Consider the following 287,259-nt stretch of genomic DNA (forward strand, 5'->3'; position numbering starts at 1 on the left):
CAATAGGCTGCAAAGACCTTTCATTCTTAAGGGTCGTCCAGAAATAAATAGGTAAATGAAAGCAGTCTCAGGCTCTAAACCCATCCTTTGCCACATTCCTGTACCCACACACTTCTGGCAGAGGATGTTTTCTCTGTGGCCAAGTGAAGCTACAATCCAAAAGTGTGATCTGGCCAGAGAGTATTGTATCCAAGGGAATACAGGATAAATCCAAACTTCCCTCACATTCAAGAGAGCAGGGGAACGAACCTTCTGATCTCCTTTGCACCCACTTCCATAAGCGAAAAAAACCCTCCAAATGACAGCATGAAAAATTTTTCACAGAGCCACAACAAAATAATATTTTTCCTGAAAAGGAACTGCATTTGTACTCAGTGTAGGAAGCAAGTGAAAAGCAGCTCTGGGCCATTTGTCTTCCCTTAGTGAAGTTAAACCTCAATGAGTTGTCATTATAAAAAATAAACTCACAGGAATGTGAAAATATAATGTTTATTAGAGGAAGACACCATGGTACATCAAGCTATAAAGAAATTCCCAACAGATGACGATTCTTTAAAAAATAAGAATAGAAACAAAACCTCCACACTAGCCAGACTTTACAAACCTTAATGTAAAACAAGTTTCTATACAAGACCAACCAGATGCAGGCAGTTGAGTAACCAGAAACACTTATGAACATAAGAGGGACTGAGTAGTTATCAAAACAACAGCTAAGTTAAACAGAAGAACAGCCTATAAAACAATTTATATTTATACATATATAAAAGGATAAAAACAATTCAAATTAAGTAACTTTAGTTTTTAAGTTATGTTATATACAATTTTTTTTATGTTGGGAGAAATAATGGCAAGTATTTAACAAAACAATTTTAAAAAGCCACAGTCCAGTTTGTAATTACTGTTTCCTAAATAATTTGGCAAGCATTAAATAATCAGGTATATCCTAGATAAAAAGTGCATCAGCATGGTTAACTTTCATCTATTTATTTATGAGAGTCAAGGCTCTGCATAATGGTTACAGCAAACAACCAGCAGAGCAGAGCTGCAACACTGAGATTCACAGAGCTGCCTGTAAGGATTTATTTATATAACGGGAGGTGAGGAGGAAAACACCCACAGTGGCAAAGAAGCCAGAATGCCAGTAAGCCCAGGGCTCCCAAGCTTTTTTATCAGGAAGTTTAACTTCACAAAACAGCCCCTATTACTTGCATGTTACTCAAACAAACCACTCTGGTGGAAGAAAACATGGTATTTTTGTTGGGTGCAATTAAGTTTACATAAAGCTGGTGATTTCATGCAAGTTTTCATGTACCACACTATTTCACAAGATCCCTCGGTGGAAGACAGATTTGTTCCCAATAAGATTATGAGGTACCATATTCAATAAGACAATAGGGTCACGTCTTGAACAACAAGGCCCAACTAGTTCCTGTATTCAACAGCTGTCAGCACCAGATACCCGTCACATGCAGAAAAGCCCTGCAAGAAGCGACACCCATGTGTGCACAGAGAAGTATTCTTCCTCATCCCCTAGCAGTTAGAGGCTGGTGTAAGCCCCAAAACATGAGATTACACTCAGATCCAATTCTTAGCCTGCATGTTTTTGAGCATTTGTAATAGTTTCCTGTATGCATCACAAACAGAATGAACTGTGTGGCTCTGATTTCTATTAGGAAGGACAATAATGCTGTTTACAACTAAAGTGATACAGTTGGGCCAGTACTTTTCTTGGCAGTGATGCACACTTAAATTTCAAGAGGCAAACTTATACATGCATCAGCTGAGTGAACATTACCTAACAGAGTCTTTCATTGATGGAGATATGACATGTGCATTCATCTCTTCTAAAGAAAACCTTCTGAAACAGAGCTCTTAAAACAACTGTAGCAGCAAACCAGTAGAATAAAAGGTGAACAGGCCTATGCAAACCTACTCAGAGATTTTCTGAAGGGATTTGTACACATCTGGAAAAAAAAAAAAGCAAAACAAGATAGACATTACTGTTCTTTTTGTGATAGGGTCTGCTAACACCCTCTGACTGAAGCTACTGCTGTAAACTTCACAAACTGCCCTCACACAGGTATTTGCAGGAGTATGCAGACCTAGCTTGGCTCCCATGAAGACTAAATCAGGAGGGCGACTGCACCCTGTGACTTACCTGTCCTATTCATCTCGGGTTCAGCTCAGCAGCAGAGCCCTGACAATACAGGCGTCAGCACAGTGAAAAAGTTCGCCAGCTGCCCAGTGGCTTTTCACAAAGCATTTAGCAGTTGTGTTTCCCAGGCAGAGCTGCCTCCGGCTCATGGCACGGGCACTACTTGGGCAGGCAGGCACAGCCAAGCCAGAATTGATTCTGCTGGCTAAGGGTCACAGATGTACTCAGAGAATGCACAAGTGCTCCCACCCTTCATGCAACGAACCTTTAGAGGTACCAGTTGCTCAAGCTTCTTTCCAAAAAGAGGAAAGAACTACTGAAGCTTGTAAATGCTTTAGTATTTACAGTGTCATTTTCAGGAACATCATAATTTCTGTTTCAAGGACTGTATAAAGTCACTTCTACTAATACATTTAAAATCAAATGAGAAATTTGCAGCTCACAACAAAGTTTGTCTTCTAAATACAGCAGCACTTCCCCTAAATATTTATACTGCTACTGGGGCATTCTATGGAAAGTTCTCTTTTAGTTTTTCTTTTTAACCAAGTAATTCAGAAATAAGAGGTAAATATTATAGTTTCTTTACATTAGATATTCTCAGATACATTTGATTTTGTTCCTGAAGTCCAGAAAAATTAATTAATTAAACTTAAAATGATCTGAAAAATTTTGGTCGTTGCTACAGAGGTGGCTGCAACTGTATCAGCCTTCACTCCCAGAACACTCTGCATTTTTACCATCATTCAGCATCATCCTGTAACTTACATAATACCATTAACACACTCATACGATTTTCTGGCTGGTATTGCAGTGGTCCTGCAATAGTCTCTCCAGAAGGGTAAAGACAAACTTCTGCTAGTTCAATTAGCAGGACTGTGTCAGGGTTTCTCACCCCACCCAGAGATACACTTTGCTTCACTTCCCATCTGCCCTGCTGCTCTGCTCATGAACAGGTGATTTGCTCTAACGTTCCACTGATGTGAACCACGCTGTCTGAGGGCAGGAGAGCCATGCTTGTTACTTAAGACAGACTGAGATGCCACACTAGCTTAGCTGTTTCAAGCAGCCTACACTGCTGAACAACAAATTTTCTGGCAGAATAATAATGTTGCTTTCAACTACTGCCACACACAAAGGAGTCAACCTCCACAGGAGAACACCGGGTAACAGATGGGGCCTCCCATTCTGTGCTTTCTGCCTTGTTCTGAACATGAAGTAAGGAGAATCTATGACCCATGTTCCTTTTTGAAAGATTAATAAAAGTGGACAGAGGGGCTCAGCCTTTTGCACTCTTCTGCATCTCTACTGACCCTGTATTTGCCAACACTAACATAAAACTACCGTATTATGGCAAAATAAAACAACACTCCAGACTTTCATCTGCAGCAGACAAGGCACTGCACTGTTTAATACTGAATCCAAGACAGTGAACTGATCAAGTTATAGTGTTTGTTTACAGAGACAATCCTACTCCTCTCTTCCTACTGTCCATAAATTCCAGTGGGAATGGTTCAGTTTTCTTCTGAATTGGATGATGCAGCTTGCTTCACACCAAGAACTCTAAGACCTAGGAGACAACAATAATCTGAAAGATTAACTGACTGAAAAAACACAAATTATTTAACAGTGGACCTCAAAAACATCCTGATTTGAAACAGGACTAAAATATTTTGATTTCTTGGTGTATTACATTACCAGGTGTTCACAGTGCTAGCATATATTCTAGCCAGGATTGCCCTGTAGCGCTGCTTGCTTACACAATACACATACTTGTGAGGAGTTAAAGCAACAAAGAAACAGAAGATTGTGAAGTCTAAACTCTGAATGTCTCCATTGCTCTTGGAGCAGAAGATTAGACCATTAGTTATGGTCACCTGAAACAGCAAATACATCTTCTGAAATGTATCAAGGCGGGAAAGAATAAAGGATCTCTCAATGTTTTACCAATTTATCAAGAATCACAGAGTGCTGTGTAGAAAGGTTTTGGCAAGATCTCTCCTTCCCCTTCCAAACTAACTAACTGACTGACAACCATGCTTCAATCCAAAAGGTCCACCGAACACACTGGACTCTGAAAAGCCACCACACTGAGACACAAAACAGCAGCAAGTCTAAATATTTCCTATACAACATTCCACTGAATCCGTTTGGGACAAACAGCTGACTTGTGAGTGTGTCTGAAATGTCACCCGGATATCTGAGGAGAGCGTGTATTATCCCAACTGGCTTTGTGTTTCCTGCACTAAGTTGGATGTGCAATGGCAGTGACAGTTGAACAAACACTGCCTAGGAAAGGCTGTATTGCCCTTCTAGTTTTACAGTCTACCACATGATCCTTCTCTGATCAATAAAAAGCATGTTTTGCAGTACAGCAAGCCATATTAGTCCACATACGAAATAATGCACTTTGTGGCATTGTACAGACTTTTAAAAGGCTCTATCTGCAACACGGAGCAGTTTCAGGGTTGACTATGTTTGTGAAAGCAAATAAAGTAGTAATAATAGTATTAAATATAAGTCATAGCACCTTTGGCATTTTTGTCCAAATAGACTTCAACATACGATGTAGGGACATAGCCCTCCTCATCTTCGTTCCTTCGGATTCGTGTCCACCCATCACCTTTGTCTTCTTCTATTACATAGAGCATTTCTCCTTCTGCTACAGAAATTGTTCCTTCATTCTGACCTGAAAGACACAGTAACATGGACTTTAGGCTGTCCTGCACAATGGGAACCACAGATGCAGCAGGGGGTGCTCAGGGCATGCTCGGGACATGTGCTGATGCAACCTTTGCTGCATCGCTAGCAGCAAGAACAAGAGCATTGGATTCTGGTGACAACAGTGTGTACCCAAAGAACCAGATGAATGTGATCCTGACATAAGCATTTTGGTTCTTTTTCTTCCAGAGTCCTACACAGTAAGAGACAAACCACTGTCTTAGCGCCTCTCTCTACAAAACAGAATCATACCAGAGCCTCATTTGCCCTTCCTTTGTCTATTTAAGCACCGCAGGGGTTAAATGAAGGTTTCCCACTTGTCCTGGGCATATGAACCAAACAAAACAGTAAGCAAAGTAAGAGTAAACTTGGAGGGCTACCTTCAAATGTATAGAGCGCTTTACATGTTCCTATGGTGGGTAGTGGTTCTTCATCATCAAATTCATCATCAAAATCTGTTGCAGGTACTTTCATCTCAGTCTCCTGACTTTGCTCTTCTGTGTAACTGCCATCCGGGCTGCTCAAGAGAGGAAAATACACAGCAACTATAGCGACCAATCTCAGGAGCAAAGATAAAAACTTAGTTATCAGACACCTAAGGCAAGGTGAGCAACCGTAGCTGGAGCAACTTAGAAATTCCAAAGCATGCTCAAGAACTGGCTGTTACACCAGCAGCTGTCACAAAGTTACGGGTGAGACAAGTAATTTTTCCCATCAAAAGCTGTAAAAAATACATCTCACTCACCTTCACAGCAGTGAGCGTAGGGGTTATTATGCATTTCATCACATTCAGAAAAGTAGCTCTTAAAGCTGGTATCTCGCATATGCCAAAATGAGCACGCAAAACGTTTCATGGAGTGCCTACATTTACTGTGGTTACAGAATAAGTTTCTGAATGCTGCAGAGCTACACTCTTCCCAATTAATAAGCTAAGGAAAGTGGGTCCGGTTATTAGTCTGAACAGAACAGCTCCGTACAGATACTGTACCTCTCCCGGTCCTGCGCACAGCTGTTTACTGCTGAAGTGTTCTGGGCTTCATAGAGTCCACTCTGCCGCCGGGCCTGTTCATTCCGCATGGGTAATCTGCCCTCAACCTCAGCCAGCCAGCCCTACAAGGGGAAATCAGTCTCATGCATCTCTCATGTTCCGACTTGCAAGGGGATATATGTTGCTTTTACTTTGCTGTGTCATGTTTGACATTCAGACGACAGAACCAAAACCAGTTTGTAAACATGTTTAAATTTTCCTGTGTGTTGCAGCTGTCAGTGGAACAGATTCTGTACTTTAAGTGTATATCAAATCTACCAGTCTGGGGGGTGGGGTGGGGTTATAAATCACACTTACTGAAAATTTGATTAATTTGATTCTTTGTAGACACTAGGTGCTGAAAACACCATGACCCAAGACAAGCTGTTGAGATGCTGCTGCTCTAGTCACAATCAATTAAAAAGATGTGTGGCAGCTTGTAATAAGTGTCAGTAACACCACAAACACAGCAATCTTGGTGGCTGCTGAATGCAAGCGTACTAAAGCTGGGGAGAATGAAAGAGCCCATGATTTGCAAACGGGTAAGAAAGGAATGGATAGTAAAGCTAACAACTGTAAGAAACACCAAAAATTAATGGGCTGTATCTATCTATGTGCATAGTGTAACTTACAGAGTGAAGTTTTTTCTCAGTCCTGTAATTTTTCTTATGCAAATATAATGACTTCATGTATTCCAAATACTCCTTATGCTCTTGAGATTGTGTATCTCTAAGAAGCTTCCTGTTAATAGCAGACTATTCCTTAGAAGATATTTTAACTGAAGGCTTCTGTCTTGCCTTTAGATACCTATAAATGATACTCTGAATTTATGTTCCTCTGATTTTCCAAAGACATCTGTAACACGATGCTTCAAATTATTTAATTAATTAAGCACCAGAACCCCTCTGGGCAGTCCAGAGAGCACTATTATTTCCTCTTATCTTCCCCTTAGCACGATTTGTTTTCTGTGACAAACTAAACCAGCAGGACTATTGGCTGACAGTCACAAGAGATGATGCATATTTACGTTACACAGATAGGCTTGAAGATCTCAATTAATCCAAGTGCTTAAGTAGTACTTACCTATACATAGTAAGAAAAATGCATCAATACATCTCGAAAAAGCAATGAAGAATCTGCTCAGAACTGAGCATATGTTGAGCTACTTTTTGCTGAAATGTCTCTTCCCATACCTCAAACTTCTGAGCTTCTAATCGTAACTTTTCAATGTTCTGTCCAAGTTCTGCTAGTCTGTGGTCCACACTCGCAGCATCTCCCATCTGTGGGTTCTTGATGTACACATCTTTCATTTTCGTTAAGGCATCTCTGAAAGACAGAAGAAAAATTAAAAATGTGTTAGTGCAGCTGGGGGCAAATGCCTTTCTCTAAATGAAGGCAAACGAAAGGATAATAAACTGCCTCTTCTTTACTCTGTGGTTCAAGCCTAACCTGTTACAAAGGTAACAGAACATACATCCAGGCAGGGGTTTTTGCCCTGTATAGAACCAGCCATTAAAAAGTAACAGTAAAATCACTCACCAGAAGAACACTTACACTGTCAGAGATGGTGAGTGATGCCTTTACCTACAATATGACATGACAGAGACATTGTACACAAACCAAATTCTCCAAGCTCCTAGATTAAAAGGAGGTCCTTACTCTGCAGGCAGCTGATGGTTCCACACGTGAGCGAGGCTGGCAGGAGGAGCCTCACCAGTGGATCACGAGGCTACACAGGACACACGCTATGTCAGTACAAGCACACAACACATTTAGACCAAATGACTCAAGCTTGAAGAATCTTAGCAGAAAAAAGACTAAATTCTTGGACAGTGGCCTTTTGCAAGGCAAAAGGAGGAATTTGGTATTGACTTTTAGCCTGACATGTTCTTTTATTTAGTACTAAAATATCTATTTGCTAACCTGGGGCAGAGGGAATAAAATAAATTAAAAAATCATCTCAAAACCATTGCAACAAATAACAGCTTCAACTTTCTAGATGAATATCATCCTAGTTTTTGGGGCACAGACAAACAATTGCATCATTATTATCCATCATGGGCTGAAATCCAGTTGAGAAACTGGGACAAAGAGCTGGACATGCATCTACTAATAATAAAACTGGAGTGCTAACCACAAATTCTCACCCTGCCTGTTGCAGTTTGTCTTTTGCAACCCAAACAATTTGTAAGAATTTACTGCACACTGCTTAAAATGAAGCTAAATCCAGATGGTTTGAGTTTGTCACAGTGCAGTGACAGATGGACCTCAGGCCACATAACACGACCCTGCATCCTACCAAGTTATACAGCATTTTTACTAGGCTTTCTGAGGGCTGTGTTTCGTATCAACCCAGATGCCAAAGGCCTATGGTTTCAGAGATGTGAATTTTAAGGCCTGCTATGATGAATGTGGTACCGTAAGGCCAAGATTAATGTATGTGCCTTCACAAGCTCCCTTAGGAAAGCCTGCGGCGCTCTCACTGACAGCAGTGTTGCTGCCTTTGACCTGAGGCAAGTTGAGGCTGAACTTACAGAAAAAAAGTTATCTGCATGATGATGAACATTTCAGAGCTTAGAGAAGGGTGGACTTAGGAGCTGGTCTCCTGTATTACTGGCAGAGCTATCCAGCTTTTCTCTAGCCAATAGCTGTGGGGAGGAAAGGTTAATTAATCCCATGACTCAAGTTAACACTCTCTGTATTTTAGAATTTCCCACCAAACTCTTGACAATTGCAATCCTGTGCCTGCCTTTGCTTTGTGTGTATAGAAAAAGGGGGGGAAAGTGTGGGTGGCAAGGAAGTGGGACTGTTCTGTGGTTGAAAGCCCTAAGGGACAATATTGCAAACATATGAGTCACGATTATTACTATTTTTTTAACTCTTACTTAACGCTGGTGCTAGTTCCTCAATCATACACTATCTTTATTTAAAATAACTTCATTCTGCTCTGATTTTATATCTGATTTTAATATTGGGTTACCTCAGAATCAACACAGAGCAGAAAGGAAAATGTGTACAGAGACAAATGTAAGTTACCACAGAGGAAAAAAACAAAGCAATGAGGAATCATGTAACCACATGCAGTTTTCCTTTTCTATTCATGATATAAAATATAAAGGACATTGGGTTAGCAGACAAAATAAACAGATTCTTCAAAGCAAGCTGGCAGAAAACATAGGCACATCTGTACAAATGCAAACCAGTATTTAGGGATAACTAGTACTCGAGAGGTTAAGTCTTGAAATCATTCAAGGAAGAAAAGTTCTGTCTCTTGCAAACATAACATGCTGAATCTTTAGTACAACTGCAGAACATGAACAAACACAAAGCAACAAATACAGGCTGCCAGAATCAATAAAAAGTGTGCAACTAAAATAGCCTTATTCTCAACCAGAATGATAAATGCAGCCTTGTAGAAAAAGCGTCCCTGCTTCCAGGAAATAAGCTACAGATCAGAGTCTTAAGATATAAACCATTCAATCAGCACGTTTGATGATGTTGTCGTGCTCATAATAGCCTCTCCTGTTGGACTCTATCCATGCCCATCACACAGTAATAGGTGCTCTGCTTAATGTTGAGAGGTCTGTGATTGTACCTTTGACTGAGGCTGTATTTACATTCCGTTCTTTCCTAAAAAACATCCTCAGGAACAGCTCACACCAAGAAACAAACTTAGCGTATCTAACAGTATCCTTTGTCTGGCTCACAATTAAAATGCTACTCTGCTGCGAAAGCCCAAGAAAGCAGTTCCAGAAAGAAGGAAAAACCGTCTTCAGTGCTACATTTGTATCATTCCCACCCTTATACCAGGATCGATCTTCTCACAATTCCAAAGGCAGGATATGCATTACACTGAGATGGGAGAATAGAATAAAGAGAAAGCCAGCTTTTGCCCCAGCTCTGACATACATCAGCCAAAATGAAATAACTGATCTCAGAATCTGAGCTGCATAGAGCCTTGACTCTCTCAGGTGGTTTTAGCCATTTGAAAACTCAGGTGGTTCTTTTCTTGGAACAGCACATTAAACAAACCTAGAACCTTATTCTAATTTACTCTTTCTTATATTCTAGTTGTTTCTTTTCTATATGAGACTACCTACTTCATTTTTCATTGGAGAGATTTCACATACCTTTGATCCATCTCCTTCTGAATGTCTTTGTTTAGTTCATCGACTTTTTGCTGAAGTTTCTTTCTTCTTTGCTCAGGTGGGAGATGGCTGAAGTCTTCTGGCCCTGCTCCCTGCACAGAGTGGAATGGAGGAGGGGAAATCAGGAAAAGTAAAAATAAAATCAGAGCCTGAAAGAATCCTTCAGGACTGCATTTTGAAAACAGCTCACAAAAATCTGTGCAAAATCACAATGGTCTGAAGCATTGTTATCATTCATACTGAGATTTACCACTCCCTGAATGGTTAGGAATCTGGACGGCTCAGAAATAATCCCAAGACCACATTCTGCTTCTATACCGCATGATCACCAACTAAAGAATTCCAGAATTCAACAGCAAAGCTGAGAAACTACATTTATCCACAGTTACCAGATTTTATTTAAAAGAGTTCCATTCTCATGGAAAGCTAATCTTTCCTGCCTTCCTCTACTCTGCTACAGACAACATCCCCATAAAAGCAGTTGCTAGCTTTTACTCCTGTATCACAGTTGCACTTCTCAAGTACACTACTAACTGCTGGCTTGCTCTGCACAGCCCGAGTGTTGGTCCAACACAGCTAAGGTATGTCAAGGCCCTCCTGAACACACCAAGCTAACAAAAGTAATTCCTCTGGGATTCCGCAATTTAAAAACATGCTGCTTACTTTCCAGGACCCACACTCCATGGAAAAGCCTCTTATTTTTTCCTCTCATTTGTACTGGCATTAAAAAAATCAGAAATTATATAAATCAATCTGAAATCATAACCAAAGAAAAAAACCTCTGAAGACCACAGTGGTTACCTTTGAAATTCTACTTGAAATTGATTCTGTTCAAAAGCCCCTTTTCTGCCATCAAACTGCTATGGCTCTTCTTGATTGCATCAATTTGATACAGAAGACAGATGACACATAAAATACAACCATACTATTTTCTTCAAAGTACCACCTATTTTTGTCTTGCAAGAAGGCAAGGATAGTTCAGGTGAGCTATACTGAACACACATCAATACGAATCAGTTGCACCATAAGGGAATGAGGTACTTGTACATAATCTTGAATTTGTACAGGTTTTTCTTGCTTTGATTTCAGCTCATTAAATGTCCCATTTCTAAGGGGGAATACTGGCCTATGGGAGAAAGAAGGGTAAAACCCATGAAGCTGAGAAACCAAATTCAATGGACCATCAGCTTATTGAATCTTGTGAGCAGAGCTATGACATTAATCTTAATCAAATGCCAAATCTCTCTCTCAGAGGAGTGTGATTTAGTGGACGCGCTGCCACAAAAGTTGCCCATTAGACCCTTTCAACTCTGCACTGAATGTGCTCCGAGATACTGTGGTCCTTCTGCCACTGCAGAACTAGCTGTTTAGAAAGAAAGTGTGTGGGTGTCAGAGGGATGGAGGACAACTACAGACAGATCATCTTCTCCTCTGGTCAAGAGATTTCAAAACGCCAGAACAGGTCTCATGAAATTGCTGCCATATCGATTTTCAGTAGAAGATGGCATATGTGTCTAGCTAAGCCTGGATCATTTGTGTAATAATACATTTAAAGCTCCTTTCATGAGACAACGAGAAAGCAAATTTAAGACAAATGAAAGAAACTACTAAGGAAGTTACACTGATTCTGAAACTTTAACCACATGAAGTCCAAGCAGTGCTTACATTAGTTGTGCATAGTACAGGAGAGATCTGTTTTAATTCATTATTTAATGATAACATTTCACTTGATAGTAACTCCCACATCACATTAAACACAAGAGGGATTGAATACATTTTACAGATAATCTATACACTAAAGCTGATATATCTTTTTAAGGCAAAACAGCTTGAAGTAGCTTTAAATAAACAAGCAGTTACAAGAAAGACTGTAACATTCTTCTCAACTCTAAGCAGAAGGACAGATATGCTTAAGAATACGCCCAGTTATACAGTAACGAAATGCAATAGATGTAGTCAAACAAAATTTGAAAAGCATCTGCTTTTTGATTCTTCAGCTTCATTCAAAAGCTCTAGGCTGGATTAAATTCAGTATCTTTGTTCACAATGCTTCAGACCAAAGCATTAGTGTTGCACAGAAATGCATGCCTGAGACTAGGAGGTGATCTCACTCAGGACTTTATTCCATGCTCAGTAATTTGCCATCATAACAGAAGCTACACAGTTCCTCCTCCAAAAGGAAGAGCCAAGGACCAATTTTTGCACATGCTGGGCACACTTCATGCTCTCAAGCAAAAGCACATCTGGCCTATCTCTCAAGTAGTGAACACTGCCTAAATTTTTAGAAATGCTTCAACAGTGAGGTGGGGGTGAAATCTGTGCTATTTTTGATGTACTATATGATAGGACCAGCAGAGCCAGTGCTCACTACATTTCCTTAATAAAGACATTGGGATTTAGGATGCAAATTGTCCTGAGATGAAGGACTGTGAAAAAAGAGGCAGTTATAACCAGTTGCTGTGCTGAAGCTACATATGGGGAGAGAACAAAGTTTAATCAGCCCCAGTTTTGCCTCCTGTCCGGCTAGGATGTGAGAGGAAGTTACAAACAAGCTGATTTCCTCTGCCTGGGGTACATATGGGCCTCAGCGCTCTCTGCACATCTTTACGATTTATGCAATTCTTGGGGAGAGGCCAGGTCAGCCATTTATTTCAGGAGGATTTATTCTTACATACAGAGGCTTAGCTCAGCTACACAACACACTACCATTGTGACCAGGAAAACAACAAACAGAAATCTCTGGTATAAATGTGCTGGAGTATCAGGACAGTGGCTCGGAACAAGGAACAAGGTTTGCAAGTAAGCCAGACACTTCCATCATTCCTCTGACCTACCACAGGTCTTCAGTGAGAAGTAATACTGCTAATGGAACCCAAGCAAGTCACTGTGTTGACAAGAGCAGCAGCAGGACCTGAAACCTCCAGAGCTACATGGTCTATGCACTTCCTACAAATAAGATGCTATGAACAAAACAGGTCCACAATGACACATCCAAGAACAGCACATGTAGGGGAAAGAGAGCATCTAAAGGCACTAAGCGGTGAAGAAGAAAATTTGCAAGCTAATGCAGTTAAGGCACTACTGCAGATCTTCTGAAGCACTCCAAAACTGCAATCAGTCACGTGCAGCTCTTGCATGCTTGCGTGAAGTGGGTCAGCAAACCAGTCACGTTCTCCTTGTGACTGGACTCTCAAAGGGCAAAGGAATTTAGACAAGCTGTCAGGAACCTATCAAGGTGTGGAGTATCTCAAGTAATACAGTACCTTGTGTATTACGCTCAGAACATAATTTGCTTTCTCAAATATGTTCACCCCTTCTCTTTCCAACTCAGTAAACATATCATCTTACCGTATTTCAAGAAACCTTCCCAGCTGCATCCAAGATAGAATTTAGGATTCATATATATATGTGTATCTTTTCATTTGTGAATTCAAGTCAGACTGAGTTAACCTTGTTGGTTATGGTTTACAGAATTTAATTAATACCATTATTAGTTATTCTTCAAGGACTACACAGGGCTATAAAATGTAGCTGGTAATTATGCAGATTTCCAGTAATATCTGGACACAGAAAGCAAATTTTGCAGCTCTGTTACACAAAAAAGGCAAACATTTCTCTCTGGAAAAAGTCCAGCAAGCACAGAGATTTTTTGTTGTTGTTGTTGTTGCTGTTTGAATGTTTTAATGTAGATTTACACAGTAGCAGAATTACTTGATACTGTTTTTCTACATTTTCATAGCCCTAGATTATAAAAGTGGAAACTAAACTATTTATTGGAGTTAATTTTTAGCATCTTATTAGAAAGACTGAATTCTGATCACCTCTATTAGACTCCAGACCTGTGTATTCAGAGTTATCTGATAAATTTCAAAAAAAGCAAACACAAAGAAGAAACAAATTTAACAGTTAATTTCAGCGTCATGTCATGTGTGGCACAGTGCACGTTAACACACACACAGAAAATTGTGATTAAAACACAGGACAGGCATGCTGTAAATGTGCTTACCAGCTTGAGAGAAAGCTTCATGGAAAAATTGGAGAGATACAGGGTGGGGGGAGAAAGAGAAAAAACAACAGTGCATCAGTAGAAGAGGAACGTTTTCAGACTGATGTTACAATAAAATGACACATAATCCCCTTGCTGTTGGAAGGCAAAATGGGTAACACTAACAGATCTGTGCAAAAGTTCACAAGGTGGGCCAGCGTTATAAGTCAGCTGCCGTTTCCTCACAGAAACAGAAATGGAGAAGCATCATATCTCTACACGTGTCCTTTACCACTGCAGGTGAACATCTTGCCTGGATTGCCTTATTTAGAGAAGCTACAACAACAGTTACTTTTCTCATTACAGTAATATCTCTGAAGAGGGAAAAAAATCAGGACTTGCAAACGTTGCAGGTCACTTCAGATCAAAAATGTGCTGAAATGCAGTCACAACCATCAGCAACTTTATGCAAGCGCTTAAGAGAAGGGGGGGTAACAGCTAGCCAAGACTCAGTGAAGAGGTAAAGTATGGCATTTAGCCTCCAGCAGCAAAAAGCACAATGGGATCTCCTGAAATTCCCTAGCTCTTGAGCCTACGTCCAAAGGACAACATCCTTGAAACGCAAAAAAACCTGTTGATTGCGTACAGTGCTGCCCAGTCACACATAGTCATTTCATGTTCTTGAACAATTCAAACCCAAATGCTCAGTCTCAGACATACTTTGGCTATACAGTCACAAAAGGTCAGGACCAAGAAGGAGGGAAACAAACAAACCAACCTATTCTCTTTACACCAGATTGATTCTATGACAGTGTGGTAAGACATTATCCAAGCTCTTTCTATGATATACATGATCTAATCCTTCAAAAGTTACCACATTTCCTTGTACAGAGCCAAAACATTATCTTTAGTTACTCTGGGAAAGTAAGGCTAAAAATCAGTGGTTTTTTTCAAGAGCCTACAGAGTAGCATGTAGCAGCAGATGCCTCTGCCCTGCATCGTTTGTACACACAGCTCTCAGCAGCGCTGGGGGGCCTCAGAAATTGTCAGGTGAACAAATGTGCCCAGCAGCTGACCACCAAAATTATCAAAGCCTCCTCCAGTGTTGCAAGACGTTACAACAGCTGCAATTCAGAAGGTTCTCCAAGAGACAGGGAGACTAACAGTGTTTTTCTCTTCTGTGTCAGGGAGCACAAGATAGCTGCTGGTCAAGACATAAAGCCAGAATTAAAGCGAGAATCAAAATTACACCCAACCTTCTCCTCCAGCAGTCTGCACTGTGCCTGTCCTACCAGCTCTTTGGGGACAGTTGTGAGATGCTCCAACTATGCAAGAAACTTCTAAGTGCATATGTACACATGCTCGGTATTAAAGCCAGTTGAAATGAACTTGGAAAACACCTCTCACTCCAGGCAATGGTCTGTACTGTCAGACTTCTGAACTTCTTTCCATTCCCAAGTTCTCTGCTGTTTTACTACCAACAGATCCTGGGTATGGTGCACTTAAACAGATACTCCATTTTTAGCAAAAACACAGTTCATTAGGATTGGATTTAAAATAAATAAAGGTGGCTCCACACCTATGATGTTTTTCACAGCACGATTTAAAGAAATACTCATTTTTCAAAAATAACGATTACCATTAGTTAACCAGAATTTGTACAGCAACACATGCCAACCATTTAAGGAAAATATATGGCTTTGAAATAAACAGTGAAATGCTTCATTCGAACTGATGCATTCAACGGCAATGCAACAGTTAAACTTCCTTCTGAAGTTTAGTCCATTAGGAAGTAAACACATGATAATAGTCACAGTGCAATGAAGAAATTCACTCTCTCAGCTATGAGGCCATTAAAAAAAAGGCAAACAAACCCAATCCATTTGAGAGAATAAACATACAGGAAGGAAAAAGAATGATCTAAAATGTGCTGCTGAGGAAATTCAGCACAGGCAGCTTTTGTTTGCATAATTGCTTTAGCACTCCTGTGAACTTTAGCATAGACATGACAAGCACAAACTGAGATCCTTGTACATATATACAGACAAGACTCATGGCGCAGAATAAATATTTACCTATGAAGCACTCTATAAAAGGCACAAATGTACGCTACATGCGCTAGTTGCTAAACACTACTTACTCTAAAGGAACTATACTACTGCAAAGAACCATCTGCATCAAGACTATTCTTTTACTGTAAATTCAGCAAATTTGAAAAGTATCATAGACACTGTATGCCGAATTCTTATGCTGTTAAGTATGACAAAACCAGAGAACTTATTAATAGCATTATCAAATAGTGCATCAGGGATTGTTATAATCAGTACAAATCACAAAGCAGATCATAGACTGGAAACAATGAAATGCTGAAATAAGTCATATTCAGTTTTCCATTTCTGCGATGTGTTGATAATTTTACATGGCAGCAATTCAGTTTCTATAAACAAATATAAGCAGACTGAAAATAAATCTGCACTAAACACTAAATAACTACTTTTGCCCATTCTGTTGGGTTTGCAAAGCTAGAAACGTGCTTATAGCACCTGCAAGAACAGGGACACTTTCCCCCCGAATGATGAAATAAGTTATATTTCTTCAAAACAAGCAAATCTGTTTCGAGCTGTAGACTTGTTTTAAGTAAGTCTAGCTTAGTCTTGCAGGGAAAAAATGAAGAGGCTAAGAGCCACAAGCTTCAATAACACATGAGAGAGCATGAAAGCCAGCAAGTCCATGTGTTATTGGACAGTCACCGACACTAACCTCACTTACAGAAGAGAGGGTTGAAATAAATCACTGGACTTCCATACAACCAGGAGGGTAATTTTACTTCTTAGTGGTCCTGTAACAATCTCCCCATACTCTGCTTTATCAAGGTATCAGATTTAGAGGTCATATATCTCGATTCCATGAACTATCATCATTACAGAGTGTTCAGGGAAGTTTCCAAAAGCTCTAGGGAGTGCTCCACAACCACAGCACAGAATGTGTCACTGCACTGCTGTAAATCATGATGCTCAGGACTGCATTCATAAAATAATTCAGAATAAATGCATGGAACCTGTTTGTAGTACTTACACTGAATTTCACAGGTCCAACTACCTTAATTGTGCCAATTTCAGCATTTCCAAGACAGAGACATATCTTTCCTGCACATAACAGTGAGCTGCAACTTGCATCCCACCAAATTTTCCTTTTATCTTTTACAAAGCACATTTCCACAGCACACACTAATGGCATTGTAAGTGGGGTTAGCGACTGTGCAGCAACGGTATGGGCTGATCACACCATACGTGGACTTACAACATATTCCCTAGCCTCAATGGCACACGTGGGTGTCCCTAAAGTCCTCTTCATGAGTTCTTTGTGAATATACAAAGACTGTGTCTGCTGGTGAGTCAGCAAGAGAAAACACACATCTGTTACACTGGAATGAGCATTGTACCTCTGTTTACTGCTTCTACAGCAAAAGACAGCTTGGCATTTAAATAGCCTTTAAGTGCAAAGTGGAAGCTCCCTAGAAACTGGGTGAATATTAAGTGCATTCCCACAAAAATCAGAAAATATCAGATTTTTAAATGGTAACTTAAACACACAAGGTCAAGAAACATCTCTCTCTGTACTAGAATAAACCAGTTTTAATGACCCCACCCGCCAAAAAAATCCTGGCCTTGGCACAAATATATACACTTGTGCTAGAAAAACAAGTATTCCCAGGGCAGGGAATAGAGCAGGTACAAGAAGGGGTGGCTTGCCGTTTCTGCATGCTGACAGAACAAAGCACTGACCACTCAGGCAGACCAACAGTTAAGTGTCAAAGAGAGAAGACTGCACAGTGTGTCACAGAGGCAAAATGGGAAGGTAAGGGAAAACATTAGCTGCTACAACAGAAATACAATTACATTTTAGTGAAGCCAACAACTTTCATTAAAAAGGAAACCACAAAAGCTCCTCCACAAGCCTTACGTTCGAACCATCTGGAGGCTGGAACTTGGATAACAACTGTAGTATCTCCGTCCCAGCTCCCAGACCCATCCTCTCTGCTTAATCACAACGCAGTCTCCAAAGTAAGAGAGAAGAGGAAAAACCCCACAGTGCAATGCAGAGTAATTCAAAGGTGTAAGTTCTACCCCTGGATTTTGTTAGTTCAGAAGTATTGCGCTTCAAATAAAGGTGCTGATGTTATTGCTGCTATAGCAATAAAATAAAAGAACATAAAATTAGTTATCTACTAGCAGCATACCAATTTTTCTTTGTCCTCAAAATGGAATTGGAAAAAGCAGAGCAAGCATAAATGAAATTATGACTTATGTAAGTGGTTCCTCAGTTTTTGTACTCTTGGCTTCAAATCAACTCTGTCTCCTTAGGGAAGCTGAAGTGTTATAATACTTTTATACTGCCTTTGTAAAGAGTTATTAGAAACAACACTAAAAAACTGGGGTTTTTTTGAAGAAAACCAACCAACCAAAAACAACTCCCCACAAAACTCCCCCCCCCCTTCTAGTTCTGATCCTTGATAAGTGCTGTAACACTTCTATGGTATTGTCTATAATGGACATTTCTGCTGTTGAGGTTTGAAGAAAGAAGCTTTGAGGAAAACACAAAACTATGATTAGAAAACCATAGACACCAGCAAGAATCGGTACCCAATTTTTATTATTTTTTTTGAACAGACAAGGATTTCATATTGGCAGCAACCACTGATACTGGTATTGGTGCCTCTATATTCAACTTGCATCTGTTGTAAGTTCTTCAGGCATCTGCTTCAAGATTCATTGCATTTTTGATTTGGAAGCAAAATTAAAACCAGACTGGGCACAGGACATATCATTACTAATTATATAATTCATTTCAACAGTCACCAGTGATTTTTTTTTACTTTAGTTTTGTAACTTTTCTTTTAAAATGCAACAGAAGATGCTAAGCAGAAATTTTATATAAGGAAATCATAAAACATACTGCCTCTCCAGACACGTTCTGCTCCCAAAGATTTCATGGAGGAATTGTATGGGAATCCATTCACTCATCATTTGTTTCAAGGATCAATTAAAATGTGCAGTTCTGCTGCTGGTATTTATCTTGTTAAGGTCTTGGTATCTACTGGACTTGTTCACATTGAGTTCCTTTTTCTTCACTTATTCCTTAGTAAGTGCAAAAAAGGAGTACGATCCAGTTTCCTCTGAAATAAACAAATTGTTACCCTGGCTTTGTAGGATTTAAGAGCTCAGTTTATCAACAAAGCCAGGAAGACCTCCTTGACAATTCAGTTGAATACTGTAAAATAATACTCAAAATGCCTTGTGGTCACCTTTACTGCAAGGTGTCTGGCTGGAGTAGAATTTTGCCTGTGAACAAAACCAGCAGTGCGGAGACAATACTCAGAGCAAATAAAATTACTCTGTGTCCAAAGCCAAGGACCCATTACATTGTGCTGTCCTGCTGGCTCCCTGCATGACCTTTCCAAAAGTTGCTTCACTAATGTACTTCTGTACAGATCAAATGTTCTTCTGTCAATGCAGTCTCCCTCTATATCCTCCTGATTTCTTTAGTGACATCACAATTTGGTATTTGTAACATTACCGCTCATGCTCCTGAGCAAAATTCAGATGCTTTTGGATTTGACAGGGTGGATGGAAAAGAAACGATAAAAGGAAATCTTATAGAACTTAATATGGTAAAAGCAGAATTAACAGTATTGTCTAGCTATACTGAATATAAAGGGGGCCATATCAACCACATCAGCTGAAACAAATCCCAACCATTCATTTTTCTTCTGATAAACGAACAGGACTTGGGGGTGGTTCTTGATTTTTTTTTTGCCTGGTTAGAATTCCTTTATTTCTGAAGGTCATATGGCATTTTCATGATCTTCTAGTCTGACCATTTGTATAACACAAATCACATTTCATAGGTCCTTGGTGAACTTGACAAGTTTCCAAATCAGACTGAGCAAGCTGCCTGAACTTTGCAGCCTCTCCTACTCCAGATCTGTAGATGAACCAAGTGGCCTGAATTTGCCCCTCTGGAAAAAAGAGACAATGATCTGAACACTGGCCTCCGACTCCACAGGTTGAATCGGGCAGGAAAAGTATTTACATACAAACATCCTAGTAGCTAACAAGGGAAGGAAACAAAATAGAAAGAGAACATAGTGAGAGGATTAAACAAAGATGTAGCAATAGCCTTTCCTTGCACATTTTCAATGAATGTGTCAGCCGAAATTAGAGGGATGCCACAGAAGACTACAGGAAACTGTTCTCATTATTTCACCTTTCACACAAACCACTTAAACCCAGTATGGTACCCAGAATTTGTAAGACTCACTTGGACTTCTCAGATAGTTAATAAATAAAACAATGGCCTTCCTTCAAGAAATATTAAAAGCAGTTAGTTATAATTGCTTATATGGCCAAATACTACGTAAGAATTTGTACATTTGAAATACAAACTTGTGAAGTGCCCATGGAACTACAAGCTAGTATTTTAAACCAAGTCAGAAATGTTCAGCACTATCTTCAACGATCTGTTCCATGAATGGCACTACTGAAGCACTAGATTGCAACACAAACTCCTACCTCCAGCAGTGCCTTACTCCCCAAAGTGTCTCAGCGCTACCCCAATATGAAGACAACTGCTGGATGCCTGCCTGCCATAGCAGGTGTTGCCAAGGCAGCCACTGCCTAGCACGTCCTCCAGGTCTGCTGCTGCAGAAGCAGAACTAAAAGACTGTCTTCCCCCATAAAAGCCACTGTGAAAAGATGCTCAGAGTCAAACTGCAACTGAGGGAAAGCACATTTAACAGAACCTGCCTTTGGACAACTTAGAAACTTCCCGCTTCCCCTGGGAAAAGCACCAAAATTGTGAGGGTTTTGTGTTCTGAATGTACCATTAAATGGCAATTCCCTAGCAAAGAACTGAAACCCACTCTATAAAACATAAAACATTTTTTTTTTAAACGTACTGTCTGTAACCACATGAGACAAAAATACTGTTTGCAACACAACACTGTTCTCAGTTCTTTGTAACTAACCACTGAAGTTCCACACTGAAATAATTCATACTTTTCTACAACTCTAGCCCTCAGTCCTAAATGTCAATGCAGTCCCCAGAGACAATTTGGGCTCTTTAAAGTAGTCACTTCCTTGCTATTGGTCTGCTCCAAAAAAATGTTTTAAAATACAGAACACTTGTGTCTCCTTCCTGTAATTTTTATAGGAAGAAATAATTCTAAGGACCTTACCTTAGGAGCCAAAGCCATGCTATGCCAGCTATTTTTCAGCACAACTCAGCCACGTGTAGCTTCTGGGAAGATAAAGTCTTCCTTTTCTTTGAAAACCAGAAAATTTTATCTCAGGGACCTGTCATTTTACTTACTGCATATGAAGTCCACCAATGAGAGTACTGAATTCAACACAAACACTTCAACATCAGTTTACCCATATAGCCACAGCTGGTGTCAGCAGCAGGAACAGAACAACTGACCTAGGAAAATTCAGGCCATGTTTCCTACTCTATCAGCAGTGAAGGACATGGGGACAATCAACTTCTAACAGCAGTGATGTGTCACAGAATGTTGATCCAGTTTGATCTCAACCCAGGTGAACCCCCAAGGGTCAGCCATGGAGGCTTTCAACTTCTTTGCACCGTACAATACATAAACTAGCACCTAACACACTGCTCTTCAGCTGCTGGCAGGGGAAAACCCAAACCCTAATCCCTCAGAACCTCTCATCTAGGTTGTGGAATTTGCATACTAGACTGATAAAGCCTTTGCACACAGAATATAATTTTAAACTGTGTGCATCAGAGCACTGGGAAGAGAAAGTATGTGCAGAAACCAACGAAGTCTGTGGACTTAGTGGGAAATGCCCAGAAAAAGAGATCCTGGCTTACAATTCTACATGCTAATGCATGTAGGGAAGGCTCTTTAGTAACCTCTCATTTAATATCTTTCCTCCATAGTTTGCAAGAATAGCAGCTATTACTGGCTATTACAAATAGTTTTTCAACTTGGTATTTTTGCAAAAATATTTCATTGACATATAGGGTGTCATGAGTAAAACCTGTGGAGAAAACCACTTAAAACAAATGAGAAAAAGTTAAAAGAGCATGGTAGGATTTTAATTTTTCTGTGGACACTTTAAAAGTTCTTTAACCCACATCATCTGTTCAAGGAGGCCCAAAGGCAGATGCAGTAAACTTGTTGGGAAGCAGGATTCTTAGACTGTCTATAGGAGTCAAATCAATCCTTCTTATCTTACTGAAACTTCATGCTACAGGATGCAATTAAGGTCCTGGAGAAGTGTCAGCCCCAAAGACTTAGAGCAAATTGTAATCAAGGTAGCTGCAGGGAACATTAAATTAAGGGCCCCCTCCAGTCTCCACCCACATGGCAGCCCTGGTTTAAAGCACACCTACCATTGAAACAACTTTGTTACCACCTAGAATCAAGTTAATCTTTCACATCTCACCTGTTTTCTTAAGACCCAGAGCTTAGCAAGAGCAAAGCAAGCTACCATTGCAGCACTTCAAGCACAACCTGAGGCCAAGCGTCTGGAACAGCAGCTGAACACAGAAGCATACTTGGCCATAAAATACAGGGAAGTCATCTTCCCACTACAACAGCAAGAGGTGTCAGATCATCTCAGGGCAATGCCTGAACTTGCACCCACTGAAATCAGATTTATTTTCTAGAATCCCTCCTAACTTACTCTCTTCCTCCTGACACAGACATCGAGCTGAATCCACCGTGCAGAGAGGAAAACTTCTCACATTAAGGTGACAACACATAGCATCAGGATCAGAGTAAACCTCTGAATGGTGCTCCTGCAAACCTGCTCTGCCACAGACATACAGAGGGCTACTAAATTAATTACTTTGACTTCTCTGTATTACTTAATTTCAGCCTTTCCTTCCATACTTTGGACAATCCCTCCTCCCCCACAATGGGTAACTTCCATCAGCAATTGTACCTTTTGTGGTTTCATTGTTGGGTTTTTGACTACAAATGGCTTTATAGGTTGGGATTCCTTGGATTTGTCTGCATGTTATGATAAAACACAATGGATTCATTCACAAAACAAAACAAGTTTTTACGTAACAGAACGTGCAATAAAAGCGCAAGAAAGAAAGAAAAGAGAAAGAAAGAGAGAGAGAGGTATCCAGAGGAGAACTTACCCCGCGCTTTAGGCTCCTGAAGCAGTGGATTTTGGGTTTGGAGGTCATGAACTCGTTGAAGCGATGGGAGAGGGGTTCCTTTTGCTGCTTGGGAGACTGGGGGCCGTTGGGAACAGCAGAGGGTGAGGCAGAGGCAGGGGGAGGAGGAGGGGGCTGATGAGGGGATGTTAAAAGGGACATAAGCTACGTATAAGAGATGGAGAAGTGACAGAATAAAAACCAAAATAAAAAGATAAAACACAAAACAAAAATAAGCATCAAAACCAATATTTGAAATCCAGAGGAAAAAAACCCAATTAAACAATTAAATATTAAAAGCTATGGTTCAAAAGAGGAGAGAAAGGGGTATTTAAGAGTTGTGTTAAATGAAGAGTGTAACAAATGGAAGTTTTAGTAAGTGAAGCAACAGAAGAGTAGCACAAAAGTATTTTGACAGGAAGCTCATGCAGACTCTTCCATGCAGTGCTATCCCCATAAATTGCCCTGTTCTGCCCTGTGGACAGCTCTGAATAATGCATATGGATACAGCTTTCAAATACCTGAATTTAAATGGATCAGATAAGGAAGGTACCTTAGTGCCCAGTAGCGTTTCTATTATCTGGAAAACAACAAACCACATTCCTTCCTGCTTTCAAATCACACCTTAGTAATGAGCATCACACTTTCACTTTTACAAATTATTCTATAAATTTGCTCAGGAATTAGTCCTGGGTTTTGTTTCTGGCTACACTGATGTAAGCACCAGAGAGCTGAGTTCTCTCTTATACTAGCACAACAGGATTGACCCATTTTGAACAGGTAGGTTTTTTGACACTAATTAGGAGAAGTGGCTTGGTAAGGGTCAGAGCAAGGGTGAGATCAAAACAACGAAGCTTCTCTGCGCTTCCATCAGTGTTAGCAAAAACCGATTCAGTCCAGTCACCCTGACACATTCTAGTAACCCCAGATAAATACTGCCATGCATTATGGTGTAAAATATGACAGTGAAATGAAAAAGGTTTAATGGATACATAAGTTAATATAGTCTTTTAAAAAGTCAACTGCTCAGTTAGTTATGCTCCGTTAGTTGTGCTTAAGAATGAACCACAGCAATTCCTTGTTGCCAGCCACCCGACTGCTGAACCCAGTGCACAGGCTGAAAAACTAATGCAAATGAAAAGCTATGGAGAGTTCTAGAAGAGTCAAAACAGTAATGCCACATTAAAGCTTCCCAGAAGTAACAATGTTAGTTCGCACACATGGCACTAAGTAAGTGGTATACAATTCCTTCTCTGAGTTAGGAGCAGAAATGGACCATGGCAGAGACGTGACAACTAAAGTTAAATTAATATAAAAACGGCAACATAATTAAAGAAATTATACAAGAAAAAAAATTAAAGATATAAAGAAACTTACGCAACCAAAGACTGCAACAAGACACCATATTAAGACATCTATTATTAACTTTCTAAATCTAGAATTATTTTTAAAGAATTGTAACTGCCAGGATTACTAGACAAGAAAGAAGTTATTGACTATGCACATACTAGCACCAAGCTCAAATTTGCAAGTCAGTACCTTATTTTTCTTGATGAATGGCCATAACTTGCCCTTGGATTTGCCACCAAATTTCAGCTCAGACTTCCCATCCCCTCTGGAGTTAGAAAGGCTGGATTCTGAGACAGTCCGCTTCATTGGCTGTGTGAAATCCTCAAAGTCGATATCTCCTGGAGGCTCAAATCCTGATTTAAAGGCTTCTATTACCAGCTGCGAATCCTGTGATGGGACAGATCCAGTAAAAAGTAAACACCTCAGGTGAGGGCTGCCATCAGGTTGGTGGCATAGAAAAACAGTACAAGGACAAGAAAGTTTGTGTGGGAATCAACTCTTATTTGTGACCACTCTTATTTCTGGGAACGAACAGCCTTCCAGACCTCAGGACCAATACAAGTCTTTCCACCTCCTGCTCCAAGATCAGAGCACTTTTCTTGGACCTATTTCTGCTACCATGATGTGCTTTAAGAAAAAAACTAACAAACCGACCCAAACACCTAGGCACAGCATCGTGTCCTACTAAAACAAAGCACTCTATTGTGTAAAGTTAAATACTACCAGATATTGAAGCCATAAATGCAGTTCAGAACACACCACACATAAGAAAAGTTTGCAACCTATGTCACTCAGAATGTATTACAACTGGGAGCATAAATGGCTACAATCCATTTCCTAATAATTTCTAAATAAACAATCAATCTATGGAAATAAAGCAGGTGAGCTTTAGTCTCAAACAGTCCATTATTCCTGTTACGAAACTCCAGTCCATTCTGCAAAGGTATCACTGAGTCCAGTCATTACTCAAAACACCAACAGACAAAAAGAAGAGGACTACGGCCTGTTTAGGAAAATACAAAATACGTAACTATCATTAAAGCATAGGTCATTGTAGTTAACTAAAGATGGTGCTTAGGAAGACTAAACTCAGGTGTCCTCACTCCAGTTTGCAACTGAGCTGTACCACCCCTGAATCTGACCACAGCCTAGCAATGTTTCACTTCTCTTTGTTTCATCTCCAACACAAAAAAAATGAAAATACTGATCTTTTAAATATCTTTTAAAGGCTCTTTCATGTCTATTGGTAAAAATGAGTAAGAGCTCATTATTTTTAACTTTACTGACTAGAAAAGCAATCACACTTCAGTAACTGAACGGATAACTTAAGTGACTCATAACGAAGATCTAAGGTATAGAATTGCTGGGCATGCAGCTATAAGCAAACAAGTAGAAAAATCCCAATACATACTCCTATATAGAGGAGCTCAAGTGATCATACTGCCACAAGCTGACAAGTTGGTGCTTGTGAACTCTGCTACAGTAAGTCGCAGAAGCTTATCTTACGAGCTTTACTTAACAACTGAGCAGTCCAAGGTCATGCAAGTAGCCCAACACCTTGGTGCAGGCAGTAGCTGGGAACTCCTCACACTGTCATTGAAGCCACATTCCCTTGTGGCACTACTAGGAGTGCTAGATGCAAATCAGCCACACACTGGCTGTATATTGCGTACAATGGTTTCGCTCTCTTCATCCCCCCTTTTTTTTTACAGAGGGAAAAGGAAAAATAAATAAAAGCAAGAACAATATGTAGCATTTTTCCTAGTCGGGTCTACAAACAATTAATTATACGTAAGCTCAAATTCATACCTCAGCTTGCCAATTACATTTAAATCTAATGAACTCAGAAAAAAATATTTTAATGCACTTTATCTACTTGACTTCTTGTGAAGAGAGCTTTTTATTTCATACTGTTCTGACGGTTTTCTTCTAAGATCATTAGAGAAACTGTGCCACAGCACACAAATATCTCATTAGCCTTCAAACTTGTTGCTTTGAAGGCATTTCAAAGATTCTGCTTCTGTCCATATGTAAAACACTATTCATGATAAATCTGTTGGGATATAAACATATCCAAAGGCCAGCCTCAACTGAGTAAACCAAAGATATAGGAAAAGCTTTGCAAAAGTCTTCAAGGGATTGCGAAGAAAGCTAGGATTCAGGATCCTCAACCTATCAGGGTGCACCGGGAAATTCCTACACAGCTTTTAGGGACGTAGACCAACATGTCCCATTATCTTGTCCTAGCTGACAATAAAACTTTCCGAGATGTAAATATTTTAAAATATTTTTAATAATAGTTACCAAAGATGAAGAGGGAAGAGAGCAGAGACTATAAACCAGGGGTCCTCAAACTACGGCCCGCGGGCAGGATACGGTCCCCCCAGGGTCCTCAATCTGGCCCCCGGTATTTACAGACACCCCCACTGGGCGCTGAGGGGGGGGGAAACCAAGCAGCCGCAGATGACTGCCTGCCACTGCATCCGCGCCGGCCCCCTGGTTAAAAAGTCTGAGGACCCCTGCTATAAACCATACACAAGATTATATTAAATACTCTATTAGTATTTTATCCTATGCATGGAGCTTTTCATTTTTTCCTCTTAATTTTAGTGTTCCTTCCATTTAGTCAAAACTCCTTCCACTACAACAGAGCTAAAAATAACTAGCATGCTCCATATATCACAGAGATAATGTCATAACAGGAACTCCGAAGTCCATAATAAATTAATTTTATCTGCTGCTACAGTCTTCTGAAGCAAGTTCTGTATAGGTTCACCTAGCAGTCACTACAGCTTACCCTTGCAACATAAGCTCTGTGTTGTCCCAGTTCTTAGAAAAAGGACATGAAAAATAAGCAAATTTATAATTGCACTAGAAACACAGGACTAACCAGTATTCCCAGTTGAATCCAGACAATTCCTATAGCTATTAGCAGGAATTGTATACACTTCAGTGAGGGCATAAAGCAATCTTATTCACACAGTTTCAAATGTAGTAACTAAACCTGAAAGACTGGCCATTTTGCAAGTGGGCCTGAGGCAGAACTTTGTAATATTTAAGCTGCACAGAATACAGGAAGTATCGTCTGTCCCATATGTCATTCTGGTTCTTAAGACTATCCAATGAAATAGGGGCCCTGGAAGAAAAGTGATCTTCCAGAATCCTGCTAACATCCACAGAGGGAAGGAACACAGAGCTGGCCACAGAAAGGAAGCCTGTTAGTACCCCAACACTTCCATAGTTTCAAAGTCTCTATAGAAAGACTCCTTTACTATTGTACTATACAATTCTGATGCAAGAAACCATAGAGGTTCAGAAACAATAGGAACCCCACCTTCATAGACCAATGTTCCTAACAAACCTACCCAAAGCTGAAAACTGATTATCAAAAAGCTCCAAGATACCTACCTGAAGTGCAAAGTTGTACTGCTTTTATTTTGTTTCTTCGTGTTAAACAGTAATGTCTTAGCATCAGCTAGCACTATTCTACTGACAGCAAAAGAAGCTGCAGAAATTGCAGGTTCTTACATCCTTTCAGCTAGAGTTGACACAGTTTGGTATACAAGGTAAATTACTAGAATTGGTGTTTTCCCTAACCACACCACCTACGTCACCCCACCTCCCCTCTGATCAATACTTCTGTATCAGTTGTAGTTGTTCCATTTAAAGCTCTGGTTTCTGAACTGAAGTTACTGTACAAAGAGCAGAGCTTTCACTTAACCCCTCCCCTTCTTCAGTAACTCTGTATGTGATAGCTGGGTAGAAAAAAGTGAAAATAAATCCAAAGGATACCAAGAACTAAATAAAAACTCCAAATGCCTTTTGTCAGTGTCACAGTGTCTGACCTTATACATTTCAACTTTGGTGACACTGTAGTTTTGTTTATGTTGACCAGATCCTGGAGATCTCCTCCCAGCTGGGAAACACATGCCTGTGTGGGCCTAGAGTTTCACACAAAGCTTTTCCTGCTCAGCAGGCTCTTGGTTTTGTTCACCATTGCACTAGTTATACTATCACCAGCTGTCCTTGCATTCAACTTCCCTGGAATCTTGACCTCATTTTCAAGGTCGACTACAACAAAGATCTAGTTGACATTCCTACTGAAAGTCTTTCAAACCTGAAAAACATTAGAAAAGGGAGACAACCTTCAATTTGAATCTTTCGAGAAAAAGGAGGCACTCTCCTGATGGTAGCCTAAGAGAGCTCAAACATACTACTTAGAACATTAAGGGCTGAGACAGAAAAGGTCTGCTGTAACACTCAGCATCAGTGGCAAAAGCAGGACATTTTCTGGAAATAGAGAAAATACAGCTTTTAAATTGCTAGTGTGTGTACCTATGGTCATCCTTACAAAGTGACAGGACCTGCATGGCAGGGTAGAACAAGCTTATCACTTTTATTAGACTCAAGAAAGTTAGAAACTACTGTTCCAGAGATGAAGAAAAAAAATCCTTGATGGTATTTCAGGAAAAAGAACTCTTTATGGACAAAACTTTTTTCCAGACAGAATATGCTAAATTCTTAGTAATTATTCAGATGTGACAAATCTGGTTAAATACATTGTTGTTAGCATGGTGTTTATAGGAGATCCCTCAGTTATAAAAGCTCAAAGCCACCATTTTCTAATGTCATACTGGTGCACGAGCCATTAATCCAGCCTGCCTGTGTGTGAGAGAAACTAACTTCAATATAAAATTCATGGTGATTCAAACACCTAACTTAAGTCTTGGGCGTGTTTTGCTAAGACCTCACTTGAAGCTTCAAGCATAGGCTTAGATATGAATCTCCCCAACACAATTTCACCACACAGCACCAAAAGCTGTACCTCAAGAAGGGTATGTTGTTCTAACATGGGAATCTGTGCCCCTGTTAAAGAAAATGTATTTTTAACTAAGAAATTTAATGTGCTGAAGCAGCTAAGTGGCAGAACCAGGCCTTGTCCCTAGCGTAGCCCTAATCCAAGGCTGGTTTAACACCCAGTCCAGTTAATTGGTGGCAGAACAGAGAAACAACAGATGATCAATTTGTGGACACAGGTGCTCTCAGAAACACAGGTGTTTTTAGAGAAATTGGTGTATGTGAATAGCAATTGCTTGTTCAAAGACTAAGTGTGCTTGAAGGAGCGTGTGAGTTAAAGCAGGCAGAAAGAAGATCATGATCCCAGGAGGAGCTTGGAACCGAGGCAGGGACTGGAACCAAATAGATGAATCACTTGGGACAATCAGGTGATGGATTTTCAGAACTGACAATACCAAAGGAAACTTTAAAAAACTTTAGACATTAACTAATGATTTGATAAGTGTATATAAGCTGTGCTGTATCCCTTGGTTCTCTGCCACTCGCTGGGGTGGTGGCCGAACTCTGAGTTGTGATTAAAGCAAACCTAGTGGTACCCACGTCTGTGTAAATTTTTCCTTTAACACCCTACTCTGCTTTCTCTCGCCCTGAAGGAGTAATCTTCAGATTCCTTGGTTTCTTATGCTTCTCTCTGTGAGAGCAATTGCTGAGCAGAAAGTAGTGGATTCATTTAAAAACTTTAGCCTCAGGCTTACACTGCCAATTAATGGCAGACTCTGGGCATTGAATAGCTCAGAAAATATTCCAATGAAAAAGTTGTATGGGAAATTCAAGCAGCCAGCAATACACACGCTGCTTGTATTTGAAGCACTAATGTGATCCATGAGAAGGGCTGAAAGAGCAAGCAGAGACTTCATTTACAAAGGAAGCAGATCATTCTGAAAACAAAATCGAACACACATTTGCCCTTGTGGTAACTGTACATCAGGAAGTTCAATCAAACCCTTTATCAGCCTTTTTATCAGGAAGGCATGTTTTTACTCCTACAACGATGTTCACAAATCAAGATTTGGAAGAGCTTATTTACAAATTGCTAGCAAACCTCAAATAGCAAAGAAAGATAGGAATTTTGCCATTTGCTTGCAATAATTTTTGTAGCAAACACTTTCAACACTTCCATTGTAGTTATTTTTATAAGAATGAAGACATTTCTTCAACATTCCGTTTTCTGACACTTAGACATAGAACTCCCATCTGAGTAAGAACTGGTGATTATTAGGTATCTGGAATTATGTCCACCATCTTCCTTATTCTATGCAGAAGCCTATTCTTCGATTACAGTATTTCAAAACAGTAATGATCCTAGTAAAAGGATAGAATATTTGAAAAAGAGACAGAGAGAAAGAAAAAGTAGAGACATTTCTGCATGTTAAGTAGATTTGGGAAATAATCTGAGCACATCCTGCCTCAGACAAAGTAGCTTGGGACAAGCAGCTATATTTTGGTTTAGTTCTATGACTATAAAGCTCTTGTGCTGCAGCCTGAACAGCCCAGGATTTAAGTTCTCCATATGTAAGTGATCAATACTAAAGATGACAATCAACAATCCAAACAATGCAACACTTACATTCTTGTGATCAATTGATTCCGCAGCTTTTGTTATTTCATCCAGACACTTTCCAATGATAGGGATCACTTGGCGGTCAACCTCTGCAAAAGTTTTCATGGATTCCCCTATCCTCACGATTCTTCTTTCCTCCATCTCTTGTATTTTCTAAAACATTACATTTCATTCAGCTCAAATATCAAGATTAACTTCAGTTTCAACCCATTTTTCTCCCCAGCACACATCAGCTTCTTTAAAATTTATGGTTTAAATATATTTTCAAGAACAAACTAGGGCAGCTGTTTTCATGAAAGCACTAAGGAATATTGCTCCCTCAAACATCCAAATACCATTCTACAAGTAATCTGTTACTACTACTGAGAATTTTTCAATTAACTTTTTATGTTAAAAATGCTGATTTGTCAAAACCTCAGCTTTAGACTTCTGTAAGGATGGCTCCTAAGGCTTTTAAAAAGAATTTCTACAATAGTAAATTCTTTCATTTTCTGCGCATGTTCTGAATGATTTTATTTGCATTCCACTTCATAATCCAGGCAAACAAAAATCTTGATGTCTCCCCCTTCTCCTTTTCCCTAGAAGGTAATTTTTGGTTTACAGGCAGTCCTATACATCATGTATTGTTCACACCAGGGCTTCTCAACATGTCCCCTGTTGCTCAATGGATTCAGCACCACCATCTCCAGCATCTATTCCATAAGCCTTTCATTAACAACAGAGGGAAACTTGATATGGCGTAACACTATTATGACAGATTATAACAGGATACAAAAGGACACGAACAGGAACAGCCTGTTTCACCTTAAACTGCAGGAATCTTATGGAATGTTGTCAACTTAACCCCCACTGCCTTGACTGATCCACAAGCAACATGAATTCTTTACAAAACATCTTACCTCAACATCTAAAAGCACTAGAGCTTACTGGTGCCCTGGTAGTGAAAAGGATACATCTGCAGTAATTTAAGCATGCTCACCTACAAACCAGAGTGCTTACCAGATCTAACATTAAATATAAGTATCAGTTATTTCTCATCAGATAAGCATGTGGCATTTTCTCCCTTAAAAAGGTTGTACCACTTCTGATGATTATGACCCATTACAATGGAACAGGCATTTGGAACTTCTGGTCTACTACATTAACAATCTCTCTTCGTTCAGTCAAGTGCAAACACAGATTTTCAGTCAGTATAAACCTGATGGCTTTTTTGTTCTTTCCCTTCAGTCTTTCTTTAGGCACCCCAAGACATAATCAGCAAACTTGCTTAATCTCTTTGACATCCACTACTGCGGAATTATTGGTGGTTTAAATTTAAACATCTGCGAAGTCCGATTTGAAGACAGGTTACAAAGGGCTATGAGGCTTTACAGATGTAATGATGCCCAGCTGACACCTGCCCCAACAATGCAAATAATGTTCTCATTCCCCAGCTGCATGGACACAAGAGTTTAACAGAGCAAGACTGTGAGGATTCCAAAGACTATTGTAATCTGTCATGACAATTTAATGTCACCTTCCTCATATATTATTGATCACTAGATATCTAGTCTAAGAGAAAGGAACAATTTATCCTGTCAAGCTCTTCATCTCTTCAGCTGGAAGATTCCATATAAAATTTGCTAACAGTGACAAAAATCACCAAAAAGTGAAAGACAAGGTCACAGAATTGAGGCAATGTGCAATATGCCCCTCTGTTCTTACCATAAGATGATGAGCTACTCTAGATCAGTGCTAGCAGCCCTTACCTGGAAGATGTTTGGTATGTGCGTGTAGTAATGATCATGCTGCTCACTGTTGAACTTCTGTAGAGTGGAAGAATATTCTGCTTTGCTGTCTTCTGCCATTTGATGTCGCAGCTGGGCTTGCTGTCTTGCCTAAATAAGTACCAAAAGAAATGTATTATTTATATCATCACATTAAATTGCATTGTGTTACTCCTCATTTTATTATCCTTACCAGTAGGCAGCACTGGAACATCAGCATATGGGCCTATGGACGGTTCAGCTTTTGGTTTACTCCCGTTTTGTGAAACATTTAATCTATGTCAAGCATAAGTCTGCAGTGTACACGCTGCGGCTCTTATTTTCTTGTGTTTCAACATGCTATCTCCATGAACTATTTTGCAATCCATGAACAACCTCTCTTTGTACTGCATGTAAAACACCAAAACAAGCTTGCCCCTCTACTAGCCCACTTAATAGGCATGTGCATTTTCTCATATGCTTGTGGACACTCTTCTTGCTCCACTGTATGCCCTGTTGGATGGCACCTACTATGCTCTAATGAACTACAGACCTGTCATCTAGCAGTACTTTTTGGGGAAAGGGAAGCGACAAAAAAAAACACCCAAATCAAACCACAAACCAAAAACAACTACAACCCCACAAAACCAACAAACCAACATGCTTTTGTCTCATTTCACAGGCCTTAGTCAACAAAATCATGACAAAACATCTCAACTCCTCCTCCCCCTGTGCTCTCTACCAAGTCCTTTATCTACACTTCCCTGAATAGTGCTGGCATGAAGTGCACAAGGAAAGGGGAGCCTAGGTAGCAGCTGAGACATGACTCCCTTCTTATTTTAACCCACACAGATGATTTGCTTTGCTACCCAGCATATCAGAGCAACGGGCAATTAACCTCACTTCTCTCCCTAGAACAATCTGTCCCTGAGTGACTCCTTTATATTTTCAGATTCCTCCCCTTACAATTCCTGAGGCCTTCTGTTATCTGTTTTGCTGCCCAGTATTACTCCCTTACTGCCTATCCCATCTATTTTAGTTGCCTTTTCCTTCCTTGCTGTTGGCCTTCATACAGCAACTCTTCCTCCTCTTCCCTTCCTACCCAGCTCCCTACACCCATGCACCTTCAACAAGTGGGCATAGGACAGGGAGCATTGCTCCCCTCTCATCTACTTCACATTTACCCAGCCAGAGCTCTGCTGCTCAAGTGCTTGCTCCAGTGAGAGCTATGCCATCGACTGGAGTGAGCTCAGGACTTGACTTTGTAAATTTAAACTATCCTAAGTCTGCACTCATTTTCCAGGCACTCACAGAGCTTCCTCACCCTGTGTTGCTGACCTAGCCTTGGACAGTCTTGTGAGTGTCCAGAAAGTGGTATGTTCCAGTCACCTCCTCAATTTCAGAATAACTCTTTTAAGAAAAGGGAGAGAAAGCCTGCTTTAAAAACTACTTAAAGCACTTTGAGGTGTTTCAGGGAAAGCACAACAAATAGTTTTAGCATATTTTAAGTGTGCTCCCATTAAAAACAGTTCAGAACAGGGTTATTCTTTGAACTGTTCCAAGAAGACAATAGTTTCCTGACAATAAATCCATGAAATACCCAATCATGGAACATTTTAGCAATCATAACTGGAAGGTAGAAAATTCTGCCAGGTTTCAAATCTCAGTTTTCAAAGAAATAGGCTTCCCTCCCATTTGTCCAGCTAGCAAATCTCACCTAATAATTTATTTCACCTCAATTCAGCTATTTCTTTTGCAAGCAGTCAGTTGTTGGTCCTTGATTCCCTTCACATTCTTTTGACAAAAATAATTCAAGCGCAATGAGTGAATATGGGGCACTGAGTGCAAACAGGAGGTGAAACAGTAGCATCAAATGGAAAAGACTGCAACTGTAACCAAATAAGTCCAATAAAAGACAGATTTTCAACTGTGCTTGTTCCCCTGATGTTTTAACTGTCCACTAAATCCTGTAAAGGATGCATATATAACTTCAGAGAATGTACCTGCTGCAATGAAATTCCAAGAAGCCATATCAATAATTTTCTGCCCAAGTGCTATCTAGCGTATTAAACTTTATCATCCACACATTTATATATAGCTACATTAAATAAGAGTGGAAAACAATATAGCCTTTACTACAAACACAAATTTACCAGAGAAACAAAGTCAGCCACGGAAAGGCAGACAGCTGTAAGAGTAACATTCGCCTGTCTCCCAACCCATTCCTCAAGTCCCAGCTGCTACAGATCAATATCCATTTGTGAGGCCCATTCTCTTCATCTACCTAAGATCAAACCATTGTTTCAGCTGACTTCTACAATAGCCCCAGTTCCACTCATACAGCTGTTTTTTTTTTTTTTTTTGGTTTTGTTTTAAATAGTGCAACTCAGGAATTTGTCCCTTGACTCTATTGTTGAAGCAGAAAAACAAGAAATCCATTATTACACATTTCCAGGCAGATCCAACAAACATTAAGCCATCAGAGTTCATTTTCATGAGCAAGCTCGTTGGCTGGATGTAAGCAAAGCAAATCTGAGCTAAACATATACAGGAGTAGACACTCGGTTTCCAAAATTATCTTAACTGGTCCCAAATAAGAGGAGGCAGCAGATGAGTAAGTAAAACGGGGTACATTCCAAACCCAAAAATTTTTGTACAAGAGCCCCAGTGATGTGTTGTTTCTCCTGGCCATTTAATGCATTTGGCAAGCTTCAAACAGTTTAGAAGTTTTTCCAATGAGGTTTTTGGACCTTAAAATAAAAACATTTTGAAGTCTAGAATTTTTTTATTACTTCATTTGAATATGTCACTTACTTATCACTTCTTGTATAAACTGGATTATATTTTATAGCTAAGTTCCTTAACTCTGATGAAGCACAGAATTATAAAAATTAGTTGATGGCACTAAGTTTCACATTCAGCGTAACGGATGCAGTGGCCTGGTGCTGCAGAGAATCACAGGAGCTACTTCAGGAGGAATTTATAGTTGAGCTTTACAGAAAATAAATTTTTGGCTCCTTTACTGCTCACTTGCGCATACAAACAGTTTCAGAGAAGATTTCTTTGGGCCTTATTAGAGTTAATATTAAAATATTTGCTCTAAACAGTATTTTCAGGTGGAAAGGCTTTGGAATAATCAGCCTCTGTAAAACCAGACCATGACTTCAGAGGCAAGGGGGTGATACCGTGATGCAGCTTTCAGTCAACGTACTCTTTTTGCTGGCCAGGGATGACTGAGCAAGAGCTCACATTTCCAGCACCACATTTAAAACCATGATCCAGATCTTCTACACATTACCAGTTTCTTCAGCTGTAAGAGATGTCAAGGCTAGGTACTCATAATGCAACATAAAACGTCCTCACCTCTTGAAAGGAAGAGAGAATGAGGTCACCTTTTAGCATCACGAAAAAACAAAAAAAGGTGTGTATATTTGAGGGATTCGGGTGGAAACGAAGAAAAGCAGTTTGCTTTCAAATCTGTTTTTCTACACGTTTGCAAATGATACACAGATTTCGCACGCTCCTCCCCCCCAACATACCTTTGTAACATCCTTTTGTCCCCAAATAAACATGCACAGCATATATACGTACTGCTTCCTCTCCAAAGACTGTTTTTTGTTAAGGCAGTTCCTCTCTGAACTCCTGTGGCAGCAACAGAACCCAAAGGTCACACACCAACGCACTTCTCATTAAGACAAGCACTGCCAAGGATGAAGGCCAGCCCACTATGCAGCACCATTAACCTTGCAATGCCGATATTGGTAACAGTCAGTTTCCACTGCCACGGCAACCTGATTTAAACACAGTCACACCAGCGGAGTGTCTTCCATAACTAACTCTGAAAGAAAACTCTAGGCAAAGGAAGTGTTGCTCTGATATACTGAACTAGTTAAAAGCACACTAGCAGCAGATAAGGCTGATTACATATGACCTCCTCTCTCACACAAACAATTCAGAATTGCCATTAAACGTAATTAAAACCATTTTTTTTTCCTTCCTTTATACAGCCTTGCTAGTTGATGGGGGAGGATGCAAGACAGTAGCTAACTGTAGGGCTACTATAAAGTAATAACTGTCAAAGTGTTGATATTTAAAATTGGTAGAACTGCAGCTGTCTTCAGAGCTTTAAAGAAAATAAATCAGGCCTCAACAGCACTCCCCTTATGTGAAAAACACCAATAATCTCAATAGCCAAATGAACTGGCAACATGCACTATGGCTTCTATCTCTTCTACAAGGCAGCAAACCCAAATGTCTCAATATTATTTTAACAACTTTTCCTGTGGATTTTCTACCTAACTGCAAAAACCGAACTTTCAACAGCATCAAGAGTTACTTCCAGGTGTTTCAATCCAGAGACGGCAGGTTTGAGCTAAGTGACAGATGCCAGGATGGGACATTGACGAGACAGTCTTTCATGACTGAGTACTTACAGAAGTATTTCTTTCCCCTTTAAAATAAGAAATTTGTTGACCCTGCCTGCAACCCTTTTAGTCTGAAGTAATCCATGTTAGGGCGATATATTTAGCCTGAACCTTCTCATCACCTGCTTGAAAAATCCTACAGTTCAGCAATATGATGCAACTGAAGTAACTACCGGCATATCAGGATAGACAAAAGAATTACAGACAACAAAAGTTCTTCATAATCCCTGCAAACATGCAGCACTAGTAAAGCTTTATCTGCTGATCTGAAATCAATCCTAATATTTTATGCCTTTGACCATCAGTCAGAAAAGGAAAATTGAACAAAGAAAGGGGATATACCTGCTTGCATATACCTTCTCTTCCCAAAATCCAGTTTGATATGAAAGGCAAGTGGTGATTAAGTGTAGGAGAAATCTTTTAAAAACAAGTACACTTTTCTGCCATGTCAGTCTCCAATACAGAAAAGAATGAAGGATATTTTGCTGAGAACAATTTTCTAAGACACATTCCAGAAACAGCAACAGGGTCAATAGACACACTGTCTTCTGGGTTTACACAGACAAAAAAGGCAGCTCCACAAGGCTGTTAGGGTGGGAGTGATACGAATAACTGAAAAGGGCAGAAAAAAGCTTTGGCTGCTATTCAGCTGATCCACACTAAGTAGAACAGTTCAACTTCTCAGCAGTCGCTCTTGTCCAGAATGGCAGAGTTTCTAGTCAAAATTTTGGTGTATTTTCATTCTTCCTTCTTTTCTCCCATTCCCATCCCCCCCCCTTTTTTTTTTTGTTAAACCCAGACAGCATGTGAGGTGCATCACTGCCAGGCCACTGCCTGCCAAAATTGATCCGTCTTTAGTAAATCCAAGATCAGACTAAAATGCAAACACCAAAAATCACCCCTGTTACCCCCCCCTGCAACTACCTGATTCCTTTAAAATAATGATAAAGGCAGACTCAGAAACACTTCACCAATTTCAGCAATGCTTTCAATTGCTTACAGATTTTTCAGCTGCAGGCTCCAGTCTCCCTCCAGACAACCTCACATAGCTGCCCTGCTATGAATGGGCACCATCATGAACAGTGGTGGGGTCCCCTCTTGAAAGCAGCGACACTGGCAGCAATGGCAGAATCATTAATAACAGTGGGAATTCTGCCAAGGACTCTGAAACAGGGCCAGGATTTCAGACTTTGATTTACATAGCCTTCACTATTTACTATTTTACAATAACCAGTTTGGTGCCTCTGAACTGGCAAGCAGAAAAACGCATTGAAGTTTGCTTTCCTGAAGGCAAGAAGATAGAGCAGGGGGGTGCAAAAAAACCCCCAACCAAAACAGACAGGAAAAAACCCAGAGAAATATCCTTACTTTTAAGGTGGGTTTTTTTGTTTGGTTGGTTTGTGGTTTTTTTTTTTTTTTGGCGGGGGGACATGCAGGCAGAATCTGAGAATCTGTGGATCCTTAAAATCCTTTGGCTGAATATAACATACAAACGAGGAAACCTCTGACAGAGGATGGAAAAATCTTCATCACCAGCTCTCAGGAATTGTTATCTAGTGCAGTTGCATTGCACATAATTTTGCCAGACTGCAGAAGTGTGCACTAACGAGAGATATACCAAAGCAATGAAACACCACTGAAGCTCTAACAAGAACAATTCACCAAATTAACAGAGCTGGGACAGTAACACAGTAAGCACACTGCACAAAGCCCTAGCACAGCTCTTTAATTGCTCTGGTCACATCCACACTATTGAAAAAGAAGTAGAAGTCATATTGCAACAAGGACTCATCTGACTGTATCAGTCCTATACTCATATGGTCCTGCAGCATGACTAAAGGCACTACTGCTTGCTGATTAATGAAGTTGGACAACTAGAGGTTACTTGAAATTTTACATAAGTGAACGAACCCGAAACTTCGGTTGCCTGGCCTTAGACTCAGTTCTGCCAGAGACTCCCTTGCACAAATCTGAGCGCTGCCAAGTGTATTGCTATTTCTTTTTTATCGTGTCCAATCAATCACCTCAATTTAGTCTGCAAAGCATTCAGAGCGGTCTGAACGCGATGTGTAAGAGAAGGGCCATTACAAACGAATTAAGAACAGCAGCATGCACCACCGTGACACGTGTCAGAGAAGCACCTCTCAGCACACCGCACCAAGGCCTCAGCAAAAGAACTGTGCCTTGAATCCCTGTCTGTCTCCAGGCTCTGCCATTCTCATGTCATGAATACTTAACATCCAAACTCTCTAGGAGACCAAACTACAAGTCCCTGCTAACATTCAATAACTTGCCACACTGCTCAGAGAAACGTAATTCCATGAGGATACCTACCAAAACTCTAGTTTATTACAAAAGAAGGTGCTCACAGTGGGTGGAAGGCTATGTGGACTTGAGGGAGGATGTAACAAGAAAAGATGTATTCGAAGCAGTGGCCAACAATGCTTAAATGATTTCTGGACATCTGTTTAGTTGTACTGCATAACCAGTTAAATTCTGTGGTGTATAAATGTAAATAATATACGTAATGGAAATTATTTCTTTAATATAAATAATGGAAATTATTTCAGGACTGTGTAATAGATTACTTAGTTCATACTTCGAATACTGGGCACAGTTCTATTCATCTCTCTTCAAGAAAGAATTTACAAACATAGTCAATGCAGAATGGATAGTCCATGCTGAAGAAAGTTACTGGTATGAACGTGTTAGACTTAAAGCCCAACTTTATGGGTACAATACACTCACTTAATGCAATAGCTTACCTGCGAGCTTCTGAGTCTGCTCAAAAGCAAAAGAAAAGCATACCAGAGATGGAAAAGCAGACGAATACTCATTGAGAACTACAAGGGTATTGCCAGGGCACACTGAGTTGCAGTTAGAAAAGCAAAAGCTCAGTTTGAATTGAAATTGTCCAGAGATGTCAAAAACTACAAGAAAAGGTTCTTCAGGTACACAAACAACAAACAGAAACAGAAGGAAAATACCATCCCACTGTTAAAACAGGGGAGGTGAATGAGCGGCCAACAATGTTGAAAAAGCAGAGGCTCTCAACCCTTTCTTCCCCTCTGTCTTTACCAGCGCTGTTGGGCCTTGGGAACAAAAATCCAGGTTGATGCAAACTCAGACCCACCATCAGTTAAGGAAGAGTTGTTATGTGAACAATTACAGGAGCTTGACCCCTACAAATTGATGGGCCCTGACAATATCCACCCGAGGGTGTTAAAGGAGCTGGCTGACATCGTTTTGAGGCCGCTTTCCATAATCTTTGGGAAGTCGTGGAGATCAGGGGACACCCCAGAAGACTAGAAGGAGGCTAATGCCACACCCATCTACAGGAAGAGCTTAAAGGAGGATCCAGGAAATTATAGGCCCACCAGTCTTACTTCAGTCCCTGGGGAAATTATGGAATTAATCCTCCTGGGAGCTATTGCAAGTCAAATGAAGTCTGTGACTGGGAAAAGCCAGCACAGATTCACAAAGGGAAAATTGTGCTTAACAAATCTGGATCACCTTCCACAACACAGTAATCTGCTCAGTTGATGTGGGGCGAGTGGTGGACATTGCCTACCTGGATTTCTCCAAGGCTTTCAATATGGTTTCCCACAGCCTCCTCCTAGAAAAACTGATGCATTATGGTGTAGACAAGTGGTCTGTGCAGTGGGTGAGGCATCGGCTGACAAGCTGCACCCAGAGAGTGGTAGTAGACAGCTTCTTTTCAAATTGGCAACCTGTCACAAGTGGGGTCCCCCAGGGATTGACACTGGGCTCAACACTGTTTAATTTTTCATAAGTGATCTGAATGATAGGATCAAGTGTACCCTTGATGAAGTTTGCCAATGATACCAAACTGAGCGGGGAAGTGGATACCTTGAAGGGAGAGCCACCTTTCAGGAAGAGCGGGATGGCTGGAAGAGTGGGAGAACAAGAACCTTAAGAAGTTCAACAAAGACAAATGTAAGGTCTTGCACCTGAGAAAACATAATCCAGGAGTGCAGCACAGGCTCGGATCTACTCACCTGGGGAGCAGCTCTGTGGAAAAGGACCTGGAAGTGCTGGTGGACAACAAGCTCAATATGGCTGAACAGTGTGCTGCTGCAGCAAGGAAAGCCAACAGAATGCTGTGTTGCATCAACAAGGGCATCACCAGCAGAGGTAAAGAATTCATTATCCCACTCCACTCAGTATTGCAGGTGTAGCCTGACAAGCGCTGCATTCAGTTTTGGTCCTTGCTATACAAAAAAAGATGTGAACAGGCTGGAGAGGGTCCAGAGAAGGGCCACAAAGACAATCAAAGGACTGAGAAACCTACCATATGAGGAAAGGCTGAGAGAACCAGGTTTGTTCAGCCTTGAGAAAAGAAGGCTTAGAGGAGGCGTTATCACCATGTTCCATGATTTAAAGGGTGGCTACAAGGAAGGTGGAGACTTCCTTTTTACGAAGAGTCACATGGTAATGGGTATAAGTTACTCCTGATTCCGATTGGATGCAGGAGGCCATTTTTTCACAACAAGAGCAATCAGCCATTTGCATAATCTCCCCAGGGGAGTGGTGAATTCCCCAACATTGGACACTTAAGATTCAGCTGGACAGGGTACTGGGCCATCTTGTCTCAATTGTACTTTTGCCAAGAAAGGTTGGACCAGATGGTATTTCAGGTCCCTTCCAACCTGGTATTCTATGATTAACCTAAACCGAACAACTTACAAACAAGAAGCTAAATTCTGAGGTCTCTGCTTTATTTTGCATTAGTTGTACAGGAGAAAAGATCTGTTCTAATATTTTGACAGAATAAGGATGACTATAAACAATCTTTCCAACTGCACAGCATAAGCCAATTGTTTTCCATTAGCTAAGAATGCTGGTTACATTACACTTCTGATTCAAAGTGCAGTTGATCCTTAATTCAGAAGTTGCTCTTAAGCCTCCCCTTCACAACCCCTTTCACTCCCTAACTTTTTTGCTCCTTTATCAATCTACCTCCCAATAAAGTTGTACTGTTACAAAACTCAAGTCAAATTGCTACGTAGAACATTAATGCAGAGGAGTACTGCTAAGAAGAAATGTAAGTTCAGATGGATTCCTTTATCTTACAACTAAAACTGACTGGTGCTTCTGTTCCTTGATCTCTTAACACCAAACACAGTGTATGCATGGGATACATATGGATATTTATGACGTTTTCCAGCCACTGCTGCTGCAGTCATTAACTCTTTACTGACTAGAAATCAAAACTCTTAAGTTAGTCATGATTTCAAAAGGGAAACAGCTGCTATATACAGTGTCACAGATGGCAGGTTGTAAACAAGGCTTATTCTTCCAGAAATGCAAATTACTGTGCTGAGGGACTCCCTGTGTTCACACACTACATCGTCCCATTAGGAAGGAAGCAGTTCAGAAAGAAGACTGGGGTCTGCATAACCCAGAGGAATGACATTAGTGTGAATCTAATGGCCTTAAATCACATTACAAAGAAAAGACTACATTTGAATTGATGGGAAATCTGACCCACCTCACAAGGTAAGACACAGGACTTAGCCAGTTCTATTTGTGGAGTAAAAGCAAAGCAGCTGCCTAACTGAAGTATGTAAAACTCACCACCACACAGAGAACATGGGAAAAGTCTTATGCAACATCTAACTCAAGTAAGAAATGCACAGGCCAGGCCCTCCTGCATTATGTTCAGGGCTGACCCTTATGCACATTGCCTGCATATTTCACTGAGACACTGCTGCTACACTTTTATAAATTCACAGCAGAGTACAGGAAAAGCAAAGCCTCTGGAATTATTCACTGCACTAAGTACCTGCCATATTAATGACACAAACACTGTAGAGCTTAGTCACCTTCTAACGTTACCTTTGCATGGCACTACATTTTCCAGTATGCTGAGGAATTCATTATGCCAGGAGGTGCCTCAAAGCAGGCAGGAGAGGGAGCAGATACAAGTCACACTGCCACAGGGCAGATGACTCAGCATCTCCTGAAAAATTAGGCCCATTAAGAAGTTATGGTCTGCAGAAGGCATGCACCCACAATCTCAGGTTATGCTGCAGGGTTCGCTGCTGACAGTCTTAATCAACTAAACCTCAGTGACGCACATTGCAACAACACAGCACTGAGCTGGAGATGTTCCTCTGTGGTTTGCCTGTGGGGTTTCAGTGGTGCACGCTGCACCCGGCTCCGCTGTGACTTGACTGCTGTTCCGACAAAGCATGCTGTAAACTGTGCATGCAGGATAGTGCTGAAACACAGCTCGCAGATTTCTCCAGTGCCCAGGTCTAGTGCACCCTTCATTGTAAGGATGTGTCAATTCTTAATGAAGAGATGTGTGTCCTGCAGAACAGCAGCCTACAGGCTGGAACAGCAGTTCACTTTACAGCATCACTGAGTTTGCACAGACAGGAGGATCAGCTTGTTCCAATTTCTAAGTAGCAGTATTTCGACATCTATGTTCACTAAGAATTTGCCAGTGATTCAGCTCATGACTACCCAAGGCAACATAAGTGGATGTGTCTTCTATGGGTAAGGAGGGTGACAGAGACTCTTTACATTGCATTGAAATTGATGGTGAGCACCCAGAAAACATGGTGTATGAAAAGAGAAGAGAAAATGAAACTTCAAGTGTGTAACATCACTCTTTCTCTGTAGTTATATTTACAGACTAGAAAATTAATGTCATGGTGATAATGTATGAGGTTTTATGCCTTTATGCAAATCTTCAGCTATAGGGGGACTCCAAAAATCTTGGATATGGCAGACATAACGTAAGAAAATAAAATCAGTAGGAAAACCCCACTGCCCCACAAAAGATATCTGAATGTCACTGGATACAAATAAAGTCTTAACACAAACTCATCCTTCTGGGTGTCAGCTGAAGACTTACTAAAGGAGAGTCAGTCAAAAACCCAAGGCAGGCAAAACAAAATACCCACCCCATGTTTTTCACAGTGTCAGAAGCTTCTTGACTTAAGAGACTTTAAGCCAAATTTGCACTTTATGTCTTTCTAAAGCTACTACGACTAAACTACTTTCTAAATCCAGAACACATTTACATTAATCTTATATCCACTCAAGGTGGAACCCTCCTAACATAACAGGCACAAAAATCAGAACAAGGTGATGAGCTTCAACTTCAGGACAGCAGTTCTGGGAACTGACGCACAGCTCATTTTTACTGCTCAAAGCTGAAGTGGTCATCTGGCAAAATTATTACCTAGGATGCCAACATACAACCGTGCTACTCTTGAGCAAAAGGACAGATCCTGCCTGACACCAAGTACTTCAAACCACTGTCCTTCCCCTCAGATGCTGTGCAAATCAAGAGGCAAAGCATTCACGCCTTCCCATGGCTGGCCTCAGCCACCTCCTCTTTAAAAACAAATTCTGAAAAGCCTACTTTGAAAACAGAGCTTTAGAAAATCCAGCTGATTTTTTTTTAATTGCAAGAAGCCTGCAAAGGCTCCACCGAGTACCACATTATCCCATAAGGATGTCAGCTTTTAAGTGACTGCAGCTCTAAGGAGAAGGAACAAACAATAGAGTGTTTCCTTATATGTACACTGGCTCTGTGCTGGTGACAGAGATTATTTCCCCAAATGGTCAAAAACTGAAGCAGCCCTGCTGTGGTTTTTGAAAGAGAACTGCTTTAAAGCACACATCCCACTGCGATCCAGATGAAGCTAAATCTTACAGTTATACATACAAGGCTTCCCGGTATTAGCATCAGCATGTTGCACCACTTACTTCGTTTGTAAGGATATTTTCACAGTACAGCTTCCCACCCTGACTTTGCCGAACTGAACTGACAAATCCTTTGTGCCAAACTGCATTTCGTATTAACGCTTAAACATCTCTTTGCAAACGCTGGCTGCTAGCAATTTAGAGACTCAGTGCAAACACAGGAAGGGAGCTCAGGGGCCCTAATCCACTCTCTTCTTTGAGTCCTGCATAAAGCCCATGACCATTGCAGAGACTGAACACAGTCTCTTTCTCCCTGTTCCTACTGCCAAAAAAGGAGACAGGAGGAAACAAAGCTAACCACCCTGCTCTCTAAGATCAACTACCAGACTGGCTGGCTGCAAAGACAATCAAACCCACAACAGACACAGAAGTGGCACAGATTATGTGCTCTCTGCATATCTAACCTGAGCAGGTCCTACAAAAGGAGTTTGAACCTAGGTAGAAGATATTCATATTGCACATCCGGCCTTGTCTCTGAGCATTCACCTGAGGCCCTTTGAAAACAGCCTTGGAAAATTAAGGAGGAAAGTAACTCTCACTTGCTTCTCTGACACTATTGCGATTACTTAATCCTAGCAAACTGTAATGCAAAGAGTTATCCCTTAGGCAAGGCCATGTTAAGTGCTGGTAGCTGGCAGCTGTGTCGCAGAATTTACTGCTGTAGTTCTCAAAGGCTACAACTGAAAGATTGAGAGACGCAAGCAATTCAGAGCCTCATACAGTAGCTTAGCATTAGGTGCATTAGGGAACTGCATTTATGTATTCTTTTCATTGCATGTGTCATTGTGATCACTGCAGAATTTTAATTCCATTACTCTCTAATGCATGATGCAAAAAATAGCTCGTGTCTGCTCACATTTGCAGGTACAAGCTAAAGTAGCCAAGGTGTCAAACCTAAACTGAAGAAATGAGGGCAACTGATCCCATTACTTGAAGAGCACCTTGTTCCGCCAGAGTGAATAGCACTGGCTCTGAATGCAGCCAAATTGTCTGCTTTCCTAGCCAGACTAATTTCTGAGAGTAGAAGTGCAACAGCCAAGCCATAATGGGCAAGAGAAATCAGAAGTGCTGCAATAGGAGGAGGAGGTAAAAGTCATCATATTGTTTCATTTGAAACTGAGCAGTTTCTGCACCTCCCTAGAGTCAGTTGGCGAGAGCCGCCCCAACAGCAGCCCTCTGTTAAACAATATCCTATTTTGCACTTGGGAGTTATGTAAGAGCAGTCCCAGTCACAGGGGCAGAGGAAGCAAAGAAAGGGCATTATTCACAGCCTGACATGGATGAACCCAGTTTAACACATGCACTTGGAAAACACTGTTCTCTCTGTTCAGTAATATTATTTCACATTCCACCCGTTTTGATAACCTTTTGCTTCTCCATCTACCCCACTGACTGACTGGAAAGTCGACTAATGGCTTCTCCTGAGATTACTCACCACACATAACCACAACAGATTTCTTTTTTTCTTTCAAGATATCACTAAGCTTCATTTTGCAATAAATAATTTAAAATATATATAATAAAAGGCTAGAGAAATTTAGAAGGGAAGTCCCTCTGCTTCACTTTACAGGGAAAGAGCACCAACGTAGGGATTGCTTCCTGGAATTTATCTAACACTGTCAGACTGATACACCGCCAACATGCAGCCTTTCACTCAGACCAGAAAAGGCCAGCCTTAGAAAGAGATGTAGAATTAAGGAGTTTCATTCCTCTATTTCAAATAGTAAGTAATGTCACTTTAACATGGCCTCAGCTTTGATAAAATATCTAGGGCAAGCCCTAATTTTACGTATGAAAAAAATGTATTTAAAATCACTTTATACAGATAAAGCAGAGATGATCCTCTTCTGTCAGAAAAACCCACACGTGATGTTACACCATTAACAATCCTGTACATGCATTCATCTGTAAAGTGTCCTGACAAAACCAGAAGGCAAAAAAGGACTAAATCTGCATGGTGAATTTACAACTAATAGCCAAGCAAATTGCAAGACCACAGAGATATTTTTTCCTTTGATATGCAATAGCACTTTGGGGAAATTTCCTGAGCTGCTTTTTCATTTACTGTCCTCATTTCTAATAACGTCTTTGATACCATCTGCTACACAACCTCCATGATGCTCAGCAGACCAGAAGTATCTTAAGACCCCACAGATGTAAAGAAAGTTTTGTATCTGATAGCTTCCTAAGATCACATTAACAGAGAACAGAATGAAAGAGACGTCTTGAGGAGCAAAAGCTACATTTTACAAAAGCTATCTTGGACTAGAAAAGATTCCTTACCTATAATTCAGTTTAGTATATTTTAAGCTTCTGCTTCCCCACTCTTGCCTTTTTTTTTTTTTTTTTTTTGTATTGCTCAAAAGGCAGGATGTTTAGTTCTACCCAGATCACAGAGCAACCAACAATGCACGGTAACTGCAAGCACCCCTCAGGGAGCCCTCACAAGCTTGGCTGTCACCGAATCTGGGTTGCCAGTTGTAACTGATTTTGCATAAGCTCATTTAGAGCCATGTCAGCTATGTTAAACTCAGATATCACCTCACTGAAGAAAACTGACTGTATCTGTTTAGATCTTTATGCAAATAAAGATATCTGCAGAAAGCTCCCTATTTTTAATTAGCCTATGGACTGACTTAAGTGAGGCATTAAGACTCACAGGATTTATCCTGCCAGCAGGATTGAAAAACTACATCTATCACATCCATGTTTATAAACAGTTTCTCCAGCATCTAGCTTACCTTTTCAACATCTGCTTTTGTAACATTGATGTCAGCATCCATTTTCTCAAAATACTGCTGTGCTCGATCAGCTTCTTTGCAATCACGTTCAAACCGCCTTTTACTCTGAAAAGGAAAAATAGAAGCCTTCACTATGGGAAAGAAACATGATACCAAAGTCTACCTAAAAATCAATACCTGCCCCTAAACTGATCTGCTGTAACAACTGTCAGATTTTAGGTCTCACTTGTTCACATTGGAATACATTTCCATAGTTAAGAACTTCAAACAGACAAAGTTACCAGAAACACATTTTGTTCCATTCTTCAGACTGCTTGATTCTACAACATCACTAGTATTTCAATATTTTTCCCTGTTAGCATCTTTTCTGCTCTTGTAGACCAAATCACTCCCAGCACTTAACTCCCTCATTTTTAGAATGCGCAACAAGTGAGTTACCAAGATTCACACACTTGCAAGCAGGACTTATGGTTACTGATGTCCCATTTCTTTATCCTCTCCTCTACTTACAGTCTCATTGTTCATTTATCACATGAGCAACAATTCCAATGTATTTACTTTCGGGAAACAGCACCTTACTCAAGAGATGGTCACATTCTATTTATTCATGCAGTATGAAGCTATTCAGTGTGCAGTGGAGTATCTGAATAGGACCCTTAGGGACTCTACATTTCCAACAATGCTTAGCACACTTTTCAAGTCATATCAAATGAAATATTTGATGATATGAGTATCATAATGAACTCATAATAATAATATAATAATGAACTCATGATAGCCACGGATCCCACAGAAAACCAATTGTACTATTAAAACAGACTTTTTCGTGTCTAACAGTGTATTTAAGACAGCAGAGTTTTGAATATCCCATTTCTACAGGTTTTACCCATACGTCCTTCTTTTTCCAAATACAATGTTTGGAAACATCTCTATGAAAACAGTATAAAAATGGCTTAAATGTCACAACTGAGGAGTTTCCACTTACTGCTTCGAGTTGTTTCCAGCAAGTTTCAATATGTTGTTGTGCCTTTCTGCCATCATGGAAGTGCTGTTCAGAAAAAGAAAAGAGGAAAAGAAAATTTTGAACCAACAAAAGAACAAATAGTCAATTATGCTTAAGGAGTTCCAGAAGGCAAGGGGGGGTGGGGGGTGGACAGAGAAAAAAACCCCCAGAAATTATTCTGACAGCTGTGTTCTGCAACACTGGTAAACTGAGTAGGTGTATGATGACTTGCTAATGTCTCAGCAGGCTGCAGATACATATTTGCATCAATTACAGTGGTTATTTAGACTAAGGCTAATTAATCCCTTTCACAGTTTTACCTTGTATTGTTCACTGTATCTCATAATTATTGGTTTCCCATAGCACAGAACCTGAAGAGTATTTCTTTGGTTACTGACCAAACACTAGCTCTAAATTAAAATTTATCTTTGTTTGGAATTTACCAAGATGCCCTTGATTGGCTCATTTTAACAACTGAAGTTTGTCCTGATTTTCACTCAGACTCAACATAAAACCCTATTCTTCCTAGTTACTGGCTGCATGTGCAAGGCCAGCTGTTCATGTCTCTTGAGAGGTATTCCATTCTTTGGGTCCCTCCAGAAATCCTCCTCTCCCATGCACAAGTGCAAACAGTAACGTGTTGCAAAAGTTTTAAATGTGGGATGTCCACTACATACTGAATTACAAGGAAATTCTCGTGACACGCCTTTTGGAGCAAGACTCTTAATTGCAGTTGGTTTAAATAACCTTTCTTGGCCCTTACAGAATGCTCTTTGTCAGAGAATAATACGCTTTAGATATTGCCCCCTATATTGCCTCACTTTTCCTCAGGATAAGCAATTCATTCAAGATCACTGCATAAGTCAATGACCCAGCTCTAAATAGAAAAGTTAATGCAGCCCGCAACTGACTACTAGAACCAGTGACTCCTTTTAAAAACCACCTTGTAAGAGAAAGAAATACAGCAAACTACAAACAGGAAGAGAAATGCCATTCTGCTATGTTATTTACTGGCAATTAGGATGTTTTACTTGAATACAGGTATGGTTTCACACAGTAAACTTGAAAAAATTAAGGTCTGATATTGCCAGATAATCCTACTGCAACTCACTAGAATGCATGCATTCTCAGTCCCACGCATTATCAGACATTAGATATATCTTAAGCAATATCAACAATTGTTAGGGTAGAAAAACTCCAACTTCAGAACAGTAGTGTGCCACTAAATGCCGAAGTTAGAAAAAGGTGCCTGCAAACTCTTTATAATTGGCAGCTACTTGGTTTCCTGCATCTTCCACTACAGCGACTGTTATCTTCCTCTGTCAGAGGCAGGTTTCTGGAGCAAACATGCTACTGACATTTCCTAGCTGCCTTTCTGGCTCCACCAGACATACCAGTAATAAGCCCCAAAACCGCAATTCTATGTCACGCCACATGCAATAGACTTTTATTGCCTTCAAAATCACGACAACTTTCAACTTGTCTGCAAGAACAGAACACCACAGTATCCCAAGTGCTCTGGATACTATTACCTGTAGTCCCAGACACTGACTGTTAAGGAGGGATGCTCACCTACAGTTGAACACAGGGGCACTCTAACTTTCTGAATAGTTATCATCTCTGCATAAAAATTCTCAAAGCAAGGAACAGAGGCACGTCAGTAATGCTTTTAATCCTGGGCACGTGCCATGCACAACTCTGGCTCTACTCCTGCCAACTGAGGAGGGAGTGGGGGCAGCAGCCGGGCCATGGAAGGGAGCACAGCTGACAAGCCTGGCACTGCTGCGGCTGGGGAAAGACACCTTTTGCCATGAGCTCTGATGGTACTTGTGCAGGTCAGAACCCTGCCTACTGTGCTAGGCTTCTCCAAAAACTCAGTCACCATATTATGACATTAAAAAAACCCAGACATAACTGTAAAACTGCTGAGTGGTGGGGAAAGGGTCCAAAGGCAATTTCTCTTCCTTCTGTAGATCCTCATTTCCTTTCAGCTCTGTCACAGACACCGTGTCTTCCCTGCCAGGAGCTCTGAAACACCCCTCATTTCAGGCTTGCTTTTGTAATTACAGTATAGGGAAACAGTCCCAAGGAGCAACAAAAATAGTCCCAAGGAACAATTTAACACTACATTTTTCAATATTTTACTAATGAGCAAGGAATCTGTGAAAGTCTTTTAACAGTGAAGCTAAGAGTAAAATTACTTGGCTGCCTTCATACTGCATTTCCTGCCTCCACCAGCCTCTGCTTGTGTGCTCCCTCTTCACTGGCTCCCACTTTGCTGAGTGTAGGAAATGACTTGATTTGGGAACAGCTGGCCTGCATGAAACCTCACACTGTCAATGACCCATAAACCTTAGGAAAACCAACATGCCAGGTTAATTCAACAGAACACAATTGTACATAGGGCTGAAGGATGAACTCAGAATCAAAAGCATAGTAGGTAACAGGGCCACTCTGAGATCATATTTTTAAACCACTTAAAAACTACATTATTGATTAATTACAATTTTGAACAAGCCATCCCTGTTATTTCTAAATTTGGTTTCTCTGTAAAATAAAGTCTACAAGATGCTGGGAGTACAAACCAGAGAAGCAGTAAGCCTGAGCCACATAGCTGCATCTTGTTCAGATTTTGCTACATTTTGCCTATTTTTTTCAAAAGCTAATTTACAGAAACAGAGCACGGAGATGTAAAATGGGCGTTATTGAGGATTATTAAACAGTGAAACAAAGGAACCAGTGTCAAGTGACAGTCTGGTAAATACAGGTATATCACATTGCAATGTTGCCTTTTTCAGTTCAACCATTTTCTAAATACATTTAAAGCCCCCAATTCTTGTGGTGTTATCACATATATATCCTTGTTATCAGAGATAAAGCTACACATGTTAACAGATTTGAGAGCTTTTCTGCTTTTGCAAATCTTTTGCCCTCAAAGGATGACTTTTGCCTTCCAAAAATGAATTTTTATATAAAGCAACTACGTGGGACCTTTCAACTACCTGTATTTCTTCACTGCCCTCATTTTATGGGTAAGAGAACTGAGACAGTATGGTTAAGTGATCTGCTTAAAGTCATACAGGAAGCCTCCAGTTTCCTCAAACTCTGTACTAGCTTCCACTTCCTTAAACTAATTTCCTTTAATTTATAGTCTTCTTAAACAGCAAATGTCTTTTAGCTCCCCCACCACCAAGATATAAATATAACCTTAAGATCAACTCTTCCTTCATAAGGTTTCAAGATACAACTTCTAATTTAAAGATTTTTTTTTTAATCAAATGAAATAATTGGTTCTTCTACACCTGATGATTCAGCAAATGGATACACGACAAATTATTTCGCAAATCATATGGAAAACTACCATCCTTAGTCACACACATTATAGCAGCATGTGGTGATTTTTAGAGTACTTGATACAATATACAATATTACTTGTCCCCCCTCAAATGCCTAAACTAATGCACACTAATCAGGCTTTCTATGTAAAAAACTCAAGATTACAAGCAAGATACTGAATTCATGACTTGCACTTCAAGTGTGCCAGTAAGACATCTGCAGTGGCAGCACTGGTTGTACACAAGCCATGATTTTCTCCAGACTTTTTCGCTATAGCCACAGCATTGGAAGCACACATTAAAAACGTGGCAAAGTGAAAGTTTTGGTTTTATTACTGTTCATTACTCGACCTCCCTGAATCACCTTTTAATTTATACCTTGGCACCTTAGGCTAGCCATTACCATACCAACTTCAAGACTTCCCTGAAAAATATCTTATCTAAGCATCAGACCTACTAAAGAGCTTGAAATATAGCAGCATTACCAAAACTCAAACCATACTGGCTACGTGACCACAACTGTATTTTTTCCTGTGTGTTAAAGCAAATGCAGTTACTATGTCATAGGGTGCTCTGATGAATCCATAATTGACCATGTCTCCATCCATTCTGTGCTCACAGGGTAAGACTCAATAATCTATATTTTAGGTGATCTCACAAGAGGTGTTAAGATTTAAGAGATTTTCAGCACAGTATTAAGTTGCTTATATGAAGACTGTGGATTAGATCAACTTTTTAAAAAGCTTTCAAGATATTCTACAAACTCCCAGCTCCATGAATACTCAGCTACAGTAAAGGAATAAGAGTTTTAGGAAGTGCAGGAAATCCACATAAAGACACACTGTACGCGTGAGTTTTTTCCTTTTAAAAACAAATCATCGCAACTGGTATGTTCTCCTCATTACCATGCTGACTGTGTTTTTAACAGCTGCAGAGAAATCGTGGCTGTCCCCTAATCAAAGACAAAACCCTCATTGACTTTTGTTAGGCTCAGTTTTCACCCATGTTGATCAAAACACTGGGAGCAGCGAGCAAGCTACTTACAGTACAGCACCTGTTACTGCCAACACTGTTACAGTAAGTAGCAGTGGGATATTTTTGCAAAACTTTCTTGGTATGCAGAGGGATTACACAGCCACAGAGCTCACAGAGCAAACAACAAAAGCTTGTTAGAAGATGGCTCTCATCTTTCTGGCATTTTCAGAGGAGCAGTAGAAAAGCAAGGTGTAGTTAAAAGCATCTTATGAAAGACTGGACAGTCCAGTAGTTTTTCTGAGGAATACCTAGGTAATTTTAAATGAAAGAATTGCCTGAAACATAGACAACCAGCATGACAACAGGTCTGCTTACGCTGTATCAAAAACTGACCATGCAAAGCATTTTAAGAAAGGCTGTAACAAGACACCCTTGTTTTTCTTAAGGAAGTAAACAGCAATTGATTACATGGTTAAATTTAAGATTTGCACATCTGTGGTGTCTTTATATTTGAAATAGTCAGAAAAATAATCTTAGTTAATTTAGATGTATAGCATATGGTTCGAAAGACAACATCCTATTCAACGTTTTTCAAAAAAAGATATATGACAAGGCTGCTTCATTCTCTTTTCTGTTTTCAAACTAGGTAAAACACTGAAGAGTGACAACTGACTTCTGCAACCAGCATTCTGTGCTCTTATTGACAGTCAATATAAGCACAGTCCTAACAATGTAGTACTTCCTCCTCCAATTCAAACTCTTATCTCCATTTTTGTACAACTGATTCCTAAAATGGCCAGTGATTAGAATCATAGGATCATTTAGGTTGGAAAAGACCTTTAAGATCATCAAGTCCAACCATTAACCCAGCACTGCCGAGTCCACCACTAAACCATATCCCTAAGCAACACATCTACATGTCTTTTAAGTACCTCCACCACTTCCCTGGGCAGTCTGTTGCAATGCTTGATAACCCTTTCGGCAAATAAATTTGTCCTAATATCCAATATAAACCTCCCCTGGTGCAATTTGAGGACATTTCCTCTTGTTCTATCACTTGATACTTGGAGGAAGAGACCAACATCCACCTTGCTAGAGAACATTTTTTTTTTCCACAACTTTCTCAGCTCAGTTTGCAAAAAGCTGTGTCAAGTGTTTTCCTTTTCATGGCTGCAAAGACAGGAAACAGTCTTCTCAAAAGAAATGTTTGTTTCCAAGAATAGCAACATGTTCTTGAGGTCTTACCACTCGCATTTGTAATAGGAGTTGCATAGGGTAGTCCTGTGAACATTGATGTGAAACACCTGATTATCCTCACACATACTCATCAGCTAGTTCTTAATATTGTGGCATAACCCTGTTCTCCTTTGCAACCTTCCATATGAATGTTATTCTTAACATGTGCCTATCAACTACATCAAACCTGAAACAGGTGATATGAATATCTGATCAAAGTTATGTTAATTTAACTTTGTCTCCTCTTGAAGCGGTGCGTTCCAAAGGAATTCCAGCTGCAGAATGCTCAGACCAAAGTTTCTTAGGGCTTCAAAGATCAGATTAGCTCAGCTGCACAAGACAACCAGAACTAGCTGCTTATATCTACTGGGAGATATGACAACAGAATCATGGTGATTAGTATAAACCTAAAAGTCACTGTGGCAGTAATATTTATGGTAACTTGCTGCTTCATGCTACATATGACAGATTAAGTCCTTATACTGGTAATCATAACTCAGAACTTCTTCTCAGGCACAGAGACAACCATGCATTGTGCTCCTCTCAGCAGAGCAGCACTACGCTCCTACAGCTTCGCTAAACAACCCCATGGCAGCAAAGCTACAGGGATCCTCAAAGGCATTCTGTGCCACAGGCCAACTCTTTGAGCAGTCCGGCTGAACCATCTGGCTTCACAGCAGCAGGCCAGAAGGCCTCAAATTCAGTGAGCACAAACACAGGTATGACAGGTTGTTTGGAGATCAGGTACCCCACTCTCACATTCATCCTTGGGGGCTAATCATATCCCTAAAAGCCCAGCTGTGCCAGAGTGCTCTGTGAGACCAAACCTATAGGCTTTTCAAAGGGACATCCAACATTACTACTGAAAACTAAGGTATGAATAAAAGATGTTTGTGCTTTTAAATCCTTCAATGAGAATAAAGGAGCACAATACTCTAGCTCCCACCTCTTCTATTTCGCAGTCTTGTCACAACGCTTCTCTTCCACTGATCCACAACCAAGAGATGTCATCTCAAAAGAAAGTCTCCTCCCTCCACAGAAGCGGTCTGTAGCAGTCCCATACAACTCTTGCAGTGATAAGAAAACTGGCAGATGTACAAGTTAATGCCTCAACAGGCAAAGAAATACTTATTTCTTTAAAGAGATGCAACCTTTTAGCTGTTTCCATACAGCCTTCATGTATACATATACCCACACATGAGCATCAAGGCCTGCATCAGACAGGTAAAATATTGAATGTTATCTAAAACACCAACTACACATGCCCACACACATCATGTACATTAGACCCTAGATAAACAGCATCTGCCCACAGTTAAGGTATGCTCTACTAGAATGGCTCTATTGTTGCTCATTTGTTTTAGGCCAGTCTCTGTGTCTATCTTGATAAAGCACAAAGGATAAAATACACTGTCCTGGTTTTGGCTGGGATAGAGTCATCATCTTAGTAGCTAGTACAGTGCGGTGTTTTGGTGATGTGAACAATGCTGGCAATGCACTGATGTTTCTAGTTGTTGCTAGGTAATGTTTATACAGTTTCTCAGGCCTTGCCAGTGAGAAGGCTGGAGGTGCACAAGGAATTCAGATGGGACACAGCCAGGGCAGCTGACTGAATTAGCCAAAGTGCCACTCCATACCATGGGACATCATGCTTGGTATATAAACGGGGGGGGGGGGGGGGGGGGGGGGGGGCACGGCGGGGGCATATGTGCGAATGTTGGCCAGGGCCTACGGATCATTGCTTGGGGACTGGCTGGGAATTGGTCAGCAGCTGGAAACAGTTGTACTGTGCATCACTTTTTCCTTTCTCCCTTTCCCTCTGAATTTTATTCTTTCCCCCCACCCTTTCATTATAACTGTTATTGTCATTGTTATTATTATTTCCCTTTTTTATTCAGTTTCAATTATTAATTGGTCTTATCTCAACCCTCAAAGTTTCACGTTCCTTTCTGATTCTTTTCCCCATCCCTCCAGGTGAGGAGGGAGTGAGTGAGCAGCTGCATAGTGCTTGGTTGCTGGCCGGGGTTAAACCTCAACCAGTCCTTTTTGGTGCCCAACATGGGGCACAAAGGGTTGAGATAACAGGTCTAATCAGACTGTGTTACAATAAAATTGTTGTTAGTGTTCATTGTATTGGATTAATACACATTAAACTATGACACACACACAGAGCTGATGCTCAGTCTCTCTGGCCCTTAGGTGGGCTGCAGTCATGCACCAAGCAGGAAATGGTACTCCTCTCTCTAACATGTTGTTGCTCTGCAGTGCAATATTCAGGCTAATTCACAGGAAAGGTAACTACATTTGCTTGTAACCGTATTTTGTTTCCCAATCAGAATCCTTAAATTGGCTTCTGTTTAACTACATTATTTGAACTATTACTTCATAGTTCAATGTACCCATTTCAAGACTGGGAAGAGCAGGATATTACATCCAGCGGTCTCAACTTCAATCCTGCTAAATCCAAAGTTCACATTAATAATAATTTCCCATCCATCTGAAAGGTATAGTTTTTCCACACAAAAATAATTTTAGAAGCTTCTGTAAATAAGCATTTGCTTTTTCCACCCCAGAACAGTTCTTCACAGCATGATTAGAGGATACATACAAATATTTAACAGTTTCATTAATGTGCCATAGTTCAAGGAAAACTAAGAAAAGCTCAGTAAGAATATAGAGAATTTATTATGATCTTTCATAAACAATTTTCTGCCTTCTTTGATTTCTTATAACTACTACTTCACACGCTATTGGCACAATTTAGCTTAAAATACAGCTGAAATATCTTGTAAGAAAGAGTGGATGAATACAGAGTTGGATCGTTGTGCAGTGTATGTTGTGCTCAAGAAAAAATCCCCCATAAATGCCCAGAGTTCTCCTTCTGCTCATAAATTGTTCCTGCAAAGCTTCTACCTGGCAACATAAGTATTTATTAATGTTCAATTTTTATACCCTTACACTTAGATTAAAATTGAATACTTTTAACTCCATTCATGGGGCAGTAAGCTAGGAGTGGGTTAGTCACAGAACAAGAGCTGGGGAAAAGCTAGTTTGGATCTCATCATTCTGAAGTTTGAAGTTCAGCAAGTCGCTTCCTTTCACTGTCTCTCTTTTCCTCTTCCTACTACCCATTTTGCCACTAGTTTGCCATTTCTGGAAGGCAACCATGTCTCATTGTTCCTCTGCCACACAAAGCACAGCTGTGCTCCAAAAATACGGAGACCTTGAGGCAAAAATGCAACATGGAAAAAAATCCATTGTGCACTTGACAGGGTCATGTTCTGCCATCCTATCTCAGACTTGCATGATGCATTATGCTGTGAAGAAATCCAGTTGAAAACCACAGGACTATTTGCAGAACAGAGTACTATTCAGAATGAATGAACATGGCAGAATTCCTCCAATTACTTACTTTTCATCAACACCTCAGAGTCTACAAAAAACAAGAAGTTCTCTGACATGTACACCACCCCCCCCCCCTTATGAATACACACAGGGAGGGCACATGATAAAGAACCAGGCCATTTTTGCCCTCATGGTACCCATAAAGATGCATTCATTCCCTGTTCTCCTTCTATCCCAACACAAAATGGAATGTATTGACATCAGGTAAATTCTCTCCCAACCATAGAATCCCAGTGCTGCACCAAAACTCTTGGCTTCTACTTTACTTTCATGCTTGATTGTATGGAGCCAGCCTACCCACAAGGGGAGATGGAGGCAGAGATGAAAGCAGCAGCAGTAGTAGTAAGAGGGATAGCTCATGACTCCCCAATACATTTTAGTAGAGCTGACATAAGCAACAGCTACACAGAGCAGCTGTTGCCAGAGGAGACCATGAGTCGGACCCAGTTTGTGACCACAGATCTAAATCAGAACTGTCCCAGGAATTAATTCTTGAATTTCTATCCAGACAGACTACAGTATTGAGAGTTTTCCTCAGCCACAGTTTAGAGAATACCTAAACCAAGCTATCCCCTGTGAAGCTTTAATTAAAAAATAAAGACATCTGCAATGCTTGGGCCACACTGGCTACATGTTTGCTCAGAAGTCCTCTTAGGTGTCACCAATAAAAGAGATGGTGACAAAGCAAAAAAACCCCAGTGTGTGTGTATATATATATATATTATTATTTTATTTTTTAAATAGACCAAAGCATGCTGAGTAACCTGGCAGGTGCAGCAATGTGAAGAAGCAGATTCCCCCACCTAAGCAATCAAAATGCTGGCAACCTTTCTCTCATACAAGAATAACTGGTCTGCTTAGGAGCTACTATCAAAAGCATCAACAGTTGCCACGGGTGGAAGTAGAACTCTTGAGTATGTTTCCAGCCTGGAAATGTATTACGTGTTAATGCACATCAAGTAAAATCCAAACAACCCTCTTGACATTACTGGAATCATCTCCTTTTCTTTTGTCACAGAGAAGCAAGATTAAGACCCAATTCTGTCATACTGCAGGGCCTCCAGCTCAACAGACGTGTGCATGTCATGACCCATGCACCTTCCACAGCTACCCCAAAGTAAGGTTTTGATGAAATTGAGGTGGCACAAAGAACATCTGCAGAAGCAAGTTCTTTCCCTAAAATCCTCTGAGAGACAATCCCCCACTGATGTGTGTGGCTTGGTGATGGTGGTCTTCAAACAGTGAAGGAGAATTCAGTCGCATGTATCTGGCCTCAATAACTGCAAAAAGAAGGTGCATGGGACATGACATGCACACACTGTAGAACTGAAATCTCAGCTTTGAAGCAGCTAGCAAGATCCTGGTTTAAAATGTAATTACTCACATTAGAGCACGGACACACCAAGATCAAGAGAATACAAGAAGTTGAAGTGAGGAACTATACTATGAAAGTTTCACTTCACTAGACAGCTGAGAAGAAGTGAAACAGCACGAGGAGTTCTTCCTCTCACATGCACACACACTGTGTGCGAAAAGCAGGCAGGGCATACTAACTTCAGTGACAGTGAGGGCAAAACAACTCATCTGGTACAGTGGTAACATCAATGAGGGTTATCCCATTGAAGAGGAATGCATAATATGACAAAGTTTAACATGACCTTTGTTGCTAGGATATTCAAGTTTCACAAAAAGAGTCTGTTTTTTCTTATCACTTTCTGACGATCAAAACCAGTCATGCAACAAAGCACATCATCTGTAAAAACATAGAGGTAGTGCAGAACTGTCCTAAGCTCCAAACCGGGCCCAAGGAAAGAGGAGATATCTGGCTTTTGAACAGCACTAAACCACTGAATTTGCAAATCATCCCACTTGTCCAATCTGAAGACTGTCCTGCCTTTTTCTGATTAGCTGCTTCTTCCTTTATTTTCACCATTAGCAACTTTCTCATATAGAAAAACATGACATAAGCAGCCATTGAGTACATCTTTCACAGTACTCAAACAAATCCAACATATATAAAAATGGCATGCCAAATGGATTTTATCCAGCATAAAAGCAATGTAAGGCTTTATATACTATCAGATTCTGTGCTGCTTACAGGCTACAGACTTGTACCTACCAAGGAAAAACAAAGAAGTGTTATTTATTATTGTGCAACCCCAATCATCTGCTGGTGTAATCCCACTTTAATCAACAGAGCTAAGTGAGCATGAAAACAGAGTAATGCAGGCATGCATCAGACCCCATGTGTTTAAAGATCATCACCCTCATCCTCCATGACAACTAAATGCAAAATTCCTGTTGCATATGAAAGGGGTTTCCTCTGGAAACAGAAGGTCTTTAGTCTTATATATTTGCTCGACCACTTTCTGCTGTACTTGAATTCATCTTTCACCCATTCATACTTACGACACTTCTTGTGTATATCATTACCATCTTCCAGGTAGGAAATTGCAACAAGAGCAAGGCTGCTTATTTACCTCAGTCATACTGAAATCATTGGGAATTCGTATGGGTTTACAGGTATTTGGACACTTGAATGACTTCATTCAAATTACACAAGACAAGAATGTGGGTCTCCCAATTCCTGTGTGTGGCTCTAGCCCCAGAAGCAACCATCTTTACTTATGGCTTAGAGCAACTTGGTGGACTTAGTAGTGTTGGGTTAATGATCAGACTCTACGATCTTAAGGGTCTTTTCCAACCTAAATGATTCCATGAACTTGTAGCACAGCAGATGATGACATATCAAGCAACAAGAATGAGAACTCCACCAGCAAAGTTTCTGGAAATACCAAGTCAAATCACAAAAGGTTTTGCAGAGCATCAGCCCTCTGCAGTATTTACACAACAGCTACCTTCTCCTCCTGCAGACCAGCATGACTGATGCATTAGTGTTTGATGGTATGGAGTAAGACAGGTGATGTATGAAAGATGCCTGGAGGCGGAAGCAGTGTTCTTTTCAACACCATTTGCTCAGAAATCAGAAATCTACAGGAATCAGACGATGATTTGTAATTCATATAGCTTATATTCATGTCAAGAACATAACACAACCATGACTGACAACTCTTCTGTTAAAGAATTATTAGCAACAGCAAGTAAATACACTGTCAGTTGGTTTTCTGCTGTTCCCATGATGTTATTACTCAACCAATATTAAATGAATTTTCCTGTCATTCACCTATTATTTGAGCTATATTTACCATAGAAGTCTACAAAAACAAAAACCTTATAGTTACTACTCACATTCTTTACAAGAAAGATAGCAAGTCCTCTCTCTTTTTGTGCCTAAAATGTCTAATAGACATTTCAATCACCTTATACGTCCATATAATTGAAAAATCAGGTAAATACATTAGAAGTAACAGAAAAATGTCACACTAGAATGCTTCCTTTTTTTTTTGCTTTGCTTAATGTACAGACTCCCTGCTGAATAGAAGGTCATAGAAGTGGCTGAGAAAACATTCTAATCACAGCTATATGTAAAATATCCTTTCATATCACTGCCAAAGTATGTTGGTGAAAGATTATACACCATTCTGCAAATTAAAGTTATGTCTATACGTTACCTTCCTCTGCTAACAGTCCTAGAACCCCAGACTTTCTGCTAACAGTCCTAGAACCCCAGACTTTCTGCTAACAGTCCTAGAACCCCAGACTTTGGAAAAGATGGTAATTTCGAGGACTCTGGTCCTGCACAGCGCTTTGACCCATGCTTATTTAGTGGGACTACCGATAAACAGATAAGTTTTGCTGGACTGAGCAAGAGTAGTTCTACAATTTCTGTAATGGATCAACAGTCCAGAAATGAAATCTAGTGAGTGCCTTCATACTACTTTGCCTTGTTGCACTTCTCTTAGTAATTTAATACCTGTGTTAACAGTATTTCTAACAATAACACTTCGAATGACTATTTTATGCCCACTTATCCCAGGGACAAAAGGGTTCAAGGCAAGGAAGAAAAATCACATATCAATTATATGCCTTTCAGAGCTAATGACATGCAAATTAATTAGCTTTGAACATTTACTGTAGCAGGCACAAGTTCCTAAACTGATAGCTGAAATACAGTAGTAAAAAAAGCTCCTAATTCCACCAGTCTTGAAGAATAACAGGTTGAAAAACTAGATTCCCCACTATCACAAAACAAGACAGACACCCTATTTCTCATAGACTCGTTTTTAAGAAAGTTCCGATGATGAGATCTGGCTGAGAAGCAGGAAAATACGAACCAAGATCCTAATAATTCTTTCAATCAGTCTGAGTAATACAGTTTTTCCTCTTTTTCAGGCTTTACACAGTGCTGCTGGAGTCTTCCCTAAACGAGCTTTTGGCTAACGGAACCTTAAGCACAGATGGGTCTCTGACCTTATTTAGCAGGGATTCTCCTGAAGGCATTGCTGTCTGTTTTTATAACATTTGATACAAATGGTTCAGTGACTTGGCCAGGGCACGTAACCCACTTTTTTTAATGCTTAGTTTTTTAGAAAAGCTCATGTAAAATCATGTAAAAAAAAAAACGTAAAATCAATTTTACTTAACATTGAACTCCCTACCACTAATTATGTCTTAAGTAGCAAATAATTGTGAATAATAAAAAATAATCAGTTACCGATTTCCTCTCTTGTTTCAGCTCCTGCACATAGCGTGTTAACTCTCCAGTGATAAGAGAGGTCATGTTCTCTGAAATGACCTCATGCTGTCCAGCATAGTCATTCATTTCATTTAGAGTTGCTAGGAAGGCTCTAGTTGATGTGTACCTGCAGAGGACAAAAACGCATTTTGCTTTTAGTCCCTTTCTTTTCAGAAAGACACACTGCAAAAGGGAGGTTGTATACTTCTTAAGCATTTCGTATTGCTACATGAGACTGAATATGGGATTAGCACAGATTCACTTGAAGGAATTTCTCAAAAGGAAGCCTATTCCACACACTTGACAGTTGTCTGATAAATTTGTCTCAATTTAGACAGTTTGACATTGGCTCTTAAAATAATCACAGTTTTAGAGTGCCAGGGTTTCTTTTATCAGCACAGCTCTGGAACTTTGCTATTCTAATTTCTATTCACCAAAACATTTCTGGTTATAGTCTTTTAAGTCATACAATTCAGTGCACAGAGTCATCAGTATACCCTACCTGGCAAAATCTTGTCTAAGCAACCAAATTTTTGGATAGCATAGTGCAGAAAAGAAAACTTTTTATACATTAAGTTTGATTTAAACCAGCTACTATAAAGTTTTCAAAGAGGTAGTGAGTTTACTAACCAAGTGTTCACTGTCAACCCATATGTTTAGCACCTTCCATGGCAAAGATTATTTTTCACATAAAATAATCTCCTATACAACAACCCTTGCATTATTAAAAGGAAGAAAAAACATCTGTGCACGCAATTTTAAACCAGCAGATTATGTTACTAGCCTGTTCAGCACAGCCAGCTGTGGTATTGAAATGCAGCTCTGTTGGTGCTGTGCTGGTCAGCTGGAAAACAGCAGCTTTGAAGCACTGCACTTGTACACACTCGAAAAACTATTAATATTAAATGGCAGCAGTCTGCACTGACAACATCACCTAAAGGTGAAAAAGCAAAGCAAAGGGGGAGAGATTTAGAGGAAATAGAGGTGAATGGTACATTACAAGTAAGAATGAAAAAGGCATCAGAGAAAAAACAGAAAAAAAACCACACTAAAAAGATTAAAAATAATAGTCCAGTACAAGCAGCCACATTCACAGTCAAGCTGTGGTGCCTTGAGACAAATCCCAGCTACAGAAGACAGGGGATCAAAGCCACAGAACTACAGGCTGACAATAAGCTTGAGAATAGATCATTTTTAGACAGGCTGTCTCACAGCAGCATCCAAGGCACCTAAAGGTCACACGTCTACAAACAATGTCTAGGGATTTGTCATGAGGAAGCTATATTGAGGTGAACACTATATTTAAAAGGGCAAAGGATACACAGGAACTTCTGTGTCATATCAACATGAATCATTCAACTCCAACATCCTTTTCTAGCAATAAAAGATGTGTCAAAAACCACTGTAGTACTCATTTATTGTGTAGCTACCCAAAGGCAGATTTATTCCTAATCCTGGGTACAGACTAAAACAGCTGATGTGCCTGTAACGTAAGCATCCTTGTGTAAATATCAGTATCTCAGAAAACAATGGCATAAATGATTCCCAAACTTCACTGAAAATAAATAAAAAAAAGGCTGTTATCTCTGTTAATACAAGCCACTAGACTAGCTGTATACAACAGCTTGAAGGTCTGACCCAAAAAATCTAAATTAATATAATCATACATTTGGACCAATATCTAAACTCATTTGCAATGTTTCAAATTTCAAGGTCAAGGATTTGAATCTGCTTCTGGGCTCTACAGAGGCAGGGCAACTTCCTGGAATACAAGGCTGCAGGGTCAGACTCTGCGATGGCTTTGTTCAAAGCCGATGCATTGCAAAACACCGACACTAAGAAACTCCAAAGTTAGGGTGCTCTAAGGAAAAACATTCTTGCTCTGGCTTATAGCCTGTCTGTTGTAAAGCTCCTCCTCCAAGAAGTTCTCTTTAAGGAACATCTTTAACCTCATCAAGGACAGGAATGTTCTTAATGACACACGGTCCATCATCACCTGTATCCATGTCCACAGCATCACCCAGGAAGAAGCTGTGCTTTGATGCTGCAGTCATTATCTACGAGCAATACATTAGTCCCTTGCCACCAGGGAGACACAGTCTGAACATGTGAATCAACAGCAGGCAGCTGAGGCCACACAACACCCTTCAACAGCAACAACTTGTACCTCAGTCCATCCCAGGATACTGGGAGTACAAACTCCATTCTTCACCTTACTCTTCAAGAAGAGCTGGTTTCTCTGTGGTGTTATAACATTATCCTTTTAGTAAGTTACTAATCTGTGCTGTCAGTCCATGTGAGTAATTTAATACTTACACAGACTGCTTAAATTTCATGCCAAAATTAACAACTGTTTCTGTTCCTGCTAAAAGCAGTTAAGAGTTTGGTCATTCACTTCAAAGAGACAGGATCATACATACAGTCTGGACTAAAGTTTTTATGGTACATGAAAAAAACCCAAAACAAAAACCTCCAAATCAGGTCATAACATATCAAGGGAACCGAGTAGTTACAGACCAAATCCAAACTTTGAAAATCCACTCCTTAGCATCTACTATGTAAGCCTGTTTCTACATCTATGATTTCTGTACTCTAAAATTTTTGGTTTACAAACCAAATTGTAGTTGGTAAGCCAAACTTTTTTCCTTCCTCAATCAATGCATGCTCACCCAGGAGTGGATCATGAACATACCTGTATTCTTCCTCCTCTTTGGAGTTCTTTTTCGGTTGGTATTTCTTTGAAAGATTCCTAAAATAAAAAACATATATATGTGTGATTAAATTTTAATCTTCCTTTAAGTTAATTGGATAATTTTTGCATGCACACACATTCTGTGGGGCTTCTTTTTATTTACAGTGATCAGACACCTTTTTAGAAGTATGGTTGGAATTAGGCTTTCATTGTGTTGTACTAGCACTCAACAAACGCGCCGTACAGTGCTTCAGTCTCTTTAACTGCAATAAAGTAGCAGATCCTGAACCCAAGAAGTTCCTAAGTTAAGGTCAAGTCAATACACCCAAGTTCTTGTTCTCCTTCACCTGATGGAAAAGAGAGACCCTTATTCAGTAAAAACACTGGGCCTTAGATACAGACAGGCTTTACAAACTCCAGCCAGCAGAAGGTGCTACCCCATATTCAAAGGTCAGCTAGCCCTTTAATATTTGATTTGCTGCAGCGACACTCATGGCCAGGCAGATTTGCCTGCCTTTAGCAGGCTGCTTCCAAGGAAAGAAAAGTCTTCATAAAGCTGTGGGAAGCTGCATGCGATGACAAAAGGGGAATCATTTTATGATTATCATCTGATGCTGGGAGAAACGTGAAATTTTATTAGCCCAATTAGCACAGATGATTGCATCTCTCATTACTCCACATCCAACTAATGATTCCATTTTAAAACATTGATAGTCTTCAAGTGATCAGATCTTGAATATGAAATCTGAACTGTTTGGACATTTGACAGTTATTATATAGCTTTCATTGTTTTGAAAGCATTGACTGCAAGCCCCTAGCCAGCAGCAAACCAGGGGTTTGATGAATGCGGGCTGTCCACCTGAGACTCAACACACCTTGCGGATACTTAGAAGTTCAGCACTACAATGCACATTGCACTGTACATAATACACCACCATGCATCCCTCAAACAATGCAAACCAGAGAGCCAACAAATCTTACTTAGCAATTTTAAGACCTTTTCAGCGCTGCAGTACTGGAATTTCCTCTACTTTAAACTCAACCATATTACTATAGGCCTTCTGACCAGCCTCTGTTATCCTACTGAGAAATGGAAGCTATTTGTTTTAGCTCTACGAGGTTGTTTCAGTGATTAAAAATAACATACAAGTGGTATTGATGGAATCATTGTCCAAAGGACTACCAAGTTTCATTGACCTATCTGTGCCAAACTCTTTGGAGACCTCTTAGAACGCATCCAGTCAAAAAGAAACTGCTTTTTCAGAGGTGTAACCCACTCCCTGCTGCATGCTGGGTTTACTGCTCACTGGGAGATAGCAGGGCCTCTTGACTCACATTTGTTATTCCTTCTGTTCTCCTTAAGGAATTAAGGAGCATCTGCCCAAACAGAGTAGTAGCCAGAAACCTTGCAGATTTGCACAAACATGTGTTTCTCAAAATGTAAGTATCTCTACTGGAAGGGATTCAAATGAGCATCTCCTTGCCAGTCTCAGCCTTCTCTGAAAAGAGCATGCTCTGAAACAATGAACTTCTCTCTACTTTCGCATTCAGCAGTTTCAACCAAAGAATACCAGCATGAGAAGAATTCTGCAAACTGTTCCGCATGATTACAGAAAGTCTTAGAGCACTCTTCATATGCCATAGGAATGCCTCCTCCACACACCTGCTTAAAGAGGAAAGGAAAAACTACAAGAAAACATACACAAAAGACTGCACTGAAAAGGCATTTTCACACACACTCAAAACACACATCTCCTTGCACTGTCAAGCTGCCCAGTTAGTTTGGACATACACAGCTGTCTTCTCGTGAATCTTTGAAGCTGTAGAAATGCTAAGAAGCTGGGGCCAGAAAAGCCCTGACAGCATGCTTTCACAGAAAAAGTATTCTGAAAGCACATAACAAGAATTAGCATCTGGGCTAAACACTGTATTATTGTATATGAACTTTATAAAACACATACAATATAGTGTCTATATATTTGAGCTCATAAGATTCCCTCCCCCCCCTTTAAAAAAAAACACCAAACCAAACACACCACCAAAAAACAAAAAAAAAAACCCAACAAAACAAAAAACAAAAATGTAGGGTTTTACCGAGGACACAAACGAAAAAACCAGAAGTGATACAGTATTGCTAAAGTTCAGCATTGCAATCATGCAGCGCCATGACCAGAACACCAGCACTTCCCAGGTTCAAGCTCACAAAGCAATGACACTTCCAGAGCTGACAGTGATTAAAGAGGAGCTAACACAGAAGAGCAAAGACTAGCAGTAAAACAGCAGTTCCAGGAAGATGCTGTGCTAGCCTGCACACCTCCCTCCAATTCAAGTTTCTCTTTGCCTTTCACTCTGCATCATTTTTTCTGCCCTTTCAGCTTGTTTCTCTGCTCCCTTATTTTCACTTCTTTGACATCTTGCTCTTTCACATTTATCATCCATTAGAGGTTGGTCTTCCTCAAGACTATCTACCCATCACCATATTAGGCAAGACTTTTGACACACTTCGTAATTCTCAGTGTGTACGCTTTAAGTAGAGTCTAGGGAAGGAGGACAACAAAACACTTCAGCATTCAGAGCATGTCAACATACAATGGAAGTTCAAAACAAACATGGTAACCAGTGAACACTCTTAGCATAGTTTCTGCATCCCTTCCTTCCCAGCCTAGTTTAATGACTCAACAATTATAACATAAACCAATCATGTAAAATCTGAACTGGACTCTCAAACCAGGACTGATTATAAAGGGTACAAGCAGGACTCTAACAGTGCAGGCACAACGTGTATGGTGTGGCACACTGTGGAGTTTCTTCCACTGGTATAAACAGGTAAGTTCGATGCATCCTGCAAGTATGTAGATTAACTTAAGACTTTTAAACCAAAATATTACAGAGATATCTGTAGAATTATAAAGAGGAAGGAAAGAAATGTTTCTAAATAGAAGCCAATTAAACTTCAACAGATGACCAGGCTGAGATGCAGATAGAGAGGAAGAACAGCTAGCTAGGGAGCCCAGAGACCAAGCAGAGAATATGTTTCACAAAAGAAAGTAAAATTCATTAACTTTACTTACACTATAAGTAAAACTTGAGTTAAATCCACAGGAGTATTTTGTGTTAACTTGTTCCTTTTTAATAGTAAATCTGCATGTTATGACATGCAACGATATTGTACAGCCCTTTTACACCAAATGGATGTGATAAAAGAGGTATGCACCAGGCTTGAGGAGACTTACTAAAAGCAGATGCACGATTTATTGTCTGGTTTTGATTTGTGGGTTGTGTGTTTTGTTGGTTGGTTTTTTTTTTATGTCCAACACTGTTTTATCTCAATATTTGACAAGTCTACATTTTTGTTTTTTTCTTTTATACCTCTAACTTCTTAAACGACCCCACACAGCACTGCATAAATTGACCAAGTTTGTTTTGGAAGCCTAGGACAGAATAAGAAATAAAATCTAGGAGTTCAGAGTTTCTAGATAGTCACAAGTAAAACTACGTCCCACTTTCCTTCAACACTTTGTTTGTGCGTTTATTTTCATAATTATGCTCTTCATATCTGAAAAGAAATTCAGCGAGTCTAGTGTGCTAATCTTCCTAAGATCAGCCTGCTCACACAGACACCCTGCTGGGGTTTCCCGGTCCAGTCATACCCTCTTTTTCCCCCATCTCATTTTGCCTCTCTAATACAATCTTTTCTCATCTTCATAGGATGTGAGCAATTTGTTACTGCAGAAGTCATTTTCCATTTCCTGCTTCTCTGTATCAGAAACCTTGGGGAATTCTTGTGGCATTCCCCTGAGAAAGCACATAACCATGAAGACAAGGGTTTTATCAACTACCAGCTCCTTGTAAATGACAGGTCATTGTGCATTGCAAATCCATTCTAACACAAGCATCAGAAATTCTGGGTGATTTTTTTTTTAAATAGACATTGTGCTTTAGCTATATACAGATCAACTAGAACCTCAGATCTCAATCTCTATAAATACTGAGAAGATGGAAAGAGTTCCAATATGTACTATTGTAATGCATACAAAAAAAGTGTGTATTTATTGGAGGGATTAGGAAGGATTACTCCTGCACTCCCCTCCCCACTTAGCTCCACCACCTCCCATTTATCACCCTGGACCCCCAATACTGGCTGCCAACAATACTGTACCACAACCTGTCTCAGCAGCAGCAGGACTGCCTGTGTGTTGTATTCCCTTCTATCCGGTTCACCTCATTTTTTTTCCACCCTAGTGGGAAAGCAGGGTAAGTGCTACTCATTGTGGGAGGGTTCTTAGTACCCCTCCGCCATTGACATTGGATCTGGTCTGGTTGACATTTCTGGGTCTGGTTCACATACACCTGGTCTCCAACTACAATCTGATGGTCAAACCAGACATGCAGAAAGTACCTAGCAGAAATTTCCAGTAATTTAGCTACTTTAGATAAACGCACTGGATCTCTGCTCTCTGTTCAGAAGACAGATTGCAAGAACAGTGGTAACAGTATAAAACTGTCAAAATTCAAATCTCAGGCTGCAACCTGGCTAACTACACAGGTGAATTTTCCTAGGCCTGAGACTGACTTTCTGACCTGCAGTTGCTACAACACATATTCAAAAAGAGCCTGTCTTATGAACAGAAACCCTAAACTTTGCCTTACAACTAATGATCGCTATTCTGCCTAATTCTTAAAACCCTGAAGAATTTTAAGCGCAGCAGTCCTAATTTCATGGAAAATACTGCAATGCTATCCTCAAAGCCTGAGCCATTAATCATGAGTAAGGCCTAGTATGCTACTCAGTCGCTTAACCTTTCTTTTTGCAAAGCATATGTTTTTTAGCAGAGATAATAAAACCGTATCTTAAATGAACTTCAGCTTTCCATTCTCTAAATTAAAGCTATTCTCTAAAAGTCATTATTATAAGCCAAACAAATTACCACCACTGAAACAGTAAACTTTCAGATTATTATAGGCTCTGAACAGATGCAACTCAAAGTCCAGAACTTTACATATCAACTTACCTAAGCTGCTTTGCATAGCTGAGTTCAATCTCAGTTCTTTCTTTTACAAACTTGATGAATTTTTCCAGAACATCAATACCCCATTGCGTATGTTTTTCTAAGTTGTCAAACTGGTCCTGCAATGAATCAAAATAATAGTTTAGTCTCATTGAACATAGAGATAACTAAAAATACTTTCCAAAGTGCATATACCATAAAGAGTTATTAATATTTTCCATAACCACAGTTAGTCATTTTTGTAGCAATACAGGTTTTTCATGTGCAGAAATTTGTCTTTTAGCATGAGACCAATTCAGTAACATTCTTCATTCCTCATTTCTGAATCAGTTCATTTCAGAAATCCTGGCAATTCTTCTGAATAAAATCTAATGTAAGACATACTTTGACAATGGGTAAGAAACAGGTACACTAGCCAGTATTTTATCTTACTCTGAAGAATTAACACAGGTTCCATTAATTTGGGGTCTACTCCTAATTAATAATTCCGATTTATTCTGAAACATATTGATTTAGACTCCAGCTTTGTCAGTGTCATGAACTTAAAATATCATTTAGAACAGCTAACAACTTTTCTACAGAATTACCTCCCCTATAAGCCTGTTTTGCTCTGAATCAGAAGACATGCTAACAAATGATGCAAAAAAAAAAAAAAAAAAAAATCACATCAGCTATGTTTACACTAAGTTTTCTTGTCTACCTCCATTTATATATAGATGCTACATTGTTCTTCAAACATTGTTGCCCTCAAAAACAGTCACACATGTTTTCAATAAAATCTTTTTCAATCAAGAACATTCCACAAGTCAGTATGGGCTTTGCAAATGCCAAAAGAAATTAAGCAACTCTAAATCCAAATCAATTATCCAAGCCAGCTTATTACTATCTGCAGATTTAACCTAAAATTACCTTATCTTTTAAATTTTTATTATTTCAACACCACTCAAATTCCATAATTGTCCATTCCACACAGCCTTTCAGAAGTTAATGTTTCTACAAGACTCAAAAAATAATTTTTAAATTGTTTCTGTAAGTTTTTACTGATACAGCGAATACTTATTCTGACAAAAACAAAGTATAAACATGGTCTTTAATATCAGCCTCACTTACTCTGTGTCAGGTTCCATTATGGTTTACATGGAAAATAGAAAATAAGTTTGTACATCTGCAGTACAAAAGTTAGATTTACAACATTTTCCAAAAAAATTGTACACAGCAATAGATTTAGGTCAAATGCTTAGCTGCCACAGTAAAAGCTTCTGACAGAAGAGATGCTTCTATCTGCCAAAGATTTGGTCTTGTGACTTTCAGTTTGTAAAGCAATCAAATGTTGTCAAAGCAATACAAGCCCACTTCCTTAGCTGCAGAGAGCAGCAGAATAGCAGAAAACTATCACAAAGCCTAGTTTATAAACGTGTTGCTTTTAAGCAAGCACCACTTTCTGCTTTCTTGTATATCTGGCTCTGACTGGTAAGTTAGATCAATATCAGGAAAGATTCGTTCTGCACTGAACAAAATAGTCATGCACACAGAAGCTGCTTCTTGCTAACAAAACTGCTTTTAACTGTATTTTGAAGGGGAGAAACAGAAACTGTGTTAGAGCAGGAAATCTGCTAAATCCTAGCAAGAAGGCAAGTTAAACCAGCAGGTAACAGGCGTGGAATAGGACATGCTGGATTTGTGTAGTTGCTTATTCACTCTGGTTCAGCATACGGTAGTATTTTAAACCAATTCAGCCAAACCAGACTAGGCTTCGATTTAAATTATGTCAGTTTTAGTCAATTAAAGAGGCACTGGAGGCAGAACAGCAAAAGGGCAATAGTATAAAGTTACAAAAATAGTAAAGAACTTTTCAGCCTTTTGCTCCAGAAACTAGGAAGTGGTTAAGGGCAACCGGGGTGGGGGGAAGGGAAGAAAAGAAAAAAAATGTTCAAACTACACAGAGTAAAAGCCTGACTTCTAGCAATATAAACCACCCTTAAACCAACATAACATCATTCACTCAAAGGGATGCATGTATTCTGCAGAAAGGAAAGATATGGACTAAGCCAGTACATATTTGCATATACAGAAATCCTTATTTCAGATAATTTCACAGCTGGGGACAATACAAAGACAACATGAGTAACATCACAGACCTCTCCTTGCCCCAGAGGGCTCTGAGCCGGAAGGAACATAGCGTGCTGTCTGGAGTACGATGCCAGCACAACAAGGCACCTTCTGCTCTGCTTCAAATACACAACCTCTACATCTCTCAGAACATGCTGTTGTCAAGACAGACAGTAGTGCAAACATGGCCTTTTTAAGGTATATGATAAAGAGGTCTTGTAACTATCCCACATCCTCCTCTTGCAGAATTTACATTTAACATAAACACATGCATATACAAATACCCCACAAGGCAGTCCATTACTTGGAAGTTTACACGTATTCACACACGCTCCCAACTTTGAGAAAGGAAATCTCATGGAGGGAAATCCACTCCCTAATCCCTGTAAGCAAATTAAACCACCTTTATCAGATATACCATACTAGTAGCAGGAAACTAACAGCATCCTACTGTAACCCCATCCAAAGAGGAAAGGTCATAGTTTCCCATAGAAAAGAACACCTTACAAGGAGACCCTGCCCTTCAAGATAGTTCAGACTACTGACTGCCCAGAAAGACAGAGCAAGTTCACCCTGGAAAGGGAGTTTCAGCAGTGACTTGTCCAAACCTCTTCCACCACCACCAGCAGCATCCTGACACAATTCTCAGAGCATCATTTAGATCAGAGTACAACTGAAAACCTGAAAATGGCTCCAGGCAGCTGCCTCAGTTTGGTCTGTTATCCCATAGATGGATCTGCTGGACTGCGTCAACAGCCTCACTATGTCAAGTCTGGCAAAAGAAAACTCCATGATGTGCAGTGTGCAAAGGCAAACACACCGCAGCACTGCTGTCAGACCACCTGCATGAAGATGCTAACTTCCTATTTATAACACTAGCAGAGACACTTCTGCACAAAGCTGTAACCAGAAGAACCTCAACCACATAAACTACAAGCACTGACCTCTGCTTCAAGAAGCAAGGCAAGGTGGAATTTAGCTTTCTGCAGACATTGCTAAAGAGAAGAGTTTCTGTCCTTTTCTGGGCATGGAACAGTTTTGGCCCAAGTGTCATTTCACTAAGCAGCCAACACCCCACAACAGTGTGTTACACTGGGGTCATATATTCCATTATTCATTCTCCTTCTTGTGCTCCTTAAGGATAGAAAAAAATGAAAAAGTCAGTAAAATCGGCAACACCATCCCTTGCTGAGCATGAGATTCCGAAAGAAAGGCAGTATACCCAGAGGAACCCAACACAAGTAGTCCTTGTTTCATGGATCTGCTCAGCAAGCTGAAGGTAGGCAAAGGCTGTGTTAAACCTAATGAATCATAGGGATGACAGAGTACATAGAATGCTTTGATCATAAAGCATAACCTTTAACTTATGGAATCCCAAAGTCTGAGGTTACATGCAATCAACACAAAACTAAAACTTCTAAAAAGGAGATTTTTGAGAGTAGTTAACAACAATATAATTGCTTCAAGCAATCAATATTGAAGATATATTTTTAGAAATTTATTTAGTATTTCCAAAGTACATTACAAAAAGGCATTATCACATTAAAAAAACCCTCAACTACTCTGTAGCAAATCTGTTCTAGTTTTAGTACCTTTAGCAATGAGATTTTCACTCTTCTCCATAACGGACTGCCCACCACAAAAGAATTCCCAGCAGCAGACTGCTAAAAGAGTTCTTCAGGAGATGCCCAGTAACCATGTTTCATTTCAGTTTTCACTGAACTCCAGAATCATTGCACAGCTTAACAAAAGCTCCTCATACTAATTAACCCCCCCAAAAAAGATCTCATGAAGGGGGCAGCATCATCAGTAAGTTAGCTAGTACTTTGGCTAACTGAAGCACTTGCAGCACCAGGCATAAGAAGCATCTCATACTCAAACACTAAAACTCAATGGGGATTTTAAAACAGAGATCAATAAACATATCCGTGTCCCGCTGAAGCCAGGAAGAAGTTTGTGGCGAGGGAAGCATCTACCTTACAAAAAGAAGCAAGGGTACAGCTTGTGAGGATTTCTGTCTCAGCTCTGAAGGAACTCTACAACCAGAACTGGTCTAATGAGAGCAGCACATGATTTCAGCACCAAGTGCATCATCCCAGCCAGTAATAGATACAAGTTTAGCAAGTAAAGTGTGCCACTACAGCTGTACAGATTCCATCATCAGCTGGAATATGGCTAAGGTACCTCCATGAGCTGCTGTTTCAGCTTTCAGTTTCAACATACATGCTCTGTTCATTCTTGCAGCCTCCTCACCTTCCCAGTTAGGGGCAACATTAAAAACCAGTAAGTGCCACAAAGCTTTAGCATTCTTCAAGAAAACAAGACAAGAAGCACAATGCAGCGTTCAGTGAGAATAGTCCATCAGACTACAGCAAGGGGGGGGGGGGGGGGGGGGGAAATAAAAGGTCACTTTGCACCTGTTTTCTCTGAAAAACACACACTAAACCATTGTCTAGAAGCATTCACTACTTTCCTCTGGCTCAGAGACTGGTTTACATCTAAGAATACTCGCGCAAAATACCACGCGGACTATGAGTCATGCGTGTTATCACAGCAGGCACCCACCACAGCCTTCACATCATTGTCTATGTCCTTTGGCCTTCCAACCTGCCAGAACCCATGCCCTCCCATTTTCAAGTCCCTATAATTATTGTGATATCAACAAAAGAACAGACTTTTAATTGACAATCAAGATGTGCATGTAATTAAACTACTCATACAGCTGTAACTTATTCCTCTTCATCAGATTCCACTGGTTTCCCAAAGACAGCAATATGTGCCAGCACAGATACTTCATGCCTTCCCCAAGTGATCGAAGAGTTTGAATATACAGCTGACCCAACAGAGCCTCTGCTGCAAGCTCCTTGAAACAAACAGCGCCTTCCCATTTGTTCAGAGCTTAACAACATTCCTGAGCATGCACACAAAAATGAAAGTTCAAAAGAGGGAAGAAGAACTTTAGTCATTAATTTGAACAGGAATTAGATGCCCAAGTACCCAGAATGCTTTGAAAATTTTGTCCTTAAGGCAAAGTTTGTTTCTAACTTAATTTCTGTTTCCAGTCATTCTCTCCCAGTATTTTTAACCGCTACCTAAATAACCTCACATTCATACGTTCTTTCTGAAACTCAGCTGCATGCTTCTTACGCTGACAATGCTTAAAATGGAAATAGTGCTGCCTATTTGCTTCTCCTCATTTTAACAGCTACTTTAGCTGTCAAATCCCCTCACTACTTAAATGTTCTCCTGAAGTTACATTCCCCAGCTATGCAAACTATTTTAGGAAGAAGAAAGTTAGCCATGAAAAAACCCCCAACAAACAAAAGAAAGAAAAGCTTACTTCCCCCATTTCTAATCCACTTAGCATGGAGTACAACCAATTATTGAGCAATAAAGTGTTATTCATGGGGTCTTTGAAGATTGGCTCAGTAAAATACTCCTTTCCCTTTCAAGAGTGCTTCCATCTATTGCAAAATAGTGCAATACAAGGCTCATTCAGATGGGACCTTAATTTGCAACCGAGGGGCTTCAGTATTAACATCTACTGAAATAAAGTGGATGTCTGCCTGCAGAGACTGAGACCATAACTCAAGAGAAGCAGGAGGACAACACTCTCAGGTTGCTGTACTACTTGCATCTGGTAACTGCTTTTCACAAACAGAAAGGCTGATAAAGTGGATGGAGTCCAACTCTACCATAGAGCTAGGCCAGAAGCCCTGGGATTTCTATTTGGTTTCAAGTGTGAACAAAACATTAGCTTCTGGGAGACTTTACCAATTAATTCTGCAATTTTAACAATCGTGTCAAACCTGCTCAGATTACACTTAGGTAGCAGCGTTCACTGTACCAGTAACCAGGCTGGACTGTCACGCTTTCTGCCATTTTCACAGGTAGTGGTGCAGAAGTGCGAAATTCAGAAGAACGCTAATAAAGACTAGTTGAAAATGCAGAAAAAGCCTTTATAATTATTTACATAACTCTAATCCAGCAATATTATAAAAGACCCATGATTTTTAAATGTTAAGAATATTTGAAGACTTTCTACTGCTTCATTCTCTAGGGAGTTTGATTCTACTTCCTCCCAAAATTATTTGTTTATCCACTGTTCTAAAAACCTCTGGTTCATACCTTCTCCTCCCACATTTGATTTTTTTCCTTTTAAATACTCTCACCCATTCCATAGGCAAAAAGGAATTAAAGTGAAGATCAAGAACACATAGTGTTTAAATTCTAAATTATTTTTTTTATTCCATGGTTTAACAACTTCAAATTATAAAAATAATTAACAAGATTATGAGACCTTCATAGGCATGGTTAAGTCCCATATAGCACTATAGTGCTAGCAGAATACAACAGAATTCAGATCACAGATCCTCAGAGACCTACAACTGAGCAAATGTTAACAGCCTTCAGGCAAATCAATAACGGAAGAAAATGCATAAAGTACAGACTACCACTGCAAGAGTCTTCCAGAAAACAGATGAGCCAAAAATACAAAAGCACTTGAACATCTGTTGACTCAGCCACTGCTGCTGAGAGACAACTTCCCACACAAAACTTGTCAGCTGTAGACAGCTACGGCCTCAGTTAGTGACAACTAAACAAACATCCATGCTTAAACATGTGAAGTATGTTAAGTATGAAATGGAGTACAGGACACTAACCTTTTGCTTCATACAGCACAGACAAGGAGGACTACATAGCACCATGGAAGACATACCGATGTGACGGAGACTGTCTCTTTTTGGTTCACATTCAAATGATGCTGTGGCTTTACTGGCTGTTTTATGTATCTACCTTGCCATTACCCCTGTATATCGGTTCTCATTAACAAAACTATTTATGATCACATGTATTTTTCCTACCCATCTCCTATTCATCCACATGCTTATTTTATCCTTTAAGTATTAAATAAATTGTTCCTGATCTTATAACTTAAACAGGCATATTTCCACTACAGCTGCATAATAAATACCCCAGAAAAAGATCCATCTTACTTTCCCACCTCCAATTTCTTTTCATCTCCATCCTTTAAACTCATCTTTCCATAAAGCCCAAAAAGTTTTTAACTATACTTTTCTCTCTTCTGATTCACCTCAGAACTTGGTCTAGTTAGGAGAAAAATACGAGAGAGAAAAAAAAAAAAAAAGATTCTTTGCTGCATCATTAAGCAACTGAATCATTTCCAACTTGGGGGGTAGGGAAATCCCAGAAATCAAGACTGGAAACGGCCTACATGTTATGTTGAAATATCTTTTATGTTGCTAGATAAACTCATCTCTAATTGTCCTACTTGCAACAATAAACTTTATGAACTAAGCAGTTTCTGATCTACATTTTAGCCTCTAAAGGCTTACTCTCATTAGCATTTTGCTGAAGCTGTAAAGCAAAATAAGTTTTAATATTTATGCCAATTTTAATATGGATTTAAAATAACACTGCCCCAGCATAATAGCAAGGCCCTTCACACAGCAAAGGGTAGCAACAGGGAGTAACCCTCTTAATTGCTCCAGAGACCAACCACACTCATCCCCACCCAGAAAGCCACCTTCCACAAATTCAGAAGTGACCCCTCCTGCTAATTAAGCAGAAGTGCTGTCTCACAGGTAGGTTTCAGCCATATTCTAACCCTACCTCGATGGAAACCTGACTGAAGTCAAACAAGCAGTTCTGAAAAAAGCCACCTGAGCATGCGGCGCAGAGGCCAGCACACGGAGAGCAAAATAAGTCTTAAAGCCACGCTGAGGCAAGGCCAGTCCTGAAGTACAACTAGATTGTCAGGATTTATGGGGAACAAATCAAATTGCAACATCTAACAAAAAGACCCACCTACAGTAAAGCTGCATAGGTATGTCCCCCACTAATGAAAGTGCCAGGCTTGTCATCATACCAGTGTAGCTTATGACCTCATTGTAGAGAAGATTGTGTGCAACACCAGACTCTAAAACACAGCAGTAGGTTACAGAGAGAATGACAAGGAACAGCAGTGCAAAGCCAGCTAGCAATCTCTGAAAGCGGGAAAGGGAGGGACAGCAATGCCCTCCACAGCAGCACACAGCATCGGATCGACAAGACTCTTCCGCCTGCTGGACAGGTCACCAGGAGCACAGCCCGAGCACTCGTGTTGGTGACTCACTTTAACACCTATTATGAAGTCTTGCAAAACCTAACACATGGTTCACAGAAGGATGCTTCCCTGGGAGCACTGCCAGTGTCATCAACTGCCAAGATACATACATACCCACACACCCCTAGTTCTCTCTGCTGACAGTTTAAACCATGAACTGAAACTACTCCTTCCTGCAGCAGCCAGGAGCCTGAGTCACTGCTACCACCCAGCCACGGGCATAGGAATGGTGGAGCTCCAGGAGGAGCAGGTGCTCCAGGGGCTGTTCTTACCACTACAGCCCAAACCATCCACCTGTGCCGTCCTGGTGTCAAATGAAGCCTTCTCCTCCCCCTTAGCCTGTTGTATCCTACAAAGGATGTGGTAAAGCAGAACTTGTGGTCCCTCTATAGCAACAGGGGAAGTAACAGTGCTAACACAGCAGCCAGGAAGGAAGGTGAGACAAAGGATGTGCCATTTGAGAGAGGATGCAGTTGCTGGTACCGCAGCAGCTTAAAATGATGCCACAAGAGGTAAGACAACGAGGAGGAGTGATTAATTCTGGGGAGTGGGAGGGCAGGAGGATGTGAACAGCTCCACTGGAACGGGGCAAAGCAATAGTTGATTCATAGAAACAGCAAGTGAATCAAAAGATACTGGATAGTTAGGGACAGGCAAAAGGCTAATGGGAAGCCTGGCTTTCTTGGAACAAGGGAGATTTTGATGTGAAATTACGGAGGTTACGTGCCCTGGATGGCACATGTGGAATAACGTAAAGAGCACTATATAGGCGCTGTTGCATTTTTATTCAAAAAAATATCTGAAAAGGCCATACAGGGTTGTCAATCAGTGGGAGAAGCTTCTAAGAAAGTTGTGTTACATCTCTTGAAAGACGAAATGAGCATGAAATTTTGACACCTAATGCACTTGAAAATTACTATGATAGTTTTCTTCAAATAAGGAAAAGGTAAGGATCAAAAAACATTGTCTGCAGTGTTCAAGGATACTTTGCATAGATGGCCATGCTGCAGTAGCAATTAATTTCCTTTAAATAAGTTTACACAATTCTGAAGTTTGAGGCACTGCATGACTTCGGCACAATGAGAAGCATCTGTCATAAGGAATCCATTCAAAAATGAACACTTCTTTTCAAGAATACAAGCCCACTTAAAAAATACATGCAAGAAACTCCAGAATGGGACACAGTTTTGTTTCAAAATACATTATAATAATGTGCAAATTACAACCCAGGACATGAGAAAGCTCTTAAAGAGCAAGACAGAAACAGAGAAACCTCAACTAATACCAGATGTAAGGTCAGAAATGCAAACTGTTTTTACTGAAGGACTGAGTGCATTTCAAGCTTTTTCTGTACACATTCAGTTATTTTAGACTGAAGACAGACATGCACATGCTGCTTCTCCTTTTGGTGATATTAGCATAATTCAACCAATGTAAGTGAACTTATTATTCCTACTAGGTATGGGGAGAAGCAGCATAATCTAGACTTTAAAAATCCAAATTCATTACCTAAGCAAAAGCTCGTGACTACTAAAATCTACTGGGGCCTGGAGCGATGAGGCATCTCCACCAACAGTGTTAACGATACCCACAAAACTCATTAAAAAAAAACCAAAGAAACAAAACAAAGCAATGCTAACCTCTTCCTTCTGCTCATCCTGAGGGAATAGGAATGGGACAAGGATTTTGTTTTTGCTGACAGTATCCTCAGCTTCAGATGGCAAGCTGCAATGGCCCACTGGGATTCACTGTCCCATGCATTATAATAAACAAGAGCTTTGAAAATTAGCAGAATCTGGTGTGTATCGCTCTGCTGCTGGAATGGAATAAATCATGAGCAGCAGCAGAGCTCCAAATCCAAGCTGCCTCCCTCAGGAGTCGCAGCATGGTAACAATGCTAAATATATGTTGTTGTTCCAATAAGGTTTTTCAGTTGACATTGTTGCAACTTTTCTCTGTTGCCCAGCACCATCCCACTTCCCTGATTTAATACATACTCATTCCTTTATTCTAAAATAATTTGAACAAATGCAATTTTAGAACTAACTCCCAGTAAATCTTCTGGTGCCTGGCTACATCTTTGGATTAGCTGTTGATTGATTTTAATCCTCTTTCCATTCTGCACAACTCTCCCTTAATAATAACAGCTGTTAAAACAAAGATCAACAAGATCTCTCGACCACGGTTCCCCCTTTGCGCAGCCGTGTACTAATTTTTAAAAGTTAACCATACAGCGTTCCTGCTCATTGCCTAGATAACTAGAACAGAAAAACAAAAAAGCCTGCTGATCCATTTAAAAGCACACATACACAACAGTTCTGCCCTCTTATCCAAAACCGTACTGAATGACAATAATACAATCTTATCCACAAGAACAATACTTTGAACTGTAGTCATATGTGGAAATGTATTTTGGGGAAACTAGCTTTTTGCCCAGCTTCGTTGTAAACCAATGCCATACTGGATTCATCATGTAGAATACCCAAGCTGTTCAATGCGTCCTCAAAGCACACTGTTTTGTCATCAACAACAAACTTTTCTACATATGATATGGCTGTAAGCATGCAGCTGCACTTCAGGAACTCCTGAATTTCAATCCCATTGTGCAAAGTTTTTTGGAGGAGTAATATTCATTTGGGTGAGGATTTTTTTGTTGTTGTTTGGATGGGGGGGATTTGAATATTTTTATATAACCACTTCAAATAACAAGAAAAACAGCAACGTTAAACTTTGCAAAAGAGTCTTTGATCTCCCTCTATCTAAACTCAGACCATACAGGCTACATCTAAAAAGAAAAAAAATGAAAATGCCTCACCAGGTATGCCTGGTATTCTCAGTAGCAAGACTTCTGATCTAATCTGCACTGCACAGATCACCTGTCAGGTGTAGAATTTAGCATGTGTGCAAATCACTTTTCTACACAGATGCTAATGAAAAGATTTGTTAAACAAAAGAGAACCACCTTTACTACTCTGACTCATTTTTGCCACCTCCTCCCCTGGATGCGAAGCACTCCAAATTGACTACTGAACTCTGTTGTAGGCATGGTATCCTTATGGGATGTTTATGCAGATGCTTGGAAAAGAAAAGTCACAGTAATTCTGCTTAGCTTGAGGCTGCCTCCTAGAATCATTGGAGCAATGGCAATACCTAGGGTTAAAAAATAAACCCCTCATAAGTGTGTCCAAAGTCCTTCCCTGAAGTTCAAATTAAAAGTCAAAATCCATAAAATGACTGATCCCTCCTCTCTCTTCCAAATTAAATGAAATTAACGGCTGAAAAAGGTTGAAGTACTCTTTTGCAGATGGGGTTCAAGAAGCATTTAATATCTTAAATGCCATGACATTACAAACACAGTCCTAGATTTTTTTCAATGGCCGCTTTATACTCGGGACCAAATAAGATTACTGCTATGACTTAAGTATTTCTATCTGCCACTGCATTCCATTTCAACCCAGAAGTTAGATGAGGTGCTTCCGCTCAATCCAAGAAATACTTAGGTTTCTGAAACAGGAGACTTCTCAGAAAGCTACATACCATTCAGGAAATCTAATGCAATAGATAGATCACCACCATTTCTCTGAGTACGTAGCATTTTAAAGTCTGCTAACCTAGGCGTAAATTCAACTTAAAATTTTAAGCAGAAAGTTGATCACTTCAAAATCTGTTAACAAACTGTTCAAAGCACATTTCATAACTCTATTATCCACTCATACACTCTACTCTGTGGAGTCAAGCAACACTGGCAAAAAAATAGATTAATTCTGGAACTAGGCTAGAAATAGAAAATAAGCAATGAGCGGAAGAAAAACTGAAGAGACTCTATTCCTTAAATAAATCTATCAGGGTTTGTCACACAAGTGGGTTTTGGTTTTTTTATTATAACAAGACCCAACTCTGCCTTCAGCTATGAAAATGGCAACTAAGACATTCAGCTAACACACTGTCAAATATTTTCCTACTACCTTTCTCATCTCACCTTTTCGGCTGATAACACACTTCAGAATAGAGACTAACCCCTGCTGCACTTGCACACACACCACAGGACTTCCTGGAGTTAGGCCATTTGTCTAGATTTTGATGACAACACTGTTTCAGACTGATCCCGCACCCATCAAATACTCAAACTTTAAGCTGAATCTTGCTGTGCCTCTTCTCTGCAAAAGATCACCTGTATGGCCACAGAATTAATCTACAATTAACAAACTAAAATATGGTCAAGCCAAAACTAATGCGGCAACTGTACCGATGACACGTCTTGCTAGGGATGAGAAATATCCACCTGTGCACCAAAGCATATATTGCTATCCATTTATATATTCTCTGATAAGTTTCTTTTCCTTTGGAGGGAGAGAGCATATACTCTTATTCTCACATGCTCAGTTCTATGAAGTTTATCCCCAGGTAACAACTCCCATTAATTTAAAATGAGTTCATGCTGTAATTAAAGTTTAAATCTGAGGAAAAGTAATCGCATTCCCCTTAACCAAACAATCACTGCATAAAGCCTCTCGAACTCCACTGGGTCTCCCCCCCCCTTCCAACAGAAGCCTCTCTCAGTTCACAGTAATAAGATTGCAGCACAAATAAATGAATGCATTAAAGTAGGTGGAATAAAGAAGGGGAAATATTGCGAAAAATGTTGACCCACCAAAAGCACACAAAGCATTTGTTCAGTAGTGACAATGAATAATTTAATTTGAGGCAAATTTCAAAAAACCCATCAATTAAATTATGTGCTAGAATACAAGAGAAAGTTCTCCCACACACATTTCAGGTTTGCAGAGTCAATAGAGCAGCACACACACAGCCAAGCACAATGCTCTGTAGATTGTGGTGGAGCCATCTGAGCTACTCAAGGATACTTGAAATTCTGTACAGGACATGAGACAATTATACAAGCATCTGAAGAAAAAGAGGTAAATTTAACTCTATCACACTAAACAATCATACAAGAAAGAACAGATCACACATTTTGTAAGTTTTTTAGATGGGAAGAAATCAGCGTTTCATACCCTGTGAACATGTCATTCATGAAATATTCAGAACTAGAGTTTTACAATCTAATAATCACCTCTACCATCCATTAATGTTAATTGCCCGACCATCTGATCAGAGACCATTTGAAATAAGCTGTAGCAGCAGCAAAGATCCTCCAGCTCTAACAGCAGCCCCCTTGTGCTAAGTGCTGCCTGTACACCTAAAATCTGAAATAAGGACCAGTTCACAGAAAAACTGGAGGGAAGCGAGGAACCACAGTACAGTCAGTGAGAAATTGGTTTGCTGACGGTCCCACAGAGATGCTGTAGTAAGGTCACACTGAGCCCCAGTGGACAAGGCTCAAGTTCAATGTGCTAGCCATACTGTGCTAACCAAGATAACATAAAACTACAGTTCTAGAAAGTAGGGCATCTACCGACTGTACAAACCTTCTAGCCTGGCTCCCTACAAAGCCTCTGGCCTCTCAAAGCAGAACAGTCAGAACATTTTACGGAAATAAATTAACAATTACACACTCTTTTGACCAATGTGACTTGGAAACCTAAGCATCAGGAATAAATAATGTTTCACACCACCCTGAGCAAGAAAAGCAACATCCTTTGATCCTTTAAGGACTGCTTCCCTCAGCAATATTCTGCCCATAAGCTGGACAGGCAAGTCTAGCTAGGCAAAAGGAGTAATTCAGTTTTCTGTGACAATAATCTCATGTCCTTAGGTTCCAAAAAAAATAAAAAATAAAAAAAAGTGAGTACTTTATAACTTGTGCTATGATGCTGCTACCGTAATATGATGATGGTACTGTAATATAGCTTTCAAGCCTTCACAACACTCAAATAAGCATGCACTTTTACAATTCTAATGGAAATTACCTCAGTAAACAGTCATCTTCTATTAATCTAATTTTTAGACACAGTCATGAAGCAAAGCACTACCCAATTTAAAACAGTTCTTATTGGAGCCAGGATTAAAAGCCACACGTATGTCACGCCAGCCTGACCACTTGCTTCTGTGCATTCCATTTTACAGTAGTACATATTTGCCTAAATCCTGTATCAGTGAAACACGGGACAGCACTAAATGTTTGGGATTGTTCTTAAATCCATTCCTAAACATGCAGCTTTATATTCAATTCCCAGTTCTGAACAGTGAATCTGTATCAGTTCGTAAACCTCAGATGGAAGTTCTGCTGCAGGAGGTAATAACATTATGCTAAATTTACTGCTCTAGGCAGTTCTCACTAGAAAATTTAGGTTCAATCTCTGAATAAAAACATCCCTTTTAAGACCTTAAACATAGACTTCTAAAGTTTGAAACTTCCTGTAGTCTTAAGAATCCATTCATAGCCCTGTTCTCCAAGAACTGTCAGACAGAATACTGGTTTTGGGGGAGGACTGTTTTGGTTTACTATACAAAGGTGGTAACAGAAAAATGTTTGTGTCTTACCAGTTCTACTCTGGCATTAAATACCAACTTATGAACTTAAGATGGAATAAATACACGTAAAAAAAAAAATCAGGTTGTCTGCATCCAGCCTTGTTAAAACCACATTATGTTATTTCACTTAACTAAAGGCAATGCTTTTTTTGACCATAAACCCTAGACTGTCCATTTAGATTAAATGCATATCAAAACATGCAATAAATGTATCCCCTGGCATCTATATAAAAGCACCAACAGGAGCCTCATGTAATAATGAGTAAATACAGTAAAAACTAGAGCACAATAAAACTCCAAGACAATATTACCGGGAAAAGATTTCTACTAACTTTTCTAAGCCCAGGATGCACATTTTTCAAATACAGATTTTTAAATTCTTTATAAAGCTGGTAAGGCTACAGCAAGCAGACAAGAATTTAAAATTCTCTTTTAAGGAGTTTAGAACCAACAAAGCTCCTGGTATTTTAGTGATATCGCAGGCTCTTCTAACACTACAGGCATTTAGAAGTGCTAGCGAATTAATATGCTGCACCAACTTATTTGCTGAACAATCTCATTCAGATCTTAAGCTGCTTGCCCTGTGTTCTGAATGTGTTAGCAGGCTGAAAAAAATCTGAGGTGCCAAAGATATTTTCTGAAAGGGTGCTACAGTTTTTCAAGCATAAAGCCGCTTGCTGTACTTCGGACTGATACTGGGACAGCAATAAAAAATATTCTGTCTTGAAGACAAATAAAACCAAGACCACCACACCACAAATTGTGACATTATTGAAGGGCCGACACAACCTACGGTTCAACATTATTAAAATCTTCGTAACGGAAGTAATGGAGAACTGCTGGTTGAAGTTTTGAGTTAGCATTATAGCACAGCAAGTTTTACAAGAATATTTCTTAATACCTTTACTAAGACTGTCATAGAAGAATGTGCTGTGCACAGAGCACATGTGGTAAAATTTTATGAGTAAAGCTACACAGATATGTGATCCTGATTTCCACTCTTCTCCCATTCCTGGAAGATCAAGTAGAAGGCTACCACAACAACAACAGGGAATGCTTGCATTATAATGTGCTGCTTGTGTTCTCTTATCACAGCAATAACCACCACGAAGTATCAAAAGATGATGGCAAGCACAGTGCTGCTCTTTTCTATCACTATTGACAGAGGAAATCTAACAAACATTTGCTTCATTTCCAGAAAATAATGGATTCTCCAACTCTACAGATCTATTTGGAATAAACAGTAGCTAAAAATTATATGCAAATCTGTTACAAATTCATTTCTCCATAAGACTGCCATTCAAAATAAAGAGCCGACAATATAGCAATTAACAATAAACATATATACATTTTACATATAAAAATACTGCAAACAGCTCAAAAGTAGACTGGCATCCCACAAGAGAGCCATGAATTCAGGTCAGTTTGTAGCTGTGCTGTTCAACAGCAGAACAGGGAAGAAAGTAATGTGCAGAAATAAGATGTCAGTCAGCTGGGCTCACTCCTTCCTGAAGCAAAAGAAATTACAGCCCACTTTCAGTGTAACTTCTGCACACTTGCTTCAACTGAAAGAGCCTGGGTGCTGAAAGGTGGACAACTGCTCACCCCATCTGGAAAACAAACTCTCCTGGTAACATCCAAATGTGCATTCATGGTGCCACAGCCTACAAAGAGATGAAGCAGTTTCCTACAACCCATTATTTTTGAGCAGGGCATCTTGCAATTACATCTTTAAGGAGCAAATAATTAACTCCTCAAATGAAAACACAGACATACACACATTTCATCCCCTCTTTATCAGGGATGTGTGAATATCACCCACACACATCTTCAAAAGCTTACACTAGCAGGGTTTTAAGCAGATTCCATTAAATATCGATGTTGTGTTTCATTTTTCACTTGACTATATATTTGAAGGGAATTAATTAGTAAATTGGAAAAGTAATTCTTTGAAATGTGGCTGTCATACAGAGTTTTTATAGCTTCCAGTGAACACTGCAATTCTAATACAGAGAATCCACTTTGGGTATCTATCCACATACTACATTGATTTTCAAAGTAAGAAGATACAGTAAAACAGATATCCCCTATTTGACTTTTTAGCTTTGTATCAGAGGACAGTAACTATTCAGTGGTTTAAAATTTCAAAACACAACTTTCATAACAAACACAGGTGCAAGAGGAATTATCAACTTTTTTCCCCAGTCAGGAAGAATCATAAAATGGAAGAGGTTTGAGACCTGTCTACAACTTCCACATCCTTGAGTGACATCATTCCAATCTTGCTTGTCTTTAATTCATATTACACAATTTGCCAAAGCAGGGCCCGACAATGCCTGTATTGCACAATGCCTACCTAGCACAAAGAGGATGGGATCTCCAGCAGCAAGCGCTATGTATGATGACAACCCCTAGGTTTGTAAAATAAATTAGAAACATTTTTAAAAGTGGGACTTTGGAACAGCACACTTTAAGCAGTGCACTTATTAAAACAGCAGATGTCTAAGTGCTACAAGGGCTGACATCTGTAAATTACACTGAGGCACTGCTCAAAAGTCTTGCTGGATGCACTTCTAATTCACTTATTACTGGAATGAGGTGGTACTAGAGGATTTACTTTCAAAGCTGAAGTTCTTATTTCTTGTGGAAGAGATTGTTTAACTTCAGATATTACAATTCATCAGAGCAAATGTAACATGGGAAAACTCCCCACCTCAAAATACTTTAAATCTTGCCATTTTATTAACTTACCAAGTCACTATCAGCTCTGGTGTCTTACACTCAGAGTAAGCTCTCTGCTGCTTCCATGACACTTGTATATTCAGTTTACCTATAAGACACCTTCATTCATTAAACATGACACTGCCTGACTTAACCTCTTGCAGACTTGAGTGCCATCAACTACACTTCTGTCGAATTTTTGGAAACATACATTGCAAATTCTAAAATACATGGTGATATGAGTTAATCTTACGAGTAATGCAATAGAGAGACAAAAAAACTAGTGTGAGAATAAATCATCTACTAATGGAAAGTAAGATGCATGGGGAGACAGCAGAAGATAATGGGATATTACTAAAACAACTTGTCCTGCTGCAGAACATCAGAAAAGAGAAAATTTACCAGAGCTCCAGACTGAAGTGTAAGGCACCTGCACATACTGGAGAAGAAATTTTTAGTTTGGATACTGGAGACAAATGCTTTAGAAAAACACGTGCCTGAAACGAGAAAAAAAGATTCTGAACATCACCCTGTCTTGCACAGACATTTATGCAGAGTAATGGATGTTCGGAGCTCAGAGTCAGCACTACTAAATTAAGCACAATGATCTAAAATTCTTATTATCCTAACAAACAAAAAAAAAGCTGAAGACCCATAATGCAGACAGACACAATGGATGCATAAACCAAAAATCCCAAGGCTTCAAGCTAGTCTGTACTAAAACAACTGAAATTACTCATAAGGGTAAGGACTGAAGAATAAAGTTCAGTTTTATAAAACGTGATTTAAACAAAATACGAGTAATTTCTACAATAACAGACACATTAATAAAGATAAATAGTCTAACCAACATTTTACACCTGTGCAAGTGCTTTGTGAGATGAAGCTTATAAGGGCTTCATATTAGAAGTGACGGTGGTGGCAGGGTAAAAATACATCTCATGAGTTCACCCTCTCTAAAATAAAAAGGCTGTAACTTAAGCAAAAGTAACGTTTCACTAGAGATAAGATCCCTGAGGTTACATAAACCTTTCATACTTTTGCTTTCTTGTCACTTATGATTCCTATTGTACTTTTCTGTCTAGGCTGAAGAAAGTCACATGGTTCACAAACTTTAAATCAAACTTTTTGAGACACCGATGTTAAGTTGACATATTGTCTCATTTATACAACAGTAATTAACATTTTGTCTTGTGTCAGGAGGATCAAAAAATACTCCTCAATATATTTTCTCTTCAACATGAATGCAAAATACAGAATAAATGTAACCTTCCAAATCCGGACTTAAATACCATTCTTAGGTAAACTGAAACATCTTAGAAAAGGAGAAAAAAAATATAAATCTTCAGAATGCCAATGCTCAAACTCTTACCCAGAGAGCAATTTCAAGAAATAAGATCAACTGTCATATCCAAAATGAACGAGTCACTAGTATCCAGTGAGATCATCACAAGCAATCCAGAGCAGTCACACAGATTAAACCACCCTGCAGGACTGCTAACAAATGGAAGACTAGATCTTCAGAAGCTTTGCAGGAGGAAGAGCCCACAGCTGAAGGGCAACTGATGCAGCAATCCCACACAACTGCTGGCACAACACAACCAAGGATCCCCAAAGCTTACAGTGGACCTAGAGACTCTCATCTCCATTTACAGCTGACCCTTCTGACAAAAGGTCTACCAGCCCCTTGGCAATCCCTATCAACTCCTGCCATTAAAAATAATGATGTACCAGCCTTCCTGCTCTTCCCCTTTCACTCTTCCTCATATCTATGGCTTTGCTTACTTCAGCTTTCATCCATTACATTGCTGGAGCTTCATCTGAGGGATTAAAGAACACTCAAATACAGAAGAAGCGCCTTTGTTTGGAGAAAAACAAACTGGAACCTCCTGTCCAACCTTTGATTTGGATGCATCTGAGCTATTGATCTTCATACAGCAACTGGAGCTCCTGGGTGCAGCTCCCTACACATCCCATGACTCCCCACCTATTTTCTAACACAGGAAGAGACCATTTGCTCAATAAGCAGTTGAATCATCGAAGAAATACAAAAGAAGATACCAAGAGGAATCTATTAGATGCTTTATCTGCCAAGCAGGGAAAGCAAGCCTGGCCTCTGAACCAGACTGATACAGAGGAAGGGGACAAAGGAAATCAGGTGCATGCTTACCTATGTACACAGAAGTTGAGGGAGAGAAAGGGAATTTCTCATGATTAGAGAACACTCCCTCCCACAGAAAGGGCAATGAGGTCAGTCAGCACTCTTCAACTACTAAAAAGACAGTACCTTCCACTTAAAATAGGCTTTGGAAGCTACCACTCGAAACTGCTGTTGCTCTCAGCCAAGAAAGGGGTCTACCCCACTTTAAGTACTCCTGTATACTGTAATGATCACTAAATGTATCCAACAAGGTTACTGACACATTGTAATTAATTCCCGCTTATGAGCACTGAATATAGACTGAAGTTTCAGTCATGGTGTTTCAATACTCATACAAGTTAATGAAAGGATTTCAGAAAAGCTGAATGCAACCATGACATGTCTATCCCCAAGAAATTAATGCACAATTGTAGACACTGTAAATGCACACAAGTCAACACAATCTTAAAATTTTGCAAAATTAATACAGAATACAATATACATAGGAACCCACATTTCATCAGTAGTGACTGTTGTTAAATAGATAAATTGTGTATTTCCTGGCTTTAAGATGCTTAATTCTACTAATTTAGTATTTGTGACCATATCTATTTTTGGAATGGCTATGGTGCACATACACAAAGGAGAGAAAACAAGTTATAAATGTAGTACCATGAACAGACCTATATAGTTCATGCTCTTTTTTTTTTTTCTTCTTTTCTTCCCTACAAGAATCTGAGCATTAAGCACTGCACCACACAAAGAAAACGTATTATATTCCCCTCTTTTTAAGGGTGATTTGTGCCTGTGGGTTTTTTCTTTTAGTTTTGGTTCATCTTCTGATTATATTCAAAAGTCTGCTTATCCAAGAAAGCCTCTTGAAGTGCATTAGGGCTTACACATCAGTCCCAGACTGTTTAATTTAGCCCTAATACCTTGAGGAAGCTTCAGGATGGATTGCTGCTATTCTGATTAAGGAATCAAACTCACCCCCTGCTGAGAAGGTTGAATAAATGCCTTGCCCCCAGAGGGAAATCAATATTGCTCCACTGACCAGCAACTTCCAAACACTGCATATGCTGATGTATCATGAATGAAGAAATCAAACCACTTGATTCTAATTATTTTTCAAAAAAAAGTTCTGAATTTCCACTATTTTGACAATTTTTTACTTGTTCAACTCTCCAAGTATGGATTCTAGCTTTCTACTACTGTCAGTATTCTAGATTTATTTTGTTCCCAGAGCTTAATCCACCAGTAAACCTCAAAAGATACCTATACCATTCCAACAACAGATTCAACATCAATACAAATGTCTATAATCATATACATTAAAAACATACATACCATATAAAAGAAAACATCAGAAGACCTTTGTGTGAATAGAGCACACTACTTTGTCGTGCTGTTCTTAACCATTGAGTACTTCAACTCAACTGCTAATAACAAAGCAAAATATTTATATTTGTATTGTTTAGCTCAGCAAAGGTTTTTGTTAGCTGAACAATTCAACATACTCCCACAACCATTAATGTTAGCACTACAATACACAAGCTTTCTGCTCAAGACGAAGTATTTTCAAAGAGCATCAACAACTATGCAGATTGAGTCTCCAAAGATGTCTAAATTAGGTGTGTGTGTTCCACAACAGCACATTTCTTGCAAAAATTGTCTTCTTCCAACAATGACAGCTTTCCTATTTCAAGATAGTTTCATGCCAATCAGTGAACCTCTGGAAAAGGAGCTTTCAACAATTTTATACATAATACAAGTATAATGACAACACAAGCAAGAATCAGAGCAAAAGCCACATGCAAAAATTAAAAAACCAGCCCATAATTATCCAGAAGGGGAGGTATGGAGGGGCTCACAGCTCATATTGTGCTTTATCAGTAATCGATGCATGTTTCCATCCTTCCAGGGTTGTTCCCTGGGCTACTTCACTGCATCTCAGAAGACTGCATCCAACCACATGGACCAGAGAAACATTATTTTGTCTTTAAATAGAGTTGGAACCTAGCTATCCCCTCCATTCCAAAAATAAGGCTGTAAATCCCCAGGGCACTGACTGAAATAGGAACAAGAGTCACACATATCATGTGATATGCATTCTCATCATCTAGATGATAGGCTGGTGCACTTACTCAGCTTGCAATTTTTGTTTTCAGGTTAAACATACAACAATAATCTTTAAGTGTTGAATACCTTTGACCACCATGGGTAAGGCTATCTGTCATTCAAGAGGATGGAGCCCTTCTGATCAGCTGATGAAAGTATCTTTGATCTAAGTAGCAAAGAAGGTACTAACCAATATAGACACTACTGAAATGTTTGCTTAAGTTGGTTTTTTTTTGCACAACAAAAACCAAAGTAAAGCTCTGCTACACAGTTTTTCAGCTTTTACATATTACATTATGAACATATGCCAAAAAGCACCCTCTGTGAAACACAGATGTTTCACAACTCCAAAGAGTTGTAAGGAAATAAATGCTCAATGAGCACATACAACGCCTTCCTCTCACCCTTTACTTTTAGGCTGTTCCAGTGACAACATATAAGCAAAAGTATCTCAGATTGTCATACTTGGGAGGCAGAATAGGTGAAAAAATATTTATTTAGTGCTCCATCACAGCTGGTTCCATCCACTGCCAGTTTTTCTTTTACTACAGCAAAACCTCAGTTACACATTCTTAATGAATGCCACTCCTGCAAGACCCACATTTAACAAATCAACAGCCCTCAAGAGGGCAAGAAATAGTTCCCTTCCCCATTTAACTTTTGTTTGAGAAAACACACTTCCATTCACTCACTGATGCATGCCAATCATTTTTTACCTTTCATAAATGCAAGATAAATGTGTTAAAAGCATTTACCTCTGTGTAAGAGAACACATAATGCAGAGTGAAAAATACTATCTAAATTCATTTTAAACTTATTTGCTAAAGAATTCCTTAAACCTTTCCGCACAGAATGAGTGGATGAAAAACAGCAGTGCACACACTTCTGGATAAAGCTTTCATTTAGGAATGTGGTCATATAATTCTTCCACAGTGAGTAAAGATGCAAAATGCAACCATAGAAGAAATCAATGTATATACATTCAAACTAGTTAGATCAACTCTATTTAAATATTACATGGAAAAAGCCACATACAAATAGCAAAGTCAACCATGAAAAGAGGAGTGCCAGGTCCTGTCACTACTTTTCTGTCCATGCTTCTTCCTTCCCCTTGTGCACCCACTACACTTTCTCCTGATCCCATCAAACTCTTGACTTGCCAGTCCTAATGCACTAATCCCACCACATGCCCTGCCTGACAGCAAATCACAATCCCATCGGTCCTACCCAGAGTCCAACCCTGCTCCGTCCACACACTCCATCCAATCTGTTTCCTTGTTACTGGTTGCTTGCTTTTTTTTATTTAAACTCCCTTTCTCCTCCTGAGCTCATTTCTTTTGTTTCCTTTGACTAGTTAGTCCCAGTTCTCATCCTCCTTGAGTTCACTAGCAGAACTGTCAATCTGAATTGTCTCTCCTTAAACAACCCCATTGCCATCATTCTTGGCACTCCAATCACAGAAAGAGTTCCTAGACAAGCAACTCCCAAGTTTCTGTACCTAGATCCTAGTACTGATCTCTACTACTTCTTCCCCACCACATTCGGTCTCTTGACTCAGGTAGTTTCCTCTCTGACCACAATATCCCTTCACTCATTCCTCACTCTTGGGTGAGTATAACACGAGAAGAACCAGTTTGCTACTATCAATGAAGCGTAAGTGGTCAGATGGACCTTTAGCATGACTTGGTGCAGCCATGATTTCCATACCTTCTCCCTCCCAGCTGTAAGTCCATCTTCTCCCAGCCCACTGACGCATGCTATTCTTCCTTAATACAGCTCAGACACTACTCATGCAGGACTATCTTCCATCTGGCTCCTTCCTCCACGCCACTGGGTGCCAATAAAGGAGCCCAAGAGCAGAAGAGGCCACCTAACTCCACCCTGGCCTTGAGCAGCTATGACAGGACCGGACTGAGGCATGTTCAGTTATTCTGTGGGTGACTGCATCACCTTGTCCCACAAAAACCTCTCCACGGCCAAAATGAACCCAGTACACAAACTTCTGAGAACTTCAGCACTAACATTTTCACCGAGTACTGACAAAGCGGTATTTTTCCAAAGACAAGTTTGCCTAATTTGGGCATATTTTCTCAAGAACAGCAGAAAGCATATTCAACAGCTATTTAAAAACCTTGCTCCAATGAAAGGGAGCACTACAACTTTCCAAAAGTGAAGGAACAGGCATCATCTTCAGTACATGCAAGACACTGACCCTGGTAACAACTGAATAATCCTGACTAATTTGAAATACAAAAAAAAATAAGAGGCAGGCACAGAAAAAAGAAAACTGCAACCTAAGCACACTAATGCAGAAAAAAAATTCAGCAGCAGAAAATAGATGACTTGAACAGAAAGCGTTAAATAACCTTCAAAATAAGAAGGGCTACCAGCTCAGTCTAGAATATAGGCTAATACAGAGAAAACTGTCCAAGGCACCCAATAAGCAATTTCTCAATGTTTATCAGACCTGAGCATCAGTATCTCCAGGAATCCAGTCAGGAAAAAGCAGCATTCACAGTAATACTCCTTTATCTGCATATTCACAGAATCTGTGCAGTGGAAGAAAATTTTTTGAAATATAAAACTAATAATTTGAAATTGTACCTGCTGTTCACAGAGGAGTAAGAGTACTATCAGCACTCGTGCTTGCCTCACTAGAAGGGTAGAATTTAAGGATTTGCTTTAAAAACATTTTAGGTACCAAGCAGAAGCAGTTGAAAAATACTGAACAAGACACAGCCAAGTAACACACATTTAACATAAAGACACCTATGTTATCTCAGTTACAACAAGAAGAGATAGTCCCTAATCCAGAGGAAGTGCCATAGTGGCTTATCTGGATGATTTGGTAGCTCATGGGGGACCATCCTTCTAAACCAGGCATTCATTCCTGAGAGAATCAGTTTCAAGTTTTATTGCTTTACTGGATTTCCGATGGCCTGGGGGATTGCTGTTGTTCTTTTGGCTGTTATTCTGATTAGGCTGACACTTCCCCAAATAAATGAAGGACAAGGTTGCAACAGAACTGCTTCTTTACATGCTTTACAACATGCCTGTCTGCTTTGGCAATCAGCAATGAACACTAGGCAATCAACATTTCATCCTTGCACTTTTAACTCTGCTGTTCTGTGCTTTAGGTAATCTAAAAACCCCATCTACAATTTTTACATTTTTTGGATGAAAAAGAAACATTTAGTAATGCCAACAAACCATTCTTAATAAACTGAACCAAAAGAAATCACTGACCAGATTGGTAAAGTTATCCAGACAACATGAAGGCGAATCAACCACGTAAAAATTCCAAAGGGACCCAAATCACCCCTACCACCCCTGCTTGAGAAAAAAAGACTAAACCCATCATACCCTGTACACACATACGTGCATACATACAACATATATACTACTTTTTCCCCATTTTGTATTTTACAGCCAAAGCCATTGATTAAAAAGGACAAAGATCACAATGTGCCAAGAGACAACAGCATTTTTCCTCTCAGCAATTTAAGCACCTTTTTTTTTTTTAAAAAAAAAGTGAAATAGAAAAGCAGAGTTTCTAGGGGTGGAAGGAGTAAGAGAAGTTTCATTTGAAAAGCACAAGATTATATTGAAGGAGGAAGTTACTTTAAAATATTTATGTGAACACTAAGGAAACTCAACAGAGCACTGCATTTTGAGGGCTGGTATAGATTCAATGTACAACCAACCTCAGAAGCATTGTTTTAAGCAGGATAAAAGTGAATTTCCAAAAATTCATTAGCAGGTTGCCTGTCTAGCAATCAACAAAGGCAATAAGTAAAGCATGTTATTAAGTTACTGTGCAGCAGTGGCTCCTACTCTTCATGTGGCCTACAGCTTTTGAAATTCTGCTTTAAAAGAATGTTTCACAACATGAGTAACACTAATGGGCTGCAATGAGTCCAGAAAAACATCATCTGATGTTTGACTGCCTTCCCATATGGTTCAAGAAAGGGGGGATCTGGAGCAGCCACAATACAAATGGGAAGAGTCTGTGACTGAAAAGAAAAAAAGTAGTATTCTGCAGTTCTTGATCCGTGCTGAAAGACAGTAAATCCCCCATTCATTAAATAATAGGTTGGAAATACAGTAATAGGTCAGTGACAATATTATAGAGAGACCCTTTCTTATAGCAAAGCAGAACTGTAAATGAAATTACTCAGACATTCATACATTAGAGACCCAGCAACTCCTTCAGGTACCAGGAGTCTCTACACTTCTAGTGCTGTGAGTACCAAGGGATTTACACAGGGACCTCACACACAAACCCATTCTCTACGAACCACCTCCCATGAGCAGCAGGGGAGCTCCCACACAATACATCTTAACATTTAAAAGTCAACGAATTTTAAACTAATGAAAAGGACTATGCTAGCACCAATTTAAAAATGCACATCCTTACAGGCTGCAGCAGCCTGAAATACCATCCTGTCGTGGGCAAATGCACAAAGGTGTGTACTGCAGAATTAAGATACTGTGTAATAATTCAAATATAAACAATTTCTCACTCACTATTCTACATATATAGGCTGACCACTTAGAACAGTGAGTGATCCACTGTGAAATAAGATACTAGCGTCAGACAATTTTGCTACCTCAAAACCGTCCAAATAACCATGCAGAATACCTAGCTAATGAAAAGTGTATTGTGCTTTGACAGGCCCATCTCCAGCACTCTGTATACAACTTTTACCAAGAGCCTTAGAATAACTAAGCCACAATTATAAATATGATGCACTTATTCCTGACATCTCAGCTTTTTTTTTTTTTTCCTTCTTCAATCTCTCACTGTATTTGCTTTTAGGGTGCTTTACTCTGGGAGTATATTTTTGTGGATGAAATTCCAGCCTCTATATATAAACGTATAGAGATGTTTTAACATGTTACTAAATAGAAACCAAGGTTCTACTAAATACAAAGAGAAAGGGCTCAGGGGTATATAGCTCTGCCTCTAGGAGCTGTCTGAATGAGTTGCGACAATTCACAGACAATTTACAATAAAACACACTTTTCAGAAGAGCATTTGCCATCACTACAGAAGATTTTCCAAGATACAAATAATTCATCCACTTACCTTCAAAGGTTAGGCCCATTACCTTACATAATGGAAACTCTCAACTCCTAATTAGAACTTAGCATGCAAGACTGAATATTTCTAATCTGTATCCTTGTCCCACCAGAAACCAGCTCCTTTTCCTTTCAGTTTTGGAGGGTTACAGTTAACACCCAACACCAAAGAACTGCGGGGTAGGGGGTTGGTAGGTGCGAGAATGGGATGGGTGGGATGACACACACAAATTTCTATTGTACGCAATCAACTATAGCAGTGCGTAAAATAAAACTGGATGTTGGCTTAAGAGAAGAATCAATACATCAAGCCTAGATCCAGCTCTGCAGATCCTCTTATAGGGAACAAGACTACAAGAACAGAGCCTTCATTTAAGGTCACATTTGACTGCTGTGCCCAGATAACACCACTGTGTAAAGCCAGCAAGGTCAAAATCACCTAGGTACTCCAGATGGTTTCCAAATATGAGTCACCACTATATGCATCACCCATACATTATAAACGCTATTGAAGAACAATACTGTACTCAAATTTGAGAAATGCAATATTACAGCTGTTTAAACAAAAATTCTGCAGATGAAAGACACAAGTACTGAAAAGTAATTATTTATCAATTACAGACAGCATGTGTGGCCTTCAAGTTCTCAAAGTTGCACTCATGTTTCATCATTTGACAATGAAGATGCATTAAGAGAACAGGTTCTACAAGAATCCTGTTTGTTTTAATACTGTGAATTAATAAATTACTATGACTGAAAATAATAATTTCCTAAACAATAAAGTTTAATGGTAATTCACACTCATAAGTGGAATTAACTTTATAAGGCAAAAATAACCATATCCACAAATTGTATTTTTTCATACTAAAGCACACTAGAATGCTCTACAAACAAAAGGCATGCTCCCTAAAGTATCAGTTATGAGAGGAATTGGCCAACAGAGCTCCTTGCATAAGGGCAGCAAATTAAGTCCTTTGCAAATACAGAATATTCACCTTCTCGCAAGTTGAAAGAGCAGTGAAAGCTGTTAGCAGACACCCAGCTTTTCACAAAAGCTAAAGAAAAATTAGGTTAAATCACCTTCCTCCCCAGTCTTTTTTTAAACTTTCCATTGAACGTGGAAAATAAACCCAGCAACAAATGCACAGCATCTGCACCTCGGAAACTTCCATAACAAAAAGATGAATCTTGCCACATTTAATCACTTTACCGCTTGCACTTGCCATGCTGTATGACACCATTCTGAAGAGTCCAGTGCTTCCTGGACCACTTAACCACAAATTATATGTAGCTTTCCCAAACTACATACTGTACCAAAACACATCCAAATTCATTCCCTTCACTGTAACAACCATGCAGCCACAGCCTTTTCCACTCAAAAGACAAGGACCAAAGTGCTGAGGTTAGTTTTAGTTCAGTTTACTATGTAATTCCTACCACTTGCTTTAAGAGCTCCATACCACACAAAAGGACACTGGTGGGAAGAGTAGCACACACTAGTATTTTACCACCTAAAGCACCCTTCAGCATAGCTACATGTGCCATGCTCTACATTCTTCCCCATTGCCGAAGAGAAGGGGGAAAGATATCCGAGTACACTTTTACAGCCTATTGTCCCCAAAGTGTAGTTAACTGAAGTTACAAGTTGGGTCTCTACACATAAGTAGTAAAGTACAATAATCTTTACTTACCGCTTACATTAGCTTAGTATTTAGAAAACATTGCCAATTTCATGACTCAGACATGAAGTAAGTATCCACCATATCCTCCTATCTGTTAGGCCTTAATGGCACTCTTGAGCTGGGGTGAAAAAAACAAAATGGTCAGTCCTATAACTGTACTTTGTCCTTCACATTCCGCTCCTTCCTCTGGGCTCCTGAATGTTTCGATTCTAACAGGCGGAAAGACTTCTGCAGGGGTTGGGTAGACTGACAAACTGCACAGAACAGCCACTGCTACCCTGTACAGCCTGCTTACACACAGGAAACTCAAGACTGTTACATGAGACCTTCAGATTTTGCCCTGTAACACTAGATTGCTCAGAGACCCCAGACGATCTCATTATCCCAAGCATTTAGCCTCAAACATGATATAAATACTGCATTAGCACCTCTAATAATTCTGCTGGTTATGGGTTGATTTACACTCACAGGGCTAATCTGAAGACAAAACCCAGATGTCTAGATTCAAGTGAAATATCAACAGGAACTCCGCAGTAGGACTTGCAAGCCAGAGGCACATAATACACTCACAGCACAAGGATAAAAGTCTGTCTTGGGAATAACTTACACATTGTCAAGGGGATTTTATTGCTTCTGAAGTATGAGGCTTTCTGCAACCAGCTCCCCGCCCGAACGAAAAGAAATTCTACATAAATCCATGCACATTAACATTCTACATGCTGTGAAAAGCAAGCTCGATTTTACTTCTCATTTGTTACATGTAAAGGGGTGAATCACGAACACACATCCAGTCTGGTAGATCAGCACATCAGAGGTACAGTGTCCAAGTCAAGCCTGATCACACAATGTTCATCTTTCTAGCAAATTTCAAATTTCTAAACTACAGTTGGAAACACTGGTTACTGCCTTACCTTTCAGTCCATCAAATTTGCATCAAAGCACATACCAGTCACATCGTAGAACTGGCATTTATTGCTTACAACACCTATTCCTAAACACCCATTCCCCAACTACTTAAAACAAACACTAAGCTCTAAGGTAAGTGGAAATTTAATTTCATTAAAAAAAAAAAAGCATGCCATGATCAACAAAAGGCAGTAGCATACATTAAATACAGGTTGGTTGTGTGGTTTCCTTTCCCAGTGAAAGGCAGAACATGGAAAAAACAGTGTATTGGCCTAAATACCCAGAGCACTGGAAACTGATGTGTTTTCAAAGCTCTACCCAATTTGAAATAAAGTAACTCTTACCGACTTTGTATTTAGAATAATTTAATCTGTTGGTCTAACCCTTTTCCTCAGTAACCTGCTACACTACTCAAAGTACTACAGTGCAGACATGAAAAATAATATTTTGCTGCAGCTGAAGACATTAATTTCACCAACAAAATTTTCAGGGGGAAAAACGTTACAAAAGCAGTTTGTAACTCTTACAGAAGACAGATATATGACTGCACACACATCTGCAAATATTGCATAAAACATAAGCAACAATTTATTACTACTCTGCTACCACTGTTCTTGTGCAGAAACATATCTCAGTATCGTTTACATACTTTTAAGAATGCAAAAATAACTAAGCTCATCTTGAAAATTTATTTTCCTGTGTCACAAAATCGTTGTACTGGCTCTTACTTTAATTCCACCCAAACTATCTCATCTCCCCCCAAAGCATCCAAGACACAGAAAAAGGAATCAACTGTAGATTTTCCCAGAAACATACCCATGCAGCAGAGCTGTTTATATATTAATGAATCAATACAGCATCACTACAATATTTCATCAGTATGTATCACCTTTCTTTCTCTGGAGCATGCAGACATACCACAATAACCTCTTTCAGTAGGCATTTGCTCCCTAATTCACTGTCTAGTTCTAACCAAATCTAGCTATATTGTGACTACAATGTCACAGTAAAACAGGATACTTAATTAACTGTCTGCCAGAACAGGCCAGCAGTGCATGCAGAAAAGACAGCAACTAACACACCTAAAATAACCATTTCTATACAGAGACAGTTTAAAAGCTTAGCTACGTTTACATCTTAGCTCACACTGGTTAGTAGCCACAAACAGATGAATACAGGAGCAGTGCTCTGCAGTCCAGACGACCCTCTGCCACTCATTCTTGACTTCTCCATTCAAAACACTGTTGCTGCTGTCCCTATCCGCGCCCCGAGCACAGATTTATCCAAAGCTTTTTAATGTCCCACCATTTAATTAACAACCGCTTGCAGTCTCCTGTCCACTATTACAAGCCTCAGTAACAGGTTTTGCTCCATGCTCCACCATCACACTGCCAAACATGGCTGCACCACGTCCTTTGTGACCGAACATGTATATCTCTCTTGCCTTTCCAGATTTCTTTTATCTGCCTACCCTTATTTTCTCAGATTAGCAAGGGACCGTTTCAAAACGCTGTTGCCCACTTTTCATCCCTTTAAACAGTTCGATGTTTTCTAGTAATGTTCCATTGTAAACCCAATGCATTTATACTTTCCAGGTTCACTCCAAAAACAGCCAAGGAGCTTCATACCTAAAAACCCTCCCCACCCTTAAGACATACTTATTTACGCACAACAGAAGACTCTTCTAATAAAAGTCTCCGTCCATCAAAACAAGCGTGGAGAGAAGCCCCTTAACCTCAACGAAAGGAAATTTTATCATCTGGCTTTTCTTCTCTGTAGCCCCCTTTCCTGAAATGGGAGCCCCTACACACAAACCCACCCCGGCACCTCTCCTCTCTCCAGCCTCTCGCAGAAGACACACACAAACCCAGCCCGCTCCTCGACCGAAAGCCTCCCTCCGCTCTACAGCAGCGGCCGCTGTTCGTGCTGTTACACGGATTTTTTTTTTTTTTTTCGGTTTCACTGAAGGAAAAAACCACAAGGGCCCACCCTGCGCGGGGCCTCCCCCGCGGGGTCTGCACGAAAGTTTCCGGAGCAGGGGGGACGCGGCGGGGAGAGCCGCCCCCGGGCCGAGCCGCCCGCCGCGCCGTGCCCCGCACGGCCAGCCCCAGCCCCCGCGCCGACCGTTAGGACACGGGGCGGGCGCGGCGCTCCGCGGTAACCGCCGCAACAGCGGCCCCACTCTTCCCCCCTCACCTCACCCACTCACCCACAGCTCCGTGCCCCAGCTCATGGCTCCGGCGCTGAGGGGCGGGAGAAGGGCGCTCGGCGGGTCTGTCTGCCCCCTGGCCGGGCTTCCTTCCCTTCGGTTCCCCACGCACGGCAGGCAGGGCCCCGGCGGGGTGAAGCGGACACGGAGAGGAGCGGGACGCGAACGGACACTGCTCACCACCGCTCCCGCCTCATCGCGCCGCAAAATGGCCCGAGGGGGGGGGCGGTTGACAGCTCCGGCGCACTGCGCAGGCGCGGCCCGCGGCACGGCAGCGCGCAGGCGCAGTCAGGCGGCGCGGCAGCGCCAGCGCCAGGCCGGGCTCAGCGGACGGACGGGCCGGCCCGCCGGGATCGCTGTCCGGCCCGGCCTCGCTTCACCTCGCCCTCGCCCCCAGCGACGTGGGGCTTTGCGGAAGCAATTCCCGTTTTGAACATTTGCGCGGGGGCAACCGCCCTAGAGAAGGAGGAAGCCTACGCCCTGAAAACTGCAAGGGCTCACTTCTTCAAACTCGGCTGCCCAAACACATCTATACGCCGCTACCACCCAAAAAAAACAACCCAAAAACACAGCTCCGGGAATACTAAGTCCACCACCTATCACCTCAACGAGCGAACAGAAAAATAACCAATTTATCTGCTTTTGCACAAACGCGGGTTATTGTAGCAGTTATGCAGGCCTTGCAGAAAATGGCCTATTTCCTTGCCAGGGCAGTAAGATTTATTTTGTGCGGGTCTTCCTCTGTAACAGCATTTATTTGAGCTATGTGGCTTAATCTGATTTTACGTACAGCCTGTTTTCTGGCTACAATAGATGTAAAAAGAGCTTTAGACTGATATATTTATTGCTGCACCTCTTCAAAAAAGATTTACTTGGGGGTGGGAGAAGTGCATTTATTCATCTGAGGAAAGATGTATCTGTTTATAGAGGGTCGGGACCCTTTTGATGCAAGACAAAAATTGACCAGCTGCTACAACAAATGTTACTTCCTTTAGATTAATGCACTTCTTTCACTGGTGCTTGGCTGTTACCCTACGTAAGAAAGGACAAGAAAAGAAGAACTTAGTAAGCAACTCCAACATTTAGAACAACAATGAAGGCAAGTGTTACGTTAATAACACAATTGCATTTATTTTTATCTTAGGTCAATTTATTCGAACATAAGCCTAGAACACCGTCCTCACACACCTGCCTTTGAAGAGAGACAGAGAACAGAACTTTTGTTGCTCATTAAAAGTTACTACTTTTAAGGACTGACTTCATAACAACCAAGAGACACATTGTTCAACTCATTTTACGGAGTACTTCTTCCTGCTACTGCCAACATATTTAAATACCTGAGCCTGCCATGCTGCCTAAAGCACAACCACAATCTTCATAGGGCCTCCCAGAGAAAAGGCACAAAAGCCTGCTGTCCTTGGACCCATATCCGTCCAGAACACATTGGAAAACCTGACAACACAGTTGCATCATGACTTTTGGAGAGCTTACTCCATAAACACTTGAATAAAAAGAATGCACAGAGACCAAACAGAAAGCAGCACTAGCATCATCTGAGGTAAGTTTGCTGTGGAATTTGCTTTTGCACAAAGGGCTGGGAGGGGAACAAGGCAAACCTGTTACACCAGCACTGACAGGGAAATCTGTCTGCATTGAAAGACAGAAATGCTTCACCAGTTCCAGAAGATAAAGGCCAGAAACGCAAGTTTTGTATTATGGTGGTACATTAGAATAAACCATGCAAAAAGCTATGAAAAGTTATTAAAATTTGTGGGGAAGAGGTTCAAGACGATCACTAAATAAAATTAATTCCAGATATTTCTAGGATGGGACTTTCTCCAATCTTTGACCATCTTTAGCCTGAAACTCTCCAAGACAGAGACTGTCACTTACATTATTACTTTCATTTGTACAGTACCCAAAACAGCAGGGCCTGCAGCTTGGCTGGTCCCTAATTACTAATGTGATTAACAGCAGTGGGAGCATTAAGAGCTGTTTATGCTCAAGTAGATGCTGGAAGGCTCAGTAGGTCCCAGCCTCAAAAGAACAATCCAAAATTACATTTAGAAGTTATATGATCTAGCACTTCTTTACTTACACAATCCAAATCTGAGCAACACAGAAGCTGGTAGGAGTTCTTCCTCAGCCACACTGACAACAGGACAATGCAGATCTGTTATCTAGATATCGGCCTATTCCCATAAATTCTCTGTGTTTACCTCGCTTGTTGTTATGATTCAGAACGCTCCCAGAGAAAGGTCCTAAACACAAGTGGAAGAAATTCCCTTTTTAGAAGGCCAGGTACTTTGTTCAAGAAAGCCCAATGCCAGTTGAAAACTGCCAGATCAGCTGCTAAACGATTCAGACGGTATTTAAAGAAGAGAAACTAAATTCCTAAACTACAATTCAATCTAAGCCCTTTTCTCTGCGTTTGTTTACTCATGTCAAGTAAGAAAAATCACAACTTTTAGAACACATAGAAGCATTCGGAGCTTCCAAGATACAACAGGAAGAGGATCTACTCTCCCGCACCCCTCACCCCCCAGTTATCACCCTTGCAGCTGCTTCCCTTTTAGTTTTATAATTCTACTCAGATCATCCATGTCCATGATAAGCAGCATGGATGTTGCTTGTAACCTCTCACAGGCTGAGACTGAAACAGCACCAGAAAAGGAAGAGGACACACCTTTCCCTAAGGCCATCACAGCTGTTTCCTTTCTGCTGTTCCAAGGCTTAGACAGATCATTCCCACACACACTATTGGACTTCGGTTCTCTTCAAATGCACCATCAGGGCCCAGAGGGGCCTAATTAAGACCTGATAAACCTTAACAGCCCTGGCCAGTCTCATCTGTGGCCTCTACCCACACCCCCTTCCCATGGACGAGAGCCCCGCTTAGGCTTTGGCCTAAGGGCTCTGTCTCTGGGCAACGTTGTAGGGGCTACTGATCTCCAGCTTGGCCACAGCTATAGATCCTGCAAATATGGAGCCTGGCTCGTATCTGCCCTTATCTCAGACCTGCCTCATCCTTGTGGACCTGTCCAGACATTGTTAGACTGTGTCTGACCTTAGTTACCACCACCTGAACTGCAGATTTGCTTCTGCAAGTAGTTAAGAACTTCAGCCTTGACCCTCTCACATTGCTACAAGCTTGCCTGATGACCTGAACTCTCACCACAGCTGCCATCCCTCAGCCTACTCCACTCACCTTGCTTGAGGATTGTGGGACTGGACCCTGAATGGTGAGGCTTCTGCCCTGTTGTCTCTGTTATGATGCTTATCTCCCAATTCCATGTCCCTCAGAGAACAGCCAGCCCTTGCTGCTCCACAACGAGCCAATACCTTTGCTCATGGACTATGTTAACAGATGGACACTCAATCTGTTTTTGCTCTGTACTGAGGTGTACCTGCAGGCTGTTCCTATGCCAACATTTTTCTGACACTGCAGATACCTTCCATGCAATGTCAATAGCTGCCCATGATGCACTATTTAAAAAAATATATAAATCTGTGAAGAGTTCTAATTACGTGCTTGAGGACAACAAAGAGGTAAAGGAAAAAGATAACCAGGCTAAGTGTGTTTAACCACAGCTAAGGATAAGTGTATGTGCTAGGAACAGCGCAGTCAGAGCAAGACGAATCTCATCTGGAAACTACAATGAAATATGTCAATGTAATGATGAGGGTTGCTGTTGTAGCATATTCATTACAGACAGCAGCCAGTTTGCATATTGATGGAGATGTAAATTTAAGTACAGACCTCTTTAAATGTACAAATTCTTACAAAAAGGCAGAGCCAAAGAAAGGAAATGTGTTATAAATCCTGGTTTTGAGATTATTTAGTCTAGGTAATTGAGGAACTTACAGTTGCTACAATTAATAGTTCAAGAGTTACATGAAAAAAAAGGTATCTTCAGGCAGTTTCTGGTCTGTGGCATAAAAAAACCCCTGATTGCTATGAGGAAGCACCTTCAGACTGAGAGAGGCTTTTCAGACAAACCAGTCCCCAGAATTACAAGGGAAAGCTTCCTGCTATTTGACCACTGAAGGAGTCAAAGTGTGCCTGATAACATAGTAGGGGAGCAAGACACGAAAGCCCGTGCTGCAGCTGTGGTTGCAAGCAGCTATTTCTCAGGAGTCAAAAGTCTCTATGTTTCCCAGATGGTCTGTGCACGGGAATTAAAATAATTACAACATTAAAAAAAAATTAATTCCAAGAAAATATCTGGACCAGTTATCTTTTCAGAATAAATGGGCTGCTGTTTGCAGTTCCATAGGCATTCACGCCCTGTGGCGCCCTGCGTGGCCCAGTGCTGACAGGACATCTAGCGGCACGCACCCGTTACTGCCTAGAGAAAGAAACCTGCTAGGAAAACACAGATCCATTTTTGGTTTTGCTTCCAGATATTTTCTGGTACCAGTCTAGGGTTTCTCTGGCTGATGACGAGATTTCTGTGTTTATTTTATTACCCAAGTGTATAAAAGAGAAATGAAATTGTAAAAAGAAATATACAGTAACATCTGAATCACGTCTTTACAAAGATGGAACATTCTACATAATTTTGCTAATGTAAAGGTCAAGACTACTGATTTTTCTCTGCCTTTTCACCCTCACTTGCACTTTACTCACGTGGTCCAATGCAGTCGTTTATCTGGTTCTAGATGAAGAAACTTGCACAGCTGTTACTCCATACACTGAAAGGAAAAATCAGAATGTTTGAGCTCCAGGAGCTGACAGCATAGAATTCTCTACTGAAAAATTACATTTATTTACATTGATGGCTTCCCATTGCATAGTGGTTGGGTGTGTTTGGTTTTTTTTAATTTGTTTGGTTAGTTTTTTCTACGCAACGTGTTACCCTAAAAGCCATTTTAATTGCTGCTATTCATGTTCAACTTGCTTCTTGTGTTATTCAGTTTGAGCAACAGTAAAGCCACGGAAGCCAGGCCCAATCTGCTTTCATTTTGAAGTGGGACTACAGCGACAAGTTTCAAGTAGTTCAATAGCTGCAAAACTATTCCCCATAGGAAAGCAGAAAGCCCTTTGTTTTGTTACTTTTTGTGTCCATGTGTGAGTGATACTTAAAATTAATACTTCAAATGCAGCTTTAAACAGAAAGGCGGTTTTCCAGTTGTTTGGACTACCTGATGCTCAGACACTTGCTCTCACCATAGCTCCCAGGAAGAAGCTGAAACTGGCCGGCCGATCCACGGCTGAGCTGGAAGCAACAACCCACCTCCCCATGAACCGTGCTGCCTGGCTGAGAGCTGGGGCAGGAAGAGCTCCGGCCTTCGCCCGGGGGCAGCGCCGCCCCGTGTCGCCTCGCCCTAACCCAGGGCCTCGCTAAGCACCACCACAAGCGCTGGGCTGGGCAGGCTCAGGGGCTCCCGCGGGCCAGCGCTCCGCTGTGGGAGCAGCAAGGGCCGCCGGCCGAAGGCGAGCCCCCCACTGGGCCCCAGCCGCTGTCCCGGCGCTCACTGAGGGGGGCGGCCCGGTGGGTCCCGGAAGGCCCCCGGAGGGAGGGAAAAGGGCCGCGAAGCCTCCACACGCCGGCAACAGGCGGCGAGCGTCGGGGGCAGAGGCGAGGGGCTGCCCCGCCCCCGCGCGCCTACGTGCTCCCGCCCCTTGACCCCGGAAGTGGCGCGGGAAGAGGATGCTGATGCTGGAATAAACATGGCGGCCCGCGGCGCTACGGTTGCTCTGTTGCGGGTGGCGGTAGTGCTGGCGCTGGTGCTGCTCTGGGTGGGCCCGGCCGGCGCTCGCGTCCATCATCTCACCCTCAAAGTAAGGCCTTCGCCGCCCCCGGTACCTGCTGGCTCGGTCCTCGGCCGCATTGGGTGCCGTCCGGGTCGCTTGAGGGGAGCGGCGGGGCCGGCCTGGCCCTGCCCGTCTCCCGCGGGTCGGGGCTCTCCTCCCTGCGTCTCCAGCTTCGTCCCGCTGCTTCGCCCTTCTCCTCTTTGCTTCTCATTAGACTCTCCCCCTGCGCCTCAGCCTGCCCGGGCCCCTCAGTGTTTTGCGTTACCCGTTGTTTTCCCTTCTCTCCTTTGCATCCTGTTAGCCCCCATGCCTGCTTTTTCTGGTCGTCTGTTTCTTAGCCGTGGGGAAAGCGTGTGAAGGGGCTTCAGAACTGTAGTGGTTTAAACGTGCAAATGCTTCGCGTCCTGTTAAAAGCAAGGCAGAAAGCTGTTTGTGGTAAGAGAGGGTTGAATGTGAGCTGGGGGAGATTGCTGAAGGGTGTTTGGGGTTGCTTTTGCTTTTAATCGGTGCTTTGCAGTAGGCTTCCTGTCTCAATCACTATCACTCGACTCTGAAAGATTGTGGGGCTGTCCTATTGGCCTTCCAGATGTAGTTTCTTTGCGCTAATCAAGTGATCACTAGAGGCAGAAGAAGGTATTGATGCTGACAGCTCTCTGTTTAGGTTTGATGGACTCCTTGTGCTTTGAAAGAGTGTTCTGTCGTCCTGTGCCTATACTTGACAAAAACTAGTTATTCAGCGTTGTTGATGGGAAGTGGTGCAGATCGTATTGAAGATCTGTGGCTTTGCAGTGCTGCTGTCTGTTGTGCTTTAAGTGAAAAGCTGCGCAGATGTTATGTGATAGAGGAACTGTGTGCTTGGGATGATGCTTTTTAAGGGCTTGTATGTAGTTCTTGAAGCCCTCTGCAGTTTTCAGAATGAGTTTGTGAATTTTGTTCCTGCTGTCAACAGCATGCAATACTTGGCCAATAGATATGTTGGAAGAAGTTAATAAAGTGGTAGATGACTGGGACCAGCATTACTGCATTCTTGTAGCAGTTTAGGGAGAGTGCCAAAACTTGGCAGGAGCTCCCCTTTAGCCTTTGGGATACAGTGGATGTTCATGACTTGTTTGTAGGGAGTTCTGCAGACTACATAGCTGTCTAACTATGTGCAACCGTGCGAATGTTGTTCAGTAAACTTTTCTGTGAAGCAATAAATTAGGAGGATTTTTCTGGTTATGTTATTGTTTTGAGAAATTTCTGACCAACAGTTGAGTGCTGTAAGAATTTATCCTAGGGTGATAATTTTCCTTTATGTAGAAAACTTTCAAACAGGCCTCCAGCAAATGTTCTCAGCAGCAAACATTATAGCTCTTAGTTCCTATTAGCATGTCTCTTAACTACCTGGCTCAATTACTAAATTATGTTTGCTGATCTTCACATTCAAAGTGGGGTATGGTTTTAGTTTTGTAGGTACCAAAGTGCTACCAAGAACTGTGGCAAGTAAAAGTGCATTAATGTGTCTTTGTCTGCCTCCTGTATACACATGAGCTTTACTGTTAGAGCATAGTCATTCCTTTTCTACTTCATTGGTTGCTTTACAGTGTTTGTGTAAACATCAGGCTCCAACAACTGTACCCTTTCGCAGTGAAATGTCCCTTCTCATGTTCTTGCCATTGGCTCCCTGCTTGTAAGTGTGTTTTGATACTGTGCTAGGCGAAAGACCACAGCTTTGTGTGAGTTTGATACTGGATTTCCTCAAACAAGCTGTTACTTCTTAAGTTGGTATAGCCTCATTCTTGTATCTTTGTAATTAGTGTGCTAAGGTGAAGCTTTTTTTGTTATCAGAAAAGCAAACCACAGTCTGAGTGGTTTCCTGTTCTGAAAATAACTTTTTATCTTTATAAAAGCATGCAAATTGATGATTTTTTTTCTGAGTTAGAAAAACGATTTGTTTGAATCTTGCTGTTAGACTAACCTTGTCAAAGGAGACTATCTTCCTTAGTAGCAGTTGTTACTAGCTTCATCAGTTTAACGAGGTATGTTTAAAAAAACAAACCAAAAAAACAACAAACTTGCAAAAATTAGTTATAGAAGACTGATGGAAACAGTTTTCAGAAGGTTCCAAAAGTAGCTGGTAGTTGGAAGTTTCTCTTGACCAAAAATAAGTTTTTTCATGTCTTAACAGTTGAACACTATAATATTGAAGCCTTGTTTTGCATAATGCAATGGCAAACTGTCTCAGAGAATGAGAAAGTCAGTCTAAATGAGGACTTTGTCAACCACACAGTTGCTAGCAAGTAGCCGAATGTACTGGTTTCAAGAGAAACTATTCAACTGGCAACACTGTGTAGTACCTGTGGTGTTAGTCTTTGATTAAAGTGAGTTATCTTTCTAATTAACTGTTTTCCAAAAGGGGAAGCAAGATCTCTCCTATTTTATGATACTGTCAAGATTGCAGTTTCATGTTACATTATTATTTAGAAGAGGTTATTTTTCAGTGGTTGGTTGTAAAGACGTGTCATTTTAATATTGGTAGGTCTGAGGTTTCAATTTCTGAAGTTGTAAATACTTTTCAATAATTAATTTTATCTTACACAAATTATAAGTCTTGCTAGTAGTCTTAAAGAATAACATTCATTCCATGTAAAAGTATGCACTCGCTGTTGAAACTTTCACTTTACTTACAGTGTGATCCCAAGTATATTTTGGGTAAAATATTAAAAGAATATTTTTCTGCCTGTTCTGGGCCCCAGGATCTTGGAAACCACTTTCCTGTAGTCTTATTCAAATGTTGCAGGACAAACTTTTATCCTGAAGCAATGGAAGAAGTGAAAAAGATTTTTATGGAAGTAGACTGAGAACTTATTGTGTTGGTTTGACTGTTACCCTGTTGGTGATGAGTTTCAGGGGCAGGCTTAATAGTTACATGCATCCTATGAAAATTAAAATAATGTGTATGCTAACAACTCGGATGCTTAAGTATTCATTTGTATGCGTTTGCACCTGTGTGGTAAACTTACAAGTGAATGTTTTTGAAGTCAGCATTTGAGTGATTATAAGTAAAAGCTGGATTCTTCCAACCTGTTAAACTTCTTGTGAGAGCTGAGGCAATTATTAGTAGTTCAGTATCTTTAAGCTGTCAATGTGTGGAGCAGTAGATGCTCTTGGAGAGTGTGGTTTTGCTTTGTGGCAGCTGGTGACAGTGTGTGTGTGATCATGTAAAGCTGAGGGATTTGTGAACTAAATTTGTAAGCTAAACACTCAAAGCTGAAATAAAACCAGGGAGGAAAGTGTGTATGTTATATAGTAATTATCTTTTGTTGGTGGGTATCATACTAGTAAACTGGCAGAATAAATTAATTTTAATTGGAACTGAATAGCTTTTGCAAGTACTCTGAATTAAGCAGCTTGTCTGGTCATGTTCGCAAGATGCAAAACACCTTGTGGCTGGATGACACAGTATCTCCCCTTCATATTCCTTTCTACCTAATCACCCAGACAAATGCTTATCTGTCCAGATGTGGTTAAATATGTATGATATGCTATGTAAAAAGCTAATATTAATCTTCCATTCTGACTGGGAAATTATATTGAAAGCAGTGTTAAAGAAGCAGACAGGCTCTTGTTTCAAGCACATTAAGTGACCTGGAACCCAAAGACAGCACAGCTATAATACTCTAAACAAAGCATCTGCCGTGAGCTGTGTGTCACTAGCATTTTTTTCTTCTGACTATTACGGGAACCATCTGACTATTGGCCAGGTTAACTTGATTCTAATAGGGTGATCTTATTACAGCTAGATTACAGGTTAGTTGTGTCAGAATTGGTGTCCTGCTATTACAGTGAGTGATGCATCAGGAAAGTTTTATGCAGAGATTTCAAAATTAATACTGTGGGTAAAGAAAGAGAGAGAACTTACTGTACTTCTACAACTCTTACCTCAGTCTTCCAGCACTCTATCCAAAACTGTTTGTTTGCCTTTAGGAGCTGACTTCTCTGCTTATTCTGTTGATCTTCTTCCTAGAAGAAACAATGTTCTTATTTTTAGTGACAACTTGTGAAGGTGCTTTGAATCACATTTTACACTTGCTTTTTAATTTTTGTTGCTATGTTTCTGCTTTTCTTCCAATTCATGAGCCAGTAGGTTTGAGGGTCCAACTTCATACCTTACTTTGCATTCATAAATCAATAAATAACAGAGATGTGACCTTTCCTCATCTGATGTGTATGTATGTGACGTATATTACTTTTCATTTGAGGTTCTTCATGATGCACTTTTTTAGAGAAAAAAAAAAGTTCACCTGAACCTTTATCAGCTGAGCAAGGCATGGTAGCAAGCAATGCTACCATCTCCTTACCAGACTAAGATGAAGTAAATTGTTTTGCAACTAAGACTCGGAGCAGAGGAGGGGATAATGATTTTCCTGTTAGACAAAGGAATCAAAGTAATTCTGTTTGAATGCACACATCCAGTTTTTGGTATTTATCCTCCTTATAAGACACAAGGCCTTGCTGAAAATCTTTTGGAGAAATGGACTACCTAAAATTTCTCAGCTACACCATGCACATAGTTTTCCAGTGTGTTAAGTGTTAGACTGTCCAAACATTCACCCTGCCTAACATTGAAGATCTGGTAACTATTGTCTAATGCTAGGTACTGTCATCTTGATTTGTCTATGGTTTCTTCTTTTTTTTGGTAGCAATATTTTGTTTAATCAGCGATGCCAGATACTGAATTTCTTCCAGACATTTTTCTTGCATATTTCTCAGTAGCATAGCAGGTATTTAGCAATGACATTTGTCTAAAGTTCTTGCTGTTCATGTTATTGAAAGAGTTGGTCAATTCCAGTGAAATAATTGGTTATATCTGAAGGTATCCTAAAGAAATATATCCCTGGTATGATTAGATAGATGTTTTGCGTGACTACTTAAGTGATATCTCTTGTTACCTCGCTTCGTCTTTGACTACTGATGCAGATGACAGTGTATGTGACTTGTAAACTTTCTTTCCTTTTCTTGCAGGATGATGTGAGGCAGAAAGTGCACCTGAATACCTTTGGCTTCTTCAAGGATGGTTTCATGAAAGTCAACGTTAGCAACCTTTCATTGAAGCCACCTGTGGGCTTTGATGACGAGAGTAGCTTATCAGTAAGTTACTTTGAGTCCAATGACTGTATTAAGGTTCCTTTGCAACTTGCCTTTGCACTGGGTGCCTTGTTTGATGTGTCGGATCCTAACTGGTGGTGTTATTGGCTTTGTTCCCCATCATGAGCTGTTTATGAGGATATGTACGTTGTGATATTTATCCTTGAGCACTATACATTCTGCTTTAAGGATAAACTAACTTCCTGGATCCTCTGCTGAATTCGATGCACACATCTATAACCTATATTGAACATAGGTTTCCTGAGCAGTCCTGTGATGTGAGTTTTTCACATTGTTGTCCTGTTGTGTTGTAGTGCATCTTGTAATCATTATATCAGTAGGTTTCCAGAACAGTGACTGTCTTATTTTGAAGACTCTCTACATAACAAACATAAGGAATATGTAAGGAATATGTATTTTCTCTCTCTTTATATATATATATATAACGTGTTATATAGCATATTAGTGATTTTAACAGACTGAAGTACTAGGGTAGAAGACTCCCTGTTATTTTGTGTAGTTCAACCTCCTTATTAGTAAAAGTATTAAATGTTTTCTTCAAGCAAAAACATCTGGAAAAATACTGAAATAAGTTAGAAGATTCAGGGACAGAAGGTACTCTGGATTAGTTTGGGTTTGAATTAGTATATATTCTATTCTTGGTGGTTGTGGATGAGCCAGCAAGTTTATTATATTTGAATAACTTTTTCTGTCTCATTGGGCAACAAGAAAAATACCTGGATTCTGCCTTAAACATAGGTTAGTTTATTTGAAGAGCAGTATCTGACTCTTTCAGTGGTAGTTTAGCTTCTGATACTAGGGGAACCTGAGCTGTTTTAATGTGACAGATGCTTTTCCTTTGTCTCATAGGTGGGTTTCAGCTTGGATCGAACAAGGAATGATGGGTTCTCCACTTACCTGGTAAGAGTAAGAGATGTGAGCTCGCTTTTTCTAAGCTGGGGGCATCTCATAGCCTACCTTCCTCCAGGAATGGCTGGAAGCAGTTAAAAAAAAAAAACAACACAGGGATGGGGGAGAGCCTTTAGATATGGGCAGATCATTAAGGATAATTCAATTTTATGACTTGCTGGACTGAGAATAGTAACCTCTACCTGAGAGGGAACATGACCTATTTCTTAGCAGCAGGGCACTTCAAAGATGTTTTGCTTATATTACCAGGATGAAGAAGTGGATTACTGTGTCTTGAAAAAGAAACCAGAGCAAGATGTCTCTGTTATAATCTTACTTCTGGACTTCAAAACTGAAGTGTGAGTAAATTGTGTACGCTACAATTTAAAGTTATTTCTCTAGTTGAAGTTAATGTAACACTGATGAAATTTCTTGAAGGGCTTGGAAAAGCTGCTGTGCATGTATTATTTTTTGATGGGTTACATAAGAGTTGAGGGGAGGTGAAAGAAAAAAATCTGCAGTATAAAGTGTTCTAAGAATAATTGCTGTATGTCAGAGGGATAAGGGGACACAGGGCAAAAGAATAATACCTTAATTGGGCTGAAGGCATGAACTTGAAGTCCTGGGTCACTTCTGTAGCTTTTGCACTGAATATGCTGTTTTATTGCTTATCTTGAAGATGCTTCCATAAAACAGGTAATTCAATGCTGTAGTATTCTTTTTTTTTTATTGTTTGCAAGAACAACTGTAACTGTGTGGAAACATAACTTCTAATGAGGCTCTGGTTACCAAAACTGATTTTCTTCAGTTGCCCTTCTCTTTCACGTAAATGTATAGCCTGACTTCTCCTGCAGTGATCAGTTCAATGCCAGGCTGCTGTGAGTCATGATCTGGTGCTTGCTTGTTCTCTGTGGTAAAAACGCCAAGTCAAGACAAGTTGATTTTCCTTTATTGGGTATATGTAGGCTATGACAGATAGCCTCTTTATGAATACTAATTCACTTTTTGTATAACAATTTCTTGTTTAGTGTGAAGGTACGGTTCTCTGCAGAAGCTGTTTCTTTGCTACCTAAAATTTCATTCACGTCTGAGGAAAATGTTACTGCCTTAAATACCAAGCCACTAAAGCCTTCTGAACAGAGCAGTGATTCTGGTAAAAATCCTGCAAAGACCAACCAAAATACAAACAGTAAAGGTAAGCCTGCTAAACCTGACCTATATGTGCTCTCACTGCTAGTTCCTCATTGATATGCATCCAGCAGTGTTGTGATCACATTCTGGGGCCCCCTTGGGCTAGAACTTGATGCACAGTCTTGTGTAAACCTGTCCATAGAGCTACCTTTTTGGCTGGAGTCTCTCCTGCTCAGTGATTTGTGTTAACCAGTTCCATTGATCCAGCAGAGGCCTAACATGACTGTTGGAGACTTACAGTACCTGTGGGGAGGGGTTGGAGGTACCTGGTTGTCTTCTGTCTAGCAAAAAGAAGGCTAAGGGGCAATTTGGTAGACACCAACAGCTAGCTGAAGGAAAGCTAGAAGGACAATGATGGCAAGCTATTCTAGTAGTAGCATGCGATGCAGCCTGTGGCTGTTGCCCCTTATTCAATCTTGGGTAGCTCAGATTGGATATTGGGAGGGGAAATAAGACTTTCCTAAATAGGTATCCCAGCATTGTGGTAGATCACTTAGGGAAGTTGTAGAACCTTCACTCTTTGAAGTTTTAAACGCTTGACGGAACAAAACCAGGGCCACTGTGATACGCTGTTGATATTAGGCATGCTTTGAGTCAGAAGCTGGATTAAATACCTCCGCAGGTCCTTTCCAGCCAATGTTTGTATGAGTTTGTAGGTATGTATATAAAGAGTTGAAATCTAGCCTGTCACTTAGAAGCTATGGGGATGGAGAAGTAACTATACTAGTAACCTTTCTTGGATGCACAAATCCTTGTCTGGCTTCTAGACTAGCAGACAAAACAATTTTATAATCTCAGCTCTGATGGGATTAGTGCTAAACAGTTCATGTTAACCCTTCCTGGAAGAGTTTATACTTCAGCAGTCTGATCTGAAGTAGTCTGAGTCTGTCTTGGCCTGTCATGTTGACAAGCGTTGATGTCAGTGGAAAATTTTGCACATCTGCTCTAACAAATTAAGAGCTGAAGCTGGATAACACAGAAGGTAATTGATCTGACAGCTCTGGGTTTGCTTTTGCTTGCATTAAAAGGTGTAGCATGCACACTGGCAGTGCACTGGGGTGTGAGAGCCAAAAGCAAAGCTGAAGGCTTGAACTTTTGCTTCCTGGTAGAATGGGATGACCATATGTTTGAAAAGCTTTTTGTAGAAGTGGAGTGAAACTGTGAACTTGGCATGCTGCTCTGTTGAAGTCTTCTGTCAATTTAAGTGTCAGAAGAGATACTGACTTGGCAGGTTGCCTATGCTTTTGGGTTTTTTTTTTGTTTTGTTTTTGTTTGTTAGAGTTTTTACTGGGGCCTTGCTTAGTAGAGAGCTTAGAACTTTTTCCTTCCCCAGGGCTAATTAGGACTTCCTTATGTTTGTCAGGCCACGTATTAATGACCAGATTAAGATTAGTCAGGGAGATAAACAGTACTCAGTCATAACATTAAAAGTCATAGCTGTAGCCTGCATCTGGTAGAGGTCATCCGCCTCCTGCATGGCTGTAATTGGAGGGGTTGGAAAGAATTCTTGGGTAGACATTTGTAGAAGGTGTAATAAAGAAGCCTATCATGGCATCTGAGGATGCATTCTGGATGAATGCCAGCTGTGGGAAGAGTCCTGGGTGAGTAAGGAGAGACTGGGAAAGAATCTCTGTTAATGATTATCTAGGAAACTGCCATGCAGATGGGTATAGGAAGATTTGAGTAAGGTATTGGCAATGTGTAAAAGGGTGGTAGTCTATGGGGATATCTAGATGCAAACACTCTAAATGTACCATTAATACTTTTATCTCTAGATAAGAAGTCCAAACGAAGTACAACCTCATCCCAGGTAAGAAACTATCTGCTGTTCTCTGTCAGAAAGAACCTGGGGGAATATTCCAGCATAAGCATAGCTAGAAAGCGGAGAGTGTTACATTCTATCGCTCTCAGCCTCCACTGTAGATACACAGAATGCAGTTTTGATTGTCTGGATGGTGTAGCCAAATGTGGTAGTCACCTGCTTAAAAAAAACCAAACCCAAACAACTAAAAGACTCTTTTTCCTTTTCACAGAGCATAGTAGAGCAAGAACATCCAGTTCACAATGACAGAGGAACTTTTTCCTTTCAGGTAAGGTGTCTGTCAGTGCCCAGTCTCAGTGTGTGCCAACAGTTCCTTCACCGTGCTACTTTGTGAAAAGTAAAAGTCTGGTATAGATGCCTCTCTGATAGCTCAGGAAGTTTTTAAAGTGGACTCTCATTAAGAATAAGTGCTGTAAATCTCTTTGTTCGTAAGTTGTGGGAACTGTTTTAAACAGTATTTGGTATGATGCAGTTCTGCTTAATATGCTGAAGCTTACAGACTAAGATATTTTAAATTTACTGTGATGCAACTAGTGCATATAGATTCCTAACAACAAATACCTGTGACCTGATGACTCGCTGAAGTTGAAGATGCTTTGTATGAAACCAGATTAGCACTTTGTTTCAGCACACTGGTTCACTTGTGATTGTTGATTACTATAAACAAATGCATTTTAAATTCTGTTATGTGACACATCTCATTTTCATAGCTATGACAATTTGTATGGTTCGGGGAGGAACATGATAGCTGCTTATGCTTTAGGGCAAGTATGATCAAAATTCTAGGCTTCACCATGTTAAATACACAACACTTGCTGTATTTTCTCTATGGTGAACTAAATTGTACCCAATACCTAAAGGTCTTGGGATTGCCAGAGTGTGTAAATCATAAATAGGTGCAATGATTTTGCATCTGGAATTCTGTTGAAACTTGCAGATATACTGGTATCTTCAGAACAGTATGCTTGATGAAAGGAAACAATTGACCCTAAATGACTGACTTTTTTATGCTTCAGTAGAGATGGTTTCTTACCAGGGCAACCCTCTTGTGAATTAGAAGAATGCTGACCTTCCTTTTCCTTACTTTCAGTTTTTTTTTAACATCAGCTCCGATAACCAAGAAGGTCTTTACAGCCTGTATTTCCATAAATGTGTTGGCAAGGATGGGCCGACTAATGATAAGCAGCTATTTAGTCTTGATGTGAGTATAGCTTCTAAAGTACAATTAACTCATTCACTTAGACTGAAATAATACAGCTTTCAATTCTAGCATTGTATACCAAATGCACAGTGTACATGAGTGTATACATGGGGTGGGAAGTGATTGAGTTGTACATTTAATTTCTGTAGTGGCCTTTCTGAAGGAAGCAACTACAGTAAGAATTAAAATGCTAGTTGTGCAGAAATGCCTGGAAGTCTGAAGAGTGCATGTGGGCTGGGCTCAGTCTACACAGTTGTGATTAGATGCTATAATGAGATGGGCACTAAAACAGCTGTTCATGTTTTGCTGCGCTCAAAACCCACTTTTTCTTTTACACAGTGGCAGATGTTAAGGTTGTTGCTGCAATCTAAATTGTTGGTATTTGTGAATTCAGTGGTTTTGCTTTTTCTGGCCTAATTAAAGATGCATTTTTTACAGTGTTAGGTGCACATCTTAAAGGCAGTATGTTGTAGCAAATGTCTTGCCTCTCTTAACATCCAAGGGTTTGCTCCTGTGTTCTTTTGAGCCGGACTGTGTTATCAGCTCAGTCTTCCCCTTTTCTCTTTCCTGTGCTCATGCTGACATGGTGAACTATTCTGTAGTGAATCCTCTCATTGACAGAGGTAGCTTCAGCCAGATAAGCCCCTGAACTGCTTTGTACATAATTGTGCTGATGCTACTGCAAGGGAACATGTTGGTGATAAAACTTAGCAACCCTAACTTAACTCAGACTAGACTACTTTAAATCTGCTTCTTGTGTTGTATGTTCCAGAAGACCAAGTTTTTGAATCTCTGTTTGTTGCTTTGCCCCACTGAAGAAATTGGAAGGAGAAGAAAACCAAGATTACTAACCTGCTTGGTTGTGTTGAGAGATGCAGGACAGTTTCAGTACTGCAAGCTAGTCTTGATGCATTATTTTAATTAAGTTCTAGCACATAGAACAAAGCTGTTTAGGGGCATAAATAGGATGTTAAACATCTGTTTTATCAGTCACGTAATAGGCTTGCAGCAGAGTGCTTCCTTTCTCTTGACAGGTGAAGAAATCCACTGTAGTAAACCTAAGAGTGAGGTTTTCAGCTATGTATGACACTCTCCACGTCTAAAATTGGGACTGTGCTAAAAAAACTTGCTTGTGTACACAAGGGCTAGATACTGTTTCTGAATCAAAGGTGTGCAAACTCTGGAGTTTGATATAGAGAACAAATATTCTTTGGGAAAATTACTTTGCCTTTCCGAACTACCTTGCATAACTGAAGCACTGGAAGGAACCTCTGTTCTTTTCTGTTTTTCAGGGAAATTATTGTTGTGGATATAATCTTGCAAAATGTTTTGAGATTCTTGAGGATGAGGAGTTGCTTTTATTTTTACTTTAAGAGTCTAATAACAGTTGCCACCTCAGAAAAGCTGATTTTTAAATGAGCAAATTTAATTGTGAACTGTAATTGTTAACTCAGTGCTTTAACAATGTTTTTTCAACTGTACACATAACACAACTTTAATGTTCAGATAGAAATTACGGAAAAGAATCCTGAAAGCTACCTCTCAGCGGGTGAGATCCCACTGCCAAAACTTTACATTTCCATGGCTATCTTCTTTTTCCTGTCTGGGACTGTATGGATCCACATACTTCGTAAACGTAGGTAAGTGGACTAGTCTGGTGTTAGTGAGAAGTGTGGGCCCACCTTGTTTGATTTTTATTTTTTTTATTCTTCCTCTTATTTATGCCCAATTCACAGTCAGATTTAGTCACTTAAAACTCCAAATCTGTCTCAATATTGTATGCCTGATAATACAGTTTATAGTTGACAACAACTACTTTTGTCAGTATAATTGGTCCAGACCACTGTTCTAAAGTTGTCTTATGTTAAGAAATTCTTTGTGTACTGTATATATGAAAACTTATTGTGGCAACAAATAAACAGGGAATTCCTGTAGCTGATGACAAAAGGAGAACACCATTTGAAAACAAATAACAAGAAAAACTGGATGTAATCTTTTTTTTTTCATACGGAGAATGGCAGCTTATGGCAGTGGAGAGCCATAAACATCTTGAGGATAGCCAAAATGGTAGGAATTCATAATTGAAAACCATGCTTCTGAATAATTAAAGCATAGCAACAGAAGCCAGGATTCCATTTTGGCTTTTCCTCTTAGTCTGAAGTTCATTTGGTGATCAGATTATTTGGTAGTCTGGAGATCACTTGGTGGTGTGGTGTAGTGATTGTGGGGCCAGAGGGCAAAGTGATACATGTTTGAATTATGTTTAGCAAACTTTGTAACAGTCATGATCTAGATATGCAAGAAGTTCCTATGAAATACTATTTTAAATTAACCTAAGTATTAAAAATCAGAGTTGTAGAACATACAGTTGAAATGTTGTTCAGGATGTTGCAAAAGCTTCGGCTGCAACATTAAAGGCAATCCTTTTATGGTAATAGTCAGCTCACCCTGGGAGTTAGTTTGATATTTATAGGTTTCAAAGAAATACACTTAAGAACTGCAATTTTTACTCCTGGCTTGTAACTCATGCTCTTCCTCTTCTTTTTTTTTTTTTTTTCTTTATTTCTTCCCAGAAATGATGTCTTTAAGATTCACTGGCTAATGGCAGCCCTCCCTTTCACAAAATCTCTGTCCTTAGTCTTCCATGCGGTATGTATGATGTCTCTGCCTTAAATTGTTCAGCTAGGAACTAGGAGCATGGAATCCAGGGCATGCTCTTAGAGAAATCTTCTTTGGATGGAGGGGAATGCGAGGAAGAGAGAAGTATCTTTCATAGTTAAGCATTGGAACTGAACTGCAGCTGTTCAGAGGAAGCGATTTAGTTTTCATCAGCAAATTCTGACAAATACAGTTGAGATCATGGCCTAAAGTAGTGAAGCAGCAAGCACATATGAGGGTTGAATGAGTTCCATGAATTCTAGTATTTTGACTGTCTGAGGCTGGCCTGAAAGCTTGAGCTATGGCGCTGCTTCAGCCACATGACTTGCAATTAATGTTGATAAATGGAAACCTTGATGAATGCTTGTAAAATTCAAGGGCACTTCTGTAGATGAAGTATTACAGTCTGCTGTAACATACCTAATGTTATAAGATTTAACAGTTTCAATACATAAAGTCTCTGTTAGGTGATATTGACTTTGCCTTTCTGCTGAGAAGATCTTAAAGGTAATGGCAAGTGTTTAATCCTTCACTGTCTGTGTCAGCTGTGACCTGCACCTTCACGTTCGTGATAGGATAACTGCCACAAACATTTTTGGAGTCTAATAAACTGAATCAGGTTTCCAGTGAAACTAGAAAGTCTGTAGTTACATAGTGCAACTGAACTTGAACAATGAATGAATAAATAGGTTACAAATGCAGTTGTTCAACTATAGTTTAGGTGTGGGAGCTGTGTGGGAAGGGTGTAGATGATGTGAGATATGTCCACTAACACTTAGGAAATACAGAAAATGGAAATGACCTCATTGTTGCTAAACAAAACTAGCATATGTTGGGAGGAAGTAATCTCTTAAGATGTTACAGAGCTGAGTTTGTACATGCCAGTTGGAAAATGAAACTTGAAGTGGCTGTCGAGCAGACTTGTTTTAAAGACAAGGGTGGGGTGCGGATGAGCAGGTTGTAAAGTAACGTATTTTCTGCTTCCAGATTGACTATCACTACATTTCTTCTCAGGGATTTCCTATTGAAGGCTGGGCTGTTGTTTATTACATCACTCACCTGTAAGTATGTCAGAAGATTGATGTGATGGATTCAAACATTGGAATTGAATTCCCTGTGGGGCTGCCCCCCTCCTGAGCAAACTAGAAAATTGCCGATTCTTTGCCGTCTTGTCATTCAGACCATAGTACCAATCAGCCCTGTGTGAAGGGGAAGGCTCTACTTAGAGGGCAGCTGCAGAGAATTGGCATTTGTGTGGTGGAGGAGTAAAAGGATAAATGCTTTGCTTTGTTCATATTAGTATTCAAGTATCTAATTTGCTCTTGCTGTGAGTGGTAAGAGGGTACAGCTGCCAGTGTTGTCTCCTGTTCATGATAGTGAATAGATGACTCTCCCAGGAAAAGATTGTATATTGACAATTGTGAATGAAGTGCAATATTGTTATGTGATACACAGTTGTAAGCAAGTACATCTGCTTCAATGTTGTAGGATAAGCACTTGCCAAAATTATGAATAGCAAGGCATTTGTTTGGATTTGTGGCTTTACTGACTGTAGGAGGGAACCTGGACAGAAGAGAAAATGTGATGTGTCTCACTACAGTATTTGTTTCTCTTTCAGACTGAAGGGTGCTCTGCTGTTTATCACTATTGCTCTTATTGGCACAGGCTGGGCTTTCATTAAGCACATCCTGTCAGATAAAGACAAAAAAATTTTTATGATTGTCATCCCACTTCAGGTGAGGACTAAGCTCTGTCAATACTTAACATCTTGTGGGGGAGCTGCTTGTGCAAACTGTAAAAGGCTGTGAATACTTCCCAAAACACCACGTAGATACTGCTTGTATAAGCCTGTTGGTTAGAGTGTAAGTTGAGCTGCAATTTCCTGGGCCAGAAGTTACTTCTATGATTTTTTCCCCACTTTTCTCCCTGTATTGAGTATGAGATAATGGTGGTCAGATAGTGTCAGAAAATGAACAACTAGCTGTAAGTTAGGTATATTCCCACTGGGGCAAAATTTGGGCTGCCAAACAGTACTGAACTACTGAGCTGAGAAATTAAATGAAACTTGTCACTTCTGAAATGCTTACTGAAGAAGCTTAAGAAAAAAAAAAAAGTGGGGAAAAAAAATACTTGTAAGCCTGTTGGGTCTGTGGGAAACTTGCCCAGTGTGTTCAAAGTGATCAGTGCTTGTCTCCAACTCCAGGAACTGAAGAACATAGGAGGGCAGCACTTCTATTTGTTTTTGTAGATAGAACAGTTTTTCTGCCTTTCCAGATGGAATCCCTTACTCAGCTGCAAAACCAGAAATATATAGTTAGTGTTTGAGGCTCTTACAGAGCTCAGGTATGGACTACAAAATGTGGTCAATGACCAGTTTGAATTATTGGTTTAATTTAGAATAAAGTATTTAAACTGTTTGCTCTGTGTGTGTATGTGGAGTCCTGTTACTGTATTTTAATGAACAGATTTTGCTCTTTTTATCTCTACTGATCAGTAGATTCAGCATAGTATATAACAAAGGACTACTTTCCAAATGTCAGCAGAAATAAGTTCCAATCAATCTTATTTTTGTAAATCCTGTGAAGATACTACTGAACATGTAACTTCCTTGACGTAGAGCTGTGGAAGAATTACTGGTGTTACTGAATGGGCTCTTCCTGCAGCTGTGGAACAGCTTTTGCTGAATTAGCATCCTAAATCTAGTATTACCTTGGAAAGCTTCTGAAACAACTAAGCATGTTTCATCCTGTAGGTACTGGCGAATGTGGCATACATTATCATAGAGTCAACAGAAGAGGGGACAACTGAATATGGACTGTGGAAAGAAATACTCTTCCTGGTGGACTTGCTATGTTGTGGAGCCATCCTGTTCCCAGTGGTATGGTGAGTCACTGTGTGTGTGGTGTGGTTTCTGAGCCCTGATGCCTTGAGCTGTTTCTGAATTAATAGGTATTGACTGTTAGAGCTAAAGGTACTGCCATAGCAAAAAAAGTCAGTCCTTTGGAGTCAAGCATTCTATTAACTTTTTAAAACTGTAACAGTTTTAATGCTTCAATCTTGTGGTGTGGAAGGTGCTTTATCCCCACTTTAACATTTCCAAAGCAAGTGGGGTGGGTGGCGATTTAACTGTGGTCAGCGTGGTGCAGACCATAGATGCTTTTGGAGCTTAGAATTTTGCAGAAGTGTTGACTCTTACATTGAGAAACAGGATTTTTCTTTACTGTCTGAGGCTGGAACCTCAACCTGAGGTTGCAAAGTTCTAAAATGATAGCACTAAGATCAGTGCTGCCTTCCAACAGAGTAGCAGCATTTTTGCTTGACTGTTCAGAAGAAATAATCCCAGGGGAGCATTTCCCTGTCCTTCCTTCCACTCTTCTTGGCAAGGAATAATGTTGGTTATATAAAACTTAACCAAAATGCTGATAATTCAGATAAATACTATTGTTGCTTTTTGCCGGTTAGTCAGAACATTTATCTTGTAAATTTATTTCAGTGTTAATTGGATAAACAGCTGGATTTAAAGGAGGATATGAAGGAGCTTCTGGCTCCTTGATTAGCACAGAGAATATTCTTATTTTTTCTCGAGTATCTCCAGTATTTTTTTCTGAAAGAGTGGATATAAATGTTTAGTAAACATGTCATCGCTCTAGAGTGTAACTCTTGAGTGTTTCAGAGCTGTTTCATAACATATACATAGGTGTGTGTAAAGACACACATTCACATTGCTCAGTAGATGGGAGTAAGCTTCAGCTTGACATGTGAGGGTGGGTTTCTGCTGTCCTTACATTCCCAGTTGTCCTCTGCATAAGGGCAAAACCCTACGCAGTCTTGGTGACCTTCTGCCAAGGCTGGGAAATGTCTTCCAAGAAATTTGCACCACCTGCTTGTCCCTTCCCCTGTTCCAGTGAAAATGCAGCAGTTCTTCTGAAGTTGAAAGCATTTGGGTGTGGTAAATAAATCTGCAGGACTATTAACTGAAATTGTAGAAACTGATTTCCTGTGATAAATGTGACTTCTACAGTCGTAGTTCTTACTACCTAATGCTAGAATCTGTATGTCCTACCTAGTGATATGCTGGTACAAAACTTGCTTTCCATAAAGGAACTGTATCTGAAGAACAAATGCATGTGGGTGAGCTGTTCTGTAACTGTTTGTAGTGTGTAACCAGTGTTCCTGCATTGTCATGGTACCAACATATACTGGCAGTGAAGCCCAAGGCATAATATGCTGCCTCTTTTTCATCTGGATGGTATCACTGCAGCTGGTGGGATGACTCAAGTGAGCAAGGTCACTAAGACTTGGCCCTTGAATTTACATTCCCACAGTGTAGCTTCTGTTACCTAAGTTGCCTATGTAGACATGTAAACTAAGCTGTAATCAACTATTTAAACAAAAAGAGCTTAAAAGAGCAGTAAGATGCCAAGTGCTTGACAGTACTGTGAATAGTAATTCAGCTTAATTGTACAAATAGAAAGCATTATGCTAGAAAATGCCCTGGTTTCTCACTGTGCTCCCTTCTTCCCTCCCACAAAGCGTTCTGTAGGCTTTGACAACAGGCTTTCTTAACCACAAGGAAATACAGATACTAACAGATAACTAACTGCCTGAGCTGGGGGTGAAGTATATGCAGTGCCAAGCACACTAAGCACAGTTAATTGCAAGCATACCCCAGTCATAAAGAGCTAACAAAACTTGTCAATGTTCTGGAGGGGGGGGCTACAGTAAAAAGGGAGTGTAAAACTTACAGCTAATATGCTCATTTAACTTTTTTTTTTTTTTTCCCAGGTCAATAAGGCATTTACAGGAGGCTTCAGCAACAGATGGGAAAGGCAAGAAATCCATAATTTTTTTCCTGTTTTATGCTATATGCCATAAAATAATGCCAGAAATTTCAAACACATGATGCTGATTTAAAATATGTAAACTAAAACTATATACTAGGTTAGTGTCACACTGCTGCTTTTCCTCAGGGGGCTCATGGGAGTAACTTGTGGAAAATTACCTTTTCCATGTATTACTTTGACTATCAGAATTCGTACGTGGAACTCATTCTCTGGTGCTTGCACAGCTCTTGGTGCATGAGCTAAATGTGATATCGAGAGCAAATAATCTTGACAGATGGGCTGCCTTTTCTCACTCAGGTGTTCAGAAGCAGAACTAGAAGTGAATTCTGGAATTGCTGACTGTTAGTCAAAATACACTCCCTTATTTCAATTTCTGCAGAAATATGTTTCTGCCAGAATAGAGGGAAACAAGCCTTGTTATGAAACAAAACATAAATCGGCATTCAGTGTAACACAGTTCTTGACTTGCCCGTGTTTGTACAGCAGCTTAAAGGACTGCTTGTGTAAAGTGAAGTTATGTGTACTGTAGCAGTGAAAATGAGATGATGGATGGAAAGCCAGCCCAAATAATGGCTTCTGTAGTGTGTGTTTTTCCTGCCTTATCTGCTCACTTCTGAATTGGTTCCTCAGTTGGCTGCAGATGCAAGCCACAGAGCATAGCACTGGCTTCGTTGGAAGCAGGCAGCCATTTCAACGTTCTCTCACTCGGTGGCTTACCCTTCTTGAAGATTTATTTCTAGAAGGTCCTTTGTTGGCAACATCCTTTCAACCCAGTCTTATCCTTTAACTCATCTCCTCTTTCTGGAGATAGCCTCCTAGGTCTGGATGCTTCATCCAGTAATTTCCTTCGTTTCCACTGAGACTTTGACATTTCAGTGCAGATTGCCTCTGTAGTCTAGTAGATGCACTATAACACTGGATACTGAACTCGGCCCTGTGCAGGCCACAGATTAGGTCTTCCCTTGCCATCTGTTAAATTGAAACAATACTTAAGGTGAGCCCAGCTGTTCTTTTTTGAGATTCCAAGCTGTTTAAAAAAAAAAAACAACAAACCCCACCCAAACCCACCACCATACACAGAAAACCCCCAAACCTAAAGGGGGGGGAAATATTAATTTCTAATAGAAACCAATGCAAAAGAGGTTAGCGTTGATAACAGAACATTAATGTTGTTGGTAGCTTTCTCATCAGTGTGTTCACATGGGTTCAGACACATTCACTGATGGATTCGCTTTACCTTGTCTACTAAGTGTATCTGGAGCTTATTTTACACATAAAAGCATATTTTATGTCCTTACTGTTAAAAAGTTTGCTTAAACCTAGACATTCCCTGAAGCAGTCTTTCTTCTGAACTGGAGACTTCGCGTATGTTAGGCCTGGTTCTTAGGTGAGGCCACTGTGAGTGACTGCAAATAGAGCTCGGCCTCCCTGTAACTAAGGCAGAACTGCAGGGTGGCAGTGGATCTGACTTCTGACACTCGGCACTCGGCAGCTACTGCTCCGAGCTGGGGCACAGAACTCGTCGATCTCTGTGGCCTCAGGTGACCGTGCCGTGTCTACCTTGCGCGTGATGGCTCTTACCACGAGATGGTGCTATGGAGTCCGTTTAACTTCAAAACGCTGCACGAAGGGGAAAAGGTGGCCAGTGTCAAGGACCTGTTGTAATGGGTGAAGTCCAGATCTGAAACCAATCCCTTCTGAAGGATGCATTGTAGTCTATAAGGGAGGTAACAGAAAACTGTGATCTGACAAGAACCCGTTGTGTCTCTAGCTCATCAGTGCTATGCATATCTCTGAGGGACTGTTCTTAGTCCTCTGTTTTGAATTGTTTTCCATGAGTGATGGCACTCTTATCATGAATGTTGCTTGTGGATCACCTACTGCTGTTACCACGTTTTGCCTACTGATATTATCATCTGGCTGTGCAGATCCTGAAGGTTCTGTAATTGTCTGTTGGAAGGGACTTGGCAGCTGTGTTAAGCTACACTAATAATAAAAGAATAGCTAAGGAAAAAATCTTCAGGGAAAGCATTGCATAGGCTGGCAGGAGATTTGGGCCAGGACAGCCACAGTGCTGGGACTCACTTGTGAAGTACAATGTGGTTAGTATGTTTAGAGGCTGTTGATGGGAGCACATGCGGAGCAAGTGAATGGAAATGTGATGGTTGAAGCAGAATGTTACCTAATGTCTTGCTGCTAGTATGCCTGGTTGAGAATACCAAAAGTGTGATTTGGTTGCACTGTAATAGGGTAGGGAACCGGGGTCATTTAGCCTGGAGAAAAGGAGGCTCAGGGGAGACCTTATCACACTCTACAGCTACCTGAAAGGAGGTTGTAGTGAGGTGGGTGTTGATATCTCTGCCTAAGTAATAAGTGATAGGACAAGAGGAAACAGTCTCAAGTTGTGCCAGGAGAGGTTTAGATTGGAAGGTAGGAAAAAATTCTTAACCTAAAGCGTTGTCAAAAGCATTTGAACAGGCTGTCCAGGGAAGTGGTGGGTTGAGTCACCATCCCTGGAGGTACTTAAAAAGACACGTAGATGTGGTACTTGGGGGCATGGTTTAGTGCTGAACTTGGCAGTGCTGTGTTAACGGTTGCACTCGATGACCTTAAAGGTCGTTTCCAACCTAAATGATTCTATGATTGTGTTAGGCTATCAATGAATAGTCTTGTCACCAGCATTATTTATTTTTTTCCCCACAGCTGAAGATAGTTTTCTCCTGAGGTGGTAAAAACTACTGGATCTTCTCACATGCAGTTTAATACTGCATTGCCTGCCCTGTGGTTAAAGCAGATGGAATCTTACACAGTTTTTTAGTCAGACTGCCTGTTGCTTGCTAGGATTTGTCTACTGTTACCTCAAAGGTTGCTTTCCCTGTTCTCTCACACAGAAATCATTAACTTATAGGTTGTCTTGGAGAGTTATATACTAAAAATTCAACAGTTGTTTCTCCTGGCACTGAGCCTTCTGGTGACCTCCTTGCTGGTGAGAAAGACCTAGGGACAATTATTTTTGCTTTCTTGCATCTATTAGAACTAACAACTCCAGGACTTCATGGCTCAGGATCTTGATAGTGTTTCCTGACAGTCTTGTCTTGTCCTCTTCCAGCTACTTCACACCCTGTTTATTAGATACCATTCCCTTGGGTGAAGTGCAGCCATGACGGTTGTGTGACTAGACTAGAAATGTAGCAGAAGGCTGGTTGGATTACCAGTCTTGTGGTCTTTAACAGCTGTGCTTGTCATAGGCTTTGTATTAGCAATGTACAATTATTAAAAAGTCTTGTTATAAGTAGCAGTGATTTGGAGTCACTAGTTAATGGTCATTTAAAGTTTATTTTGCTTTGGGTTTTTTTGAGTTGTTTTGTTGTGGGTTTTTTTTAAAGTTTTCTAGAGGAATTGACCTAAAGCCATAATTATCCAGGGAGACCTTAAATCCACAGATACTGTGGATAGGTGGCAGAGAGTAGGCATGGCACAGTGATAGAGCTGAGTTTGAGCTGCCTGGTTGTTTGCTTTTTTCCTTTGAAGGTGATCTTTAAAGTAAAATATCTGACCTACACAGCCTTCTTATCTTGCACAGCAGTGGGCATAAACATCCCATTTTTAGAAGCTTTTCTTCTTCCCCTTTTAAAATCAACCCTTCAGACTTAAGTACAGCTATTTGGTCTGCCACTGTATGTTTTCTCAGATGGGAGCCTATGTCCTCTGTCCATTTCTAGATCTGCATTACAAGTGTCTTGCAGATTTAATGAAATCAGCCTTGCAAACTGAACTAGGAATGTTTGGACAGAAAAGCTGCTCAACTACCACTACCTTGTTTACAGATATCACAAGAAAAAAAAGAGATGGAATAAACTTGAGGGTTTTTTGGTTTTGTTTGGAACTGAAAGTTGTATGTCACTGGACTTCTCAAATGTCGTAACCTACTCTTGTGTATCATGTAATCTGCTGTTTGGAGGAGGAATAGAGGGCTGGAAACACCACTGCAGTTTTGATCTTTTTGTGCCTCTGTGTGTGTCATAAGAGATGTGAAACTCTGTGCAGTCTGATCATGAATGGTTAGGTATTTTCCTGAAGCACTGCAGCATGTCATAGTTGGCAGCAGAATTAGGGTAAATACATTGCAGTGTGTAGCTCACAGGCAACATTCCCTGCGTGCTGTGCAGTGGGCAAATGATGATTAATGCTTTTGTGCTTGCCCTCATGTTAGGAAAAACCATTTGTTTGTTGTTCAGTGTCTTCTTGCTTCTATACCAGGAAAATGCTGTGAACAAAGAGCCTGGTCCTGCATGATGCAGACGACCTTCTGCTCAGCTGAGCTTAGCAGATGCTGGAGGCAATGGCTCTGTGGAGACCCATGCCAAAACACCTCCACACCAATCCAGTGAGGAGGGGGGTAGCGCAGGAGTAAACATGCTGTAGGTAGTACATAGGCATCTCAAACCTTGAGATAGAGCTTGGTGATTTAAGTGTCAAGACCTCAGTGCATAGGGCTGGAAAGTTGGGAAATGTTGAGGAATTCAGCGGGCCTACTGTGTTCCAGTATATCACTTCAGGTGCCATCTGGGGTTGATGTAACAGTTACGTGTTGGAGATACATTGCTTATCTTGTACACCGGACTTTCTTCTGACCCTGGTGAGGAAGATTAACTGGTCTGTGATTAGCTAATCTGTGCCACCTTCTCATGCATGACACCAAGAGTTACTGTATGTGTTTGCTTGACCTCTTCTTTCTAGTGCAGGAATGCTTTTAAGCAAAGTACTGTAGAGATTATAGAGCTATACTTCTCAGAGTTACTGGAGTTTCTTTTTGAGGCCTAGATCTACATGTGTGCCTTCATTCTTGAGAAGAATAGAAAACTTCTGTTTTACTATTTGGTAATGGCATAGATTGCATCTCAAATGCACCAGAGTTCGTATAGCATGCAAAGCAGCGTAGAAATATTCTTAGCTGTACTTCAGTGGGTTCACTAAAGATGCGTTATGGTTTGCCCTTGTGTACTGTATGGCCTGGACTTGAGCTCCCTATGCCCTCAGCTGCAGTTCTGTTATTGTCGTTACATACATATTCTAAAAAGCTCAGACCTAGTCATCAAAAAGCTATTGTCTGATGGTGTGCAAGGCTGTAGCATATGGTCTGATTTTCTTTTTCCCCCATCTTACAGGCTGTCTCAGAATTTGAAATTGGCATGGGGCAATCTGAAAGATACAGTGGTACACTATATTTTGATCGATGCCAATCAGGCTGTTGCAGACACAGGCTGTTAAAGTAAATGGTGATAGAGAGGTGAGACTGAGGGAAGCAAGATATAGATGCTGTTCTAAACCTTTCCAGGAGGATGGCTTGTATCTTCTTAATTACTCTTTGAAAGAGATGGAACACAAGTGTGAATTCTGTTGTAAAACCTTTGGTAGAAAGTCTCTGTTTGAGTGTAGTTTTTTTTTTTTTGTTTTGTTTTGGTTTTTTTTGTTCTTTGCAGTTAAGTACTGTGCCCTGAAGAATAGTTAGCATATTCCAAACATAAATTTACCCAACCTTTACTGCATACTGTGATTGCTGCTGTGTTATCACAGCTTCACAGGTTGGGGCTGCAAGTGATTCAAGTTCTAAGTGACAGCTGTTGGCCTAGCCTCTCTCCTTGTAAGTGTTGCTGTCGGTGTCTGGACTTCCAGGCTAAGGTGAATTGAAGTCTGTCCAGCAAAGTGAGACTCAAGTATTACAGCTTGGAGTGCATTCAGCTTGCGAAGAAGCAATTCACAGGCTGCTGATGCCAAATAATAATGATTTTAGAATTTCTCCAGAACAGTGTGCTATAACTTTGAGCTGTTTTAAAAAAACTGGCAGAACTTTTTAGACATGCGTTAATACTGACTTTACTATCTGATAGTGGAGAGAAGTATTCCTTAAGTTGAGGCAGCTAGAGGAGAACACCTAATTGTCATAAATGAGCAAACCGGTGTCCAGAGGTGGCTCTTCAGTCTTTCTACTTGGGGTGGGGGGTGTCCCTCTTACTTATCTAGGATGGCTGAGTATGGGAAATAAGGATATCAGGATATACTAACTTCCAAATCTTTGGTATTGATTGAGTAGGTGAGATCTTGAGCTATGCTCCATCAGCTGGGAAAGGTGGCAATATGACATGTCAGATGGCAGCCAGATCTTTGGCTTCATATCCTTTCTTTGTATGCACTGCATGAATCAACAGAAATGACTCCTCAACTCACTCAGTGGTTGACAGTAAAGCACTGATGGACTGACTGGCAGTTTGAATCACAGCTGTTGAGTTGGTGTTGCTTTAACCTACAAAGCCTAGTAATTCTCATGGCCTGTCACTGCACCAGTTGGTGGCAGTTCTTGAAGATAGATGCCTTGAGTTCGAAATAGATCCTCCTGTATACAAACCAGTGTATGGTACATCACAAGATCTTCATGGTCATACTTAATGTTGCTCTCCTTTAAGACAGTATTGCTTCCCTGCATCATGATTTAATGAGCTTGTCCTATGTATTTACTTGCTTTAATCTTTCTCCAACTGTATTATGAAAAGCTTTTAACACTAGGTTGTCTGGCAGAGCCCTAGACTCATTAAAATCTGCAAGTTTTTGCTTTTTAAGTATGGGAAGCTAGCTTTTGCAGGGGATGGAAGCGAGGGAGAAGTAGCTTACCAGTGTCTTAGGGCTGATTTAGCTACTAAGAACTTAGTTAGATTCTTGTTCTAGCAGTTTTAAGTGTTGCCATTTGTTGCCCAGTGAAAGTGCTCAGTGCTTCACTGCTGGTACTCAACAGGTGCAAGTCTAGAACCTGAGCACTGCTTTCTGGGGTCCAGAACTGTATATTGCGAAGTAGGTGCTATTCTGTGTTCAGGTTTTCATGTTGTAGTCCAGGAGGGAGTGTCCTCCCAAATCTGTGAGATGGTGTTCCTCTGCCATATTGTGCTGTAAGATTGCCCCTAATCTGATCGGTGTTCAGATGAGTGTTGCACAGTAAGAGCTTTAGCTTTATGGAACCGAACTTGGTGTTCCTTCACAAATAAGATTTGGTTGGGTTTTTTCCCCCTCTTGAGCTCTGGCTCTGCTTTCTCTTACTGGTCTGCCCTGTGCTCTGTCAAAATTTCAACATCCTGTTTGGGAATATGTAGAAGCCACTAGCCAGCACTAAATCAAAACTGCTGTTAGCTTAGTTTGATCTACCTGTCAGTCAGTTGATGCCTTGTGTTAGTCAGATGCTGTTGTTTTAGTACATCTGCTGGAGGAGGGCTTGTATCTGTCTCAGTGTCTATAGCTTCCAGTGGTTCTCCTGAAACCACTTGATCTCTAGTTTATACAAAGTAGGTTTATAACAGAATGTTGTCTGTCTTCACTGTAGCTTATGTAGTGAGAACCTGCGAGAGTTTGTGCTGCATCTGACATTACAGTTCTGTAAGAAAAGCTTTGTTGTGTTTGCCACAGGCAGCGAAGCATTTCTTGCGTAGCTGTTAGCCCTCCTCTTCCTGATGTGTAATACTGTATTTTGTACTGTTGTGAACCTGGAAGACCTGACGTGCAAATACATGCATCCTTTTATAAATCTGCTTTTTGCAGTAAGTGATTTCTGTGAGGGAGTGCAGGTGAACTTAAGCACAATGTGTTGCACTTCCACATCTCATTAAAAAAAATGAGGGCTCGGAGGGAATACTAGTAAGTGTGGCAGTATTTTCTAACTGGCAGCTCATGTTCATGGGCTCTGAATTGCACTTCTGTATGCTGTCAGCATGTCTTGGAGTCTTTGTCTCTCTTGTCACGAAAGCACCAGGAGTCTGTATTTGTAATCATGCTGCACCTGTAAAACCTGACTCTCAAACCAGAGTTGACAGCTGTTCCATCTGGTTGTTGACCTCTGCTTGTTCACCTGAATATCTGCTGTGTTCCTCAAGAGCTGATGTAATCTGTCCAATAAACATAGGTTAGCCTGGGGCCTTAGCTTACACAGTTTGTGACTGAAACACATGCATTTGCTATGAGAACTATTTCACCTGTTAAGTTGTGACTGAGCTACAAGTGACAGGCAATACTACTTAGATGTTAAAATACTTCTGCTGTTGTTTGACAAGAGCCAGTGGTTCCCAGAGCCACGATTACCTCAAAGTAGCTCGGGCCAGCTGAAGGCACGGAGCAGGTCAGGCAGTACTATAGTAAAGGTACAAAATTTCTAGGAGACAGTGTCAAGTGGCGTGGCCTTTCTGGCCCGAGTGAGGTGACAGTATGTAGTTGGCTATATACAGATAGAGGAAGGTTCTTTATTGGTAGAGTGTATGTATATAAAATTCAGTGTGAATGTGATCTGAGTTGCCTTTTCAAGAGGAATTCACCCCAACCTACAAGTTGTCCAGTACATAGACACATAAGAGTGGCGTTCCTCAGAGTCCCCAGTGGGCTATGGGTCAAACCTGTCTAGTCAGGGATTGCCAGAGTCCTAGTCTTGACCACTTGCCTACCTTGCAGACAAGCATCAAAAGAAACTCTCATTTTAACAATATTCTGATGGACTTTTGTGTTCTCTTGATAGCTGCCATTAACCTAGCAAAGCTGAAGCTGTTTAGACATTACTATGTTATGGTAAGTAAAAAACCTTTATGCATACATAAAGAGCACTTAAAAGCCATTCAAGCCTTTTGATGGATTACTTGTTGGAAGCTACTGTAGGTGGTGGATGTGGTAGAGATGTTCCTAGTTCTGGGGCAGTGCTGTGCTTTGGCATCTTAGTCAACTGGGTTACAATCCTCAAAGCAGCTTTATTTCTTTTTCTAGTTGTATCTTTCTGTCTATCTTTGAAGTGGTTCCAGCCATTTGTAATGGTTGATGTTTTCCTCTGGAGACAGCTTGAGCTGCCGGTTGAATTGATGGGCTTGAGCAATGTACTGTAAACTTGCTAAAAATTAGACTTGGGCCCAAGTGGTGCCTTGAGATGCATGTGTGCAGTTTCTGATTGTCATTAGGAGCTGTGAGCATATCTCCCAAGAGAACGTAGGCTTCTTAATGATTTCCAACAGCCTCATTTCAGACTCTTATAAGTGGTAAGAGTCATAAATTACAATTGGATTCTTCAAGTTCTACAAAACTGTAATACTTAAAAGTGTTTCCTGCTGTAACTTAAACATGTTCGCAATAGCTGGAGTCATTTGGGTATTCAACAATCAGTAGAGCCCTCAGCCTGTATCTTCCATATATTTATTGAGGAGCATAATAAGGCTAGTCTGGCATGAGTTGTCTGGGAATTGCTTGAGCTATTTCTCTGGAAAAACAGGTTCTATAAGGGTGATGCTATTGCTCTCATCATGGTTTCTTCTTTTCCTTCCCAGATTGTGTGTTACATTTACTTCACACGGATCATTGCAATTCTCATAAAGATTGCTGTTCCATTCCAGTGGAAATGGCTATACCAGGTATTTGTCAGCAAAGGAAAATACATCCATTCCTTGATATGTTTTTTCTTTTTGCTATTATTCTTTAGATATAACTGCACTAAAAAAATAATCCAGTGCAAATTGTTTGTCATGTTATAGTAGAACATCTCAAAGCACAGTGCTGCACCCTGTCTCCTCCTGATTTTTATCACTGATGTGCCTGAAGTGGCAAGAGTATATTTTTAGTTTTACATTTGTCCAGCAAGGCTGCTGGATTATACATGAGATGTCTAAAAGTAATTGCATTATTGATTTTTAGTCTTTCAATTTAAAAATGTCTGAAGGAAATTAATCAAGAACATAAAAAGAAGAAAAAAAAATCAGTCAGGTTTGCCCTGTGTAATTGAGGCCCCAGGGAGCCAGTGAAATAGGCTTTCACTCTTCTATCTACAAGGCTTTATTTATCTATCTATTTATTTATTTATTTAGAGTGACTTTTAAACATTTGGTTTCTTAACATGTAATCCAAGTAACCGTGCAGGGAGTCTATGGAACACATGAACTGTTGAAAATACAAAATAATGTAGGGATGACTATTCCCCCCTTTAAAAGCCAAGTCTTGCCATAGTTATTTAAAAGCAGTGGAGTGATGGCTAGAACTGTAACTGTATTTAAAGTGGCAGGGACAGCTGAAAGAACAAAGGGCTTGACAGCCTTTAGCCTGGGATTAATGATAACAGGACGGTAATTGCTTTGTTATTTCTGCCATAGCAGGGGCCTCTTGGCCTTTAAATCTTGAACCTTATGAATGAGGATAAATGTTTCATGACCATGAAGGATTACAGGAGTGAACTTAAATCGTGTTTTTACTTGCAGCTGCTGGATGAAATGGCCACACTTGTATTCTTTGTACTCACTGGGTACAAGTTCCGTCCAGCATCAGACAACCCTTATCTACAGCTCTCTCAAGACGATGAGGATGACTTGGAGATGGAAGCTGTGTAAGAACCCCTCCCCACCTTTTTTTTTTACCTCCTCTCTTGATTTGAGAAAAGTAATGTTCAAAAAGAGTTTACTTTCATCTCTCTAAATCCTTCTTTCGAGAAAGATTAGGATCTGCCCATATGTTTAAAGATGAGGTATCTATTTAGTGTGTATTCAACTAACAAAGAGATTTCTGATATGCATAGGAGCCTCTAGGTGGATATGGCAGTAATGTGGAATAAGATGGTAAAGGTTTTCATGGGGCAAAAAGGTGCCCTTGAAAATATAAAATAAAAAAGCTTCTGTGTTCAATCTGTGTTGCTGAATGCTGAACCTTACAGATTGTTAAAGCTTCATATTTAAAAAAAACCAAAGAAAAACACCAAACCAACGACAAAAACTAACTGCTAATCTACAGACTATAAATAAGCATGGTGTCACATCCGATCTACCTTGACATTCAGCCTGTAGCTTTGAAGAAATTTATTTTAACACTCAGCTGAGGAGATGGATTTTTACCAATAGTCTTCCCTGTTCTATTCCTTGCTGCTAAACCATGAGGCGCCAATAGGACCTGAGTTAGTCTGGAGAAATTATAAAGTAGGGCTCAGCCTAAGTCCCTGTCATTCTCTTTGCAGTGGTTTTCTGAGGACTTAAAAAATGAGTGGTATTTCTGAATCTGTAATAGAAACTGCCCTAAGAAATTCAGCATGCTAAAAGCATTGAATAGAGCTATGATTGCCACAGAGTCTGTTGCCTTAACAGGAGCAGAGCTAACCTAATCTCTCTAGTAGTTACACGTTTCATGCACAATTGTATTTCATGTACAGGCTCAAAAGCCTGTTCCTAAGAATTTTTCCAGTTTGGCAAATCACTTCTACTTGATCTGGGGTGAAACAAAGCAACACTTACAATTTTTATTGTAAGTGCCAAAACATAAAAAAAAGTCAGAGTGTGTTTGCCCTCATGGTTAGCTCAGAAGGGAATGGATGTTATTGTGAAATTGCTACAAGGGGGTTTGAATCATAGAATCCACCTGAAATGTCATGCAAGTGGTTTAATTTCTTGTAAGTATCTCTAGTAACAAAGATCTTTCCAGATGCTTAGCTATTTTTGCTTTGGATCCATAAAATCTGTCATTGCACAAGTGGAATCCAACTAGTGGGTAGTGACCTTAAAATCACTGTCACATACAGGTGTTTAAATGGTTTATGTAAGAAACTGGTTTCAGTTTGGAAGCTGGTAAGTAAACATCCACATCAGGAAGGCATGGTCTGAACTGGAAGATGTGGTAGGATTTGTGTTTATACAGAAACAAGCTTTTTTCTTTTTTGCCTGTTAGAGTGAATTTCAACTTTGTTACATGCTTAATTAATTTTTACTTGAGCTTTTTTAGGACTAATAATATGGCACCTTTCATGTTTAGCAATTTCAGTAAATTAGAGAAGCTTCTAAATTTGGGAGAATCTGCCAGAAATAAGCGGGAGAAAGTTTAATGAACTAATGAAGTGATTTATATCTCGCCATAGTGAAATAGACATTACTAGAAACTTGAGGATCAAAGTTCCTTGTGGACCTTCTCCTAATAAGACATTTTGCTCTTTGCCTTGGGAGTTTTCATTGTTGTGCCTTGGGAGTTGTTCCCCTTAGGCCTGCTTGAATTTTTCTCATCTGATTCACCAGAAGTTTTGCTCTATTTGGGTGCTTGGTATGGTGTAATCTGTGTCTTGTTCTCCCTTCCCCAGCTGCATCAGGGAGGTGAAGTTTGCATGTATTTGTAAAGCGTGTGTATACACAATCTGTGACAGGTGAAGCACTGCAATGAAAGTGTATTGAATTTCTTGTTGACTTGGCCTTGCTGCTCCTATTTTTGCTTTTATAAATACTAAATGGTGTTTCTGTAGGGGAAAAATATCAAGGCTTATTTGAGCAAGTGACTAAGTGCCTGACAGCATCCTGACTAACCATTGCATGAGTGTGTTTTGTCTCTTATGTGATAAATACCCACTTGTCTTCAGAGACTGTGGCAGAAGTTAAAAGCCTGCAAACTTCAAACTTCATGGTGTTCTGCCATGTCTTATTGCCAGGTTTTATGGTGGTTTTCCTCTCCCAGAGGGTTTTTGTTAAAATCAGGCTCTTCAAAACATTTGCTGCAGAAGCAGTCAGTTTCTTTAGACTCAACTTTCCTATGAGCCAACACAGGAGATAGCCGTGAGGTTACCAAGCTTGTTTTCCAGACTTGCTTGTCTTCCAACAAAAAATAGGACCTTTTAAGCATAGATCTTATGCCTGTTTTCATGCAGCGCAAACTAGACAAAGCTCAGTCTGGCAGTAAACGTAAAAATTAAGGGTAGTGTGGAAATCTGCAAGCTTTCAAGAAAAATCCAAAGGCTAGGGTGTCTGAGATAGAAGCAACATAGGGCACAGATCCTTCCTCTGTAAGTTCTTGCAACTTTCAAAAATAAATTATAAATCAAGAACAGCAAAGGGAGCTTGTAGTCAGTCTTTTCAGCTAACACAGCTACGTCTTGGGAGAAAGCATCCACAAAAGTTACAGGACTTTCTCTTCGGTTATAACAAGCTCAAAAGAAGCTGTCCTGGTGGAGAGTATAAATAAACCTGAACTAAGGACCAGTCTGTTCTTTTTCAAGTAGGGTCAGTAGCCATTCATCATCAATAAAGTGGCTTTCTGTGTGTTCTGTGCTGGGCAGCCTCTTGAGCCCACTCTGTCAGTATGCGGGCTTGTTGCTGACAGTTTGTTAGATTACAGTACTCTGAAAAGGTGCAGCTACACTTGCCAGAAAGAGTTGTCAGGCTTCCAGTCCTAATGCTGTTTCTGGGGCATGAACACAAAAATATGAAGAGTACAATTAAATGAGGTGGGGGTGAGGAAGGGAAAAGGAAGCAGGTTTGGTTTTTTTACTGAGCCAGTAAAATAACTTACTACAAGTTTGCTTTAAATGTTAGGTACCAAAGCATGCTTTTTTTTTTTTTTCCCCCATACAGATCTTGGTGGAGAAGATGTTCATACATGTATGTGGGGTTAAGATATTTCCACTGGAGGGGGAATTGCAGGAAAAGTTTTGTTCTCAGTTTGGTAAATCCATCTTGCTGAGTGCATGGAGACTAGCTTTGTCTTTCCTTAACACCCAAAACAGCCTCAACATAGTGAACCGTTGTGGTAACACTGATCTACCTTTGTTTATGCCTTGGGATGTGGAGTTTCTCACTGTACCATGAGGCAATCTATTCTGTGCTGAGACTGGAAGTCCTGTTTGCCTGCTTTTCTCTGCTTTCTCTCAAGTTGTGCTTTGTGGCAGACTGATTCATGATGCTCTGTTAGAAGTGATTTTCTTCACCTAATGTATTTCCCATGCAGAGATCAGCTTTTTTGCTCAATGGCTGATCAGTTTTCACACCAGTTTGCAAGAGCTTGTGAAGGCTGGCTGCTGGCAGTGTTGCAGTGTTTCTTTTTGGACAAAAAAATCCCAAAACAAAAAACCACACAAACTACCACCAAAACAGAAGAGACAGCTGGGATCTGCCACTGCAGGGCTGAAGATGCTTTTACATGTTTAGCCATTCCTTGATACTTTGGATACAATGCCAGGGGTGGGAAAGAAAACTGAAGTTTCCACAGCACGTACTGCTGTGCAATGGAGTGTTCAGGGAACTCCTTCCGTGCTTCATTTGTGATAGGTATCCCTCTGACAGCCACAAAAAATTCTCTCTGTAGAGGGGTGGTTTAGAGGGAAGGATTTGTTGCATTTTAACTGCTGCTAGTTTGTAGACTAGAAATGCAGCTCAGCAAACTGCAGGCAAGGAGCACTTACTTGCAGTATTGCAGTTCAGAACTGAAGTCCTGAGACTGCTCAGAGGACTAGAATGAGAATTGCAGCATCCTTGGTCTCAGTGCTGATAGCCTTATTTTACTGGGTACTAAAATGTGTTGACTGAACTGATTTTGAGAGGGTGAGGAATTGCCCATTGTAGACAAACAATTTAAGAAAATGGTGACCCAAGAGCTACACTACATACTTGTTGTGAGACAAGAACAGCGCTCATCAGATGGTCTTTACCTTTCACTATTGAGGAATCCACCCTGAAGTCTCCCAGTTCTTTGCTGTCGTGGTGGAAGGTAAATGGCTTCTCTGGTAACAAATAACATGACTTTACCTGGCTGTGTTTTCAGTATGTAGCTGTCTATACATTCATGGAGGAACAGGACAGGACAAAGTGGATTGTCCCCTCTTAGGCATAACCTCTTATTGCTTTTGTCATCATCTTGGTGTGCAATGGGTTTGTAATTGTATTAGAGTGCAATGCTAAAATCTAGGCTGTGTGCCAGGTGAGATCTTACAATAGCTGTGAGTCGGGTGTTAGGGCTACTTTGGTGTCGTGTAAGTGTAAAACACCTATTTATATATGTCGGTATGTCTGTTGTTGCGTTGCTATGTTAGTTGCTCATTTTTTGATTTGTAGTCCATTGTAATCTTAGCTTCTCCCTGAAGTTTTAATACTTAACCCCTTATTCTGTAATTATGAAGTTTGATTTCTGAAGTATACACTTTGTAGCTGTCTCTGCATTGCCCCGTGTTTTTCAAATGAAATTTTTGATTTGTCAGAATCTTTCTGCATTCTTGTCCCATTCTCAAATACGTAGCTGTTACTGTGTTCTGCAGATTTAATAAGCAATTCTCTATTCCATTACCCAGGCAATCACTGAAACTGTTGAATAGAAGTGAACCCAGGACAGACCTCTCTGGAACCACACTCGGTGTTCTTTTATTTTTGACAGGAAACAATGAAGTACATCTCAAAGTGTGCTTTTCCAACTAGTTATGCATCTGCTTTAGTTGTCTGGCTCATGTTTCCCCAGATTTTTTTCTTGTGTGACTGGGGAAAACCTTTGTCAACAGAAAGGACTTAAGAGATCTACGTGTTCTTTGTACTGATGAGCTTGATGTGATCTTTTCAAGGCAAATGTTTACTGTTTACTAATTTCATTTTTCTCCTTTAAGCAATCTGCTTACTCTTCTCCTTTTTTTTTTTATTTTTATTTCAATAGGGAATAAAGCTGCTACTTGATCTGTACTCTCCTGACCCTTTCCCTATTCCCTTAAACACAAGCTCATCTAGGCCCACTCTAAAGATTCTGAACCACTGAGGATCCCAGTACTGCGACTGCTAGTGAGTCACTGAACACACCAGTTTGAGTAAATTATTTTTACAGTACATGAACAGAAGCTGATACCTAACATGGAACTAAGGGCGTTATCAGAAGAGTGTATCTGAAGATTACTTCTCTAGGGTGATACTGTGAAAATGTTGTTAGCTAGTCTGATCAAATAAAGTATTCTTACATGGTAAATGGCAGGTGAAAGCACACAAAGACTGACAGCAGCATCTTTGAACAGGACAGGTTTATGTATGTTTCCAGTCATCCCTTGTGAATGCACTGAGCTATTGACGTTCTTGCTTTCAGCATCCCAGACAACCTTTGTAGCACGTGTGTGGGGAAAAAATACCTGTATGGAATGAGAATCACATCATGCAAATGTCTTGTGCATGCAAATAGCCTGTTATGTATAGCAACAGAAAAAGCTACTGGGCTGCAGAGCTCATTGGATAGCTAAGGTGGCTCTGAGGGGAGTGGTGCTGTTCTGGCTGGATAAAGTTCAGTGTGCTTGATGTTTGAACAGGATTATGAGGCTTTGTCACGGCAATCTGACCGTTGAACTACAAATCCAGAATTGGATGGTATAATAAAGGATGAGCACTCTTCTGGTTTTTTGCTGTTGATTAATTTTGCTATTAACAGGAGTTGGTGTGCATTAAGCTAATAAGGTTCATTTGGAGCGCTGTCCGCTATGTGTGCATTTGTATATGTTGTACCCATAAAAAACATTGCAAATGCAGAAGAAAGTCTTCAATGCACAGAATTAAGGGTGTTCAGGTGTGTAGCAAATTTTTTTTTTAAAAGCAAGCTGCTCAAACTTTAGCAAATGAACACCTGGTTTAACTGTTTAACCACACCTGCTATCTTTTCTCAAGTATGAGCAAATATTACTTGCTGGTTTAATTTAACAATAGATGGGAAGGGCCTTGAGGCTCTCCAGGACAGTGGCCTTGCTCCCAGCACTCATCAGTGTTGCGTACGAGATGATAGCTGGCCCGCAAAATGGTAGTAATAGGAGAGATTGAACATTGAGACTATTAGGCCTTGGTAAACACCTGAGAAGTGTTACTTGATATGCGCAAGAAGACAAGCATGGGCTATTGGTGAAATGGATGGTACAGTTCATGTTCTGTTCTGATGTTTCTTCCTTTTCTTCCAGGGTGACAACTTCTGGAATAATGGAGGGCATGAAGAAGGTCAAGAAAGTGGTGAATGGTTCAGCAGAGCCACAGGGTGAATGGGAAAGCACAGCATGATGGACTGGACTAAGGCAGCACTTTCAGAGACACTTTTTTAATTTATTAATATTACTCTCAGTGGAAAGGGAGCAACTAGCACTTCCCAACATTGAAACTGCAGAGTGGGGTGTGTCTAGGGAGAGCAAAGCAGTGCAGAAATATACCTGTTCCTCTGATCATAAGAAACGGGATTTTGTGGTACCTGCAAGGAGTGTAAAGCTTTCCTAGGGATTTTTGGGTAGCTTATGCTTTTTTTTTCTCCTTTCTGGAGTGGTTAGGTATTTTGAATTGTTTGCAGTTGCGTTCTTCAGAACGTGAAGAATACTGATGTGAAGAGACACCTTTAGTGTGTATGTAAGGTATGTATTTTATATAATGCACATATATATATATATACACACACGCTCGCTATGTAACACGTATACTGGGAATTGCAAAGCATGTCAGAAGGTGGGAAAAGAAGACAAGAGAAGTAAATACTTTTTTTTCTTTTTATAAACTCTCCTTTTGCTGCAAAACAAATGAGTAGAAAAAACGCAGTTATTTGAGAGACTAAATAGGGTATGGTATCAGATGACTTCTGCAACTACTCATGTTAGTGGGAAAGTTGGTAAGTATCTTCTTGTCTTATCCATGCAGGTATCCATTTGAATGTGTCGGGTTTTTAAATGTATTGCTATACAGGAAGCAAGTGACTGTTCTTTGTTAAAAGCAGTAGCCTGTAATGCAATAAGCAGTTGTGTAAATTCTCCGCTGTTTATGGAGTTGTTCTTGATTCACACCCATCTGACGAGAAGTACACAAGAGGTGTAAGACTGATGCTTGCTTTTTAGGGGTCTGCCATTAAACATTTAATTTCAAGCTGTGACCCAGAGCACTTTGATCTGCTTTATAAAATATTTTTGAGGTATTTTGAAAGACACTCCTTTCTGGCACAGTATAAACAGTACCAGAATCTCCAGTGGAAATCTGTTTCACAAATGTACTGCAGCATAAATCTCTCATTCACTGTTATCCTGAATTATTTAGCCTCTCTGGATGGCTACTTGTACATCTCTGGCTATGTATGATTAGTGATACTGTAGTTTGTGAGCTGAACTGGTCAAAGTGGTACTGCTGCCAAAACTAGGCAGCTGCAGCTCCCAGTCTTCAATGGTTTTTGTCAGGAAAGGGGAATATTATGACCAGAACCTCAACGCAGGGGAATAGGGAAGTCTTGACTATTAGCTGCAAATTTGCAGTGGAGTCCTCAGAAACAAGTTACGAATGCCACGTGTGTTTTATCTGTTGTACTCTAGTATTGTTAATAAGGCAAGCTGGTGCCCATAGCTGTAGTAGTAAGGCATAGCACGTGATTGTAAATTTGGAGGGAGATGGAAGTGGCTTACTGATGTAATGAGGATAAGCTTTAAGAAAAATAAATTAAGTATAACTCACTGACCCACTGAAGCCTTAGTATTCATGTAGAGACATTGACGTATGGTGCTGTTGAGGAAAGTGCTTCTGTCAGGGTCACAAGGAGAGGCATCATAGTGCTTTGGATGTGCCAGCATCTCCTACAAACTCATCTAGGAATTGCTTTTTGACTGAAGGGACTACATCTCTGGGGCATAACTTGAGGTTTAGAAGGAGGATTTTCCTTGGAACCTTGAACCACTTCTTTGTTGGTCTTGAACAGGGATTGTAGAGCTCCTAAATGAGCAGTCTGTACCGAGACTTGCTGTTTGAAGAGCAGCATTGTCTTCTGTTGCTTCCTCTTTTCCCAGGTGTTGGTTCTTAGTCTCAGGTTTCTTTTTTTGTATGTGCTTTTTTTGCTGAAGTTGTGTATGGTGTCCCTGGCTCACTAGTCAGAGGCCAGAAAATGGATGAATTCTTCTTGTCTTGAAAAGCCACAGCAGTACTCTGCTTTTAGAAGAGCTTTTTCCACATTCAGGCCTGAGCTACAGCTGAAGCTGGTTGTACAACGCAGGATGCTCACCAGCAGTACAACAGCAACTAGTCAGACCTAAGCATTAGTAAAGAAAATGTATGTGGATGTGCAGGTCAAAAAAACAGAGTGATAGAAGATTCTTATTGCAGCCATTTACAAAGTGAATTGCTGCTTTTTCTGGTGGAATTCCTCTGAGCAAGTCGGAAAAATTTGTCTTGCAGGGTTGTATGATGGATTGGATGGTGGTTGGGATGTTGGAGGATGCAGAGGATGGCTGCAGTTGTGCTCTCACGGCACAAAGTGTGCTGCACCGCAAAGCATCAAAGGGAGGGCTACTCCCTCCCCCTTCCTCCCAAGGCCAACCTACATCTGCATGACTGGGGAGTGCATGACTCTCTCTTGCTAGTGAAATGCAGCACCTTAGAGCTCACCAGTCGGGATAATCACAGTTAGTGCTTGCCTTTCAAATGCTGAGAGCTGCCTGTCTGGTAGGAAGCTCTTTCACAAGGAGGGAAAATAAGAGTTGCTTGTGGCTTACAGATAGATAGTTTTAGGATACAGCCTTATTTTCCTCTCTCCGCCTCGTACTGCAGTGAGCAACTAAAACTCACCCTGTCAGTACACAGCGGTATAATGACAGGGTTCCTGGAGGTCTGACACAATTCAGAATAAATGGTTTTGAACACATTCACATATGTTGCTGCAGTGGAGTTCTTGGCATCCTCCACAGACAAAATGAGATTGGTTCAGCCTTCAGTTGTAATGTAGGTTATAATAAATCCCTGCTGCTGATAACATGCAAATACCACTGATGCACTCCTTCCTGCTGTAACTGTTCAGCAAGCTGTCTTCCAGAGGAAACCTCCTTGCAGTGCAACTACCAGCTTCTTGCATTCTTCAGGCTTGAAAATGTTTTCCTTGATGGTTTATTAAGAGATGTACTGAAAGCGAGACATAATGGGGTCATCTGGAACATTGCTGCTGCTTGCCCAAAACTAACAGTTTGAGCTCAAGAAGCCACATGCTGTTCTATTAAGATGCTCTTTCATGTTGTAATCTAACTCAGCATGTCGTGATCTGTGCAGTGCATTGTTCAGTGTTTCTCTCCAGCTGAGAGCCCTGTTCCTGGATTTCCATGCTGGCATATTCTGGGATCATGTTGTAAAAATTTGCTGCATTGCAGTACTTTTTCTTGGAGCTAGTAATGTGGAAGATGTATTTTTTCTAAGCTAATAGACTCTCTAGCACAAGTATGCATTCACCATGTATCTTTTAAGCACTGTAACATTCCTTCTGGACATGAAAGGGGATGTCCTAATTACTCTAGTGTGTGTGCACACTACGTTTGGTGAAAGTCTGATGGAAGATTTTTAGTGTGTTAAAGTCTTGTTTTCCTTACAGTATGCTCCCCTTGGAGAAGAGAAATGCAGTCTGGCCAATGACAATCAAATTGACAAGAAAGGGGTTTTTCTTGTATGTTTGAAAATCACTCAGCTGCATTTGAAGCAAGTACTGGGTATTGGTATGTTCTGTTGAGCTCTGAAAACTGAAGTTGCTTAGGTTTGTGGTTTGTTTTTTTTTTTTTTTTAAATGGGTAGTAGTACAGGTATTGAAGGGAAGGAAATACTTCATTCTTCAGTCTACCTGGTTTGTCTCCATCAGTTTGACCTGTAATGGTAGCTGGCAGACCACTGTTACCTTAAAGGAAAAATTTTATTGATTCTGTGTTATGACCTCAACTTTAATCATAAAGTGTTTCCCCATTTTTCACCTTAATAAAAAGAGCATGGAGCTGTGGTCTGCAGTAGATGGAAGGTACAGTGATATTTGAAATGTAACGGGACTTACACTGTCTAAAACCTGTGACCTTGTGTGTAAATTCAGTAATCTGAATGTTTAATGAAAACTGAAGTGGTGCTGCCCAGAGGCACTTGACCAATGTTTCTTTGTGTTCCCTGGGGTTGACTTGCTGGGAAACTGTTCTAAATCGGACTAATCTGGCTTTTCTTGTTTATGCTGGATATGATGTTGTAGGCTTGGTAATCACTTCTAGTTAGCAGTATTGGGTAGCTGTGGGTTTTTTCTCCTTTATGCTTTCTCCTTTATGGTTTCTCACTTGGATAGAGCAACGGTACTGTAAGAACTGTGTGTGATACATACTTGCAAGGGGCTGGAACAGGATTGAAGGGAAATATTGAGGTACTCGCTCACATGTAAAGTGGTGGTACTGAAGGAAAGTGGCTGGGAAAAGAGTCACTCCTTGTAGGTTGACTGGCTCAAGAGCCCGTTTATGTTTTGACTGCAGCAATTGTGTAGAAAGGACAACTCTTAATAAATATTTCCCTGTGGGATTTAACTCTGTTCTGCTCTCTGTGTAATGAAGTAGAGCCTGACATCCACATTATCAGAAGCACTTTGTCTTGTAGCTAGGATACTGGAGTACTAGGCTGGTGTGTGTTCTGTCAAAACAGAGTATGGGTCTAAATAGCTTCCCTTTCCCTTTAGTAACTATTAATAATTAATTCTAGATCCTCTCGTGTCATTAAGCAGCTTTAGGCCACCTTGTACAATGTAGCTTTGAATTCATTTAGTAAATGACCTCCAAAAGAACTCAGATTTCCCTGTGTATAGCAAGGTGTCCAGTTCCAGGAGGTCTGGTGACCTGTAAATACCCTGTTCCTCAGTTCGTGTTCAGATGAACAAATGGACTTTTGAGTATTTTTTTTAACTTTTTTAATAAAGAAGAACAGACGGTATTTGAAGAGGAGCAAGGTGGATACAAATCGGGATGGTCTGTGTAACTTGGTTTCCCTGCTGTGGTGCAAACATGTGAAATTAAACTTCTTTCTGGTTAATCTTTACGCATCTCATTTTCTGTTTCTGAAGTGCCAGCAACTAAACTGATCCATTGATTCCAAAGTCCACATTTTCCCATGCCCAACTTCCATTTGCAGCCATTAACAACTGCATCACAAAAGATCTTGTGTGGAAGAAACTTCTCTAGAGGAAAAGCTTTCCTGTAAGTCGCCCACGGTAGGATTCGCTGAGGTGTGTTTTCTTGAGCTGAAAGATATCTGGGTACTACAGCTGTGCGTCTATGTGCCCAGTTCCTCCTTCAGCTTTGTAAGCTGAATTTAGGCAATATTTTGTGGACTGTGTTTCTCATGGCCTTGCAGGCTTGGGCACGCAGGAAGGCAGGCACATCCAGGACTTGTTGCTGCTAGCCAGCATTGTGGTCGCCTCGTTCCACAGGGCTTGGTGTCAGCTTGCTGTTCAAGGGAGGGCAAGGAGCTGGTGCTTTGAACCTTGGTGACCAGATACAAATTAAGGGTAGCAACCTGTATTTTAAGATCCTTTGTGGATCTGGCCATACTATCTCAAAAGGGCAAGTCCATGATCTGTTTTTAGGCTAGACTGAGGGTGATCGGGGACTTCTGTAGTTCTTCCTGCTGTAGTAGATCTCTTCCTGAGATGTCAGGATCAAACTATGCATTTTAGTTCTGCAGACTGGTTGGGTTGGCAGGGATGAGGAGGGATGAGTATTTCTGTCAAGTGCTCTTCTTGATAATCCCCCGCACCTCAAAAGCATACGTCCTTCACCACAAAATGTAACTCTTCAAGATGTTTCTTACAGTTTAGCCTGTAGTTCTCGTCGTCCTACAGAGGGGTAATGCCAAAAATAGCCTGTGTTCTTTACCCAGCAAATTTCAAGCAGCCAGTTCTGCATTGCCTCAAGCCTTTGGGTGGGTGATGTTTTACCAGGGACCTGAACTATTAAAAGTACCTGGGTTTGGGGCTTACTAATACCCCATTGTAGGATAAAACAAACTTAATGTGATGAAGGTGACAGCTGGTTGTTGCACTGGGGTAGCCTTCATCTATTTCATGCAGGTAGCTCTTGGATGTTAGGTTTCTCCAAAGGAACCATCCTCTGCATTTTCTCTTTCTTATGTATTTGGCCTTTTAAAACATTCCCCCTTAAAGTGACAGCAGCTAAACTCATCCCTCCTTTAACTGCAATGTCGAGTGGAGTTAGCTATACTGGGCCAAAAAATTGCTTAGCTGTAATGAAGATGAAATGCTAGAGATGGGGTGTGTAAAGTGGGACTAAATTGTGGGATGCTTGAGATTGAGACCAAGTGTAGGTTATGGGGGGGTGTGGAAGCTTGATTTCTGACTATCTTCTCCAAGGAGAGAGAAAAAGAAAAAGCCCATAATTCATAGAATGGGTTGGGTTGGAAGGGACCTTAGAGATCACCTAGTTCCAACCCCCCTGCTATGGGCAGGGACACCTTCCACTAGACCAGGTTGCTCCAAGCCCTGTCCAACCTGGCCTTGGACATTTCCAGGGATGGGGCATCCACAGCTTCTCTAGGCAACCTGGTCCAGTGCCTCACCTCGCTCATAGTGAAAATTGTCTTCCTTACATCTAATCTAAATCTACCATCTTTCAGTTCAAAGCCATTCCCGCTTGTCCTATCACTACATGCCCTTGTAAAAAGCCCCTCTCCAGCTTTCTTGTTGGCCCCTTTAGGTACTGGAAGGCTGCTCTGAGGTCTCCTTGGAGCCCCCTCTTCTCCAGGCTGAAGAACCCCCAACTCTCTCAGCCTGTTTTCACAGGAGAGGTGCTGCAGCCCTCTGATCATCTTTGTGGTAACAGAGCTCCTAGTATTTAAGGTCTATTGTATGTGAAGATTGTCTGGTAGATACATAGTGGGGAGAATAAAACCAGAGCCCAAACAAAGCTTCTCTCAATGTGCTGTGTTTGGATGTAAGTTTGTAGGTGTCTTTCTATCCAGGGGAGGTAAATTGTTCTACCTGCTTTAAGGATTTTCTTCCAGCATTTTGAATTCTGACTTTAGTCAATTGCTGTTCCTTATTGTAGTCAAAGCTGCCTGCTGTCAATGCTTTTGCTCTAGTGAGATTATCTTCATGACTGCAAAGAGCTGCCTTCTCTTTAAATCTTGCTTTTACCTTTCTTTGCCTTCTGTCTTGACAGACTCTAATGAGCAGGAGCATGTTGTAGTGCCCTGTATAGTAAGTAAATGGTCAATAAAAGCCAATTGCTTTGTTCAGAAGAGATGATAACGCAGTGTGTATTGGCGCAGCTGATCCTGATATTGGGGTCCTCAGTTAAGAGACAAAGGCTTTTGTGTGTCTTAAGTAGTAACAAATGTATATCATCCCTTTCTTTTCTCCCCTCTTATCCATGGAAAATAATGTAACTTGGGGTGACACTGCTTTTTTGTGACTCTTCTTCCCTATGGGATGGCTGAGGCATAATAGATGAGATGGCTCTTGTATTGCTGGAAAAAACACAGGCATGCGTGGGGAGGCTGTTACTGGTGCGGTGGGTGGCATAGGTGAGGATCAGAATGGAGGGAATGGCTTGAAATTTGTTTTAGTGCTGTCTTGGGATGATTGTGCTGAGCTTGGCAAAGAGACTTCCAGCATCCTCGACGAGAGAGGCAGTTACCACAGGTCTCCTGTGGCAAGGGTAAGTGTATTAATAAGGGGTTTGGGTTTTTTTGTCCCCGAGGACACTGTTCTGGGGTGCTGATCTGCTATACTGTCTTGAGTCCTGAGTCACTTCTGTAGGGTGGCACGATATCCCACTGGCCGCATATCTCCCTAAGAACGTGTATGCACCTGCCACTTGCTGAGGGGTGTGTGGAAGCTGCCTCTTCCCCTGAGATGCTTGGGATGCTTTGTTCTGTAGGAGCTCTGTGAAGCTGGGAGGCATTCCATGCTCAGCGTGGCTGTGAAGGTACCGATCTACATCTCCTGGGTGAAGCCAGACTTATTTGCTTTGGGATGGATCTTATACCAGGAGGTGGTAGCCCAGTTGGAGGGGCTACAAAGAAGAGCTGCAGTGACCGAAACAAGAGAATTGGGCAATGACAGAAGATTATGACAACTAAAGCTGTAATCTTGACTAAGTGATGCTTAAAGAGTGGCAAGAAGATGTAGCATGTTACAAAATGGCTGCTTGGGGATGAAACCACAGAAATGAGTGGAAATTAATTAGTGTGGCTCAAGGCCTGAGCTGTGGTGAGGTGAGATGTAATAAAGTAGAGGAAAACAAGTTGTTGGGAGAAACCTTTTGCCAATGAGACTGGTTTGGCTGCGAACAATCTCCCTGGAGAACTGGAGGTGGTTCTGTATTGTTTTAGACAATCAACACTAGATTGGACAAATCACTGCTGGATATAGTGTAGGGAGCAACCCTTTATTGGCTGTGAGTTGGGCTAAACACCTGACTCGGTCTTTTTCTATTTGCTTATCTCTGTGTGCAGTATATTGCATGCACAATTTCTGGTTTGGGGGTTTACTTCTCTTTTACTATTAAACCTTGTAGATGCCTTAAGTGAGCTTGCCCACTCCATAGCAGGAACATAAAAGTACTATGTTAAAATGAAGCCGGAGTGTGTGCACCCTAATCTGTATTCCTAATAAGTCAGGGTTTTAACTGCTGCTGCAAAAACTGAGCTGAAATACCTGCTGGGATTTACCAGGCACACAATGCCTGTGTGTAGCCATGAATCAGAGCAGCCTTGTGGGAGGCAATAGCTCAACCTGTTATGCTAACAAGATTTTAAGAGTAGGTACAGGTTGATTTTGTATGTTTGAATGGGTTTTCATTTTGTTTATGGTGGGTTATTTGTGGGTGTTTTGATTTTGGTTTTTTCAATTTAACAGTCTCCAGGGTGAGGCTTGGGTGGAGAGATGGACAGACATCATTGCTGCAGTTCAGTTTGCTCACCATGCCCAAGAGGCTTGTGTCTTGTCTTAGAACCAGACCAGGTCAGCAGTGACCAGCCCTGGCTGCTGCTGCTCCTTGGGCTGCTCCACAGCAGCACCTGGGAGCAGAAAAAGAAGGTGGTTTCCAGTTGCCAGCTGTGATTTGTGCTGTGCCACAAGGGAAGATCGCAACACCTCCTCCTGCTTGTTTTTGTCTCAGCCAACTGCTGGCTACACATGGCAGGTGTTTACCACAGCCACCCTTTCCACGTTCGTGCATTAGCTAACAGTTACAGCCCCAGAGGCTGTAAAGGGCGTACAGTCTTTAAAAAAAAATATACCAGAATCTAACAGAGGAATTAATAGCATAGCAAATTGTAATGCTCAGCACATTGGCTGCATGTCAGTGTTGAAAGACAGCTGTACGTGCAGCCTGGGCACAGTTGTGCTCATTTCCAGGCCTTCCTCTGCATTTGGCCATCATGTCAACATCTGCAATTCTGTTTCCTGGGGAAGGAGCCTGTGTGGCACCATTCCTGCTGCTACCTACCAAAAAAACTGGTAGGGTTTTTTCTGTTGCGTTACCTCTAAAGCCATTATGTACTGGCACTAAAATGCTGTGCTATCCGGAATGAATTTATAATGGTGATAGCCAGTAGGTCTGCTAGAGGTCGAGTCTCACTGTATTTTGGTTTATAAATCTAGATTTCTGAGAGTTTTCTTTAGTCATATATAGCTCAGCTATCAAAACAGTTACAATGATAACTGCCAACACCTGTTGTGCTTGCTGTGGCCACCAGTGAGACCAGGGGTGAGGCAAGAGCAGCACTGCTCACATCTTGTCAGGCTTAAAAGAGCTTCAGGAATGTACTGGTTAATGAGCTTGAAGCTATGGAGTCCCATTTAAAGCTGCCCACAGTCTTGAAGTCTTACACTTACGTAAAATCGTTGTAATCTGAGATCTGTGTGATGCCTGGGAAGCTGTGGCACTGTCGAGGGTGTCTCCAGGATTAGCTGCTGCATTCCTGCAGCATTCCTTCCTTCTGCAATCCCAATTTCTTAGTTGTTTAGGATCCTTAAGCATGCAAACCTCGGAGAGGAAGACCCGCTGCAGGAATGCACCAGGATGTTGAACTTGCTCTACTGGCATTTTTTTCCAAATCTCCTTGAAAAGCGGCTGGTTTGATGGCACTCAGTGCCAGCAGTGACCTGGCTTGTCTGGTGGAGCAGCCAGAACTGATGCCAATAACTTCTTTGGTGCTTTTTCAGAGTCAGATCACTTAAGCATTAACCTTAAAATAGCAACTGTTTTTGTAGTTGATATAATTAATCTTGTATGTGTATGTGCTTTCCCCATCCTAGGCTTTGAGGCTTCACCACTCCCCTGCTGACTGACTTCCTGCTTTGGCATATAAAAGCTCTTAGCAAAACTTGGCTTTTTCATTAAAAAGCACAAAGTACAGGCTATGTGTGAGCTCTGCTCCGTGGGTTCACTGCCAGGCTGTTTGCCTTTGCTGCTGCTGTCTCCAGTAACAGATTCCTCATTCACATGGTTGGTTGGTTTTGGAGCACCTTCTCGATGGGCTTTTGAGTGGGTGGATGCAGAACAGGGATGTTCACAAGCTGACAGCTCTGGGGGTGACACTGGCCACAAAGACGCCAGTAACAGACAGACGCGTGTTGGTGAAGCCTGGAGCATGAGTGGACCCTGTGTGGAGTCTCATCCAGCCCTGGGAAGTGGAGAAGAGAGTCAGGGGCTGAGCTGAGTAGGGTTGCAGATCTGCCACCTAGCTCAGCCCAGCCCCTGCCTCTCTCTGCCTTCCCAGTGCAGTTGCTGTGTCAGTGCACAGCCAAGAGTGCACATGTGGGATGCTGGTTACTACCCCATGCCCCGTTTCCAGCCCCACTCGTGGCCTGGCTCCAGCCATGCCCGAGGTAGGAGTCCAGAGGATGCTGTGCTTGGGCAGTGTTATACCACTGATTTTTCAAATCTGAGCACATCAGGAAAGGGGGAAAGAAAAGACCTTTGTACAATAATGCACAGAGAATGAGTACACTAGAGCTGGGGGACTGAACATTGCCACTTGCATGCGGTGCTATTCCCATGAGGCAACTGTAATCTTAACAAATCAAGAAGGATGCATTGGGGAAAACCTCCATGATGGTGTCTGAGCTGCGTGCATTTAATAAGCATGCATGGTGAGCCCGTGTGGAACAAAAGGCTGCATGGCTAAGCCTGTCAGTCTTGCTGTGTTCTAGGGAAAAAGGGCGCAGTGGTTTTATTAAGCACTTTTAAGTGAATATCTGAGGAAGGAAAAGCTTTCTGCAGCACAGACACGGCCATGCAGCTCCCAGCTTTTGCAGTCAGAGCATGAAGCATCCTCAGATCCCATCTCAAGCGTCAGTGGTGGCACAGCAGGAGAGGTAGTGGCTTCTCCATAAGCAAGACCCTGCTCTGACCGTGACAGGGACAGCAAATATTGCCCAGGGAATAATCATTTCTATGGCAGCATGTTGCAGTATGGTGAACAAACAGCGGGTGCACCATGAGCAGCATATGTGGCTGTTTAATAAAAAAGCCAACGCAGGCTGGCTGCAAGCTTGTGCTGCAGTGGCTGACGGTGGGGAAGGTGTGAGCACTGCCTGGGCTGCTGAGGTCTGCCTCAGGGGCAGGGGCTGGCCCAGCACTGGATTTTCCTCGCTGAGCAACCAGCCAAGCTCCTTCCCTGGTACACTGACTGCGTTCAGCTGGACAGGATTGTTTTGTACCCCAGTCACTGTTCAGATGTCAATTTTGCTGGTCCCAAGAGTCTTTCCAGACTGGGGCTGTGTTCCTTGGGCTGCAGAAATGTCACTGCATCTCAGAAAACGCCACTGTTGGTGTTATTTAAGCAATAATAGGATTAAAGCTAATAATTAGGAAGAGAAAGTGACTGGCTTGCACAGTTTCTGATTATTTTTCTCCTCTCATCTGGGTGATCTGAGCTCTCTCTTCAGCATTCCCTGCGGTGGAGGCAGGGTAGAGTTTTAAATAAAATTAAATGCCTTTACCATCGGTTTTGCATCAGCAGAGCTTATGTTAAAGCGGCTGTGCTGCAGGGGGAGGGTTTGGAACTGGCCTGATCTCCTCAGCTGGGTGCAGGACAGGTTGTGCTCTGCACACAGCAGGACACCCCTGCTGCAACATGGTTGCAGCCCAGTGACTGCAGATGAAGGGAAATACTGCAAAAATTGGTATTTTGCTGATGGGCAGCAAAGGAAGGGGCTGCATGGGGCATTTTGCAGCAGATTTGTGGACTGAACTGAAATCTGCTGAGACCTATGCCAGAGTCACAGAAGGGCCTTTGTCCCTAAAAGTAGTGCAAACATTGGTAGTGGCTAGAAGAGATGCTGGAGGGTAGACACGAGCCTCGAGCCTTGCAGCTCTGCGCTGCAAATCCCCCATCTCTCAGTGCTGTTGCTCCTGGTGGTCCCCCAGGGTGTGCTGCTGCTGGGTGCCTGAGCTGGGACACAATGATGGTGGTTTTATACTATTCTGCCTTAATGAGCTCGTTTCTGGAAGGCTGGGTAGTGGAGGAATATGCGTTTTAGAAACATCAGCCTGGGGAACATATCCCTAGAGAAGTAAGTCAGGCAACCCTTTGCTGGTAAAAAACAAACAAACAAAAAAAACCCAACAAGGTGCAGAGAACAGCATTGTATCAGCTGTGCCCTTTTGCTTCGCAAGTAGCCAGTGTGCGTGCTTGTGTTGGGTGCTTTGCAGCCTGTTTCACTGTATGCAAGCCCAGTTTTTTTCCCTGGTTGGCTGCTGCCACGGAAGTCCAGGCATGCCTGGGCAGCTCCAGCCGGCCTCTGTTGCAACATAAGCAGGAGGAAAACTATCATGCACATCAGTACAGCTAATGAATGTGTGCACACAGATCTAGAGAGCTTTTATAGAGGCATAAAGCCCTGCACGGTGTTGAGGTGGAAAAGAGCCAAGTGCCGCCGATTTTAGCACTTGCATGATTTCCTGGCTGTGCCGCAAACCTGCTGTAGGTTGAATCCGTGGGTTTTTGAAGGGATTGAGCTTGGTCTCTAGATGCACGTTGCAGAGTGGAGAAAGGCTGGTGGGATTCCTGAGGGTCCTGCCGTGCGCGGCACAGGCCTGCCCTTGGCGGGGGCAGCCGGGAGCTGGAGGTGTTGGTGTCCCACCAAGGTCATCCCCGCCCCTCAGGCCCTACGCGCAGCCCTGCTGCCGGCTGCGAGCTCCCCTCGCCCCGTCCTCCCACCGCCCGTCAGCCCTCCCCGACCTCCACCGAGGGGCGGCCTCGGCGGGACCCCAGCTGAGCGTTGTCGCCTCCCGCATTTTGCTCCGGGCTTTCCCCGTGGATCCCTGCAGGGCAGCTCCGGGAGGGGGTGGTGGGCGCGTCTCCGTGGCGGGGGCCGGGCGAGGCCGGCCGACCCCCCCTCCCTGCCGGGGCCCTCGCGATTGGGGGCGGCGGGGCCGCGCCAGCCCCCCTCCCCTCCCCGCCCAGGCCGGGCCCGCAGGCGGGGCGGAGCGCGCCGCCCCTCCGCAGCGCCCCCCCGCCCCGAAGCGCGGCCGCGGCCGCTCCGCGCCTGGCAGCGGAGGGGGGAGGGTGCGGTAACCAGGGTCACGCGCGGGCGGCCCTGTAGCGCCGCTCGGCTCCGCGGCCCGGCCCCGGCCGCAAAGCCGCCCCCTCCTCGCCCCGGCCCCGGCCGCGAAGCCGCCCCCGCCCCGGCCTCGCCGCGGCATGTAGCCCGGCCGGGCGCTGCCAGCGAGGCGCCGCGGCCCCCCCCCCCCCCCCGTCCCTCGATGCCCCCGCAGTGAGGCCGGGAGCTGGGCGAGCCGGCGCTGCGCGCGCTGCCGGCCACCATGGGGAAATCCAACAGCAAGTTGAAGCCTGAAGTCGTGGAGGAGCTGACCAGGAAAACGTACTGTGAGTGAGCGGGCCCGGCGGGGCGCGGGGGCCGGGGCGGGCGGCGGGGGCGCTCGGGGGGGCGCGGGGCTTCCCCACCGGCACGGAGGCGCGATGCCGGCCCCGGCCTCCTGCCCCTGCTCGGCCCTGCCGGGGCAGCGGCGGGCTGGGCTCCCCCCGGTGCCGCTCCCCGGGGCAGGCGCGGGCTCGGCCGGGCTTTGTTGCGAGAATTCGGAGACGAGCCCGGGAGGACAAAAAACAAGCTACCCCGCGAGGCCGCAGAGGCAACGGTAGGGAGCCAGGGAAACGCTCTGCTCTCTTGTGAAAACGATTCTCCGTGGCCTGCTCCTAAGCCTCCGGTAACCGCGGGACAAGGGCCGCATCCTGCGCCCACCCGGTGCGATGCACCTTCCTTTGCTGATCCCCCTGCCCCAGCGCGGAGCATCCTTCCTTGGCGCCGGGGCTGTGCTGCCAGGCCGGTGCCGGGGGACGGCCGTGGTGTCTCGTCCTCCCCTCCCCACTTCCCCGGGGCCAGGCGGCTGCTCCCTCAACGGCGACCCAAACTGCCTGGTTGGCTTCCAGAGTTTGGATGCGTTAGGTGGAGGATTTCTCTTTGTTATTATGCTCTGAAGTGGAGACAGGAGCCCGATGCCAGAGAGTTCAGTATTTTTCTACGAGTATCTCGGTATCAGTTTAATAACCTGATTTTCTAAGTGAGTGGTTTTCCCATCTGAACCTCTACTGTAATTTTATTAATGTGGCTGGTGCCTGAGCCCATCCAGTTTTAGCAAAATCAGGGTTTTGTTTTCCCTGAAGGTTGCACAAAGGAAACAAAGGCTTCCATGTTTCAAGTTTCCCTCTCCGCTTGCAGGTTGGAGATGCTCCCCTACCATGCAGCAGACCTGCGAGCTCTCCCCGCTGTCGTTGCTGCAGTCCCACAGCAGTGCTTACCCAAAAAGGCAATAGATTAGGTAGGATGCAGCAAGTTCTCCCATATGGAGAAGAGGCAATGCTGGTGCATTGCACAACCCTGCATGTAAGGTTGCGCTCTCGGCGCAGCACAACCAGGAGCAGGCGGAAGAAGGGCAGTTGTGGGGGGCATGTCTGCAACAGCTAAACCGTGAGTGGTGGTAGGAGAGGTTGTAGTACCCTGGCTGGGCTTCCTCGAAGTGGCTTGGGGAGAAGAAGCAGTGAGAACATGGCAGTGCCGGCTGGGCACTGACCCCAGCTGGGGTTGAGCCCTGGATTTTGGTGTCCTTACTGCAGTTGTGACACATGGTGGGTGCAGCCGCGCTGGGCCAGGTATGGTTATTGCCGTGCTGCAGTCGCCCACTCCATTGCAGCCACTGTGATGATCCCATCTGCGATGGAGAGGGAGGGGAAGAGCTGGCCCCGGTACAGCCTCTTCTGCTGGTGATCTCCAGTGTGCTGGGCTTTCTGCACTCCTGGGGTGGCTTCTCTGCATGAGGAAGGTGCTGACCCCGGTGAAGCTTACAGTGAGACACATGGGCAGTTGATGCCCTGTGTCTTACCAGTAGCTGATGCCAAATAAACACTGCGCTGGTGAAACCATGACCTGTGGGCACAGGGATGGCTTTTGCTGGATAAGGCCAGCAGAGGGTCATTGCCCTTTGAATCACTTTATTCCCAACTTTCTGCGCCTCTTTCTTGGGCACCCTTCCCTTCCTACCACAGCGCCTCCAAAATGGACTCTGGTCCTCTGATAGCTCCCTCAACGAGCTCCTAGCCTGCCCACTCCAGGCCTCTCGCTGCCTCTTTTTCAAAGTGCAGCCCACTCATCCACGTACCTGTGCAGGTGAAGCAACAGTGCCTGGGCAGCCGTGCCATAGGGCAGCATGTGGCCCTTTGCATGGCTGGAGCCCCAGCAGCATCCTGACATGCCCCAGCAGCATGCAGCCAGCAGGGCAATGCTCGCCAGGGAGAGCTGTTGCTAATACCAGGCTCTTGTTTGTTGAGCTCTGCTTGTTCCACCTCTCGTCTCTGGGATTAATTACTTTTGCTGAGTGTTTCTGCAGCTGTCAAGGCAAGCACGCGTTCCCTTGTCTGGCAAAGCACTTCACAGGGCCCTCCCAGGCATGTCTGAGAGCTGATTTATCTTCAGATGATTTATCTTCAGACCCTGGGAGATTGGAAAGCTATTGATTTCCTTCTGCATTTTGGGGAATCTAGGCAGAGGAGGTGCAGGTAGGAGTGCAGGGTTGCGCTGAGTACAGTGGAAGGGACTGATCCAGACCCCTGTGCCACTGCTGGCAGACCAGTGTGAGCAGGGGATAAGTCGTACCCATAAATCCATGGCATGCTCAAGAATTTCTCAAGGTCTGCCTGGGAAGGGCTTTACTTCACAGCACTGTGGTATTTTGGCACCTTTCTGGGGGACTAGCAGTGACCATCCTTCTAAGAGCATCCCTAGCACGTGGTGCCCTTCCTGCATGCTGGCTGCTGTGTTACTGAGTGTGCGCTGGCCCTGCCTTGTGCATGGTGCTGTTTCTGCTGCTGTTACAGCACATCTGGGCAGATGTCTCCAGGAGCCGGTAGCTGCCTGTGGTACGTGAAGGGTTTCTCCCACAGTGGGGTTTCCTTCCATTGCATCGTTTTATGTTTGTGCCATTTCCACATGAAACGAAGCAAATAACCGAAGCCCCTTCTTGGTTCTGCAGTGTCAGAGGCATGAGGAGACATCACCCGCTCTCCCTGCCCCACGCAGCTCTTCTGTAGATCTTTCTCATCCATGGGACACAGAGGATCCGCAGCCTTTGCCATGTCCCTTCAGTGCTCTTCCAGTGCCTGGTGTCTTACTGCATGCCCCAGCCACTGACCCCTCTGTTCTCTCCATCTCTGATTTGGGGCATTTCTCTGGCCGTGCATCAGTAGCAGCAGTCTTGGGGCAAAGCCAGGTGGTGGGAGCAGTTGGGAGAGGAGCATGGGCCTGCTCATGTACCAGAGTAGTCACAGGCATGGTGATCATGCCGAGGATGCTGCTGGGTTGCCGCCAGTGACCTCCATGAGATGCAAGAATTATTTTACTATGGGTATTCAGAGCAGGTTGTCCCGGGCCCTGCTGGGAACCAGACACGGGAGGGCAGGAGCCTGGAAACCTTGTATCTTGGCTTCCCTCCCCACTCCGCTCCCAACTTATGGCTCTAGGGGCCAGATTTTGGTGGCACTTGGACACCTCAAGGCACAGGAGATCCGAGGGCTTCTTCGAAGTGCCAGCTGCCCAAGTCCTGTTGTTCTGGTGACCCATCGCTGTGTGCCTTTCAGCATCTCTGGGCATCGGAGTGCCCAGGAATACCCGGCAGTGCCAATCTCGCCTGCCTGCCAGGCACTGGAGTGATGCTGGTGGGGAGAGCCCAGCTGTGGGGCTAGGATTTAACCTTCCTCATGGGCCAGGCTGGTGCCATATAGGAGCGTGTGGGAGAAGGCAATGCTGAGTAATAATAATAATAATGAATAATAAATTATGTAATTCTTTGTACTTCCATAGAGCCTTTCATCCGAATGCTCTTGAAGTGCTTTATAATCATTAATTTATTAATCTTCCTGATGCCTTGTTGAGGCAGCTCAGAGACACAGTTTTGGCCGAGTGTGTGTTTTGTCTCAGGAGGCGGTAACGCCCAAGACTCGAAGGAACCACTGTCCTCCCTGGATCCTGCCTGCCAGCCCCTCTTTGGTGGGGATTTAAGCCTGGACTTAACTTGGGCTGGGTGCTTGCAGCTCATGGATTGTGCTTAAAGAGCTTTGCAGGGCTGCAGTCAGGGGGTTCTGCTAAGCTGGATGTTTATGAAGGTCCTGAGGCGCTGCTGCTCCCTGCAGCCTGCCTGAAGTTGTGTAAAGTGCACGTGTGCATTTGTGGGTGCAGAACATGTGTGGTGGGTGTGAATGGCTTGATGTGGATTCCTGGCAGAGAAACTGGGAGAGAAATGCAGTGCTGAGTATTCCTACTTGCAGCGGTGCTCCCAGGCCAGGCCAGCCACTGCACTGGCAACCCTTAAAATCACGAAACGTGCTTAAAAATACCATGAGTTTTTTCATAAGAGCACATTTTAGCTGTTCTACTTAGTCATTTTGAGGGGGGCTGGGTTTCAGGGTTTGCTTTTTGTAGCTATTGCCTGTGTCCAGTACTAGTAACTGTATTTTTTTTAACACTGGCTGCAGTAGCCGTGCAATCCAGTGCATTCGGAGCCATGTAGATGCAGCAGCATCACTGCTGGGACCAGGCATGGGGTCACAATGACAGTCCCTGTGCTCTGGAGACTGCAGCCAGGCTCTGGTGAAGGCATAGGAACTGCAGCAAGGGTGCCAAAATGACGCCCACGGCGCTGGGAGGCCTGGGCTGCAGAGTGGGCGCAAGGAGAGGAAGAACGCTCTTTTCCCAAGAACCACGTCCCACCCACTGTGATCTATTTTGTGGAATTTAAACTCGCTCTGGCATCATCATTTTCTGCTCTTTTACAATAAGCCGCAAAATTGGCTCTGTTGCTGGACAGTAATGCGTTGAATTAGTGGGCATTAGTTTAAGAGCAAACTACAAACATATTGATTTATGGTTACAGGGGTACGTCGTGGTGGACTGAATTCTGTGGGAAAGGTAATTCTCCGACTGCAGCCATTTTCAGCCAGGAAAATGGCTCTTTTCCTTGCTGGGGGAACTGGCTTGGGGCTTTGCTCCATCATGCTGCCCCGGTGCTGGGGGAATGCACCATCCAGGGTGGTGGGCAGGAGCAGAGGGGCAGACGGAGCAGAGGAGGGACCTCAGTAGCTTCCCACTGTCGCTTTATTTTTAGCCTCTGAAACGTTTGGCCCTGGGTGCTGGGTTTCTCTGCCAGGTTGGTTCGTGTTGAAATACCTCCTGTTGCTCATCTGGCAGAAAGCAGGGCAAACTGGCCAGGTGGTTACGCACCTGTTATCCCTTGGTGGCAAATGCCGAGTGAAATGCTTAAAGCGTGGAGCCCTGAAGCCAGGCTGAAAGGCAGCTCCTTGCCGGTGTCTGGTGGCTGCCTGCGGTCACCCCTGCAGCGTCGGTCCTGTACCCCTTGGCTGCACGTGGCCCTGTAAGCACCTGCTTTGGGGCTGCCTGCACAGCCGTGGGCAGAGCAGGTGGCAGAATCTTAGCCCATGCAGCCTGCTCCTGGGAGAAGGGCGCTGGGATGCCGAGGTGGGCATGCGCCCAGGGTGTAAAGCTGAGGCTGGGCTGCTGCTGGCTGGTTGAGCTGGCGGGCATGCCTGCCTGCTTCGAGTGCTCTCAGCGCATCACAGCGCTTGCAGGAGCCCAAAAGGGAAGTTCTAGGGGGAGGAGGAGAGCACCTGCCCAAGCACCCTGGAGGTGTGCTGGGGACAGGGGAGCAGAGCAGGCCTGCCATCCTGTGCCAGCCAGGGAACTCCAAAGGAGAGCAATGGGCACGACACGCCGGAGGGATGCCCAGTGCCTGGCTGTTGTTCAGTACCTGTTTTTACTGCAGCCGTGTGTAATCCAGAGCTGTGAAGAAGATGGCAGCTGCAGTGCAGGTTCACTGTGAGCTTGGTGGGGACCTCATGTGCTGCCTCCGGAGGGCTGTGGCACTCTGGAGGTATCTCCAGCCCCTTCCCCAAGGAGACCCCAGCCTGCTCCTAGTGGATCTTATGAATAGGCATCCCATGTACATGTGGACCTGGGGCTCCGCAGGTACGTGCAAGCGAAGTAAGTTTTGGGGTGTCCCTGCAGTCCCTGGGAGGTGCTTGCAGTGCCTGGGTGGGAAGGGGAAGAGGTGGCCGAGGGGCCCTCTTGGCTCCCTCTGCAGCAGAGCAGAGCAGCCGTTCCTGCCGGCCGTGCTTGCACCACTGTACTGCTGCTCTCACATCAGAAGAATTACATTTCATTTATCCCCTGACATGTTAATAGATCCGCTTAACCACTCTCCTGACCTTTGCTGCTGCCACTGTTATTAAGGTTGTGAAACAAGAAGCTCTGAAGGCATCAAAGGAAGTGGCTGCTTCAGGTAGGAGCCCACAGATGCACTCAGTTATTGGGGTGGCATTTGTGGGGTCACTTTGTTCCACCCACCCCTCCTTGTCCTCTAGGTCTTCTAGGGAGCTGGATGGGAAAGGGAGCCAGGGTCTGTGCCCTGCATCCCTGCCCTCATCCTGGGGTGCAGTGCTCCCATCACCACCACTGCTGTGTGTTCCCAAGCCCAGTGGTGCTGGCACAGGGCTAGCTTCTTGTACCTCCTGCACGTTGTTCTCCCTTCAAGGCATGTTTTTGGTCTCTACAAGGAAGGAGGGCTGCCTGTGCTTTGTCCACCTGTGCTTCTCCAGTGTCTCCTGACTGATGGCTGGACCCTGTGGAGATGCACTGCGTGTCTCTGTTACCCCCCACAGAGGAGCAGGTGTTCTGCACCTCCAGCACCCTTCACTTCTACGCCCCTGGGCGCAGCATGGTCCCTGCAGGCAAGACGGGGAGGGGGACGGAGGTGGTGGCCCCACTGCCAGCGAGGCTTTGCCCTGCAGAGTCCTCCTCAGCTCCCCTTGGCTCCTGGGTTTGATGGCCAAGTTGGAGAGACTTCCCTTCCCCTGCCTGCGCTCACTCCAGAGAGGAGTTCTCTCCTCTGCTGGGGGCAGGAGTTGCTCCGCAGGTTGGGGACAGCACCTTGGAGCACGAGGCCATGCCGAAATCCCCATAGCCAAGGCGGCAATTGAGCAGAGGGCAGGACACGGCTGCCCCCTGCCCAGCCATGGCTCCATCCCTGCTCCTGGCTGCGTCGGCTTGTGGAGAAGCTGGGATTAAATCCAGCCTGGGATAGACCTACCACAGCCACCAGCTCCTGCTGCAGCTGTGTTTGTCTGATTCATTAATTTCCAAATGATGGCACTGTCCTTTGCCCTTCCTCTACTGCCTTCGCTGCAATGAGCAACTGCTGCTTTTTCCCTGAACCCAATTTCCAAAGCCTAATGTTGGGCCCTTAAATATTTAATAAAGTCTAAAAAGGATTTTAACTGCATATTGGCTTTCCTGTTGGTACCAGCCCTGCGGGAGATGAGAACAGAGCTGCTCATAGACCTGTTTATCCAGTCTGGGAGCAAGGCAGATGAGCAACCGCCATCGAGAAGAGTGCCAAACACACATGCAGCTCTCTCTGCATATTGCTTTGTATCTCAGTAGTAACAAATGACACCAGTAACACTGTCGGGCTTGTGCTTTGAACATCTCGGAGGCTTCCGGACCTGCTGTGATGCTGGTGACATCTGTGTTTGATGGGGAGAGAAGCCAAACTGGGCAAGTGCATGGGGAGATGGGTGAGCTGGGCTGGGGATGTCCTGCGCAGACAGGTAGGCAGCTCTGGCTGTGTTGGTGCCTGCGCGCTGAGGCTGCTCCGACATCCCTTTGCAATGGGATGTTACACAGGTGAGTACCTGCATGGGAACACCCCCAGCACATGGGCGACACGGCTGGGGTACGTGGGGCTGGAGAGATGGTATGTGGAGATGGAGACACGGTGGTTCAGGCAAGCTGCTGCTGGTCATCTCCGGGAGCAAAAGAAAATGTCATCAGGCGGGTTCTTGCCACGGTTGTTTCCATGGGGGGTGACCTCCATGCTGCAGCCAGGTTTTGCTGGGGTCCTGTTTTAGCACTGCTTCCCCAAAGCTAGCCCTGTGTGGGCTGGCAGCAGGAGCAGACCTCAGCCCCGGGGCAGTCTGGTAGCCCCAGAGCTGGGACAGCCCTGACAGAGGGCAGGAGGACATGTTAACGTTGTGATGATGTTGAAGGTAGACTTTCTAACAGCTCTACGTTCAGACAGTTCTTAAGGATGTGTTTTGCAGTGGTGAGGGGTGGTGTGTTAGGCATTAATTGCAGGGTGTGTGGGGGGTTCACCCTGGAGCATTGTGGTATTTGATGCATGAGGGACTGGTTAGCTCATGCATGAGCACCCCAGTCACTTCTGCATCAGCATCCAGTAAGTTCACGCATGAATATCCAATTAATACACACACGAGCACACAATTAATTTACATGGGCACCCGGTTCCTTTATGCATGGGTACCCAATTAATTTGTGCTGTACTGCACACTGGTCCGTGCATGAGTGTCCTGTTAGTTGATGCATGGGTGCCCAATTAATCGGTGCAAGTGCCACTGCAATCGGCTGGTGCCTGATTGTCTACTTAATTTGTGCGTGAGCACCTGAGCCATTCACACCTGAGTGCCCAATTAGTACATGCACAAGTGTGTTACCTGCTAATTACAGTAATTTACATGAGTGCCCAATTCACCCAGGAGTGCCCACTGAATTTATGCGTGAGTGCTCTGTTAGTCCACGCATGAGTGTCTGATAAATTCGTGAGTGTCCAGAACATTTATGCATGAGCACCCAGCTGGTTCATGCACAAGTGCCCCTTTCATTCGTGCCGGAGCGCCCAGGTAGTTCATGCATGAGCACCTGATTAGTTCACCTAGAAGCATCCAAATATTTTATGCATGAGTGCCCAATTAGCCCATGCATGATCACCCAATTTATTTTTACATGAATGCCCATCTAGCTCAGACATGGGTGCCCGGTTAGCGCGTGCATAAGTGCCCCATTAATGCACACCTGAGCACTCTTTTTGCTCACGTGGGAGCACCCGCTCTGCACATGTACGGGTGCCCAGTTTGTCCTCATCTGGGCACTGCACTGAGCACCCACAGCAGGTTCAGGCAGCCTCAGACCCAGGCAGGAGCTGGAGTACAGGGTCGTGTGCCAGCTTCCCCCAGACCGGGACGTGCAGGGGCCTGCAGGGACCCCTGGAAGGAGCTGCAGCAAGTCCCTGGGGGAAAGAAATGCCTCCGAGAGTGATGCCGGACCAACGGCCCATGGGTTGGCAACAGGGCCCTCGGCCTGGCAGAGCTGGCACGCCCACCCGGCAGTGGCGGGGGAGCCACTTTGTGCCTGGAAATAATTCACCCCAGCTTCCCTGATGAAGTGGCAGTGCCCACGGCCCTGTGGGGTCAAGGTGCTGCTGGAGTGCGGGGGTACGTGTGGGGCTCAGTGGAGGCTCCCTGCTGGCCGCTGCGCGGGGACGGTGCTTGCTGAGCCTTGGGGAGCCCAGGCTCGCTCGAGGACACGCCTGTGCCACGGCCGCGGCACGTGGGGCCAGGCTGAGTGTGTGTGTCCCTGCTGAGGATCCAGCCCTGCCGCTGTGGCTGAACCCCTGCCCTTGCTCAGACAGGGCAGGGGATGGTTGTGGGATGGTATGGCAGCACCAAGGAAGCTCTGTGCAGCTGGAGCAGCATGTCATGTCTTGCATCCCACCATGGCCAGAAGTCCCCAGTCCAGCCGCCCCTCGGACACTCCTTACTGTCGCCGTGCCCTGCCACGGTCCAGCGAGCAGCAAGCTTCCCCCCACGGGCAGGGCAGTGGGGGGGCGTTTGCAGTGCCTGGTCCCTCCTCCTCAGTGCCTGGCAAACGCAAATTGATGGGCTCGAGCACTGCTTAACCAGATCTGTTTCTTGCTGCAGTGGCAGCTGGATGGTGGGAGGAGAGGGGGCACACAAAGGACGGGTGGTGATGGAGCTGTCAATCCTTGCCTGTGCCATTGGGGATTGATGGAAGGGTGGGGGTAGAGGTTTGGGGTTTTTTGGGTACAGGTTGCTGGCAGGAGGGGGCTGGGGGCTGCTTGCAGTGCAGCCCTGTCTGCAGTCTCTGCCCCTCTGTGCTGTGTGAGATGTGTGGCCGCAACCCTCCTCCGAGCTGAGACTGGAATGGAGATGGACCAACCAGCACTGCGACGGGGCAGCAAGGGCCCACGACTGAAGCTTGGCCGTGCAGGCAGCTCCCGCGCTGCTCCGGGGTGACTGCCCCGCTGCCTGCTCCTGCCTGTGGCGCAAGCCCTGCCGTTGGCGTTTCCCTGCACTTTGTTAAGAGCAGTGGAAACAAAGATGCTGCTGGCATAAGTTGCCATGCGGTGGTGTACATACAAGAGGGTGTCTGCAGCACGTAGCCCGGGCTCCCAGCTTAGTGATGCCTCTTACAGTGCTGCAGTTCATAGCGAATGCTAATACCCTGCCTTTCTTTAGCACCTTTCATCCCCAAGGATCCTGGGGCATACTGCATCCACTAACAAGCTGCTACGTGTGCCATTTATATCTGTCCCCATAGTGGCTGTAGGAACGGCGGTCCCTGGGGAGTGTGGCATGGCAGCTGAGCCCAGTCACAGCCCTGGCTCAGCAGGGGCGCAGTGGGAGAGCTGGCCCTGCTCGGGTGGGATATCGCAACAGAGCTGCTGTGGGTCACCCCTGTGTTCTTGTGCACTTTGGGTCAAACCTGGCTGAGGTTTATGTCGCTGCAAATTGATTTGCGTTGACTCAGCATCGCACCATAATCGATGCCAGAGGAGGGAAATGCAGCAGCTGCCACTGCACAGGTATTTTCTGTGAGCTTGGCTGGGCTCTGCGGGCTGGGAAGCTGCAGAGGATGGATTGGGGAGAGCAGAGGGACAGCCTGGCCCCTGCATTCGTGCCCTGTCCCCAGCCCCAGGACAGGTGGCTCAGTCAGCTGGGAGAGTGGCATGTCCCCAAGGCTTCCATGGCTGTGGGTCCCTGCTTCGGGGGACGGGAACGGACAGGGACAGGACACAGACACAGATGACACACGATGGTCGTTAGCATCCCTAATCACTGCTGCTTGGGAGTGTCAACACCCAGCAAGGTCATAGCAGCTGGGAAGTGGCAGGTGTTAAGTCATCATCTGTCTTGGATCCACAACTGCAGATACGGGGAGGCAGGTGCCCACTCAGCCCCGGCTTGCCTGGCTGCAACCATGCTGGGCTTGGGGCCGTGGTGATTCCCTGCAGCTGGAACACTCTGCCCCGGGGAGAGGGAAGATTTGGTGGCAGTGGAGGGATGCACCCAGGACATGGGTGGTTTTCTGAGGGCTGGAAGATTGGGCCCCATTCCCACCCCAGGGCAAACCCCACAGCTTTGTGCCTGCCTCATGCCTGGGGCAGGAGGAAGGGCACCGGTGCCAATGTGCTGGTGGGGGGATGGGGCTTTGCTTGGCCCCGTTTCCAGGGATGCATATTAACAAATCCCACCTCAGGAGCCCAGTGCCGGTTTTCAGGCTGGCACCTGAATGTGCCCCTCTGTTGGAAAAAACTCTCCTGGTAGCATCACGCATCCCTCCTGTGGGCACGAGGGGAGACAGCTCCATCCCTCCCCTCCCACCCCAGCCCGAGCGTGTCATTACTGGCATCTCTCCTGTACTAAAAAAAGCACAGATTCCTTAATTGTTTCCTGGTGAAGTTGAAAGGCAGCTCCTGGGCCTGAAATAGCACGTTGCGGGAAACACAGCCAAACAAGAGAGCGAGTAGAAGGTGATTTGCCTGGAGGGGCTGAGCCGAGCCCTGACTGCAGCCCCAGGCCGCTGCTGTTGCCCCTTTCGCCTGTCCCAAGGGCTGGCCGAAGTCCTGCTACTATCCCTCCTCCTCCCACCCACCTTCTTCGGCATCTGAGGGTGACTGGGGCTGCAGAGCTGGTGGATGGGGCATCCCCCGGGCATCCTCAGGGCGCGGCTTGTGGCTGGTGTCTGGATGCTTGGGGGCAATGTGTGCAGGGAAGCCTGTTTCTGTTGGAGACATCACTCAGCATCTCTCTTTTGGAAGGATGCTTACGTGAAACCCTTTTTTTTCGGGGGGTGGGGAATCCTTCAGGACTGGCGTGACTGTTGTTTGACCGTTGTTTGTGCCTGCCTCAGCTCAGCTGCTGGATGCAGTGTCCTTCCTGGTTCCCTCCTGCCAGGACACCTCTGTCCTCCCTGTCTGCTCTTCTGCCAGACAGCCCTGCCAAAACAACCCCCCAAATCCTTCCTGTGGCACAGCTGAAGCCCTTAGTGTCCTTCAGCCCAGGTGCAGAGCATCTCCACACCTGCCTCCTCTCTCCCGGGGTGCTGCCATCCAGACTCCCCATGGTGGTACAGTGGGTGCTGTTGCCCTCCCAGCATGGCTGGTCCCTGTGCTCCTGGCACAGCTGCCGCAGCACTTTGCCAGCTCCCTGGGTAGGTGAGGTGTGAGGCTTCCCTGTGCCGAGCCCTTTCTGGGGGAGTTTGCAGGCTCTGTCCCCCCAGCGGTCCCTAAGCTTGGATAGAGGGAAGCGCCCATGTGCACGTGGACAGCCTCGGGTGCAGCAATTCCTGGCCACAGGGATGCAGGAGCCAGCACCCGGCCGGCGGCTGGCCTGTGCCCTCCCGGCTGCCCCACAGCTGCTGCCTGCCAGCCCTCACCTTCTGTGATCTGCACCTTCTGCCAGGCATGTTGTACATCTTTCTGATGGAAAATTGCTTTCTTTTGGTTTTTTTGCCATCCAAGGTAATTGGTATTTGTTGGTGTGTCTTTGGTCTCTATTTTTATCAGCTGTTTGCACGTTGACACATCTCCACTCCTCCTCATATCTCACGGCATTTCAGAGCTGTTGCTTTTTTATTGTTATTTCGATGCATGATGCAAAGGAAATGACTAATGAAGCCATTCCCCCCATGCCTGCCTGCTGGCAGCGAGCTCCCTGCTGGCGTGCTGGTCAGGCACCGTTCCTGCAGCGGGATGGGTGCCAGCCCCCCACCCCATCAGGCTCCCCAGTGTCCCACATTCCATCAGAGCCTTTCCTCTGCTGAGGACATTTGCAATCTCAGCAGCTGTCCCCAGGCTGGGGACACTCAGGCTTGGCAACACTCATTTTCTAGCTTGTCACGTTTTTGGGATTTCTTTGGAGCCCGGTAAAACTTCCCAGGACCCTGGGATGGGTTTGATGGCGCTTCTCTGCTGAGTTCAGAGGCAGCTGGTACCTGGGGGGATGGCAACCCCAGGGCTGTGCCTGTGCCCATGCCCATGTTCAGTGTATGGATGTTGGGACTAAGCAAGTGCCTTCCCCAAGCCGCCTCCAGGCAGCTGTTTTGGCAGATGTTTCCAGGGAAGTTTTGGCTCTGGGAGGGCAGTGCTGAATCCTCCCCAGGCATGAACCAACCCAGCCCCTGCATGGTCTGTAGCATCTCGACAGCAATGGTACTGCACCGCCCTAGCAGGGAGCAAAACGTCTTGGTGGGCTCCCTGGTTTTGGGGCCAGAGGGACCCAAGCACCCGCAGCCCTGCCCCCGTCAGCCACCTGGGCTGCTCCAGGCTGGGCCTTGAAACCTAACCCTAATGTGGGTGACACCTGGCAGTGCGCAGGGGGGCGAGCCCTGGGATGTCACATAGCTGAAGTGCAGAACAGCAGCCGTTACTGGGAAAGCACTAAATTCCTTTCTCTTTTCTTTTTCTCTTTTCTCCTGTTTTCTCTTGCAGTTACGGAGAAGGAGGTGCAGCAGTGGTGAGTGTCCATTTTGGTGGCGTGGCAGCGAGCTGCCGGGGCACGGGGCTGGCGGGCAAGGGGGCCAAAGCCGGCGGTGCTCAGCAACCCCACCAGCCATGCGGAGCAAGGAGGTGCAGGAGGGTGCACCTGTTTTGGGATGTAGATGTTAGCTTCTAGGGGGGATACCAGAAAATAGAGGGTGTTTTCTTGCACGCTTCGTGCACAGTGGGCTTGGCTCTGGCTGCCCTTAGCCATCCATGTGGGATGGTACGTGCTCCCTCTCGTCGCTTCCCTGCCTGTGTGGGTGGCCAAGGGTAGGAGGGATGTGAGGATTTTTCAGCTGATGGCCATGGCCCTGGCTGCAGGAGGCCGGTGCTGTCCCAGTGTGTCCCCCTTTTGCAGTGGGGCCGGTAGAGGCTGGCAGGGGCTGGGGCCATGGTGCCTTGTTGGCAGCACGCTCTTGCCTCATCCCTTCCACCTCACTAAACATGACCCTAAAAAAGCCACTGCGTCCCTTTCATCTTCCTATCCCACCAGTCAAGGTTTGCTTTCTTTGTCTCTTTCTCTCATCCTTCCCCTACCCTGATGAGTCATAGCTGCAGCAGCATGAAAAAGATGTCACTGGCCATTTTCCCACCTTGCCACCCTCTTCCCCTCCTCCTCCAGCCCTTGGCCTGCTGCAGTGGGTGCCCGGCAGATCTGGGCAATGCATTGCACAATGTTCACGCACACTGTGTGGTCACTGCACCCCCAGAGCCAGCGAGCCCCTTCCCCTGCACCCTCCAGGGTGGCACTCGGTATCCTGGTCCAGCTCAGAGCTGGAACCAAGGGCTTTTGGGGGTGTTTAACCGCAGATGGGTTTTGGGGGACACCCTGGGCTGTGCCACCCCGAAGACACAGTAACCCTGCTGTGCCCCCCAGCTCGTCTGAGCAGCTTTCAGTTGGAGTTGTGTGAAAAATGCTGTCACGGAGCCTCACCTGCCTGGGGTGCTTCAGGCCTCTGTGCTGTTGGTTTTTAGCAGGGCATGGCTGCAGCATGTGCGTGCCAAGTGGCGGGTTGCAAATTGCCTGTGAGGTTGCTGTCTGTCATGAGTCCCTCCCCTGCGATGGTGCAGCCACTTGAGGGGAGTTTTCCTGCCTGCCTCCATGCCGGAGAGCCAGCCAGATGCACCTGACGTAGCGGGGCCAGGCTGCAGCAGTGGAGGGGAAGGGAAGCTCTGGCCCTCGGGTGAAGCTTTCTGTTTGCAGCTTCTTGCTTGGAGCCGTGTGCGTCTGAATTTCTGGGATATGTTTATATCTCTATATATGTATATAAACTCTGTTGCTGGCCCTGTGATGGCTTCAGGGCTGAGCGAGGCATCACTTGCCACGACACCTCTGCCTGCAGCGCGGCCGTGCTGGTGGGAGGTGACTCTGGGCAGGGGCCTTTTTATTTTAAAGGAGGTTTAAAAGACCCTCTTGGGTGCCTCTGGCTAGGCAACAGGTCCCTGTTCCCTCCCGGGTCCAGGAGTCTGGCTGTGGCTTGGTTGGCACTAGTGGGCTCATGACAGGATTGGAGCAGTATGGTGGGCACTGCTTGGTGTCACCGGTGCCACTCACTGCTTCTCCGGGCTCTCCCTGCTGCCACCCTTGCTGCGGTGCCCGCAGGGACCTCATGCTGCAGGGCTGGGAGGTTGTGGGTAGGTGATGGGAGCAATCCAGGGGGCATCCTGGGACCTTCCTGGCTCCAGCCCACTGCAGCACCAGGGAGAGCCCTGTCCCAGCGTCCCAGGGCTTGGGGGGACTGCATTCAGCAGGGAGACCCACCTGGTGCCCATCCTTGGCCCTTCCTTCACAGGTACAAGGGCTTTATCAAGGACTGCCCCAGCGGGCAGCTCGATGCTGCTGGCTTTCAGAAGATCTATAAGCAGTTCTTCCCTTTCGGTGACCCAACCAAATTTGCCACCTTTGTTTTCAATGTCTTCGACGAGAACAAAGTAAGTCTGTGAGCTGGGGGTTATGTTCCGGGGTGTCCGGGCTGGGCCTGTGGTGATGGTGGGACAGGTTCAGTACACGGCTGTGCAGCACCAGAGGAGCAAAATATTCCAGCACTTCCTGGGGCGTGAAATTAGAGTGGTGCAGCAGTAGCGGGTGAGCCCCTGTGCCCTTTCTGGTCGATGACAGTCGCATGGGAAAAGGCAATGAAGTGGCAAGCGAGAGAGGAGAAGCGCGATGTTTCAGTGCCGCTGACAAAAGCCCTACACGCGGTGCACCCCGCGCTCCGCAGTCACTCCCATCAGGATGTTTGCTGACGGGCTTGGCACCAGTGGCTGGATCACAATGCTGGAGATAAATGCGCATCACTCCTCCCTCCTCATTGCCTTTTTGGATGTGCCCCCTGAGACGGCACACATGGGCAGGGGGGGCTTTGCAGGGTGGGGGCGGCAGCGGCACCCTCACCCCCTCCTTTCCTCACCAGGATGGGAGGATCGAGTTTTCGGAGTTCATCCAGGCGCTGTCGGTCACCTCCCGGGGGACACTGGATGAGAAGCTGAGGTGTAAGTGCTCCCTGCGGGATGCTGGTGGGCTCAGCCCTGCGAGGGTGCGGGGGGTGGCCCAGGGGTGCTGGGACGTGTGTCCTGTGGGGAGGGGGCCGCAGACCTCAGCACCTTGGTGTTGCTCTGGCTTGCAGGGGCATTTAAGCTGTACGACTTGGACAACGATGGGTACATCACTAGGAACGAGATGCTGGACATTGTGGATGCGATTTATCAGATGGTGGTAAGCAGCAGGGGGGGTGGGGCTGAGCAGCCTCTGGGGGTCCCTGCTGGGCTGGAGATGGAGCTCTGTGGGCAGGGGGGCTGTGGGGAGGATGCTGAAACACCCTGATTCCCCCCATAGGCTTTTCAGTGGGGGGGCTGTGGCCATTGCAGCTGGGTCAGGGTCGGGTCTGGCCGCTGAGGATGGCTATGATGCCAGTGCCAGCCCTTTGTGCCTGTCCTGATGTTGGGGATGTTGAGGGTGTCCTCACCGAGGGACACCATCTAGGCAGGGCACAGATGGGTGCATGACCAGGTCCCATCCTGCTGCTGCAGGGAAACACAGTGGAGCTTCCCGAGGAGGAGAACACACCAGAGAAGAGGGTGGATCGGATTTTTGCCATGATGGACAAGGTGAGGATGCTCGAGTGATTTTTCCCTTGGGGCCCAAGGGATTTGGGAGGCGGTTGTGGGCCCCCCTGGCACATCTTGGCTCTTGCAAGCGCCTCCTTCCCCTGCCAAGAGAAGGTATCAACTGCTGCTGGGCTTGCTGCAGAGCCCTGCCTCCCTCCGGAGTCCCTGTATCCATTTCAGGTCCCTGAGGTGGCATTGCACTCTCCACGGCACTCCTCCCTGGCTGCCAGTGTGAATGGCTTGACAGGGAAACCGAGGCTGTGGGGGTGCACGCGGGCATCTATACAGGATGGCATGGGTGCTGCCAGCGCCCTGGGGTGCTTGGTGTCAGGGTGCTCAGTGACTTCTCCCTCCTGGGGGTGAAGCCGCAGTGCAACAGGGGTGTTTTGCAGAACGCAGATGGGAAGCTGACACTGCAGGAGTTTCAGGAAGGCTCCAAGGCTGACCCCTCCATCGTGCAGGCGCTCTCCCTCTATGACGGACTTGTATAGTCCTGGGGCCAAGCGGTGGTAAGCACAGTGTGAGGGGGGGGTCTGGGGATGCCTGTCTCCCACACACCTGATGCCGTTCCCCATTCCCACCTTCCCTGGGGGCAGGTGGCTGTTTCTCCTCTGCTGAAGCATCAAACCATGGGCTTCCCCCTCAAATCCAGCTGCAGGGGGATGCTGCTCCCATACCGATGGGTTTCTCCCAGTGCCCCGCATCCCGCAGTGCACCCTCAGACTGCAGCTCCCAAGGATGCAGTACAAGCCTCCCAGCTGCCAGGCGTTTGCCTGAGGCACAACTCTTGCTCTCACCTGCAGGTGTGGCTGCAGAGGAGGCAGGGAGGGAGCTGGCTTGCTGGGAGCACGGGAATGCCCCAGAAAGAGATTATATTCAAAGTTTTATTTATATTATATCTTACTATGTTACGCTCTGGAGTTGCCAGGGTTTGGCATGGTGTTGGCAGGGACACTGTAGTTTGCAGCATCCCAGGGGTGCTGAGCACCCTTGCCATGCAGAGATGTCATTGCAGTCCAAGCAGTGTCCAACCATGGGGGATGGTTTTTTTTTTTAACCCTGCTGGAGTTTTGTGCTGTTCAGAATCTGTTTTGTCTTTCCAGCTTTGCCCCTTCCAGCTGCCCCAGTGCTGCGCGAGATGGCTGCAGGGCTTTCTGCCCATCCTTCTCACCTGATTTTACTTCTCCCAACCCGCTCCTGCAGATGCCTGGGGGAAGACACTCTCTGTGCCATGTGACCACTGCTGCGTGAAGCTTACCTGTCCCTCTTGGCCTTCCTTTCTGTTCCGCAAACAAAGGATGCCCTTGAAATGTGAGCTCACTCCCCCTCTCTGCACTCTGAACCAGCCGCTGCCATTTGCCGACTTCTGCTTTTTCGAAGAAATACTCCACAGCAGACCCCAGTCTGAGCAGCAGCAAATGCCCAAGACTTCAGGGTTGGGGGAACAGATTGAGCATCACTGAAGGCAGAGCCCCCCTGGCCTCCTCACCTCCTATGCTCCCTCTTTCCTACATTTTCGGATGGGACTGCAGATGCGCCAGCACCAGCGTGGTCCTCTCCTAAGAACTGGCCAGCTGGAGATGGAACCCAAAGGTACCGGGGGGCCGTGCACCCCGGGGTGCTGCCTGCGTGGGGCAGCTGGGGAGCCGGGGCACTGACAGCAATTGGAAACACAATCCTGGCGTCACCTGTGATGCTGCTGGCAGTCCAGCCCGGCTCACTAGGGAGAGATATATATATATGGTTATATATATATATATATATTTCTTTTTTGTGGTGAGACAGTAGTGAGGCTTTTTTTAATATGCCTGTCTCGACGATTGATATCCTTATTTATTTGTTGTAAATGTTGTTGCTGTGTTTAGTCTTTCATGTGTGTGTCTGACCACCTAGGTGATGATCTTTAAGGTTTACATGCTCATACGCCATTGCGGGGCACTGGGAGCCTGCAATAACAATGAAGCCAAAAATCTGCCTTCCTCCCTCTCCTCTCACCCCCCATATCCTGAGCTCTGTGGGCTGGCTGCTGTTTTAAGGGGATGCTGTAGCTTCTTTTCCTCCTCCCGTTCCCATGTTCCCTGCATTTTTCTGTTCACCCTTCTCTTTGCAAGCTCAGCAAGGGCTCACTCAGCTCAGGCTCCAAGCAGACTGAGCCCAGATCATCCCTCAGTTGGGCAGGGCAAGGAAACTGCTGGACACCAGGATATTGCTATTTCCTCTTTTTTTTTTTTTTTTTTTTAATTTTCTCACTGCATGAAAAAGTATTAGTGGAGCTGAGAGTTGGGTTTTGCTTTCAAGGGGATTCCTTGATTATTTTCTGTTTTGCAAATGGTGGGAAGGTCTGTTTGCACCCTAGGTTGGTGGCTGTGAATTAGCCCATGTGCCGGTGGGGCTTGGGGAGCAGAAGGGATGCTCATGGGGATGGCTTGCTCCGTGCCCACCATCGCGGCTGGGGCAATGTGGCAGCTCCTGCCTCGGGGGTCCCAGCCTGGGAGACATGCAACTAGGAGTGTCTCCTTATCCCCTTCTTCCTTGTTTAGGACGTGGGAGGTTTTGCTGTAAACGAAGGGCATGGCCCCAAAACAGAGCCACTTGTGCCTGCCCTGGGGGAGGTGTAGGGCTGGGGAAACACGCCTGGAGACACCCGAGTGTGGCGCTTGGAAACAGCCACCCAGCCGCAAGAGCTGCCTTTGTGGCCTCTCCATCACCAACTGCCACTCCAGGATGTGCCCAAGTAGGGCTCAGCTGCACCGCAGCACCGCAGGACGCTGTTGGCATCTCCACCGAAGGATGAGCATTACATGGATGCTGCTGCAGCTCCGTTCCCATCTGCCTTGGCCTCTGTCCTGGGGAGGGAGAGATTTGCATCTCCTCAGGACCAAAGTGCAGGATGTCTGTGGGACCCTTGAAGCCAGCCAGGGTACAAACCCCTCCTGTTCCATCATGGTTTGTTCCCGGCCCAGCAGCACCAATGTGGCTCTCCCACCCCCCCCAGGGGCTCACCCATCCACCACCGATCTGGGTGGTGGTAGTGGCATCTTTCTGCCCCACTGTCTGCAGCTCCTGTGGCTGGAGCCCAGGCAGGGGACTGTCCCCATGGTGGTGGGAGGTGACATCTGGACATGGAGGATGTTCTCACAGATGTCCCACAGTGCAGGAGACATAGACGGTGCCCCAACAGGGTCTGAATCCTCCTGGTGTGGCAGGGACAGAGTCTGCAGCCAAGCAGTGCTTGTCCTTTGCTGTGCAAGCCCTGCTCCCCTGTTTTGGGGCCATGTGTTGGTGGTACTTTCTGATGCCCATAAAATAACCACCCTTCCCCATCCCCAAGGAGACTAACCTGACATTCACATGCAATATTTCTGCCTCTTCTGTGGTTCCTTGCCCCCAAGGGTGTCTGTGTTTTATTGTGGGGGGCTCCTGAGTGGTGTCACCTTGCTCCCTTCTTTGCAAACTCCTTTTTCTTGATGGCCTTTGTGGCCAAAACACAACTTTCTTGGGTAGATCTTTGCAGTGCCTCCAACTTCTCTAACTCTCATCTGCCAGATCAGTCCCTTCCCAGTGCCAATTGATGTTCCCAATGAATGTGACTGCTATAATTGCCTCCACTGATAAATGATGGATGCTGTGACATTTGACATAATTCCCAGGAAAAGACAAACCTCATTTGCTCTGACACTTTCCCCTGAAAGGCTTTTAATTTCTGGAGGACTTGTCGTGCTTTGAGCCCCATCAGTGCTCGCTGATGTCTCACCGGGGAGGCAGCCCTGCAAGGGCAGTGTGTGCGCAGCCCCTTGTCGTGGATGGGGTGAGGGACCAGCATTGGCTTAGGAGAGCTTCAGACCCCAGAAATACCAAAATTCAGTGTCCACTGGGCTAGTGCTGCCCTTGCTGCCAGCAACATCCTGCTGCCGCTGCCGCTGGTGAGCACAGGGAATGGAGCCCAATGCCTCATTCTCCCTTACCCCTTATTAAATATTTGCACATCAGAAAAAAAAAAGGCAAAAAGGTTTTTGTCTGTGTTCAAAAGCTCAGTGCTGGCTGTTGGTTTGGTGGCAATGATGAGTTTTCCTGGGCAGTGGCCCCTTCTGCAGGATTGGGGCTGGCTCCTGTCCTAGGTCCTGGCTCCAGACCCATGGTGGGTCCCAGCATGGGGTTTGTCCTGCCCTGGTCTTGGCATGCTGAGTGTCCCTGAGCAGATCATTTTGGCCCCAGTACTTCCCCTTGGCTGTGGATTTGGGACCCTGGCTTGGATGCTTATAGCTTGCCTTTGGGGAGCACCGAGGGCCTCCAACCCCTGAATATCACCAGAATCTGCAGATTCTCTGTACCGCTGAAAATAAGGCTTGAAGCATCTCATGCTTGGAAATGTTGGCCTTAACCACCTCGTGCCTCAGTTTCCCCATCAGTAAAATGGCCTGGGTGACCCATCCCCTCTCCAGAAAGTGATTCGATGCCTGTGCCCAGGGGAGCATGAGTGCTGGATATGGCTCGCAGCTGTGACCACGAGGGTTTGGCAGGACCTGCTGAACGTCAGGCACGTGCAGAACACTGGGAGTGGTGCATGAACTGCTGTGTCAGAATTTACATCAGTGAGTAATTCATTTTGGTCTTCTTTTTACATCTGCTCCTTATTAAAAGCAGACAGCTGACAAGACCTGGTTTGTTTCCGTTTATGCTTGGGGTTCCTGATGCCTGGCTGAAATAAAGCTGGCTGCAGCGCTGGCAATGGGAGGGGGACCTGAAGCACAGCCAGGCAAAGGCGAGGCTCTGGCCCCAGCAATTGCAGCGTGTCTGCACCGCCCCCCCGCCACCCCCCACCCCCCCGCCACCCCTCCAGTTTGTCCACACCAGTGTTGCCCCATTAAAATGCTGTGTCTATACTTCCTTTTGATTTTTCTGTTTGTGTGCTGACTGTTGCTGTTTTGTAACCATCTTTTCTTGAGCTCTGGGGCTGGGCTGAGCTCTTTTCCCTGGAGAGCAAGGACATGGGAGAAAGCTCTGGGGGCAGATGCCCCTCACCCTCTCATCATGCCACGAACCAGAACCTGAGAGAGAGAAGCTAAGTAGGTTTTTCCTCCAGAGCAGCCCTTTAATTGCTGCATTTTGTAATGAGACCGGGTGGCCCCTGGGAGTACTCCTCACTGCATTCACGGCAGGGGGTGTTTGCTTATGGGGGACCCCAGATCCTGTTTGTGCCTGGTACCGGCTGCATGTCAGCTGGCCTAACAGAACTGGGTGCCTGTCAGTGCACACTTCCCATGCTATTGAGACACTGCATCCCAGCTGGATGGGAGGGCCTGAGGCTGTGGGACCCCGGTCCCAGAGCCACTGCTACCCCCCGAGCATGCAGGGATGCAAGCAAAAGGCTGCCATGGGGCTGTGCTAACCCAGGGGGTGGGAGTGTCTCCAGTTCTGGGGCCGAACCCTGCTGGGAGCAGGGCTGGCTGTGAAGCAGGGCCAAGTGTGGCATGGGGACAGCCGAAATTGCTGGCAGTGTCCCTCTTGCCCTATATTTAGGGTCAGGGGATTTGGTTGGATGGAGTGGGTGGGTGACCCACAGCCAGCTTGCTGTCCCAGCATCGACAGCCCTGAGGTAAAGGGGGAGATCTGAGGCATTTTGGGAGGGCATCAGCCACCCCTCCTTCATGGGGGCATTGGAGGGGAAGGGTCTGGCCGGAGTGGTGGCTGGCAGGGCTGGAGTGAGGGCTGGGGGCAAAGGAGGGAGCCGATGGCCCTGGTCTCGGTGCCCAGCTTGGGGTGTCTCCTTGCAGTGCAGTTTTGGGGTCACAGTTACACATACCAGCTCTGACTGTTCCAGTGGTGCTGCAGGAAAGCCGTCCTTCCCTTCCTTTCTGCTCCTGCAGCTGCCAGCCCAGGTTGAGTGCTGTGTCCCCCGGGACCCCTTCCTGGGGGGCAGCCAAGACCCCAGCTGAGAAACAGCAGCTCCAGCAAAGAGCCTTGTTTGTAAAGATGAACCCTGTTTCTGTGTCCGTGCCAGTGTCTCAGTTTGCATGCCCTGCTGCCTTGTCTTGAGATGAATGCAAGAGCAAACCAAGCAAATGCAACAGTTTAAAAACAAAAGAAGTCAAAACAAAACCCAGGAACTTTGTGACAGTGGAAATAAAAGCTTAACGACAGTAACGAAGCACCCATGGTCTGTGATGTGCTGCAGGGGGAAGGCAGGCAGGCTTGCAGGGCAGCATGGGTCAGGCTTGCAGCCTGCTGTAGCCCTCAAAGCTTCCCCCAAACCTGCCCTGGCGCTCAGCAGGGCCGGGATCTGGGCTGGGGAGTGCGGCTGGCCAGTGCCTTGTGCCCCAAGTACGGGGCTGCAGTGGCAGCAGCAGTGAGCGGTACCTGGGCTATGCCAGCATGGCTGCAAATGGGGATGCACTGAGGTGTGCTGGCAAGCAGTCCGTGAGGCCCCTTGCCCACATGCTGTTATGAGCTCTCAGGTCTCAGCTCCAGGCATGCCAGGGACCATTTGTCCCTGTAACACTGCTCCTTCCACCTCCGTTTGCCCAGACACAGCTTTTCTTCTGCCAGGTCATATCCCCCCACAGTGCCCACATCCTTTCTTCTTTTTCTGCAGCAAAGACACTTGCAGCCGTGCCTGCCTGCAACTGTCCCCTTGATGCAGAGGGCTGGGAGCCGTCAGGTCACTTTTGGCATGCAATGGCTGCTGAGGAAGCTAGGTATTAATGTCTCGTATTTGTGCCCCACAAGCCGTAACAGAGGTGCCCCTTGGCAGCCCCCTCCACGGCTGGCTGGGCAAGCAGGGGGGCTCACAGGCTGCGTTAGGCTTTTCACATGTGGTCGGATCACATTTGCTGTTCCGCCCTGCCAAGTCTTCCAGAAACGAGCACTGTGAGGCCTCCCTGCCAGCCCATCTTCATTTGTTTGCTCTCCTAATGAGGCTGACTAATTATTTTCAGGAAGCCAGAGGAGATGCCCTAATGGTCTAAACAAGGAGGCTGTGTTTGCACAGGGGGTTTTGTTCAGAGGTGCCTTGTGCCAGCACATGGTAGGGGCACCCAGGGATTTATCCCCTGTGCTGGGGAGCAAGCAAGGATGGGCACAGGCTCCAAACCACAGTGGTTACACAGGGGCTGTGCCTTGCTTTGCTGTGCTTTAACCCCCAGCAAGGAAGGGGTTAAAGACCAGCAGGTGCTCCTGGGATGGGGAGCACTGGTGGGTGTGATGGGGAAAAGCTGCTGTCATTTCCTCTGTGCCAGCAGCATCGGCAAGAGGTGCTCCCTGCTAGGGAGCCGAATGGAGCTGGGGTGCAGGGGAGGATGCTCTGTGCTAGGCTCAGTGGCACTGTGGGGTGATGGACCTCCCCAAGCTTGCATTGATTGTGGAGTCAAGGGTACAAAGCCTGAGGGGGAAGATGGGGACAAAGCGCTGCAGGTGAACGGCTGCATGCAAGCCTACAGCGTTGGCTGGGGGAACAGGCCACTGGCACAGCTCACGGCTCAGTGCTGTGGGGCAGAGGTATCACCTGGCTGTTTAAGTCACAAATCCTGAAGGACAGGACCAAGTCTGTTGGGTTACAAAAGCCCTCTAAGTCTCACTGTCTAGACACTGCCTCAAAAAGGTGGCTTCTTGAATAACTAAGGCAGGTGATAAGTCAGACACTGCTGAGGGGATAAAGTGTTATCAGGACCCTCGTTGTTGAGATTGTGAGGTATAACAGGTGGACAGAAGTGAGTATTAAAGACACCTGTATTAGCCACAGAAAAAAAAAGAGATTTTAATTAGAAAGTATGAAATATGCATGAAAAGCAATCATTAACCTTACTTCTTTAATCAAATCCTTTATGGTAGTTATGATCAAGCAAATAAAAACTTTTAGGAAAATACACCCATTGTTAAGCAACTGTATGAGACTTACTTTCTACAGCTTACGACATTCAAACAAGTTGAAAATACACTTAAGAATTCAACTGGTATGGGTTTTGATCCTGTAATTACACTAAAAGATAGCGTCAGGAAGAATGCAGCTTAGTAATTCCTATGCTTTGTCAAAGCCATGGTTCCTACCATTTGAAGAAGGACACCTGTACAACACACAGAGTCTTTCAAAATAGAGCAACTAGTAACAGCTTTCTGAATGCAATCGGTAGCTGCCTGTCAAGTTGTCTCAGACAGCACCGAGGTACTGCAGACAGCTTAGGTACTATAAAGAAACTGCAGTACATAAAACTCCACATGCAAAGTTTCTTGCTGTTAACATGGTCCTCTGAAGAGGGTCCCAAATCGGAGAGTCAGCCGAGTAACAACAATCACACCAATATGGCTATGTGTCATCCTACTTTATTCAGCAACTTAGTCATATTTATACTTCTAATGCACTGTTCACATGGTAACAATCATTGGTTAGCTGATTGCAACTACATCTTCATATTACTTGTTGATTGGACTGCAATTAAGTATTCAGGTTACTTGTTGATTGGTTGTTAATTACATATTCATGTTATTTGTGGATTGGTTAACAATTACGTATTCACGTTACTTGTTGATTGGTTGTCATGCTGCAAGCGCCTAATAAGGATGTGCTAACTTAGCAATTTTCCTATCTTGCTTGGCGTCCAGCTTTGTTCTTGTACAATGCTTATTATTCTTTATTCTGCCTATTCAAGGATAATACAAGATCTTCAAAGTAACTTTGTAATCTACAGGCCACGGTTGTCCAACTCCTGCAAGGGTACAGTATGCCCTTGTTCTGCCAGGAATTCGCTACAGTCCTCAACTTGCATGCAGATACGACGTGTGACACTGGAAAACTCTGCCCATGTTAAAAGAAAGGAAACAGTAAGAACCACCCATAAAAAATTCAATCCTCTATTGCCATTCAATGGAAATGAATGAGATGACATCCCAGCACAGAATGCAACCTACCATAGAAATCATTAAGCTATTAACTATTTTAACGTAACTATGATCAGGAAAAGCCTCCACATACTACCCCATAATATTTAGGTATGCTTTACTAAATTTAAGGTCAATGTTAAAGAAAATGGATTTTTAACTAAGAAATTTAAAGCGCTGAAGCAGCTAAGTGGCAGAACCAGGCCTTGTCCCTAGCGTAGCCCTAATCCAAGGCTGGTTTAACACCCAGTCCAGTTAATCGGTGGCAGAACAGAGAAACAACAGATGATCAATTTGTGGACACAGGTGCTCTCAGAAACACAGGTGTTTTTAGAGAAATTGGTGTATGTGAATAGGAATTGCTTGTTCAAAGACTAAGTGTGCTTGAAGGAGCGTGTGAGTTAAAGCAGGCAGAAAGAAGATCATGATCCCAGGAGGAGCTTGGAACCGAGGCAGGGACTGGAACCAAATAGATGAATCACTTGGGACAATCAGGTGATGGATTTTCAGAACTGACAATACCAAAGGAAACTTTAAAAAACTTTAGACATTAACTAATGATTTGATAAGTGTATATAAGCTGTGCTGTATCCCTTGGTTCTCTGCCACTCACTGGGGTGGTGGCCGAACTCTTGAGTCGTGACTAAAGCAAGCCCAGCGGTAACCACGTCTGTGTGGATTTTTCCTTTACCAGTCAATACTGCTATAGTTGCCATTTAAATCACTGACTGAACATCAAGTGTTACTAACAGAAACAATCGTAGAGTTTCACGAAGATGGGTGGACACTTCCAATCTAACTTGCCACACGTGTGGTGGAAATCAAACTAGCCATATACTTTTTCCAGACAGCAGAAGAAATTGCTTGTTGCATGCAATGGAATTTGATCGCTTTCAAAATGCCTCTCTTGGATGAGACTGTTTGCTCCCTGCAAGTTTCTCTTCCTCTCTGTTGATAACATAAGGAGCGAGGGCAACCAGTTCAGACCAAGTAATCCCAGTGGAGGCTGGCAACATAAGCAAGGCAGGAGGCCTACATGTGTTAACAGAGAATTAGATACAGAAAAGTGGGGTTTGACCCCAGACATTACATTCGTCACGCAGCAGCCTCTGAATACAGAAAGGCTGCTAAGTGACACAACAGTAAGAACGCTATCACCGCACTTCTGTGACAACAGGAGAAGCTCTTGTACCTACCCATTGTTCAGCTCTTGGCTTAGTTTAGCTTTTCAGCATTTAAGAACAGAAAAGTTAAATCCGAGTTACAACAAATCAGCAAATTTAGTTCATGCCAATACACAGAACTACACTATCTCCCAGAACAGATAATAAGGACCTCACGTTTTAGAAAGACAAAGTGAGGGCAGTATTACCATTAGATTGCAACACTACCAGAATTGTTCCCGGGTTGTACTGAAGTAGAACAGTAAGCCATAACATGTAAAAAAAATACAGAGGAGAGGTTTATGTAGCCAAGGACCATTTACTCCAACATGTAACTGATAAATCAACTGAAATCTATGAATCGGGTATGCATTCACACACACAAAGCAAACATAGTAAGACGCAATTTTAGGCTTAAGGGTCAAGTCAGCGGAGCCTTCCCTGGAGAGAGGCTCTTTCCTCTAACCAGCTTGTCCCGTTTGTCAGCCTTCTAGGATTTAAAGATGCAACCAAAGTCAAGTTTCGCCAGAGCAGCTGCTTGATTTCTAGTAGGAAAAGCCTGCTCACTCAGCAGCTTTGCTCCTGAAATGCATCAATGAGTCCCTGTCCCAGTTTCAGAGGGACGAGGCAAAGACTTGCCTCGCAAAAGTACCGAGTATAATATATACACACACACACAGAGGAGCTTGTCTGATCTGCCAGTGTAATAGATTTGTGTCCTATAAACTCTTCAAGAGTTTGTGGTGTTTAAAACGCTGTGAATTCAGCTGTCTGTCGTCCCCAGGAATATCACAGCAGGCATACGGTGATGGAAAGGCTATGAGAGCATCCATCCAAGAATGGCAGAATAGCATCTTACCGTGTCTCTCAGCTTCTGGAGTCACACGATTGGCAGCTTTATCCAAGTGTTGTTTAAACAGCTTGTGCTCTACGTTCTGCTGCTGCTCTCCTGTTACATCCATGGCATCGATGCTCAAATCTGAAAGCAGCGAGCAAGGAAAGCGGTCTATGAACACACAAGTGTTATGGCCTGTGGCAAGCTGAGGAAATGAAAAGACAGAATCTTTCAGCCAGCAAGGTAAGAACGTGCCAAACCAGAAGAGTGTGTACGGCTAGGGCCAAGTGACCAACAGGGAATAAAACGCACGGTGTGGCATGCTAAATGGCCCTCCCAGGTACAGGGTTTGGTTTGGTGTCCAAGAAGGACAGTTTCCAACTTCCAAGAAAGTGTTACCCTGAAAGGTAGATGCGCTTAAGGCAAAAAGCCAAAAGCAAACCCCTCAAAGCCCAGAACCATTTACAGGAACACAGGAGTTAAGCCTAAAATTGGTTGAAAGCTGCCTCCTACCTCTTCCCCCGCCACCTCTCCCCCTTCAACATCAGCACATTTCCTTGTGATCCCTTTTCACAAAAAGATTTGAGGCCTGTGGTATCAGCTCGGTACCGAAGCACCACGATGCACTTGCTGGCTACATGCTCTCTTAGAAGGCTGACAGCTTCTCCGCACACAACAGCCGAGGCTTCCAGTCTCTCTGGCCTTCCCACACCCTGTGAAACGTGAGGAAGGCAAAGACCGATAACATCGCGGGGGGTCAGGAGGAAGTCAAGATGCACTCCATTTAGAGCCCAACGCATTACCCAAAGGAATTACCACAGCAGAACAAGAGGCAGGAACGATCGGTAGACAGGCAGACAACATGCACGGCAGCAATACCCAGTCAGACTTGCAGGGCTTCCAGTCACTTCATCCCACAACTTTGTTTTGAATTTAGTTAAAAGGTAATCAGATTCTTAACGCTCATTCTGCTTTTATAACTTCTGGAGAAAGGCTAACACGTGGCATTGGCATTACAGTCCAATTATTGCCCAAGCAGCAGCGCAGCACTCGGAAGCAGCGGGCACATGGAGCCTTGTAGCCCTCGGCAAGAACATAAGTTATCCCTCCACTGTCAGCAGTCCGATTCACAAGCACAAGGCACACGTGGAAAGTAACATCTAGACTGAGCTTCAGTTTAGCTCCCCTTGATTTGTCAGCATACAATTCCCGATGCACCTAGGTACAAAGAAAAAAACAAATGAGCCCTGTTTCACTGGAAAGCAAATCCAAAGGCCTCTTCCCCTTGGCTGCTCCGGCCCAGGAGCTGACTGTCAAGACACAGGATCAGCGAGACACCTGAGCTGCTGCCTCCCAACCCTCCCCGGTAGTTAAACGCTTGCCCTTTGCAACACTTTTTACAGAAATCAGCAGTCGGGGCGAGGGGGGGGGGGGATTCCACCGCCGCCGGCTTTCTTTCCTCCCCTTGCCCGCTGGCAGGGGCTGAAGAGGCTCCTGAGCCGCCCCCCCGCGACAGCGTTACCGCAGGCCCCGATGCAGCCCCTGCGGCCCCAGCCCGCTGCCACGGCCCCGGCCGGCGGCTGGGGGAAAGACAAAGCCCCGCGCAGAGCTGCGGCGGCTGCAGCGGCTGCCCGGGCAGCCCGGAGGCGGCGCGGGGGCGGCAGGGCGCCGCGGGCCGACCCCCCTCCCGGGCCCCGCCGCCACAAGGGAGCACCGGGGCCGCCCCGCCTCGCCTCCTCGCTCAGGTAGCGGCGCAGCTCCGAAAAAAAAAAAGGCAGCACCGTGAGCAGCCCGCTGACCACCGTCACTGCCGGGGAGACGTGAACCGCCGGCAGCCCCGCCGGTCCCGGACCGGGCCGCCCGCCTCAGCCCGCCCGCCGCCGGCACCAGGCGCTCCCTGCCGCGGCCGAGCGACGGCCCGCCACGTCCCCCCCAGCCGGCCACTGCCCGACGGCCGCGCCCGGGCTCGTCCACCGGCCCCCGGCCGCCCTCAGCCCGCCCGCTCACCCAGCGCGCCGCCGCACGTCCCGGCCCGAAAGCCTTGCAGGCTCCCGGGGAAGCCCCGCGCCGCCAGAGCCACGCCGGGGTGCCGCGCGGGCCGGAAATGGACCCGCCTTCCGGCTCCGCCCCGCCGGGCCGGGCCCGCCCCGCCGGGCAGCGCGGCCCGGAGCCGGCCGAGGGGGGGCTGGGCTGCCGTTCCGCGCCGGGCCGGGGCTCGGTGCCGCCGCGGGCTCCCCTCAGCCTGCCGGCCCCGGGGCTCTGCGGGGGGGTGCGGGCTGTGCCCACAGCGGCTGCCTGGGGGGGCTGGGTCCCGAGGCGAAGCTGCTGGCCCAGAGCAGCTGCCGCTCGGTGTCACAGCCCCCCGCCCGCCGCTGACTCCGCCTGCAGAGCGCTGCACTCGCTTACAGACGCGCTGCCGAGAGCAACCGAGCTGCCCTTCCGACCGGCTGGCACAGCGGAAAGCAAATCCTCGCCGGAGGGTACCCGCTGCCGGGGGGCGGGGGGCGGGTGGGGGGAGGGAGGGAGGCAGGAGGAGGAAAGACCCCGCTCCCTTGTGCCACCTTTCAGCCCTGCCTCGTACTCTGCACCCCTTCGCTCCGGTAACGGCTGACTTTCCCGTCACGGGGAGCGGCTGTGAACACAAGAGGTTAAATCGTGCAACAGCTCATAATGTGCAGGGGAAAACCTCGTATGAGCTTTTCCTAAGTCACACATTCACAGCACTCGTTTTTTCTACTTAAAAAGTGCACTCCTGCAAAATCTCTCCTATTTTAAAAAAATATATTTAAAATTACTAACGTGCTTCCAAATGCAAACAGAGCAAATGCACCCGTTTCCCACAGCGAAACAGAGCGCATCATACGCAAAGGACTGAAATGCTTGAGGCACGTAGATGCTTTTGCATACGGAGGCAATGAGTATGAGTGCCCGGGCTGCGAGTGGGCAAAGGGCAGAGCGCAGGGCACCCTGCAGCCGCAGCGGGCACTCCCGGGGTCCGGTGGTGTAAACTGGGCTGAGACCCGGCCCAGGGCTCGCCCGGCCAGTGCTCAGCACAGGGCTGGTGGGGACCTGCTGCCATCTAGCGACAAACACTTGGGTACTGCACCCGCCCGGTTGCTGGAGCGCTGCTGCTGCTGCCACCTAGCGGCCAAATATCAGTGCTGCAGCCCTTGCGCCGCGCATGCGCGGTGACGCCTCCCCCTCGGCGTTGCCGGATGTATATAACGGCATCGCGATTCCGCATACGCTGCCCTTAGTTTGCAAGAAACGCTACTACGCACAAGTAAAAGCGGATTTTGTCATATGCATACGTAGCCAAAAACTCCACCCCACAGCGTCAAGCCGATTATGCGTATGCGCTGCCCTTAGTTCTACCAGAAACTCCCTGCACACGTGTAATATCCGATTTCGTAATGCGCATGCGCCGCCAAAAAAAAATGCCCTGCGATGTCAACCCCATTCTGCGCATGCGCTGCCCTTAGGTTTGCCAGTAACCCCACTGCGTATGCGTAAAAGCTTCGTAATGCGCATGTGCTGCCGGAAACCACGCCCTGCGGCGTCCAGTCCATTATGCACACGTGCTGCCCTGATTTTTGCCAGAACCCGACTGTGCATGCATAAAACCCGATTTCGTAATAAGCATGGGCCACCGGAATCCTCGCCCCGTGGCGTCAAGCCCATTCTGTGCATGCGCTACCCTTAGATTTGCCAGAAACCCAACTGTGCATGTGTAAAACCTGATTTCATAATGCGCATGCGCCTTGGGAAACCACGCCGTGCAGCGACAAACCTATTCGGCGCATACCAAAAAACCGACTGCGCATGCGTTAAAGCCGATTGCCTAATAATGCACATGCGCAACCCGAAACCACGCCCCACGATGTCAACCTCATTCTGCGCATGCGCTGCCCTTAGTTTGCCATTAATGCTATTGCATATGTGTGTTAGGGTTAGGGTTAGAGTTAGGCTTAACGTTAGGGTTATCATGTAAATTTAAGATTTAAAACGTAACCCTAAGACTTGACAGTAGGACTAAACCCTATGACTTAGGGTTAAGTCTTTAGGTTAAGTCTTAAAGGTTGAGTGTTAGAGTAAATTTATGTTTAAGTCTTAGGGTTAGGTCTTTAGGTTAAGACTTATGGTTAAGTCTTACGGTTGAGTCTTTAGGGTTAAGGCATAGGGTTAGGACTTTAGGTTAAGTCTTAAGGTTGAGTGTTAGAGTTAAGTCTTATGTTTAAGTCTTAGGGCTAGATCTTTAGGTTAAGACTTATGGTTAAGTCTCAAGGTTAAGTTCTTAAGGATAAGTCTTAACGTTAAGGCTTAAGGTTGAGTCTTAGGGTTAAGTCATAGAGTTAATTCTTAAGGTTAACGCTTAAGATTGAGTCTTAGAGTTAAGTCTTAGGGTTAGGTATTTAGGTTAAGACTTAGGGATAAGTCTCAAGGTTAAGTCTTAAGGTTAAGTCTTAGGGATAAGTATTAGGGTTAAGTCTTAAGGTTAATTCTTAAGGTTAAGTATTATGGTTGAGCCTTAGGGTTAAGTCTTAAGGTTGAGTCTTAGGGTTACGTCTTAAGGTTAAGTCTTAGGGTTAAGTCTAAACGTTAAGTCTTAGGGTTACCTCTTTGGATTAAGTCTTAGAGTTAAGTGATAAGAATCTTAAGGTTGAGTCTTAAGGTTAAGTCTTAAGGATAAGTCTTAGGGTTTAGTCTTTTGGTTAAGTTTTAAGGATAAGTCTTAAGGTTGAGTCTTAGGATTGTGTCTTAAGGTTAAGTCTTAGGGATAAATCTTTGGGTTAAATATTAGAGTTAAGTCTTAGGGTTAAGATTTAGAGTTAATTCTTAAGGTTAAGGCTTAAGGTTGAGTCTTAGGGTTAAGTCTTAGAGTTAGGTATTTAGTTTAAGACTTAGGGATAAGTCAAATGATAAGTCTTAGGGTTATATCTTAGAGTTGAGTCTTAGGGTTAAGTCTTTAGGTTAATTCTTAAGTTTTAAGGTCGAGTCTTAGGGTTAAGTCTTAGGGTTAAGTCTGAAGATTGCATCTTAGGGTTAAGCCTTAGGGCTAAGACTTAATCTTAAGTCTTAGGGTTCAGTTTTATGGTTAAGTCTTTACATTAAGTCTTAAGGTTAATTCTTAAGGTTGAGTATTAGGGTTGAGTCTTAGGGTTAAGTTTACAATTAAGTCTTAAGATTAAGCCTTATGTTTGAGTCATAGGGTTAAATCTTATGGATAAATCTTAGGGTTAAGTCTTAAGGCTGAGTCTTAGGGTTAGAAGTCATAGGGATAAGTCTTAGGGTAAAGTCTTAGATTTAAGTCTTAGGGATAAGTGTCAGGTTTAAGTCTTTAAAGTTAAGACTTAAGGTTGAGTCTTAACGTTAAGTCTTAGGATTAAGTCTTAGGGTGAAGTCTCAGGGTTAAGTCTTAAGGTTAAGTCTCAGGGTTATAGTCTCAAGGTAAAGTCTCAAGGCTGAGTCTCAGGGTTAAGTTGTAAGTTTGTGTCTTAAGTTTCAGTCTTAGGGTTAAGTCTCAGGGTTAAGTCTTAGGGTTAAGTCTCAGGGTTAAGTCTCAAGGAAAAGTCTCAGGATTATTTATTAGGATCAAGTCTTAAAGGTTAAGTTTTAGAGTTAAGCCTTAACGTTAAATCTTTATCTTAAGTCTCAGGGTTATGTTTTAGGGTTATGTCTTAGGGTTAAGTCTTAAGGATAAGCCTTAGGTTTAAGTATCAGGGTTAATTCTTAGGGATAAGTGTTAGGGTGTAGTCTTAGTATTACATTTCAGGGTTAAGTCTTAAAAGTTAAGTCTTAGGGTTATGTATTAGGTTTAAGTCTCAGGGTAAAGTATTAAGGTTAAGTCTTAAATTTAAGTCTTAGGGTTAAGTCTTAAGGTTGTGTCTTAAGTCTTACGGTTAAGCCTTAGGGTTAAGTCCTATGGTTCAGTCTTAGGGTTAAGTTTTAAGGTTAAGATTTAGGATTAAGTCTTATGGTTAAGTCTCAGGGTTCAGTCTTAAGGTTAAGTCTTAATTTTAAGTCTCACGGATTGAGTCTTAGGGTTAAGTCTTAAACAAGTTTAAGTTGTAAGGTTAAATCTTAGAGTTAATTCTTAGGGTTAAGTCTCAACGTCAAGCCTCAAGGATAAGTCTCCGGGTAATGTTTTAGGGTTAAGTCTTAGTGTTAAGTTTTAGGGCTACGTAACTGTGTTAAGTCTTAGGGTTAAGTTTTAGTGTTAAGTCTTAGGGTTAAGTCTTCTGGTTAAGTCTTAAATATAAGTCTTAGGGTTAATTCTTAAGGTTAAGTCTTAAGTTAAAGTCTTATAGATTGAGTCTTAGGGTTAAGTCTTAAATTTAAGTCTTATGGTTAAGTATTAAGGTTAAGTGTTATGTTTAAATCTCAGGGTTAAGTCTTAGGAATAAGCGTTTTGGTTATGTCTGAAAGGTAAGTCTTAAATTTAAGTCTTAATGTTAAGTCTAAGGGTTAAGATTTAAGGTGAAGTTTTAAGGTTAAGTCTTACAGATTGAGTTTAGGGTTAAGTCTTAAGTTTAAGTTTTAGGGTTAAGACTTAACTCTTAAGTCTTGGGGATAAATCTCAGGGTTAAGTCTCAAGGTTGTGTTTTAGGGTTAAGTCTCAGGGTTAAATATTAACGTTAAGTATTAGGTTTAAGTATTAGGTTTAAGTCTCAGAGTTAAGTCTTAAAGTAAAATCTTAAGTTTAAGTCTTAGGATTAAGTCTCTAGGGTTAAATCTTAAAGGTTAAGACTTAGGGTTAAGTCTCAGGGTTAAGTCTTACAAGGTAAGTCTTAAGGTTGAGTATTACGGTTAAATCGTAAGGTTAAGTCATAGGTTTAAGTCTTAGGGTTAAGTCTTATGGTTCAGTCTTAGGGTTACGTTTTAAGGTTAAGTCTTATGGTTTAGTCTTATGGGTAAGTCTTAGGGTTAATTCTTAGCATTATGTCTTAGGGTTAAGTCCTATGGTTAAGTATTAAGGTTAATTCTTAGGTTTCAGTCTCAGGGTTAAGTCTTAGGGATAAGTATTGGGGTTAAGTCTTAAGGTTAAATCTTAGGATTAAGTCTTAAGTTTAAGTCTTAGAGATAAGTCTTGGGGATAAGTCTTATTTTTAAGTCTCAGGGTTCAGTCCTATATTTAAGTCTTAAGGGTAAGTCTAGATTAAGTCTTAGGGTTAAGTCTTAATCTTAAGTCTTAGGGTTAAGTCTCAGGGTTAATTCTTAAGGTTAAGTCTTAAGGTTGAGCCTTAAGGTTAAATCTTAGTGTTAAGTCTTAAGGTTGAGTCTTAGGGTTAAGTCTTTAGTGTAAGTCTCAAGGTTAAGTTTTAAGGTTAAATCTTAAGGTTATGTCTTGGGGTTAAGTCTTAGGGTTAAGTTATATGGTTAAGTCTTAAGGTTATGTCTTGGGGTTAAGTCTTAAAGTTAAGTCTTAAAGTTAAGTCTTAAGTTTGAGCCTTAAGGTTAAGTCTTTCGGTTATGTCTTAGGGTTAAGTCTTAGGGTTAAGTTTTCTGCTTAAGTCTTAGGGTTAAGTCCTTAAGATTAAATATTAGGGTTAAGCCTCAGGGTTGAGTCTTAAAGATTGAGTCTTAGGGTTAAGTCTTAAAGTTAAGTCTTAAGGTTAAATCTCAGGGTTAAGTCATAAGTTTAAGTCTTGATGTTAAAGCTTAATCTTAAGTCTTAGAGTTAAGTCTTAGGGTTAAGTCTTAAAGATAAGACTTAAGGTTAAATCTTAAGGTTGAGTTTTAGGGTTAAGTCTCAGGGTTAATTTTTAAGGTTAAGTCTCAAGGTAAAGTCTCAATGCTAAGTCTCAGGGTTAAGTTGTAAGTTTGTGTCTTAAGGTTTAGTCTTCGGGTTAAATCTTAAGGTTAAGTCTTAGAGTTAAGTATTAAGATTTAGTCTTAAGGTTGAGTATTAGGGTTAATCTTAGGGTTAAAAGTCTTAAGGTTAAGTCTTGGGGTTAAGTTATAGGGTTAAGACTTAACCCTAAGTATTAGAGGTTGAGTCTTAGGGTTAAGTCTTAAGGTTAAGACTTAGGGTTAAATTTATGGTTAAATCTTAAAGGTTAGATCTTAGAGTTAAGACTTAGGGTTAAGCATTAAGGTTAAATCTTAGTGTTAAGTCTCCGGGTTGAGTCATAATGTTGAGTCTTAGGGTTAAGTCTTCAAGTTAAGTCTTAGAAGTTGAGTCTTAGGGTTAAGTCTTAAGGTAAAGTCTTAAGGTTGAGCCTTAAGGTTGAGTCTTAGGGTTAAGTCTTAAGGTTAAGTCTTTAGTGTAAGTCTCAAGGTTAAGTTTTAAGGTTATGTCTTAGGGTTAAGTCTTAAGGTTATGTCTTGGGGTTAAGTCATAGGGTTAAGTCTTAGGGTTAAATCTTAAGGTTAAGTCTCAGCCTTGAGTCTTAAGGGTGAGTCTTAGCGTTAAGTCTTAAAGTTAAGTCTTAATGTTAAGTCTTGGGGTTAAGTCTTAATGGCAAATATTAAGTCTTAGGGTTAAGTCTCAGTGTTAAGTCTCAATTTATATCTTAGGGTTAAGTATTTGAGTAAAGTATTAAGTTTAAGTCTCAGGGAAAAGTCTTAAGTTAAAGGTTAAGTCTCAGGATTAAGTCTTAAGGTAAAGTCTTAAATTTAAGTCTCATGGATTGAGTCATAGTGTTAAGTCTTAAGTTTAAGTCTTCAGTTTAAGTCTTAGGGTTAATTCTTAAGAGTTAAGCCTTACGGATAAGTCTTAGGGTTAATTCTTACAGTTAAGTCTTAGAGTTTGATTCTGAAGGTTAAGTCTTAAGGTTGAGTCTTTGGGTTAAGTATTAAGGTTAAGTCATAAATTTAAGTCTTACGGATTGAGTCTTATGGTTAAGTTTTAAGATTAAGTCTTCAGTTTAAGTCTTAAAATTAAGTCTTAGAGCTAAGTCTTGGGGATAAGTCTTAAGGTTAAGTCTCAAGTATAAGTCTCAGGGTTATGTCTTAGGGTTAAGTCTTAGAGTTAAATCTTAAGGTTAAGTTTTAGGGTTAAGTCATAAGGTTAAGTATTGCGGTTAAACCTTAATCTTAAGTCTTAGAGTTATGTTTTACGGTGAAGTCTTTAAAGTTAAGTCTTAAATTTAAGTTTTAGTGTTAAGTGTTAGGGTTAAGTCTAAGGGTTAAGTTTTAGGGTTAAGTCTTAAGGTTAAGTCTTAAAGTTATGTCTCAGGGTTAAGTCTTAAGGTTAACTCTTAGGCTTGAGTCTTAGGGTTAAATCTTACAGTTAAATTTTAAGGTTAAGTCTTAAGGTTATGTTTGAGGTTAAGTATTAGGGTTAAGCCTTAGGGTTAAGTCTTAGGTTTAAATCTCAGGGTTAAGTCTCAGGGTTATGTGTTAGGGTTAATTATTAAGGTTAAGTCTTAAGGATTGAGTCTTAGGATTAAGTCTTCAGTTTAAGTCTTAAAGTTAAGTCTTAGAGCTAAATCTTGGGGATAAGTCTTAAGGTTAAGTCTTCACGTTAAATAGAAAGTTTGAGTCTTAGGGTTAAGTCTTAGGGTTAAATCTTAAGTTTAAGTCCTAGGGTTAAGTTTTAAGGTTAAATATTAAGGTTAAGTCTCAGTGTTGAGTCTTAAGAGTGAGTCTTAGAGTTAATCTTAAAGTTAAGTCTTAATGTTAAGTTTTGGGGTTAAGTCTTAATGGCAAATATTAAGGTTAAGTCTTAGGGTTAAGTCTCAAGTTATGTCTTAGCATTAAGTATTAGGATTAAGTACTAAGGTTGTGTCTCAGGGTTAAGTCTTAAGGTGAAGTCTTAAATTTAAGACTTAAGGAAAAGCCTTAGGGTTAAGTTAAAGGTTAAGTCTCAGGGTTGAGTCTTAAGGTTGAGATTTAGGGTTAAGTCTCAGGGTTGAGTCTTAAGGTTAAGTCTCAGGGTTAAGTCTTAGGGTTAAGTATCAGGGTTGAGCCTTAAGGTTGAGTTTTAGGGTTAAGTCTTAAGGTTAAATTTTAAGGTTGAGTTTAGGGTTAAGTCTTAGAATTAAGTCTTAAGGTTAAGTTCTAGGCTTAAGTTTTAAGGTTAAGTCCTAAGGTTAAGTCTTAATGATAAATCTTAAGGTTAAATCTTAGGGTTAAGTCTCAAGGATGAGTCTTAGGGTTATATCTTAGGGATAAGTCTTAGTGTTAATTCTTATGGTTAATTATTAAGGTTAAGTCTTAAGTTTAAGTCTTAGGGTTAACTCTCAGGGTTAAGTCTTAACGTTAAATCTTTAAGATTGAGCCTTAAGGTTAAGTATTAGGGTTAATTCTTAAGGTTAAGTCTTAAATTTAAGTCTTATCATTGAGCCTTAAGGTTAAGTCCTAAGGTAAAATCTTAAGGTTAAGTCTTAGAGTTAAGTTTCAGGGTTGAGTCTCAAGGTTGAGTATTAGGGTTAAGTGTTAAGTTTAAGTTTAAATCTTAGGGTTATGTCTTAAGATTAAGTCTTAAGGTTAAATCTCAGGGTTAAGTCTTAAAGTTAAGTCTTAAGGTTGAGCCTTAAGGTTAAGTCTTAAGGTTAAGTCTTATGTTTAAGACTTAAGGTTAAGTCCTAGGGTTAAATATTAAGGTTAAATTTTAGGCTTAAGTCTTAGGGTTAAGTTTTAGGGTTAAGTCTCAGGGTTGAGTCTCAAGGTTGAGTATTAGGGTTAAGTGTTAAGTTTAAGTCTTAGGGTTAAATCTCAGGGTTAAGTCTTAAAGTTAAGTCCTAAGGTTGAGCCTTAAGGTTAAGTCTTAGGGTTAAGTCTTAAGGTTGAGTGTTAGGGTTAAGTCTTAGGGTTAAGACTTAAGGTTAAGTCTCAGGTTATGTCTTAATGTTAAGTCTTAAGGTTAAATCTTAAGGTTAAGTCCTAGGGTTAAGTCTTAAGGTTAAGTCTCAGGGTTAAGTCTTACAGTTAAGTCTTAGCGTTAAAATCTTAATTTTCAGTTTTAAGTTTAAGTATTAGTGTTAAGTCTTAGGGTAAAGTCTTGGGGAAAAGTCTTAGGGTTACATCTCAGGGTTAACTCTTAGGGTTAAGTCATAAGGTTGAGTTTTAAGGTTGAGTGTTAGGGTTAAATCTTATAGTTAAATCTTTAAGGTTAAGTCTTAAGGTTGAGTCTTAGGGTTAGGCCTTAGGGTTAAGTCTCAAGATTAAATCTAAAGATTGAGTCTTAGGGTTATGTCTTAAGGTTAAGTCTTATGGTTAACTCTAAGGGTTAAGTCTAAGAGTTATGATTTAGGGTTAAGTCTTAGGATTAATTTTTAAGGATAAGTCTTAGGGTTAAGGCTCAGGGTTAGGTCTTAAGGTTGAGTCTTAGGGTTAAATATTAAGGTTAAGTCTTTAAGTTAAATTTTTGGGTTAAATCTTTAGGGTTAAGTCTTTATGTTAAGTCTTAAGGTTAACTCTCAGGCTTAATTCTTAACGTTAAATCTTTAAGGTTGAGCCTTAACATTAAATCTTAGGGTTAAGTCTTAGGTACAAGTCCTAGGGTTCAGTCTTAAGTTTAAGTTTTAAATTTAAGTCTTAAGGTTAAGTCCTAGTGTTAAATCTTATGGTTAAGTCTTAAGGTTCAGTCTTAGGGTTAACTCTCAGTGTTAAATCTTAGGGATAAGTCTTAGGGTTAAGTCTTATGGTTAAGTTTTAGGGTTAGGTATTAAGGTTAAGTCTTATGTTTAAGTCTCAGGGTTAAGTCTTAGGAGTAAATCTTAAGTTTAATTTTTAAATTTAAGTCTTAGTGTTACGGCTTATCATTACATTTTAAATTTAAGTCTCTAAGGTTAAGTCTTAAGGTTAAGTGCTAAGTTTAAATCTTAAGATTAAGTCTTAGGGTTAATATTAGGGTAACTCTCAGGGTTAAATCTTAAGGTTGAGCCTTAATGTTAAGTCTTAGGGTTAAGTCTTAAGGTTGAGTCTTAGGGTTCAGTATTAAGTTTAAGTCCTAAATTTAAATCTTAGTGTTAAGTCTTATGGTTAAGTTTTAGGGTTAAGTGTTAAGTTTAAGTCTTATGTTTAATTCTCAGGGTTAAGTCTTAGGAATATGTCTTAAGTTTAATTTTTAAATTTAAGTCTTAATGTTAAGGCTTAGTGTTACATTATAAATTTAAGTCTTAAGGTTAAGTCCTAATTTTAAATCTCTAAGGTTAAATCTTAGGGTTAATATTAGGGTTAACTCTCAGGGTTAAATCTTAAGGTTAAGCCTTAATGTTAAGTCATAAGGTTACGTCTGAGGGTTAACTCTTAGGGTTGAGTCTCTAAGGTTAAGTCTTAGGGGTAGGTCTTAGGCTTAAGTCATACGGTTAAGTTGTAGGGTGAAGACTTAAGGTTATGTCTTAGAATTCAGACTTAGGGTTAGGTCATACCTAACATAGTGTTAGGTAATGACTAGAAATTTAAAAACAGCCATGCAATTGTCCATGTTCCAGAAACATGTCTCTTCCGGCTGTTGCAAAGGCCCCAGAAATGTCCATAACTTACAGCCAATTAAATCCTTCTGTAAAAATTGTGTTAGTTTCCAATGAACAATTAATGGGACGTATGAAAAATGGTAAACAGCTTCTGAAGTGCTGCTTCTTTGTGTCTTGCAGATGAGTAACACTGCAGCATTACACTGAGGCCAATAAGGTGCTCCCCTTCCATCTTCCCAAGCTGGGAACTACTCTCTACAGGATAGTATCAAAGTATACACACATTTTAAAGTTAGGAGAAATACTCTGAATTATTAACAATTAATGTTTTGCTCATATTACAGCAGTTATCCAGCTAGAGAGCACAGTGTAAGGTTTAAAAACACTATTTCACGAGAAAGTACATCTAAGCATACCTTAATAAGCTGGGCCAGAGAAAGAGGTGCGGAAGGGTCGCCAATCTATTCAGAAAAATTAAACACATATTCAAGTTCTACAATCAAAACATAGCAATAGTTCACCCCTGCTGCTGTATGAAAGCCTGCGCTATATCCTCTGAGTGTCACTGGAAGAGCCACCTCCAAGCCAGTGGAATTTATACTTGTTCAAAACAAAGTCCAAACCTTAAACAGCTTAAGTATGCCTACGTTGTTAATGAGAAGAAACTAAAGCAACCAACCCCTCCTGAGATCAACCTATTGCTCAGAATACCTCAGAGGGGGACGCTTGTCAAATGCTCACAACTGCTTAAAAGACGGAGGGTTAGGGAAGCTGTCCATTTTCAGCTCGAAAGGATCTAAAAAAATTATTTCCGTGTATTTGAGGAGGAAGTGTCACTACAGGAAACATTGTCAGCGCAGTTTATAAATTAATCAGTTAATAGCTCATCATTTACTAAATGCACACATGTATGATTCATGAACGCAGTATAGTTTTTGCGCTGTCTTTCATTTACTTTAATTAGACCCCAAGTTCACAAATTTCTAGATTAAGTTATCCTAAGAGCTTACAAAGTGATCACATCCAGTGACCTAGAGCTCGTGTAATGCCTCACTCCATTCTAGTGAAGAACAAGCAGTTATACTTACAGATGAAAACCAAACACCACCGCAAAGTAATGTTTGTACTATGAGGGCTATTTTGAAATTCATCGTTGCACGTAGCATTCCCCCCAAGGGCCAAATGGAGATCTAGGCCATTACTAGTCAAGTATCTCCTCGAGTTACTTATTCATGTCTTAGCAGCAGAACAACAGTGTTTTCTGACCGGAAGAAAAAGGCTGCCCCTTTCCAAATGTAAATTCAAAGTGGCGGTGTACCAAGTTCAGTGGTGCAAACCTTGAACCTACAAGCTCTACAAATGAGCATACATTACCGGTACAACACACAGTCGTACAAGAAATAGTCTAGCCTATTCAGTACGAAATGCAATGCCTTACTAGGCACAAATACCATTATTCACATTAGAACCGCACAAATGTTGGCATTGCTCAGTTTTCACTATGCTGAATCAAATACATTGGATTTACAGCATACACGGTGTTTCACTGTAAAATATGTTTTATATATATATTATAAATATTATATATAAAACATATATATTTTATGTATTTTTATATATATAAAAAGAATTAGTACAAGGCTACATTTCTTAGACTTAGGTGCAGCATGTAGAAAAAAGTTTCAGCTTGTGTTTTTACATACCTCTTTTGATGTTCTACTCGCTGGCTCAGTTCGACTTCTAGAAGAAGAAAGAAAGATGATCAGAACTTAAAATAAAGCACTTGAAACCAACATAAAGCAGTGAAAACAGTTTATAAAACCTGAACATCAAAACATTGTGTTCTGGTAGTCTTATGAATGTGGAAATTTATTTCTATGCATAAAGTGCGCTCTCCTGGTACATTCAGTGCAACTGAAATAAAGACCAAAATCCCATTCCTTCTTTGTCCCCAATGACTCTAAGATACAGAATACAGCAGTGCAAGAAGAAGTCCTCACATATTTTCTTTCTGCCCTCTAAGTACCAAAACTGTGAAGACTGTGCTACATTTTTCTGTTCTTGAATAGTCAGCCATCCAAACACGAAGGCACCTTCAGGCAATCTGTATAGCCCCACTATCACAAATAGGTACCAGATAGAGCACTTTGGTTTCTACACTCCTCTGACAAAACAAGAACAGTTGTCTGTAGAAAAGTATTTCTTGGTGGAAGCCCAAGCACTGTGTTCAGGTACCTACCATACGTAGCCTAAAGTGACTACAAATAGCAGTAGAAACATCACCTGAAAGCAGTTCCTAGGATTTTCTGTGATCGAGGAGGCCTGTGTTAAAAAAATAAGAAAAAAAGTCTTGATTACTAGAACTTGCTTTAAGATCATCTTGAACATGCTACAATATTTTAGGAAACGCTTATGATACACAAGCCCTTGCCGAGATTCCACATACTCATTGGTCTGTACCTGCACGCTACTCATGAATCAAACGTGCAACCGCCCACCTAGTTAACAAACAATTCATACATCATCCAAAGCGTCCCACGAGCAGGGGCAACCCAAAGGCTGCTGTGCAGGTCCTGCACAAATAGAAAGGCTCATACTTCCTGCCACTGCTACACCACCACCAGGCTCGCAAGTACAGCCACGTACCTCCTGAAGATGAGGAAGCGCGAGGAAAAGCTTTAGATTCCCACACCACGGTTTCTTCCATCCACTTGCCTTGAGGAAGATACTACAAGGTGACTAACGCATTCCTGAAGGCCTCTCCACCATGACAGCATGCATTCACCATTCCCAAACATTAACGACTCTACCAGTTGTTTCCACAATGGTTCCAGCTGAAGGAATAGAAAGCTGACCTGCCTGATCCATTTGCAACTTTAGCAGAGCAGCGGCATTCATCCCTTATCCCCACGTGCAGGTATTTCTTGGATCTTTGATGCTAGTGGCACCTAGCCTCTCATTTTAGGGCAGCATGCCAACACCAGGAGAGGGTGCCATCCAACCAGAAATGGAGGATATATTGACAAGACAGCACTAAGCATCCCGATCTAAATTAACCCCCCAAACAAGGCCATGCTTAGCAGCACAGTGCTGTGGCATCCAGAAACTCTTGGTAGTGCTGGGAAGCACTAATATGCTCAAAGCTTACAGGAGAGCCACATAAATTCAGGGGGGTTTGCTTGCAGATGCTTCATGGGTACTAGGATGCTGCTGTACTGTTTGTTTGAGACACGCTGAAACTCGCCGATATACTTTATTTATTGAGAACTAACATTAGAAAGACACGGCAAAACCACAAGTCAATAATATCTGCTAATGGTGGAGGAGAGGTCTGTCTTGAAGAAGGCTGGAAAACATGACCATTCAAACCATGCTGATGCAGCTGATACAGAACTGGACTGTACAAATACATCGATGACAGCAACAATGCTGTAGTCAGGCTTACATTTGAATATCTGCAATTGTAATCAGATTCTCTGTCCTCCATAAATCTGAAGAATACAGCAGTAATACCTGGAGCACAGAGAGCAGCTTAGGGTGAAATCAAACTTAGAAAGGTAACTACCAACATTTGGGAATGTGCTCAACTGCTTTCTGAGCTTCAGGTTTGGAAAAGATCAACTGTTCCTTCACCGTCCTGGCACAAAAGGCAATACGCTTTAGGACGTTGCTCTTTTTCTCTTGCCCGACACAGGCATTGTCTTTAGGAATCTAATAGGAATCACTTAAGAATGAAACTTCTTGTTCGCACGGTTTGCCAGCTGGCCACTCAGTCTTTCCTCTGGAGATAGCATGCAGCCCCGCCACCCCCACCCCTCTGGGGTGTAAGAATACCCTGCCCCCCCGCCCCCAAACAAAGGAAGCAGTCAAACCCTGAGACTCAGACTGCTGGCAGATGGGAACAAATCACCAGTTCACACTGCAATGTGTCTCTCCGTTTACTCTAAAAGCAATACAAGCAAAAGCATAAAATAAGGAATCTCTCTGCTTAGAGGAAACAGGATGGAGAACTTGACTCTCAGAAAAAACAACCCCAAGAACAAACTCAATTCAAACGTCTGAACAGCTACCACTGTTGGAGTTTGAATGCCACATCCCAGCGGGCTGAAAAATCTAAGTCTGCTTTGGGACAGATACATTCAAATCTGCCCTGTCACAACACAATTTAACAGCAGCTTTAACAAGAAAGATACAACCGGAATGCCTCGTAAACCAACAGCCACAAAGAAGGTGAACACACTGAAACCCCTCCCACAGGACACAATGCGTTATGGCTACTTACCCAAGGTCTGTCTTGCCGGTAGCTTTAACTCCTCTAACAGGGACTCTCCTAACAGTTACCGATGAGTGCCTTGGAATCAGGGCATTGTCATCTGTGTATTCTGGAAACAACATCAATACAGAGAAAGCATCAGTCAGTTCATGAGAGTGATATTAATATGTCATGACACAGCACCTCAGGGAACCCCTTTACAGATAGAAAAGCAACATTTTACACACAGCGTCATGCTTTTATCATCTCCACACACTCACGGTACCTTTCCAGAAATCTTCAGGTCTGATAGTCAAACACAAGCAGCAAAATCTTTTCCATTTGTTTTGAATCGTTTCAATGCCAACAGCAAAATGGTCTCTAAAGTCACTAAAGCAGAGTCTGCTACAACATGAGGCTCTTTCCTGATCTAACTTTCATTGCTTTTGCTCCTGTTAGCTTACAAAACCCTAGAACATGTCTCTATAATAGCGAGCACGGAAGAGGACACCCCCACCCCCCCTCCCACCTTTAAAAACACATCCCAACCATCCATTTTGCCTTCCCACCATCTTCAAAAAGAGTCCACCATCTCTTTTTTTTTCCTCAGTGATGTGTAAAATCCTGTTTACTTTTAGCTTCTATTAGCATTGCTTCTATTACGAGATTTCCATGATCACGTGGCTCAGAAAAATCTGAACAAGTTGGCCATCTTCACTCAGGGTTCACTGAAGGGTCTTTCCAAGATCATGCCAACATTTAGTCAGGACTCCTGCACAAAGTTATATAAACCCACGACCATATCTCCACAGGGAAGACCTCCAAGAACCCTCTTTAGGCAGGACATCCAGGCCTAGTTCTTTCCTTCATCTTCTGAAGGTGACTTTAAGCACGTAGATGCTGTTCAATAAAAACGGAAATTCACCGTTATGTATAAAACCCCAAAATCTGGCATACACATAAATGACACCGAAATGTATTCCTTAGCTTTGCTCTGACAACCGCTGGGGGATTTTTGCATTTTCACAGGGAAAACACCCTTACAGAAGTTCCAGTAAGCATCTGTGTCACAAACTGTACATCTGCCTCTACCTGCATGTCTGTCTCTACCGCCGTATGACACGCGACCCCGTAACACCCCCAAGACCCCTAACACCGTGCTGTTAAGTCTGCTCACAGATACTCTCCTGAACATACTTTACCCATCTGTAGGTAAACAGCGTGTTTAGATCCAACCACTGGAAAGGCTTGGGCCAAAGTTACAGTCACCGCAGCAGGCATGTTATTCTGTTTCAGTTTTAATACATCAAACAGGGAGAGGAAAAAATCCTATGAGTACACATTGTAAAGAAAAGAGTGTTGTGGGAATGTCACAGAACCACAGGAAAAAGGAAAAAACCCCAACCGATAAAATTTGAATGTTTAAGGAATGGACCAAGTCTTTTTATTTCTGACAAGTCATATTCCAAAGTCTTTAATCACATGCAAGCTTTGCCAGACGGTAGATTACCAAACTGAAACAGCACGCTAAGTAATACAAAACCATTACCGTCTCTGAGAATCAAGCACCATTTCTGAGATTCAAAAGAACTTAGGGCTTCTCTAAGAACATTTTTAGGTATATTCACCATAACTGATCTGCCATAAAACTTCAGTACTGCCCTGACACCGTCTAACACGCAGTACCACGACAAAAATGCACCGTTTGAAAGAAACGAAGAAATGATGCTCAATAGCATCTGAATGAAAATGTCTTTGGTGTAGCAAAGAAGCTGTATTAGCACGAAATGCCAAGTATACTTTAGACGGAACACTCGTGTACAAGATGGCTTTCCAGGGTCTGCATAGATTCTCACTCACAGATACACTCTTGATCCCAAACGTTGCTACTGAGCAGTTTCTGCAGCAGCCAAGCACCACTTTTCCAATGCGGTGGAGTAAAAGTAGCTGAAGACAAATTTCAGTCACCAAACCCACTTTTTTTCCCCCTTTAAATTAGCCACCCACTCCTTTTCTATCACGTTCAGCCTTCTCTGCCGGCTTTCAAAGAAATCTGGCAGGTTTGTGATGACAAGGCATTGTCCCACATTCCCTTCTCGTTTTACCTAGAAGGGTTCCCAGAAACCAAACCTCTTCCACGCGCGGTGTTGCACATCGACCCCGTACGCTGCTGTGCCTGGCTGCGCACACAGCCCTGACGCCAGCTGCCAGCGCACAACCACGGAAGAGCAGCTCTGAGGCCCCAGCACAAGTCACCGCTGCCGGCCGTGGCCCAACCGCCTCACTGGCCGCCTGCGCCGCCGCCAGCCGGCCGGTCCCCGGTCCCCGCGCCCGCCGCCCCCACGCACCTTCCATGGTCTGGGCGTTGGTGACCTGCAGGTCGCAGCGGGTCGCCTTCAGCCTCTCGCGGCCCATGATCTGGCGCCTGAGGTCGCGCAGGGAGATGTGGGGGCCGTGAAAGGTGACCACATCAGAGCTCAGCCTGGAGGAGAACTTGTAGTGGACACACGACATGGCCGGGGCCAGGCGGTGCCCGCTCCGCGATGGCACCTCACGCAGCAGCTGGCCTCGCGGCCCCCACAGCAGGTCAGGGCCCACCGAGGGGCTGGGGCCAGCAGCGCGGGCTGAGCCCGCCGGCTCCTCCTCGCAGCCCCGGTGGGAGGACGATGGCGACAGGCCCTGGCTCGGCCTCCGCTCCCTCCTCGCACCAGCGCTGCCAGGCCAAGCTGCTCGCTATGGCAACCCGGGCGGCTCCGCATTGTGACAGAGGGGCTCAGGGGGCCACTCAGCGCCCCTGGGGGAGGGGCCTTCATCAGCCCCGCCTGGGCCGCCGGTGTCCCTGCTGTCCCCCAGCCTGTCACCGCCCCGTGCCCTGTCACACTCCAGGGCTGCGGTGTCCCTCCTGTCACCCCCTGGGGCCTTCACCACCCAGCGTCACCTGTCAGCCCCTGCGCCTCTGGTGGCTCTCCCAACGGCCCTGGGCACATCACCGCCCCGTGCCCTGTCACCCCCCAGGCTGTCACGGCCTGCTGTCCCCTCCTGTCACCCCCCAGGCTGTCCCTGCCTGCTGTCCCCTCCTGTCACCCCCCAGGCTGTCATGGCCTGCTGTCCCCTCCTGTCACCCCCCAGGCTGTACCTGCCTGCTGTCCCCTCCTGTCACCCTCCAGGCTGTCCCTGCCTGCTGTCCCCTCCTCTCACCCCCCAGGCTGTCACTACATGGTCACATAAGCTACATAAGATAAAAAAGAAAAAAGACAAAAACCAAAATGAAAACCTGCTTTGGTGAACACCAAAACACCCGTGACTTTCTCAGACTCTTCACTACCCCACATGTGAGTCAAGGGACAGGGTCTCCTAAAGGCTCTTTTGCGGGCACTTCCTGAAGACACCCCCAGCCCCCACCCCACCCTGCTTTTCTACAAGTGCACAAAGAGGTTGAGAAGAGTTTCACGTTTAAGTTAAAGGAGGCAGATTCCGAAATTAGCTTAGGTGAAAAAATCAAGGTGGTGTACTCATGGATTTTCTCCTCGGCAGGGCCATGAAGAAAACATGAACCGCACTCCCCAAAGGCAAAGGAGCAAACTGAGGGAGAGCAGCTCATCGGCGCCTTTCAGAGCTTCAACAGTCTGGAGAAACGGGAAAAAACCCATACAAAGACAAAGAGCAGTCAAGATGCACTTTTATAAAATGCACATTGGGGCCTGTTCCAGATCTCAGAATGACTTTCAGTGTTGCTTTGCATGACTATTAGACCAAGGCCTAAAGTGGCGTGATAGCTTCTGCTTGCCGGGGCATGGTAAGATCACTCAAACGAGCGACACAGTAACAAGTAAACACCAAAGGCAACAGCGGAGCTTACCATTTCCCTCCAGTGGCGACCAGCTGTGCAGTAAACCAGCTTAACCAGCCTCCCTAAGGATGGCTCTAAAGTTGCTGAAAAGGAAAAAAAGAAGGTAAGTCCTTAGCCTGGAATGCAAAGGCACCATCTTGGCTCCCAGGCAGGTGGCACTGATGGCCCAGCAGGGTCATGTCCCCACGTTCCAGGAAAGATAAAAAAAGTGCAGGACGTGTTTGTGGGGTGGGTTTTATGCATCCTTTCCGTTTGGTGAAAGCCTGAGGAAGGACGTACCCCACGGTAGGACCAGTGGCACTTTAGACCTGAGGTTAAAAAAGTGCTGCACATCAGTGACACTCCCCAAGCTGCTTTCACCACCAAACAATAAAAGATTTGCTCTCTCCAGTATGGTGGGAATGATACCATAAAGTCGGTCAGGGAGAAAAACCCTCTAAGACTTGCTTGCAAGTTTCAGAAGGCCGGCATTCTTTATGGCAGTGCTGGGAGCACGGGGGAATGTTTCCTCTGAGCGTGCTCACCCAGTTCCTCGAGGGTACGCACTATGGACAGCAGAGCACTTGCACACTCATAGCGCATTACACACGCATTTTCAGTCAGGCACGGGATGGGTTACAAGTTGCTTGCTTTAATGCAAACGAGCACACACCCTCAGACAGCACTGCTGAGGTTTTTTACTAGCTCCCCGTGCTCCCCAAGCGGGGCCTTGCCCTCTCTCGGGGGGCTATCTGAGTCAGAGGTCACGATCTCCCCCCACAACAATTACCTTTGTCCGACTTCCAACCAGCATTCTGCGGATCGCAGCACTCTATCGGCTTGTCTCCTCCTGTGGCCACAATGTCCTCACCCAGAGGCTCTTTCTGCATCACTGAAGAGAACGGAGATCTTTTCCCCATCCTTCCCGAGGCTGACTCCCTGGATGAGAGGTCCCTTAATTCGTCACTTCTAACAGCTTTAGAGAGTCAGCTTGGCCTAACCTTTGTGCGCAGGTGTGTTTAACGTAGAGCTACACACCACATCAGAGCGTGGTAACTGGGGAGCTCAGACATCTTGTCCCTTTGCCGAGCCAGCAGCCTTCCCTTAACAGAATCCCTGGACACAAACGTATATACAGTGGAATCTAAACAGTGGCATCAAAGGTCCCCCCAGACACCACATCCGTCCCTAAAATCCTTCCCCCCAAACAAACCTGAAAGATTTCCCTTGACCCCCTCCTCCACCCTGGCTGTTCCTGAAATCATCCCCCACCTCCACCTCCCCGCCCTGGCCCTAAAACCTTTTCCCCCAGACCCTGGTCCAGCCCTCCCCCACCCTCGGTCCGTCCCTAAAATCCTTCCCCCAACCCCCCGGTTCTTCCCTAAAGGCCTCCATTAACCCCCCGTCCGTCCCTAAAACCCTTCCCCCAGGCCCCCCAATCTGTTCTCTAATAACACACACACCCTCAACCCCCCCCACGCCCCCACCCCCGGTTTATCAATACACACACCCCCACCTCCCCCCACCCCCCCCACACCCACTCCCACAAACACACATCCTTGCCCCACCCCCACACACCCCGGTCCATCCCTAAACACCTTCATCCATTCCCACCCGTCCCTCCCTAAACCCCTTCCCCCCGCCCCCTCCCCTGCCCCCGTCCCTCTGTCCCTGGCATGGCCCAACTGCCCAGCACCACCAGACCACTCTGGCCCAAACACCGTAAGGCAATGGTTCCCACCTGACAATAGCAAGTCGAGGAACATTTTTTTTTCCTAAATAGAGAGAGTTTTACTTCGTACGCTGCCGACTATGCCAAATTATGTTTTGCTCACTGACTGATACACAGCAAAGCTGAACTCTACATCAAATATAATCAAATCTATCAAATATATCAAATAATGGAATATATCAAACGCAGTTTCTTGTATTACAATAAAAGAAAATAGCATGCAATGTGATAAAAGGAACCAGTAGCAGTTACTGTGAGCAATATGATAAAAGAGCAACAGAAGCGAAGCATCCAATTGTTATTCCAAAGTGTTAACGTGACTAAGGAAAGGAGACATCACCAATTCCCACCCCAATTCCCTTCGGCTGGGAGCCCCCTTGCAGCTGCTGCCAGGAGTCTCTCGGGAACTGGGAAATTCCCCTGGAGAAGGTGCCAGGCAGGAATTCTCTTGCTGCTTCTCACCCTGCCCTGGCAGCCACGTGAGGCACAGCAGAAAAGTGCTGCTCCCTGCTTTCTCTGGTGAGAACATTGATCCTTCAGAGTTGCAGTCGTTAAGAGCCAATAAAAATCATTTTGGGGAAAGTGCAGCCCTGCCCCCCTGGAGAAGGTGCCAGGCAGGAATTCTCTTGCTGCTTCTCACCCTGCCCGGGCAGCCATGTGAGTCAGCACTAAAGTTCTGCTCCCTGCTGTCTGTGGTGAGAAAATTGACCAAAACCTTGTGCACTCATGCAGAACCAGAGCTCACCTCGGCAAAGTGCAGCACGGCTCCCCTGGAGAAGGTGCCAGGCAGGAATTCTCTTGCTGTTTCTCACCCTGCCCTGGCAGCCATGTGAGGCACAGCACAAAAGTGCTACTCCCTGCTTTCTAAAGTTAGCAAAATTGACTGTCCACAGTTGCACTCATGTAGAGACAAGACTTTCTTACTCAAAAGCAAAACCCAAGAAGCCACGTAGCCTTGGGAACTCCCTTGTCCTTCCGTGTGGCTGGTGACTTCCCATGGCTCTTCCACAAGGCAGGACAAATAACCATGAATTTGGAAGCCCACGTAAATTCAAGTACACTTAGTCCTCTGACAGTCACTACTTATGGGCCAGCGGTCCTCTCACCCCTCCACAGATCTGCCTGTTAGTCCTCTAGCAGTCATCCTCCATGGAGGGACCACAAGTCCTCCATACCTACCCGCCAGCTCACCAGAAATGAGTCAGACCACGCCAGAAGTGACACTGCCTGACCTGCAGGAGATACATTAGACCAGTAACGATGGTTTCAAGACAGAAAAAACACCACCATCCACCAGCACAGCAGAAAAACAACCAGAAGAAACTTCGTACACAAACCAAAGGCACCCATCCATACTTTACAAAGGAAAAAAAAGCTGAAAAAAGGCACTCTCCACAAAAAACCCACCACACAGATCACAAGATAAGATAAAAATGCCCTAACCCCAGGAACGCAGGGCCAACAAACACAGATTCTGACCATAACAGTAACACACTTTGACACTGACTCGCTTGACCTCTGGCATACTTGACCTTGTTGCCCCCAAACCCCAGCACACTGTAGCCCTAAGGCAACACAAAATGGAGCACAAAGTCCCTGAAGATCTCTGCCAGGGCAAAAGCAAAGCACAGAGCCACACGGGAGGGTGGGGTTGGAAGGGACCCGTGGAGGTCCTCTGGGCCAAGCCCTCTGCTCCAGCACGCTCACCTCGAGCAGGTCGCAGAGAACTGTGTGCCCTTGGCCTTTGAAGATCTGCAAGGACAGAGACTCCACAACCTCCTTGGAGAACCTCTGCCAGCATTTGACCGCCCCGAGGGGGAAAATTTGCCATTTCTATCTCTCCTTTCACTGTACCACATTCCAGAACAGCCATGACATGACAAGCTCAGGCTTGAAAGCCAGTGCTGTGGCTGGCCTGAAATTCTGTCCCCCTTTTTTTCATCCACTAGTAGCTAAAGGAGGACAAAGAAGGATTTCTTTCAAAGGAGAACTTCTCTTTTCCTCTGTCCTTCTTCTCTACCAGTGATCTGGATTCTGAGTGCTGTGCCACTGTCCTAATGGCTGGGAGAGGGATACTTCTTGTAGGACAGGGAGGAGGTGACAGTGGAGATGATCAGGCTGGGGAAGCTGAAGGAAAACGCAAGCAACTGGAGTTGCCTGGAGCAAGAGTGGCCAGCTTCCAAGCTAGGTCACCTCGTGTCCTCAGCTCCTATACAGGAGCTGAACCACACACATGGACTGCAAAGCAGTGTGACCCATAGAAAAAAGTTTGCTCGGCTCGGGATCGCCCAGGGGCATTTAACTGCAATTCCGCCCTTGTCAGCAGGAAGGAAACAGGCCCTGCAAGCACACACCGAGGCACGACACCTTGCCCGGGGCTAAAGGGTACCTCAGGAGACCTACATGGGACCCCCCCAGCACCTGGATTGCTGGCTGGAGGATGGGTAGGTCAAAGGACCCTGATGGGAGCCCTGCAGGCTCTCATACATTGGACCAACGGGCACCTTCCCTTGTCACACAGAGCATCCTCTCGGATGCTCTGCACAGTTTCTGGTAGATCTCTGGAGAAGAGCTTCTCCCCAGGCCTCTCCCATGGGCTTGCTCACCCCCGGAGCCCTTCCCAAGCACAGCCCCAGCAGGTGGATGCAACCGGCGTTGCAGGGAAGAACAAGCAGCAGGCACCACAGTCAGCACTGCGGGAAAGCTGGGACCCCAGACACCCACCCAGGCTCTCCAATCCCAGCCTGGCCCACAAGAGTGCCTTTATCTCCCTTTCCCAGAAGTGCTGAATTCCCCTTCCAGCATTAGCCACTGGACCCACGCCGCTTCTTGCTGCAGTGTACAACAGCCACAAGAGAATCTGCTAGATGTCTCTGATTTCCTGCATTTTTCCTGAAAAGGGCGGGTGTGTAACTCTCTGAATGGCTTCTATTTGAAGCAAGGCATTGCTTAGGGTCAACAGTGAAACGAGACACGGGCCATCAAAAGCTGACTACTTTTCCCCTTCTTTGCCATGGTCATGGCCTACCCCACAGACTCGCCCCTGGCCGTGTCGGCCACCGGCTGGGTGAAGGTCATGGCTAACAGGGCAGGGGCTCCTGTTGGCGCTCATCCAGCCCTGATTGCCAAGGGGGAAGCCTTAGCACCCAGGTGGGATAAAGCCTTCCCAAGCAAGGGTGGTGCTCCAGGGGCACCACAATTCCTGCCGAAGCTCACCACACATTTCATTTCCCTGTGGCGCCTGGCAGGACACGAGCGGCTCTTGACTGCTGCTAGTCCCCCCGTCTCTTGGTAAAAATGGAAGTTTTTCCTCCCGGTGGGCCTGCTCCAGTTCCAGCGCCTTGGGGCCTGAGGCCTGGCGCGGCCTGTGTGCCAGAGGCCTTCCGACCGCTAGGCCGGCCTCCACCAAGAGGAGTCTGCCTCAGGCCACAATGGCCATCTCTAGGAAAAACAGCTTCTTTTATCGACCAGGACCCTGTCAAAACCCCAGGTCAAAGCGCTGGCCGCAGGCGCAGGGAGGTGGCCCTCGCCCCCTGCCCTGTCCTGCTCGGGGCTCCCCCGGGCGGGGCAGGCCCGGCCATACTGGAGAGGGCCCCGGCCCCGCCCCCCCAGGCCCCGCCCACTTTCCGTTGGGCTCAGACCGTTGGTCACGGGGAGCCCACGGCCACCACAGGCAGCAGGGCAGAGCTGTGCTGGCACGCAGCGGCGCTGGCAGGAGGCAGCCTCTGGCCCAGGAGCGCTGCCACAGCACCAGCACCCCGCTCCCCAGCCTCCCCGTCGCCGGCTGGGCCCCCTCCTCGGTGCACGGCCAGGGCCCTCCTCTCCCGGGCAGGATGGGCCAGGCCTGCTGCTGCTGCGGCTCCAGGTGGGCTCCCCCCGGGCTCGGGGACACGCGGGCACAGCTGGGCCACGCAGCACTGGCGTTGCTCATGCCCGCCGCGCTCTGCTCTGCAGGGAGGCTCTCAGCGACGCCGAGCCGGTGCTGAGCGCGGACGTGCGGCTGACCCGGGGCCGCAAGAACAGCGAGAGGCGCCTTCTGCTCCTCCACGAGGAACTGGTGGTCGCCAAGTTGCGGTAAGACCCTCAGAGCCCAGATCCTTGCCCCCAGCCCCGGCCCAGGGACACCCTGGCACCAGCCCCAGGCCCCGGCCCCTCGGTGCTGGAGGCACCAATGTCCGTCCCAAGGGCAGGTGGGGGACAGGGCTCTGCGCGTGGGGACCCAGCCCAAGGAGCCCCCCTCCAGCTCAGTGCCCGCCTCTGCTCTCTGCAGACATGGCACCAGCCTGCGCCCACAGCTCTGCCTGGCGCTGGACCAGCTGTGGGTGCTCAGCAGTGGGAAGGAGGCTGCGGGGCAGGATGGACAGGAGGAGGAGGAGCAAGGCACCGATGAGGACAGCACCTCTGTCATCCTCGCCTGGCCCACCGGCTCCTGCATCGCCACTTTTGGGTGAGTCGTGGTCGGGCAGCAGAGGTTCCCAGCCGTGCCCACGCCATCCCATGAACACAGGCCTCTGCCTTGCGTGCAGAGCTGGGCAGGGAGCAGGCAGCTTGGTGGCAGGGAGGGAGGGATGGGGGATGTTTCCCCATCCTGCATCCCCTGGTCACCTTTTGGTCCCCAGAAGGGAAGGGCAAACGCAGCTGCTCAGGCCGGGCAGAGCGACCCAGGGCTTGGACAGCGCCTCTATCCTGCCCCACGGGGCAGGGCTGTGCAGGCACCCACCTTTGCCCAGGGCTGGGGGCAGCAGGGCCTGACGCTCTCTCTCCTCTCTACCTGTAGATCCCAGGCACTGAAGGAGCTGTGGGTGGCCACACTGCTGGGGTAAGCCGGGGGGATGCTCCAGGAGAAGCTGGACGGACGGGGGAACACAGCCCCCAGCTGGGGAAGCTGCCCCCGTGGCTGCGAGCAGCTCTCAGGCAGAGCTGCCTGACAAGAGACGGCTTGGGGCTCACCCAGCTCTCTCCCTCTCCCTTCCCGGTGCACAGGACACCAGAAGGACGCAAGGGAGCCCGCGTCACCCATCTGACATCCATCAAGCTCCTGGAGAAGGAGCTGAGCCGCCGCCACGCCGTGAGTGTCTCTCTGCTCTGGGCCCTGTCCCCGAGCACTGCTCCTGCAGCCGAGCAGCAGAGCCATGGCTGCTCACCTTCTTCCCCTCCTTCTCTCCTGCCCAGTGGAGGACAGTGCGCGCCAGGAGCCTGGAGAGGCTGATGGAGGCACAGGCAGAGGTGAGAATGGCTGCCTTGCACCTGCCTCTGGCTGCGCCGGGATGCACAGGGACTGGGGTGACCTTGTGCGGGAGGGACAGAGGGTCTGACGGTGCCACTCAGGGAGCAGAGAGTTTTGGGAAGCCAGCAGCACGCCAGCACGTTCTGACTGGTGACACTGGGAGGAACCCTGCCACATGGGGAAGAGAGCCCGGGAGGGCAGAGGGTCCCAGCTCTGCCGCGCTCAGGCTGCTGGTGGCCCTTTCTGCTGCGGGGCTGCTCTGCAAGCACAGCCTGATTCTTGGTTCTTGCAGGCTCATCCCAAGCAAGGGCCTGCGACGGCCCCATCTGCAAACGCAGGGGGACTTTGCCCCGCACCAGGTGAGTTTGGGAAAGCAAGGCAACCTCCTGCAATGCTGTGCTCACTTGTCCCGAGTGTCGCCATGCAGGTTGGGCAGCCCACGGAAGGATGTCACCTGGACGGACAAGGACAACTGCTGGGCCGCGGCTGCTGGACGTGCTTCTGCGGGGACACGGAGCCTCTGCTGCAGCCCGCAGCTTGCAGGAGGGCAGGGCGAAGGCTGGCACACGCTGACCCCGTGGCACGATGGCTCTCAAGAGCCTCTAAGTCAACACCTCCGAGCCACAGCCACGGTTCCAGCTGCTGCCTCCCTGCCCATCCTGCCGCACCACACAGCACCGTGCTGCAGGCGGGGCAGCGCAGGGCAGGGCAGGCGCTGGGACCGCTGGCCTGGGGTCTCCATTGGTGGTGTCTTACTCTGTTTTCCTTTGCAGCAGGAGGGAGCAGCAGCGGGAGCAGCACCAGCAGCAGGAGGATGGGGCTGCCCTGGCCCTTCGCCCTGCGGCGCACCCCGGCCGCTGCCCAGGCGCCAGGGCAGGCGGGCTCCGGCTGCAGCAGGGCGCTCTTTGGGCAGCCCCTGGCAGCCCTCTGTGGGGAGGACAACACGCTGCCCCGGCCCATCCAGGTAAGCCAGCCTGGACAGACGGGGTCCCCAGCCCTCCCTCCGGCTGCTCTGGAGAGGGCCTGCGTGTCCCCAGCAGCTGCGGGGACAGGGCACTGGACTTTGCACCCCCAGAACCTGCTTCTGGTCCCGGACCTTTGTGGCGCTTAGGCAACCACGTCTGGGGCAGAGCTCTGGTCCTTACCACCGCTTGGTTCTTCAGCCAAGCAAGTGGCCTCCTGCCTCTCCTGCAGGAGCTGCTGGCTGTCCTGCGCCAGCGAGGACCGACGACGGAGGGGATATTCCGCAGAGCTGCCGGCGGCACAGAACTTCGGCAGCTACGCGAGGCCCTGGACCGCGGCAAGGACATTGACATGGGAAGTCAGCCTGCGCTGCTGCTGGCCGTCATCTTGAAGGTGAGCGCTTCTGACCTGCAGCTGGAGGAGCTCCTGGCTGGCCTGCAGCGTTCAAAGGCTCACCTGCAGCCCTTGGCATTGCAGGACTTCCTGCGAAGCCTCCCAACCAAGCTCCTCCTCATCGACCTCTACGAGGACTGGATGGCAGCCATGGAGAGGGCCAGCAAGCAGGCCAAGGTGGAGGAGCTGAAAGCGTAAGTGTGGGCAGCAGCCTGCCTGTTGAGCAGGGACCGGGAGAGTTCTGGGACCTGCCTGCCAAGGCACGGGCTCCTCAGAAAGCTGTCTTTTCGGGCAGCCGCAAAGCTGTGCAACACGGCTGCTGGCTCCCACCCGCCTGGGGCCAGCTGCGGGGACGGCTGTGGGCACCCTCTGCTTCATCAGCCTTGTCTTCCTCTTCCCTCAGGGTGGCCAACAAGTTGCCTGCGGCCAACCTCCTCCTCCTGAAGCGGCTGATGGCCCTGCTGCAGCACATTGGCCACAACGCAGCCACCAGCAGAATGAGCTGCAGCAACCTGGCCATCTGCGTCGGGCCCAACCTGCTGAGCCCACCCAACGAGGACCTGCTCCCGCTGCAGGCCATGCTGGCGGTGACCGAGAAGGTACGCCCTACCCAGCAGCCAGTGCTGCCTTCCCGGCCCATCGGAGCTTGGCTCTTGAGAGGTCCCTGGCTGCCTCCTCCCTTGAGCCAGGGCTGGTGGGCTGGGTGCCTGGAAGAGCAACCCCCAGCCGCAGCCGCCTGCGCAGACGAAGGGCCAGCAGTGGGAAAGGCTGCTTGACACGTCTGCAGGCACCTGGCTTGAGACCAAGGCTTTCATGTCTGCAGGTGAACGTGCTGGTGGAGTTCCTCATTGAAAACTGCGGGGACATCTTTGGGGAGGAGGTGGCCAGCCTCTCCCCTCCATCAGCCGAGGAGGTGCCAGCACCCATGGACAGGTGCACAGGTAGGAGGAGGGGCTGAGGCTTGTCACAGACACTGGGGCTTGGGACGCCAGAAACCTCAACGTTGAGGAGACAAGCGGTGTAGGGCTCGGCTGGGCTTTGCTTAGGTGTTCTTGACTTCCAAGAAGTCACGCTGCTGCACGTGCTTTTGCTTTCCAGAGCTGCGGTGCGAAGAGCAAAGTGGCCCTGCAGGCACAGCAGAGACCCAGCGTCCAGCAAAAGCCTTTCTGGATGCAGCCGCCTCTCTGCTGGACATCGACAGAGGAGCTGAGGGAGACACAGGGGCAGGGCCCAAAGCGGCAGAGGTACGGCAGCTCCACAGACACTGGGGCAACATGTCTCAAGTGGGACAGTAATTTCCCAGGAGGCCAAGCAGCCGCTGGGCCTCCTCCTGGCAGCCGCTCTCTTGTGCCTTTGGGGTTCCTCCTCTCTCCCCAGAGTGGTGCGTGTTAAGGAAAACTGGAAAGGCTGTTTCTGGAATGCACTTCATTAAGTATGATCTGCCTCATCAAACAAAACATACCTACAAAATACCCACAGAAGGACAGAAAGGAGTAGCTGCCACCTTGAGAGGGCTTTTGCTCAAATCCTACTCCGTCGCAGTATCATCAAGTCTAGGCTGCGTTGTCTGGACTGTGCAAAATGTGCACGATGCAAACCAGCATCTCCTCTGTAGAGCTCATACAGCAATTTGGCAGTCAGGCCCTCACTACCCCAGGCTGTCACTTGCCACCCGTTACCTCCCAAATTTCTGGTTTAGGCACCTCCAGATTTGCCTCCAGGCACCCCCGAGGGCACGGCAGAGTCCCTGGCACGCCTGCCACAACTGACCAGCCTGCCCCAGGAAACCAGGTAGGAAGAGCTCCCCTTGCCTGACCTGAGAGCTCACTGCAGGGGCTTGGGGCTTTCCCCATCTCATCACGCTGTGGGATGGAAAGGTTTGCAGGCTCCCACCAGGAGAAGGAAAAGTCAAGGAAAAGGAAGAGAAAAGAAGCCTGGGCAGAGGAGAGGGACAGCCAAGCACAAATAAAAAGGAGAAGAGAGGAAATGATTTCGTGGACCCAAACCTGAGAAAATGCAGGAAGCTGCAGCACGTCAGGAAGGCCAGGTGCGTACCAGGCGCTGCTGCCCGTCTTTCCCAGCTCTGAACACGGCCCTAAGTCAGCCCAGCTGGCTGGCAAGGGCCGGCGAGGGCTGGTGCTGAGCAGGGTTTGGGATGAGCCCCATGGCAGCTCCCCAGGGGCTCCCCGTCGAGCCCTGCTGCACGGCACAGGGGCACTGTCAGCATCCCTGCGCACGCACAGCTCCCTAGGGACATCACCCCTGGGGAGAAGGCACCAGAGCCGGCCTCGAGTGGAGGCCAGCAAGAGCTGTCCCTTCTGGGCCATGAGGAATTCCTCGGAAACAGCGTCCCCCAAAGAGGGGGGAACCAAATCCTGCCTCTTCCTGCCTCTGGGGGTTTATCAGAGCTTTCTGACTCTGTCCTTGCAGGTGCTGACTGATTTTCACCGGCTGAACAGCTGTGACTCCTGCCCCCCCGCAGCTGCTGTTGACAATAAAAGAATCTTTTCCCTCTCCTGACTGTGTCTGCCATAGGGTCTTGTGGAGTGGGGAGCTCTTGTGCTGGGGTGGACCCTCGGGGAGGAGATTGGGATCGTCCCTTGCCCCAGCACCCTTTCCAGCGGGCATCGGGGCTGAGCTGAGGGGCTTTAGGAGGAAAAACAAAGCACAGAGCCACACAGGAGGGTGGGGTTGGAAGGGACCTGTGGAGGTCCTCTGGGCCAAGCCCTCTGCTCCAGCACGCTCACCTCGAGCAGGTCGCAGAGAACTGTGTGCCCTTGGACTTTGAAGATCTCCAAGGACAGAGACTCCACAACCTCCTTGGACAACCTCTGCCAGCATTTGACCGCCCCGAGGGGGAAAATTTGCCATTTCTATCTCTCCTTTCACTGTACCACATTCCAGAACAGCCATGACATGACCAGCTCCCTACAGCTCTGGCAAAACCAGACTGGGTGCAAATCAGAAACTGGTACTGCTGTGTAAGCAGCACAGCCTTTAAACCCAAACCAAGGGTTTCATTCTAAAGGTCAGCTTTTGGAGCACCATGAGGCTCTGGTGGGACAGCTCTGGAAAGAGTTAAGCCTACGCATCTTCAGAAGTTCTGCTCACCTTGGAAGAGGCCACATATGCAGGGCTAGCACTGCCCGTACCCTGGAAGGTTAATTTAACCCTAATTTCTAAATAGCACTGCAGATACCATTTGAAGGGCACAGCACTGTCTGCCTCTGTCTCACTATGAGCAAACACTGACCCGCCGGCTAATTATTCAGCTGCTTTGGGGGGGCGGGGTGGTGGTGGTGGTAGTGGTGGTAATTTGCAGTAGATTTAAAAACCACCCTCTTGCCAATTCAAGTCTGCTCCGACTTCAGTGAGAGCAGCTGGGGAGAACTGCAGTCAATGCTGACAGGCTCTTCAAAGCCTTCACTGCCTGCAGCCTGCGCGGTTTGCTCAGAGAGCAGCAGAATCGCCCGTCAGCCAGAACAAGGAACAGAATCACTAAAGCAGCATCCCCTCATTGGCACTGTTTTTAAGTTTATCTCCTCCGTGTTTTGCTGTCTCTCCATATGGCCGTTTTGTTAATAAAGGCAGTGTCGCCAAAGGCTTGAGGTAATAAACAATTAAATTAGTAAATGAAAAAAATTGTGTGCTAGAGGGGAGAAGCCAGTATGGGAATGGGAACTGCGTGTTCTGCCCTTGCTTACATCACACCTGACCAAGAGCCTTTATACATTGCCTGAAAAATCAGTTATCTGCAGTGAATCCCAGTGACAAGACAAATAGTTACGGCTTTTTTTCTTTTCTAAAAAAACACACAAAACTTGGTCTCTTCTGCAAGGTCAGCTCCAGTTGAATGTGACAGCAGCGCATCCCTGGGAACGCCGAAGGGGATCTGCATTGAGCCACCAGGCACCCTCCTGAAGACGACGCAGCTGGCTGTACGACCGCTGCTGGAAACCAGGCAGCAGCGAGCTTCACCTGGAGCACAGGGCTCTGGATCAGGGAGGTCAGGGACCAGGCTGAAGGAGACAGGACCCCGCATTACGACTGTCATGAGAAGAGGAAATCCCAAGGAAGGTCTTCTGCCTCCTCCCTCGTTACAAGGCGCTGGGAAACCATTTGCGCCCTGTGGCAGCACATAACAGACCCAGCACGGGGGTTATGCAGGCAGAAAAAAGCTGCCACTGATTAAGAAACCTTACACCCTAGGCCTATCTTTTCTTTCCTGATCACAGAGACGTGACATGCAGCTGCCTTCTGTGATGCCAAGAGATGTCAGCCTTAGCAGCCACACAAAAGATCCCCGAGAAGACAGCATGACAAAGAACAAGTAGGAAATGATCTAAGAATGATGCTTTTTCCTTTCTGCAGGGAGAGCAAACACTTCCATCAGTCCATAACAAGCCTTTGGCACTTGTCAATATGGCAGAAATCAGGCACTTAGGGAGGCAGGAAAAGAAGATGACAGTGGAGCAAGGAGGAGAAACAGCCACTTTTGTCAGCAGGTTACATCAGCCCCCCACTAAGCTGCAACAGCTCCATCATGTTGACCCATTCCTCCAGTCTTTTTTTACCCAAGACAGACACAAATCCTCCCCTTGCTGGATCCAGAGGATTCCCTAACAGGCTGGGCTGCCTGGCAGCTGGGAAAGCAATCTGACAGGGAAAAGCACACCCGACAGACACAGGATTCGCTGGGTGAGCACAGGACGACACACTGGTCCCAAGGGTCGCAGATCTGCAGACACCCTGGCAAGCAGGGATAAGCCAAATGAGGACGCAGGTATGCAGTCCCTACACCCCTCTTCCCACCCAAAAAGCCCCATCTCAACGCACAGATTTGGCGGGGTTTTATTTATCTTCATTGGGTGGCAGAGATGCTCCCTGCTGCTCCCTGCAACTGAGAACAGAACAGACACAACTCACCCAGCAGAGAGGAGAGGGGTACAGGGAAGCTGGTGCCTGAGGGGTACTGCAAGTAATTCCTGAAGTCACTATCCCAAAGTGAAGCTCACCACAAATCATCCTGGCTTGCTCAGGTAATGCTCTTGTCTCCCACAAAGAGAGCAGCAAGCTTGCCTTAACAGGAAGAGCAATTTACGCTCGACGGTTAAGAGCACCATTGAGGTGGCAGCACGGCCACCATCATTACAGCATTTTCCTTTTCTGTTTCCAACAAGACACCAGCCTTTCATTTGCCCTGTGGCTGCCCCTTCAGTTAACCTCATTCAGTTTGTCAAGCTGCCCATCAGTCTGCATAACATTCCCGATGCAACGCTCCTGTGAAAATTTCAGTCAATAACTCGCTCCTTCGAGTGGAGACCATGATCTCTGAGCCTCACAGCCACCGTTTGCAGATTGGCCAACAAATGGGAGACAGGGAAATGACGGCTCACCACCCTGCAGCAACCTCCAAGCAGGAATCAGAGCAGCGGCTTTGGCGCTTTAGAGGACACAAGGCTTGGGTTCAGGGACACGGGGGAATGAAGGATGCCCGTGTCACCCATCAGCTGGGCTAAGGCACAGCCCAGCCTGCTCCGCTCTCAGATGGACACGTGTGTGTCACCCTGACACCCGACTGCATCTCGGGCTTTATCTCCACAATTATTCAGTCCCCTCTGCTTCCCGTCAAGGAGCTGCCAGGCAGCGTAAGGCAGCCAAGGGCAAAACTTCAACTGGGGCAGCAAAAGAGCAGCAGAGCAGGCAGCTGCTGAGGGCCAGGGCGCAGCTCGGGCACATCTCGCCCACGCCCGCGCTGCTCCCATCAGGCAGCCTCAGCAGCACCGTGCCCACAGTCTGGCTGAAGAGCCCTTGGTGAAGCGGCTGACGGAGCAGGTCCCCAGGACCTGCCTCCTGGCACGTCTCCATGAGAGCAGCAGCTGCCCTGAAAAGCAGAGATGCTCACCATGGGGGAACTCAGCCCCGTGGAGTCAGCAGGGGGGAGCATCACACACACACAGTCACAGGGCGGCTGGGGCTGGCGAGACCTCTGGAGATCATCTGGCCCCAGCCACTGCTCAAGTTTCTTTATTGCAGGCAAAGAAACCGTCCCTGAGCCGCCTCGTATTACTGCTCTAGTGATCGATCAGCCCCAGGATTGGCAGGGATGGCGGTGAAGCACGACAGGCTTTATTGCCCAGTCCCATGGGTTAGGGCCCTGAGGCAACGGAGGGGCAGATGTACCCTGCAAGCCCCCCGGCGACACCGCGAGCTGCCCGGGGAGGAGGGAAGGCATTGCACCGGGGCAGCAGGACCCAAACAGCTCTGCGGGTCACTGCCTGCGACAGGCATGCAAACCCATCATTTCAACACCAGTACCAGCCATCCCTGGTGGCTTGCTCTCGCCACAGATGGCAAGCGGGTTTTCATGGTGGATTCAAAGAAAGCTGCCCTGGGAATCCCTCCCCCACTTGGAGGTTACCGTTGTCCCCCAAACAGCTGGAAAAGCAGCAAGGAGGAAATTCGCCCCCCTCCTCCTTGGCCCAGGAGGCTGAGCCTGGCCTCTCGCACGCTGCCTGATGCTTTACCCGCAGACCCAGCCAAGCCCACAGAGCCAGGCCTGGGTGAACCAGCTCCACAAATCCCACCCACCTAGCGTGGAGCAGAACAAACCTCCTCCCAACCCTGTTTTTAAGCCCCTCACAGATCCCACCTCCAGTGAGCGGCACATCCCACCCAGCCTCTGCACAGGAGCCCTCCCTGGCTGCACCAGCCCTGCCCCCCCTGCCAGGGCAGCGACCCAACCTCCTCCTGCCACCTGCCACGCAGCTTGTCAGCTGCAGCCTCCATCAGTTCAACGGCCTTTCCCTGCGGCTGGCCCCCGGAGATGCTCTGCAACGTGATGGAGCCCACACACTCTGTAGCTACACAACCCTTACCGTTATATTTTTGTGCAACACCACAGCTGGTTGGGCCCCCAGCAGGTGTGAAACTCACCTCACCACAGGCAGGTTGAGGACAAACTTCACACCCCAGACTCTGTCACAAACAGCAGTCTGACACAAAGCAAACGCAGACCTAATGGGGAAAGCGTCGGGAAATCCATGCCCTTCCAGGAGCAAAGGGCCACAGGGGCCTCTTGATCTCAGAGCTCCAAAGACACGACTCTCCGTTAAATACCGTCCAGAAAACAAAGGGAAAACTTGTAAAGATGATCCAGACTCATTTCTGCGCAAACGACTATGCAAGCTGTCTATTTTACTGAGGGGTGCCCCAGCTAAAACTGCCCCCAGAGCCAGGCTCCTCTCGCTGCGTTGGGACGGAATATCTTGCTTTCTCTCTGAGACAGCAATACGGAAACGTTGCATGTAAAAATCAGGCCACGGGCTGCTACAGACCAGTCAATTTTCATTGGGAAACAGCCCCACAGATACTTACCATCTCTACACAGAAGGATGCAGGGATGACAGCCTGATTGGAGAGGTGGAGAGTTTTGGACGCATCTTGTAGAACTTCAATACTGTCGGAATTGATCTCACTCAGATGCACGTAGACAACCCGTCCTTCTCCAACACTCACTAAACAGATATTCTGCTCCAGGAAGCAGGTAGGAAAGAAAAAAGAAAAGCACAGGAAGTTAAAAAATATGTGACAGCTCTAAGGGTCCTCCTCGACGGGGTGATAAGTACGGCTGTTGGAAGTTTTCAGCGTTCAAGGCTGAAACTGAAGGCCTGGGGCAAGTGCAGGCTCGGGAGTGACCCCATCCGAAAGCCTCAAGCTCCCGTTCTCAGGGGACAGAGAAACCCTGGGTCCCACGCTTTCCTTTCCAGACCTCCTCCACAGTTAGCTCTCCTTTCTCTGCCTTGTGCCTGCTCCCGCTCCTTCTGCCGCTCAGCCTTGTCCCAAACCTCCCTGACCGCTGCTGCTGCACAGCGACACTTGGACAGTTACTTCTCTGACATTCCCAAAAATGCACCTCTGCAAACCAGCACAAGCCAGAAGCGAAGCAGGCTCTTCAGAGCAGAGATCGTGCAAGTTATGGCCTCTGATGTGTGCTTATGTGTATTCCTGGTATGACATGAATAACAGGCATTAATTATTCATTACATCATTCAAGCGGTGTTTTTTCTCTTAACAGTCAGACCCAAAAGCTTTCTCCTTGCAGAACTGGCACAGACTACTGGAGGAGGAACACAGATCCCTTTGCTAAACCACCTTCCCACATCATTAAAAACAACGAGAATTTGTCCACTCTTGCGGTGGATTTCGCTGGTTCCAAACACCTCAACACTTCAACTGGATCTGAATGCATAGAACTCCCAACACTGACCAGACGCCGTATGATTCACTGGAGGGCACAGAGTACGATTTAACCGAAAAAGAAACCAGCCTCCACGATGAAAAACCTTTAATGATGTCTGGCTCAAGGAAGTGGTATTGACAGCTGTCAGAATCACCAACCCAACTCAGCCAGAAGCAGCAGCATCCAGAAATGCTCATCCCTTGACAGGGCACTGCTGCGTGCAACTAAGAGCCAAAAAACTCACCTACCAAGGCTGGGGCCTCCAAAATAAGGAACTGAAGCCATGCACGATGATGCATGTCTGGGCGATGCTGCCCAAAGCTCCCAGGAAGGAGGAGCTGCAGGGAAGAGCTGCGCCTCGCCAGCCAGCTCAGCTTCCCGGTGACAGCGGGACAGCAGCAGCAAAGGCAGGGCAGAGCCCTTTGGAGATGAGCGCAACAACATCTGGAGGATGCCCAGGAGAGCTGCCTTCTGTCAGCCTGTGTACTAACACCACGCATCCTCACCACCAAGGAGAGGGCTTCAAAAACCCCAACCCCTTCATCTACAGGGTTCTAAAAGGGACAAGGAAAATGCCATTCAACAGCCTTACAGGCAACATGGCACAGGGAAAGGCAGCAAGAAGCGATGGCAGCTCTGCCACCAGTAACGCCAGCGCTGGGATTTACCAGCTCCTTCATGCAGATGACACATGCCAGACTGGAGCTGGCACGCGGTCACCTGCAAGCAAAATACCCGACAACAGAGCTGTGGAGGGACTCTGCACAACCTGGATGAAAGATCTGTACCACGTTCCGCCTGAAACGGTGGTAAAGACCAGGCATCGACACTGGGCACCCCAGCCTAAGGCAAGAACGAGCTTTGAAGTTCTATTGGAACACGCAGCCATTCCCAAGGTCAGACTTGCAGCCGTACGGGTAGGATCTGCCACCAGTGCAGGACACATAACAAGACAGCCAGCTCTTCTGCCAGCCCAGAAAGCTTTGGGTGCATCAGCTACCAGGGAACTGCTGGAACTGCACTGCAACCAGAAGACAGACCTATAGAAAATGCAACGCATCTAGTCCTTTCTTTAGGGACAGCTACGCTTCTCCAGCTGAAATGCTCGCCCTTTGGGCAAAACATTGACACGCTCACGTCCAAATAGAAAACATTAAGGTAAGGTCAACTTTCAATTTATAAATTGTTAGCCCAAGGGTAAAAGCTTTTCAAGGTACCTGTAGTTCAAAATCCAGCTGACATTTAAACAACTGGTTATTCCAGTGGGGAGAAACCCTCCTCTTTCGGGGAAGCATGCCTTCTGTTTGCAAGCAACTGTTTTGTCAGACTTGAGACTTCCCTGCAAAGCCTGCATTGCCTGGCCTTGCTGTTGACTGGTTTACATGCACATCCCCAGCAGCCAGGGTTGAGATGATCAGTGGCATCCAAGGGATTTGGCATCATCGTTTCAATTCGGTTTATAAAAAGTTTATATCCCTGCAATTGTTTTCAAAATGTCAGCCTTCCTTTCTGTTACAGAAAGCTTCACGTTCTCGGGAATCCTCTGATATCCCCTTCCGTGCTCAGAGAGAGGACAAGACATTTCAAAACAGCTGCTTCAAAAGTTAGTATCCTTTTAAATTAAAGTTTAATTAACTATATTTGTTCTCGATTTCAGCCAGTGGAAGCCAGGACACCACATACAACATTCTCTTGCCTACACTTTGTTGTTGCTGCTGTATATGCCTGAATGCAAATGTCTTGTAGGAGCCTTTAGTCCAGGAATGCTTTGCCTCACCCCTTTTCAAGCTTGGTAGGGGAAAAAAAAAAAAAAAAAGAGAAAAAAGCCTGTGCCCCAGATGCAAGCAGTGTGGAGTCTCATGCGTCTTTGGCTGGGGCTTTTGGCAAAGAGATACGATGGTTATTTCTCAGGCGGGATGGACTTGACTTTCAGGAAAGCTTAAATCCAGCTTTACAGAAATCATCATTTCAGCACGGTCTCTTACACCGCTCCTGCTTTTAGCGGCATTCAGCGATGTCCCCGTGCACTCCTGAACAAGAGTTCTAATGAAGCAGCAGTTGCTGCTCATCTCGTAACGCACGAGAGTGAGAGACCCAGGAATTGCTCTGGGTTTCAGACTGGGCTTGTTATCCCGCCTCACACGTCCGTAATTAAACACCATCTCAGACACTTAGATTTCCACCTAAGAGGACACCACCCTTCTCTAGGCATTAGCTGCTACTTATGCCATGAATCCCTTCTTTCCGTGTCCGCACCAGCCACATATTATGACATTCTCCTTTTCCCTGGCAGAACCCCTGTACACTTTATGCCCACCAAGATGAGTCACACAAAGGCACGCATCTCGCCTAGCACTCACCAGCGGGGATCTTTCATTCCCAAACACTGAGACACCAGCCATAGTGTCCTGCCTTCCTATCGCCTGGGCTTCCAGCGTAAACGGGATCTCCACCGAGCTGTGAGGCTGGATAATCCCACACGGCACAGGGCTGGAGTACCACACAGCAGCATCTTCCTTGTGCTCTATAAGGGACAGAATCAAAGACAACTTCAGAGTGACCTCTGAGGAAACTTCAAGCTCCTTAACATCTACCACAACGGCAATTCACCCACATTTTTAAAAATCCCTAAGAGAAAGCAGAAAGGCGCAACACAAGGTGCAAGATTTATATAGGCCTAATCAGCATCCTCGCAGGGTCCAAAAGCTGCTGCACCCACAAACACCCACTCCGGTGCTGGTGGCCTCCTTGCAGCAGCTTTTCACAACCCTCAAAGTTCTCCTGCATGAAAGCACCCCAAAGACTAGAACCGAAACTGCTTCCTGAAGAGTTCAAACCGCTCCTGAAGTTCATATTCAGGTACCTTCCCATTCTCTCCAAAACTTTAGGTTTGAATATAAAACAGCAAGGTCTTATCCAAACCCCGTTTTTTTCCTAATAAACTCCTCAATAACGACATTTGAGGGCAGGAGGCGAACACGACGCCAAGCCTGAGGAAGGACTCCACAGCAGCCTGGAAGATCGCTGTCGTTCACAAGGGTCAGCATCCACTCGTAAGGGAACTTCAGACAGCACCATCCAAATGTCAGAACAGGGCTGAGCACGTGCAGCGGAGGAACGACACATCCGGGTGAAGAGATGACCAAAGGGAATTAGAGACACTGAGAGAATGTAGAAGTTGTTTACTCCCCAAACAGCATGAAACAGACACAACGCATTTGTCTCTGCCAGATAGACATTTCCTACCTCTACGGCAATCGATCACCTCTAACTTCTTTTTACTCAACAGCCTCTTGTAAAGGAGGGGCAGCCCCAGACTCCCGTGGCAGAGGCTGCCCAGTGCCCTGCCCCAGTGCTCTCTCATCAAGCTCTGCCCCTCCTTTGCCCCAGGAGGCCGGCAAGGACCCTCCCACAGTCCCAGCAAGGCACGAGCTCTGCGGGAGCCTTCCCGCTGGGGACCAGCGCTCCCCAAAGCTCAAGGAAAACAAGACTCCAGCATCTCAGTAAAAGCAACTCCCTCCTCTCCCGTACCGCTCTCGCCCTGCCTGAAACCTCAGCCGCTTGCCCCCGCGATGGAGGGCACCAGCACCGCCTGCCTCTCGCACTGGGTGACCAGCCTCTCCCAGCTCCTGCAGCTGCCTGGGTCCTCCACCCACCAGCCCACACGCTGACTCTTCCCATTCCCACTCGTTTTACAAAATTGCAGCCCAGGCTGCAGTGGGTGACTCTGCCGGGCAGAGGGAACAGCGCCAGCGAACTGCATCCCTCTCGTCATTAAACTGGCACCCGCTGCGGCGCAACGGCATTGAACGTGGCTGCAGCAAGAGCAGCTTTTGGCTTAAGTCTGGGAACGTTCATGCTCAAGAGAACCAGAGAAACCTGAGCTCACCTGCCACACCAAGAACTAGTTTCCCCTCACCACTCCTGCCGTAAGCCCCTTTCCCATCTGCACACGCCTTCACTAACTGAGCCAGACCCCAGCTTTCAGCAGGCTGCTCGCCGCCTTCCAAACAAATGCTGCATTTTGGGCCAACCCAGCACAAGCCCACCACTTGCAGGGAGAAGCAGGGGCAGCCCTTTGGAGATTCGTTACTCCTCAAGTCCCAGACAACAGGCCAATAGTGAATATAATCACTGCTCCCTTAAAAAAATATAAAATAAAAATAAGACAGAGACATGGCCCTGAGCACTGAGCACATCTCATCATGGGCTGCTTTCAAAGCACGGCTGTGCTCACAGCGAGCTGGGCAGAACTAGCTCGTTAAGCAACATTTCTCATTTGGAGCTGAAGCCAGGACACCCCACGCCGGGCAGCGCGCTGGGCATGGGTACGCGGGGAAAGGTGGCCAGCTGCAAGGAAAGCGCCAGTACCTGGCTGTGAGAGGCAGCGCCAACACCTCCTGGCCAACACCACCCACGTCCACCACCAGCGCCAGCTCGTATCGCCTCACCGTGCTGGAACACAGGGTGACCTGGTAGAGGAGAAGAGCGTCAAATACTTAATCACTGCCAGAAGCCATCAGCCACGCGTGGTGTCCTCTGGCTCTCACCCACGGTCAGGAAAGGGAGCGATATTTTGCCTTACTTCTTCTGCTGGTCCACGTGTAGACCACTGTCTTTCCGAGTAACAAAACTCTTCTGGCGATATCCGATTTATTAATACGCCTTGCATACCAGGGCTTATGTAAGCTAAATTAAAGCACAATTAATGTTCTACTTGCCACTGGGACCAATTTTTACTCTTGACTACAACAGCATAAATCCAGAGGAAATCTGTTGACTTTCACAGAATGAGTCCAGTTTTACAGTGGGAAGCTGAGGGCAAAACGTGGCCCAGCAGCAGCTGTGCAGCTCACGGCTGCTGGAGCTTTTCCAGTCCCCGCTGCAGTGGATGCAACCATTCTGCTCAACACGAGAGGAAAGATAAGAGCGGGAAGAATAGCAAACGGCTTTATGCAATAACATCTTTCTTTTAACAGTCCCTCATCCTTCCTCGGCCCGCTTTAAATCAAATTGCTCTAAGCAGCTCAGACACACACGCATGGCTTCTGTGCTTGACCATAGGGTACACGATCCTTGGCTTACAACTTTGGAAACAAAACGGTGCTCCGCCCCAGAGTGCCCCAGCTCACAAAAACCTAACACGAACACCGATCTCTTACTTGCGTTATGCCCAAAGCCAGCAGCACTACAGCCCTCCTGCGCACCAGTGAAGCTTCAGCTCCACTGTTGAAGCACGTATGGCCGGGCTCGTGCCATACCTGGATACCCAGGGCTCCTTGGGAGCGGATGGTCCCCTTGCAGGGCATTATGGTGAATTCAGTTGGCTTGATGTGATGTTGGGCTCCCTTTCTCCAGGACGGGCAAGTGTTGTCTGATATCTGAGCAAAACTGGTGACGCTGCGCTGTCCTGAGCCATCGCCAGCGATGCGAAGGTTGAAAGTCATGGGAACCAAGGAGGTGTTAGTGAGGCGACACAGCAGGGTGCGAGGAAAGCCTGGGAAGGTGAGACAAATACCAGTTAAGTCCCCAGTTATCCCGTGATTCCTGGTGTGACTCTCCTGTTAGGACAGACCGGTGCATGTTGTTTATCTCTTTTCAGTGTGAATGAGAGGTAATGGAGAAGCTCAGGGAGGAGCGAGTTGTGACTGAAGTTGCTTTTTCCATGGATGGCACAGCTTGCTTCCTTGGCAATGGGCAGTGCCGTTGGTGCTGAAGAGCTGTCTCTACCTGTGAGGAGCCCTCTCACCTGCCCACAAACCAGCCCCAACTCTTTCTCACTGATCAGTGTGCATCCAGACAGAGCATTTATTCTGAAAATTCAGCCTGTAAAATCCCCCATTAACTCCATGAACATTCCCCCAGTTTTCAATATATGAAAGTAGGGCATTGTCATGTAAGGAAAAGAAAGGATGAAACTGGGCACTACAACATGATGCATTGCACTCTAATGCAGTTTCTCTAGGCAGGACCCTTAAGGCATCTCCTGTTTTGGGGCAACCAGACCGAGCACATGACAACTCAGCCCACCTCACTGCAGGCAAACCTGATGCTTCCTTAGAAATGAGCAGGAACTGTGTCTCACCTTACCTAACACACGGGGACATCACATCCACACTGCCTTTGATTACTGCCCACAAAGCCTGACATCACTTCAGCTCTGACACTTGCTTTCCACAACGGAAAACCAGTGGTACAACCACACTGGGTGAGGGGGTGGCTGTTCTGCAGAGGCAGGACACCAGCCTGCAGCTTGGTCTGGAGCGGACACCAGCTCTGCCAGAAGACACCTCCCATGCCCTGCTTACCGAGTGCTATTTGAATAAAGACAGGGAGGAAAACCACCTGCAGACACAGCAGATAGTTTCTCTGTGCCCAGCAGCAGTGACCATTGCCCACCACCAGCAATTACTCCGGCAGGGAGGCGGGGGTGGGGCACAGAAAGGACATGCACCGACTGACCCACTGCACAGCCCCAAATGGGACCGAAGTCACCAGATGCAGACAACAGCCAGCAGAACAGTGACAAGAAGCAAAAATACAATAGCTGCCTTCAGCTGAAAAGGCCTTGTTAATGAAATCAGATTAAGTAGGATGAATCTCCTATTACACAACCGCATTTCTGCCGGTGCGTTTCTTGTGGGTTTATTTATTCCAAAGGAAGCAGAGAAGTGGCCGAGTGGTGATGCAGGGAGAGGGGGCAGTGGCTCAGGGAAAGTATCGAGTTTTCCTAGAAAGTCCATGAACAGCATGAAACCACAGAGGCATCCTGGGCACAGAATGACCATGGCCCTTCAATCAATCCACAATTGATTCCACATGTAAACTTTAGATCATCTCAGTACAAAGCCTTTTCTCTGAGACTCGAGATGGAGAATCAGAATCTGCGTTTCAGTGGAGATGCTCTGGGTGCTCAGCCACCGGCTCCGTCAGTGGAGCAGTGTTTCGGCTGGGGAAGGAGGAGGAGCCCACATCTCTGGAGACATCACTGCCCAATCCAATGCCGAGCTACTGCCTGGGCTTATTACCAGGCAGGTGATAACGAGGAGCCCTCACAGCACAAATTAACCGCTCACACTAAAGGTCAAGTGGGTAAGTGGTGTCCTCGCCTTGCAACAGGAACGTTCGCCCTGAGCAGCCACAGGCTAGCGTGTGGCTCCAACTCTCTCTCCTGCAGCCCCATCCCCTGGGCCCTTCTGGGACAAGGGCTTTCACCATCATTCTGCCGCCAAGGATTGGGAGGTTGGGGCTGAGCAGGCTCTGAGGGCACCAGAAAAATACTGACTTTCTATTCCTTTGGTCCTGTTGGATCTCACGGCAGCAAAACACCACCTGAGCAAGCGGCAGCCCTGGTTCTAACACCCTGAAGGCTGCTGTGGAGGAACACAAGCGACAGACGCTCCCAAAGCGCTTCATTTCAGTAAGGCACAGACCTCCCCACCGGCGGTCCAAGCCCAGGGCACACTCACCAAAGGAGACGTCGCCGAATGGAGGGAAGGTACATTCAAAGGGAAAGTCGGTCCGATGACACAGCCCCTGTAAGGACAAAGGCAGAGGAGGAACTGGCTTGGTCAAAAAGAACTGCAAAGCGTTCGGCTTTCGTTACCACCGGGACGGATAGAAGCTGGTCTCAGCAGCACAGTGGGCTTCAAATCAACCTGTCACCCCTGCGCTCGGCACAGCATCCCTCTGCACAGGAGGCAGCCAAAGAAACGTGGTCAGCAGGTGGCAGCTGCTGAGGTGGCTCAGGGCACCAGGGCAGGCAGGGTACACCCCCAGGTTGCTGCTGGCCCAGTGAAGGACCCTGAACAAGTGATGGCTCTGTGCCTCAGTTTCCCCATCTGTCATGTGACGGGCAGAGCTGTCCATGCAGAAGCAGGTTCATTGTAACTAGCCCTCTCAGCCACAGGTTCCCTGCTTTGGTATCTCTTTGCTGGAACTGGCCTTTCCGTGGGCTATATGGACATCTTCCTCAGACCTTATTCAACACTATCATTACGCGTGCAGGAATTTGAGGCACGAATCCACAGGAGCCCCAGACATCTACTGAGAAACGCAGCACAAGTTCTATACAGCGGGTGGCTGAATCTTGGAGGAAAGTATCAGCTTGTCACCAGTGGACCAGCTGACACATCCAAGAGCAAGACTGTTTGCACCACCCAACACGAGTGTCCTGAAGCCACCACACCAGCTTGCCCATCCCTAAATTCAGAGAGGTTCCAAACTCCAAAACTCACCAACATCCACTGAAATCAGCACTTGAAGCTGCACAACATTCATTAATTTCATGGTTGATGCCAATCAATGCCAGCTCTGCCTCTTGGTGAAAAAAACAAATACAGATCAAGGAGCACAGTGACCCGTGCCTCCTAGTTTATTCACAGGACTGCCACCGGGTCTCTCGTACACATGAACAGACCCCAGCCTCCCGCAGGAGGGACCTGCACTCACCCGTGGTGTCCCAGTTCCAGCATCCCTTTCTAAACAGCAAAAGAACAAGTGTTCAGGACCTCGTCAGGTCTGTTTCCAAGTAAAGAGTAATCACCTATGGTTTGGGCATCTTCTGACTGCGCAATCAAAAAGCACTCAAAATCTGACTTTCAGGAGTTTCAATCCCATGCTAATTCTTGATTCCTGGAGCTGAATTAGTTCCTGAGAACAAGTTAGGTAGGCAAATCCCTTCTGACAATGAGGTTCCCTCTCCAAGGACCTCACGTAATCAGACTTAACCTCCCGAGCCCCAGCATCCTACTCTGGATGGAGCAAAGGGAGCAGACATGCTTTCCGTAATAGCACTTGCCAAAAGACGATAGAAAACTGCCTCCAAACCAGCCACACCTGGGTCTCACACTGGGAAACTGCCAAGGGTGAGCCTTGCAGCGAGGGGGGAAATAGCTGCCGTTTCTGCTGAGCACACAGGAGCTGTGCTCAAGGAAGTCAGACCTGAAGGACTGCCCAGAGGGCTCGGCCAAGCAGCCAGCCCAGAGCCCTGTGCGCTACAGCCGGTAACAGCACAGCTTGCAAGAGAACGGGGGAAGAGGGCAGTCTTTATGGCAACAGCCACATCTTCCAATAGTGCTTCTGAAGGGAGATCGGGGTCCTCGCAGAGCAGGAAGGAGCACAAGGTAGGAGAGGAACCACCTGCGCTCCCACTGCTGTTCCTTCCTCTGCAGCCCCGTGTCCCACCAGCCAGCTCACCTCCACTCAAAAGATCTGGGAGTTTTTCCCTCCCTGGAGAACTAAATCCAGTGCACAACCCCCCCCTGAAGAGGGAGGCTCGGCTTGCCCCGGTGGGTGGGCATCTCAAAAGCATTTGAAACAAACAGCTTGAGTTGTGGGGCTGGAGAATGAGAGATAAGGGCTGGACAGGGATCCTTGAAACAAAGGCAAGACAGAAAGCAAGGAGACAGATGCCATCTCGAGGAGAGGAGTCTGCAGTGGGAATTACTGTGGAGGCACCCCCCAGGCTCCTGTAACCCTCCTCACCTGACGGTCAAGGTCACGGGCTCAGGGGACCCATCCACACTGAACCGGAATTCTTCTGTGAACTGCCCCAGGGCGGTGGAACTGAAGGAGATCTGGATGACTTGGAGGCCATCTGGTAAAACGATGCCCTCCTGGGGGAGAAAGGAGAAGCAGGAGCCCTGAGCGGTCGCTGGAGGGACCAACTTGAAGGGGGCATCGATGACTCCTTTGTTAAACAGGACCACCTGCAGCAGCAAGAAAACAAAATGGAAATACATGAGGAATTTTCTTTCCTTACAGAAGGCTGATTTGTTTTCTAATTAAACTTCTACAAAAGGCAGAAGATGCTGTGTGCTGCTGCTTGGCTGAAGCCGAAGAAAACACAACAGGACAGTTTCTGCCTTTGGGTTTTTGCATGCAAAAAAACCCAGTGATGACTTCACATAAACAGAGTCACTCTGGGTTTATTCCACTGGCACAGAGCAGTCCGCTTGGACTTGCAGGGCTGAGGATGTGCTCAGCATCACCAAGGCGATGCAGACCTGCCCCAAAGAGCAGCAAAGGGCGGTCGCAGCATTACTAGCGAATCGTCACCTAACTGCTCCCGCTCCAGATGAGCCCAGTCCTGCCAAGGGCAAAACACATTCAGCTCCCATTACAGCCAGCAAGTTTACTGGATGTAGAAAATACCTCGGGACAGCCCCATAACCAGCTTCAGCAGCACTCCCCGACTCTGCTAGGGTACGTCAGTGAGGCGCATTTTATTCTTTTCTTTAATCTGAGAGTCTCTTTGTCTCTGCTCAACCAGACATGTCAAGAAAGGATGAGAGTGAGGGGCATAGCAGCTCCACCTGCTCTAAAGAATCTCTTTCATAAATATTCACAGCCATCATCTACTAATTTACCGTTATTTACTGTTCCAACAAGCTACACAATCCTGCAGCATTTGCTGAGATTCAGCAAGAAATGCCCACGCCTGCCTGTGAGTATCAGCACACTGGTGGTCACCAAACCTACCCAAAGCAAAGCTCTACAGTTTCCGAAGGCTGCAGGTGAAATCCTGCCATTTCTGTGGACTTATCTACCTGCTTGGCAGTTATTTTCCCTAAGTTTTGTCCTCACAAAACCTGTCAGAAAAACTGAGACAGAAGCAGAGGTACAGCCCTTTTTTTTAAAATTTTGTAGCCGCTGTTGAAAACATTCATGTATTCAAATTCTGCACTGGTAACTTGGAAACTACTCATATGTTTTACACCTTCATTACAAATTGCACTTAGGGATCCTACACTGAGGTTTACCTCCAGTCTGGCTACTAATACAGCACTTACAGTATCATCTACTTATGCACATTTTCTCCAGTAATGAAACCAATAAATGGATATATATAGAATCAATAAAGAATCAGCATTCAAAAATGCATACAGCGCACAATATTTTGGTAAGAAAACACCTTAACATGTCCTTCCCTGTAAAAGTCAAGCTTTTGAAAGTGTCTGGCATGATGTATTGCCTCATTTTCCACCTCTTTCAGTCGCTGTATCTTTTTGTTTGCGGTTTTTATTTTGAGAAAACTTGCCACAATCGGCGGGGGGAGGCAAATACGCAGAAAGCTCCTTTGCTTCATTTCCAGAACTGCCCTGCTCTGTTCATAGAGCCAGAGGGGCACCAGGTCTGAAGGGTGGCAGGAGGCTGCTCAGCAGGGACAGCGCTCCCGGTGCCTGCGCGGGCAGCTCTGCGCGGGGAGGCTGCCCGGCTTCCCTCCGGCGCCAGGAACCAGCTGGATGCGCTTCACTGAAAGGTGTTTGCAACGGACTCGAGTCGGAACACAACACGTTTGTTCCAGCTGCTTTTTAACCGCCAGGGTACCAGGGTGCTGAAACCTGGGTGCATCATCTAGGGCTGAAACAAAAGCCCCTGACCTTTTTGACCCGGTGTTGCTTTCATGTGTCAAGGGCTGGATTTTCTGCACGAAGCCTCCCAGCTGATCTCAAAGGGAGGTTGCCAAAACGCAGGGATCGGGGCTTTGTGGACAACATACGCACCTTTCAGACCCCATCAAAACTATCCAGATTCTGCAAAAACTCCCACATTTAACTTACATCAAATAATCCATGCACATAACTGCCTGTGTTGCCAGAAATCCAGCAGGTCCACAAAGCTCACTGCTGCCAGGGGCCATCAGGATCCACCCCAACCCCAGCAAGCTCCACTGCTCACCTCATAGCTGTGGGCTGATCCAACAGAAACCTTCCCGATGTCCAGCTGGTCAAAGCTGAAGCGGAGCTGGGGCCCTATGCCGCTCCCTTTGATGTGCAGGGGCAGCCTGGTCTCACGGCCTGGGGAGAGGTTGCCATGTCAGTACGGAATTCCTTCGGTTCGCCTGGATTTTTCAGGCAGCCTCAGTGCTAGTCCCTGACTCCGGGCTGGGTGGCACCAGCACTAGGTGCTCTGCGAGAAGATAAACTTTGCGGCTGGTTTCTAACTTCTGACGGAGCCCTTGGGCTGGTTTGTAACTTAGCAATCAGTTTGCACCCTCAGAAAGTGATGCTGTGTATAAAACATGATTTCTGAATTCCTTCCCATGCACTTAAACGAGCTTTGAAATCCATTCAGAGAAGGCACAAAGCTCACAAAACAGAGCCGGAGAGAAAAATCTGCTGTCTGTATTGCTGCAATCAAAGACGACTGCACAGGAGCTGAGAAGTATGAGCCCAAGCAAGGCAAAGCAGCCTGCTGACAGCGATACCCCAGCAGCCTGCTGACAGCGACGCGCGCACCCGAGCGCTGCCTCAAGCAGGCAGAGCATCTCAGCCACCACCTGCGCCTAACGTAGGGCTCCGTACCGGGGCGCTCCAGGCCTCACCGCCTGCAGCAGCGCCTTGTTAAGACAGGGCTTTACGGTCTCCAGCGAGCAGCACTCACCTGTTCCCACCACCAAACCAAGAGCTCAGCTTTGTAAAGACGCCCCACCTGAAGCATGCCGAGCAGTTACGGAAAACCAGCCTCCTCGCTACTGAAACCAGATAAGCTCTAAGTGTACTGCTAACACACATACCCCTTGCTGCAAAGGCAACTGAGACCACAAGGCTTACAGCTGAACTCCAAGATGCTCATTTTCTTCCTTAAGTCTGCTAAGATGGCATAGTGCAGGATCTTTCAGTCTGAAGGCTTTCCTGAACCACTGGAGCAGCCTAAAGTGCCTGAATTCTAGCTCAGATTTTGACTTAGGTCACCCTGCCATCCCATTCTACTCTTGTACGGAAAGCGAGTAGCACAAGGAGCAGAAGAAAGCCCCAGAAGTTGTACACAACCGTCACTGTGGCTTTTGTGCAAAACTATGCCTCTACCCTTTGAGCTCCTTTTGTGTGACACCCACCATTAACTAAAGCTGAGGGACTGAAAGTTGGTTTCTTTTTTTATAAAAGTCTGCTGCTTAGTCATTCCAGAATGTCCACACCAACTTCTTATTGCAAAGAGCAGCCCACGTGTGACTAGATCACAACTCGGAAAAAACCCTCCTGGAACAGCCTTTTCAGTGATCGCTGACTTTGGGCTTGCAACCGTGGCACGGGGATGTTTGATCACGTCCAAAGCCAGAAAGGAAGAGCTAGGGAGCTTTTGCTGAATTCAGTGGGTTTTAAGGGGATCCAGCCGAAGCCCAGCTGACAGCAGAGATGAGTTACACCTCACAGCTCAGGCACGCATCAGAGGGCTGTGTACTTCTATTGCACAGACACCCGAAAAGAGGCAGTACTGGGTGCTCGCTGTTCAGAAGATTTTTCCATCTTGCATCATATGTGGCTTAATTTTCATTAAAAACTTGACATTCTAAACCATCAGAGCTCTTAGGAAATGACAAAGATTTCCAAGGGACAAGTTTTGTCCATAATCATGGGTGAGGCATGTCCCATGGCCACTATCATCAAAAAAAATTAGGGGCCATTCTTTCCCTTCTGCAGCAGGCCCTCAGCCTCTCCTGGAAGGTCTGCGGAAGCTATCCTTTCTTCTGCCCCTACACTGATGCTGGAACTTTAGGAAACCCTGGGAGTTTTACGCTCTCTCCTTCCAGGTGAACCTCAGAGAGTGCTCTCCTGAAAGGAGGAGGAGCAGAGTAAAATACAGACCATTCAGGACAGCCGAGAGAAAAAGAAAGAAAAAAGAGAGTATGTCCTGCTCCTCGCTAGCAGCTGGGGCTTCCAGGAGCACCCAGCCGCTGCCCAAGGCCTGGGTACCCCGGGCTGGGACCGTGTGATGCTCCCACCGCAGCATGTCCCAGAGCACATGGACCAGGGCATGGAGGGGCCGCAGCCTCCTTGTCCTCAGTCCCAAAGCCACACCTGGTTCTGTGGAGTGAGAATTCGGATCTCAGTCGGGTTAACACCTTGGCACGTCATGGAGGGATTACAACTCGGCATTCAAAGAAACAGGGGTGTGGGTGGCCCAACAGCACAGAACTGTTTCCCAGGTCCCTAACTTCTGCTGCTTTCTGGCACTCATTTTTTTGCCCACAGAACGTCCCCAGGTTTTGAGATTGGCTTTGAATGTGATTCTCATCCAACCACATCAACACAGAGATCCAGTTTTACACGATGTAGGACACGGCAAGGTGAAGGAGTGATCAGCATTTAGGATTTTGCTTCTCCCTGCAAAAGTGGCTTAGAAATGGGTTTTGGAAGAAATCAGACGAAACCCAGTACATTTCCATATCCAGAAAAAAACAACAAAAAAAAGCATTTTAGGTGACTGAGCCCCCCCACCATGTGCTTCCTTCCAGCAATCAAGAGCCATGGCTTTATTTGCATGAATAACTAAGAAAGTTCATTTTGAGCTTAAACAAAACAAATTTCAAACCACTTCTTAACTGCTGGCTTTGCAAGTTGCACAGTGCTGATGAGTTCTGTAAATCACCTGATCCAGAAGTGTTCGGCTAAGCAATTTATGGAGGCAACTGCAAAAAAACGTGGAGGCCAGCCACTTCCCCGTGGGGCTTGAGATCCAACTGCACATTTCACAGTGCTGCACTAGGGCAAAGCTTCTAAATATTCCCTGCAAGGGGCACACGCTGTCTGCAAATCGTCCTCCAAAGGGATCTGTGACTGGCATGCAAATGCACGAGGAAGGCAGTCACACTGCTCAGAGTCGTCAAGAAGCAAAATTAATGACTCCCTAGTTAAAGATCACTGGTTTCTTCTTTAAACTCTTTTTGCACCCTGGGACAGTTTCCACCCTGACGATACAGCGGCTCAGCTCTGTTTTGTGAGGGATGGGGGGTAGGTGACCTCCTTGAGGTCCTCTCCCAAGGGGCCCGTGGAAGAGTTCAGATCTCCTGAGGGACCACGAGGGTTTTTTCCAGAGCAGGCTCCTCTTTCTAAACACCGACCGCTTGCCCAGCTCTGTTTCCTGTAACTCCCAGGTTGCATGTAAGTAATTTTCCTATTTCTCTGCCACAACAACAACAAAAGCTCTCCAGGCACAACCCTTGGAGATCCCTACAGCAAAGTGATGGACAGCCCCACCACCAGAGCAAAAATCCCAGGGCCAGGAGCACAGCGCTGAGCCAGGATTCCCTTGGGAGCAACTTTTTAAATCAATCCTTTCCTTCCACAGCTCTAACAACTGCAGCTGGCGGCCAGGAAGGCGGTTTGTTAACACGAGCCCTGGTTAATTACTGTAGGTGGCATTTGCCAAGTAAACCCTGCGCAATTACCGTATAAATAAAAAGCTGTTTCATGGCCTTTGTATCTGTCAGCTTGGAGCAGTAAGGAATGGCTCGAAGCAGCTGGGTTAGTGATCTCAGCACCCTCCAGAACGGGAGCCTGGCTGCTGGGGACCACGGGCCTCGCACCTCCTTCCTCTTAGATGGGGAAACCCAGAGTGTTGCCTGGATGGAAATCTGACAGGGACCTCCCACTCTTGAAAAACACCTCAAGCAGCACCACACGGACGGAGAGGAAGGACAAGGTAACCTGAACCACGGAGCTTGCTGCAAGCATTCCCTGCCCCGTGCCAGCACAGCAAGGCCATCACCTCTGTAAGGGCAAAGGCGGCATAACTCGGTGGGTCAGTGATAACCGCTCCCAGAAAAAGACCTGACAGCACTCCTGTAAGTCGGGAGGAGCATAAAGCTTGTCTAGCAGACTGCTCGCACTCTGACTTCTGGGGAGGGTGCTCACCCTGCTGAGGACAGCGAGCCCTGTAACACGCGACCCAGATGAAGCATAGACTTGAGCCACGAGGTGACGATTCCCACGCAGGGACAGCAGCACACATGTGGCACTTTCACAGACACCCTGCGCTCAGCAGGGCTCAGCCACCTACGGTCTGGCAGTGCCTGGAGAGCGGGAGGTGACCCAGGGGCAGGGAGCACGATTCACTCAGCTCCTACCGCCTCAGGAGCCCAGTGGTGCATCCACGTAATAAAGGCTCATCCTGGAGGTCTGTAGGGGCTTAGTGCTCGCCCACCAAAGCTCTTCTGCTGTGTACCTCTCTGCCTTTACAAACACCTTGCAGCACAACGAATGCATGGTATGAAAGCTCGCTGCTTTGGCTGCTCTGGGATCAGCGGTCGGAGCCAGGCGCGCTAAGCCCTGGCTCTGCACAGACCAGCTGGGAGCCACAGGGACAGCAGGAAGGTGCCGGCACTGCCCTGCTGACCACCGGCCCTGACTAGAAATTCCGTGGGAACCAACTGGGCTGGAAGAGTATTTGTGCCTCGCCTTTGCTGTGGGTAGCAGGAGGAGGAGAAAGGAGCTGTACCTGAGATGTCGCAGTAGACTGTTGATACACTCTGGCTTCTCGGGGTTTGAAGATCACGTAAATTTCAACTGAAGAATATGGCCAGACATCTCCCTCCTAAGACAGGAGACAACAAACCATTTATCTTCAAACGTTACATTTCTTGTTTTCAACCACAGCCCTGTAAGCCTTTATTTAGAGCATCAATGACGAGCAAGGAGCAAACACTTACAAAATGTGTAAGACTTTGGAAGCAGCTGTGAAAAAAATTAAGTCCCTTACCTTTACTAGCACCTGGTAAAGGCTTGTTTTTGGGTTTTTTTTTTGTTTTTTTTTTTTTTTTTTTAATTAGGGCTATAATAAAGGACCTAAACTGGCTGGCTTCAGCATATCAAGGATCTCTTCAGAAGTGCCAGCTGACCTAAAGAAAAGATACGGTTTCCCTCCAAACCTTCCCTTATACCCCTGTGTCACTACAGCCATGTGAACACGTTTTCTCAGATCAGAAGAGATTTAGCAAGTCAAATGGATTTCTCCATTCTTAGTTACAAAGATAGAAAGAAAGAAAACCAAGCCTGCCTTCATCATTGCAGAAGAGATCTGTAAAGCAGCTCACAAACAAAGGCAAGGTCCCGTCAGAGCTGGCTACCCCGGCCAGGGCTCACTGTCCAAGCCTCCCTCTGCTTGCAGGCAACAACTGGCAGAAGAGGAATATCAGGGCTTTGCAATCTGCTCCGGCTGCCTGCGGGTCTCCACAGGGGGTATGAGACATCGCCCATGACACAAAGCCCTAGTTGCCCTGGCCTCCTCCCGTTCCTGCATCACCGCTGCTGTCGGAAGCAGAACTGGAGCTGGGTCAGTGCCCACGTGGCATTTCTCTGACACTAGAATGTGATCCTGGCTCAAAATAACCCAAACCGAACACCAAAATGGTGAACTTCCACTACACAAAAAAAATCCAGCTTCAGCAAGAACCTGGGAGAACCCTGCAAGCGTAAATCTTCAAACAGCGAGGGAGTGGTGATGGGTCCCTGCAGGTGTTATTCCCAGCGGCCGAGGCCCCAGCGGGATGATTTGCCCAACACCACCGAGACCACGGTGATTGCTGCAGTGTTGCTGGGGTCTCTCTGTACGCTGTATAATTCACCAGATGTCCTGCCATGCTCCAGGAAGCCAGTCAGTGGTGCAATAAGATCCTGGCAAGGGACATATCTCCCTACATCCACGGTGCTGCTGGATCCCAAGGCACAGTCAGAGGAGACTGCTCTAAGGCATCAGAGGAAACGAGCCTACGGACGAGCAACACAACCCATCCATTCACATGCATCCGCACAGCTCTCTGCAACAATCCTAATGCAGCATTATTGATGGAGCCTTGCACTCATATCCTCGCTCCCAAGAAAACCTGCACCAGCAGTTAATAGACTCAAATCTCTGACATGAAATCACCGTTCTCCAGGATTCAATGTATTTGGACAGAAACTTTGGTCAGTACATCCGCAATCAGCTTCCCTGTATTGTCAGTGAAGCTACACGCCAGACTGACTCAAAGGGAGACGGCAAGAAGAAATCATCAGTTACACATTATTCTACTATTCTGCGGCTAAAAAAAAATTGTTAAGGCCATGACTATTTTGGGAAACCTTTGTCATTTCTCCCTTCATTACTGCTGTATGTCAGACCATAAAACTGGAAAATACTGCGAGTTATTTCTCCTGGGAAATGAAAATAGGCTGTTGGAAAGGTTCCTCACATTCCTGCTACCCCATGGGGAAGAAAGAATTGCTGGTTAAAAGGATACACTTCACTACTCACCCTTGGGGCTACTGCTACATAGGCGTACCAGCCCTGGGACACGGCAGGAGCCAGCGGTCTGCCGCGGCTGGCATATTCTCCATAAGATGGCAGTTGAGTCAGATCATGGAAAACTACCGTGGATGCTTGCCAGGACAGAAATGCAACTATGCAGTGCTGTGAACACGATATTGCAACACTTCTGGCTTAATGTCAGCCTCAGGCAGGCTGCAGCTGGCAGGTGGCATAAAATACAGACGGTGGATGTATGATGATCCAGCACAAAAACTCCTGCTGTTGCGCCCTGGCTTTGCTACAGCATACGGCAACGTGATACCCGAGGGGACGGCACACCATGACTCACCACTACAGAAGTGATCTCAATAAGGAGACCAACCGTAAATAGATGCAGATCCTATTTCCCCTCCCTCAGCCCCTAGAATAATGAGAATCTCCTCCATCTCCACCAGCCTGAAAAGGAAAAAGCTGGTCTTGGAAAGTGGGGCACCACCAACTGTCGGCCTGCTTTGTTTGGTGGAGGGAGAAGGTGATCCATGGAAAGGAAATCACTGCTCAAAGCACACCAAACCCCCCAAAGACAGAGCTGGCAACACAAGTGCTGAAGTGACTCCCCAAAGTGCATCCTGTTAGTTCAGGGCACTCAGGGAAAAGGCAACGCCAAAGCCAGTATCTGCCCCTTCCCATAAATAACCGAACCCACAGCGAGCGGTGGGATGGACCATTGCTCCCACTGGAGATGGCGCCTTCTGCCAAAACCCAAAGTGCTCTGCAGTCCCCTCTCATTTGGATGGGGACCAGCTGGGCACCTCAGCTGAGGTGGAGGTTTGCAGGAACAAATATCGCTGTTATCTCCTGGCCCAACCTCTGCACCACCAGCAGTAGCACTTGCGTAACCTGCACATCTTGAAGACCACCTCCATCGGCTCAGAGCTGACACGTGGCACTGAGGAGTCGCTACCAGGCAATGACAAGACAGTGATGACTTGTCAAGGTAAGAGCAATGATTACAAATCCTTTTCCTCCCTTTCCTCTGGTTTCCATTTCCAAGGAGTCAGCTCCCATGTGTCTGTACTGTGACTTACAGCTAAGCTGTGGTGGGGAAGGTGCAGCAAAGGACTTTGTCCTTTGAGAGCCACCTGGGCTTCTACCACAGATGCTTCTGCTGACATACCATGCGTCTTTGCAAAAATAAATCAAATTTGAGACGCACTCAGAAAGTCAGAGAAACAGCTTGTTTCCCACAGGCTTGGACAGCTGCTCAAAATGTTCATGGTCACAGGCTGACTGCAAAACCACTCCTCCTCTTTTTTCTTATTATTTTCATCAGCAAGTTAACCTTATACAGGCTGAAACAGCCTGCTGCAGCTTCCACTGAGAGCAACACCTGGCAGCTAACAGCCCGCTTACACAGCAAAGCTGCTGCACAAACCCTGCAAAGCCACCCTGCCCAGAGAGCCTTTCCAAGGCTATCGGCCCTCCAGCAGCCTACTAACCTCTGGAAACCTCCAGCCACTTGTTCCAAGGGTTTGATTCTTTCTGTAGGGTGCTCCCAGGCACCACAGGTGATAGGTGGGAAGAGCAGCCGCCGCTTTTGGCCAGGAGGTCCGAGGCAGCAAGGTCCCAGCTCTGGTGGGGCCCCTCCAGCAGATTTACACGGCGCTGCAAGAAGGGTCTCTGTCCATGCTAGAAGTTACGGGACTCTCACCGGGGAGAAGGTTGTGGAAGTCAGCAGCAGTGGATTTTTAGATTTTACATTTGATAGGAAAAAAGACTAACATTTGATGTGAAGACACCCGTACGCCAGGGGGGAAGACAGACATCAGCAAAACTATGAATGTGAAACCCATTGTTCCATAAATCATGGAATTAATGGAAATCTAAAGACTGATAATGCTGAACAGGACAGGAGGGGAACGACTCCTGTAGTATCCCACTTACACCCAGTCCTAAGCAAACTGTAACATCAACACAGCCATTCAGGAAAGGTTTCCACTCAAGACTTGAGGCCAGGCTACACTCTGGGTCCGTACAGCGCCACACGGAGCACCAGGACTCAGCGGGCAGCCAGGCTGCTGGACCTCACCCTAATGCACTTCAGGAGCCCAAGAGCAGGTTAAGCTCGTTATGGAGACCTAGCCCAGTTGTAATGAAGCAGGAGCCCTGGGACATGCTCCAAAACCAGCTGGCACAGCTCAGGTGATCTCTCTGCAATACCCCTGCTGCTCTGACACAGGCTCTTGGTCCCATCATGCTGCTCTCAGCTGCAGTGGTGTGAAACTGCAGCTGTGCTGACACGGGGGGCTCTCAGCCTCATTCGGGCTATAGAAGAGAACAAGATCCCCTTCCTTAAAAAAAAATAAAATAGTTTCACCTACTATAAAAGAAAGAAGAGGCTCGGATTATTCTAGGGTTTGCTCCAAGATGAGAAGGGATTTTGCATTGCTCAGGCAGCAGGCATTCTTCATCTCAGACCACGCAAATACTCAGAGTCAGGGCTCTGTTTCATTGAAGGACATGAGGTTTTGATTGCGCAAACACCAAAGCAAAAAGTTTTCTCCAAGTCTGCAATGAAACTCAAAAAGTCCGTTTAAACCTGCCAGCCTTGCGTGCAGGCTCACAGACAATGCTGGCAGGGAGAGTCACACATGGTATAAATCCAGATTATAAGAAGGGATTGGTCTTTCCGTGATTAAACTTGGGCTGAACTTGGCCTCCTTTCCATAGAGGACCTTTTCATTCTTCAATAGGTGAACTAATGCCCATGGTTAATCCCCATACGCCACGTGAAAGGCCTGCCCTTCTATATAATAATCAGTACCCCTGAACACTGTAAGGACACTTATGAAGTGCCCTTAATTTACAGCCCTTGCAGCAGAGCTCAGCTTTAGGCAGGCTCTCGCCGCCTGCCAGGAGCTCACTGTTTAGAAACGCTTTTTTGCAACAACCTCTCCCAGCCTCACTAGAAACCTCATGTCTTCCCTCTCGGCACATCAAGATGCTGATGCGGGTATCTGCCAAGTGACCTCATCCAGGGAGGAGGAGGAGGAGGAAGAGAGGTTCTCAGCTATCACTTACCACCGGCTCAATGGCAAAAATATCACTGGAGAAAAGCATAGAGTCTTCTTGCACCTTTGCCCTCTGGTTCTGGAAGGCACAGGAGAGAAGGGAAAGGCGTTCTTGGAGCGTGGGGTCCATTGCACGCTGCTTGAGAAAAGAATTCCTCTCATTCTCCTCCTGCTTCTGCAGCCTGCGACAGCGCCTGCAGCCATGGAGAGACACAAACCAAGCAGATCATTTAATAACATTTGCAGAGACTGTTGCGTAAGCGCAGGAGCAGCAACGCCCTGGGGGAGGAACAGCAGGAGCAGCTCAGCAAGGGGCTGACCCCACGCCACGGGGTCCCAAGCAGATCAGGTTATCACTTGTTCGCTGGCATGGCAGGTAGTTTTACGCCACACTCACGAGCTAAGAGGAGGTTTTTGAAAGCTAGCAGCCCTCCGGAGAGCCTCCTGGCTCAAAGCTACTGCCACGACTAATGGACAACCCACCAACACCCTCAGATGGCTTTTCCTCCCGTAGAGGTGCTCGGGGGAGATGGATGAAGATGAAGGAGCACACACTGCAGTGCTTCGCTGGCAAGGGGAGAGCAGCTGGGATTCAGCTGCAGGTTACCAGCACCACTCTTTTTTACCTTCCCTTTTGGACTGGCAGGGATAAGCAAACTAGATCTGCTCCACTGCCTACACTGCCATCCAGCAGAGGATCCCAGAGCATTTGATAAGCAAACTCACGGACTTTCAGGCATTGCATCACTTCAGTGAAATTAACGGGTTTATATGCATGAAGACAGAGGCCCCGAGAGGTGAAGGGACTTTGCCTAGCATCACCCAATAACGAAGGCAGGACCAGCATCTCTGAATCCCAACCCTTACATCCAGCCTTGAACCACTTCAACATTTTTCTCTTTTTGGCCTTCTCCACAGAGCTTTGACACAGGTCACCTCTCCCTTACTCGGTAGTTGTAGCAGCAATCATTCTAGGTTTAAAGCTGCTCGCAACCGAGAGGTGAGAAGGGAGCACTGCTGCAGAGCACTTGCTTCCCAGCTGGCACGTGGATGTGCCCCCTTCACGCTCCAGTCCCCTGGCCACCAAGGACCAGCAGGTGACTACTCGAGGGGGATGAGGGGAAGGCTCCATACACAGCACATCAGGGCAACGTGGTATAAACAGGACCACAATCACCACCCAGCTAAATTCCAATACATTTAGAAAGGAAACACAGCCATGGGCATTACTAGCAGCACGCAGACAGAGCCTCGGGCAAATGCTGTCACCAGTGCCAAAAATACTTTCTTTGGCTTGCTCCCTGTGGAGTGTCATGAGAAATGTTTTTCCACGGCTGACCTGCAGCGTTGTGCATGAGGGGGGCTTCCAGGCACCGAGATGAGCAACCCTCAACTAAGCCTTCATCAACAGACAATAATTCCATTGTTGAATCCCAGAAAGTCCTGCAGGAGGGAGACAGAGCAAACCCCTGGGTAGACCTTGTGATGATCCAGGTCTTTTGGGGTGACAGCCAAGCGCAGGGTGCTGATCTGCCTCCTCCCATTGGAAAGGTCCTCTCTGCTCTGACATCTCAAAAGCTTCTGCTACAGCAGGACAGTGGCCTCGGAGCTATGACCACCTCTAAGACTGCAAGTAAGGAAGAATAAAGCACTCTGCTCAGAGTGTAGAACACGAGCTGGCATAAGATCAAGTGCCATTGGAAAAACATTGGGTTGAAGTTAACTGTGGGGAAACCTGGTTGCTTCTGAGGGGAGAGAGGATCACTCAGGGTCCCATCTGAGATAGGCAGGTGGGAAGAGATGCTAAAAGAATGGTGCAGGGACGTACTAAGAGAAGGTCATGAGACTTTTTCTGTTAACACACTGATCTTGCACAGATGGCCTCAACGTTCGGGGCCAGCAAAGCACCCTGCCCTGTGCACTACTGGACAGGAAGGCTGAAGAAGGTTGCCGTCTTATCAAAGGTGGAGTGGAAGTAACTGCAGTGAATATCACAACAGGTACGCTGCCTGCAGCTGTTAGGTGCTACCGCTCAACGCCGTCCCAGGTAAGGAGTGCCGACACCTTCCTCAGCCTCACAGACCCTCTGCGAGCCCAGGGACCTGGCCTCACTGACTTAGGGCTCCCACAGATGGGAATTTGCTCTCCGAGGAAATGCAACCTTTCCCCCCCAAAACATCAGCTGGAACATGGATGGAGCCAGAATGGGAAGCACTGAGCTCCATTACCCTGAAGCCCAGGGGGGGACACCCTGGTGTCGTGGATGGTTTACTTGTCCTATGCCACTCAAAAAAGCACCAACATCCCTCTGAGGCCGTACGTTAGTTTTACCCTTGGGCAGTGTATCTTACTGAAATGAAGCTTCTCCTGATCCTCCTCTTCTTGACTAACAAAAGCCTTCCACTGGAGTGGGCTATGACTTTACTCCGATTGTGGATGATGATGGATCTGCGGTTTGACAGCGTGATGTAGGTCTTCCCAGCTGTCAAGGAGTTCCTGCCTAGCCTGATGTTGACATCTTCAGCAGCTCCATTGAAGGCTTGTGTGAATATCTTCACCTGGAACAAAGCAAAAGGGAGACTTTGCTGATGGGAGTACAAGGAACGGAGGAAGCCACAGGGAACAGAAGTGTCGCAGCCTTTAGCTGTATTAGCAGTTCCACAGATCAATACCTTTGTCACATCCTGATAGCTGCATGTGTACAGCACGAGGATGTCCTGGACACCACCTTAAGCACCTTATTTCTGGGTGGGCTTCTAAAGATTTAACCCCAAGGTGACCCTGTCTACAGGGGGACTTTTTCAGATGTGCCCAGGTGGCCTTTGGGTTGCCGTCCCACTCGGGTCACAGGGAATTCTGCATCTGAGTCGTTCAGGTGACTCTCAGGAGTCGCACCTCGGTCACGGCTCGCCCAGAGTCTCCTGCAAGCATGCCACCGGGGTTGTGTCTCTCCTGATCCCTTGTTGCCAACAAGCGAAGGTGCCTGGGGCATGTAGGCAGAAGAGGGAGGCAAGCAAAGTGACAGCCCCCGGCAGGATGGGACGCAGATGAGAACTTCACCGTGTTGGAGCAGCAGGGCCCTCACTTGCTGTGTGTCTGTGCAGACAGGTCGGAACGAGACTGGTGGGGCACGGCCCACGCCAACCGGCCCATCACAGCCCTGCAAGCCCACTTCTTCTGCCTGGAGCCTGTCGGTGCCTGTGCCCGAGCGTGCAAGCCTGCACCGAGCATTCCCAAGCTGTCCCACAACCCGAGCGAGCACACCTTTGCCTTCCACCTCAGACCGAAGAGGAGAGAGCCCCTGGCTGCGCACAGCAGCCGATGAACGCCTGGAGTCTTGCTGGAGCACCTGCCAGCCCTTCACCCTCCAGAAGAGACCCCCACCAAAGCGTCCCTCACTGCCAGAGCTTCCAAACCTTCATTCTTCCCAACCAAGCAGCTCCTGGGAGTCAACCATCTCAAACTTGAGCACCGAGCCTACTCTGCCTGTTGCAGGTGAGAGTTTCCAGGTGAGAAGCAAACCACAAACACGAGACATTCTCTGTCGAAATGGCACTTCTGTGGAGCGTGTTTAAAGCCTCAGAGCCAGCCCCAGCTGAGAAGGGCAGCGACCCGGCCATCCCTGGAGAGCATCCCCCTGCCGAGGCAGAGCCTTCTCCTCGCTGCACGGGTTACAGCAAGGCAGCAGGGGATGGACCTGCCTTTCCAAGGCTGCCACGCAACAGCACCGGGGAGAGCTGGCGGTGTCCTACACAGACTCCTTAAACCCTAAGCCGGACACAATGCGGCGAATCACAGCCGTGCCAGGAGAAAGAGAGCCCCTCTCTTGGAGGGAGGTTGGGAATGAATCACCCTTCAAACAGATCTCTGCAGCCATTGCCTCACCTCCACACGTGGAGAGTTCGGCCTTCGTGCCTGTATAACCTCAACCTCTCTGCTCTTAAGGGAGCCCAGGAGGAGCGGGAGGGATTCGTGGCCAGAGATGAGTTATGTTGCGAGAGAAACAGCAACGTCTCCAATGACTGGACAGCCTGCTTTCTGGAATGGACAACTTAGCGTAGAAAACTAACTGAGGTTCAGAAGCGTTACAGAGGCAGGTGTGCTTTATAAGCACTGCCTTCCCCCTCCGCTGAATCCTCGGCGTACGTTGGCAAGCAGAGGAAGCAGGACCCAAGAAATGGGAGACATGCACAGTGCTTTGAGCATGTACAACTCAGCTTCATGGAAACATGACATGAAAAATGCTCTACGAGACAACAAACTACTGCAAAATAAACTCCACGAAAACTATCATGATCTCGCTGTCTAAACCCATGGCCAGGTGGGTCTTGAAATAATGGGTATACTTCTGATCTTAAAAACCAAGCTGAAGCCTTTGAAATTTCATCTTTCTTTCTGCCCTTCTCCAAAGTACAGAGCAGCTTCTATACGAAGACTGAACAGGATTCCTCAACCTAGAAACCACATAGGAGATAGGTAGGTTTGTAGAAATATGAATGGCCTGGGAAAAACTTAACGCGGAAAAAAATGTCACAATTTGTTGTAAAACAGGAACCCGAGGGCCTGAAATAGTATTAGTCAAAATTAGAGAAAAGTAGTACTAGTACTTTTCCAAGGAATATTCCTTCCTTTGGAACGTACTGCCATAGGTGCCTACAGACACTCATCGCTATAAATCCACAAAGCAACTGGACAAAGGCTTGGCAGGTAAAACCATCAGAAGCGATTAAACAAAGACGTGAATAAAGCCTCCAGCACAGAAAAATGCTGCCTCCAAGGCCCACGAGGGAGAAAGCACATGCACTGCCTGCTTCTACACGCTTTGCTAAGCATCCCCTACTGCTGCTCTCCTGGAGAGCACTTACACTCCCGGCTGCAGGCACCGAGGACGCTTCTGAAGGCTGGAGGGCTTTGCCGGAGCACCTTCTACCACAGAGAGAAGGATCTGGCATCGTGCTGACTGTAAACCCACAAACCTCCCGGTACAGACGAGAGCGTGCGGATGCCAGCGAGTCAGGAGGGAGCAGCAGGTCTTTCTGCCAGGCAGATAAACTGGCACAGAGCAGAGCTGTCAGGGTTGGCCCAGGGCAGCTGCAGGCTTCATGCCTGGGTGCCAAATTAGATGTGACATTTATTTAAGACTCTTGGTTATTTAATATATAAGTCTGGAGGAAAAAAAAACAACCCAACCACAAAACAATCTCTGTACTGTAACAGCAATGTAGCCCTAGGTGTTTCACTTGATGGGGTGATGTCCGTGGGTCTGTGCTTTGGGACGCTTTGCTGCCATGAAAGCACATTTACTGAATCCAGACGTACCTGCCCTATCGTTACTTACACAACACGATGACCTTATTACAGGCTGTCAGCTCTCTCATTCTTACATGCTTTTGACGTATTTCCCAGAGACAGCAGGACACAGCTCACTCTGCAACCTGAACAAAGCAACACCTGAACTTGAAATTAAAAGAGAGGCTTCTTATACAGCAGTAGAGCAGATGCTTTGGGCTGTGCACTCCTGAACGATGCTCTCTGAGACAGCAGGAACACCACCGTGTTTTATTCCAGCATCCACCTGCATGGCTATGGCCACCGGTATCTTAGCACATCACGGTAACTTTTAACTATCTGAAAGTAAGAAATCCAGCACTGGGACATCCTCTGTGGGGCCTGTTGTGCAGGAGGAGAGGGAATTTACAGAAGAGCTAAAATATCTTTCCGAATATTAAGCAAACCCTTGAACAAGATTTCAAAACAAATTTCAGGTTTTATGAAGAATGCGTTCCCAGCATTCAACAGCCAGTACCTTCCTCCATCGATTACTGCTCTAAATATTAGCAAGCTGGTAGCCGGATGGATTAGACTGAAGAGAAACAAAACAGCACTCTGCTGCCTTTCGTCCTCACCATAATATTCTCCCTCTATCCCTGTAACTCCCTCCTCGCTGCATTTGGATTTTAAACCTTTTTAGGACTGCATGACAGTCCGGTTCAGAATGTTTGGGTAACAGGGAAAGCAAGTTTAAATTAATTTGCCCAGTTTGTCAGAAAACTATGCCTGGCTCTCACCTCTTCTAAAAGAGACAGGTCCTGCTGCTTTTTCACTGAAAATACAAGCAAGCAACGAAAGCCGAGCTCTTCACTCAGAAGAGTGTCATTGTACCTCCACATCGACCCTCTGAGCAGTTCTTTTGCTCCTGCTGCTATCACGATACCCAACTGCCTCACCATCACCAGCATATTCTGGGTTTTCAAACAGCGTGCAAAGGTCTGCTGGTACCACTTCACCACCGGAGAAGGGAGTCACTTCACCAGGCTAACGATCTCTGGAAAGCGAGAGGAGTCCCCTGCGGCTGGATCCAGCCCTCCCCACCATATGCTTTTTGCTGCGCCTCCCACAGAGCTACCTCGGTCAGAGTCAGGAGCGCTGCTCTGAGCTGTTTTGCTGTCAGGAAGCTAATGGCATCACCTACAAAGTGTGCTGGGTCTCTGACAAAGGCCACCTGTCAGTCCCCACGCTCGTATTTCCAGCACTAGAGCAAAACACAGGGCAGTGACAGTCATTTTTAAGTGTTTCTCTGAGGCAGTGCTCATGAGCTACCTTCAGACATCATTAAAACCATCGTGCTGGTTACTCCAGCCCTAGGAGCAGCTTGTTTATAAACCTCACCATTAAATAACTGCTGCCAACACAGGGGTTTCTACAGGACCATTGCCCAGGCTACAACAAAGCTCAGGGCACCCTAATCATCACTGCTGCCACAGCTGATGCTGTCAACAGCTAAAGCCCCCAGCAAAGCCCCCTCTGAGCCCATGCAGCCCATCGCAAGGAAAGGATCTGCTACCCCAGAGCACTGCAAGCCACCGTGAGACAACAGATGGGCAGGAAAAGGGAGATGGAGAGCAATGACCAGCCACAGCGTCTACGGGACAGGTCGCAGGCTCTTCAGACAGCTCTCCTGCACTTAGGAGTCACCTTGCTTTCCACCAGGCTCCTTGCTGTGCATCCTCCTGTAGTGGAGCACCCAAAGTATTCCCCATTACCTCCTCCGCACCGTGCTTAGGAAGGGCTGTTGGCTTTCTTACGGGATGAAATACTCCAGCGCAGGAATATCTGGCAGCCAGCACAGAGGCTTTGTGCTGCCCAGCGTGAAGGAGCCTCGCAGAATGGATTGAAAGGACAATGAAACTGTTGGATAACGCAAGACAGCGCTGCCGCATATCCAGGATGCCATGGGCTATTTTTAATCGTTGTTGCCACTACAGCCATGATACGCTGCGGTCCCTGATCAGCTGAAACACTGCTTTTGGCCCACGGGGAAAAACAGGGCAGGAACCTTCATTCTGATTGCCTGGCAAAGGCATGCTCAATACGCCACTTCATAAATCAATCACCCTTCAAGCTACTCCTCTGCTTCTCAGCAGATGTTGATTGATCCACGAGGAAAGGAGACTAATGAATGGTCAGTTCTGCCCCGAAATGCATCCAGGGTTCATGGCACCTAAGAACGTACTAGTGATTTCCACTGATGATAGAAGAGACAAGCTGCAGTCCAGGATGACCTGCAAAGAGCTGAAAACTACATTCTTCCAGAAATCCTTCACAGGCTAAGAACGGGATAGGCGGCGTCACATGGAAGTCTGCTTCTGGGGATGAACAAAACAGCCAAAAGGAGACTTTTAACCTCCAAATAACCCTCCTAGCACCCACCTCCCAGCCGTGCTCATGCAGTCAACTCCACGGGTTGCTTTAGCAGCATTTTTGTCAGAAGGGGTGTCACATAGTTTTGGAGATATAAAGCCATGAATAACAAAAAAAAAAAAGATCAAGCAAATGAAGCACAAACTTAATTTCTTTTCTTCTACCCTCAAAGCGACAGACCATCGGCTTTGAAACACAAGGCCCTAGAGAGGGGCGAAGGCCATACTCTGTTTGCAAGAAATTTAACAACCCTATCTAAAACAGTATATATAAAGAAAAATCATTGTTACAAGCAGTTGTGGAAAAGGGGAACAAAGACAGGAAACGGTTGTTAACTGTTAGCTGATCTGACATAAAGGAACACTTTGGAGACCAATTATACTCACCCATCAATCTAATTGATTTGAACTATAAAAGCCTATATAACCAATTATTTGTATAAAGTATTAGTTACCAATCCTCAGTCCGTTGCAGCCCTGCTACGATTCAGATGCAAAGTCAACATATCATCGCACAAACTCCTATTTACGCCTCTTTTTGCCTACAGTATATGCCACCCTGCACTCGCTTTGAAGCAGACGTACAAGAACATAAAAGCCCAACAGAAACTAGCCAATCCTGCTGGGAATTCTCACAAGTGAAGGAAGAAAAGCACAACATGCACTCACGACCTGAGGCAAGCAGAAAGGAAAATCCCTTTGCAAAGTTCTTAAATGCCTGGCTGTCCAAGGAAAAGCTAGAGCAGCCTCTTGTAATAACCACGGCGTCAGAGCCTGGCTTACACCTTTGGATAACATGGGAAACAAGATCTTTAAAAACTCACCAAACAAAACAAGTTTGTCTGCATCTGCTAGCACTAAACACAAACGGAAATAATTACATCAGTTCACGCACTACAGTAAAGCTCTGGAGCCAAGAGGCTGCTGCTTAGGGAAGCAGAAGGTTTCCCCACCTCTCAGCACTGGTAAGAAGCCACTACCAGCCTGCCTGGTGTTGAAGGGTCGGAGAATTGCGCGGCGATGAAGAGCTACAGACCTGACCAGCAGTGGCACACAGCGGTGGCACACAGAAGCTATGGGGCTGTTGCCGTGAATTTAGCTCGATAGGAACCGAACACACTGCGACATCAGAGCCCCTGTGAATGCTCACACCAGACTAAGGTTAAAACCAGAAATGGTTTTGGCATTCCCACCCTGGTATCCCGCACGACACAGGCACAGCTCAGGTCAAGATGCAGCGAGGCAGAGGGTTTGCTCAGGCAAGTCCTGAGCCTCCTCCGCTCCGGCTGGAGTCAGTACAAACCGCGAGGGCTCAGCAACCTGAGTGATCTCAGGAACGTGAAACACAACACAGCGAGGGCTGAACCTCAGTTAAACCCTGCTGCCTATCCACATCCATCAGTGGGTTTGCAGAGAAAAAAGATAAAGAAAAAGGCTTGATCTAGAGGCTAAGTCAATAGGAATTTCATTTTGTTTTCAAACAAGTTCCTGGAAGCTACCGATGGCAGTGCCAGCCTGGCAAGATGACAGGACCTTCGGTAGAAAGGGGGTTCTTAAAGGAAAGAGAAGAGAGGCATGCAGAGATGGTTGTCTTCTCCAAAGTCTGCACAAAACCACAGACTAATATCACAGCGAGGTACTGTTTTACTCTTGCGAGTAGCTGAGATGCCCAAAGGTGATGGCACACCCGTGCTGCCGTTACTTGTTCAGCCTCAAACATCAATAAACACGTAGGGCTGGGATTTAATGAGCTTCCTGCGTGTGTACAGTGGCCACTAACACACCGCCAAGCCCTTGCAGAGGTGGCCTCATTTACCAAAGTAAGCTGATTCAGCTAAGCCCAGCATCAATTTCAGCTGAAGAAAGGGATTCAGCACCCCAACACATCGACATTCCCGGCTGGGAACCCCATGCTGCTCTGTGCAGGAGCTGAGCAGTCAGTAACGCCCCTGACAATTCCCCTCGGCCCATACGCAACGCGATGCTGCCCCTACCACAGTTTCCCACCGCGGCCGAGATGCAGAGGCTGTGCTTGCCCTGCTGCCAGCCGAGCACACCTGGTTCTGTAGTTACCGTCATCTTCACCAAACCCAAATGGCTCCAACACACCACATCAAACTCTCTGTCGTGCCACAGGTGACTGAAGAGCTCCACATCAGCTCCCTAATTAATCGTGGTTCATATGCCTTGATTTTTCCTGTGATCTCATGCCTCCTTTTCCCCCATTTGTGATGAAACCTCGGTGTTTTCTCAAGCTGGCGGCTATCACTCACAGCTCCAGAGGCTGCTGCAGCACAGAGAAGCTGCCTGTGGTTAGACCGAGAAGGGCAGAGGCACCTCAGGGCAGTGGCTCAGGCCATCCTGCGTAGGGCAGAAGACCCAGATCCTATTCTGACATCCCCTGCCACCCTGAGCATTGCTGCCGCACTAAATACAGTGATCCCCTGCCAGTTCTCCCAGATCTACCCAAGAAATTCTTTTGTTGTTATTTTTTATGCTTACGTTGCCCTAAGGAGATCTTGTCTATCGTGCAAGTGTTGGTGCTGGCTTAGAGGAAGGAGAAGATCTGAGGCCAGCTCGTCACGCTTACTGACCAACCCAAACCACACATCCCAGTAGCTCTCCGGTGCTCAGTACCAAACCCCCCTGCAGCAGCCCCCCGCGTGCGGACAGCCTAAGCAGCAGCTGCTGGCCAGCCTTCGGGACTGGGGGGGGTGGCGGGACCCTGCCAGGGAGGAGACGGCTCCGGCAGGGCTTGCTTCTCCACGCTGCAGGCTGGAATCACCACCCCTGACGTGTTTGACAAACACACAGATGCGGTGCTTCGGGACACGGTTTAGTGGTGGGCTTGGCAATCCGGGGTTAAGTTGGACTTGGTCATCTTCAAGGTCTTTTCCAACCTCCATCATTCTATGATTCTACGAGGCTGATGGCATTTGCCCCACGCCTGGCAAGCAGCAATGGGGAGGAAACGGTGCTGGGGACCCCCTGCTGTCAGGGCCAGGCAGCAAAGCTCAGCGGCGGGGGAACAAGGCAGCCAGAGCCCTCCCTGACCCAGGGCAAGGCAAGCTCTGCTCCACATCATCTCCAGCTCCCAGCGTGCTGCACTGAAGAAGCCTATTTAGCTGCTCTCTCCTGCCATACGGGGATAACCTGAATCTGGCACAGAGCAAGTCTTGCCGCCCAGGGCTCAGGAGGGGAGACATGACTTCACCCACTTCCTATGGGGACAGGAACTGAGCCAGCGCAGGAAAACTCACCCTGATTAACAGCCACGGAGCCAGAATCAGACCCTGCTCGCACCTTCTACCTGCCCTTGAAGTAAGCAATTGAGGAGCCGAGGCTGAACTCCCCCAGCTGTGCCCTGGGTGTGCAGAACCACAAAGGATGCTCTGAGCCTGGGTCTGCCATCCACAGCAAACAAGCCAAGATTTGCTTTAGCACAGCTCCTGCTCAGCAGCTGTCAGCCCTCCTGCAAGCTGTGTGGGAAGTTGAGGGAAAACAGGGTATTCATCTGCCAAACACCTAGATGGTTCCTCACCAGGCTTTTAGCACAAGGCTGGAGGCTTCCAGCAGGACTAAAACCACCGAGAACTACTCCTGAGCCACACACGTTACCTCTCTTCTGGGGAAACTTCTTTTTGGGGCTCCGAACCAAGGGGAGAGAGAAGAGTAATGGAATAGGCAGTTCTGCTTGAGGGCTGCCTCCTCTTGGGTATGCTGTCTTCTAAAATACTCCTATGGGTATGGGTTCTGATCCTCCCCTCAAAGAGGGTGAGATCCTGCCCCCAGGGTTTTGCTTCTGCGTTAGGCTCACAGAGCTACTGAAAGAGAGCCATCTGCATCGTTACTTTTATTACTGACAGCAATAAAAGCATCTCAATATATAGCGCCTCTCAGCCATGCACAAGCTCAGTGGTGCTTTGCTAATTACTGAAGTTTTCTGTGCTGACAAAGAGATGCCAAGGGATGCAGCAACCGATGGGGAAAAACTGCACAGAGGAATTTCAATACCGCACCACAGATCCCCTGGGCTAGAAGCGTGTTGTAGCGCCTTGCCACAAGGGCCAGTGGGCACTGGAGGCACCCACATACAGGCACAGGATCTGGTCCTACACCTTGAAGACCACCCATCATACTATACTAGTACTCGTTGGAGACAGGAGCCTAATGTGAGTCAGCATTTAGGGAGCTCTGAGTAGAGAAGCAATTCTCCTTCCACAACTCCAAGCATCTCTCCGGCACCTCCTGTCTCTGGCAGCCTTCTCCACCTGCATGGAGCACCTGCCGTAGACGTTATTGTTTCTGGATGGCACTGGACTGGTGGATTTGCTTTGCACCTCTGGCACACCTCTGGAAACCCGTCATGCATCTCCTCAGCCACGTGTCCCTAAGCAAAGCTCACCTTCCCACGCCAAGCTGGTGCTACGCTGCCAGGTTGCAATAAATGTTGTTACTGCAGCAGACTGGGTTTGGTGTACAATCAGCAGCACTCAGGGCAAGCAGCTTGGGCATCATCTCACTTGAGCAGGACTTGACAGCTGAAAGAATATCGAAACTTTATGAATGCTGGCTTGGTTGAGACTAGGACTTACCTCCATAAACTTATTTTCCCACATCCACACGGTCCACACAGGGTGGGCTGAACGTCATCTGGGAAAGGCCAAGTGACCGACAGGACTTTCAGTGGTATTGAAACCTTTTCCAAAGCTGTACGAGTGCTTCGCACGCAGGTTTCAGAAACCCTTTCAAGTACCATAATCTGATGTTAAGGTGCTGGACAGGGATATGCTGGAACCCTGAACATCCCAAGTCACCCTCATTTCAGTACGAGCTGGGATTTTTCACACCCAGACACATGTACACAGGCGAAAAGGAGGAGTTTAGGCACGTAAAGCACTGAAGGACAAGTTTTCATTGTAAATCATTACGCTCATAGCAGCAAACATTTTCTCCACGCTCATCCATAAATTTGTAGCAACAGAACTGCCACCACACACACAGTCTATCCAGGGGACAGTACCTGTGCTCCTAACCAGCCCAAAGGACACACAATTTAAATCAACCAAATCATACGCTAAGGGAAAAATTGTGACTTGTTCACATGGAAGAGCTCCATGCTTGCTTAAGCAACGCTAGGGACAGATCTGACCCAGCTTCAGCAGAAATTTAAGCAATGTTCACCTGATCCTGCGTAAGTCACCCTAAGAAGGGTGTGATCCATTGACAACTACTGCTGCCTGCGAGCAAGTCAGTACTGATACACAGCCAAGCGAGGGAAACGCCTCCCAACACCTTAAACTGCTGTTTTGCTCTTAGCACTTCTGTTTCTTAATAAACACTCTGTTGGTGGCTCCGAAAGAGCAACCCGGCTGCTTTCTGTACACGCGTCACAGGGAGCCTGCCGTGGTGCCGGACACATTAGCCAGGGCTCGCCGCGCGAGGTCAGGGAACGCTGTCTGGTGCTCTGCACTACTCCTGCAATAAGATCTGCACCACACCTCGAAAGACTGATTGATTAAACGTTTCTGCTTCACTTTAGCAATTAATCTCAGCAGCCTTTCACTTACCTGTATGCTTCAAAGCTAGAGAGATAATCCCTTCATTATCCCCTTGCTCTCCTTCGCAATTCGTAGTTTATTTCAAAATAACTGCCACATTGTACTGGCAGGCAGGAATGAAATCCTGGGTTCATCTCCCAGGGAGCTGCACGTGTTCCTGGGAAAACACCCATCTCAGAGCCAGCAGAGAGTTTATCCCCGTGGCCTACCCACACAAATCACTTTTGCAAAGATTGACTATGGAGGAACCAGCTGTTTCAGTAAGAACAAGACTCTCAGGTTTTTCAAAGCAAGCCACAAAGATCCTGGCCCTAATTATTTGCTCATTCTGTTCCACCACAAAGTATAAACCCTACGGCCCTAATCTCCACTGTCACTGCTCATCTGCCCCAGAGAAATTCTAGCCCTCTGAATTTTATCCTATAGATTCTGTATAGGCGTACAAATAAGGCACTTTTTTGTGCTTCCCTAGCTGATATTTCAGTCACTCTTCCTAGAAACTGTTACCCAAAACAATAAGCTCCTCTGAGTGAGCATCAACCATTCTCCGTGAATATGTCAATAACTGAAAAACGTTAGACAAAGCTGAAATAAGTCGTAAGGCTACATAAGCGTTTGGCAGATACAGGAGCATTTGTAACTCCACAAACCCAAGACAACTAAAATGCTCTTTGCCGGGCTAAAGCAGCACACAGTATCACCTCGGTTAGGACACCACACTTCCAAGGACCAATGCTGAGGAACAGGGACAAACCAAACCTCCCTCTCAGGCGAGAGGAAACACACGCCAAGTGCCTTCATGCAACTGAGGAAGCGTCTCGTTCGGCACCACAACATACCCCTGCTGAGCCAAGGCCGACAGAAGCATTTTAACATGACGCCTTTTCCTAAAGATATTCCCCACTTACTCTTGAGTGAAGCTTAAAGCTGATGGTGTTTCTGTGGCCTGATCTCACCTTCTCCTAGCCTAACATAAATTTTACACCTATCTCGGGAGGCAGCGAGCTCTTCCTGCCAAATCCCAAGAGCCCTCAAGTCCTGGCTGCATTAGTCCTGATGTCGTGAGCTGTGGGACGCAGGTGGGAGAGGGCAAAAAGAAAGAACAAGGGTCTGCGGCAAAACAACGTAGAAGCAGTGCAGGGGACAGATGTGTAAGAGACAGCGGCATTGGAGCGAGTCTGACAGAGGCACGCATTCCCACGTTGTGCTTCAAACGTAGCACCGCCAAGGAATGAAGCTTCACACGTGCATATGCACACCGTAACGGAGAATCAAGGTTCCTCCCGCCTCCGAATCAGCAACTCCCAGCAAAACCCGATTCCAAAAAAACTCATTCCTGCTTGAGGGGATGCACTTTAAAAGTCCCCGAAGCACCAACTATTTGTCACTTTTCTTTGAGGCAAAGCCGGAACAGGGGAGATACACCTGGAGAGGGAATTAAGGTGACTGGGACAACAGGGAATGATGGCAGATGACAGTCATGGGGGGTGCTGGGTGGAGAGCACCCAGCCGACGCCAGCATCCCCCAGGGAGAGACCGGCACACAGCCACACAGAACAAGGGCACACTCAGCCTTTGCCCCTTACCTGCTCACTCAAGCACTGAAACATACAGAGGTTTTGAAATAAAAGGTTGTAGAAGTAGTCTGCAAAGCACTTAACATTTTTCTGCTTTGAAAGGTCTCTGTTTCTCTGTTCTGAAGGACGCAGGGACTGGGCACCATGCAGCGCCCAGACCTTACCTGTGTCATAGTGAACTGTCAGGGGTCTGGAATAATCACCAGTCTTCTCTGGGTGGAAGTCCACCGTTACTTGCATGGCATCGCCAACCCCAAGAGTCCCAACGGAGGGATCAACAGAGAAAGGGCTGCAACACGGAGAGGCACATCAGGGTTACTGTGGGACATTTGGGGACTACGTTCCTTCTGCCGTCTAGCTCACTCCAGCTCACCTGTATTAGCAAGGGGCCAAGAAACCACAGTCAGCAGCAGAAAAAGAGAACATACAGGGCCAGGAACTGAGCCACCGACCCAACTCCTGAAGAGCTCCAGTCCTCAGAAGATCCTAAGCTATAAAATGACCTCGTCTCCCCCATACCCTGCATCCAGTTTTCTGCAGCAAGGCTCAAGAGTCTGACTGCTAGCGATACGATCGGAGGAGGGTTTTTGAAGGGCACGGAGATGGCAAGAGTTATTTGCATGCACAACTTGACACTGAGTTGAATCCGTCTTTTCCTGCCACCTATAAACCTCAAGAGATGCAAATGTCAAGGCGATACTTGTCCCAGTGAGATTACACCCTGGAAATCAGACAGGGAGAACAGAAGTTTATTCTTGAATGGCCAGAGAATAATTAGAGTTTAATTGGCAGAATTAATCTATCTATCCTTTTTTTTTTTTTTTTTTTTACCTTGAAAGCATCCTGGTTTTGCCTCAGAAAGGGCACATTTTATCAGCATTTCAATGAAAGCTGTTCTAAGCAAAGAAAAATCTGTACGAGTGCAAAGGCAGATTAGAGTGATACAGAAACAAGAAAAGAAGACACAAAAGGAGTATCCCATTTACAGCCTGAACAATTAAATCTCTAGCTAAATGAAGCACCATTACCAGGAGCATTTCAAGGCACCTTTAACAGGAGGTTTTCTGCGTATTCACAAGCAATGCAGTCTGGGGCTCTGGGCTGTAATCCAGGCTTGGTAACTGTTTGCTTGGCCTACTAGAGAAATTCTGTGCAATGTGTGGGAAATATTATGAAAACGTGTCGGTGTACTTTAGATTTAACAAGAGCAATTATGATTTGTCACCAGGGAAACAGCTCTCAGCTGACAGACATAATTCAGTCCTTTAATGCTCAGGGAAAAGTCAGATGCAACATGTTTCTGCACAACAGCAGCTGGGCTTTGCGGCTCTTGTACAGCCTCACTTAGAAAGCAAAAGTTATTGCGTTTAGTGCTTTGCTGCTGGTCAATTTGTCACCTTAAAAATGTGTTCTGCAGAGTTTTTCAGTGATTGGGGAATGCAGCCCACAAAAATAATGAGAAAAATCGGAGCCATGCGCAAGCTGAGCTTCGCTCATGGAAGCAGTGACAGCTGATGAAATTGCTGGAGTTCCTGCTCGTTAAGGAGACACTGATGCAATTGGGGGCCTGACCTGCTCCCATCACGACTAGCAAGAACATCGCCAGTGACTAATGGGGAAGCATTGGGCCTGCAAGGTTCACGTGCTGCACCTGAGACTTTTGAGAGGGAGGAGGAAAGCCAAGGCACCGCCAGCCTCAGAACCGGGCTGCTCTGCATGGCCCTGCACCTGCACTGGGGGTTGTGCCTGGTTATACTGGGCAGGGCTCTGCTGGTGCTTGGCTGGGATCACTGCCTGCTGTGGGAAAGGCACAGAAAAATCGCCCCCCCCCTTTTTATTTTATTATTTTTACCAGAAACATTGCTGGAACAGAAAAGCTGCTGGTTAAAGGCCACACTTCAGCCCTGCCTCCCACCCCATCCCCTTCCTACTCCGTCCCCATGTCTGCATACCCCTGCCCTCAGATAGCTGGGATGGGAATGACACTCCTGAGGATGACTTCAGGGGATGCCCGAGAAAGTAGATACCTTCGTATCTTCAAATTACCAGAGAAGAGGATCCCACCGAGGTCAGGACTCATTCTCAGGACTGAGAAACTGAGCGCAAGTCAGACACCGCACCTCCTGCCTCCCACCCCACGCTGTACCCACAGGACAACTTGGTTCCTGCTGTAGCAGGAGCTTGGTATCCCTCACGTAGACCTGGTTCTCCAAGACCCAGAGGGATGTAAGGTCCATGCTTCACCTGAACTCCGAACTTCAGTCCACATCACTAAGCTGTTCCCTGCAGCCTACAGATAAGAGATGCTAAGGAAACGTCCCTGACACACTAATAGCCACATGAAAGCCACTGCCAACAGACGAAGCTGGCAGGCTAAACTTTGGCCTTTTAGCCATTAATTGTGAGCTGTTCTTTACGGTAATTCTTGTCCTGTTAGATCTACCCTTGTAATGAGTAACTACTGCTCCTGACAAAACAGGAAAGATAAGGTTTGGAGGTTTATTAATAGCTCTTCTTCTGACATGCTTTTTAACTATGTCCATTTGTACATTTGCTTTGTTGTACAACATCTAAACCTTCACAGGTCCAGATCTCCCAGCGGTGCCTTGCAATCCCCAGCTTGTATAAACTCATCTAGCCGCACCAATCTGAGGGAGACCTTCCCAGCAGAACCTGCTGAGCTCTTGCCCGTAATTGCCCTTCAGAAAGGGAACAACACCAGGTTAGTAAGCAATTTCATTGTGATCTGTCTTGGCGTTTACATCTTGCTTGCTTTCACCAGGCATCAGCTCCCCATCTTGACAAAGCTGGGCAAAAGTTAAATCCCATGAGGACACCACGGGCAAAATACTCCTGGCAATTTAGCAACCAACTGACAAGTGAACAACGCTGACAGTTCTGTGGCTCAGGCTTTCCCGAAACCGCGCTGCCTTTTCTCCTGCAACCGTACGTTTAGTCAGTGCAGCGTGCAACGAGGCTGCAACATCCTTCGTCCCATGGTATGTTTCTCTTCTACAACCAAAACCCCTTTACTCCACTGGTGCCTTAATTTGCATTATAAAATCATCTGAGTTTGTGAGAATTGATTTCATTAAAAGCTGCCTCCAACCCCAAGACCGACAGTAAAATTACTGGTGATTGAATTGCCTCATCTGTCAACTAAGACCTATTGCAGGAGAAAAACCCAAAGATCATCTAATCTTGGCATACAGAATGTTTTGGTAATGGTATAAAAGCCAAAGTCAAGCACTGTAACCACTCCGGTAAAGACAGCCTGTTAGGTCAAAGCATCTAAGACTCCATCTCCGTACTGAAAAAATCCTGCACAGAGCCAGCATCTCACAAGCTCTCTCTTTCCCTCTTTCCCTGCACGCAGGCTCTGTTGTCACATCCCTGTACACCCCATGGTAACTCTCCAATCCCACACCTCCATGTAGTATAATGGTACTGCAGGGAGGGATGCAAGGCGGCTCCTAGCACTGTGCCATGTAGGATCATTTCCTGAGCTTCCAGAGCTTGATGGGACATTCCTAAATGGACCTTCTCAGACAGATCCTCTCTAACCCATAGCACAGCACAGCACAATGTAACGTCAGGAAAAGGCAGTGCTGCACCGAGAGCTGCTTCCAGGCACCATTTTCAACTGAAATGTACTGGAATGACATTTACCTCCGTGAATGCCGTGGAGAAGAAACTCACTATCCAGCCTTAACAATGAGAACGGCAGGAAGAGATTTTTTATATTTATACTATTATTATTTTGTTATTACTACGCTATGCAGTGAAGAGCTGGGTATGGACATGCAGGGGGACGACAGGCACAAAGACAAGCTGCATAATGGGGAGTGCTTCGGTGTTAGGGTCCCTGCGCCCCCCGCCCTTATTAAAGAGGAGTCAAAACGTGGCCATGTTTTCTGGTAGATCCCATGGCAAGGGAGAGCTCTGAACAAGCAACAGCAGAAGGATGCTGAATTGGCCCCGTGGATTCATTTGAGAGCTCTGCCGTGGAGTGAAATACACCACACAAGTCCTTAGATAAAGTTGTAAGAGGCAAGGAATGTCCTTATGAAGTGACCCGCTGCAAGAGCAGAGCTCGCAGTACTGACCGAGAGGAAAGGTTAGCATTGGAGATGGGCTGAAAAATGCACTGAAGGTGAAAGCTGGTAGGTTACGCTTGATGCCATAGAGAAGGGAATCTTGAGAAAGGAGGCAGAGAGAAGTGACAGGAGCAGCGCATCGGACTAGGAAACTGTGGCGCCTGCAGCTGCCTTGCAAAGGGGCAAGAGCCTGAATTCGCCCAGGCCAGATGACAGAAGTTGCAGCAACTAAGAAGTCTCAGTTGTGCAGAGAGAGAATAAAGGACACCGAGGCCAGCTGATGGTCTACAAACTTTGATCTCTCATTCCCTTCTACTCCACTAAGCCTCCTCCCCCTCTCACGTGCACGCACGCTTACACATAGCGGCACACAAAACTATTATGTGATATTAATGTTGGCTTTAACACAACACTACATCTGTACTCAGCAGAAGTTAGGCACACACTAAAGCTGCTTCAGTTCTCCACTAACTAGGAAGAAGCTAAAACAGTCCTGAATTTAAGTCTGTAAGGCTGGCACTCCTACCACCTATGCCATAACTCTTAAATACTGCGTCTCGTATCTACACATTAAGCTCTCCAGGACAGGAAACATCACGCATTAATGTCCAAAGCACAGGTTTAAGTGTTTGTGATGCTGAACAACCATTACGGGAGTCATTCAAACGAATGCATGACATTAAACTAAAAACTTCCCCTGTCGTTAATAACGATGCAGCCTTGGTCACAGCCTCTAACGCAGGGAAATTAATCCCCTGACATGAGGAGGAAAGCGGTCTCTCCCATGAAAGCCTCTGTAAGTAGAGTTGTTCAAAGACAATTAACAGCTAATGACCTAATCGCCTGTGGAGCAGTGTATTGGTGTGACTCTCCAGCCAACTTGTCATGCCAGCCGGGAGGACAGTTCTTTTCTGCTGGGGTTGCTGGAGCCACTGAGCTCACCTGGGACGTCGGGGCAGGCACAGCACAAGCAGCAGGGAACCCACTGTCACCCGGTGCAGTCCCCAGCACTGGCTGGAAAAACCACTCCTGGCCCACCATGGCCTCATCGCACAGGGAGAACGTGGTTGTTCTGCTCCCAGGCTGCAAGGGGACGTGGTGACCTGGTCAAGAGTGGGCAGCACTCAGATTTTGAGTGGAGGATACAAGCTTGGGGGAGTACAGTCGAGATACTGGAGGGCTGGGCTGCTATTCAGGGGACACAGCAGAACCGCATGCAGCCGAGGGATGGAAAATGCAAAAACCTGTATTTGGGATGGAAGAATCCCTGGCAGTACAGGCTGGTGGGCACGAAAGCCTTTCTACAGAAGAGGAGCTTAGGGGCTGGAGCACAGCACATACAGGGAGATGCTGGGATAAATGGCTTTGCACAGCCTTGAGAAGGAAAGACGAAGGCTGGTATCACTTGGTCTTACTTTTCGTGTTGAGTGCACACCTGATCAAACTTTGACACCGGTCTTGCTTTGAGCACTGTGTTTGCTCAGATGATCTCCAGAGGTCTCTTCCAAAGTTATTCTATGATTTTATCTTCTCCAGCAGCCCAATTCCATTTCACATGTTCCCCAAATTTCTCATATTATTTCCTATACATCTGTGCATATATATAGGCAGATGGTAGACAGACAGGCATTAGAGGAACTCAACCTTTAAGAACGTTCCCAATGAGGAATTCATTATGACATTTTGCTGAACACTTAAAGCAAAAAAAAAAAAAAAAAAGAGCAAAAAGACAGGAACCTCAGAGTATTTAAAAAGAAATCTGAATGAAAGTGGGGGTGACCTAATTAGAATAAAACGCTGCTTATATTCAAAGATCATCAGCTTGAAATTTCAAACTGGCTTTCAAAAGTTCATAACGAAATGGAAGAGATGACTGATGCCTTTGGCTGACATGGGAAATCTTACCAGCTTTTGATCTCTGCGCACACGCAATCCAGTCATTCAGAATTGTACTTTCTTGTGTAGTTTGAAATAAAGCTTTCGTAACGCTTCCCATCCCTTTGTTGCAAATCAGGACTGAAACATTCAATTGATGAAGTTCAGCATAAAATCCGTATCAAGCAGGATTCAACACACGCTGTATCACTCAATAGAACAGTTGGCAAGGACATTGCCAAGAGATGCTACGCACGACTGGGTACTTGTTTTGGTGGTGACGACTAGATCTGGAAATCCCAGAGGGAAGCTGTACAGGGATTTACAAGTTCCTGCCTGTGTATTTCCACAGTGAAAAGAAGCAGCCTGCTTGAATAGCATCCTGGAAGCCTGCTTCAACAGCCTTGCCAGGCTTTGGTAGAAGCCTCTTGGACCTTCGCATTTCCCAGGAGAAAGAGCAAAGAGCCTTCTCTTGACCCCTGTTTTCCTGGGGAAGAAACCGAAGCAACTCAGGTGCACTAAGGCAGACAGCAGGTCTTTGCTGCATTCTGGACCTCAGCTCCTACACCAAAACCTCTGGGACCAAGCAACTCGGAGCTAACTACCAGCCAGCTGAAGCGGTTTCCTTGCAGGTGCAGTTTCCAGAACGCATTACCCTCTCCAGTTCAGCAAACTGGAAAACCAGTGACTGTCTTCTCAGACCAAGAGGAACAGTACAGGCTGTCCAGGACACCGCACGCATCAGGCGCTTGACCAGGAGACTGCCGAAATGCCACGTGCTTGTGGCCTCCCAGGGAATGGGTATATTTGGCCAACAGGGCCACATAACCCTTTCAGAAGGTACTGAAGATCAAGGAGGTTGCTGGTAGCTACTACAGCATGCTAGAGCACTTTCCAGGAGATCTGAGAGAGACAAAGCTCTAGAAAAGGCTCCCAACCCACACACCAGGTATTTGCTGCACCTTTTGCCTGTGCGCCCATTGGCATTCTGCTTTGGGGCTAAAGTGCAGGTTTGTAGCCGCTGCCAGCTCATCTCCGCTTAAGAGCTCATTCTAATGAAGAATATTGGATCCCAGGGACCAGATCAAACCTACTGGAAAACCAGGTTCTGGACCCCACAGGGTTTTTGTCAGGGTCTCAATACCAGTTGCTTTGATCTATCATCTCTGATTGCACTTGCTACCATAGACAAACTGCTGGTAAAGCTGATGATAAATTCTTAAATGTCCCTTCCACCAGCTCAGAGCTTGCCCATTTCTTAACACTGCCTTTGGTCTTCAGGAGCTGAGCTCCTCGAGCTGTCGTCTGCCACGCAGGATCTTATACAGCCCAAGGGCAGTCCAGCTGCCTTCCTACATTTGCTCGTTCAATCTAACAGAATCAGTCTTGCACGACTGTGCACTGAAGACACCGTTGCACTATAAAACTCCACTCTGCAGCTTGCAGAGTTTTAGCAGAGGCTGCGCCATGCTTCAAACACTATAATCAACAGCAAACCCCACGTGCCCTGCCCATTTCCAGCCACGGCAGCAGTACAGCAGCTCACATGCTCTGGCTCCTTTTTGTCGCTGTTTACCAACTATACTATCACACAACAGTGTTTTGCACAAAAAGAGATGAGCTCCCTACCTCTGAGTGCTGATGCAGTAGCGGGCCACCCCGTTACCAATGTTGCGAACCAGCAGTGTTTTCTGGGTGCTGTACTTGACTGGACAGGCTGAGAAATTCACCTGGTCGGGGAAGTCCAGGATAGCTCGGGCACCTATACTCGGAGAGGCACAACAAACTTCTCCCTTTCTGTGATGCAGATGAGCTCGTGGAAATAAACCTGCAGGGAAAGAAACAAATCTCAGCACAATGCTTTTAGTACTTTCCCCACGGCAGAAGGAAAACTGCTGTTTTCTATGACTGTAGCAGTATCATTCCGTAACACAACAGTACTTTTTACCTTCATGAGCTTTCATTCCAGTAGCATGACTTGCACAGGGTCGTTAACTTGCAAAGAAGAAACAACCCCATTGACTCACCTGCTTTTGCAGCAAGCTGGCAGCACCACAATTACCTGATGCTTTGATTCTGAGACACCAGAACAGTCTCTTCGTGCAAGGGATCACAGCACTAACGCAACCTGCTTCGATCGCCACCGCAGACTATTGGAAGCACCACTGAGAACCCAGCTGTGCCACAGCACTAACTCCAGTGCCAGCAACGCGGCGACCTCGTTGAAGCTTGGCAGGGGATGCTCAGGTACACTTTCAAAAGGACTTCACCACATGCATAGTCAACGGTCAGTCTTTGGTGAAATACTTCACAAGCTGGGCACGGTAACTGCGGCAGCGTCAGGGCAGTGTAGGGTACGGCTGTATTTCCTGCCCCTTCTCACAGCGTTACAGGGCCAAGGCTGGAGACACGCACCCTTCAAAAGCCACCTGATCCACCTCCCCACACCAGAGCTGGCTCAGCTCCAGACCCAAACTGTTTTTGCGAGAGGTTTCACAAGTACCTAAAAGCGCTAACAGTTCCACCCCTGCCCCCAGCAGCCTACGCCACCTCTGCGCTAGAGTTAAAGGGTGTTAGTTCTTCCTGTGTCTGAACTCCGTTTCCCTTTACATCTCACCCCAGCCTCAGGGGACACAGGAGACAGCTCTGGCTGATGCCTTAATCACACCCCTCTGTAAGGTCTGTTCTAGAGGAGTAAGTGACGGGGTGCCTGGTTAGCACACCCACCCCAGGCAGGCGGCATCGGGAGCTGCACACGGGGGACGCTCAGACACCCCGCCAGAGCAAAGCCGGCTGTGCAGTCCCAGCCACTGCCTTCTGCAGAACAGAGCCAGGCAATCCCCCCCGCGCCCCGGCTGTCTGGCGTTTAGCAGCAGGAAGGCAAATCAAATTACCAAAATCATGTTACTGTAGAGATGAGCAGAGCAGTCTCCAGATGTATGGCGTGGCATCGCTGCGCTGGAACTATCACCTTGCCCCCACTGAAATCAGTGGTAAATCTGCTGCCATAGGGCCAGGAGCCATCACGCCCAGCAGCGCTCTTATTGATGAGCTGATAAAAACTCTGCTTCTCGTCACTCACTGGCTGCCCTGATTTTTTCCTCAGTGCTTTTAATTAATTTGATATTTTTATCACTGTTGAAGCAGCAAGCGCTTTAGGATTTTAATGATTTAGGAATTGCATACAGCAGCAAACTCCCTTCAGCAGAACTGATCCAGACTCCCCCACAGCTGGGATTTCCTGCTCCCGTCCCCATCCCCTCCTGGAAGGGCCCTAAGGCAGCCAGCCCAGGCACAGACACGTACCTATTGCTCTAACGCAAGCGCTGACAGCCAGCGCCTCACCCACCACCCAGCACCTCGCCTACCACCTGCTCAGCTGGGGTTTAAGCTTGTCAATACAGATGCTGCCCCATCCAAGAAAAAAAGGAATAATCTCTTTTTCTAGACATCTCAAATATTCACCCTAGAAACTGCAGAAGGGCTTTTGCTTTTCCTATTTGGAAGGTAAAATACTAGGAAGGGAACTGCAGCAAGCAACCTGCATGATTTAATACCGCATTTCAGGAAAGCGTTTCATCTTCAGCAAGTCCTTCTGAATTGGCAATTTTGTACTCAATCTTGCAGCCTAAGCCTTCTAAAATAAAAGCTATGGGCAGCCCATATGAATTTAAAGCACCTATTATCTGGGTACTTCACGTCCTGCACTGTTTCGATCCTCAGAAACTCATTAGCAAATGAAGAATGTTATTTGCTTTTGTTGTTGTTGTTCTTTTGGCCACACTACTGTAACAAAGGCATTGCAAAGCCAGTTGAAAGCTACCTGCCTTATTAAGTCTTGGCATGCCATATTTACTTAGCTCCCTCTTTCAGGTGCCAGGTAGGCAGAGGAGGATGCAAGTTCAGATCAGCAGGAGGATAAAGAAAAAAGGAACTTCAACAACTGGAGCTACTTGAAGGAAGTAAAAGGAAGTAATTGTCAAGGCGTTGTCATTGCTAAGGAGCAAATGGATCAACAGCAATGCAATTAAGAGCCCAAGAAATAAATCCCCCCCAAAAGCAAGCACAGGCAGCCTTCCCAGCTCCGTTGCTGCTGAGGGGCGCTGGGACCACCTGCACAGCAATGCACAAGGGATTTCTCCAGGGACCTGAGGGCAAGGCTAAAGCAGCAAGGATTTGGTTTCACAGAGACAACCACGACCTTGAGAGAGAAAGATGCCTCTCGCCATTCATGCAGATGCACATTATGCTACAAGCCCCCTCTCCAGGGACACCGTGGGACATGGCATCCCGTGCAAGGCTTGACTCAGCACTTCAGAGCGGGCTGACCCTTCAGCCACGCTCTACCACCCCACCAAAGTGGGACCTTGCACCAAGCTGAATGCAGCATCAGCCCAAACAGGGGGAAACCCAAGGCAAGAGGGGTGCTAGGCAGAAGCTGGCTGTTTGTGCCGCTGTGAACCTATGGTCCCTTAAGCTTCTGAAAGCTGAATTGCCCTCCCTTGGGGGCCACAGGTTGCAAAGTCTCTACTGCAGCACTGCCTCCTGTTACCAGGGCACTAACTCTGCTACGCACTGGCTTGCAGCCTAGGGGCACAGTTGAGACCAGTGCAAAATGTTGTTCTACTTTGCAACTGCAAACCCTTAGCAGACTGTTTAAGACCAGGTTTCTAAATAAACATGCCTGGATGACAGAGGGGTTGCATCCCATCTATGCGTTAAAGTTTGCTGTGTTTAGACACAGCTTCAGGCTATAGGTTTTCATGAAAATACGACTTCATCCTGCATACAACTCCCCTCTCAGTTTCAAGGAAGATACAGACAGTTGTACGATGGTTCCCCTTCTCGTGCTCCCCTGTGACAAGCAGTAAATTACAAGCTCTGGCCTTCCAGGTATCACCACTGGCATCTGAACTGGCACCCACTGAGACTGAAGCAGCTGCTCGTCTTGGGTGTTGTTTCAGGCTCTTTGTAAACTCAGGCTAACAGTAATTACTGTCACAGCAATATCAACCCTAACTGCCCAGAACCCCAAACTCAGATGTCAGTTTCCCTGCATAACCTATCCCAAATGCTTCACTGAAGCCCTTGCAGCAGCCAACTTGCAAAGAAAAGATCCTTGTAGCATGAGGTAACACGGCAAGCCAAGCAGGGAAAGCTCCCGCTGAAACCCTGATATCAGAAAGGCTGGAAAATAAGGGCCATCACAAGACAGGAGAGACTGGAGGATGAAGATCCGTTCGCAGCAGAGGGGGTGCCCCTGCGCCGGCCCCCCTCAGCCGCCGGTTCGCAGGAGTCTTTGAAATGAGTCACTTGGCTTCAGGTTCCTGTGGCGCCGCGCCATTTGCCTTGGTCTTCTGCCCCTTTCCTCCTCACAAGAGTCATCTTAAAAGTATTCTTGGAATAGCTTCTGTGCACAACAAAACATCTAACAGGGCTGGGCTGAATTTTAAAGGACTTCATTTCAGTAACGCAATAACTCACTGTCCTGTCATATTTCAGAGTAATCAATGTGCATTAATTCAGTCTCCACTGGGCATCAGCACTGAATTTCACAAACCTCCCAGACTGAACTTGCATTGCCTGAAAACAGTGCGCTGCTACAGTGGAAAGAGCAAGAGGACAACACAGAATAAGCTGTGCTATGTTTTTATGTGCTTCTTACTTCCTTCTTCCTTTACAATAAACTATTAATAAGCCTGAAGGACACACAAATGGAAGTATTTCTGTCTGTTGTTTATCGGCCAGTCAGTGCCACAATGGTTCCCAGTTCAGCAGAGGCCGTCAGACCATAACGCAAGAACGCACGGGAACAGGGGCTGGCACGAGAACACCCACGCTGTGCAACTGGAGCCATAAAACAGAAACGTGCAAATCAGAAGCAGCAAGAGTAACAAACTGGAAATGTTGCCCAGCAGAAAAATTAGCAGTTCATTTATAACACAAGTGCCAATAAACCAAAAGGCACGTCAGCTATTCCTTTTCTGACAGTCCGAGCACGTGGCACATTCCCAAATGACTGCGAGACAGTAGGAAACTGCTCATTTTCCAAGAAAGGGCTACGTGGCATTTCAGCCACTAACAACTCACATGGCCCTATTACTTAGGGCTGAGGCACAATTTTACTCCTTTCAATCAGGACTGACTTCACTGAAGTCAGACTTACTCCAGGGAAGAACAGATTCAAAGCAAGAGAATGACACAAACCAGCTCCTCATCAGGAAGGCCCGGACCCCACTTCACTGGGTTACCCACAGTCCCTGTGGATCATGCAGTATCAGAGATGTAGGGGTTATTCAAAGGCAGCACTCCTGAGCCTTCCACAACTAACACACAGATACTCTTCAGGCAAGCAACTGCAAGCCCAACACAGGTGGCTTTACAGAACCATCTCCCAAAGCCTGCCTCTTGGCTAAGGGCTTTGCAAGGTGCTCTGCACATCCTGACCATGCTACTGATGCATTTCTAGCTGAGCGACAGCACTCCGGCACTTCGCTGACTCACACTCCATCAAGTATGAGACAAGAAGTCCGATTTGTACAACGTTCTGGTTCTGCTGTAGAGTCCTCATGTGCTCCTCACCAAGCAGCCCACATCCCTCTGCCAGTGCCCTGCAAGGAGCACAAAACCCAGGTCGGCAGAAACCGCCAGGGTGTCGCTCAAGCTGTGCAGAGGACCTCGCTGGCACAGCTCCCTAATGCCACACACTCACCAGTTCAAGGGCAAGACAAGGGACAAAGTACTGGACATGAGTGCTCCTGGGAATTATCTCACCCTACTTCTATTTGGGGTGATGTTCATGTGTTGCTCTGCTGCTTCTCTCTAGTTGAAGAGCAGCTCTTTGCCCTTCATGGGAACCGATTTACTTCCATCCCAAAAATGAATGCTCATGAATACTAATAAATCACATTTTAAAGGAAGCAGTGTCCCCTGCAAAGCCCATCTCGGTGAGATTAAGCTCTTATGTCACTTGGGCAGTATGGAGAACTGCCCTAGGCCAACATCATTTTTACCTTCCATACGAATGACATAAAACAATTTCTCAGTCCCTCCCCAAAGCAACCGATCATTTCACAAGCATGGGGAGCCAGGCACCACAGGGCATCTCCTCTCTAGTTTGCCACAGCCATGCTGTTTGAGGATAGGACAGGGTGTTAAACTAAGTGTAAGCAGCAAACGGAAGATGAGAGAATAGCTGTGCCCAAAGAGAGCCTGCACCTCTGGCCTGGTGCAGAAACACCAGCTGGCTCAGAGCGACCCCCTCACCTTGCATCACCCACAAAGTCACGCAAAGAACTGTGCCAAGAGGCAGCAGAGTGCTGGTGCAAAGAGTCAGCCTGCCTGTCTGTGTTCCCCTGCAGGGCTTCCTCCCTTCCATGCCAGGTACTAAACCCTTTGGCGTTAACAAGCCTCCAGGTAACACCGCCGCCCCTTCACATCACGGCACGGTGCCAGACTTGCCAGGGCCACAGCACCGATGCTCCAACCTCCGAGCAAAAGCATGGCACACGGGGCAGGGAATAGGTGCCAGCTGGCACAGCAACCACAGCCCCATGCACGCAGGCACAGCCACACCAGCGTGACTGCCCAAAGGCTCCAGGCTAACACTCTGCCTGCAGATTCTACCTGCCCCTTCATTCCTGTGTGCGCTCCAGATGCCTCTGCAGCACACCAGCCTCCTGCTGGTTAAAGACATCTGGAGCTCAGCGTGTCTGTGCCAGGCTGGCTCCCCGCCACGAGCACAGCGCATCTTCTCCCCTAGAATCACAGCTGGAGCACAGGTGGGCAAGTATCCTCAGGGGCAGCACAGCGGCAAGGCTGGAACACAGAGGGTATGAAAAAGCATCACCTTCGCTCCAGCCCAGGCTGAGGCAGGGAACTGGTTGCCAGATGGGAAAGGGGAAAGCTCTCTGGATCTAGCCATTCCCCTAGCGTTTTCCATCATAATTAAGCCCCTAACATCGAGTAGAGAGGTGCGATGGCTAAACACCTTATCAGCACTCCTCCCTGCCGTTTCCCTACTGTCCCACGTGCACCTTCCCCTGAAAACGCCCAGGAAAGCACAGGGAGGGAACGCACAGCTCGTCAGTCCCTGCTGCGGTGGCATCGCATGGTGCTGCCAGCCAGGATGTGACCAGCTGCAGGCTGCCTGACCACAGCCTAGAGCAAACCTCGCAGCACGGCATGGGCTATAACCAGTGTGCAAGAAAAGTGCCGGCTTCAGACAGAGCGTTCCACCGTCTCACTACTGCGGCCAACACGATACGCATTCAAGAAGCGGCTCCAGTTTTCAAAGGTGGTGGTCCTCACTCTGATCAGGCTCAGCTTTGGGTCCAACAAACAACACGTTTGTATTTATGCAAACAGGCTTTTGTATTTATAATTATCAGAGCAAACCCCTAATTATGCAGCAATGGTCAGATACTAGAAACCAACACCATGAGAGGCCACCCCACCACACAGTGCACTCTTATCCCTGAAGCCAACAGACATGGCATTAAACGTTCCAGCACCGAAGGATAATCACAGTCTGAAGCACAGAAGAGCCTCCAGCCTATGACAGCATCATCTTCACCACAGGAAAAGTTTCCCCCAGTTGTAGATCCAGTGCAATGCCACTGAAACCAGGACAGTGCCTCAAAACCCACAGCAGATGCCCTGTTCTGAACCCAGCCCCGCAGGTTCACCTCCCACTGAAGGCACACATCTCTCGGGGCCTCCAGTCTCACCTTGCTCTCATCAGGGGAGAAAACGATGCGGAAAGTCGCAAGCATGCCAGGCAGTACCTTGCGGCATACAGCATGGTGGCTGATCAGCTTGAAATAAGGTGAGCTCTCCAAGATGACCTTCACCAGCCCAGGAACCTGCAGAAAAGAGAGGAAAGTACGATCTTGCAGCTTGTGGAAACAGGAGGAGAAGAGACCTGGTGACACCACCTTCGCAAAGCACTTTTAGCTCTGGAGGTACATGCACGTAACACATAAGAGTGAACATTAATCCCTTCTGCCTGGGCAAAACAGCTCGAGGCCAGAGGCAGCAGGGCGATGAAGGAAGCGCCAAGCAGGGAAGACACCAGCAGCACGGAGGTATAATATCTGAATCAAGTCACCCGTGTATTCAATAAGCCCAGAGAATCTGCTGGCTTCTGCCCGTACGCATCCAGGCAGACATGCCCCTAGAAGGGGACTGTATTATCTGAAGGCCAAACAGTACGTGTTAATCCTGGGGGAAGGAAGAAATCCACTTTAACGTGCTGGGTTTGAGCGGGGCAGTCTAGCTGCGGTGCTACAGCCATGTAGGCAGACCAGCAAGAGGGGACCACAGATACTGTGGCCTTACTGGGAATAAAAGCAGCAAATGAAGAGCAAAAGGAGGAGAGACAGGAAGACAAAGAGACAACCCCAGAAACAGAGAGATGGCTGGGAAAATCCAAAGGGAGCTGGAAAGAAGCAAGGGAGAAGCACAATATGCTACAAGGAAAGGCTGATGCAGAGGATGAGAGCCAGCAACCTGGCACAGTGATGGAAAGCCAGGCGACCCCCCAGGCTGTGCCTATCAACTAGGGGCTTCAAAGGCATTTTCTGCCCCGAGATACATGACTGGCACTGGCTGGTGGTGGTTTCATTATTAAAAGCCAACCTCTGCTCTCCGGAGGCTCCTGCTGCCTGTGACTGTAGCCAGGCAGCTGCCAGCGCAGGCAAGCCAGATCCCCGGGGACCCCTGCCCACCCCCAGCAGTCCCTGCAGGCACCCTGCTGCACGGTTCTGCCCTCTGGGGCACCACCAGCACACAGACGGCACACAGGCATTTTCCTAGCACATAGACAGCAACCCCTGAGCGCCAAATCTCAAAGTCTGAAGCAGGTGATTTGGACTGGTGGGCAGCTTCACGGATCAACACCAACCCCACATGAGGCTTGGAAAAAATGGAGGCTCATTCTGCACCACCCACCCGAGCCTGGCAACCCGCGGCCAAGGCAGTCCTGAACTCTCCAAATGCCCTTGGAACCCAGCAATGTCCGGGGGCAGCGAGTTCCAGGAGCCAACTTCACAGTGCAGACAAGCATTTTGGTCACCATGTCCCTTGGAAGAGGAACACGTGTGGTTCAGACCTTCAGCAAAAGCCACCCAGAACATCTGAGGGTGCTGAGGAACAGCCTGAAGATAGAAAAGCAATTTTACAACACAGGTAAGAGCAGGAAGTATATAGTACAGCACTTCTGTGGTTGCATGATTACAGAGCCTCTATGCGGAATATATTTTGCTGTCAGCTGGATTTTTATGGGGCAGACAACTTCAGGCTACCATGCAGTGTAACTCAGTATGATTCAGAGGAATGGGGGAAACTGGCACGAAAAACTTGAGACAGAGCACAACGTTGCTTTTCTCCAGGACATCGCCAAAAGCCAACCAATTTAGAGTATAACACCCTCGCAGGATTATCCTGTCCGTCTTTCTGTATTTAAAACATACCAAAGATTTTCCTGGAGCTTATCTTACTTTTACACCCATGCTCTCCAATGGTTGAGCTCTTACTAGCTTCAAAAATACATTGTTTTGGGAAAAAAAAACACAGTTCACACATTGCCTCCCCCTTCACAGGGCACGTAAATCCCAAGGTGCAGCTTTACACAGTACAAGTTTATTATCTTTTACTGGGAATGGCAGAAATGTTAATGCAGATGATCTTTTCCACTTGAGGAAGCACAAATAGAGCAAATTAACTGTTTGCCTGTTGGCTGGTACTTGGCAAAGATAAACATTTTGAAGTGCTGCATGGATAATGGAGCAGGTGAAGCCAAAGACTCAGTGGGAATGAAGCAGAGAGTAGGAAGAGAGAAACTGAGGCACATTTTAATCAGGGACGAGGATACCTACAGCAAAGACTGCCCAAAACTCAGCGCAGATCACACCAGTGGCATCCCCCGGGTGCAGGCGCCCATGCTGCATCTTAGCAATGTTCCCAAGTTAAATGCCAGACCAGGAATGGTGCAGTACTCTCCCGGAATAACTGAGGGAGCACACCTGCATCCTTCCTTGCCAAAGGGTCTTCCATTTTCACCCATATCCCTGTCACAACCTGTTATCTCAGGAGATACTTGGACTTCTCTTGCTGTTCTTCCACCTGCAATATGCCTCGACAGCTTTTTTTTGTTGCCCACCTGTTTGTCCTCCCCAACAGGGAAATTTGGAAAGGAGGCGAATTCACCATCTCTTGTGCACACTTCCATCTTCCCATCCCACCCTGCCCTCACGCATACCTCTTCCTCTCCATTACAGAAGAGTACCCTTAATTACACCCCTCCTTCTCACCTGTCTCTACTGCCCGTGCACTTACTGCTGCGTATCAAGAGAAACCCTTGCGTGTAGGAAAGCGCGCAGGGAGAGAACACCGAGCTCAGCTCCTTTCCTCCCTCCTGCCTTTTCCCACCAGCTTGCCCTTGGCACATGCCTCATTCCAGCAAACGTTTCCCCAGCTGAAGTTCAAAAGGTCCCAATTTCCCTCTTGGCAGTGGAACAAAACCGCTGACATTTTTCGACTTTTCCATCCTCAACTTTCTTGGGAAGTCTCAAAATGATCGGGTTTTTTTCAAGTAAAGGTGGAGACCTTTGAGGGCACTTTACTCCGAACATGCTGTGGCTCTCCAAAGGGGAAGCAGAGCATCACGTTGTCTCAGGAAAACCTGAGCAGAACCCAACTAAGCTTAGCAGGAGCCTGAAGGGGCACCTAAAGGCCTCCCGCTGCTGATGCTAAATCAGCCTGCTTCCACTGCTGTTTCAAAACACCTTTCCTGAAGCGCTGTTACCGCTAATTATAACTTACTCCAGCATAAAGTGGAGAAGACCCCACCCCGAGCTCTGACAGCCCGTTCAGCTCTCTGTGCAGCTCACCCAGAGGCAGAGGTGCCCTGTGGAAACTGAGATTAACCACGGAGCCACCAGGACGCGGTGCACACTCGAGGGAAAGCACGAGGGCAGGGAAGAACTGTACAGCCCCCAACATTCCCAGCCGTGCAGGGCTTCCACGGGGAAAGGTGCTGACTAGAAAAGCTCCTTCCAGCGAGGTACTACCAACACACAGCCAAAACCAGGGGGAGAAACCTCAGCATGGGAAGATTTCCACCGTCTTGCAAAATAAAGGCGGTGAGACGTTTTATTCTGGATGCGCTGTGCTGCAGCAGGCGACTGGCTACGCTGTGCACCGCGCGGATGACACTGCTCTCCAGTTCCAGCACAGGGTTAAACTTCCACATCCCAGCACTTACCTTGTCCACGTTCCTCAGAATCAGTGGCACTTCATAGACCTCATTGGGGACGTAGCTCTGGAATACCACCTCTGATGGGAAAGGCTGGAACAAGCTCTGTTCCAGGGCAACTGCCGAGAACTGGAGATGCAAAAGAGAGCAGAGAGTTTCAGCCGCGGGGAGAAAGACTCATCGGTGAGAGAATACAGCACTGGCCTCCAGCGAAGGACAGTCCCTTGGTGAGTACGCCTGCCCAGCTCACGCTAGGGGAACAGCAGCTCACCCACCTGTGTTCTGAGCAGACCAAAAGTTTCTGGGCCACACCGAGCAGGCTCAAGCGAGCAGCTCTTTTGGCAGGTGTTTCTCCAGGTCTCCTTCTCCAACAGGCAAGGCAGCACTTACCTCCGGCAGAGCCCTGGGCTAACACGGTCACACAGCTCCAGAGCACTCACTGCAAGAGCTGTAAGCACTCGTGGAGCAAGGGAAAGCCAAGAATTTACAGGAGACCCCATGGGAAACAATTTGGGGATCATCTTTACTTTGAGACACAGAGACCGAGCCCAACACATCCTCAAATCGCTTTTTTGACACACAGCCCAGAAACCAGGAAGAAGAGAAGACAGGCCAGAAAGGAACACCGCCGTTAAGAAAGCGACAGATGAGGTGGTAAGTTCCAGGTACTTTCCCAGCATCACTGGGCAATTTGAGTAAGGCTGCACTTGGCATCTCCTTTTCACACGAGCTTTAAGTGGATGCTTCATTATATTCTATTATTGCCATTTTATTTAATACCACTACAGAAGCAGGTCTGAAAACATACAGAAACAGAAAATGCTTACAGTGCCGAGGCGTTACTTTGAGAAAACTCCTCCCTGCTCTGCCTCCCCCCTTCCAGCTGAACTCTTCACACTCACAAGACACAGGCACGTCTCCTGCTTCTCCACAGCAGTCAGGGTCGTGCTGAAGCCAGCGGCCACAGCACACGGCCGGTTCTGTGTGCGCTCGTCCGAGGTGTTCCCAACCTCACGCGCTGTCTAGGGCAATCCTTAACCAATTTGCTACAGGTCTCTCGCTGGCAGTTTTCCACTCAACAGCCTACCTCAGTCATCTACCCCTTTGGAACGTGTGTTATACTAAGCCGATCTGTAAGAAAAGCAGTTTTAAACACACGTGTAAATAAACATTGATCCAGATAAAGCACACCCACTCCCCTCTGCCCAGGGCCATTCCCCTGTGTACCTGGCAGCCTGAAAAATCTAACACCCTGTACGGGTCCCACTCGATGTTCCGACCCAAAGCATTCATGCAATTGCTTTAGCTACACCTTGAGTAGTTACCGTAGGCCCTCAGCCCTCAAAGACCAACGCAGCCACCACTGAGGGCATCCTATGACCCCAAGCGTTTGACAGAGACTACACCCAACCAAGGGCTGGCTATTTCAGCAGGAAGGTGGGAAATTGCAAGCTTGCATCCTTGTGGCCCGCCCCAGCCTTCCCCCAGTATCATGCTTTAGCCACAGTAGCTCATCTCCAGCAAAAGCCACCAACTTCAACAGAGGTTGTTTATATGGGCTTAGCGCAGGTCAGGACTTCAACATCTCACTGGGGAAAAATGTTTTACCTTTCCCCCAGCAGAAGGAACTCCACACCGGCAGCAGTTTGAAACAACAACAGGACTTAGTCACCAAGGCATTTAGATAAGCTGGAGGCAAGCCTGTCACAAGCACGCGCTCTCTTCAAATGTCACGTCAAACAGCAAGGAAAAGGGCAAGAAAAGGCTACCTTATGATGGGACGCTTCGCTCATGTCTAGAATCTGGATAATCTGGGGTCGCCGCATCTCCCGAGTGCTGGCCAGCCTCTGCCTGGTGGTAAGAGACGTCTCCTTCAGGAGGGCAGAGGGAGTCAGCTGAAATGCAAAACACCAGCAAGAGCTACAGAACTGCCTTTATTCAGAAAGGCTTTTCTTCTTCAAGAGCCACCGATGAATAATTTGTGATCATAGCCGCTAGGATAGTCCTGGAAGTCCCATAATTACCTGTTGAAATATTTACCATTAGTAAATTAATGATAGAGAGCGCAATACACATGCTCCAAACAAGTAGCTTTGTCCCGTTAGCTTCTCCTTCATGATTTGATGTGACATGTTGGGGGATTTTGCTCTTCGGGCATTTGTTTCCTTTCCAGTTTGGCTGGAGTGAGCCAGTGACCTTTGAAAAAGGTTGGGAGGAGTTATCAGAAATCCCTTAACTCCATCCTTGCACAACGCTCACAACCACCACACATGTGCAGATGTCACTGCTGGGTGAGTCAGGAAAGCAGAAAATCAGTGTTGTGCCAAGACTGAGGTGCAGAGGAATGGCTCCAAGTTTTAGTTATCCCTTTTTAATTAGCACTTGTTTTCTCTGTTTGGGCCTCCGAGACTCCTCCACAGCAGTATGCAAAGGTATCTCCTCGACAGAGCTTCAGCACCAGGTCATCTTCAGCCAGGTGAGCTCTGGTCAGCAAAAGGGACGTCTGAGGGTGGGGAGGAGGAATTGCCCTGACTCCGCTGCTGTCTGCAGCGCTGGATCTGTGCTCCACACGGGATACGGGACAGAACAACTGTTTTGGAACCTGTTCCATCTGGGACCAGCCATACCTCTCGAAACCTTCAGGCAGAGTTTGAGCAGCCCACCACATGCCCAGCTGCCTGGAGGGCAGGTATGGTCAGAGCAGCGCTGGCAAGCATCCCGACGTGACAAAACGTTACTGCCCACACAAAGCGGGCGGAAAGAAGCACACGCTCACGCTTCAGCTATTCCGGTGCAATGCCCGGTACGTTCGTTTAAACTGGCTCCAGTGGCACATCCAGACACAACTCTGGACTTCCCCTGAAGCAGCACACAGTCCATCCCCTACTGCACCATGGTCACCACCTCCGACAGAAGCATGGCAGCAGAGAGACGGGGAGGTGGTGTCCAGCTTCACAGTGCTGCCAGACAACAGGAGGGGCAGGTAGAGGAAGGACGCGGGGGCAGTTTCCAGCCTTACACAGCTCCTACCTGGCCGCAGCAGGTACTTACAGTTGCGGGCTTCTCTGTCCCTCTGGCTAGCTTCGGATTACGAGGCACTACCACTTGGCTCGGGAATCCACCGGCCATCCTGGAGGACCCCGTGAACCAGCGGGGCTTTCCGGTGGCCATGCCTCAGTTGACCTGCAAGGAACAGCAATGGGACTTGGAAAATCCAGCATCCCCTTCCATGGCAGACCCAAAGGAGACAGCTGTGTCTCCGGGCTGTGGCATCCTTCATAACTGGAGAGCAGCCGGCATCCCCACCCTGTCTCATAATTAGACCATATTTCAGTGGCAGAATTAAGACTGATAGAAGTAAAAGCCCAGAACAAACACTCCAAAACAGCCTTTTGCTGTGGGCGCAGTCCCACAAGCCACAAACACACATCAAAGACTGCTGGCACTTCTCATCTTCTCCCCCTCTTCCATGTATTTTGCAACTATTTGCTGGAATTATTATCCAAATCTCTATTAACACCCAAACTGTCCTTTATTACTCTTTAAAAGTTTTTTGGTGGGAACAAAGGATAAATGTCACTTCACTGCTTCATTTTGCAAAAACAGCTGACCCCATGTGACTTTGTGCCTGACCCTACTAAGTGCTCAGAGTATTATGAACAACCTTAAACCCAGGGATCGCTGCTGCCCCAAGCATCAAAATCAGACCGCTCTCCTACTTTGCAAACCAAACGCCCATCCTTTGTGCAAGGAGGTTGGTGATGTTTTTAACTAAGGGACCATAGAGTTCAATACTCTGATTAACAACTATGGTTTCTCAAAGCTAATTTGGTTAGGTTACAAAAATTATCCAGCAAATATGACTCCTTCCAGGCATGAAATTACCATGCCCAAGAGCCTTTCTCCATGGAGAATGAGGGCCTTATTTTTCACTTACTAACACCCAAACTCTAGGCTCCCTACAGGCATTAAAAGCTGTAGCAGCAGAAATAAAAGCATGAAACCATTAAAGTCGCATGAGCAATTAGCTCAAATATAAATACAACAGATGTGACAGCTTGGCCACTTCAGGCTATCCTAATGGCAGTTCCTCTCAAGCATCCTTATCCTGCAGGCAGCATGGCTTAACAGGTCCCTGGGCCATCCCTCTTCTATCACCAGCCTGCTGACAACCTCCCCATCTGTCTCTCAAAAAGTGGGTGTGCAAGAAAGGGAAAGAAAACACCCCCAGAAAGTGGGTCTCAAGCACCGACAAAAGTCAAAGGTAAGTATGCACAGCATTTACTAAGCACTACTTTGGACGAGAAATCATTTCCCCTCCCTTTCTGGCTAACTGGACCAAGGAACAGATGGATGTCCCCACCTCTTTTTTTCTGGGACTTGAAAGACCAGTGGCCTCAAACCCAGCTCTACCCTAAAATTATTTTACATCCTGACGATAAGTAAAAAATCACAGATCCTACCCCCTCCTGCTTCCTCCTGTTCCGCATCACTTTTCTTCACGTGGACTTGCTGTACACGGCTAGACACCATTCTGTGCAAAGACCACCATTCCCTTCCCCTCAGGTTTGACCCACATCCTGCAAACAAGGCAATACTTTCAGCTCATTACTCCCGAAACAGCCACAGCATTGCGCATGTTCACGGTACCAGGCCCTTCATAGTTTCAGGGAACAACAGGGTTGCCATTTCCTTTTGTCCTTGCCAGGAACATGAGAGAACAGCACGGTCCTACGGACACAAGGGCATGCTGCAGCTGGAGCTCGGATTGAAAGCTAGAAATAACTATTCGTTAAGAGAGAAATCTAATGGGGATGATACAACACTAATCTGGGTATCAGTGCTTTATTACTGGGTCTTGAGAGCAACTGGATTATTTGTTTCAATTTTCTAACTATAATTTCATTTCACTTGAAATTAATCCTGCTCATCATGCCCACACCAGTTATTTCCAGAGGGCTTCCAGTCTGCATGCCCCCATACCAGTCCAGCAGCTTCCCCTACCCTCTAGCCCCAGAGTTAGGCACTTCCAGAGCCCCGCTTCCCTGGAGCCTGCAGGGACCAGCCTCCTGCATCAGGAGGAAAGCAGCAGAACTAAGAAAGCAGCCACATTCTCCTGCAGGGGCAGGACAAAACAGCAACCGCAACACAGCCCACCTCCAGCCACCACCCCTGGCTGCTGCACGGGGAGCTCCATCTTCCCCACCTCAGAGAGCCCTTCACCCCCCCCAGAAATTAAGGACAGACTGCAACTGCCCCTCTGCTCCAGGCTCAGGGCACAGACGGCTCGGGCAGCTCGACTGTGGGTTCAGAGCATGAACGCCCCAAACCTGGGCAGGGGAACCAGCTGCGCCAGGACACAACAGCTACCATCACCTCAGAAAAGCAATGAGGAAATATACCCAGGGCTGGGGTACAATTCCTGACGTGTCTCAGGAAACCCAGATGTGCCAGAGCAGGGTGCCAAGCTCCAGCCTCCTCCCCCACGCTCCCTTTACTCCAGTACCTACTACTACGTACTGCTGTGCTTTTGTGCTGTGCCTCACATGGCTGCCAGGGCAGGGTGAGAAGCAGCAAGAGAATTCCTGCCTGGCACCTTCTCCAGGGGAGCAGCGCTGCACTTTGCCGAGGTGCGGTTTTTTGGCTCTGCATGATTTCAAATGTGAGGGGTCTGTTTTCTCACCACAGAAAGCAGGGAGCAGAAATTTTGTGCTGTACCTCACATGGCTGCCAGAGCACGGTGAGAAGCAGCAAAAGAATTCCTTCCTAGCATCTTCTCCAGGGGAGCAGCGCTGCGCTTTCCCAAGGTGATTTTTTTGTTCTGTGAATGATTCCAAGTACGAGAGGTCAAATTTCTCAGAAGAGAATGCACGGAGCAGAACTTTTGTGCTGTTCCTCTCATGGCTGCCAGGGCACGGTGGGAAACAACAAGAGAATTCCTACCTGGAACCTTCTCACCATGTCCTTGCAGCCACATCAGGCACAGCAGAAAAGTTCGGCACCCTTCTCTCTGTGGTGAGAAATTGGACGCCTATACATTGGCAATCATGCAGAGCCCCAAAGAGTCACCTTGGCAAAGTGCTGCACTGTCCCCCTGGAGAAGGTGCCAGGAAGGAATTCTCTTGCTGCTTCTCACCCTGCCCTGGCAGCCATGTGAGGCACAGCACAAAAGTTCTGATCTCTGCTTTCTGTGGTAATAAAATTGATCCTTCAGAGTTGCAATGGTTAAAAGCCCAAAAAATCACTTTGGGAAAGTACAGCACTCCTCCCATAAAGAAGGTACCAGGAAAAAATTCTCTTGCTGTTCTGTACCCTGCACTTGCAGCCATGTGAGGAACAGCACAAAAGTTCTTCTCCCTGCTTTCTGTGCTGAGAAAATGGACCCAAAGTTTCTGCACTCCTGCAGAGCCAAAAGAAAAAATATATCTTGGCAAAGTGCAGCACTGCTCCCCTGGAGAAGGTGCCAGGAAGGAATTCTCTGGCTGCTTCTCACCCTGCCCTGGCAGCCATGTGAGGCACAGCACAAAAGTTCTGCTCCCCGCTTTCACTGGTAAGAAATTTGACCCAAGCATTTTGCACTCATACAGAACCAGAGCTCACCTCGGCAAAGTGCAGCACGGCTCCCCTGGAGAAGGTGCCAGGCAGGAATTCTCTTGCTGCTTCTCACCCTGCCCTGGCAGCCATGTGAGGCACAGCAGAAAAGTGCTGCTCCCTGCTTTCTGTGGTGAGAAAATTGACCCTTCAGAGTTGCAGTCGTTAAGAGCCAATAAAAATCATTTTGGGGAAAGTGCAGCCCTGCCCCCCTGGAGAACATGCCAGAAAGGAATTCTCTTGCTGCTTCTCACCTTGCCTGGGCAGCCATGTGAGTCAGCACTAAAGTTCTGCTCCCTGCTGTCTGTGGAGAGAAAATTGACCAAAACCTTGTGCACTCATGCAGAACCAGAGCTCACCTTGACAAGTGCAGCACGGCTCCCCTGGAGAAGGTGCCAGGCAGGAATTCTCTTCCTGCTTCTCACCCTGCCCTGGCAGCCATGTGAGGCACAGCACAAAAATGCTACTCCCTGCTTTCTAAAGTTAGCAAAATTGACTGTCCACAGTTGCACTCATGTAGAGATAAGACTTTCTTACTCAAAAGCAAAACCCAAGAAGCCACGTAGCCTTGGGAACTCCCTTGTCCTTCCGTGTGGCTGGTGACTTCCCATGGCTCTTCCACAAGGCAGGACAAATAACCATGTATTTGGAAGCCCACGTTAGTTCAAGTACTCTTAGTCCTCTGGCAGTCACTACTTATGGGCCAGCGGTCCTCTCACCCCTCCACAGATCTGCCTGTTAGTCCTCTAGCAGTCATCCTCCATGGAGGGACCACAAGTCCTCCATACCTACCCACCAGCTCACCAGAAATGAGTCAGACCACGCCAGAAGTGACACTGCCTGACCTGCAGGAGATACATTAGACCAGTAACGACAGTTTCAAGACAGAAAAAACACCACCATCCACCAGCACAGTAGAAAAACAACCAGAAGAAACTTTGTACACAAACCAAAGGCACCCATCCATACTTTACAAAGGAAAAAAAAGCTGAAAAAGGCACTCTCCACAAAAAAAAACACCACACAGATCACAAGATAAGATAAAAATGCCATAACCCCAGGAACGCAGGGCCAACAAACACAGATTCTGTACATAACAGTAACACACTTTGACACTGACTCACCTGACCTCTGGCATACTTGACCTTGTTGCCCCCAAACCCCAGCACACTGTAGCCCTAAGACAACACAAAATGGAACACAAAGTCCCTGGAGATCTCTGCCAGGGCCTTCAGGTGGTCCCTGACCTCACAAGTGAGAACAAGATGGAGGCACCAGGACAACACCGGCATGCGTCTTCACACCCTGGAAAAAACGCTCCTGGGCAGAGAGGCTGAGGCACTTGGAGGCTTTGAGCCAGCCCTCCACCATCACAGGGCTTCAGCTCATCATTTCTGTGTCAGAGCCACCAGGCAGGTGGCCCCATCCTCCCTGAGAGACCCCTCAGGGCACCTGTACCCAGCTCCAGGGGGCTGGACACACAGCCTCGGATCCATGGGGGGGAGGGGTGCTTTAATCCTGGGAGCAGGATTTCTGACAGTGCCCCTGGGGAGGAAAGCCTCCTCAGGCCTGGAAGCCTGAGAGACATCCCTGCGCTGCTCCACGTGTCACCAAAAGCTGGGGCTGAGGAAGGCTGCTTTGGGGCCTGTCGAGGGAACCAGCTCCCCTGGGCTGCTCTGCGGCCACCAGCTGCTGTTGCTGTCGCGCGGGTCTCAGTGCTGCTCTGCAGTCGGCTGTCACCTCCCCGCGGGACACTCTCCAGCGCAGCACATGTCTGCACTGGCTCTCCCTGGGGACAAAGATCACAAGCGAGGGATGGGCTTGGCTTTGCCCCCAGTCCCAGGCTGCCACCAGAGAGACCTGCCACCCCTGCCCCAGCTGTGCGATGTGGGCACCACGTACAGCTGCAGATGTGGGTCAGGGCAGCTGTGGGCAGGGGGCAAGCCCCGTGGTGGTGCCCCCGGCGCTGGCAGCAGGCAGAGCTGGGGAGAGCGAGGGGCAGCCCAGGGCAGCCGGCAGCTGGTGGCGGGGCCCGTCAGGGTGCAGCACCCTCAGCAATGCCCGGCTCCGTGCGCCTCGGCCCCAGGGCTGCAGCGCAGGGCTGGCCCCAGCTGGGGCTGGGCTGGGAACAGGCAGGCAGGGCCCCTGGCAGCCCCGGCACGCACCTGCTCCCTGCATGGGGCAGCCTGGTCCTCTGCAATCGACCCCGTGGCATCCAGAGAAGAGCCCTGCCCTGGGCCTGAGCCATCGCTGCAGGGATGAGGCCTTCCTCGGCGTCCGTCCCTCAAATCCCTCCCTCTGGCCCCCACGGTCCGTCCCTAAAACACTTCCCCTCTGGCCCCCAGTCCCTGCTGGCCCTGAAGGCCGGCCACAGCACTTGGTTTCAAGCCTGAGCTGGTCATGTCATGGCTGTTCTGGAATGTGGTACAGTGAAAGGAGAGATAGAAATGGCAAATTTTCCCCCTCGGGGCGGTCAAATGCTGGCAGAGGTTGTCCAAGGAGGTTGTGGAGTCTCTGTCCTTGCAGATCTTCAAAGTCCAAGGGCACACAGTTCTCTGCGACCTGCTCGAGGTGAGCGTGCTGGAGCAGAGGGCTTGGCCCAGAGGACCTCCACAGGTCCCTTCCAACCCTACCCTCCTGTGTGGCTCTGTGCTTTGTTTTTCCTCCTAAAGCCCCTCAACTCAGCCCCGATGCCCGCTGGAAAGGGTGCTGGGGCAAGGGACGATCCCAAACTCCTCCCCTTCCCAGGGTCCTTCCCAGCACAAGAGCTCCCCACTCCGGAAGACCCTATGGCAGACACAGTCAGGAGAGGGAAAAGATTCTTTTATTGTCAACAGCAGCTGCGGGGGGGCAGGAGTCACAGCTGTTCAGCCGGTGAAAATCAGTCAGCACCTGCAAGGACAGAGTCAGAAAGCTCTGATAAACCCCCAGAGGCAGGAAGAGGCAGGATTTGGTTCCCCCCTCTTTGGGGGACGCTGTTTCCGAGGAATTCCTCATGGCCCAGAAGGGACAGCTCTTGCTGGCCTCCACTCGAGGCCGGCTCTGGTGCCTTCTCCCCAGGGGTGATGTCCCTAGGGAGCTGTGCGTGCGCAGGGATGCTGACAGTGCCCCTGTGCCGTGCAGCAGGGCTCGACGGGGAGCCCCTGGGGAGCTGCCATGGGGCTCATCCCAAACCCTGCTCAGCACCAGCCCTCGCCGGCCCTTGCCAGCCAGCTGGGCTGACTTAGGGCCGTGTTCAGAGCTGGGAAAGACGGGCAGCAGCGCCTGGTACGCACCTGGCCTTCCTGACGTGCTGCAGCTTCCTGCATTTTCTCAGGTTTGGGTCCACGAAATCATTTCCTCTCTTCTCCTTTTTATTTGTGCTTGGCTGTCCCTCTCCTCTGCCCAGGCTTCTTTTCTCTTCCTTTTCCTTGACTTTTCCTTCTCCTGGTGGGAGCCTGCAAACCTTTCCATCCCACAGCGTGATGAGATGGGGAAAGCCCCAAGCCCCTGCAGTGAGCTCTCAGGTCAGGCAAGGGGAGCTCTTCCTACCTGGTTTCCTGGGGCAGGCTGGTCAGTTGTGGCAGGCGTGCCAGGGACTCTGCCGTGCCCTCGGGGGTGCCTGGAGGCAAATCTGGAGGTGCCTAAACCAGAAATTTGGGAGGTAACGGGTGGCAAGTGACAGCCTGGGGTAGTGAGGGCCTGACTGCCAAATTGCTGTATGAGCTCTACAGAGGAGATGCTGGTTTGCATCGTGCACATTTTGCACAGTCCAGACAACGCAGCCTAGACTTGATGAAGCTGTGACGGGAGTAGGATTTGAGCAAAAGCCCTCTCAAGGTGGCAGCTACTCCTTTCTGTCCTTCTGTGGGTATTTTGTAGGTATGTTTTGTTTGATGAAGCAGATCATACTTAATGAAGTGCATTCCAGAAACAGCCTTTCCAGTTTTCCTTAACACGCACCACTCTGGGGGGAGAGGAGGAACCCCAAAGGCACAAGAGAGCGGCTGCCAGGAGGAGGCCCAGCGGCTGCTTGGCCTCCTGGGAAATTACTGTCCCACTTGAGACATGTTGCCCCAGTGTCTGTGGAGCTGCCGTACCTCTGCCGCTTTGGGCCCTGCCCCTGTGTCTCCCCCAGCTCCTCTGTCGATGTCCAGCAGAGAGGCGGCTGCATCCAGAAAGGCTTTTGCTGGACGCTGGGTCTCTGCTGTGCCTGCAGGGCCACTTTGCTCTTCGCACCGCAGCTCTGGAAAGCAAAAGCACGTGCAGCAGCGTGACTTCTAGGAAGTCAAGAACACCTAAGCAAAGCCCAGCCGAGCCCTACACCACTTGTCTCCTCAACGTTGAGGTTTCTGGCATCCCAAGCCCCAGTGTCTGTGACAAGCCTCAGTCCCGCCTCCTACCTGTGCACCTGTCCATGGGTGCTGGCACCTCCTCGGCTGATGGAGGGGAGAGGACGGCCACCTCCCCCCCAAAGATGTCCCCACAGTTTTCAATGAGGAACTCCACCAGCACGTTCACCTGCAGACATGAAAGCCTTGGTCTCAAGCCAGGTGCCTGCAGACGTGTCAAGCAGCCTTTCCCGCTGCTGACCCTTCGTCTGCGCAGGCGGCTGCGGCTGGGGGTTGCTCTTCCAGGCACCCAGCCCACCAGCCCTGGCTCAAGGGAGGAGGCAGCCAGGGACCTCTCAAGAGCCAAGCTCCGATGGGCCGGGAAGGCAGCAGCCGGCTGCTGGGCGTACCTTCTCGGTCACCGCCAGCATGGCCTGCAGCGGGAGCAGGTCCTCGTTGGGTGGGCTCAGCAGGTTGGGCCCGACGCAGATGGCCAGGTTGCTGCAGCTCATTCTGCTGGTGGCTGCGTTGTGGCCAATGTGCTGCAGCAGGGCCATCAGCCGCTTCAGGAGGAGGAGGTTGGCCGCAGGCAACTTGTTGGCCACCCTGAGGGAAGAGGAAGACAAGGCTGATGAAGCAGAGGGTGCCCACAGCCGTCCCTGCAGCTGGCCCCAGGCGGGTGGGAGCCAGCAGCCGTGTTGCACAGCTTTGCGGCTGCCCGAAAAGACAGCTTTCTGAGGAGCCCGTGCCTTGGCAGGCAGGTCCCAGAACTCTCCCGGTCCCTGCTCACCAGGCAGGCTGCTGCCCACACTTACGCTTTCAGCTCCTCCACCTTGGCCTGCTTGCTGGCCCTCTCCATGGCTGCCATCCAGTCCTCGTAGAGGTCGATGAGGAGGAGCTTGGTTGGGATGCTTCGCAGGAAGTCCTGCAATGCCAAGGGCTGCAGGTGAGCCTTTGAACGCTGCAGGCCAGCCAGGAGCTCCTCCAGCTGCAGGTCAGAAGCGCTCACCTTCAAGATGACGGCCAGCAGCAGCGCAGGCTGACTTCCCATGTCAATGTCCTTGCCGCGGTCCAGGGCCTCGCGTAGCTGCCGAAGTTCTGTGCCGCCGGCAGCTCTGCGGAATATCCCCTCCGTCGTCGGTCCTCGCTGGCGCAGGACAGCCAGCAGCTCCTGCAGGAGAGGCAGGAGGCCACTTGCTTGGCTGAAGAACCAAGCGGTGGCAAGGACCAGAGCTCTGCCCCAGACGTGGTTGCCTAAGCGCCACAAAGGGTCTGGGACCAGAAGCAGGTTCTGGGGGTGCAAAGTCCAGTGCCCTGTCCCCGCAGCTGCTGGGGACACGCAGGCCCTCTCCAGAGCAGCCGGAGGGAGGGCTGGGGACCCCGTCTGTCCAGGCTGGCTTACCTGGATGGGCCGGGGCAGCGTGTTGTCCTCCCCACAGAGGGCTGCCAGGGGCTGCCCAAAGAGCGCCCTGCTGCAGCTGGAGCCCGCCTGCCCTGGCGCCTGGGCAGCGGCCGGGGTGCGCCGCAGGGCGAAGGGCCAGGGCAGCCCCATCCTCCTGCTGCTGGTGCTGCTCCCGCTGCTGCTCCCTCCTGCTGCAAAGGAAAACAGAGTAAGACACCACCAATGGAGACCCCAGGCCAGCGGTCCCAGCGCCTGCCCTGCCCTGCGCTGCCCTGCCTGCAGCACGGTGCTGTGTGGTGCGGCAGGATGGGCAGGGAGGCAGCAGCTGGATCCGCGGCTGTGGCTCGGAGGTGTTGACTTAGAGGCTCTTGAGAGCCATCGTGCCACGGGGTCAGCGTGTGCCAGCCTTCGCCCTGCCCTCCTGCAAGCTGCGGGCTGCAGCAGAGGCTCCGTGTCCCCGCAGAAGCACGTCCAGCAGCCGCGGCCCAGCAGTTGTCCTTGTCCGTCCAGGTGACATCCTTCCGTGGGCTGCCCAACCTGCATGGCGACACTCGGGACAAGTGAGCACAGCATTGCAGGAGGTTGCCTTGCTTTCCCAAACTCACCTGGTGCGGGGCAAAGTCCCCCTGCGTTTGCAGATGGGGCCGTCGCAGGCCCTTGCTTGAGATGAGCCTGCAAGAACCAAGAATCAGGCTGTGCTTGCAGAGCAGCCCCGCAGCAGAAAGGGCCACCAGCAGCCTGAGCGCGGCAGAGCTGGGACCCTCTGCCCTCCCGGGCTCTCTTCCCCATGTGGCAGGGTTCCTCCCAGTGTCACCAGTCAGAACGTGCTGGCGTGCTGCTGGCTTCCCAAAACTCTCTGCTCCCTGAGTGGCACCGTCAGACCCTCTGTCCCTCCCGCACAAGGTCACCCCAGTCCCTGTGCATCCCGGCGCAGCCAGAGGCAGGTGCAAGGCAGCCATTCTCACCTCTGCCTGTGCCTCCATCAGCCTCTCCAGGCTCCTGGCGCGCACTGTCCTCCACTGGGCAGGAGAGAAGGAGGGGAAGAAGGTGAGCAGCCATGGCTCTGCTGCTCGGCTGCAGGAGCAGTGCTCGGGGACAGGGCCCAGAGCAGAGAGACACTCACGGCGT

The 287,259-nt window shown here is 45.8% G+C and overlaps 5 protein-coding genes and 2 long non-coding RNA genes across 20 annotated transcripts in view; 3 read left to right on the forward strand and 4 right to left on the reverse strand.

The window, feature by feature from the left end:
- Positions 1-473: 473 nt before the first annotated feature.
- On the reverse strand, positions 474-107,032 carry FNBP1 (formin binding protein 1). 4 transcript variants are annotated; one of them, XM_080402619.1, is made up of 19 exons: positions 72,728-72,857; positions 72,076-72,201; positions 69,941-70,056; positions 64,929-64,985; positions 62,216-62,363; positions 48,632-48,694; positions 47,647-47,751; positions 32,742-32,870; positions 31,000-31,146; positions 24,765-24,962; positions 23,208-23,390; positions 17,334-17,420; positions 14,055-14,069; positions 10,031-10,140; positions 7,094-7,226; positions 5,862-5,983; positions 5,254-5,393; positions 4,683-4,841; positions 474-1,964 (listed from the first exon to the last, which is right to left on the reverse strand). In XM_080402619.1, the coding sequence occupies exons 1-19, from the start codon at positions 72,836-72,838 to the stop codon at positions 1,930-1,932; spliced, it is 2,184 nt and encodes a 727-aa protein (XP_080258745.1). In that variant the 5' UTR covers positions 72,839-72,857; the 3' UTR covers positions 474-1,929. The 4 variants fall into 4 exon arrangements, with proteins under 4 accessions (XP_080258745.1, XP_080258746.1, XP_080258747.1 ...); XM_080402620.1 differs by lacking the exons at positions 14,055-14,069; positions 72,076-72,201; positions 72,728-72,857 and adding exons at positions 106,097-106,161; positions 106,637-107,032 and having other exon boundaries at positions 17,319-17,420; XM_080402621.1 differs by lacking the exons at positions 14,055-14,069; positions 72,076-72,201; positions 72,728-72,857 and adding an exon at positions 101,467-101,724 and having other exon boundaries at positions 17,319-17,420.
- A 58-nt stretch (positions 107,033-107,090) lies between these two features.
- On the forward strand, positions 107,091-142,631 carry GPR107 (G protein-coupled receptor 107; the record flags this gene model as incomplete). Of its 2 annotated transcripts, XM_080402635.1 has the most annotated exons (18): positions 107,091-107,251; positions 112,229-112,354; positions 113,222-113,272; positions 113,531-113,619; positions 114,289-114,455; positions 116,227-116,261; positions 116,485-116,541; positions 117,364-117,474; positions 118,981-119,114; positions 120,048-120,123; positions 121,120-121,193; positions 121,751-121,868; positions 122,885-123,015; positions 124,918-124,961; positions 133,525-133,574; positions 134,318-134,401; positions 135,239-135,363; positions 141,685-142,631. In XM_080402635.1, exons 1-18 carry the CDS (start codon positions 107,141-107,143, stop codon positions 141,779-141,781), a joined length of 1,680 nt encoding a protein of 559 aa, XP_080258761.1. In that variant the 5' UTR covers positions 107,091-107,140. The 2 variants fall into 2 exon arrangements, with proteins under 2 accessions (XP_080258761.1, XP_080258762.1); XM_080402636.1 differs by lacking the exon at positions 141,685-142,631 and having other exon boundaries at positions 135,239-135,367.
- Positions 142,632-153,101: 10,470 nt separating this feature from the next.
- NCS1 (neuronal calcium sensor 1) lies at positions 153,102-177,957 on the forward strand. Of its 3 annotated transcripts, none has more exons than XM_080402693.1 (8): positions 153,105-155,374; positions 168,655-168,679; positions 170,499-170,637; positions 171,120-171,198; positions 171,333-171,421; positions 171,736-171,813; positions 172,206-172,322; positions 172,917-177,957. In XM_080402693.1, exons 1-7 carry the CDS (start codon positions 155,311-155,313, stop codon positions 172,302-172,304), a joined length of 573 nt encoding a protein of 190 aa, XP_080258819.1. In that variant the 5' UTR covers positions 153,105-155,310; the 3' UTR covers positions 172,305-172,322; positions 172,917-177,957. The 3 variants fall into 3 exon arrangements, with proteins under 3 accessions (XP_080258821.1, XP_080258819.1, XP_080258820.1); XM_080402694.1 differs by having other exon boundaries at positions 173,017-177,957; XM_080402695.1 differs by lacking the exon at positions 172,206-172,322 and having other exon boundaries at positions 153,102-155,374; positions 173,017-177,957.
- Positions 177,958-179,541: 1,584 nt separating this feature from the next.
- On the reverse strand, positions 179,542-195,783 carry LOC308069521. Of its 6 annotated transcripts, none has more exons than XR_013930430.1 (4): positions 195,461-195,783; positions 183,196-183,900; positions 182,707-182,826; positions 179,542-181,716 (listed from the first exon to the last, which is right to left on the reverse strand). It is a non-coding gene; the product is annotated as an uncharacterized lncRNA (long non-coding RNA). The 6 variants fall into 6 exon arrangements; XR_013930431.1 differs by lacking the exon at positions 195,461-195,783 and adding an exon at positions 184,690-184,798; XR_013930432.1 differs by lacking the exon at positions 195,461-195,783 and adding an exon at positions 184,657-184,675.
- On the forward strand, positions 186,541-191,594 carry LOC308069523. Its single transcript, XR_013930437.1, has 3 exons — positions 186,541-188,561; positions 190,124-191,056; positions 191,253-191,594. It is a non-coding gene; the product is annotated as an uncharacterized lncRNA (long non-coding RNA).
- Positions 195,784-223,414: 27,631 nt separating the features above from the next.
- On the reverse strand, positions 223,415-230,564 carry LOC308069738 (hydrocephalus-inducing protein homolog). 2 transcript variants are annotated; one of them, XM_080402572.1, is made up of 4 exons: positions 229,169-230,564; positions 227,152-227,218; positions 224,845-225,179; positions 223,415-224,154 (listed from the first exon to the last, which is right to left on the reverse strand). In XM_080402572.1, exons 1-3 carry the CDS (start codon positions 229,423-229,425, stop codon positions 225,126-225,128), a joined length of 378 nt encoding a protein of 125 aa, XP_080258698.1. In that variant the 5' UTR covers positions 229,426-230,564; the 3' UTR covers positions 223,415-224,154; positions 224,845-225,125. The 2 variants fall into 2 exon arrangements, 1 of the variants encoding a protein (XP_080258698.1); XR_013930503.1 differs by lacking the exon at positions 229,169-230,564 and having other exon boundaries at positions 224,944-225,179; positions 227,152-227,363.
- Positions 230,565-284,669: 54,105 nt separating this feature from the next.
- The window catches only part of LOC308069739 (T-cell activation Rho GTPase-activating protein-like), a 2,955-nt gene continuing 365 nt past the window's right edge, over positions 284,670-287,259 (reverse strand). For both annotated transcript variants that reach the window (XR_013930504.1, XM_080402573.1), the window contains exons 1-2: positions 285,140-287,259; positions 284,670-284,919 (exon numbers count right to left, since the gene is read on the reverse strand). The exon at positions 285,140-287,259 is cut by the window's right edge and continues 365 nt beyond it. Coding sequence is in view for 1 of the 2 variants with exons in the window: in XM_080402573.1 (XP_080258699.1) it covers positions 284,785-284,919; positions 285,140-285,286 (282 nt within the window). In the remaining variant the exon portion in view is untranslated. The remainder of the gene's footprint in view (positions 284,920-285,139) is intronic.

This window comes from Falco punctatus (assembly GCF_963210335.1).
Source record: "Falco punctatus genome assembly, chromosome: 9".
NCBI classification, from domain to species: domain Eukaryota; kingdom Metazoa; phylum Chordata; class Aves; order Falconiformes; family Falconidae; genus Falco; species Falco punctatus.

What these genes read in the sequence shown, in the direction of transcription:
- FNBP1 (XM_080402619.1), bottom strand. Translation starts at nt 72,838, where the DNA reads ATGGAGTTTTCTTTTGCCAGACTTGACATAGTGAGGCTGTTGACGCAG. An exon ending in TAGAAGCTCAGAAGTTTGAG is followed by an intron (nt 5,984 to 7,093) that starts GTATGGGAAGAG and finishes TTCCCCTTGTAG; the next exon opens with GGCTGGCTGGCTGAGGTTGA. An exon ending in AGCGCTCTATACATTTGAAG is followed by an intron (nt 4,842 to 5,253) that starts GTAGCCCTCCAA and finishes TGTGTCTTTCAG; the next exon opens with GTCAGAATGAAGGAACAATT.
- NCS1 (XM_080402693.1), top strand. Translation starts at nt 155,311, where the DNA reads ATGGGGAAATCCAACAGCAAGTTGAAGCCTGAAGTCGTGGAGGAGCTG. An exon ending in ATGTCTTCGACGAGAACAAA is followed by an intron (nt 170,638 to 171,119) that starts GTAAGTCTGTGA and finishes TTTCCTCACCAG; the next exon opens with GATGGGAGGATCGAGTTTTC. An exon ending in ATGCGATTTATCAGATGGTG is followed by an intron (nt 171,422 to 171,735) that starts GTAAGCAGCAGG and finishes CTGCTGCTGCAG; the next exon opens with GGAAACACAGTGGAGCTTCC.
- LOC308069738 (XM_080402572.1), bottom strand. Translation starts at nt 229,425, where the DNA reads ATGTATTTCCATTTTGTTTTCTTGCTGCTGCAGGTGGTCCTGTTTAAC. An exon ending in CCCGTGACCTTGACCGTCAG is followed by an intron (nt 227,219 to 229,168) that starts GTGAGGAGGGTT and finishes TTGTCCTTACAG; the next exon opens with GGGCTGTGTCATCGGACCGA. An exon ending in ATTCGGCGACGTCTCCTTTG is followed by an intron (nt 225,180 to 227,151) that starts GTGAGTGTGCCC and finishes TCACCTTCCCAG; the next exon opens with GCTTTCCTCGCACCCTGCTG.